This window comes from Pararge aegeria, chromosome 11 (genome assembly GCF_905163445.1).
Source record: "Pararge aegeria chromosome 11, ilParAegt1.1, whole genome shotgun sequence".
NCBI lineage: Eukaryota > Metazoa > Arthropoda > Insecta > Lepidoptera > Nymphalidae > Pararge > Pararge aegeria.
Genome location: NC_053190.1, coordinates 422448 through 710805, shown reverse-complemented (window position 1 = coordinate 710805; position 288358 = coordinate 422448). Strand labels below are relative to the sequence as shown.

The following is a 288358-nucleotide window of genomic DNA, read 5'->3' as shown; positions in this document are numbered from 1 at the left end:
GAATATAGAAGCCGTGATAGCCCCGTGGGTTGGACTTCGACTTCACTTTCGGGAAGCCGGGTTCGAATACCATCACACACCTTGTCAAAGTTATGTGCATTTTAAGCAATTAGAATATCTGATAAACGACTAAGACACCGGGGGGAATCTTGGCATCGTTCGAGTCCATGTAGGACCGGAGTATATCGATAATGCAGTCGCGTTTATATCAAAATACCCACCAATTCCATGTCATGAACATTGGTTAGTAATCGAAAGTTTAATTATTTACCCACTCCATAAAATTACTGTAACAAATCACTTGCTTCAACGGTGGAGGATATCTTCCTGAGGAAACCTGCATTCCTGAGAGTTATCCATAATGTTCTCGAATTTATGTGTAGTCCACCAATCCGCACCGGTCCAGCGTAGTGGACAACAGCCTTAACCCCTTCTCAATGTGAGAGGAGACCTGTGCCCTGTAGTGGGAAGGTAATGGGTTGATATGATGATGATGATTTTAAACCTACTGCAAACAAAAAAGAGCTCCAATTTTTTATTTCAATCGGTTAGAGATATTCCAAGTAACAATTTATAGCTGACCCGCGCAACTTCGTCTGCACCGAATCGGTTGTTAGAGGTTTTAATATCTTAAAAAGACCTAGAAACTAATTGCAGCGCTACCTACCAGGTCCAGTTTTATTTCCAAACTATGTTATTCGCGGTCGGGCGGCCCGCTGCATATTTCTGGCTTTTGCGTTTCTATACCCCTCGCAACTTCTAAGCGATAGGTTCAATTTGAATAATTTAAAAAGGAATTTGCAGGTATATAATCAAAATTAATATTTTTAAAACTATTTTTTTGGATAAGGATTAATATCATGATAAAACGTCAACATCTTACGATTATACCTGTTTTTGTAAATGAAAAATTATGAAAAACCATTATTGTGACTTAACTATAACAGTTAGACATATAGCCTCGCGGATTCTTTTGTAGATAATCACGATTACTTTAAACTCTAAGTCGGTATGACATCTTCGTCTGACGTCGATATTTCAGGCAATTTACAAAAAAACACAGTAAAATGTACACTAAAACCATCCATCCATACATACGTAAAATTGATAAAAAATTTCATACCGTTTCCCGGAGGAAATATATCATCTATCGGGATAAAAAGTATCCTCTATATTGGACCCGAAATACCAGCTACCACTATACCAAATTGTATTTAAATCCGTTAAGTAGTTTTCACGTGATGCCCGGAAAGACAGACAGACAGGCAAAAATTAAGTAAAAATCTGTTTGGGACTCAGTATCGATTATAAAGCATACCCCGATCAAACTTTTCAAAATATAATTAATGTACAGAAATCTTCCAGTTGAGAGTTTTATTATAAGTATAGATAATACCGTAGTGAAGCAGTGATAGCCTAGTGGTTAGAACGTCACTTTCGAGGGGCCAAGTTCGAATACAACCACACACCTCTAACTTTTCTAGTTACGTATGTTTTAAGCAATTAAAATATCACTTCCTTCAACGGTGAAGGTAATAATCGTGAGGAAACCTGCATGCTTGAGAGTTCTCCAGAATTTTCTCAAAGCCTTGTGAAGCGCACCAACCCGCACTTGGTCAGCGTGGTGGACAACGTCCTGAACCCTTTTTTTTGTGAGAGGAGATCCGTAATCTGTAGAGAGCCGATAATGAGTTGTTAAGATGAGGTGAGATGATGATAAGTTTATCGCTGGCCTGGAGGATATAATCTTCGATCTTAGGTCACAAGGTCCTGGGTTTATTTTCAAATAATTTGTATTGAGCTTTTCTGTAAAAGTAGTGGTGCTCCACGTTGTGTTTTAAATAACACATTGTTTTTTTTTTATTTTTTTAATTAATAAATAGATATACAACTTAAGCGTAGCTTGTGTTAAGGGTTACACCCAGACACTGAAACACATTAAGGTTCATCACACATACATTTTCCAGTGGTGGGAATCAAAGCCACGGCCTTGGACCCACTGCACCAATCGAGCGTCTGAAACAATACTATTAAGTTTTGATAGTCCAATTATAGCCTCTTTGATTATACCTATATATTGTTTGCAGAACGAATAATCGCACCGCTGCGCCAGTAATTTAAAGTTAGAAAGAAATGTAAAGTTCAACATAAAATTTTCCTAATTTTCTTTAAAATAAAATCTAACGCGACGAGAGGATCATCTTGACGTCCGCTTCCGTACCCTTAGCACGAGACTACAGTATGGAGGGTTATCGAGTAGTTTTAGTAGTAAAAAAAGAGGACGAAGTATTGGAATCGACGGGTTACTACCATGTAACAGCCCAGTAAAGAAGTCCTACCCCTAGTGCCAGGGCTAAAACTACGTGTGTAAGCAGCAAAGAGTTAAACCCCGGACAAGAGAAACCCAGCTTCGAGGCTTGCCCTTGACTATATTGAGTATTATAAAGCAGAGTTTCCTTCCTTACTCTGCCCACCACTCCCGCTGCTATACTCACAGTCACTCCCACTACCACTCCCACTGCTACTCCCACTCCCACCAACACTCACAGTATGACACCAACTCTCGCTACCACACCCATAGCCACACCAGCGGCCAAACCCAGAGCCACTGCCACTCCCATTGCTACACCAACTCCTACTGCCACACCCACTGCCACTCCCATTGCCACACCCACTCTTGCTAACACACCCACAGCTCACCCGCAGCCAAACCCACAGCCATCCATACAAACTTTTGCATTTCTGATATTATTGTAGAAAGTATGTTTAGAAGTAGAACAATAGGATTATTAGGATAAGTAGCGATATATTAGTAGGACTATACTAGAAGGTGCCAGCTTCTTTGTCTGTTTTCTTTGTGTGTTTGAATTATATATTGCACATACAAAAACAGGACGGAATTTTTATCCACGTTGCCTGAAATATAGGTATTAAGTTGAAAGTTCGATATTACAAGGTCTTGTGTTAGTTGCACCCAACCGTTCTCTGCAACTCGTTTGTGTTGTGTGTTGTGATAAAAATATTATGGTGGCCATCTTGGAATTGAAGTTTTTCATAGTGGTTTATCCGTTCGAGAGCTAGGATGCGTCTCCGTGGCATCCTAGCTCTCGAACACACATACACCCACAGACACGTCAAACAAACGAGGTGTTTTTGCATCCAGGGTAAAAAAGGAGCTATCACAACTAAGTAGATTTTATAAGTTTTTGACCAAATAATAAACTTCAAATTATAAGTCAGTAAAGGTATCACTTATTTTATATGGTAACTGGCAAATAAGAAACACTACACCGTCCGTCAAGCACCTGAGCGTTTTTTTTTTGTGTGCGGAACCACCGTCGCTTGCGAGCTGTACATTCGCACTAAGGGCGCTAAAACTGTCCCCCAACTTTTGAATAATAAAACTTTGGGAGGTAATTAAGTAGCCGCCCCTCCTCCGGGAAAATTTCGTCCAAAGGGTGACTTCATTTGATCTACGGAATCCCTTCATAAACTTCTTATTGCCTTAGTAAAGTTAAGTTTAAGGGTTTACCGTTTACTTTGCCGACATACAATAAATTATTTATTATTAAAGTTCGCGAAGTTGACGCGCTTGTCCAATATTATGGGTTCACAACTAAGAAGAGGGAAGTGGTTGAAGACGTGCAGGAAAATAATTGTTTGACGGCCGATTGGCGCAGTGGGCAGAGACCCTGCTTTCTGGGTCCAAGGCCGTGGATTAGATTCCCACAACTGGAAAACATTCATGTTCATCATGAATATTTCTCGGAGTCTGGGTGTTAATCTTTGTTTTATAAATATTTATGTTACAAATTATTCACTAAATATTCATCAGTCATCTTAGTACCCATAGCACAAGCTACGCTTACTTTGGGGCTAATTCATAATTCGTTTACAGGAAATTGCATACAATTCTACAACAAACTACCCGTGACATTTTGGAGATGTCTCTAAAAAAGTTCAAAATTTGTATTGAACGTAAGAAGCTTACTTTTAATACAAACTTTGAACTATACAGCTAAAAAGCAAGAAATAAATATTTTCTACAACAGTTTTAGGTCGGTGCCAAGTAAAATGTAGATACTTAATACGTATAGATAATTTTCTTCGTATTTCTTTTTATATAGAAGCAAGGAAAGTACCAGTAGTTTTCTACTTGCCACCGAATTAAAAATGTATTCCTTACATCCTAGTTATATAAGCAAAGTCGGTTATTTTTTGGCAAAAAAAAAAATCTCGCTTTTTAGTGGGTAATAATAGCCGAATGACAACAGCTCATAACCTTATACAAAAAATTGATTTTCCGATACCGGAACTTCAATGCTTTCTCCCAGCACTTCACCAACAGCTCCTTTATTTTGACGAGCATAAAGTCCTTAACTATTATAACCAGCTAATGCCAGCTTTTTTATAGTATTATTTGACGGACCGAGCAGATGGCCCACCCGATGGCAAGTGGCACCAGCAAACCAGCCCTTCATACCACAACACAGAAATACTGCTTGGTGGCAGAAATAAGCATGGCTGGAACGAAGGCATAGAAGTAGTACTTCCATTGACGAGCTTGGTCACAAAACCCTACTATTACTGTTTTATAAATGTAAAGCTAATAACCGCAGCAGTTTTAAGAAGCCAAGTTGTATCTTATTACCTTTTAGAGTTTTTAATTTAGCTGCCGGAAGCTTTATACGTTATCTCGAGAGCGCTATTCTGGCGACAAAGTGGGCACTAAACAAAGTTCCGTTGTGTAAGAACCTTCGGAGGCGTGATGAGACAACCATCGGGCGCCTCTTTTATATTATAATATTAAATTTTCACTAAGGGATTAGATTACCGCCAGGTCGCCGCGCGTCTGTCAGCGAGCTGTATTTTGCTTCATAAACGTTTTTTATCCACGTTTCTGATACGTGCCGCTAAGATGTGGAACGCCCTCCCGGTAACTGTGTTTCCTGCCACGTATAATTTAAGTACCTTCAAGGCTAGAGTGAATAGGCTTTTTCTAGGCAAGCGTGCTCCAACCTAGACCTCATCATTGCTTTCTAACGGGCATGATTGTCGTCAAACGCTGGCCTATCGTTAATAAAAAAAAAATAAAAAAAAAAAAAAAGTATTGCTACAAGGTCGAAACTACGCATGCTAGACCGTGACTAACTGAAACGAGCAGTACCCCGTTCAATATATTATCGGAGGCGCCCGAGCCTCAATTAATAATTTCCCAAATAATCCCTGCCGGGTATAGAAAACGGGACCTCTCATTTATAAGACTACAGCACTCATAACTATACCAGAGAGGTTGTCTTAAGCGGCATAATCGTTAAGGCGAGGGTATAAATTTAATGAATACGTATTTTTTTTTATATTGTTGTCTCGCTGATCCTGGCTTCCCCCATAGAGTGCGTTAGGGACAGCTGTAGCTCAGACAGACTACGTAGCCTAAAAATTCGATGTTACTTTATAATTTGTAAATTGTTTAATTGATATACAATGTTTTTTTGTAAAGTCTGAAATAAATGATTATTTTTATCCACGCAGGAAATGGAGGAATACGTTTTTATGGAGAATCTCGTTTATACTATTCTGGTGGTATTCAGGTGTTAAGCCTCAGGTGCCTGTAATAATACCGCGAACCACGTTATTTAGACCTGCATTACAAGCAGCGTCAGAAAGAATGGCGTTAATACATCCCCGGGCGACCCGTCGCGAAAAGCTCTACTTCTCCGACATTAAATAAATAAACTACGACAGAACACACATCGTCATCTAGCCCCAAGGTAAGCGTAGCTTGTGTTATGGGTACTAAGATGACTGATGAATACTTTTATGAATAACTACCGTACCCAGCCCGCTTCGCCGGGCTAGATTTTATTCATATCATATATCATTATTTTTTTTATTTAAGTCTCAAAATATATTAAATCATTTATCTCCGTATTCATTCTTCAATTCTCTTCTCGAGCGGGTGAAGATATCAACCGCCAACAACAGAATATCGTCATATTAAATAAAAGCTGTATTTGACAGTTTGACAGTTCAAAAATAGGAGTGCTCCGATCGTCACCAAACTTTACAGGATTACTCGCCTGGTCAATCCGGAGATTCCCTGAAAGTTACATTGAAATCGGTCAAGCCGTTTCGAAGCCTATACGGAACATACCCACACACTTTCACTTTTATACATATAGATAGATAGAAGATATACGTTCATAAATACTTATTATATACAAATAGACACCCAGACTCTGGAAAACATTTACAAGCTGTGTGAATCGAACCCAAAAGCTTCACTTCGAATAGCGACTTCTCCGCTAGTACTGCGGCCGCGCCTCCCCCCCACCCCCGGCTAATGCTCGTTATCACTCGCAGCGCCTGTTTTTGTCTGTCTGTTGCCAAATAAGAATTTGCATGCAAAATGCATCTTTACATTTCACACTGATTGTCAAATATCTCACATTGTGCCGAAACATTTTGTTTTTACCGCATATCTAGATTGCAAAGTGATACGAGTAATGCAATGTTTTTACGTGGTAACATTTTACTGCTTCAATGGAAAAGAGAGAAAATAGCTTTTTTACTAAGCCATGCTAAACAACATTCTAAGATATCCCTTGATAATAATTGAAGTAGAATTCTGAGGTTGTTATATAGAATATATGCTTTGTAAGGATTTTGTAACATTAAATAAAATTATAATTACGTTTTTATATTATAATATAACTAGCTGCGCACCGCGATAATACGCACGATGAATGAGTTTATACAAGTTTTTTTTTTATATTATGGTTAGCTCATCGACGTAAAATTAACTTTTTTGACAATCGCGCGGAAACAGTGCTGTTTCCCTAGGTAAGAAAAAAAAACATACAAACTATTTGTGTGAAATAGTAACAAACATTCACATATCTATACATCCTAACAAACTTTCCCGTTTATATAAGAAGATAGGATATGTACTTATATATCTATTTCGGGCACATAATGCGGCGGGGGAATGATAGCCTGGAAAAAATTATAGTTACGGGCAACACCGAAGGCAAAAGACCTAGAGGCCGGTCCCCAACAAGATGGGCAGACCAGCTGAAAAAATCAAATTCAGACCGCTTCTATCAAATCGCAAAAATGGCCTCCAACAGAAGTTGATGGAGACAGTTTACCAACGCGAAGTTGAGATCTCACCAGGACCACGATCTTCAGTGATGAAGGAACGACCAGAAAGAGAAGACGAGAAAGAGATCTAGAGATACACGCGACTTTTATTTCTTTCCACTGAGAATTTTAGGATACGAGTGTAAATTTAATAGTAGTATAATAAAACTGTAAAATTACAGGGCCCTTATTTAATACGCCATTTATACAAAAGTTTACGTTCGAAAGAGCTTATTTAAGTCAATACTTGGATGAAGATAATTATTTTGAGTTAGGAGTCGATTACCGAGGTCGACGCTAGGGGGTTTGAGTAGGGCAAGAAAGACGAACATCGCGGTTATGTCTAAAATATACGACCAAGATATAGGTACCAGGCGATACTTGACAGACTAATCCTTTCGTATAACCCTCGTCGTAAATTTCAATAACCACTAACCTCACGTGAGAGTTGGGGACTCGTTTCAACAACACGTAGTTACGCACTACAGACATGTTTTTCAACATTTTGTCCTGTCGCCTAATAAGTCATGGCGTAGCTTGAATTTAAATAAATAATAAGAGATATTAAGCGAGGTAAAAGCACGAACCTCTAACTTTACAGAGTTATCATCATTATCTTCACATCAACACATTACCGGCCCACTACAGAGCACGGGTCTCCTCCTAAAATGAGAAGGGTTTAAGGCCGTAGTCCACCAGGCTGGCCCATTGGTGAACTCCACACACCTTTGAGAAAATTATGTAAAACTCTCAGGCATGCAGGTTTCCTCACGATGTTTTCCTTCACCTTTGAATCAAGTGATATTTTAATTTCTTAACAGACTTATAGAGTTCGATGGGCTTTTAAATTATGAAAGGTGAAGAAAAACTTCGCGGGGAAACATGCACGCTTGAGCGTTCTAAAGGGTGCATGAAGGCTTAACCTTTCTTAATTTGAGAGAAAACCCGTGATGGTGATGATGATGAAAAGATATTTAGTAGTATTAGTAGCAAGGAAAAAGCGGAAATAGCGTTGTGATTACAGCCTTGGCCTTTCTTTAGGGGGGACCGATATTTCTCCACGCCACGCACCTCTTTTTTCTGAGTTATGTACGTTTTTCATTTATTTATTTATTTATTTATTTAGGAAAACCAACCGCTAATACATTTTTTCTTGTCCAAGTTTTTACGTTGCGAGCTAAGTGAATGTTCAGCTTATTACAGGTTTTCACAACGTTTACAAATAATTTCAAAATTGATTACATTTTATATATAACTGCATTACAAAATAAATGTCTAAAAATATTTTACTAATTAATAATGTTAAAAATATAAATAGAATTAAAATTAAAATTCATATTAAATTAAGAATTAAATTAAAAAAAAAATTAAAAAAAAAAAATTAACATCAATGTCCAAGTTTAAGCTTATTAAATTTTGAATATTTGATAACATAAGAAGTCAAGTATTTATTTTATTTTTATCTTGAAATGTCAGATAGAACAATTAAAAGTGTCAATAATTTTACGCCTAAAGTCAGTGTATTTATTATGAAATAAGTCTATTTCTTTTTGTTTTTTTACGTAATCGTTATAAATGTCGGATATTTGGTAAGGGAGAATATTTACCCAACTTCGTTCTATAAGGCCTGTGATACAACAAATTACAAGGAACCCGAGGTGTGTTTGTGCGCGGTGTTCTAATCGCAAATCTGTGAATCAGTTCAGGACAATCAACGCCATTGTTAAACAAATTAAATAAGAATGTCATTGACAACAGCTCTCGTCTATGTTCAAGACTTTGCTTTTTAAAATAAATAAGCCTATCTGTATAATTATGAAGATTTCTATTGAATCTATAACAGAGTAGTCGCAAAAATCGTTCTTGTACTCTTTCAATCCTCTTAATATAAATTTTAGTGTAGTGTATAAATTTAGCAATTAAATATTACTTGTAGAGAGTAGAGAGTTATCCATATTCATACAATTCATCCAGTTCTCTATCACCTTTATTATTCTCCGATCACGTCATGCATCGCAGTAACAAATTTCATCCTCACAATCTGGGTGGACTGATATATGTATATTTATTATTATAACTCAAACTGACAACTTCTAGGATGACCACGACTGGCGATAGTGTGTGCTCGCCCTAAGAACAGCCTTTATGTGATTAATCCCCAAGTTTATGTGCGCTGTTAATGTAGTCTAAGCCAATACTTAACTTATCTCGAAGGAAGTGTGGTAAATATGTTTGCATTTCTGCTAGATACTTTAATTAAATGTGTCATTAAGTTTTAGTATTAACTAGTAAACCTAGAACTTCCTTTATTTTTTCTTTTTAGCCTGTTTTATATATTCAAATATTTTAAGGCAAATATCAAATGTCAAAATTAAGTTGGGAAACTTAACTGAGAATGTGATTTGTAAGAAATTGTTGAGGTAGATACATGTATACTAATTTACCTTCATCATTAAATTCAAAAAAATTCAAAATTCAAAATTTATTTATTTCAAGTAGGCCTAATATAAGCACTTTTGAAACGTCAAGTCTGTCTGTTTGTAGTGATTCTATCACCGGTTCGGAAGGCAGATTCTACCGAGAAGAAGCCGGCAAGAAACTCAGCAGTTGCTCTTTTCCAACATCAACAATTTACATTTAGCATTTTAACATTCATTTTTCTATCTTGTGTGAGCTGAAAGCGGAGCCGGAAGCTTCCAAGCAACCTTGTCATTAAAAAAATTATCCATCATTGATGGATGAATATACCATCAGCATCATATTAATGACTCATAGCTGGGCCCACGCCCCCTCTCTTACCAACCGATGACATGTATTTATTATTTTCTATGAACGTTCATAAATATTTTTTTGTGATATACAATTATATATGTGATGTAAATAATACTCCTGAAGCTTTAGAGGTACATTATTTAATGTGTCTGTGACTTATCTTTGAAACATAAGTGCTAATTGTTTTTGACTGAACCATTGCCATAGTTTTTACTGAAAAAAATCAGATAGAGACGCCACATGCAAAAGTAAAATCAAGTGACTCCTGTCACTGTATTAGGTACGCGTCGTGTAGCGTAGGTACTATGCACGTGTCGGTCTTTTATCTTCAATAGGGTTGGGTAATGTTTTGAATTAGTTTGTATGGAAATATAACCTATGTAAAGTGATCACCGCCGCCCATAAACACCTGCAGCACCAGAGGAGCCACCGATGCGTTGCCGGCTTTTAAGGAATTTGTTAATATGGAATAGCTTAGATATAATTTAACGTGGAGTCCCCCGTTTTTTGGTCTTGGTGGAAAAGCTTTATATATATATTATTTGGGCAGGACAGAGGTTATGTGGGACTCGTTTACCCAAACTAAAAACCACCACGGCGTGTCCCTCTCGTTGGCTTCAGTAGACGTCCGGGGAACCCGTTGTACCAGTGTGTTGTCCAAACCGCCCCAACGGATTGCCAAACCTAGAGTCCCCGAGTCCCCTAGACAGCAGGGCGTTGCTATCAGAGCTGGTCCCCATTCATCTCACGCTTACGTAATTAAAAATTACACTTACTTATCTTTTGTACTTAAATTTAATTAAGTAAATTATTCGTTACTTAGTTAGTTTCCACAGATTTCAATTCACTGAACCATTAATAATTGCATCAAGGAATATTAAACTCGCCTCGTCGACTCCGTTTACATGACGTTTCTTTATTGAGACCGGGCCATTTGAATATTCTTGATTATAAATTATTTTCTTTTATTATATAGGTACTAGCGGACACTCGCGACTTCGTCCGCGTACGAGTATATCGAGATGCTAGAATAGATCTAATGCTAACATCATAATCATCGTGGCCAGCTATACCTACTATTATATTACGTGGTATAATACTGAGTCAGTAAGTTGTCATTATTTCAGTTGATAGATACCTATATCCATCCATACATCCATCCGCACAAACTTTGGCATTTATGATATTAGTAAAACAGTCCGCGACAACATACGACTATTGCTTGAAGTCGACTCATTCGCGGACGAAGTCGCGAATGTCCGCTAGTATATTATAATGCCTTATTCGGTTGCAGTATGTATTTGTAGGGGGGACAACCAGTGGGTTTTTTTTTAATATTATTCAAGCTCTACTTTATGAATCATCCCGTTAAGGGATATATAATTATATAAATACTAGCTGTTGCCCGCGACTTCGTCTGCGTTTGATTTTGTTTTTAAAGTATTCAGTATCGCTTAGCCTTAAGTGAGTATTGTAGTATATATATACATATATATATAACATGTGACAAATAATTTGCAATAAAATAAAATTGCGACTATAATTAAAGATCTAAGATATCCTATCTCTTAAGTTGGACCAGACTGCTCACGGTGAGCCAATTTTATTTAAAATCGGTTAAGTAGTTTAGGAGTCCATCGCGGACAAACATCGTGACAGGAGATTTATATATATTAAGATATATAATTTATAATAGTACTGCTTTAGGTGATGGTAGTAAGCCTGAGATCATTAAAACCTGAGAAGGTATAACGGTGTGAAAAATGCACATGTCAATTAACAAATAAGCTGGGACAACTATGAAAAGTATAATAATATTTTGTGAGCAACCAATTAGGTTTTTATGAAAACTCTTATGGATTCAGTTAAACTGGGTTTCCTTTTTAGCTAGAGAAGCTTTATCTCATGGGAAATATGCAGCGAGAAAACAGATGCAGTGCGATCTGCAATATGAAATGAAACAACTAGCTAAAAAGCACGTTTAGCACTAAATGAGAATTCTTTTATCTCAAAAATATACAGAGAATAATAATCTAATATGGACTTGGTTTTTAGAAGTACCTAATGTTTCATCATCATCATATTTCCCACTTTAGCAGCACAGGGCAGCGACCCTGCTTTCTGAGTCCAAGGCCGTGGGTTCGATTCCCACAACTTGAAAATATTTGTGTGATGAACATGAATGTTTTTCAGTGTCTGGTTGTTTATATGTATATTATAAGTATTTTATGTATATTAACTATTCATAAAAATATTCATCAGTCAGGTCATCTTACCCATAACACAAGCTACGCTTACTTTGGGTCTTGATGGCGATGTGTGTATTGTCGTAGTATATTTATTTATTTATTTTACCCTTGTTGGCTTTACCATAACCTTTAACGGCATGACTTTTTCAGTAGACTACAGTGAAAACTAACCCACCATAACCAAACCACGAAAGTTATAAAAAAATAAATTTCCAAATCTCAAATTCAAACTGGCGATATAGGATATGCTGTCGAAAGCCGACTAGTCCACATAGCTTAGCTTAGTTTTTGGTATGTTTTGTCTAATAAATTATATTATAATCTACGATTCTGTATTTTGCATGCTGCTTTACCAAATTATTCTTTTGTAGCTTTGTAATCATGTCATAAATACAAAATTTACTTGGGAAAAAAAAAGTTTAAGTCTTATAAATATTTATCACATATTATTTAAGTATAGTTTATATTAGCTGACCCGAGCAACTTCGTCTGCACCTAGAAACTAATTGCAGCCCTACCTACCAGGTGGACCTGTTTTATTTCCAAACTATGTTATTCGTGCCTACTTACTAGGCCGTTCGTGTTATTCTATACCCATCGCAACTTCTAAGCGATAGGTTCAATTTGAATATTTAAAAACTGAATTTGCAGGTATATAATCAAACTTAATATTTTTATTACTTTATTTCTTTCGCATTTATAATATTAGTATTTAGTAGGATGATTCACATGCACTCGATCGTTGTCCCATATGCCTTGCGGCTTGCTGTTATCTGTGAAGATTTATGTCCTTTATCTCCGATAATATTTATCAGATCTTCATTAAAATTAGAAAGAACATGCTTGATAGTATACACTTTCAAATAAAAAAAAGAATTATAAAAATTGGTCCAAATTTAACGGAGCTATGAAGTAAAATTGATTAAAAATTTCATCCCATTACCCGGAGGAAACTTATTGTTTATCGAGATAAAAAGTATTCTATATGTTGACCCGGTATATCAGCTACCACTATACCAAATTTTATTTCAATCCGTTCTGTAGTTTTCAAGTGATGCCCGGAGAGACAGACAGACAGACAGACAAAAATTAAATAAAAAACGTTTTGGACTCAGTATCGATTATAAAGCATCCCCGGGCAAAATTTTCAAATGTACAGAAATCTTCCGGCTACCACAGACATTGCCACAGACAGACAGAACCCGTCGTTTTTGCGTTCGGTGGTGAAATATAAATGGTAAATTAATACGATACCATTTAGCAAATTTCATACAGCGGACCATTTTTTTTTAATGTTATTCTTTAATACTTATCCTATTCCGTTCTAAACCCAAAAAATCAAATATCATAAAAATTGGTCCAGCCGTTCTTGAGTTATAAATGGTGTAACTAACATAACTTCCTTTTATATACATAGATGTATGAATAAGTATTTAGTAGGATATTAAATAGATGTAGAATACTAAAATAATGTATACAAACCTGGTTGTGTATTAGAAGAACACCGAAGTACGAGTATTTAATGTTAAGTACGCATAGAAAAGTTACTTTGACTAACTTTGGTTAAACGGTTATAATACCTTTATTTAGTCTTTATTATTAAGCTGATTATATACTTATGATATAGTTTACAGTTCAGTTAACATTCATAATAATATCTCACTCATATTGCATATATTGTCTCACTCTATTTGTATTGCTGTATCTATATGTTTTGTTATCTCTGTTTTACCTTAACTGAAATAAAGATAAGAAAATGCACTCCCTCGTAATATAATAAAATCCGGCATCACCAGGGCAAAACTACGCACTTCACTCGCTGACTCTGAAGCGAAAGCATCTCCGGTAAAACGACTACACCATGTTATTTTATTTTCGTTACTGTTAATGGACCCTCTACAATCCTCCACAGTTATAACAATATGTCGTCTACACTAGGACTACTGCACTATGACTTAGTTCAAAGTAAACCACTACTTAACTTCAATAGATGGGTTCAGACTCCCTCAGGGGAAGCCAAACTTCTACAGGACGTGCCCCCAAGTGGCGGATAAGGCAACTATTCTCAGACACCTCGTGTAAGCAACGTCTTAGAAATCCACATAATTATTAGAACACTAGCTGCTGCCCGCATTCTTCTTTCGCGTTTATTATGATTTTTTACAAATATCCGTGGAAAAGGATTGTTTTCCTGCAAAAGTAGCCTATGTAATCCGCATCCTTTTAACAGACTCTACGGCAAAAATAAAGTCGATCGGTTGCTTAATTGAGGCGTTAAGGAAAGGACAAACAAACAAACCTTCGAATTTGTAATATTAGTAAGGATAATGGATTTTTTTGTATTGTTGCACAATATACATAACATACTTCATAACGAAATCACCAGCAAAAATATTAAATCAAAAGAAGCATATTTATTTTTCCATTCAAATGAACTCTAAAAATTCTAATTGTTTACTTATGACAACCTTATTGAATATGATTTTAATTTTGCATGTGGTGTCAGAGCTGTATCTGATTTTTTTCAGTAACAACTACGCAGTGGTTTACTCAAATCTATTAGGTTATCGGTTTCACAGATTAAGTCTCAGAGACAGTACGTACGAGTACGTACCTCTAAAGTCTGTGAAATATTATTTCGAGTTTTATTTACGTTGTATATATTAATTTTTTTTGTATATTTTACATTAAAAATAGCTATACGTGTGTATGCCTGGTATTTATTGTACCCTCTGCCATGTATTTATAGCATTTTCTTATTACTCCTTTGGTTGCCTGGCAGAGATCGGACTGCCAAATTATTATTTAGTTTACCCTTCTATAGTATGTGCATTTTTGAATAATTCTATGTCGTGTAACCATTCATTTATTTATTCGATTACAATTTTGAATCCCATTTTTCCTTATCCACTTAGGTGGACCGTGGAACGTAGTAAAACAAAAGAAGTGACATTGCGCGGACCAGTCTTTCTATTCCATACAAAACATATTGAAGTAAGGCACATTTAAAAGAAATCAAAGTCAAAGTAAAAGTTAAAGTCAAAAATATCTTTATTCAAGTAGGCCCATAGGTGGCACTTTTGATGCGTACATAAGAATTACACGGTAGTGAGATCAAGGAAGCGGGCCCACAACGTATTAAACGTCTGCGCCTAAAACGAAAGTGCGCTAAGTGTAGCAGTTTCTGAAACCCGTAGGCACTGGCCAGCCATACTGCCCCAGTGAGGTCAACCTGTCTAGTCTGCGCGACGTTTAATATCTAGATAGACTAGATAGTAATTTATCATCAGCGGCGCGGCCTTTCGGGTCGTTACGCGTGAAAAATGACCCGCGACTGTCAGGCGAACTAGGTGCGCTCAACATGGCCAAGTGGCTAGTGGATTGCCGCTCTTTGATGCTGTCAATTCAAAATTCATTTATTTCAAGTAGGCCTAATATAAGGCAGATTCTACTAAGAAAAAGCTGGAAAGAAACTCAGCAGTTGCTCTTTTCCATCATCATTTTACAATTTAACAAAGGTAAGGAAAACATTGTGAGGAAACCTGCATGCCTGATAGTTCTCTATAATGTTCGCAAAGATATGTGAAGTCCACCAATCCGCACTTGGCCAGCGTGGTGGACTACGGCCTAAACCCTTCTCATTGAGGAAGGAGTCCCATGCCCTGTATGGCCGGTAATCTATACCTTTAATAAAACTGTAACTAGAAGATTTGACCGGGGGATGCTTTATAATCGACACTGAGTACAAAACAGATTTTTATTAAATTTTTGTCTGTCTGCCTGTATGTCTGTCTGTCTGTCTGTCCGGGCATCACGTGAAAACTACTGAACGGATTTAATTTGGTATAGTGGTAGCTGATATACCGGGTCAACATATAGGATACTTTTTATCCCGATAAACAATATGTTTCCTTCGGGATGAAATTTTTTATCAATTTTACTTCATAGCTCCGTTAAATTTTGACCAATTTTTATAATTCTTTTTTTATTTGAAAGTTAATACTATCAAGAATGTTCTGTCTAATTTTAATGAAGATAAAGGACATAACTGTTTACAGATAACAGCAATTCGCGAGGCATATGGGAAAACGATCGAAAGCATACGTATCATGTTACTTAATACTAATATTATAATTGCGAAAGTAATATAAATATTTAGTTTCATTATATAGCTGCAAATTCAATTTAAAATATTCAAATTGAACATATTGCTTAGAAGTTGCGACGGGTAGAAAATAACACGTACGGCCGCGAATAACATAGTTTGGAAATAAAACAGGTCCACCTGGTAGGTAGCGCTGCAATTAGTAGTTAGTAGGTTTTTTTCTAGGTGCAGACGAAGTTGCGCGCGTCAGCTAGTGGGTTGATATGACGATGATGAGTAAGTCATTTAATCTTTTGTTTTATATTGTTGGTATTAAATCATTTTAATATTTTTATTTTTCGTAATGTTGGCAGTGCGTTATAACTTATTAATTAATTCATGTATATTTCTTAGAAAATCCTGGCTAACGAATCCCAGTCGGTACGATAAGTCTCAGAGCGAAGAGAACTGATAGAATAATTAATCGTAATTGGTGTTTATTTCAATTCCAAAGTAGTTGATTTAGAAAGGTCGTAAAAGTTGACAAAATTGTAAAAACATGTCTTCAAACTTGTAAATGACGCGTTGTACCGATCCTACGACTCCAACCAACCCCACATAATCTCATCTTGTATAGTATCAACAAGGTGGTAGAGTCACTACAAAATACTGACTTGACGTTTCAAAAGTGCTTATAATCTAGGCGTACTTGAAATAACAGTATGTTGTGCAACAAGTGCGATAAGTTGTCGATTGCCTACGAGAGCGAAGTTGAACGGATGAAAAGTTTAAAAAAAAGAAACAAATATACTTCAAACAATAAATACAAATTAATTAATATTAATTAACAAAATATAATCAATTTATTTGGAACAATCAATGCTTAGAATTAAACAGATCAATATTAATTAATTATTTTTACTGTCGTTGAAATAAATTGTCACATTTGAACAATTTGAAAACGTCAAATAGTATCTGCAAGCCGTGCTATGTTGTCAACGTCATTTTGCGTGCGACAAGGATAGTTTGCATGTGCTAAGTATAATTTGCGTGCGCCAAGTAAACTTGTCGCACTCAAATAACAGTTTCATTTACGAAAAAACTCACGCGTCATTTTAAAATGGGCCAGCTTTTTTTCAACCGCAACTAAGATACTGCTTATCCCGCATGAGTAATAAAAATGAATTTTAAATTTGAATTTTTTGAGGTGTTTTTTTTATCAAAAGATATAGTAATTGTATTTTATATATAATATTCATAAGCTCGACGATGATGATGTGCTTTAGACGTTATTAAAACAAAAACCTCTCGACAAAAATATCATCATCCCCATCTTTGTAGCACAGTCACCACGCTGCTTCAATGCGGGTTGATGGGCTTTGACGATCACACGTTAGAGATAATAACCGACAATGGAGGCTTAACGAAGGCGAAGCAGTGCTGCCCAGTGGTGAGGACTTCGACTTCACTTTCGAGGGTTAGCTCGAATTCCAGCACGCACCTCTAACTTTTCTAAGTTATGTGCGTTTCAAGCAATTAAAATATCACTTGCTTCAACGGTGAAGGAAAACATCGTGAGGAAACCTGCATGCCTGAGAGTTCTCCATTATGTTCCCAAAGGTCTGAACTGTGCCAGCATGGCAGGGCCGGTAATGGGTTGATATGAGGCTTAAGAAGCTCTCCGAAGCATGAGTTTGGAATACGCTATATGGGTCATTACCCAGGTCTCAACTAGGCTCGACGAAGCAGTTTTATCAAATTCCACACGCAGTTTTATTAAACTCGTGTTCTTGTATCTCAAGCAGCATTATCAGGCCATGTTGTTGTTCAACCTCGACGGCGCATTTCGCTAACAGTGTTTGTAAATCAAAACTCGAGCATGAGTCGGCGATCCGGAGTGATTGACGAGCCGCCCTCGAGACGTACAATCTAATCGGCCGCCCCGGGGCCGCCCGCCCTACGGCGTCACAAGGTAGGCTTTTTATTTACCCACTGGTGTGCTCCTCGGTTTCGCATCGTAGCGAGATGTTATATAGCAATAAATTGTAAGATCTAGATATTCCTCAATAAACGCCCTATTAAACGCAGACAGGTGCAGGGCTTTTCCATAAGAAGAAGGGTAGATACTGTGGCCCTTTTGTGGCAACGAACTTTTACAGCGCAAACGGTAAAATGGTAAAAGAAAATTGAATATTGGACAATATATACTTTTTTCACTATTGGCTTGGCTTGTGAATGACATACTTTGAATTCGACGAATCATATACTTTTACACAGTTAGGTATTTGTTTAACATTTTCTTAAATATAATTTAATTTCCTTTTTTTAATATGGACCATACAATTCATACTCTTTATTAATTGGAATTATCTTTTTTCATATACTTAGTCTGTATATGGAAACGAATTCAAAAATTTTAAAGTACATATGAATCTTAAATGGTTTTTGTTTTTTTATTATTAACGATAGACCATTGTTTGACGGCAATCATGCCCGTTAGAAAGCAATGATGAAGTCTAGATTGGAGCACGCTTGCCTGGAAAAATCCTATTCACTCTTGCCTTGAAGGTACACATTGAAGGAAACACAGTTGCCGGGACTGCGTTCCACATCCTAGCGGTACGTATCAGAAACGTAGTTTAAATACGTTGTTTTCATTAAGTAGTAAAACTTATACCAACGAACACGAAAATAGAGTCTACGGATTGCAGTAACATTTTAACAAATAAAATTTTAGCTTTACAGTTTAAATATAACATCTCAAATCTTTAGTTCAGCTAAGAACTGTATTATTGTCGCTTGAATTTGTTAATTGCAGTTAGTTCATTAGCGAGGCGTGTCGACACGACTTAGTCCAAGAGTACGCCACATAAAACAGCGGGTGAGAAATATGTTTCTTTTTTTTCATGGCCCAACTGATGGTAAATGGAAAAACATTATAGTGCCACATTAAGCAGTGCATGCAAGGAACATTCTCCAACGTGCCGGCCTGTATCCATCAAGAGGTGGTAGGTGTTATGTGCCTGTAATAACACCGGCAACTACGCCCTTCAGACCGAAAACAACAATAAGCGTGGTGGTAGAACTTCTCTGGCAGATCTCTGTCACAAAAATCTAGTGGCAATTATCTCTGGTTTTATTGTCTGGATCTAAGGCCGTGGCTAGTTACCACCTACCGATAAAGACGTGCCGCCAAGCGCTTTAGTGTTCCGGAGCGATGTCGCTTAGAAGCTGATAAGGGGTATAGCTTGTCACTGCCATACCCCTAACAGATTGACCTAAAGCATCATCACTTACCATCAGTTGCGATCGCAGTGAAGAGCTAAATTGTAGCGGAATAAAAATGTATCTGCTGAATATATGAAGATACCTATACAAAGTTCATTGCTCTAGATTAACTTTTTAAATATAGTTCGACAAATCCCAAATCCCATATCCTAATCGCGTCGCGTCGTGACCACGATCCATACCACTGGGTCAAAATATCGATAAATCCCAAAATATTATCGTGGTATGTACCCGTTGAACTATATTTAAGAAATGTTCATTAATCACGAAAATCTTGCTCACAACTGCACCGATGTAACCACAGCAGGGCTTGTATAGGCAGAAGATAAAAAAAATATCCTCCGATTATATCCCCTGACTGGCTGGCTTAATATAACTGCCATACTCCCTAACAGGTTAGCTCGCTACCATCTTTGATTGCATCATCTTACCACCTGGTGATATTGTAGTTAAGGGCTAACTTGTAGTGAAATAAATAAAAAAATGTATAAAGTCAATCTTCTCGCCGTCAGCTCTTAGTATACGTATAGCTCCCCGTCAGACAGAAACTACCACTAATGAAACCCGCTCGCCCCTGAATATTAAATACACCAAATAAAACTGCTGGAGCGAAACTTTATCTCGCTACATCGAGTTCTCACTCCGTGTAGGTAACTAACTTCGAACTATAGAACAGGATCCAAGTTCAATTCCTTTACACTCGTTTTGGGACACTTACAATTAATTCCTATCTCCGAGCTGGTAATGAGAATTTCTTAACATTACAATGCCTTACTATTCCAAACAATTTTGGCACAACCCGGGAATCAAACCCTCGAGATCCGTAGTCAAAGATGGTAACTTCTATAATATACGAGTATATAACAGTTCATTTCTGGACTAAAGGTCTCTCCTAACGGGAGGGTTTACCCATAATCACCACGCTGGCTGACGGAACGGCGATCGCAGTGGACGGTAGTAGTAGAACAGAGGACGTTTCCCGTTCTCCGTTATATTCCCTTATTTGCCTCGTACCAAACCTTAGGGAAGGGGAGGGGTGGTGACAACTGGATTCTGATATACCTACTGTTGTATTAATAAATATAATAAATAAATACTTAAATATTTAGATGTATATATAATGTAATATCTCGGGTGTTTACCCGAGATATTACATTACACAGAAATTTTCCAATTGATTCCCACAGCCTTGGACTCAGAAAGCAGGGTCGTTGCAAACTGCGCCAATCTGCTGTCTAAATTAATGAGTTTATTAAAACATTTTTATACAGAACTTGGTTGATTTATCGCTACATACCGATGGCTCCCAGGCATCTTCTTTAATTCTCAAGAAGCAGAAGATGCGCCAAGTTAAATATGTTAATATATAAAAGTTAACAAATCTCCGGCGCTCCGAGGCCCGTAAGCTGGCTTATCTTACGTTTACCATCTGTACGCCGAAGTTAACCGTAATTTATGCTCGAACTTGAGCTCGCGGCGTATCGAGTTTGGATTATACGATACGTTTTAACAGGATGTCATATCCAGAATAAACATTATAATCCATACTAATATTGTAAGGCGAAAAGTTTGTCTGTTTGGTAGTTGTAGAGCATTTCGTCACAGAGCTCGTCCTGGGAAGTGCTGCCCCTATGAGAAAATTAGTTTTGCATTATAATAACTAATCTTAAAAGTATAACATATACATTGACATTAAGAACGTTGACAATGTTTACTAAAACGGCGATTAAAATTAATTTGTTTGTAATAATACTTTGTTATTGGGTATACTTAAAATGTTGATTGCTTGTTATTTTTTTATTCTTTATTATTTTATAGTTTTAATGAAATTGATGATATTAACTAAACATGATATTAATTATACATCACATGTATTTGATATGAGATTGAACGAAATCATCAAGAATACTCATGGAATGTACTTATAATTTCAATATATTGTTGTACGCCAGAACTGACTGTCTATTTTATTCACAACAAATAAATAAAAATGCTTATTTCTGCCGCATTGTAATATGGCGTGGTTGCCATAGTAATTACATGAGGCTTAGCACTTACGCCTCAGGTTGATGGACTGAGGGTGGCACTCTGTAGTATGTGTACCTTACGTGTCCTGCTATGTTTTGATCTACTTATAGGAAATGGTTATCCTCTTACTCTCTTGAAAGGAACATCTGCATGGTCCATCAATTATAACTGTACAAAAACCCCATTACCTCTGAACATTTTTATGTATAACTTTATTTATTATTTGAGGTATAACTTAAAATATGCACAAACTAAAAACTTTCTTAACGCCATCGCTGAAAAAACCTTAACATACAAAAGCAAAGCAATGATGAGGTCTAGGGGCGCTTACGTAGAAGATGGCAGTGAAGTTACTCGTTGGTCTAGTGATTAGCATGTCCGTCATCAGATCGAGAGGACCTGGCTTCGGACTAATAAATAGTATTGGGTTACCATCAAGTATCTCAGCGGGCGATGGAGAGAGCAATATTAAGATTATCTCTACGTGATCAAATCAGGGATGAGAAGATAAGTAGGAGAACCAGAGCTACCAACACAGAGCGAGTCGCAAATCTGAAGTGGAAATGGGCGGGCACATAGCTCGGGGAACCGATGGACGCTGGGGTTCCAATGTGCTGGAATGGCGACCCCGCACAGGTAAACGCAGCGTTGGTCGAACCCCAACGAGGTGGACAGACGATTGAAACCGTATATTTTGGAACTAACAAAAGACCTATGTCCAGCGGTGGACTTGAATCGGTTGAAGTGATGATGATCAATAATTTATTAGAGCCAGCCTTTTGGTTTGGAAGTTGGCGGTGATTCACTCTCGTGCCTCGAAGAGCACGGTAAGCTTTTGGTCCCCCGCCTCATCTCTTTCCGGTCTTGCCGGAGCTGCCATCCCATTGGACCATGCGGGTAAGGGAATAGAGATTGCACCTGTGTTTGCGCATACACTTGTGCACTATAATCTCTCTAGAGATTGACCACCGTGGTCAAAGTCGTTCAGGAAAACTCTTATTCTCAAATTATACGTAGCACGGATGCCGGAAGCTGCTCATTTGTAATTGAATAGTTTTGTGCCGAAAACTCTACAAACTCTTCCTGAATGTAGTCATCCATGTGTGAAAATTTTAATGTTATTATGGGCAGTAGGTACTACAACTTTGAAAGAACAAGTGGTTATGTGAAATATGGTAAAAAACACAGTTAACATTTACTTTTAAATTTTAATAAAATAACTGGTTGTCGTGACCCTAAGAAATGAACCTGAGCTGTTAGTGGAAAAAGGTAACCATATAATCCTAGTCGTAAGTTGAGATAAATAAATAAATATTTAAACCATTTGAACGGAAGAAGTTAGACGAATGGAAAACAGCATATTTATTTGTTAAAAAAACTTAATTGTACACCTTACAACCATAACGCCGTATAAAAATTAAACTATTTAAAAGTTAGTAACAAAATAATATGAGGATCCTAAAGCGATATTCTGGTCTATTTCGATTAGCTTTATGATGTCTGAATTTTTATAGTTTATAATTTAAGCCTATGTATATGGCCAACAAAAAACTTTTTCTTACTTCTTTTTCTCTTTACCCGCAACCCAACATATAACCACACTCATAAAACATGTTTGGATAGCGCAAAGTTCCTGTATTAGTATAAATTCGGTAGCATGAATGTTTAGCATGTGCCAGTATTCAGAGATTAAATAAGCATCTTACAAGCTAATTAACTCAAAACACAAGAGGGTATTATTAAAATTTTAGCTCGCAGGTTTCGTACAACAAGCTTAATATTTTAATCTGTGCAGGGCTGCGGTGCCCAGGATGACAAATTGACCGTCACTCCACCAGGTAGAGACCAGCTACTCCCAACTGCAATGAATTTTATTATATGATTTCGATTCTATTTCTTTTCGACAACCAAACTATAACCACGAACTGAGAAGACAAGAGAATTAACTCGATCTGTCTGCGTGTAGCGGGACAAACCAATAAACTACCTAATATCGCAATTATTATATAACTTGACTTAGAAAACACACAACAAGACTCTGGTTGAATAACGGAAATATTATAAAAAAATATTTAAATCCAGTCACAATATTCTGAACACTTCCCGTAACATTAGATAATAATATACGTGCCACTCCGTGATTGTTAAAGTTTATTTAGATATATCACGGTCAGGACTTTTGGAGTTCCGTTAAGAACCGTGAAAAGTAATATGAGACACGTCAAGAAATATGTACCTACATCAGAGTTTCAGTAAATTGCACAGAGTCAGAAAATCTGATTTCTTGCCGTCCATTGGAACGCATGAAAATTGAATGCTCTGAATTGTTGGACAATCAGTGTGTCTGAATTCAATACATCTTTGTTCTCGATTCAACATTTTTGTTCTCGATTTCTTACTCAAATGGCCTTGGCAGCCCCATAAGAATAGATATAGCACGTGTCATAAGCTATATACTAACTTTAAATTATACATTATAATATTATTATATGCTTTAATTTATTTTATTGCCCTTAGTAATGAGTTCGAGGGATAGGTTTTCTCTAGTAACGCACTCTTTTTTGCTCAAAAGTCTAGTCCGGCTCGGATGGAAAGTTTTTATGAGTGCACGATATATTAAGAGTTACTAAAGTGTATTTTTGGTACATCCTCAGTTATTTATATAACTTTTTGGTTATGTTAATCTCTAGCTTATAGAGCTGGAGCTCTACAAATCTTTTTTATATAGAAAACAAATCCCTGAGGACGAAATACATAAAACTGGACAGGTGGGAGGCGCCTGACCTTGATATGTCTGGAGAGACCATAAAGACATTTTCAAAACGGGAAAGTAATGTTAAACTATTTGAAATTCAAAACGAGTGCCGTAATTCTGCCGTACCAAGCAGAACTCGCTGTGTTATGAAGATGTATGAAACTGTGAAATGGAAAATTCTTGGCAACGAGTTGCAACTTTATCTTTGCTATTATAATTTGCGAAGGGTTTGACTTCTTCTAGTTGGCCCACTAAAATTATATAAGAATCTTAGGAAAATACAGAGAGATTAAGGACTCAATTCTTTTACACTACTAAGCACAGTTCTACTCTGTGTGGTATAAGATAGTCTTATTTAGCCTTTATTTTATTTTTTATTTACTTTCAGGTTTATACATACTTTACATTTAAACTCGCCTGCAAACCTGTAATACAGTTTATCGGCAGTGGAATTTTACACATTATACACATTAAGTGTAAGAGTATTATTCACATGGTAGTGATAGTATATCTTGGGCGAAACCACGAGGCACAGGCAATTTATTAATAAAACGCAAGAACCAAAATTTACTTAAACTTTCAAGCGTCTATTTACGTTATGTAAGCTTACCTTATTGCCTTCTAATCTATCAAACGCAGCCGGCGGCACTCACGCAATCGAGGGCGGGGGTAAGTAAATATTTAATAATACACTTCCTTGAGTGACGCGTCTAGCAGGAGACACACGGATACCTTGCTATAACACCAACTTCTGAGGAAAAATGGGATAAATGGGATAAACCCAACGAATGTCGCCAAAAGATGACATTTGTACGTTCTGAGGACATCCCAAGCCCTCCCAATATGATAAGTGTAAAATTCAAATAGCAAGAGTAGTGCAAGAGGATGTAAAAAATGCGGTGCCTTTCAAACCAGAGGTAGAAGTTTACAATAAAAACAATTTTAAAATTTTTGTCTGTCTGTTGGTGCCCACTTATCTCCGATTTCGACCGGACTTCCACAATGTAGTAGTGGGCCTTAGAATACATCATAATGTGTTACTTAGGCCCGTGGGGTCTAACATTTTGGTATCGGGGTGTATGTTGCGTATTATAGCTTTGTTTTGCGTTCGCGTTGATTTTTGACAAACAAACTGACTGATCCGATGAAAGAGCGATTCGATTCCAGGAAAATTTTCCGTGGATTTCCCGTGGAATTGCTGCGATCTGGAGCCTAACGCAATTCGTTTAACTGGAGTTGTGCAGTTTTGATTTTCTTGTGGAGCGAAAATGAATGGCAGCCATATTTCAACGGGTATTTCTCGGGTTCAAGACGTAAAATAAAATACGGGCTTACGAAGTCGGGTTTTCGGGTACGGATAACGAATACAAAACAAATTTACCACCGAATGTTATGTTTCTGCTAACTTTGGAAAAGAAGATAATCAATTCGTCTGGATATTTGACGTGGGTGCACAACTCAGTGGAATAAACTTAAATTCAAAACTTCTTAATCGAATGACCCTACGACGGGCTTCTTTGAAGCGTTTTCCATTGTTATGAGTTAATGGCGACAATTTAATAATTTAAAACAAAGCTACGAAGCTACGAGGTCCTGTAATGTGCCCTCAGTACTGCCCGCAGTAGTATTTATTTTGTTATCATCATTTTACAATGACACTTATAATACTTAGTTTTTTAGCTATTGGCTATGGCGCTGACGTTATATGCAACTGAATATTGAATATTATTCCTAAGAATGAGAGCCCCTAACCTAGGCTTATTTGCCTAGCCTAAATAGAAAATTAAAAAAAAAACAGATAATTGAAATAACTGATTGTTGCTGTTCCCTTAACCTAGTAAGGAACTCTGCCATGCTACTTTTTTTGATTCTCCCATATTTTTGGACTCCAAAGTCCATCACTCTATTAAGATATGCGCCCCGGTCTGGTTAACAAAACCTAAACCATACACTTTAAGTTTGCTAATTAATAAACAGTAATTTTATTAATTAGCAAACTTAAACAAGACTAGTATTAGTCCAATCAATCCTCTTACCTTAGATGTGTAGAATTTATATAGAAAAAAAATAACAAAATATATTTTGTTTGATTGTAGTTTGGTAAATTCCTAAAAGAAATTAAGGAGTGTATATTCTATCAAGGTCAAACCTAGCTCTATCATTTCGGGACTTAGCACCTAATCCCCGAACCAAACTACGTTACAGAAAGGTCAAATAATATATTCGGCCTTTCTTGTAACACGTAACGTCGTCGGGTTTCTCTTAAATGTGTTTTTAAACTGAGTTAGATAGCACTTGATAAATGTTTTGATAAGTAGAAAAGTATCTTTTGATAAAGCCAGCTGTAGAATTGTCGTTAATCACTTGACCTGTTGGCTCGTTTAGACTATAATAATATGAAAGTATAAAAAACCCACTACGAAAACCTGTATGGTGTTATTTATAATTTCTTTAATCTTTATAGTTCACACCAATAAGATCTTCGACAATGTACCCTCTACGCACGTTTTGCATGCCTAAGAGTTTTACATAATATTCTCAAAGGTGTGTGTAGTCCACCAATCCGAACTGGGCCAACGTGGTGGACTACGGCCTTAAACCCATCTCATTGTGAGAAGAGCCGTGGCCTTTAGTGGGCCGGTAATGGGTTGATATGATTTTGATTCAATATAGAATAGTCCCTACACGCGAGCATAGACGCAAGCAGAGCTAGTTATAAATATTTACTTGATCTGGGTCTTCGTGATACTGACAAGTCGCGAGCATTTTCATCCCTTAATAAAATATAAGCCGGGTCAGTTTAGCCGACGAAATGCCGGAACTTGGGACGGGGGACCGCGCCGGGGCGGGATCAAGGCCATCCTGCTTAAAATTCTAGAAACAGACCGTGATAAATGGTGTTGGAGAACTTTCGGGAATACTATCTCACTTAATTCTTTTCAAGATATTAAATGCACGTTTCAACAGCTAAATATCACTTGCTTAAACGATATAAGAAAACGTCGTGTGTAAACCCACATGTTTGGGATTGTTTTCCGTAATGTTTCCAAAATCCGCACTTGGCCGGATGCGTGGACTTCGGCGGAGAGAAAACCCGTATCCTGTAGTTGGCTATTCTCCATATCAACCCAATACTGGCCCGCTACAGGGCACGGGTCTCCTCCCGTGGTTAATAGATTGATAATGAAGATAATGAAGAAGAAACAGGAAGCGTTGTGGTTGACTGAAATACCCACTACCCCACTACCTATCCACATTTGTTTCGATCTGCACTGAAATGAAGTGCCTCGAGATCCGTAGTCATCCAACGAGGAAGTTAGACCAACGCAAAAATTAGATTAAAGAGGCAGTTACGTTGGTAGACGTTTCGTTTGAACACGCCAGTAGCCAAATAGAAATAAACGATTTTGTGTTTGTACTCATATTTCATTAATGACGCTAAACTTTGCTAATTGCTAACAAGTTAGAGCGGCATGTTAACTGCAACGCGAACTACTTGTACAGCGTAATCTCCAGATAGGTTTCAGGTAATTAGGCAAGTAATTATTGCACTTGATCAAACTGCGGCCATTAAACAAACAAGCATCAAACACGCGCATAGCTTATTAATGTCCTTATACCTAATGTTCTACTGCTTTATAACCTCCACGCAAAAACGACGGTGTGTGCATGAGTTTGACGTGCCTGTTTGTGTATGTGTTTTTCTGTCTGTGGCATTGTAACTCCCGAACGGATGAACCGGTTTTGATTCTGTTTTTTCATATTTGATAGGTGAATTAGTCGGGGGTGTTCTAAGCAATGTTTTATAAAAATCAACATGGCCGCCTCCTTCAATATGGGTATCATATAAAAGGGCATGACTAGAAAAATAATATACACTAAGTAGGCATCGAAAGGGAATGAGGAATAAATAATATTTGTGGGTTTTTTTAATTGTTTATTTAATCTTCATTTATTGACAACCATCGTCGTTAGTAAAAACGGCCATAAATAAAAAATAAAAACACTGTTATAACGAGATTACGAGTTATCTTCTCACATCTTGAAATTTATACGCTGATTTGTTATACTTTACTTTTTATTTACTTTTTGTGGTGTAAAATAAAAGTACATTCATTCATCTGTACCTAAATGCATAAATAAGCTACTTAGTTTCAGACAAGGAATAATTTAAGTATCCACTTGCATGCAAGTTTAGATTAACTGGGATCGGCGAAGTTTCCAACTTGCGCGCTCACCTCAATAGTTCTTTGCCCGCGAATAGCTTTAACGGTTTCGCTAATCGTTCTTCGCCAACTTCGATTGTAGTTTTACGGGTTTTACTGCTGAATTGCATGTAACTTCGAATTTGCTACTGAACTTGTTTTGATGATCTTGCGGTGACAACGGAAGCTACCGAGCTAAAGACTGTAAAAATTGTTTGAAATTACAACCCACGCCGAACTGACTCTTCTTGTATATCGATCTTTTATATATCGGATAGAAACAGGCTTTATTTTTCGCAGTTAAGCGATAAACAATGGAAATTAAGCTTAATAATTTGCCTAACTGCGAAAGACAGGAGACTCTTTACGGTGTAATTTATAATTTCTTCTTTCACTCCTCACCAAAAATACCTTCGGCCGTACGCATGTTTCGCTCCGACACTGTACCATAAACAATTGAATCTGTACAATAAAACTTAGCAATTACTTTGAGATTCAAGCTTCTCAATTCAGATTCTCCAGAGAATATTCATTGATATTTTATACTAATGAATAAGAAAAAAGATGCATACATAAATTATTTTCTAATTTTCTAATAATGAAAAAAAACGTTTATATAAAGTCTACAAAACATATTTTATTTATATAAATTTAAATTTTACAGTGTTGTTACGCGTTTATTTTTATTCTACTCTAATCTTTGATAAAATAGATAGGTAAATAATAGCCCGGGAACCTAAACGTTTCTTGCAGTATCTTCAACAAACTGCAACAAGCAATGCAAATGCAAAACGGGTGCTACGGCTATTTTTAACTAAGAAACGAATGCGTTGCATTGCGGCTGAATAATGACATGTCAATTATATGGCATTCGAAAGAAGTAGACAAGAACAACGTTTATAAGTAACTAGGTATTCTTCATTAACTTAAGAGCTAAGCTCTTGTCGTTGTAGTCGTTTCCAACCTTCTACACTCAAGGCAATCTCTTTCATCTCATTATATCCCGTAGAGACAGTGACCAAGTCGAATCTGTAATCGGCTGCTGATCTGCACAAAAGGCTCTGCTGCTACGCACCAACAGATTACTGCTACCAATTTAATACTAATAATTTAAACTCAATTTAATAATTAAATAATTACTAATTTAATAATTTAAACTCATGATCCCATTAATTCTGACATATTTGCTGATCTTTTAAGTCAGATGCTACATTTTTGTGAGAATATATAATTTATATACCAAATGGACACCTTTTTTTTATTTTTACATAATTTATCATTTTAAAGTGAAACTTTTATTAAATCGTCTCCGACTTTTTTGACTGTGTATTGCATGTCGCGTGACGGTCGGCCGCGGAGTAGGGATAAAATGACAGGCGCTCGTCAGAGCAGCCGAGGCCAATATGGCAGCGCTTAAACTTCGCATCAGCTGACATCTACAGACTATCCCAATCATTTGTGCCAGCGCTCCGTAAAATATTGGTAACATTTATAAACTGTGAAACTCATAATGAACATGGAATTGATAATAGAATGATTGAAAAACGGAACAAAATGACAACGATTATAAAATATTGTTTTCAGTTTTTTAATATGTGTACCATCATATCTAAATTATTATTAAGTAAGTACTATGTATGTCGTACTTTAAAACACAGAGTTCAATCAAAATATTAGTTATCATTCCCATTTTACAAGTATAAAATTAAGATTGATAAAGCGATTTTTATTGTAATTGGACTGACGTTCTAGTTAAATAACAATAAATAAATAATAATTTATTCCTCACCTCAACCTTTGGTGTCATTTTTCTCACAATATCTCGGTAGTCCTCTTCCCTCTTTCTCTCTACTTTTCCCACAATTATAATCGTGATTTATTCATTATTTCTTAGTAGGTGGCCAATCAAAGTAACTAGGTAAAGCAAGATAGATAAATGCGTAACTACAGGCTTTGTTTAAACCCATGTATTACCCAATCGGTTCAAAGAGAAGCGGAGTCGTATGAAATTTAAATGTAAAACGCTTGCGGCGAGTCACTTTTTCTACATTTTTCATTTCTCCGATGTATCTGAATTGCTTTTAGCGAAAAGCTGGCATTCCTGAAGTAAACAAATAAAAGGTCTATTGCGTGTTTTATTTACCACTATTCGCCTAAACAAATTCTGTACAAAATTCTGCCCGTTTTCACTATACATCACCTGTATAGGTTAGTTAGAAGGGAACGTTGCAAATTGTAATTGTTTCACTACTATTGCCTGCGATCTACACTTTTAGCGAAATTACTGTACATTAAAACATGTAATATGCAGAACCTCAGCTCGGCTAGCATGGGCAAGAAAATTGTATCCGCTCCCACAGCTTTATCAACTCACCTAGGATTAGCACACAAGTGGAAATAATATCCAAATAATATACGTGGGGAGCAAACTTCTATTAACAGTTGCCGTACCATGGGCGCGTTAGTTTTATCCCCTGTCAAAGGATATAGGAGAGATCTTTCTTTAAATTCTCATTGTAGACGGAACAAGCAGGTGGCCCACCTGAAAAACCATCACCTGTTAATAGAGCAACACTTCACAGGGTCTCTGTACCCAAACACCGGTAAATACACCCATGTGCCTGTAATTATACCGGCCACCACCCAATTCAGTCTGGAACACCGAATTGCAAAAATGCTGCTTAGCGGCACAAAGCACAGGATCTGTCCTATTTTCGGAAGATCTATTTCGCGTTACTCAGGTATCAGAGAAGTTTCTTTATGTTCTTTAGACTTAAAGACTAGAACGCCACAAAATTTTGTTTTCGTTTTGGATTTAAAATTAAAAGGGTGAAGAGTTTGTTTTTTTTGTTTCAAGGGTAATTTGTCGGGAGTATTTTAGCTGTGTTTGATGAACACACACAAGATGGCCGACGCCACAAAATGGCGGATTACATATTTTTTCACATATCTATATTTATAATAAAACTGTAACTGGAAGACTTCTGTACATTGAATATATTTTGAAAATTTTGACAGGGGGATTCTTTATAATCGATACTGAGTCCAAAACAGATTTTTATTTAATTTTTATCTGTCTGTCTGTCTGCCGGGTATCACGTGAAATCTACTGAACGGATTTAAATTAAATTTGGTATAGTGGTAGCTGATATGCCGGGTCAACATATAGGCTACTTTTTATCCCGATAAACAATAAGCTTCTCCCGGGAAATGAGATGAAAATTTATATATATAGCATAGCTCCGTTATTTTTGAACCGATTTAAATAATTCTTTTTTTATTTGATAAAGTATACTATCAAGAATGTAATTTTTATTGAAAATCTGATAAATATTGTCGAAGATAAAGGACATAAATCTTCTCAGATAACAGCGAGTCGCAAGGCATATGGGACAGCGATCGATTGCATGCGTACCATCTTACTTATATTATAAATGTGAAAGTTTGTGAGTGTGTATGTATGATTCGATGGAGATGTTTAAAGTAATCATTATTCCTTTTAAAAAAGTCCGGAAGGCTAAATGTCTAACTGTTAAGGCACAATAACTTTTGACGTGACAACGTCTTATAAATTGGTTTGCCGGGTGACACTTCAAGAAACTGCGTTACGCTCCGCTCACGTTATGCGCTCACAATGAGAGCGAGTGAGAGGCACGCGTCCCTTCCACTCGGGCATGGTTAGCCCGCCTAAGAGCGAGAGAGACAGACATAAAAAGTGAAAGGCACGCGTCCCTTTGTAGTAAACGCTGTTTCTTTGTACGCAAATGTATTGCAAGTTATTGTAAGTATATTTGTATATAAATACGTATTTATGTGTAAAGGTAAAAATAAAACTTTGTTAATATGAAATTCAGTGCGAGATTCTTTGTATAAATTAATGTTTTAAATATAATTCTTTGTATAAATAAATGTTTTAAATTGTTACTATTATTTCATCCTTCTTCCTACTATACGAATGAATATTCACATTAAAATTATTTTACCACTCAAAGTCGTTGTCACGTAAAACTTTCGCCCGTATACCGACTTTACAGGCAACCAATTTTTTGTTATCATTTGTCAATCAAAACACTGGTACAATCTTAATCTTAACTGGTGACGTTCCTATCAGATCTTTATCCAAATAAATAGTTTTTTAAATTCCTCTTTAAATTATTCACATTGGACCTATCGTTTAAACGTTACGACGGGTATAGAAATGCTTAAAAATATTTTAATTATATTTGATGCAAACGAAGTTGCGCGGGTCAGCTAGTCTCTCAATATGGATACACCAAATGAAAAAGCTTGACTAGTATTGAAAGTTTTTTTAATTTATATATTTTTATTTATTTTTACACAAAATTTAAAGGAGGTGCTAAGTTAAATTAAAAAAAAAAACAGTAGAAATCTAGATACAGTTTAACTAAAACTTGTGAAAGGCAAGGATAAAAGCTAATATAACCATACGCCATTTTGAAAACACCAAATCTGTAATACCTGCGAGCTACCACAGCGCTTATGCAAAGTTAAAGTTAGCAATTCAGTTTAAAAGTCCCCGCGCGCCGGAAATCTGGCTTTGTGAGCGATCCCGGCGGGCGTTGCACACACTGCATATTTACACTATAGAGGGAATTCCGTGTTTCCGTTTACGCTCCGTTACATATCTATACACTTATGTTAGAACCACGTTGGCTACAATGTTGACGCCGCGAATTAAGTTAAATCAAGTCAAAGTTATTTGCCGGACGAAAAGTTGGCCCTGTGGGTGGGAAGGTTATGGGTTGATATGATGTTTGTCATCATATCAACCCATAACCTTCCCACTATAGGGCACGGGTCTCCTCCCACAATGAGAAGGGGTTAGGGCCGTAGTCCACCACGCCGGTCCAGTGCGGATTGGTGGACTATGTTGTTATGTTTTGTATGCGCAGTAATATTTCCGACGCTGATCCGATTAACAGTGTGTTACGTTACTTAGAAAGGACCTTAAATCGGTTAAACTGCATTCACGCCACCAGCAACGCCACGTTAATGAATGAATGAATACACTTATATTGTACACCAAACAAAAATAAATTAATAACATCACAACTTTTCGCTATCACTTCCAGGCTACCAACGTGTCGAGTTTTGTTTAAATTTTGTGTTGAAGTATTACTTTTTCGGACGGAAATATCCATCGGCAGTGAGCGAAAAATGTCGAAGATTTTTTTTTAAATGCCTTTAAACTTTAGGCGATATTAATGGCCTCCACGTGATACATGTGAGAAAACTGCCGCGTCGCTCACAATTACCTAACTTCGCCCACCGCCCGTTAATAATGATTACAGAAACACATTCTAGTTAACTATGACAATAGCTTTCACGTCACTTCGTCTTCGTGGACTTCAGGGTCTAAAGCTTCGCTCTTTAAAAATTTTTATTCTTACCACTTACACTATTTGAGAGGTCGGTATAGAAAGTACATGTCATTTTCCATAGCATAGGTGACATACACACCAAACTTCAGAGCTGTCTGCCCGCGGCTTAGCTCGTAAACAATTTTCAATTTTCCCTCGGGAACAACTTAAGAAATCGGTATAAAAGGTTTAAGTTTAATAAACCTAAAACGGTTTAGGCTTGACTACTTGCCTGAAGAATTTTAATTACTTAAAACGCATATAACTTCGAAAAGTTAGAGGTGCGTGCTGGGATTCGTACCTACTCGGCCCCCCGAAATTGAAGTCGGACCCTACCCTCTGGGCTATCGCAGCTATCCTGAGAAAGAAGTTTACACTTTAAAAAAAAACGGACAAAAGTAGTACCATAGTACCCATGAACATAATAACCATCAACAGAATGGATTAATACTGCCTTGATAGAACCCACACTGTTGTATTGTACTTATCCGATTCAATGAGAGTAGGTGGATGCTTAAATGCAAATTCAATCATGAACATGCCTTCGTGTGAATAGCCATAGAGCTACGAAAGCGTCCTACGACCAGTCCGTACGCAAAGTTAAAAAACTTTTTTCGTGTGTAAATGTGACGGAAATTTACTTTGCTACAAGCAAATTTGCTTAAACTTTGGTAACTTCAACATAAGTTAAAGTAGTTATAAGTACGGCAAGCGTTCAGTTCGGTCAGTCACAGATTACCTATTTCATAGTTTTATTGGGTCTTTGATTTGCTAAAAGGATGCCCTAAATTGTATCCTTGTAACCAACTGAAGTTTTAAAAATTTTACTCTTTATAAAACTGGTTACGTATAGTTCCTACCTACCTCGTTTCCTCATCTCAATAAACTGACAATTTCATCAAAAACCCAAGAAATTCCTTAAGCCCTCTTACCCGTTAGCTTGCGACTTAAGGACTAGTCTCTTTTTTTCAAATCCCGTGGGAACCGTTTTTTCCCTCGTATAAAAATTAGCTTATGTTACTCTCCATCCTTTGAACTAACTCTATGACAAATATAAAGTAAATTGGTTGCTGAGTTAGGGCATAAAAGAAGTACAGATAAGAAAAAAGCTTATGCATTTGTAATACTAGCTTTGATCCGAGTACTTCGCCCGTGTTTACAATTATTAGTTTATGCCCAAAGGAAGGACTACCAAACAAACAAGTACACTTTCGCATTTATAAAATTAGTCAGGTTTATTGGTCTGTAGGGTTTCCAAAGGCTATGCCATTTACAATAAATGCCTTTAGCTCATAGTATCCGCATCCAATAGGGAAGTTGTCCAGACTCCGGAGCGGAAGCAGGACCATTCTGAGCCCGGCTTAATTGCTCACGATTAGAGGACGCCTCGCCAGAGTGCCGCGTAATTAACGGATATGGCTTAACTGTTCCGAACAAATACTGCTGTCAGTTGTAGACCGGCTCACCGAAACTACGAAATAATTGAATGCAACTCGACATTGGACTGTAGTATGTAGTAACCTATTCTGAAAGATAGAAGGCAATTCCCAAAGAGGTGCACAGAAATTTATATATAATTTAGAGTAGAGTAGACAAATATAAAAATAGTCATTGGCCAAGTGGCCAATCGAAATAACGGGTTTTTTATTAACTAAATATGACAATAATGTCTCATTAACTTCAACAAGCATTTTGAATTAGGGCAGTCATATAAAAGCATGACTTCGCCTTTACCTTAAATTAACCGTACAAGAAGGTATAAAGTAAGGTTGTTTTAGTATAAGTAGTTGCATGATGTAATTAACAGTGGAGTGCCTAGGGTTGTGTTAAGTACACCTGAGGTTCTTAAGGAGTATTTACATTAAAAGCTTGTCCATTTGTCGCGTTTAACGCGCGATATTTCTATGACGTGCCGTGGTGTGACGGCAGATCACAATACAGTTGTTGTAACCCTCCTATTTCTCAATGTAGGCCAGCGTCTACCTGCTCCACAGCTACCATCTACTGCGATCCTGCCGAGCTAGGTGATTTCGGGCAAACCGTCCCGTTTATATTTAAAATATTGATTTTGCCGGTATAAGCAGATGTTCTATGGAAAGTTATTTTAAACTCGACGGCTTTTGGAAGAGTCTCTTGAGGAATGAGTTGTCCTAGTACACGCCTTCGTTTCTCATGTTAATTTTAATCTTTGATACAAAATAAATAAATAACTTAATTGATAAGTTACCGTAAATATAAAGTATTTAGTTTAAATATTTTTTTCGTTTTAACTCTATAAATAATAAAAAACAACTATCTATATCAAAACGCGTTTTATTTTATAGAGCATTATAGTTCCTATAAACTCAATGTTCAAAAGCGTAAAGGTTGCATGTTTGCAGGGGTTATCCCCTGCACAGCTAGATGCGCAACAATGGCGGGGAAATAGGAGTGTTTTATTATTGTAAATATTTGATTCAATATCAACACATAGATAATTAAAAAAACGCTTATGTTATATGACTTTGATCTCACGAGTTCTCGGTTTGCATGCGTTTGTGTATATTCTCCCTTAGCTTCAGGAAAATGTACGCTTTGTTTAGTATTTCACTGAAACTATATCTTTGTTTCATATGATTGTTTTATTGGTAAATTGGTTTATGCATCAAGTTAAGGAAGTGGTTTCACAGAAATCATCATACTCAGCTTACTAATGTTCCACAGCTGGGTATAGGCTTTCTTTGATCTAGAAGAAAGCCTTATTATCCCGGGATACAAAAACATGTGTATCATAAATCGGCTGATTAATAATAGGGGACCTACGGATCAACGTGTGCTCGGGCACAGCTGTACCGAATACGGAATACCATAGGCAAGTAATAATTGACACATTGCATATGGCACACCTGAAGAAGAAGAAGAAGATGGCCCACCTGATGGTACATTGAAAACCATATAAAAACCAAATAGTTATAAACAGAGGAACACTTCGCAGAGCATACAAGCTATTCGTCCTAAAAATGCCACCCTGTGTCCGTTAACCTGAGCCGAGGTGCTAGGCCTCATGTAAATGTTCTATATCGGCAACCTGACCCTTCAGACCAGAACATAACAATGCGCTTTGGCTGAAGGAATATGCAAATAGGTAATACATATTCCCTGGACAAGCTTTGGGAAAATAAGCTCTTTTAATTCTAAGAACTACTTGACAAAACACATACAAACATATACTTGATACATTTTTGGCCTTGACGGTGAATCAAATTAGAGCGCATAAGCTGCAGTCAAATACGCCGACCACTAGAAGTGGTTTCAGATTTATTATGTAATATTCTGTTGCCACCGAACTAATATGTACTTCCCTCCAAAACGTTCACTGAAGCGTTTCAAACATTTTCAAATATTTAGCGTTAAAAGCACGCACGCCTTAAGCAAGTCTCGTAAAACCTCCCGATTAAATATTCAGTCCAAGTAGGATAGTTCTCGCGAGAGCAGGAGCGGGTACATCCAGCCCTCTTTACAGGAAGCTGGGCGCTATTCATCTCGTACAAAGGCGTCTAAGCCTGCACTGATGGCGCGCCTGTTTGGCGGCGCCAGGTGAAAATGTTTTAAGCAGTGTCAGTTAAAGATAGGATCTCAAAACATGGGCTTTTGCACAAAAGGCCCGTTTAACTCAACTTTACGCATGCACTCATACCTACTTCTAACCATACTAATACTACAAATATGAAAGTGTCTCTTTGTCTGTATGTTACCGATTTCGATACAATTTGGCACATTACATACCTTGAAGCATGGATAGACTTGGAATTCTTTTTATGCCGTAAACACCGAAAATTTCAGCAGAATTTTAATCTCTCAACGGCTATACCTTGAGTTTATCATCTGTAGTACCTACAAGAAGGTATGCCTAGCCAAACCAAAAAATTTGATACTTAACAAAACTATTATACGATTTTTCACACAATCCGTTGCTTTCATATTATCGCAAAACTACTTAAAAATTTTAATAAAAATATTTACACTTACTTTAATTGAGGAAAAATATATTAAAGAATAATATAAATTCAATTTATTAAGCGCAATAAAAATAATGTGACATTTATATTACATTATTTAAAATAAATTTATTTACATAATGTAACGTAGTACACAAAGTTTGTGCGCAGCCATTGTTTAAAATTACTAGCGGACCCGCGCGACTTCGTCCGCGTGAGAGTCGACTTAAAAAAATAGTCATATGTTGTCGCAGACGGTTTTATAGAACTTTAAAGCAACAACAATGCCGACAATTCCGATATACTTAATACATATTTCTGACGTTTGACGTAACGTTTACCGTTCACGCATCGCACGCATCGGAATCTCTCAAAAAGGATATTTTTTTCAGTTTTTGCAAAATTTCTCTTCAATGATAGTAGCCATTTGTCGTAGCGTGATGTTATATAGCCATAATTGTTACTACCAAGTTGCGCGGATTTTGAAAGACAAATGCGGAAAAAATAGCGATGCTATCCTGTAGAAGCTGTTTTCTTTTCCGGGATAAAAGGAAACCTATAAGCTATTCCAGACTATATTGTAGGTATCTCTGCCAAATTTTAGCCAAATCGGTTCAATCGTTGTGGCGTTAAACCGTAACAAACATCCATCCATACATGTATTCTAAAAAACTTTCGTTTATAATATTAGTAGGATGGTACGCATGCATTCGATCGTTGTCCCATATGCCTTGCGACTTCCTGTCGTCTGTGAAGAATTATGTCCTTGATCTTCGACAATATTCACCAGATATTCATAAAATTTAGACAATACATGCTTTGTAGTACACACTATCAAATAAAAAAAGAACAAGAATAAAAATTTTCATCCCATTTCCCGGAGGAAGCTTATTGTTTATCGGGATAAAAAGTATCCTATTGTTGACCTGGGATATCAGCTACCACTATACAAAATGTCATTATATTATTAAATCCGTTCTGTAGTTTTCACGTGATGCCCGGACAGACAGATAGACAGATTAAATAAATATCTGTTTTGGACTCAGTATCGTTTATAAAACATCCCCGGGTAAAAATTTTCGAAATATATTAAATGTACAAAAATTTTCCAGTTACAGTTTTATTATAAGTATAGATTATGATTATTTGAACGAAACCAAGGCTTATAAAAAAACTATTGTCTGTCTGGGCTTTGCGGGGAACTAGTTTGCACTGGATTTTTTCAAACAGGTAGAGGAAAAAATATACACGTTTTTAGCCTGAAAATCTTCTCCTAGGAATCAAATAAACTATAGGTTACTAACGCTGCAAAGAATAGGTAATCTAGCCTTCTTTTTACCGCGGAAATGATCGAACCGTATTTCGACGGATCTCTAAAGGATGAAGTATTCCGGAACTATTCGCAGACAAAGACATACGGGCAACCGCATGTATACATGTATATAATATTTCATCGTAAAATTCTTGTTTTGCGTTTACAAAAAGGCGACAAGTTCAACGCGACGCTAAAATGACTATCGCAATTCGCAGTATCTCATATTTATAGGCGACTGTGTTTTATGCATGGCATGCCATAAAAATTTACGACACCGATGCGCTTTATATGAATTATTTAAAATTCTTTTACGCTTACAAATTTTTCGGCTCTTTAGGATGACTTTAAAAACCATCAGGGAATTTCGACGTTAAATTATTTGACCTTATCTTGCTAACATATTTAGTTTGGAGGTAAACCATTGCGAGGGGCACTTGGAATGTACTACAGGTATGCCTTACTTTGTATGGCTTCCTTTGTTTGCTAATTATAGCTTCTTAGGAGCTCGATATGCTTAACAGAGCTCAACGCTACTTTGCCTTCAAGCCCAGGCTCCTGTAATTATACACGATGACTTTTGTTAAGTCTAACAAAGACGACCCAGTTACAATTCTTGAGGAAAAATAAAATACATTTTAAAATAGTTAGACCTTAAAAACATTATCCAGTGCAGTAATATTATAGTAATATTAATATTCGCTAATAATTTTTAAAAATAACTTTTAATTTATTTTATTTTGATTTTCTAGTTATTAAATTGTTGACAATCTAAGCTTGGATCCTATGATTTTCTAAAGTAATTTAGGAGTCTTTTGGGCGTCCTTCGACTACACAACTGGTTCCCTCGAGTTGGAATCCTAGTAACAATGGGCGGAGCATTCGGAAGAGTGAACCGTAAGAACGGGATGGGAAAAGCTGTGCTGACATCAAATGAGTAACCTGAACACAGGCTATACCACTTCATAATTCCTGTAGAATTTGCAGAACCCATCAAAATATCCAATCCTAGTGGAAGATCTGTTGATAAAAGAGAGTAACCTAAGTCGCATTTGAGCACATGACCTTTAAGACTGATGGTGACATCGCGTGGCATGTTGTGGTTTTTACCACAGAAAGGACAGTTTATATAACTGAGCCATGTTTCCTGTTCGGAGCATGTTAGCGATGAACTGCGATGACGTTGATTATGTTTCCTCCAAATATTAAATATTGAAAGCGCGCGGTAATTTCCATTTCGTAACTAGGTTCGGTTAAATGCCCGCGAAAGTTGAATAAGGGCTGTAATACAAACACAACTCTTTATCGTTTTTTTTTGTTTTTTTATATCGTGTTGCGATCAATTACTATTATAAAGAAATAAATTAAATTTTAGAGACAATACCCGGCTATCCCGGTCACCGGTGCCGTGTGGTGATGGCAGATCAGAAACAGTTGTCGCCACCGCTCCTCTTCCCGCGGGTGTTGTACGAGGTGACTAAGGGATTAAAACAGGCAGCGGGCAGCAGCGTCCTCTGTGCTACTACTACCATCTACAGCGATCACCGTTTGCCCAGCGTGGTGATTATGGGCTAACCCTCCATTTGGGAGAGGCCTGTAGCCCAGCAGAGGACTGTTACAGGCTGTTCATGATTATATCACTAAGATACAATAGTAAGCAATGGTTTTAATTTTTAAATGTTTAAAAAAACAGTATTTAATAAATAAATATACTACGAAAATACACACATCGCCACCTAGCCTCAAAGTAAGCGTAGCTTGTGTTAGGGGTACTAAGATGGCTGATGAATATTTTTTATGAATAATATACATAAATACTTATAATATACAGATAAACACCCAGACACTGAAAAACATTCATGTTCATCACACACACAGTTTCCAGTTGTAGTATTAAAACGTTTATTGCGGTTACAGTTTGAGTCCCTAGCAACATACTCGTCATTAGACGAGTTCCTGATTTTATTGTCGACTAAAATTTGCCCTTGACATTCTTACTTAGCGATGATGCGGTCTCGGCTGGTAAGGTAGTGTGAGAGGTATAGAAGTCATATTAAGTTCATTGACCTAATCGGTTTCTACACCGCATCTTAGTAGAATGGTTACTAGCCACAGTCAAAGCATCAGACCACAACAGACCAGAGCAAATTTAGAAATGATAATTTGGCTTCGAACCACAGAGAATATTTGCTTCCAGAAGTCATCGAGAATTTATTTTTGGTTCTTAATCCTTCAGACAACATCTTCCACTTCAGGCTTTTACTGCGCCAGGTCGTCAATACCTCAAATATGAAAAAACAATACATAAAATATAGTAAATACATCAATTCATGTAAAAGATGACACACAGCCTGTGATCCATCATAAGAGGGAACCAAGGTGGCAGCCCTAACTGAAATAATGTGTTTCATCCGCGGAGGAGTCCCGCGGCGGCGCCGAAAATAAATTATAATTATTATAATGGACTTCCATATTACGTGATCGGCTCGCCACGCGGGGATTCCGCGCTAAATATTAAAACGTGTTACTATTATTAAAAAATGACATGAAAAACAAACTTCCCAGCGAGAATATTAACGCGATTTATTTTTGCCTTGTAATGCTTACTGCAGTTCCAATAAGTCATAATCCTTGCCTAAACTATTTACGTTTAAAATGTGTAATTTTCCTATAATCCGCGAAAACCATGAATATCTGTACGCTGTGATGTATAATTTCTTCAACCATTATCCTCCACACCAAACTGATTTTCCAAAATGTTGCAATTATTACGTGACTTGTAAGGATGCTAAAGTATCGAAAAGAAACATGCTTAGAATTTTTATTCTAGAATATCTTTTTTCTGGAAGAATTAAGTAATTATAAATTGCACCGGATTTTTTTTTCTGATCCTCGCAGATTACATCCGATTAAGCTGAATAATAACTGCATTATTATTTTCTTACTCTATTATAATATTGTTTTTGATTTCAGGTGCTATCTCCGAGCGATTTTTACAGGGAAACCGAATACCTAAGAATTTTCGACAAGACCTCTTGATTTAATTAATATGTACTATATTTTTATTACTTCAACATGCTAAGCATTAAACAAATGAGTAAGTCTTTATTACAGACATTTTTTATATTTGCAGTAGGTACGTTATCTAAACCTGTCTTTATTACTTATTTCAATGCAGTTGGGTCCAGTCACACAGCTTTTACTGAAATAATTTTAGCAAAGAGACTACCGTAAAATATACTTTGATCTTACTTCATCGGAATATCGATTTTCGATTGGATAATGCGCACTTACTACTAGTCCCGAACTAAAAGCACACCATCCCGCATCGGAGCAGCGTGGTGGGTCTATACTCTAAAACCGTCTGTCCTATAAGAGAAGAGGCCTGATCCCAGTAGTGGGACTTTAAAAGGATGGATGAACTTCTCCCAAATATAAATTAATAAATAGGTAAGATTAATTTATTTATTTAAGCGGTTTACCCTAGCGGCAGGCTTCGGCTGTGGCTAGCTATCGCACATTTATTTATATAGCACAGTTCCGACAAAACTGACAAAAAGTGTAACGTTTCGGTTCGATAGTGATTTGACATAAATAATATTATATTAGTAATAAAGTATTTACTTAACATGCTCAGGGTACCTATGCAAAATCATTGAAAGGTCATTGAAAAAGATTAAGTATTACTAAGCGAAAAAAGTATGAAACAAAGTAAAGTAATGTAAAAAAGTATGAGTAAAGTAAGAAACAAACTAAAAACAAATACGGGAAAGGTTAGGTAGACGCCTACAAAACTGCATCCTATAACCGTTTGAAAAGAGACTTTTTGCCTAAGTAATGAATATTTAACTAAAATAATACTAATTAAAGTAATAAGTATAAAACATTGAGATTTCTGTCTAAACAAATGTTTGGGTCCTTAAGATATTGGATACGATGCTAGTATTGCAGATGAGTGTTTTATAGTAACATGATCAATGGTTTGAGTTAATTGTCTCTCATACTACAGTACACGTAAATATGTACACCAATGTCATTTTCGTGTCGCGTTCCCGCTAACTGATTTGACACGGGGATGGTGTCGTGAAAGTACTTCGACTGCGACCATCGGTAAGACTAGGGGGGAAATAAAATTTACTTCGCTGCAACATCGTTTGTTTTCTCTTTATTTTCTTCCATTATTTTTTTCTCTTTGATGTTCACTGTATCTCTCTTATTATACTACAGAGTTAAATAATTAATTTTCAAAAATCACAGGTACTTGTGAAGCGTTCATTCTTATATGTGACCTTAATGGTCACATATAAGGTGATAGTGATAACTACATTGGTCAACTTATACCTAAAGCTAGGAGAGTTCCAACCTCGTCTTAGTGTAGTGGTCAAACTCGAAATCGATAAACTAAAGTTTTAAAGTTGTTAATTAGGTAAGTACTTAAATAAATGTCCTTTAATTTGTTACACATTATATACAAACTAGCGACTCGCCCCGGCTTCGCTTGAGTAGCTTGTGTTGGGCAGTATTTATTGATAGATAAAATTCCGTATTATTATATATTACATTATATTCCGAAACTTAATCTATCTCGTAATATTTTGCCAGCGTTTGCAAACCAAACCCACAAAAATTTGTTTGTTACGACATCACAATAAAATATATTTATATTTTATTGTGATGTCGTTATAATACATTTATTTTTAATTTCTTGGCTTTTACTTGCTACATATAATACGCAGTATTAAGAGAGGCACGATAAGAGAAAGGTGTAGTGGCACATAAACCTCTCTCTTCAATCACTTTATCTATTGCTAAAAGCTGCATTAAAATCCGGCACGTACTTAGTTTAAAAGATCTAAGCGTTTAATCAGCGCTAGTCAACTGTTTTATACTATGTAAATATAAAGTTTTACTCACAAAGTAGGTGCTTACAAAAAGTTATCCTCGTGGGTCATGAGTTTTTTTTATTTATTTACCTAAGACTTAATAACAATATTGACCTCACCTCCTTTCCATGGATAAGCGGCAGTTGCAACCAATGTAAATATTATTATAATTTCATACCTTACTAAGAGATATTCGCGAGTATATTGTATTGTTATTTAATACACTTCGACAATGTAATTTATCTAATTAATATTGACTATCAGCTTTTAACCCAGAGATTATAAACTATTGAAAATATTAATATATTTATTTGGCAATTTTCCCTTCACTACAATAATTCTATTAAATTCCATTTCTACAAAATACACGGAAAGTGCTTTAGTTTCATATGAGTGAGTCAGCGAATAAAGTACAATAATTGAATGTGATTTTCGTACCTCAGTATCTCAGGAATGTTTCAGCTCAGAGATTTGAAAATATCAGCTCAAATCTTTGCTTACACTTTACAACGTGTAACCGAATTACGAAATACTGCTGCAGGGTGCATAAGTATATTTCATAAGGATTTACCTTGTAAAAATATTAAATCAAAAGAAGTCCTAAATTTATTTTTCCCTATAAACTAATTCGAAACATTTCAATTGTTTACTTGTTACAATCCTATTAAAGATAAAATACCGACACGCGCATAGTTCCTACGCTACGCGACGCGTACAATACCTACGTTACACTACAGTGACAGAAGTCACTTGATTTTAATTATGCATGTGATGTTATGGCTGGTTACATAGATAAGTCTCAGAGGCAGTAAAAAATTTTCCCTTTAAGCCTGTTAAGAAATAATTCGGGTTTCATTTACACGTTGTATAGGTACACAAAAATTACTGCCTCGACGTCTTACAGTGGTAAGCATGCCCAACTACGGGTCACGAAGTCCAGTTAGATTACCAACCTTATCATTAGCATCTTATACTTACTAATACATAAAGATGAAGAATTTATATGTTTGTTTGTTATTTTGTTTACTTGAACGTGATGATCTCAGGAATAACTGATCCGATTTGAAAAATTATTTCAGTGTTTTTTTCTTTTTGAGAGCTTCCGCTGCGTGCGCCGCATAAACGGTTAAAGTTTCAAGGAAATCATGTATAAGTTGTTCCTCTTAAAAGTTCCAAAAAAACCGCGACAGCCTAACTTTTAAAGTTGACCTATAATCGTTAAAACCCGTAAACCTGCATTGGGGTAAGTACCATGATAATTCTATGCTTAAGAATCCTTTCCCCTAAGTGTGCCCAGTCGGACTTGAATACGCTAATGATGATGGTACATAAATAAGGAAATCAGAATGGCACTTTCACAGTTTCCCTCTCAAAATCACCTGCGGGCTGACTACTGGCACTGTGCATTATAGTTACCGTCTACCTCCATTCGGAGTTCACGCAAATAGCGGGGAAGCGGGTCAGAGCATAATTCCGCCATTTATATCCAATGCCACGATCGTGAGCGCTTTACTTCCCGGTGACAAAGAAAAATATTTTCGAGAGTGGCTCGGGCTTGCAGATAATGTAATTTTATTCAGTACGCACACCCACTTCCGGTATGAATTTAAAATTTGGGGGATTTAAGGCAGCTGCAAAGTGCGCAAGACAAAGTCTCAATAGCCGCAGAGTTCAAAGGAGTCGTACGAACCGCAAAGATGCAAAAGCCGCAACCATTAGCCGCAGAACCACAGAGTAAGGATGATATTCTAATAAAGGTCAGAAAGAGCAATCGAGCAGTTAAGTATGTAGTGGTGCGCCGTGGCGTGCATAGGGGGTATGCAGATGATATAAAATGAAGAAAATCTCCAGTACAAGTTATAAAAACTTTGGGGTAGACTTTTTAAATAAAATTTGGCATAGTGGTAGCTGGTATTCCGGGTCAACATATAGGATACTTTTTATCCCGATAAACAATAAGTTTCCTCCGGGAAACGGGATGATAATTTTTATCAATTTTACTTCATAGCTCCGTTAAATTTAAACCGACTATAATAATTCTTTTTTTTTATTGGAAAGTGTATACTACCAAGCATGTACTGTCTAATTTTAATGGAGGTCTGATAAATATTGTCGGAGATAAAGGACATAACTCTTCACAGATAACAACAAGTCGCGAGGCATATTAGACAGCTATCGAATGCATGCGTACCTAGGATGGTACACATGCATTCGATAGCTGTCTTATATTATAAATGCGAAAGAAATAAAATAATATAAATATTAAGTTTAATTACCTGCAAATTCATTTTTAAATTATTCAAATTGAACCTATCGCTTAGAAGTTGCGACGGGTATAGAATAACACGAACGGCGACCACGGGCCGCAAGGTCTTAGTTTGGAAATAAAACTGGACTTGGTAGGTAGCGCTGCAATTAGTTTTTAGGTTTTTTAATATATTAAAACGATTTGGTGCAGACGAAGTTGCGCGGGTCAGCGGAAAAGCATGAAAACACAATGTATCTCACAAGTAATACATATTATATTAATTAAGATTGTTTAGTGCACTTAACCGTTAATATGAAAAATAAACCAAGCGTTTATATTTCTTAAGAGTTTATGAGCAAAGTTTACTAACTTTGGTAAGCGGATTTTTCCGATTCTATTTTATATGCCTCACTAGACGTCGCCACTAGCATTTAGTGCATCAAAAGCGGTTGGAAACGGCTTGAGGGGCGCATAAAAACTTGGAAAATGGAACGGCCTTATTGGCTTTTCCCCTAAGAGTTGAACCTTTCAAGTCGATTCCAATATTTGTTTGTGCTGGTGCATAACCTATTGTTGTTTGCCTACTTAGATTTAAATTTAGTATAATAATTTATGTAATCATGCGTTCTATCAATAACATACTAAGTATATTAGTCTTTAGGTACTATTTACATAAAATGGGCGAAATTAAAAAATGAGATGAGAGTGAATATTTCTAAATGAAATGCGCCAAGATGCAGAAAAAGATGAACTATAAACGAATTATGAAAGAAGCAATTTAAATTCCAAAAAAAATATTGTTATTGTTATTATTTAATTAAATATAAATGTTAGTTTTTTAAAATGTCGTTTGTGGTAATTTATGACGTCTTATTCAGTTCAAATTTATTTTAATACGTAAAAATCATTTGTTAGATCGGATCAGACCTTTACTTCCAAGACAAAATATAAGCATTTAACTTAATTTGCTATCATCTTATCCACCAGGGCTTGAAAAAAAGAATGAAACTGGTTTTCTTTTCGTTTGAAGAAAAGAAAGAAATTACCTTTTCTTTTATATAGATAGAAAGTCTTTATTGCACATTCAGAAACAAAAGGTAAATAAATATATATGCGCAAATGCGGCCTTATCGCTAGAAGTGATCTCCTCCAGACAATCTTTGGTTGATGAAGCATGTTTGGTACGGAAAACGGGATAGTGCAACATTCAATTAAAAAAATTGATATACATAACATGAACTTTACATATTAATACTATATAATATATAGATAAATCATATATAGAAGTATACTACATGTTAGATAGGAAATATTATTTTACGCGCGATTTAAAGATATTTAGACTGTCTTATTTCCTTCGGTAGGTCATTCCAAAGGTTAGCTTTTATCTGCAAATATCGTGGAAAATTACATTAAGCTGAATTTTGAGTTCGATAAACCGGTAAATTTATGTTAATAGGGTGAATTCAAAAGGTTTCTTAATTTAACCGGTTAAATAAACGATACCGAAACCTTAACCGAAATTATCTACGATACGGATATTAATATTAACCTAAAACGGTGTGAAATTTCATCCGGTTTTTCAAGAACTGATATAGAAACGGCATAAAAACATGTGCCTATAATGAAAATGAAGATGCCTATTCACTCATGACTTGAAGCCTCACCCAAAAATTAAAGTCTCTCTACGCAAATGCGAAATGCAACGGCATTTATTAAAATGGTCGCTTTTAACTTCAGCATTGCTCAAATTTTGCCGCCAACCCCTCTCGAGGCATATACGGCTGTAAATTGCATAATGCAAACATAAATTCTAGTTCAGTCAAATCAAAGATATTTAAATATTAAGTAAGGTATAGAAAGGATAAGTCAACGAATGCAAATAAGTTGGACTTAAATAAATTCTCTACAATACTTTCTAAGATCAGATCAAGACAGACAGACTCGACGGAGCATGTAGGATGCAGAGAAGAATGGTAGTATTCTATCTGATTTTAGTGACTTACAAACTGACATCCCTGACGTTACAAAGTGCTTCTATTAGGCCCACTTACTTGAAATATAAAGTTGAAAAACTTCTGCTTTTCTCTTCTGATTGCTGGCAGGTTGGACTGCAGGTATGTGAGTCACTGCTGTTTGAAGCGGCAGTGATTCGCATATTCATTTTTAATATTATGTTCTAATTTTGGTTTATTTTTTTTAATTATCTTTTAGTTATATAGAAGTAATGTATTTTTTCTTACAAGAAATGGTCATAAATTAGTGACAACTGCATATCGTCTGCGAAAGGTGCAGAAGTCATTTGTGGGATTGAGTATACGCTTTTATAATATGATTCCTAAGGTAATATTGGACCTACCAATACATAAGTTTAAAGAATGTGTTAAAACACATTTATTACAGCGAGGTTATTATACAATTGATGAATTTCTTAATGACAAGGTTGCTTGGAAGCATCCGGCTCCGCTTTCATCTCTCACAATATAGAAAAATGAATTTTAAAATGTAAAATGTTAATTGTTGATATTGGAAAAGAGCAACTAACTGCTGAGTTTCTTGCCGGCTTCTTCTCGGTAGAATCTGCCTTCCGAACCGTTGGTAGAGACACACAGACAGACTTGACGTTTGCTTATATTAGGCCTACTTGAAATAAATGAATTTTGAGTTTTGAATTTTTGAATTTTCTGAATAACAATTCTCTCTCTGAGTTTTTAGAATAAAACTTTTTCCAATACCTTGAAAGATGCAATAAAGTTGATAAGCTTTAAGGTTATATTATGATTGAATAAAAATACTCACCGGGATCACAACTGAAATACCAGTTCTGTCAACAAAATGGTAAGATATAAAACACCTCCGACAAAGACGTGACGCTAAGCTATTCAGCGTTAGGGGTATGGGTTAAATATAAATGCCATACTCCCTAACAGGTTACCCCGCTACCATCTTAGACTGCATCATCACTTACCACCAGGTGAGATTGCAATCAAGGTCTAACTTGTACCGCAATAATAATTTTAAAAAACCTGTAATTTGATAACAACTTTTCAGAGATTCGAACTTAATAACATATCTTACTGAAGACTAACAATATAAATAAATGAGCCTGAAAAATCCTATAATCCTTTAAATAGTTATTGCCCTTAGATGTGATAGTTTATCATTCGGTTCGTCGTATATTTAGTATTTATCGTTTGTATCCAGGAGCTTTACCGTATTCGGTATTCTATTTGCTAAAAATAGAAACATAGCCTGGGCGAACACGGGCGCGGCGTATTTTTCACGTTTCACTCCTCATGCCAGCCGTTTATTCAATTCCCCCGTATATATCCATAATGGAACGAAAACCGTTCATATTTCGCTATATTCCTTTCAATGGCAGCAATTTTTTTTCAAAACACGCAGGTATAGGGAATAACGGTCCAGAATCTGAACAAGCGCCCGCCTAGCTCGGTGTCCGGTTAACATGCTGTAAACGTCGCGAATAACGAGTAAATAGTTTTAAAAGACCAAAAAAAATATTTGCTAGCCGAAATCTGACGCGTAATTTTTCACACGCACCTTTTTCCACATAGCAGTTAAAACTGCCTATTATTATCAGGAGGAAAGAAATATATAAACATACGAGACGTCAGGTCTCGTATGTTGATATGTTTCTATGGAAAAGATTAACTCAAAAACTAGTTATCCGTTTTTTTAATTTTGGCGTGTAATAATGGTATTTGTAAAACAAGCAACAAAAAAACTATTGCTTCCTCTTCGTTTGCTAAATAATAATAAATCAATAACGTATGTAATGTCAAAAATAATTTGAAAATGTAAAATTTCGGAGCTATGAGCGATTTTAATTTAATATCCCTTGCTTTAACGGTGAAGGAAAACATCGTGAGGAGACCCGTGCCTTGCAGTGGGCCAGTAGTGGGCGAAACAATCAATTACAGTAATATAGTACTTCATAGAAAGTTAAAACTTTGTGCAATGTGGCCACAAATAAAAAAATTCTCTCTAATTTCACAATAATTAACGACGTACCCAAAATTTTAATTCGCGTGCAATTTTCAGCACGCGTGCATGGTTCGCCATCCCCGCCGTGGCCTGTATATTCTTTTGTCCTATAATATTTCAGCAAGGCGCGGAGACCGCTCGAGGTTCATCGGCCGGAAATGCGCCACGTCTGCATTTATTACAAAGCAGGGAACGCAATTTAACGGTCTGGCGAAGACCTGTCTCGCAAATAAAATATGCTGCCACTGCCAACGTCGACGTCAAACTGTTCATTCTGGCCTACTAGCTGCGGTTCACGGTTTCACCTAAGCTGCATTGAAAAAATATACAACGTGTATAAGAATTACGAAATAATATTGAAGGATGCATTAGTATATTTCATAAGGAATCACCCAGTAAATATATTAAATCAAAACCATCAAACCACGAATTAAAAACCTTCTAAGTGTTTATTTATGGCAACCCTATTGAAGATAAAAGACCGACACGCCCATAGTATCTACCTATACTTGACGCGTACCTAATAAAGTGGTAGGAGTCACATGATTTTAATTTAGCATGTGACATTAAGGCTGTGTCTGATTTCTTTCAGTAAAAACTATGGCAGTGGTTCACTGAAAACCATAAGGTTTTGACAGTGACAGAGATAGTACATAATGTACTTACCTCTAAACATAATGGTGCGAAGCATAATTTTTGTTTATATTTACACGTTGTATATAGATAAACTCCGTGTACCGTGTACACGACTAATATTGAAGCACCTTAAACCACTCTACTTAAGTAGTGGTTTTGAAAAGGTGGTTAGAAACTTCATTCTATTTAGCAGTTGAGACATTTTACCTCTATTGCTCCAAACGTTTGCCATAAAATGGGAAAAATGTGAAAAGTTTGTGGGCTAGCAACATTCCGTGGGTGTGAAGTGAGATGTGCGCGGGGCCTTTTCACTGTTTTTGGACATTGTGTCCAGAGAGGAGCGAGGCGTTCCCTATAGTCTGTAATAGTACATAGTAGTAAAAGATAATCATAACCTCAAATTGTATGAGTTATATTTTTTTTTCAAAAACTAGACATTTCCTCCAAAAAAAAGGGTTCCAGTAGAGTAGAGTAGCACTCGCACTCGTTCCGCATCCCCGTGTCCTCGAAGACCTTGATCGTTACGTGCACGCGACAAAAATAGGCACTACCCCATCTACAGCACTGAAAACACTTGACAGAATACTACTTACTATGATACGAGATACTTTCACTATGCCGTAACACACTTTCCCCAGACACTCACTGACATGAAGGTATAGGTATATTGCAATCCTCCCGAGTATTAATTATCATAGACCCACAATATTATCACGATCACTGATGTTTATTTCCACACCCGACACCAAGGGTTCTAAATCAAACCATTTTTTAATGATGACTGCATCATTTATTGATTAACCTTAAATTCTACCCTCATAAATAAATTATTGTTATAATACCCACAACAACGCAACTCTTCATCTTTTCATCCAAGATCTCACGTATGAGATCCCACAGATAATTTCAGCTAAAAAAATATATATACACCCAGTGTGTGGGAGTGGATGCAAATTTTCTTCGACGTCTTATGAGTCTGCTAACATGTGATCCAAGAGTTTGTGTTTAAGTGAACCGCCAGCTTTATAATACAAAAACAATAAAATTTCAATTTCCTTTGTCTTACAAAGTCTCCTTGAAAAACAAAGTTACCCCATTTTCGTATAAATGATATGAAGAACAAAATAATAAAGCAGAAGATATCTTTAAAATTTGGTGCTCGCTTAGGCTAGGTTCAGAAGGTCGCACGACGCGTCGTCCCACTATCGGAACTACGTGCGTAAGATTTCCGAAATAGTTTCATAGAATTGTTGACCTTCTACGGGTTATCCAAGAGCGTCTGCGCGTCATAGCCATTTTCCGGATTTTGTTTAAATTACTGTAAATGTTTATGTACAGAATAACTACACAGTTGACAGTGAGGTTTTGATTAACTATATAAAAAGGTTTAGAACAGAGTTGTCATACCTTAATATAATATAATATTTAGTTTAAAGTAAACCGAATTAACAGAAGCTGCGTTTTTATATTTTTAAATAGAAGATGATAAAACAAATCGCCTGTTTTGCACCTCTTTATTTTTGCAAAATCTTCGCATGGGTTACCTAAATGAATTCGATAATATAATATTATAAATGCGAAGGTTTATTTGCTTGATTGTTTGTTTGACCTTACTACTTAATAGCAATCGACTTGATGTTTCACAGAGAAAGTTAAAAAGCAGAGAGTAACATAGGCTGATTTTTATCCCAGAAAAAAAGTGTGTCCGCGTAACCATTACGTGAGACTGAAGTAATGCTTTTATTATTATTTATTGATGAAATAGTAAAATGTTCCTAGGACTCCACCATTTCATTTGATATTCTATTTAAAATTCATTAATATAACTTTCAAATTTTATAAATATTTTCATTTGTTAAACAGAATAATTGAGAGAAATTTGAAAATTCGATCAACACATGTCAGTATAACCTTATCATTGAAAATAATAGAATGTCGCAATCGTCAGGAAATTTATTAATAATTTATTCATTACAAAAGTAATAAATAAAAAAGTATATTTAGAGATTTTCAAAAAACTTTGCAATTTAAACTATTTTTTTAAAACTATTGAATTTTTATTCACTTTGCTATTCACAATTGATCCGTTTGAAAATATTTGAAATAAATAATCCTCATTGATTATGATAATTGCCACTAGCTGGCGTATAAGTCAAGAAGCGTGGAGTATATGACACATAGCTACTTACGACCAATCCAAATTATTATTTATAAATAGCTGAAACTACACAGACGTCTGACGGAGTAACGCTTACGTCAGACGTCTGTGTAGTTTCAGCTAAAACATCTAAGTTACTCCCTAGTCGCACATAAAGAATTTTTACTTCAAAAACAAATGGTTCCTACAGAAATTATAAAAAACCGTAATATTATATGTGATTGATAACTTTCATTATCGCAATCTGAGTGCGAGTCATTAGGCATTGTCTTCTTACCCGTTTTTACATGGGCAACAAGTAGTCCCCGGTATTATGCTTTTGTGTGGTTTTATGGATTAAGGCTTAGACCAGCCGTAAGATATTTTAAAGTCCTGTATTAACGCAGAATTAAACGCGCCGTGGCATTTAAGTGCGCGCTATCTGAACGCAGCCTACTTCCAACAATTAAGTCTGATTTTTCTGCCTGTACAACGGGGTCCCATGGAACAAGTCGGCCGGAAGCGCGCCGTATCGTCTACGCTTATACAAAGCAGGGACCCAATTTAACGGTCTGCTGCAGGCAGAACCCAAAAGTGAATTTAAAGTACCTTCGTTTCAGTGAAAATTCGACGGCATTGGCGTTGACGTAAATATGTCAATTTATACACTTGAGTTTGTTGTACCGTGGACTGCGAGCTTACAAAGATAGTAACATAGCATTAACATATAAAAACATTGACCGTGGGTGTACCTTACTGTTATTTGACAGCACATAATGTAAGTTCAAGACGAACTGGCATAGTAGGTATGTGGTGTGGCCACATTTGGGATGGGATTCATTTAAGACTATATTATAAGCTGTCAGCAGTTTTTTTAAGCTAAAGAGCTAGAAGGAATAGATCTCCAAAAGTCTTGATTTGAGACAGCTTTCGTATATTTCGTAGCCAACATTTCAGCCAACATTTCTTTCTCCCTTGAGCCCCTGTTTTTTTGAAATCGTTGAAGATTTCGAGAAAGAGAATTGAGAAAGAGAAACCGGTATAAGAGGATGATTGTTTGTACAAACGGCATCTATCATGTACAAGATCATGCGCTGCTTGATGATTCTGACCAATTCGGGTTTTTTCTGCACTCTGACAATAGCTCCTACGTTATTGACTGACAATTACAGTCTTCAAAGTCAAAGTCAAAGTCAAAAATATCTTTATTCAAGTAGGCCCACAGGTGGCACTTTTGATGCGTACATAAGAATTACACGGTAGTGAGATGATGGCGATAACCACATTCGTAAACTTAAAACTAAAGCTACGAGGGTTCCAAACGCGTCCCGGTCTAAGAAGAAGCCCACAACAAACTTAGCCGGGTGTTTTTTTTTTTTTTTTTTGTTATCGCCATCTCACAATGTAATTTTAAATTATTAGAAGAGCAACCTGGTTAGAGCAATAATTTACACCCAAGCTTTTTTATCGTTTACGTAGTCCTTTATACTATAATAGGACTTTTCTATAAGCTTACGTTTAATACAAACTTTGAACTTTTTAAGAGACATCTCCAAGATGTCAATTGGTAGTTTATTGTAGAATTGTATGCAATTTCCTTTAAACGAATTATGAATTTTATGTAACCTAGTATATTGCACTGTAAGTTTATTCTTACTTCTAATGTTTAAATTATTGCAGTCACTTTTTTTCTTAAATTTAGAAATGTTTTTATGGACGTACATTAAATTTTCAAATATGTACTGACTATACACTGTCATTATTTTAAAATCTTTAAATTTATCTCTCAATGACTCTCTCGGACCCATTTTGTAGATAGAACGAACAGCCCTCTTCTGCAGCACGAAAATAGTGCTAATATCAGCAGCATTACCCCAAAGTAAAATTCCATATGACATAATGCTGTGAAAGTAACTAAAATATACCAGTCTAGCAGTTTCTACGTCGGTCATATGGCGTATCTTCTTTACCGCATAGGCAGCAGAACTAAGCCTGTTCGATAAATTATTTACATGAGGGCCCCATTGAAGTTTAGAATCTAACGTTATTCCTAGAAAAACTGTCGTATCCTCCAGTTTCAGTTCCTCATTATTAAGTAGTACAGTGGTTTTCACGTGTTTAACATTAGGTAAAGTGAATTTTATACACTTGGTTTTTTTTCCGTTAAGAACCAAATTATTAGCTTCAAACCACTGTACCACTTTAGCGAGAGAGTTGTTTACGTCGTCAAAAGCTAGTTCACGTCGATTTATTTTAAAAGTCAGTGATGTATCATCGGCAAACAGAACTATCCCGTGTTTATCCTTGGCAAGGTAAGGAAGGTCATTAATGTAAATAAGGAACAGAAATGGTCCTAATATAGACCCCTGTGGGACACCTATTTTCATAACTGATCCATTAGACCGTTTTCCATTAACGTCGACTTTCTGAATTCTATCGCGTAGATAGTTACTCATTAAGTCTAGAGCTACACCCTGAATTCCATAGTGGTGTAGTTTCCTAACTAACGTTTCGTGTTGAACACAATCAAACGCCTTAGATAAGTCACAGAACACACCAAGTGACTCCTCCCAGGCTTCAAATATGTTTTGTATTAGCTCAACACCTGCGTCGATTGTTGAGCGACCCCGTGTGAAACCAAATTGCTTAATATGAAGTAAATTATACTTATGAAAATGGTAAAGTAATTGATTTAAAATGAGTTTTTCAAAGATTTTACTGAAAGTGGGTAGTACGGATACTGGTCTAAAGTTAGTAACTTCACTAAGGATATATGTAATTCTAGTACAGTACTCAGAGTTAAAATGGGTAATTTTATTCTTATCGCTCAACTCACTCGACAACGCCTTATAACAAGACCTTTTCTCTTACGCATTACATTTATCATTTTAAGCGGGTCTGTAATCCTGTATTATATGATCTGAATTAAGCAACATACTGCATCCATCCATCATGAAATTATTGTGTTTTCTTATATGCTAAATCATTTCGGCGAATGATGGCATCGCTCGCGTGATTTTAATGCTGCTATTTCGTTTTGCATGGTCATGTCATGGCTTGCACTCTCTAGAACTCGTATAGTGTGAACCATAGAGATCATCGTTTTTGTTTTATTAAACTTGCCTTTATTTTATTCTCCCTCTAAGTGTGGTCTTCGTTAAGTGCACCTTAACCCTCTAGCACAAGAGATTCTAAATGCAAGACCCCCCACTAAATTCAGGAATTACTGTAAAATCCTTCGTTATGATTGCAATATCTATATATATCTATGATATCAATATCCCTACTAATATTATAAATGTCAATGTAAGTTTGTTTGTTACGCTTCCACGCAAATACTACTTAACCGATCCTCATGAAACTTTGTACACATATTCTTGGAAGTGTTAGAAGTAATATAGGATACTTTTTATCCCGACATTAAGCTATGTTCCTTTGGGAGAGGGGATGAGTGTTTGACGATTTTACACCATAACTCCGACAAATTATAACCGATATAAATAATTATTTTTGTATTATAGAGGTTATTGTATGTGTTTAATTTTGCCAAAACTGTGGTTGGAGATAGAGGACAGAACTCCTCAGCGGACAGCACCAAACCCCTCATTTAAGACTTAGCGATACTGAATACTATATTTTTTTTTAGATCTACATCTAAATTTAATGCCACATCAAAAAACAAAATCAAACGCAGACGAAGTCGCGGGCAACAGCTAGTAAAAAATATTCTTCTAGGCCCGTACGACATCCCTGACATAACTATAAACACTTATGTGATTAATTGATTCACGCTTCCACGATCAACTCAGTAAAAGAAATCTTCGTGAGAATACAGACATCTTTATAGAAATTCTTTGATCTTGTGTAACCCGGCACCGGATCAACGTGGCATGTCTAAGCCCCATCTCCCTCCGCCCTACGCGTACAACGTAACAAGGCCTTTGCATAGTGCTGCTTCTTGCCAGCGGACTAAAAAAGTGTCTGTCTGCAAAAGTGTCTGCACTCAAGTTAATCTTTATTTGGGTGCACTAAAAAAGTAACACAATAATATTTTACTTTTTAGTTCGCGTTGATAAAGTATGTATAAGTAAGTCCAAATCAAACTTTATGACGACTCGAAGTTCTTACGTTTAGACGCGCAGAATTCAATATTCGGTTTTAGCCATTCAGCGGGACTTGCGCCTTGTAGAGTTTGCTCGACTTACGCGATTGTACTTGCTTGGTGGAACCGCACCAGATTGCATGCAACGACTTTGTGCGTTATTTTATACTTACTTAATTTACCGTAATTACATATTATAATCTAATAACTAATACTTATTTTATTGAATATTATTAAGGAATATTAATACCTTTTTTGAATATTATTAAGGGTCTATTGTCAAGAACTATACTTCTTTAATCACAGATTTCGCAAAGGCATTTTACAAATTACTATCTACTACTATCATCTACTCCAATGCGTGTGTGTGTATTAAAAAAAATATTAACATTCTGCACTCATTCTCTATTTAAAGATAAATTATAGTAACTGTGGAATATTTCATACTCCTTCGTCCGCGCAATTTTTGCTTCATGAATTAATATATAGATAGCATCATCACCGTCACCGTAGCAGCATCAAAAGAGCAACTACTGAGTTTCTTGCCGGCTCTTCTCGGTAGAATCTGCTTTCCGAACCGGTGGTAGAGTCACACAAACATACATACTTGACGTTTCAAAAGTGCTTATAAAGTAGGCCTACTTGAAATAAATGAATTTGAATTTGAATTTTTGAACCGTATCAACCAATAGACGTCCACTGCTGGACATAGGTCTTTTTTAGGGAGTTCCAAGTTCCACGGTTCCGTCCATCGGCTCCCTGGGACGCGATTGATGTCGTCTGTCCACCTCATTGGGGGCCGACCAACGCTGCGCTTACCAGTGTGGGTCTGCCATTCAAGCACCTTGGGACCCAACGTTCATCCGTTCTTCGAGCTATGTGTCCCGCCCATTGCCACTTCAGGTACGCGACTCGTTGTGCTATGTCGGTAACTGTGGTTCTTCTACGGATCTAATTTCTGATTTGATCACGATAGCTCTCTACATCGACATATATATCCATATAGATACTCTTAATTATTACTTACTTAAAGATGGATTTTGAGGAAACCACTTCCAGAGTGCTAAAGAATAATGATATTGAAAACTTTAGGTCCGCCGGGTCACCTGCGCGTTGTCAGTCAGTCAGTAAGTCAGTCGGCAATGTTTCACACGTATAAAAAGAATGAACGCCACCGTAATTGGCCAATCACAAGTGAGAGCACAATAATGAGCGCGATCATTGAGACGGGAGCGTTCATTGTCTCGTTAGCGGAATGGGAATGATCATTGGGCTCATCGGGAAACAATGACCGGAATTATATTACTCATTAATCTTACACGATCGTTCCGGCAACAAAATTACTATGTTTGCGAGCAATTCGAGCAATTATGCGTCATTTGCCGCGATATGCTAATTGGTAACGTTGCGGTCGCTCAGAAAAACAATTAAGAAAACTATTTACTTGACATTATTTATTTTACAGTTAAAAAATTATATGAGTAAATACCGCAACTGGTATATTAATCTATAATATACCAGTTGCGGTATTTTAAAAAGTGGTGATAGCCTAGTACTTCGGTTTCACTTCAATCCCAGCACCTACCTCTAACTTTTCCAATGTACCTATGTGCTTTTTAAGCAATTGAATATCGCTTGGAGGTATTCGTTCAGGAAAACATCGTGAGGAAACCTGCATGCCCAAGAGCTCTCCATTATGTTCTTAAAGGCGTGTGAAGTCCACCAACCCGCACTGGGCCAGCGTGGTGGACTACTGCCTAAACTCTGCTCTTTGTGGGACGAGACCAGTACCTTGTAGAGGGCCGGCGATGTGTTGATATGACGATGATGGTAACAGTTGCCGATTTCGTTCGCTTAAAACCTCCGATTAGTAAGAATTTTATTCCCATAAAAACTTTTCTTTATGATATCGTTCGGGTAAGATGTATGAATAGCCTATGATCATTCTTAAGAATTGAGCTATCAAATTCAAAACAGATATCTCAAATTCGCCTGGTAGTTCCAGAGGTTTGTGCGTTCAAAACACAAACCAGTTAAAATTCAAATTATTTTTTATATAGATAATAGATATAGATAAATACATGTCCGAAGGGAAGTGCAGTCAATTAGTCACGCGAGTGAAATCAATTCCAAGGAGTCCAACATTTTCAAACTTGTCTCACACTTTCGCTAATATGTGATAGAGAAAAGAATATAGGAATATTCAGAAGTACTCGATAAATGTCATGGCAATTATCGAGTTCTTAGTGGCAGTTGGCAGAGTGGCGTCAACCAGCGATTGTTGACGCCACCCTGCCAACTGCCAAATTCTCGGAATCGAAAAGCGAAATGAGGTCCTTTGAACGACCGAATACAAGTTTTAGGTAAAAACTTACCTAGCCCACCTGAGATCACAATTTAAGTATATTGTAAAACAACTCTTCACTTTTTGGGTTCCGTGTCTCGAAAGTCAACAAACGGGGCCCTAAGCTATTTATGTCCGTCTATCCATCTCCCGACGTCTGTCTGTCAGCAGGCTGTGCTCATAAACCATAATAGGAAGACAGTTGAAACTTTCTAAGAGTATTTATATCTTTTGTCGCTCTAACAACAAATATTAACAAACGGTCAAGTGCGAGTCGGGTCCGTCCGTTTGTCAGCGAGCTGTACCTATGAACCGTAATAGGGAGAGTGTTGAAATTTTAACAGAAAGTGTATATCTAATGTCGCTTTACAATGCCACTATAACTACGAATAAGATAAAAATAAAACCATATAAAGATAAGAATTAAAGAGGGTCCCTATTTTAGAAACGTGTTTGAGGTAGATCTTTCATGATCTTGGTAACCAAATTATAAAGTTTCAGAATGACACGCTCGTGTGCGAGTCCAACTATCACCTGGCCGGTTTTTTATTATCAGTTGTTACGTCATTGCTACTATCTTTGGAAAAACCACGAGAGGTGTGTGATCTCCGTAAAAACGATTGTCGTTCTTGTTAAGTGCTGGGATTCATCAATTTGGAATAAGAACACCTGATGACTCTTAAAAGACTTTAATCCTCTTCCCAGTACTAAGTTCCAGAACATACTTCCAATCGCAAGTCATTCGTAGTCCAGAGTGGTAGTCGAAGTCAATACATTTCACTTGTTTCGCCAGAGTATCACTTGGATGTTACTTCACCTCGCTCTCGAAGTAGATTGACTCGGTTGGATCGAACATCATCTATTTATATCGCTTCAGAGATCTAGAACCTTCTTTACTCGGAATTAAAAGGAAGAAACAAAAGGAACGAACCAGAAACGTTTCGAAGCATACCTATTCTCGGAATTACTTACGTTCCTAGCATAAAGGGTCTTTGTAACATTATATTTGTAGGAATGCATGACATTTCTATTTCAAAACAGGAACTTCGCCAGTAGACGCCTACTTGGTTTGTTTCATATTCCATAAAGTCAAAGTTAAAGTCAAATATTTCTTTATTCAAATAGGCACATAGATGGCACTTTTGATGCGTTGATTATATACAAAATGCGTACATAGCAGTGAGTAGCGCTAGACTAAAGCTAGAGTGTTCCAAACGCGCCCTGGTTTAACGTCTACAAAATAGAGTTAAAAAATTCTTTAAATTATTGTACAAAAAATCTCAATAACCACTAGTAAATAAAAAAAAAAAAAAAAAATAACAAATTATTACTTTTCACACCTTTTAGTACTTTTATATAATTTTTCCTTTATTTCATATTAAAGACACTCACATTACATTTAATTTTTGATTTTTAGTTTTTTCTTTTTTTTTAGTTTTTCATGTTTACTAATTTCATAATTTTTGATTTTGTTTATTATTTACCTCTTTGATGATTTTATTATATATTATATTCTATGTTATTGTCCTTTTTTATGAATATTTTGTTATTGTTTAGTCGCGAGGATTCAGTGACGACGAAGATAATGGGGCTGGCTGAAAATCAGTGCTGCGCGTTTTAGTTTGCAGCTATACTGAGCCAGCTCCTTTGTCACACATTTTATTTTTATACTTTAACAATTATTTTATTTCACAAATGTAACATTTTTCACAAATGTGTGACAATAAAAACGATTTTTCTTACTTTCTATCTTTCTTTAAGAAGAAGCCCACAACAAACTTAGCCTGGTGTTCTTTTTGTTATCACCATCTCACATTGTTATTTGAAAATATTTAAGAAGCAACCTGGTTAAAACAATTGTTCTCACCCAAGCTTTTTTATCGGTTTTACGTAATCCTTTATACTATAATAGGACTTTTTTATAAACTTTAGCTTAATACAAACTTTGAACTTTGAACCATATAAACTTTACTTCAAAGCTTAATACAAAGTAAAGCCTTATGAAGTCGTGATAAGAAACAATTTTAAAACTACTTACAATAATAATAGCTCTAAATGCGTATGCATATCATAAACACTAAAAACACTTAGCCAAAACCCGCCATCTGAGTTAGAACTTGACTATTTCTTGCAAAATCGATAGAAAATAATCATGATGAGCTTAAATATAATAAGAGCCATTAATGCCAAATTGCAGACAACTCCTCAAACTGTATTTATTTCTATATACTAGCAGTCCCCTGAAACTTCGTCCGCGTACAATTCTTCAATGTCTTCCGCTATTTTACACCATGTACTTACCAAGAATGCTCTATTCTTAATATGTTCATGTCAAATTCAGATAAGATTTTTTTAATCGGACTGATATCTAAACATATAATTTACTTGTTATTTTATTTTTCAACCTAAATATCAATTTTCGTCGATATAACCCAAAGAGATTATTTTAATTTGACCAATAGTTCCAGAGATTTACGCGTTTAAAATAAACAAAACCACAAACTCTTCAGCTTTGTTGTCAGTATAGATTTGAGGTAAATTCTAAAACCCCGATCATTAGCTGAGACCGTTTTGGCCGAGTGAACTAATCTACTAGGATAATTAGGTATTACCCCACCTACAGTTCACGGAATAGTACAGCTAACGGAAACTTTATGCAGAAAATAATATTATTCATCATTTTCGACTATGTCCAATCTCACTCTCTCATATAACGAGGGAATATCACCTCACCATGGTCAAAGTTGGATAACCACGAACTTTACTGTGCCGTGTGTGTGGTGGCAGAACAGAATACCGTTATCGCAGGGCTAGCGTAGGCAGGATATAAAAATTATATTCCCATATATCCATTTATTATTACACATATATTGTTTCCACTTGTACGCCAGTGCTCTGAGAGTTCATAAAGCTGTGGGAGAAGATACATTTTTATTCTCTACCCGGGGAGACAATTGTCTCCTGCCCATGTTAGCCGTGCTGTGGGTGTCGTACGAGACGGCTAAGGAAATATAACGGAGAATGGACAGCAGTATCCTCTGTGCCACTACTATCTTGCTCTAATGTGCCAACCCGAATGTCCAGCGTCATGATTATGGACAAATCCATCCGTTAGTCCACTACTGGACGATATGCATCTCATCCAGCTGAGGACTGTTATAGACTATCGATGAAGATGTATGTTTAGTAAGCGGTGATATGCTACTATATGGTTAGGGCTTTGGCGTTCCTCTCGGGTTCCATCCTCCGCATGAAATTCTAAGTTTCGTAGTTAAGTGCGATAAAAATATCACTCGCTTCAAAGGTGAAGTAAAACCATAGTGAGGAAACCTGTATGCTTGAGCGTTCTTCATAACGTCCTCAAAGGTGTATAAAGTCCACCAATCCACACCGGGCCAGCGTGGTGGACTACGGCCTTAGCCCCTTCTCATTGTGGGAGGAGATATATATAGGCCCTGTAGTGGGCCCTGTAGTGCGATAATAATGATGATGCCTTAGGTAAATAAATGAATACATTTCAGCCCCGTTTACCGTAAACAAACGGTAATGGTGAAATCCTACATTGGTTTTGGTTTTTACCAAACGTTTCTGAGATATTTTAATATCGGCCTCCCACTTCCCAGTGAATCGCGATCCGCGGACGTTCACATTACGCAGCGGAGTTTCTTGCTTAGTCACAATATTTAATGAAAATTTTTATGAAACACATCGTCTTCTTTTTTGGGTAATGGGAATTCCGTATAACCTCGGAAGTTTGTATTAATAGATACTAGCGTACCGCCCGGGCTGCAATGTAGATACCTACCAAACCAATGTGTCGTAGTTTGGAGTGATTAATAATGCAATTCTGTATCAGGCAGATTAATTTAATATATCAGGTAAAGTTTAGCCTACGTACCTATACAATGTCAACGAAAAAAATTATGATATCTAACTACAAATCGTTAAATTTATTTGCTTTTCTATACTATAATATGCATGTTTACTGCATATAAACCTTCCACTGTATTTAAATACTTATAGCTGAAAACTGCACAAAAAACCGGTGCGTAGTTTAAAAGATCCAAGAGTACAAACATGGGAGCAACTTTGTTTTAAAGTAATGATGATTGTTCGGTGCACAGACGAAAAAACAGCCGAGGTCCAATATAAAAACTACATCTAAAACTATCTAGGTACATTGTCGAGATTTTAAATATTGAAAATTAAGCTTAATTTATATGAAATACCTGTTATATTGATTATACGTTACAGTTCGTATGATAATGCGTCAATACTTAAAATCAGTACAATAACATATCAACAAACAGTTATCGCGCGAAAATAAAAAAAATTATGAAAAAACTCTTTATTTGTGTGAACCCATGACCTAGGATAATAAAGAGCAAAATTCGATGAATTATTAGGATATTAAAAATTGGAAAATCTCATACTTTTTGTTCAATTAGTCTTATCTTTATTATTTTCTGAGTAAACCCATGGTAAAATCGCGCTAAATCATAAGCCCTTTTCCAATTTGGCGGTGGAATAACTCACCGCAAATTGTGATGTGTTCCAACTAACCTACCTAGGGTCATCACTGCCATCCAATTACCGGCCCACTACGGGGCACAATGAGGGGCTAAAAATTACCATTCAGCTATCAGCGTAAGTATCATATCCGCCCGACACTCACAATTGAACTTGTTTCTAGTCCGAGCTCGGGTAAGAGTCCACTGTTGCGCTGCGTGTGTTGGGGCTCGCAACTACCATTATTTCATTTTATGATATATTTTTAAGATTACTAAAACGATAAAAAAGCTTGGGTGTGAATTGCTCTAACTATAAATGTACTGTGAGATGGTGATAACAAAAAAAAATTACCCGGCTAAGTTTGTTGTGGGCGCTTTTGGAAGCCTCGTAGCTTTAGGTTTGAGTTGGCGAAAGAAGTTATCACCATCACCTTGCAATTATGTAAACATATATGTATGAACGCTTGATAAGTGCCTGTGATAGGCCTACATAATTAAAGAAGCTTTGAATTTGAATTCAATAAGAGATAAATAATACCTGGATAGCAGCTTCATTTTTGTGCCTTTTGGAGTAGAGACTTTGGGACCGTGGGGTCCGGAGGCAAGAGCCCTTTTCAAAGAATTATCGAAAAGGGTTATCGAGTCTACCGGTGATCCTAGAGCGGGAAACTAATTCGTTGGCCAACTACCTTGGCCAACGAATTAGTTTGGCCATCGAAAGGGGCAATGCTGCCAGCATCTTAGGAACTGTACCTCGCTGCAGTGGTTTCGAGGACGTTTTAGATTTTATTTAGTTTTTAAATAGTTTATTTTAGGTTATAGTTATGTATTAATAAGAGATAATGGTACAATAAAACTACCTGTACTAAGAAGGAGTGGAAGGAGTGATACATAGTGAATCCACTATGCCGTTTAACGGAGATATGAATGCCTGGAGTAGGGAGATGAAGTTGAATATGCTATGATGTATTGAATGATGAGGTGAAGGAGACATGATGTTGATAATATGATCTAGCGGTTATCTAGATCCTATTTTTATGTCAGTTAAGGAAATCTGGTCTTGTGAACTCGTTGCTTCTGACGCTCTAAAAGTCTTGAGATATTATGGAACAGCCAGGTTGGGGTCTAAGCCTCTGGTTTATCATGTGCCAGTATTATTTAAGAAATAATAAAACCTTACAGAATAATAAGATCTTTAATAGGACCCAGTTGTATTAGTTACAGTAGGTAGCCATCTACGGCGATATAAATATAATGACATGGTTGCTTGGAAGCATTCATCTCTCACAAGATAGAAAAAAGAATGTTAAAATGTAAATTGTTGATGTTGGACAAGAACAACTGCTGAGTTTCTTGCCGGCTTCTTCTCGGTAGAATCTGCCTTCCGATAAGGTGGTAGAGTCACTACAAACAGACAGACTTGACGTTTCAAAAGTGCTTATATTAGGCCTACTTGAAAATTGAAATAAATGAATTTTTAATTTCAATTTAAAAGGAAGACTGTTAATGTAATCCTTTCCTCCTTTTCCAAATGAGGTAGGTACCTACACGCTATGCAAATATAAACACCATTACGCGACGCACCGCGAACAGTGCCAACATTAAATTGGTCTGGGTTTTCCTCTCCTCGGGAAAACCTCGCGTTCGGAATGTTTATCGACGTCCGTTACGACGCCACAAATCATCAGTAAAGCGCAGTTTTCACCGATAGGCAGGTCACCTAACAAATGCTATTGTTAGGTATTCATTATCTAATCGTATCTAATCGTCGGCAACTTTTGTTTATTTTTTAGTATCTACTTATCACAGTAGCGAAGCATTTCGTTATGCACAAATGCCTACCCTTAAAATTTCGTATAATTCGAATAGGAAGAGGATTTTTCCATTTTATACCATTTTCCAGCTTTATGTCAATAATCTTGTGCCTAACATTTAGTATTAGCTTAGTTATTAGTACCACTTTGACTCAGATTACTCCCAGGCAGAAATTAGAATGAGATCAAACGATGTACCAAATAGCCAAGGTATTCCCAAAAACCGAAATGTAATTTACGTAGTACAGCAATCCCCAAACAATGAAAGGATAAAAACTGTGGTTGGTGTAATAAAAACTACTCACCAAGTACGCTAATAGCTAAAACGTTATACTACTCTAATAATTATTTGTTCGATCACATTTTCAGCGTCTTTGCTACGTTTTAGAATGATTAATTCATCATTCGTTGTTTGTTAAGAGAAGAGCTTTTTGTGATAATGCTCGTCCGGGGATATACTGTCGCCATGCTGATTTCTGCCGCTAAGCAGCATTGTTACAAAGCTGTGTTACGATCCGAAGGGCGTGGTTGCCGGTGTAATTACAGGCGCATGAGGCTTGACACCTACGCCTCCAATTTAAGGACACAGGGTTGCATGTGGCAGGACGTGCTCCTTGCATGCCCTGTTAGTGTTGCTCTGTTTATAGGCGATGGTTTTCCACTTACCATCAGGTGGGCCATCTGCTTGTTCCGTCAATTATCACTATCAAAGAAAATTAGAACTTCCTAGAAAGGCCTTTGTTTTATTTTTCTTGGGAAAATCCTCATGGATATCGCCGCACAACGGGGAGGTAATGTCAGACTCATACCGACTAAAACCCTCTATTCTATCAGTTCTAACAAGTCCTGGGCCACGGATACACTTTCACAATTATCCCCCTACAATCGCCGAAGGCAACACCTGGTGCGCCTTTCAACCCGAGGACTTATCTCCAAAGGGTGACGCATTCCCCGCATCCATCGCCCGGAGTTCCTCTCCCTACAACGACCTATGCCTTTGACGTCCATTGGTTGACGTGATGAACTATAATTATATTGTAATAGCCATCCAGCCGAGGGCTTAACTTGGTCATAGAAGCACTATGAAGTCCCCGAGCAGCAATTTAATACACTTTAATTAGACAGCGTCTGTATCAACAGCTGATAATGTACAGATGGTGCCCGGAGCCGAGTTAAGTACGTAATATCGGACTGCTGCGATCCAATATCCACACTAACTGATAATATGTGAACGGGCGACAGGTACAAGGCAATATCCGGAGCGCAGGTGTGCGTTAAACTGCTCAAAATATATCTACGAGCTTGCGCCGCCTGCGCTTTTATTGTTTGGTGCAAGCGTACTCAAGTGCAATTTGACTATAAAGACCCTAACGACATTATAATATTTCTATTTAAATTTCAATTTATCCAGCACATAATGTTATAGTTATAATACAATATCTAAAATAAATCTAATTATTAATATAACGTATGTACTAGGTGTACAGCCATTTAGCCAGTAGGGCGCAGCCATGTTTTTAACTAATTTTTTTTAAATTTATGTATTTTAAAAACATAAGTAAGACATCGTATAGTAGGGAAACCGATTTTATTGGGGAAGTTCATAATTAAAAAAACATTTACAGAATAAAATCATTCCTCTATGTGGTTTATTTTTCTGCATAAAATTTTCATAAGATTTCATAGATATGGAGGGAACAGTTAGGATGTTTAATTTTTTGAAATAAGGGTCGGTCATGAGTCTTATTTGTATTAACTATTATTCGTATGCATTTTTTTGATAATATAATAGGTACATTTGTGCTATTTACCTACAAAATAAAGCCATATCTTAACCACGCGTATCCGTAGGCGTAATATGCGATTAATGCCGTTTTTAAATCAAATTTAGGAAAATTCAAAATTCATTTATTTCAAGTAGGCCTAATATATGCACTTTTAAAACGTTAAGTCTGCCTGTTTGCAGTGAATCTACCACCGCGCCGGTTCAACTCAGCAGTTGCTCTTTTCCAACATCAACAATTTACATTTTACTATATTATAGTATTAACATTATCATTTTTAATAATTTTTAGATAGTACCTACTTATTTTATTTTTTATTTTTTGGCCAGAGATAATAATGATAATGCTGCACATACCTATAATTGCTTACTGTAATGGCACTAGACAGAATTTGTAATAACATATTTTTTTTTATGAATATTGTTACGAATAATTGCTGGTGTGTCTTATGAATAAATAAATAAATATTATCCATATGTGTCACTAAAACATAAGACGTTAGTGGCTCACATAGCACCTCTCGTATCAGCGAAGCACGTTAGCGTCACATTAAACTAAATTATCGCTCACCTAGCGGGCCGGGCCACTCCGAGCTGAAATTCACTTTAAAGTGGCTCATAAACGGGGTATGGAAATTGCATTTAGCTGTAAATGTCGCTCATGATAATTTTTTTTATTTAACACAATGGCAAGTTAGCATTCGACTAAAGTCTTACACTCAATAAGTCTCAATTAGATGCCTAGCGAACGAAAAAACATAGAAGTCGCCCTTTCTAACAAATTGTCACTCGAAATGGCACCATGGGCATGCACCGTGAATTGAATCGCAAAATAAATAATAACATATTAAATCTATGGTAAAATACATGATTGTTTCTACTGTATCTCATGCAGCACGGGACCAGCGTTGATTGGCCGGCAATTAATTTGTCAAGCCACGGAGCGGATGCGTGAAGCTCTAGACGCACATCCTATCCGGCGTAGACAGGGTGGGAAGGAGACGGCGGGTATATGCCGCACTTCAGCTTGCCCTGGGATGCGACGGGTAGTTATTGGGCTAGCTACCCGTCACTATATGAGTCTCGGGAGGGAGGGGCCGTGCAGACAGTAGACAAGCTGTCCTGATCCCCTCCTCCTTAGCGTGGTAGCCCCAGGGCTGGTTGGACGTTTACCAACCGCCCCAATCTAGTGCCAGCACTAGATTGGGGCGGTTGGTAAACGTCTGGGAAGTATACTATGGCTTCCCTGGATGTCTACTAAAGCCAATGGGAGGGACGTGCAGTGGTGGTTTTAAGTTGGTTAAAAGTGGCACACGTAACCTCTGTCCTGCACAAAAGTACAAAGGTAGCCATAAAGCTTTTCAACAAAAAAAAATCAGAAATCCAGGGGGAAGTTTTTTAAAGATGAAAGTATCCCATGTCCATCTCCAGCTCTATATGTGCCAAATTATTAAGGTTGGTGCAGTAATAGTAGTGCAGAACCTTGTTAAGAAATAAATAACCAAACATATATATAGATATTAATGTGATTTTTTAAAGATATTTAAGTTTGACTGTTACTGTACTGTACTAAAAGGTTTCTATGCCAGTAAGGAAGAAACCAGCCAAGCCAAAGCTTGGCACTAGACTAGCCAGACTATATAACACGCCACTGCTCCAGAAATTGTACTACTTTTTTTAATAGATAGATTATTTAATAATAAAAATATTAATATTTATTTAACAAAAACAAGGCAGCACACAATTTCTTAAACTAATTACTTTATGTACATACATAAAGTAATTAGTTTAAGAAATTCTATACATGTAATAATTTGTATTGAAACTATACAATTTGTTTCAAAATACCTTGTCGTATTAAAGTTTGACACTCCGAAGTTGGCAAAAAATGTCTACTATTTTTCTTTAGCATCACAACATCTCCGTCTTCTAACTCCAATTTACCATAATCTGTAACACAGAGCACTTCTATATACAATGATTTTGGAGGCCTTAAGTTTTCAGTTAAATCTATACCACTGTAGCCTATGTCTTCACCTAAAGACCTCATGTACTTAGCTAAGTTAGTAGAGTACTTGGAGAACCACTCATATTCACTATCTGCAAGTAACTCCCTTACATCTGGTGGTAAGACAGAGCCAAATTCCCATCTTAGGGTTTTGATTTTGTCCATTCTGTTGTAAAGGTAGGCAAGAAGACAGCGTTTATTTCTCTCCAAAGCAGAATGTCTCACTTGAACTGTTGTCCATAGTGACCTATTTTCTGTTGTTGCATTTCTGAAAATAAATTTGAAATTAAAAATGAATAACTAAGCGGTGAAAGCTTAGTGGGTCAGGCTTCTGCTTTTCTTTCCTTACAGCAAGGGTCTCACAATGAGAAGGGTTTGGCTGTAGTCTACCAAGTGGGGATGGTGGACTTCGTACGCCTTCGAGAACATTATGGAGAACACTCAAGCATGCACATTTCCTCACGATGTTGCCCTTCATTAAAGCATGTGATATTTAATTGCTTATAACGCAAATAACTTAGAAAAGTTAGATGTGCGTGCCGGGGTACGAACTCAGTTTATAAAAAGTAGACTCTGTATACACTTACGCATCATCCATATTCATCTTAAATAAAACGTGCATTTCTTCTATAATTTGCCGTATCTTTTCATCCTGTAAATATATTATAGATATAATGCAACTATAGAACAAATAAAAAACAATTGATAAAGTTTATAATCAAAAATAATTACATTAAACTGGTCGATAGTTTCACGATTTCGATCAGCCTCTTTTAGCAATTCTATAACTTTTTCTCCAAACATAATAACTATTAACCAGCAAATCTTTTAACAATAAAAATTGTTTTAATGACTTGAACCTTAAACTGCTTCTTTTAGGTCTTAATTATACTATTCATTACTATTCTTGGCTTTTACTTTTTGTTTTGCCTCCAAAATCATGTAATTTGTAATAAATTTTGTTATGACAACTAAATTTGACAGAACTCAGGCGACATATGACATTTGTGTTGCAACATAAACTCTATGATACACCGAATACTATAACAGTATTAAATATTCGAAAGTTCTAAAGACACGAGTTTTAACTATTTATTTCATGTTTTTACTTTCAAGATTCAAAAAGGAATAATTGTATAGTGAATCTCAATAGAGAAGCAAAATATACACTCGTAGTAATACAATTCATAGTAAGAGTATTCGAACGATGTTGCAACGTTTTATTTCATTGACGGTCTATATACTCTATGAACGATGGAAAATCCCTTCTTCAATCTGCGCAGTTAAAAATAATACGCTATTGAATGCAAATAGAGTTCAAAGTTGCTATGACGCAATTTCTCTCATTCATTCCCATTCCATTCCAATTTCCATTTGACTTGTAGATTTTCTGCTTATTGCGCACGCGTACCTGCAGCGATACGGTTGCTTCAATAAAATCGTAAATAAACATTTTAAAACATGTTTTTGTGCCATTCCAAAGTTTAAACTCAATATTTTATCGTAATTTACTTTTTACTGTTATAAATAATTAGAAGTGTGATAATAAAATAAATAAAAATGAGTGCCAAAAAGGTTAACGAAACAAACACTTTGATGTTCGAGGACGAGAATACAGATTCTGGTGTTCTGTCTGGGCCGTTGAGTGAACAGCTGTATTCGGAAGACTTGAGTGCAGAAGCAGATGCCCCAACATCGCCCATATCCCCTGACAGTGACAATAAAGTGATAAGTGAAAGTACTCAATTCGATAGTGGTCTCGACTTGTGTTTGTCCGAGTGTCTAGTAAATGTGTCCCTAAATGATCCTCCGCAAACAACGGTGCCCCTCATACAATTGGAGGCTGCAGAGAGTCGGGATGTTCTACCTCTCTCGATATTGTTCCAGCAAGACGACGATGGCGATACGTAAGTGTCCTAGGTCAGAGGTGTATTAGCCGTGTATAACAGAACCGGTTGTAACAATAATTACTTTGTTACAAGTAAATTCAGCCCACAACATTTAACTCTGTAGCTCTAATCCTAAAACGATTGTGATTTTAGTAAAACATTCACTGCTTGTATCACTTTTATTATTCAAAAATTTGCCGAAAAAATTTTGTAATTGTATATTGCAATAAAATATTTATGTATGATCCTGAGTTTAATCATAATCCTCAGCCTTTGCTAGCTTAAAGGCTACAGCTCAGACCCTCCACGTTGCCTTAGAGCATAGATTTATTGTATCAAACATTGTAGTAAAAACAATATTATGCTAAATGTTCAAAACTTTTAAAACTATTATTTGGACTTTACAATACAAAATCAATCATTTATAATTTTCTCATTCTGAATAATTAAACAAACGTATAACTCTGCAACTGACCTTCAGATCTGCACATCAGCACAACAACACTGCCCTTGGAAGTTTATTTTGAATGTAGGATTATATCTCACCCTGCTAACTACTATGTTATTATAATATTCCAAATTATAAGTGTTACTCTTCATTAAAATTTATTAACTTAGCTGGAATTGTTTGCTTTTTATAAATCAGTAGCATATTTTGACTTAAAAAAAGTATGTACTAAATTATTATACTACTAAAAATAAATAAGGTTAAAGGAAAACTGTATAATTTCAGCCATATTCTGTATCATAAACAAAATACTTATGAATTGGTCATAATAGGCATGGTGGTTAGGTCAGTTTTTAACTAATAATATTCCTATAATCATACTCGTGTCCAGTGTCCCAGGTCTTATGCCTGACCCCAACTGTGAGAAATAAGCTTGATGATGATTTGCACAAACCATTCATTAAGTCATAAATTATTATCTCAAGTTTGCCAGCAGTAAAACAGAATTAAAATAAGAAAAATACCAAACTATACCAATGTTGATATGTTATCATAGCCCTTAACCTCATAATCTTATATTACTCAATTTTATTTAGTCATACCCTATCAAGCTGAGCTGAACTAATAATCAACCTATCCTACCAGTGAAAGATATTCTTACTGCCTAGTATTCCATTATGGTTCTGCAACCAATGTAGATTCAATAAACTTCAGTACTTGTAGCCTAGTAAATTATGATATTTCTTTATATGATGGTATCCATATTAATAAACCAATAACTAACTAAGAATACGATCTCAAGTACAGTCAAGATGAGAAAAAGAAAGCCACTTGAGATCATGTTCTTACCTTTTTATGTTAGCTAGTAGGCTGTACAGTCCTTAAAACTGGGGTAGGTAGGGACAAAATAGGCAAATGATACAAATAGCACATTCCTCTCCAGTACTGTACTTATTTAATAGACACCTAACAAAGATAGACAAACAGAAAAACTGCTAAAATCATTCCATAATTACTAAATAATAAGTGATAAATAAATGTACCTGCAACACCAGGAGGTACCTTTGCATTGTTAGATTTATATCAAAATACCTACCAACCCAATGTCATGAACAATTAACTAAATAATTATTAGGGTATGTAAAATCCTGATCAATTTAATAAAATATCTGGAAAATATGAATTTATAGTTAGTTTATTTACCCACTTTATAAAATTACTGTAACATAAGTAAGAGACTTAGTGATTATTCAGTTGCTGGTGGCCAGCAACCGCTATCTTATAAATTATGTTTAATATAAGTTGTTATCACATGTTGAGTGCATTAATACAATACAAATACATTGCCAGCCATCACAGTCAGACAGTGGCGTGCATAGAGGGTTGCACAGGGTGTGCAAATGATATAAAATGAAGGAAATCTCCAGTTCCAGTTATAAAATACCTAAGGATAGGTATTGTAAGAGTTTTACAAAGCCTACCCATAAGTATTTCTAACTCGTACTGGAGATTTTCTTCATTTTTTATCATCTACATACCCTGTGCATACCCACTATGCAAGCCACTGCAGACAGAACATTCTCACTCAAAAGCTGGTACATAAGCTGTTACAGGTTAGCTGAATACCTTTCAGAACCATAGTACTGATAATATTGTCGACTATGCATCTTCTATACCATAAAGAAGTTTCTGTGATGCTGTTAATGATATTGATATTCTAATAGTGCGGCAATAAGTTTCAATTTGCTCGCAGCCGTGTTGCCCGCTGGTTCGTTTTATTTACTAAGCATACTACTATATTGAAATTTTGGGTAAATAGCTCACGTATGGCGCTGCTGTCACTATTTAATATACCGCGATGGCCTTTGCTCTTAGAAAAATTAGAGAGAGAAGGGGTAAAGTCAACAGTATCAGGAAAAATTAATACAAGCTCGAGCTAAAGGTATCGAGCGTCAAACACTAAAAAACCCTTAAAAATAGTCTAAATCCTATCCTATTGCCAAACTATTAATCATAATCATCAATAAACTGCATACTAGAGCTCTTTAAGATGCCACTCAGACCCACTTCAGATACAATATTGAAATATGATGATACTATAAGATGCCACAATTCGTTCTCTCCCTTAAAAGGTCAACAGCCGAGGCTGGGAAAACCTGGCTTAGCGATCCCGATCCGATTGGCGCCATTATGTTACTCTTATCGTATGTATCTACCTACTGTGTATGTGTGCGTGTATACACGAGTTTTGTAGTGTCTACTCATAAAGTAGGTAACAGACATATAGCTAGACCTATTTAGTACGTTCTGCGTGTGGATTTGCGTTCATGAGAATAAGTTAATCTTATCAACTGTAGTATACCTAGCTTATTTTCATCTCAGACTTTTTAACTATTCAAAAAATTATTTTGTTCCTTGGCTGCTGCTAATTAAGACCAACCAACATAACGACAAAAACTATGATAATTGAGATCAACTTTCAACATCGACCGACTTCCGTTCAATGCTTCTTCACTGACTTCTTGACTTCACCCAGCAAAATTGCTATTAGAATAAATAGATATCTTACATCATGCCTTCCATCAACATCCATATGCATTATAAACGATTAACAGGATTATAGTTTTCACATAAAGTGATGTATCTACCTAAGTGATTGTGTATCACAGCATTTTATATACAGTTATGGAGTCAACTAATCTGTCTCGACGTTTTCTAGATTGAGCTAAATGCACCTATTAAAATCTAACATTTACTTGAGTAATATTATATCGGATAACTCTAAAACAGACATGATCAGAAATGTATTTATTGTAGTGCGTAAAAGGAAATACATATACATCCTCTGATTCTGACACATTTAAAGATAAAGTTCAACACCCCCTATTTAGCTACTGCTTCAGACACTCTTACGGTAGTTGCAAGTTAAGTTTTGATAAAGATAACAGTTATCGTAATAATTATAAAATAAAAATGCGTTTATAAACTGTAATAATCCGCTTTAATTTTTCCATAATTCTGTACTACGTTCGTATTATATTGAATGGTCAACGCCGAGGCATTGTAACATACAATGCAATAAATTAAATACTTACCTAATTCATGTTAAACGGAAAATATTATATGATGGCTTTTTAACTAGTTTGCAGTTAATCAGTACAGCTTTAAAATGCCATGGCATAATTCTTACACCCGTATTCATAAAAAACATCTTTTAACTATCCGATTGACAGTGGCGTGCATAGAGGGTATGCACAGGGTATGCAGATGATATAAAATGAACAATATATCCAGTACGAGCTATAAATACTTAAGGGAAGGCTTTTTATAACTCTTACGATGCCTATCCTTAAGTTTTTTATAACTCTTACTGATGGGATTTTCTTCATTTTATATAATCTGCAAACCCTCTATGCACGCCACTGCCGATTGATGGAACTTAAACTGTGAGGTTTTAAAGTAAGGTTTGTGACTAGACCAATTATAATTGATTATCAATTTCGGTTAAAAAACGTTTTTTTTTACAAATTGAGCCAAACAAATGATCGTGGCGCATTGAGGTCATCAAATTCTGAACAACAATCATTATGATCAGAACTATAACCATTAATGTTTTGTATTACAGACAACTACACATCGCGGCAGTTCATGGATGCGAGAAATCAGTCGGTACACTAATAAACGTGTGTCCTGACAAAGCGTGGCTAGACGTGCCCAATGACTATGGCCACACACCCTTACACTTGGCTGCAATGAGTGGCCAGGCGACGGTCACAAGAATGCTGGTCATCGCGGGAGCGTCGATAGCTACCAGAGATCTCACAGGGGACACGCCACTGCACAAAGCAGTCTCTGGCAACTACCCAGAGTGCTTACGAGGCCTGCTAACGCCAGTGACTGATCGACCCACGAGAAAGTTGTCGACGATAATAAACCAGAAGAATTATAAGGGTAAGTTTTTCTCTCTATATACTTTAGTCTTAAACTATTTATAAAAATAGATAGATAGCGACAGATGCCTCTTTATAAATAGTTATGTGACTCATTTGTTGTTCGTTTTCATTCGTCGATAAAGAAGATTCTATTTTGAAATTTGCGTAAATTTTCACTTTGGAAATATAAATCTGATGTTGGTCATTTCAAAACAATTAACACATATGCTTCAACTGCAGAATAAAAAGTCACGTGTGAAGATTCAAATTCAAAAAGGAATTCTCCAGGACCTTTAAGATTTTATATCTAAATATTTCGCCTTGTGGTTTTACAATAATGCATAGATTAGCGTCATGGTGTTGATAAGCTTTTACTACACCGTAGAATAATTAAACTCAGGGTTGTCCTCGCCGCTTACGTAATGTGTTGTTTACCTCTCGTTGCACTTACACGTGTGTTTTTGCGTTAAAACTACTATTCAAGGTTCGTCTACAAATCCGGAAATCCCAGAACCATTCCGATGTCCTTAATTGTTCTATAAGCACCATAATGCACTTGCTAGTTACTTCTAAGTTCTGATTCACAAGTAAAATACCCAATTGTTGGATTTTCCATCGTGTTGTATGAGATTGGAGAAAACATTTTTAATACTACCAGATTAAGTTTTTCTTAATATTGCGTTACATAATATTTTGAGACACTACCTACTGCATCAGTAAAGATAGGCGTAATTTAAGTATTTGTGAGATAACTGGCGTGTTCATACCTGCCAGTTATCTCACAAAAACCTATTTCTTTTATCAAATTTAATTATTTATATCTTATTGACCTCAGACTTCATACGTCAATAACTCTGATAAACACTCCAGCCTGGGCAGTTATTTTAAGAAGGCGCCACTTTGATTTCGTGCTCATATTCATTATATTCATATATTTCATTCATAATTAGACCAAACAAAAATATTAGATATTTTTGTTTGATATTTCGTTTCGCCAGCAAAACTCCGCATTTTCTTACTTATTGATACTGATACTTTTTTCTCGCTGCTTTAAGATGTTACCTGTGTAATTTATTATTTTTAAACCCATCTTAGGGCTACATGACTTCTCGTATTTGACCGTCACCTCTTGAGCTCTAGTACCTACTTACTGTCATGAGTAATAAATAGTGTGTTTAGTTATAGGTTGTTCAAATGATATTCCATATCGAAATCAGCTAATTATAATTTGTATGTATATTTATAATCTGTATGTACATCCAACTATCAAACTGATTCAGTCAGTTCAATTTGTCGTTGGGTTAATTCCAATTATTAGTCAGTAATATTATAGTGATGGAAGTTATGAGTGTGTATCATATTAAAGAACGGTTAATGTCGGGTACATTGCATCAAATTAAATACATATTTAGATTTTTTCACTTTTATGATATTTAAGTTGTCAGTCATATTAAGGTTAAGCCGATAATGCCAAGTACCGCAACAAGGGCTCCAATCATTATCATTACATCATTAGACTAACCATTTCCAGGCGCATTTATTATAATATAAGATACATAAAGAAAATAGGCCCTAATATTTTCTACAAAAGAGAATCGTTGGTGACTTAGGATAGAAAAAATGAATATTGTGCACATTTTGCATATATTGAATTCAGGCTGGCATAAACAGCGACGGTATGTACGATCGCAAAACTTTTTGGTTTTTTAGTGCACACTATGATCTTGTTATTTTTATTTGGTTAAATTTGATTACTTACATTCACTTCTATCAGTTTTTGCAGCCCGTTTATGATAAGTTATTTTGTTTATTAGTCAAAACTTCCTACGTCAGCTAGAAAACGGAACCATAACTCAAACATATTAAGAACAGCATAGATAAATTGATCGATCCTTGTTCATGAAGTAAACATCCGTATCATCATGGGAAAATATTTTTTTCACAATTGAAAATTGAAATAACTGACATAAAACTTGTTTGCGGATATAAATGCCGTTTACCTTCACCGGATGCCATTGTCCGCTTCAAAACTAAACATCAGGACATGCACGCTAGCGTACGTCATCCGATTCAGAAAAAAAATCAGTTTTACTAGGATCTTAAAATGGTGGTAAAAACAAGTTTTCTAACGCAGACATTTACGTGTTAGCCGTCGGCTGAGCACCTCAAGGTCTTTAGTGTCGGTCTGTGTCATCAAATTCCCACACCATCAGGAAAATTATCAATCAAAAGCATGAATGCGAAAATGACACTCGTTTGTAATACAATACTTAGAAGTTTAGTTGATAGTAACTGAATCACACCTCTAATATACACTGAAGCATTGATATTTATATTTTTTGGGAAATTAGTTATAAATGGGCAACACAAAAGCGAAAGATTTCTTGACCTAACTCAAAAATAAATGAGGATATGGAAAGAAATAGATAAGATAGCTGTTCACAATTTTACTACGTTACCGTTCCCTATTTTGTAAATTTCCATTAATATAAAAAAGAAAAATGAATACAAAATATTACGCCAAAACTAACTGATATCTAAAAGTATTTTGAGGAGCATTGGAGGAACTCTAAAGCCTTAATTTCCACAGTGCAAAGAAATCCTGCCTTAATTACTTTCGACTTTCACTTTTTGGACCAGAACGCAGGAAATATAAACATGTTTTTGATAAAAAAACTCAACAACTTGTCGTCTAAATGGACAATCCTCTTATATGATTATACTTAATAAACGACCAAGATGTTTGCGATGCATAATGTAAAACCTCCAAATATAAACCAAATAAATATTTATAAAAGAGCAAATTCGGGATTTCCTAAATGTGAAAATTTCATTAAATTCACATTATGTGTCGGTCAAAGCAATAAACTCGCGCGTCTGGTTTTCCCGGCATCCATACAATGTTGTATACTCGCGCCGACACTTTCAGCTGCGTATTCATTCTTTAATATATTACTTGTTTGCATTTGGATTTACCCATCATGGCCTTGTCTGTGGTACAAACATTATTACCATAAAATATGTAGATTTATCTATTCTAGTATCAAGTTTTGCTTACACAAGAAAGTCCTATACTGTTTAATGTATTAAGACAAGGGGTCTTCTACAAGTGAAGTGAATATTTTTATTATTTAAAGTATTTGTATATTCAAATTGGAAACATAGCAAACTGTAACTAATACATAGTACCTATGTATAACTGCAATTAAAATATGCTTATGAAGAAATTATAATCTAAATAATGATATTTTATAGTAAAAATTGAAAATTAAAATATTTGCACGCGTAATTGTAGAAAAAATAGTTGAAAAAATTCTAAAATATTAACCATTACTAAAGCGTGAAAAATCTACTCAAAAAATGAGCGTTTGTCTTGTTCACGCATTGTTTGAGAAAACATTGTACATTGAAGTTGGTCTATTTTAAGTTTAATTAAAAGGTTTTAATGGACAGCTCTAGCACCTTCCTATTTATAGTTACAATTCCTTCCCAATACAATGACTTCGCTCGGATACCCATTAATCCCAGCTTGTAACAATAAATTATTGCAATCACAATGCACCTAACAATCACAAGTTTAACGCTAGGATGTTTAATTATTCAATATCCCCTCACAAAATACATGGAGTTTCGACTCCAAAATGATCAGAAAGATACGCGAAGCTAAAATTTGGAATTACCCATCCAAATGCAGATGCCGAACAGTATAATTGCGGTAGGTTGGCCCGCGGTCACGACGACCCGATGGGTATTCCCAAAGTCAGCCCGCCACGGCTCACGTAACGATGCCAACCGGCTGGCAGTGAAAGCACTGTGCCTATTCGCTGGGTTACCCCGGCCGCTGAGAGAGCGCGAATTGAAAGGTTGTTACGTGAATGTTTGAATGCCAACGGATCTCCGAACACGTAATGAACGTACGATGAAACGTGACTTTATGCAACTACATTGATTGAAACTTATTCTCCAGTAAATAATTTTTCTGACAGAATATGTACTACATAATAAAATTTCTCATAACCTATCAGAGCCTGAAATTAAAAATCAATCGAAATCTTCAAATGGCATATTGAATTCAGTTCTTCTATTCCCTGTAGATCAGTATAGCACTTCTAATTCAATGAGATCTGAAGATTTTGAATTCGATTTATTATTAGTTTCGGTTGTGGATAAATAAATAACCATCGTGTCGGTTCACCTAACAAAAAGTTTTGTATGAACATCAATTTTTTAACGCACGACAGGTAATCAATCACTGACCATTGCTGTAAGCTATAAAAAGACGAATCCTTGGTATATAATACTTAAAACAGTAAAAATAATGAGGAGGTACGCTTAGGAGCAAAACTAAACAAAAAAATAGTAAAACGACCTTAGAGTTCATAATAACTACATGATAGTTAGCGTCATGTTTATTTCAAGAAACACTACAAATACTATAAATTAACGATTATAAACCTTGAGTATATGTTTTTGATCAAACGAACTCTTAACGCGAGATGGTAGTTTTATAAATGCAATTACAACCCAGCAATAGTTCTCCACTACAACAGGATATAAAATTAAATATAATATATTTTTAATTTGCTCGAATATGGTTACACATATTAGGTGGTAATTTATACTAATAATTGTAGTGGAGAATGGTATACTTCAAATATCCAACAACTTTCCTGTGTTAAGTACTGTGTACCAATAAAATTGAAAACCAAACCAAAAGTAAATTAAAATGCAGGGCAAGAATTGAAATAGATTTAATATTAGAATAGAATAATAGAATAGAATTTGTTTATTTACCAGAACAACACAAACAGACTTTACATACGGAGTAACTTAAAAATTTTGTACTTAATTATTAATAGCTTAAGTCTATGATGTGTCGTGCCAATAAAAAGGATCTGACTCAGCTTAATGTTCCGGATACTAATGTACCCACAACGCTGGTATTCTGTCAGTACCTATTTAGTTTAGGGAAGTCCAGTTATGAAATCAGATTTAAAAACAAAAAAAAAGTTGTATCAATACGCGCAACCGTCATGGGAAACCATGAAGGCATTCCTCAACCGACGAAAGGAAAACCGCAGAAGTCGGCGAAGCGGCGCGGGCAATTCTGAAAAGCGTTAGGACAATGGCAGCTGCAATGAATCTTTGGGTTAACCCCGCGTGAAAGTGCACCTTGAATTTCCGTGAACGCTTATGTTCACGGAAATTCCAAACATTCACTGTTAGAAGGGGAATTGTCAATGGTGTTGATTCAAACTTTCCACAATATGGTTTCATTTATTTATACCTAAAGGAAAACGAACCAGATTTTGAGTGATTAACGCCATGAAATCAGATATCGAAATACCTTTATTAAAATAGGCAATAATGTAAAACAATAAAATGTTTTCAAGCTCAAAATTATTAAACATTGTCAGTGCCAAATGAGCTTTATCGAGGCATGAGAATATATTAGAACATAGCTTCAAGCTGGTGCAAAATAAATATTATATACCCTCGAAAGCTATATTCGAGGGTATATATCGTTATTTATTCTGCTAAGCAAAATTCAAATTCAAAATTAAATTCAAAGTTTGGCATAATGTTTGTAGTTCGGATTAGTTTCACCTTAACCGTCAATTGACCTTGATTATCATTTATTATTCGGTCTTCATGTAGTTATTGATGTGGTCAAAGACTCCTACTTTGATATTATTACGATGTTCACGCCCATTTGTGGAAATCCAACGAGAATCCGGTTTTTTGTTCTACCCGACTAATACCTACCAGATCAAACTTTACACAATTTAGTAAATTTAAATGTTCTATTTTATTATAAAAATAAATATGAATCTACTAAAAATCTTTGGAGATGGATCACCTAAAAGGATAACAGCAAATAGCTATATATGAAATCACTCTTCTTTTTTTTAAATCACAATAATAGTTCAAGATACATAGCGTAAGAAAACACTATTCTACTGATTCAATTGAATGTAAATAAGGCTTAGTGGCATTTGCTTTCTATCATTTTTGAAGGCAATTTACAAAGGATACAAGCCTTACACTAAGTAGGTACCTGTGTTGTTAGTGATAAGAATAATCAGTAACAATTACCTTTTACTGAACTCGGGATTTCCCAACGACCTGGTTTTTAAGTAGGTACAGCACTACAATTTACGTACATGATTTAAAACGAAGAATGAAACTTTTAAAAATAAAAATGGGGGTCAACAATAGTGGATCGCGGTAAAGCAGGTCATGACTCTAATTTTGGCTTCCCAAAAAATAGTCTTCCTGTTGGATTTTTTTAATTATTCAGAGAAGCATTGCAACTGCTGTCATATAACTATGATCATTATAATACTTAAATATTAGATACATAAAAGAAAAATAACGTTGCAAGTTGTCTACTAGACAGAATATATATTTTGGGACCTCAGATTTTAAACATTGAATAACGAAAAAGATCTGTGTACGCAACTTTAGTAACCAAACGGTTTTCTCCATTTATCATCATAATTAAATCTGTTTGACAAAAAATACAATGAGCTGTCAAATGAATACGTTTTTTTACACGCACCTCTAGGAAGCGGTATCCATTGACTGTACGGAAGCAACGAAAAATATCCAATATTATCTTTCGGCCATATATGGCGAGGGCGACTCGGCGATGAAGCGGTCGTCGCAAATTGTTGGGAAAACCCTACCGCGCCGCCGCGCGTCCCTCGCCCCGCGCGTCGTTGCGCACGCGCACATCGCGGCGCGTACACCGTAGAGTATTTAAAGCTGCGTGATTTAGCTTAACACCACTATTCACTCTATAGGGATTTTTAGGTCAGCAGCAACTGAGCGCGCACCTTAACAAAGAAGGTTAAAAATTTTCATTGCATTAGGCACTTTTAATGCGTGATTTGTACATGGTTGGTAGATATATGTGTATATTCTTAACAACTTGTCCAATCTACTATATGACTTTTCCATTTATTAGTATTAGGTACTGTCTAATCTGTCACAATATACTTTTATAGAAATGTTATCTTATTATGACGCTGCGGCCGGTTTTTTTTTTTTTAACACGCTGTACGCACGCTGCCCACGCTGTACAATGCTAAGTCCTCGGTACTTATGTCAAAAGTCTAAAGTGACTGAACTTTGGCAATCACTTCACAAGTGCGTGTGAACCGAGTACGTATTAACTACCTACAATGACTAATTGTATAAACCTGAAAAATATCCAAGCCATCTCGACACGGAGTACAGCTAGCAGTCGCCATAACGGACCGTGTCCTGTTATGATGGAATACACGAGAAGTTACTGCTACGAGAATAGAAACATCATCAATTAATATCCTATAACAGGCCGCTCGCAACGGGAGGATTTGCACATAATCACCAGGCCGGGACAAACGGGTTGGTGATCGCATTTGATGTTAAAAGCACGGCAACCGACAGTAAGAAGGGTTGGTGACAACTGTATTTTGACCCGTTCTCTGTGCATCTACGTCCATCTACTGCGATCGCCGATCCGCCTGCTCAGCGTGGTGATTATGATAAACCCTCCCGCTGGGAGAGACCTTTAGTCCAGCAGTGGACTGTTATAGGCAGGCTTCGATGATGATATTCTGATCTAACAAGGTCATATTCTACTTACACCGACGAAACATTGGTCCTGGGATCGACCCTCCGGTAAAAGCAGTTTGGAAAGAAGTTTCTCGTATATTCTATGGTGGCACCATGTAGTATCTAGACCTTACAGACAAAGACGTGCCGAAACTTAGCGTTCGGGTATAAGTAGTATTCGATTAGGCGTGTGGTTAATAAATCACTGCCGTACCCCCGACAACTTAGCGCGCATCATTCCTTACCACCAGGTGAGTACAGTCAAGGGCTGACTTTAGTCAAATAAAATAAAAGAGTTGGCCTCATACACGAAGGGTACCGTAACTAGGCGCCATAATATGAAAACACTAAAACTTGCATAGTATCGACATTGTATCGAGCAAAAAACACCAAAAAAGTTATAAAATATAATATATAATAAAATTAGTTCATGGCGTCATGGCATCATTTAGTTGGTAAAATTCTTACCTATGCAAATTTATAAGCATTTTACTACTTTTCCATACACCAGAAATCCACATCTTAGTTGGCATGTGCTGTTGCAATGAAAATATGTTTACTTATCTTTTTGTTATATCAATCAAAATAATATTATCAATATAACAGTCCGCTGTAGCACAGGCAGAAAACAAAAATTATATCCCCTGACTATAACTATATATGGAATAGGAGAATTATACCCCCGTTAATATTATTACACATGTATTATTTGGATATTATTTCCACATGTGCGCCAATGCTCTGAGATTTGATAAAGCTGTTGGTGAAGATAACTTTTTATCCTTTCCCCGGGTATATAATTGTCTCCAGCCGATGCTAGCCGTTTCCCGCTTTTTCCCTTAGCCGCCTCGTACTACACCCGCGGGAAGAGGTGTGCAGGTGGTAAAGTGTATTCTGAACTGCCACATGGCATAAAATAGATTCATGTATCTTATGTTTTCTAATCAGTCAAATACTTGGGGAGTATAAACAAGTCGTTGCTTATCACGTGGACTCGTTGATCGAGCTTGCTGTAACTGATGATAATCAGGAAATTAATAATTATAATAGCGTGATAGCGAATAGTTTCACCCGTGACGTTATTCTAGCTGTTACGTGTCAGTTATGACGACGCTAAACTCTGTATCAGTTAGGTGACGCCACGATATAAGTGAATATAATCAATCGAATTACTAGACACAAGTTAATAGAATATTAGCCTAAACTTGTTACGTATTGTGCTATTACATTTAGTGTTTAAAAGTATACGAAGATACATAATGCAGAAAACACACAGTATACTACTTTTAGACAGTTAGAGGAATTAGCTGTAAGTGGTTTTTTACCGCGAGAAACGGCAAAAAAAAAAAAATCCTGCGCGGTCGTAGGTAGGGGCATACCGCTAGTTATGCAATAAGCCTAGAATATCCCAAGCGCAAATGTTTTCTTCGGATGTATGCGACAAATTGTATAGTTGTATCCCGGTACGAAATAACAAGTCATCAGCATTTAAATTTCGCATCTATAAATATTTACGAACCATCTGAAATAGGCCAGAATGTCTGAACGGCGTGCGCCAGTTGCTAAACTTGAAAAAACAATGCTCTTACTGTTTATTTTAGCTGCGCTCAAAATAGTGTTGGAGTCCATCCAACTACGATCGGTATTAGATAGAAACATGCAATGACCAAAATATCTGCTATCATCCAGCTATTATTTACTCAAATACACGAGCTTAAGTAATAGACTGGTATTGCTGTGATAGCATCGTGGTAAGCAAAGGCTTCCCTTTCGGGGGACCGAGTTAGATCCCCGGCACCTCCTATAACTTATAATGCTTTAACGGTGAAAGAAAATGACGCGGGAAACCTACACGGCTGAGAGTTCTCCATAATGTTCTCGAGGCCGTGTGAAGTCTACAAACATGAACTTCGCCTGTGTGGTGGACTAGGGCCTAAACCCTTTTCAATCTGAGAGGAGACCCATGCCTTGTAGTGGGCAGGTAATGGTTTTATAATAATGATAACGAGGAGCTGGAGCGATGGACGTTCCATGGTGTGTATGCGTACCGAAAAAGTGGACAAACGAATAGCAGCGAAAAGAGAAGTTCCTACCTAGGACCTATGTCTAGCAGTGGTTCAGACAATAACGATATCGACCTTTCTAATTAGCATAATGAGTGCCATAGCCAAAAGCCTTAACGGTAGAAGAGTTGGGGCTCGGAGATAAACTTATTGCTTCAAAACTAGTCACAGCAGACTGGGGATGACATTTTAAGTGACATTTAATCAGACATCATACGGAATAATTTAAAAACAACACCATAATTAGCTAAGAGCTCTTATATTATCCTTGAAACCCGGAAGTTAACTAATTGATTGATAAATAAAATTAAAAATTCAATCAACCGTTCAATCGTTAATTAGTTATAAATAAACGCCTTTCCACAACACAATTACGAATCCCTATTTGCAGTGCTTTTTTTATATAATTCTTGCCAACGTATATATGAATAAAATTAATTTCAAAATAAATGCTAAGGTTTGATTGATTTTAGCTCAACGTTAGATGTCTTCTGATAAGATATTTATTTTATTGGCCGATACGAAATCTTGTTTTTTGTCGATAGCACTTAATCATACATCTCTTCCGTGTTATGTTTTTGTATAAATTGTGTACCGTTACTTTATTTCCGCATAGCGTGGGTTCATTTCTGTTATTGGCACAAAGGCTTATAAGTGTAGATTATAGAGTCGGATTTCTAAAATTTTTATTGTTTTTTATGTAAATGAAACTTGTAACAACATTTTAGACTCTTATAACAAGATCCCCTTAAAAACACAGAAAAACCCAGCATTCGTATTTATACAAAACATTTATAAGATTTTTTTTCAAGTTCGCTAAAAATGTTGGCCTCTTTGTATTTAAAGAATGTTTCTATTGGCTAATGTCTCGTGAAAACCTGATTTGTTCAGTGGTCTTGTTGGGCAGAGCATTGATGAATAGTTTGTTATTTTCCTTACTTCGAAGCCATGCGGCCTCCGTAATATTTATCACGCACGGATTTACGCAATCATTTATGGGACCTCCCAACTGGGGCCCATCAGTCTTTATTTGACCCGAAAAAATATCTTTGACGTGTTCCAAACGTATTCTCATGTCAAATAAATTCACACATACATTTAACCTTTTGCTCTTTGTTTCCTGAAGCTTCTCGCATAGTTTGGATCGTACAATACTTAAAAATAAGACGCACTACAGACAGACTACAGAAGCATTGATTAAGAAATTAAATCTATTAGGTCCATATGATGCAAAATTGTGATTAATTCTTCGTAACCCAGCCTGTGCACCCTTATAATTCACTCATTGATGGTTTCTTTTTTAAACTGTGCCATTTATTAATAATAATCCCTTACCTTTACGTGAGCAGCAGTTACGCAGCTTTTTACTATTATTAAATAAAAAATATACGATTTAAAGATAATCCGTTAATTCTTTGTACGTTGACAAACATTTATTTAAGCTTTCGCTGTATCAATACTGTTAAGATGTTTTAATTTCCTCAATTGTAAACTCTAAATACTTATTACTATTCTTGTCACATTAGCGTATTGTCAAGTGTACTGAGATGCTTAAAATGACTTTTAGCCATGAATAATGGAGGAATATAAGAACTCAGAACGAAGATATTACGGAATTTATTTTGAACCATTCATTGTAACTTATCTCAGTGTAATTACATCATCATATCTCAGAAGATATGATGATGTAATTACATATACAGATATATATCAGAATATACGTCTCCAAATGTATTAGTTAACTAGCTTATTAGGACGTAAAGGAAGGACGATATTTGGTGTAACAATATAAAGATATCTGTAGTCAACCCTGGGGGGTTTTCATTTGTTTTTCCACGACCAAAATTAGCCTGCGTTACTTTCCGGTTTTTCAACTAACTCTATGCCAAAAATCAACAACATTGATTGCTTAGTTGGAGCATAAAATAAGGACAAACCAAAACAACACTGTCGCTTTTATAATGCTAGTATAGTTTACGAATTGAAGCCATTTATCTAAATCAATGGTTTCTTTGTTGCAGGTCAAACATGTGTTCATTTGGCAGCGTCGGCAGGGAGAGTTGAGTTATTGCAGATGCTGGTGTTCTACGGAGCTGATATTAATGCTCGGGTAAGTCATGTCATATATGGCGATCATCATATCAACCCATTAGCGGCCCACTACAGGGCCCGGGTTTACCCTACAATAAGAGGTTAAGGCCTTATCCTTCACGCTGGTCCAGTGCGGATTGGTGGACTCGCCTTTAAGGCCAAAGTTCTTACTTTCCTTCAGCGTTGAAGCCGAGTGATATTTTAATTGATAAAACGCACATCACTTAGAAAAGTTAGAGGTGCGTGTTGGGATTCGAACTCGGCCCCCCGAAAATGAGGGCGAAGTCCACTGGGCTATCACCGCTTCCTATTCCTATATGACAATATCATCTTTAATCAAAATAAAGTAGCACTCACTATCTGACTAATATTATCACACATTTTAACTAAACTTCCCATATTTTTTCGGTATTTATTACCTGTTTATATCGAATAGCTGAGAATAAAACCGTTTAGGTTTCGGATTATTTGTCCCTACATCAGACATCCACAGTTCTTATCTCTTCTGTGATTAAAGGTTGTCTGTATCACTTGTTATCAGTTCGACAATTCCCAAGTTACGGCTACCACCAAATTTTTCATGTTGTTCAGATAATAATGCAATTACAATGATTACGTCACATGTACTCTAGGTGCAGTTAGTATTTACGAGTGTAATATATATTATAGTCGGAGTCGGGTTTTTTTGTTTACACAATGCTATGTAGGTACGTTACTTAACAATAATTATCAACCGTCTTTTCCGCATAAGTAGGTATATTTTCTATTGTTTGCAAGATCCGCTTGAAGTTGAACTTTGCAATCTCACTGGTGTAATTATGCAGACTACGCTGGAACACCCTGGAATATATACATTCCCTATATTTTATATTAAAACTATATTTTATTCAGCTTCTACGAGTATAACAAATCCATAGATCCGTTGGTGACACTTTGTATTGAGTAAAACACCTACACCAAACATCCGACGACTTCTCTGGCGCAGCGGTGAGCGTTGTTGTTTTAAGTTGGTTTTCCCGGGTTCGATTCCCGGCAGAGGCAATTTGAGAATTTATCATCGATTTATAAGATTACATCTGGCGTGTTGATAGGTTTCGACCGAGGGTAGATACCTATCCACTAATTATTACAAGAACGAGTCATGGTTACAGTATGTTGCTATAATAAAGATTAATTTAAAATAATATTGAAAGCTTGTTGGCCACCTCAACAGGTGAGATGCGATCTCACTTGACAGAGAATTTAAAAACAAGTACAGTTTGTTGTAATTCCAACCAATATCATTTAGGTAAAAAAATATAAACAAGAAGGAAAACTAGGGGTTTTTTTGATTCTGGCCTCTAAACCCGTGGGTAATACCGGCAGGCTTTGCCGGCTTAACAAGTGTTGCGAGGATGTGCCAAGGTAAATAAAAATACCCGGCGGTATCGCTATCACACCGCTATCAGCTGATACGAGACGGGTTTCCCGCCGTTCATGTGACAGACGTGACTCAAGTACAGTGATAGCGCAAACAAGAACATAATGGTATGCAATAACCATGTTTAGGTTACGAGCTGAAAAGCACGGTTCTCTACATGTACTATGTTTTTTTTAAAGCAGTTACGTATAATCGTTTGAATGATATGATATCCTAGATACCAATTTCTGTTGATAAATGCAGGTTTTATGCGTTGTTCCTTTATAGAAAAACTTTTTGGGCATTAAGTAGTACTTAGGTAGCTAGGCTATGTTAATATTTATAATATAAGAATGGATCAGAGAGAGAAAAAAACGTTACGAGCAGTCAATGCTATAATATCTCTAGAGCTTCCTATAGGTTGGTCTATGAAGACTTATCGACCGCGTATAACTTCTGAGAATAGCACCGCCCGGAAGTGCTATTCGGTTTTGCTAGGCGATCTTTTCGAATTTTTTTTTGCTCGTTGGTCGACACTCCAGGTCCCAGAAAATTATATTATTATGAAATAATATATTTTTTTAGTCGGTTGTTAACAATTAATCATTGTAAAGTCAACATTTCTCGAGGATACTCTGGTTTCGGAGCGAAACGTACGTAGAAGGTACATTAAGATCTGTTTAGTGTGGAGTATAAGGATTGAAGAAATTATAAATTACACCATACAGATTCTCCTGCTTATCGCGGTCTATAGCAGATTAAGCTTAATTTTCATAAAAGTCGGTTTCTAACTATCTGTGTTCGCCGACAGGACGGCCTGGCGGGCTGGACGGCCCTGCACGTGGCGGCGCGGCGCGGCGACGTTCGCGTGGCCCAGTTTTTGCTGGAGCGTTGCAGCGGCGTCGCGCGGGACGCACGGGACTTTGCCGGCCGCACGCCGCGCCGCCTCGCGCGCACGACACGCGCCGCGCAACTTTTCGCAGACGTCAAAGACTCAGACGACAGTGACACTGACGATGAGGTGTGTATCCGACATACAATTTACTCCTTTAGCTCATGGTACACGAGGTATCTGTGACCGATCAGACGGCCCACCTAAGCTCACATGCTCGTATGCGAGGCACACGTCCTGCAAAGTGCCGCCTTGTGTCCACCAATATGAAGCGCATGCGCCTGTAATTACACCGACAACCGCGCCCTTCTGGCTGGATCACAACAAAACTACAGAAAAAAGCATAGCGCGATTTTAAAATTTACCGGTTGTAGCTCCGAAAAGTTAGGTTGCTAGGTGCCGGAAATCGATCTCAGTTCCTCTGCGAGAAGATCCATAAAATATGAGATAATCATTTGCTATCGTTTATGTAATGTATTTTATTTGCTTTATTTCCAGTATGACAGCGACAGCGATACAGAGACCCTGTACGAGAAAATAAGACAGAGCATCAACCCCATCAACGTGGCCTGAGTAACGTAACCCCTCTCTACACTTCTATACAACTAGGAAATATATAAAGCGGAAATGCCGGATCCAACGCAGGGACTCGGAGTACAAACTCTCTCAGAAACCAGAGGGTTCATTGTCGTAGGATAAAAGCAAGTTAAAAAATTCAATGCTTTTTGATTGGTTTAAAAACCATAGCCAACAACAAGGACTGAAATCGCAATGTGATACAAAACACCCAATCGACACATTAGTTGCGCCCGACCCAGTTGCTTGCCAAAGATGCAAAAATTGTATGCAATTCACCAATATGGATAATATCAGACCTGTAGTGGATGGAGAAGATTGAAGCAGCAAAAAGTAGAACATTTTAAAACAACTTGTTAAAAATGGAGAATATCAGACCAGTATAAGATTGCGAATAATTTAAAATTCACTTTTAAATCTGTATACTAACAACACTGTATTACGAGGAAATCATAAACGCTTATTAGATGTAAATAGGGTTGCCTACTAAAGAGTTTCGGGAGTCGAACGTATATCGCAGGAAACTTATGTTATGTTACTTTTATTTTTGTAAGCATTGTAACATATTAAATCCATAAGTTATATACTAAGACAACTATTTACATATACAACTCCTGAAATAGATATAATGGATGACAGCTTTTTAATATCGGTTGTTATTTTTTATATTGGTTTAGTCATGGCAACATTTAGTACAAAGATATAGCTTTGATGTATTTATTCATTAATTGCTTTATTATAGCTCCTGATTGGACCGAATTAAAATAAAGATTTCGAAAATCTTTTTATTCATATATTTATGAATCATAGGAAATTTTAGGCTTCCTATTTTAAAGCGGAATTGTCCGGTAAACACGGTGCAATAGGCAGCCCTTATTTACATACAAATGTTGGTCCTAATTACACACAATTTTTAATAGGTCGTTTGTGAATTCCTCGTTTTGTTCACAATAAGGACATCCTTATTATGTTGTCTTATTTGCTTTTGAGGCATGGCATAACTTATCCAAATAAGAAGGGGTTATTTATTTAAAAAAAAGTTATTGACGTAAATTGCGGTTTTTCCTTTAAAAATACCGATTATAAAATACCCACCACAATAATTAATAACTAGTATTTATTTATGTTTTAATCACAATAATTAATTATTTGTGTCGCGGTTGGTTTTTCTGTTCCTAGAGGAAAACTTGTTTAATGTATTGATTGTATAAAAAATAAAATAGGTTAACATAATATCAGATGGCCAAGAAATTTTTTTTTCGATAAAATTGTTTTGTTAACTTGATCTTATATTCGAGTAAACATATTTCCATATTATTTTCTATTCTCAATGTATTTTTGAAACATTAACTACTTAGATTATAAACTTTGTCTGAGCTTCTCCAATCGATTCTCCATCAGTTTTTATCTTCTCGAGTGGGTTATAGATATATTTTCGTCACTAAAATTGATCTCCATCCATTTATGGTTGCAGTTGGGTTGGCGCAATTCAGACTACGCTTTACTAATAAATAAGCATTCGTACAGTGTTGTCTTAAAACTTTTTATGTTAATCGGCCAATATTCATTAGTGCAAAAAGCAAGTAATCTAGCCTCAATAATAACGATTGTAAACACCAATTAAATAGGGTGTAGCTTTACGTTTAGATTTGTAATAGAATAACAAGCGGCATGTGTTAGAATTTAAACTATCGTGAGTAAAGTTAATTTTACTATTTCGCCAAAAATTTCCATCACTCCAGCCGTCTATTAATCAGTAAAAAAAGATATATGCTATCTTGCTCATAGCACTATGAATATTGTCTCGTTTTAAATAAGCCCGCTAGTAGAATCCATGACCTTTGTATCGATAAGTGTACTATATCGAGCCAAATTGTTATACTATTTTGTGTTATTGTTTATTACTATGGGATTGTTGTCTTCCTAAATTGAAATATTAATATATATATATATATATATATATATATATATATATATATATATATATATATATTATATAATATTATGTTCTATAAAAATTATATACGTTTGCAATCATCGTAATAGTTTATAATTATGTTTTAAATAATTTATATATCAAGCCAGTTTGAATTGGATTGGAGATAATGAAATTTGTAAGTTCCTTTTAGTGTGATGCATCACAAAGCCGACTGACAAGCCACCGAGATTTAGAAGCAGAAAATTACGTCCTTGTATAACGTAGGTGAGCGCGAACTAAAGCATACCGCATATATAATGTATGAATTTAATTATTATAGGCTTTTTGTTGCATCACGAAACTAATCTGATCAAACAAACTAATCCAACTCTGAAAGTAGCTGTCCCAAAAGCTAAATCAATTTCTAAAAATTTCATTATATTATTATAGTTAGTTATTTTGTCCGTCTGTCATGAAAGTTGGAATCAAACAGAGGATTTTTACGAAGGAAGCGTGTTGTTTCCCCGCCCGGCGCAATCGTTAAGTAATAATTGAAATCAAAAGGGTTACGTTCTTAGCTGATAGTTTATCGACACGTATTCCCTAGCTTAAAAGATACGTAAAAGTGTTCCTTATATAAACCTTCTAGACAACGCTTTACGCTCCTACGTATTTTATCATCATGTGTGATTGCGGTCGTCTCTTTATATAAAAAAAAAACTTTGCCAACTTTCTTGACGCGCTCAATATGTTCATATTATTCTTAGTTTTAAACACTGTCTTGCTCGTACTTTCTTTGAAAAGCGGTAGTTAAGACGTCAAACTTTGAGATCGTAATACGCAATAATTCCCAAACTGTATGGAAGTTATGTGCGTTCGCGATTCTACTAACCCTGTGTTACGAAACTGCAATAACTGAGATATCGGTCACACTTGGGATGTTCGCTTAAGGTAGAATGTGTTTACCCCCCATCTGAGTAAGCGAGCTTTTATACTGCTTTTTTAATTTTAATTGGGTCGAATTATCTGTATACATTTCGATGACGCCATTTTGTAATAAAGCTTTCCAAGTTTTACTACCTATCCTAGAAAAAAAAAAACCATCTTTAAAAGTGCCTTAATATTCCGAGATTCACCTATACGAATTAGCAACGAAATGGGCATCAAGCAAATAAGCCAATAGCAACTGTTGCTATGATTGCAATACATTTGTTTCGTAATACGAGGGTTAGGGTCCGATTCTGTGAGATATTCAAATCGTTACTCAAGCATAGTTTATGATGTCACGGTTCTTTTGTGTCCAAAATAAGCGATTAAGCGGGAAGTTACGATTTCAACGTTATACAGAATCACGCCCTAGTTGGTTACTCACGTATGCATAGACTCAATTTAATTCACAGTCGAATCATTGTTTTTGAACCAAGCATATTCTTCAAGCACTACTTTCACTGGGTCTATTGACATATTGATGATTCTCAACATATCTGGTTCTGAATGTCTGTTTGTGCATACGTGGATACCCTGTTAATTTTATGTTAGAAAATGTTATGTTTAGAGCTTCAGCCCGCGCCTTGATTCTCTAAGACTTTAAAATTGTACCGTACGCGGAAATACACTTTGTGACGTCAAATTTGACACTTATTTATACACCACCCGCTGTTGTACTGTGCGACCCTTAGTACAAGCTACACGCTTGGAAGCAGGTATTAGCCATATTATTGATGTTGGTCAATGAATAACTGTCATGTTTAACGTTACAAATGATTGTCACACGCCATGCCATGGGGAATGAGGGCGTTGGGCTGAGTCGTCAGGCGCCAGGCGCCTGCAGGGTGCGGCGTACATTGTTTGCACAGTTATTAGTCAATCAATAGTTTCGCGCCCGTACAGCGTGGATAGTTATCAATTTATGACGTCATAGTGTTTCCTAGTCTCTTGTAATGTATAATAAACTGTTTATTTATTGAGGAATGCTAATGGAAATAATAAATATTAATGATGAAATACTCAGTATTTTATATTCGCGTGGAGAAATGTTGAACATATAGACTTATAATTATAGATAAGATATAGGATCGAATGTTTTAGTTTTTTGTAGAAAAAGTTGTCCTAAGCGTAATATTCTGAAATAATTAAAATATTTTTTTTAAGAAAACTTTTCTTTTTATTTGAACTTCACCTCATGTCTGGTGTAGATTGTGTACGCCCGCCCTAATGAACGCAACGTCACTCGGCGTATAAAGTTTATCATTTACGACATAAGTTTTTTGTATTCGATTGTATTCATATAGCACGGCTAAGCTACTCTAGTATGGTTTGTATCGTATATATATAGTATCAGTTACAATATATCGAATAATATATTATACAATCTTTGATTTCACTCGCCCTGCCACATAATAGATAATAATACTTAACACTGCAGAAGGATTACATAAATACTACCTCCAAAAAGGTTTGACGAAATATATTAAGAGGTAGTTACTTTAGCAGCGCGGCAATCAGTTAAAATTAGCTTAATGCCGCTTAATAACTACGATAATACTAGCCAAATTAAAAAAAAATTGGTTGTCTGTAAAGTCTGCTTACTGACGATAGTTGAACGTGACAACGTCGTAAGAAAATACTGATGGAATGGTTGCATTTTTCAAAAGAAAATTTTAATTTTATTTGTTTGATAGATATTATCGTTGCTATAAACAATTGACACCACATTCACTTTTCACTGCACTTCATCCTTGCCGAAAACATGTAAATGCATAATTGTATAGAAGCTGTCCACGCGGACGCATCGCTCACTAAAGTAGGAGAGAGACAGATGTCGAACGCGGAGGCCGACTGTGCCTCTTTGTCGCTCGTTCCGTGCTCTCGCTTGCACTTCAAGCCTTGAATGGAACGCCTCAGAGCGAGGTAACGCCGCAAACGTCATGTTTTTTCGTGCGTGCAGCCGGCTTCATCGAATTATAAGACGTTGTCACGTCAAAAAAAAACATAAGAAAATATATGCAGACGCTGCTAGCACCATTTAACGATTCGACAATCCGGTAGCTAAGTAGAAAATATAAAGAAGACACGGTTTATATAAAAAAAAATTACGAAACTTCGAAACTTCAAAAGTTTTGTGGTAACTAATTGGTTGCGAACAGTGTGCCATAAATTCAGATTCAAATGTAAAAGAAGATCGCAATATAGTATAAAGGACATGAAACATAAAAAATAATTATTGGGATGTTTATAAGTATTGGTATCAGGTGTCACGTCATAATGGTTAATGTAATAGGTTCGTAGTTTAGTACATGGTTCTTAATGTAATATTATGAAGCGTTTGGTTAGAAAGAGCAACAAAACTACATGCATTTCCACTGCTGATAATGATAAATCCGAAAATCGATTACCAATAAAATATTATAAGCTATATTATAAGTGGGTAGGAAGGATTTCGACTTCCCTTTCGTGGAATCCCAGCACGCAACTGTTCTAGTTATGTACGTTTTATGAGATTAAAATATTGCTTGCTTCAACGTTGAAGGAAAACATTGTGAGGAAACCTGCATGCCCGTTCTCCATGTGTGGAGTCCACCAATCCGCACTCGGCTAGCGTGGTGGACTACGGCCTTCACCCCTTCTCTTTATGAGAGGTAACCCGTGGCCCTTTTTGACCCGAGCCGGTAATATGATGATGATAATTATAAGCCGTAAGACGTTTCAATATTTTTTCCTTCACCGTTAAAGCAAGTGATATTTTTATTACTTAGAACGCACGTAACTTAGAAAAGTTAGATGTGTGTGCTGGGATTCGATCTCCGGCCCCTGGAAGTGAAGTCAAGCTCATACCCACTGGACTATCACCGCTTCACAATGTGTATTGTTTAAATATTGATATAATCATAGTAATTGACTGTTTTGTCACTTTTAGATATATTTTTTGTATATAGGGTTACGCAGCTACAACTGAACCGATCATATCATTTGGGTGCCACGCTCCAAACAGGGTAGCCCGCTACCATCTTTAACTGCAGCATCACTTACCGCTAGCTTATGAATGTAGTTATCGCCATCATCTCAATATAGTAGTGAGGGATAGCTATAAATAAATACACACATTGCCATCTAGTAGTAAGCTTAGCTTGTTTTATGAGTACTAAGATGACATATTCCCATTTTATTTAACGCAGGCAACACCCCAAGATACAGCTTTAGATGCTGATATAGATAGGTAATTAAATAAAAGAGTATGTATAAAAATACTTTATTATACACAAAATGTACATATTAGTGGTGGCAGTAAATAGATTTCAATTCATAAAGAGACGCCAATACTGTAACTTTGCGTATACTTATCATACACCGCCCTGTATTTTCCTTATATACATGACATATAGATAATTGTATAACCAAAGGTATATCTATAATTAATATATAAAATATAAATAATTACACTCTATACGATACGAACGTGCGTTAAATTCGATAATAGTTATTCCTATACTAGAACGCCATACCGGTTCAAGACGCCACATCCGCATACAAACATCGGGTGACCACCCTCTAATTCATTCTTTAAATTCTAAATTTAGCTACATATCGATTTATCACATTAAATTCCACAACCCCAACACAATAACAATATTATATATTATATATTTTTTGAACCTTATGACCCTCTCCACAAGTTAATGGAAAAATTTAAAGCAGGTGACGCGCAACGCAAAATAAGGCTTGTATAAAATTAATTAACAAGTGATTCTATTGAATACGTTCACCGCATACTTAATGTGATGAGATCTACTAGGTTATACAACATTAAAATAATTCATTCAACACGAGACTAGTTGGAAGGGTTAACTGAGCCATTGGAGTATTAAAGTATTCATAATAAACTTTTGCCTGAGAGTAATGCTTTTAGAAAAATAACTGTACGAAATAAAAAAAAATAATAATAGGTCAAAGGGGTTTAAGAATTTCTATGGAAACTGCAAAAAGGTTCCAGGTAACATTTTAATAATAATTCGCACAATAATTACAAAAAGTTACAGCTGCGATCAGAGAGAGGAGACAAATTATGTAAAAAACCTCTAAATTTAGTATTGCTGTTACTTTTAGGGTGCGATGGTTTTCTAGAACCCCCTATTTCGTACCTACCATAGTACTTAGTAATATATAAACCTGACCATCGGGGTATCAGTACCTTAAAACAGCGCAGTATAAATTTCAAAAAATATGTTTTTCTCATCTATTTAACATAAAATTAAACCCATTATAAAAAACAATGTCGGCAAAAGAACAATATAACAAAGCAACGCCCCTTCGAAAGTTAATCGTCATTTTTATTCAATAACGTATTGTCTTAGCGGCCTACAGGCAGCTATTTTGACGTTGAGATGGTGATCAATACCAGAGATAGTTTTGTGCTTGAACATTTAGATACGAGATAATGAAAGAAGTATTTATGGGCATCTGAATATTTGAACAAAGAATTTTGACTGGAGTTGTTTTATGACCGTCTCGTTACCATTTTAGACCAACTTTCGTGATGTGAATTATAATGATATTAATTATTAGCAAATGACACTTTGATTAATTTGTAAGTTAATCGGACTTCTTTATACTCCTTAGGCGCCGCATTACTTGTGATTTATAATTATATCTTATCAACATCAACATCACAATAATGGAGACATATATGTATGAACGCTTCATAAGTGCCTACATTAATAAAAAAAATCTTGAATTTGCAATGTAGTTTTGACACAAAAGTTTGATGACGCCCCTGGCGTACTAACCGTTGTAGTAAGTGGGCCTGTATTAGATCCTCCGTAATGGCAATTATATCAAAATTTTCTGGGATCGACGATTTAACGACATCGCGTTTTGGTACACTGCCGCGTAGAAACCGACTAGGGTTATGCCGGTATGGGCTTAATATAGCTTCCTTCTCGCATCAATTATTACGACCAGGTTAAAACTAGTAGTGGAATTAAAATAATACACGTTATGTTATTTTGTTTCCCGGATAATAGCGAATGAAGCTTATTTCTGATTAGAAAAGAAAGCACATGCGGTGAAGAAGTTTCACAACAGAGAAAGTAACAGTGAGTATATAAATTAGTAAATATTTATTTAAATTGGAATGTTTATTAAATACGAATTAAATTAAGTTTACGATCACTAGGCGTAAGGCACTCATACTCGTTAAAGCTCGCCCGCTTATATACTAAAATATACTACGACAAACACACATCGCCATCTAGCCCCAAAGTAAGCGTAGCTAGTGATATGGGTACTAAAATTACTGATGAATATTATTATGAATAATATGCATGAATACATATAAACACCCGACACTGAAAAACATTCATGCTCATCACACAAACATTTTTCAGTAGTGGGAATCGAACCCACGGTCTTGGACTCAGAAAGGAGGGTCGCTGCAAACTGCGCCATTGAAAAATGTGTTAATCGATGGTGGATAGTCTTCTTGGATAGAGCCCCAGGTGTTAAGAGCGCGAACGACAATTTCAAATCCGTGCTAACTTTTCTTTCCCACACATCGATATTGTCAAACTCGCGTCACCGCCATAGATCTTCCATTTCTTTGAGAATCTAGTAAGAGCCATTATTCTATTTTCAAAGCACTATGAATATACTATCAATGAGTATACAAACTATTTCACTTTAAAATCAACCACTTATAAACTTTGTGCAAACTAATAACAACTATACAGACTTCATATAAATAATGACTAACCAACTGGTTTGTGAATAATATACAATGAGGTAACAGTAGTAGTCTGTTCATTTACGAATTGCCAAGCATGTGGACAAAGGTTGCCGCTCAACATCTACAGCATCCTAGAAAACATTGAACAAACAAATAAAAATAATTGAACCACCTGGTGTAAGTGCTACATCGAAAAGTTATCACATATGAGATCATATAAAGATTAATATTTAAAAAAACCAAGAAGATATCTGGGCCCGAAATCTGCAATAAAAAACATTTGGCATGCACACTAGGAAAACATGTGTTATGGGTGTTTATTTAAGTTGCGTTTACTTTCTGCTCGGTTTCCGGAAAAAGACACAATTGTAATTGCAATGTTGGAACCCAGTTTCACATATTTGGTAATTGGTAAACGAACAGACTAAGATAAACATTTATCGCGCTCGCAAAACGAACGAAGCTCATATCTCCGTGTAGTACGTGGGTCGGTTGATGAGCAGCAACTCGAACACGTTGGGGAACACGTAGGTGGTGTTGAACCCGATGAGCCCGTACGTGAAGTACTTGTAGCTGCACTCCACTATGATTTTGTTCTTGTTGTCGAGGCTGTCCTCGGAATTCCTGAGCTCGTTCTTATCGCGGCCCAGCAGAGCGCACACGAAGGCGTACGACACGGATTTGGCGATCGCTCTCGTCGCCAACACCCCGCAGAACCCAAGGATGGTCCTTAAGAGGGAGGTGCCGAGCATCTCGATTGAGGGCCATATGATTGTGTAGGGAGGGTCGGAGGTACTTGCCACCATGTGTCCCAGTTGGTAGTTGGTCCACGAGCCGGTGAGGATGCCCGCGCACACGCTCACTATCATCGTTGTGTCGCCCCTGGAACAAATATAGCCTTTATTTTACTTTATTGGTTAGGACAACTTACGGCTGGTACAGAAAATAGAAGAACTAGTAAAGTAGTAGAGTGTAGGAATTACAAATTTTCTCAAATAAAAAGAAGAAATCATGTACATAAGTGAATAAATAAGTATATAATGTAAGTAAATTATATAAATAAAGAATGTATCTTAAGTAAATAATGCAAATAAGTAAATAATGTATGAAAGTAAATAATGAACGCCAATTTGATTTAATTTATTCATGACTTGTTTGATTAGACTCTAGACAACCTTACAGGAGACAATAGGTAATCAGCACAGTGACTCACCATTGTACTGCTTTTAGTATCATATTTGCGCGCCATTTATATCAGATTTCGAGTACCTAAACCCTATAACGTCTAAGTAATGTGTGTTCCTAGTTTAAAAGTCGGTTATCGTGCACAACTATTTTTTTTTGTGAAGTTTTTTACTTCATCAATCATCATCATCATATCAACCCATTACCCAAACCCAACCCATTATCAATGAGGAGGGGTTAGGACCGTAGTCCACCACGCTGCCCCAGTGCGGATTGGTGGAAGTTTTTACCTTATTACCAGATTGCAACCTTAGCTTAATACTTTACCTAAATACCAGTACGTTTGAACGCTGCGTCCTTAACGCAGTTTCGTGCCTTGCTTAAAACGTCGAAATTTGGACTTTATCTTTCTTCCGTGCCCAGGAGAGTTAGTCTTTACGTCTCTGTGATTATCACTTAACTTAGGGACATAATTAAGATGTTCAGAGAAACAGAGCCCAGGAAAATGCTAGGAGAAAAAGAAGGTCACAAGATTAACCTGGTAGGTGTCCACTTGTCAGACTGCGGATGGTAGACGATGACGAGTATGGAAATGACGACCACCAGCAGCGGCGACCACTGCGAGGTGAGCAGGAAGCTGTCTAGACTGTCCACCGCTGGGATGAGCACTGCCAGCAGAGCGGAGGCCAGCAGTAGGCCCGCAGCGATGTCCTGCAATTGGAGGACACAAGTTTATAAAACCGTGGCTAAAAATAATCTTCTTAGACGTTACAGTCTTGACAGACTGGTCGTGGTCATCTGGGTGTTGTGGCTCGCTTTACAATCCCTCGCCACTCTTCCCTAACGATTGCCTTTTTTGCGCATTCATGTAGAGCTTCGATTGCGGCCTTCACTTGATCCTTCCATCTTATAGGTCTTATAGGTATCTACCGCAGTATAAAAAACCGGCATATATTTAATATTAATAATAATAAGAACCTTTACTGACAACACACATAAAAATTTGATAAGAAAAAAAAAACACATAAATAATTGAAATGTACGTATCATTGTAGTCAATGGGTCCGCTTAGTGACCTGGCAAGGATTACTGCAACACTTATTTTAAGTGGGGTAAGTTTAAGCGGTGATAGCTCAGTGGTTAGGACTTCGGTTTCACTTTCCGTGGGCCGAGTACGAATCCCAGCACGCAGCTATAACTCTTCAAAGTTGTGTGCGTATATATAATAATATTTTAAATGTTTAAACATTTAAAATATTATTTGCTTTAACGGTGAAGGAAAACATCGTGAGGAAACCTGCATGCCTGAGAGTTCTCCATAATGTTCTCAAAGGTGGGTAGAGTCCACCAATCTGCACTGGGCCAGCGTGGTGGGCTACTGCCTAAACCCTTCTCATTGTGGTAGTGGGCCGGTTATGGGTTGATATGATGAAGTTTTACAATATCAATCAATCATCATCAACAGCCTACAAGCGTCCACTGTTGAACATAGGCCTTTCCAAGAGCGCGCCACCACACACGGTCCTCCGCCTTTCTCATTCAGCCGCTTCCAGCCACCTTCTTAAGGTCATCTGTCCAGCGGGCTGGAGGTCGTCCCACACTGCGCTTACCAATTCGCGGTCTCCACTCTAGAACACGTCTGCCCCAACGGCCATCGGTCCTACGACAGACATGTCCCGCCCACTGCCACTTCAACTTGCTTATCCTTTGAGCTATATGTCGGTGACCTTGGTTCTTCTACGGATTTCGTCGTTGCGAATTCTATCCCAAAGAGAAACTCCCAACATATTTCGCTCAATACTGCGTTGCGCTACTTTAAATTTGTGGACCAGGTCGACTGTCAGTGTCCATAGAATAACCTTCTCAGTTCTTTGCAATCCGGCTTTCGTCCTGGTCATAGTACGGCTACTGCTCTTGCTAAAGTAACTGATGATATTCGATGGGAGATGGATAACAAGCAGCTAACAATTCTTATTCTGCTTGACTTTAGCAATGCCTTTAATACAGTTGACTTTGACATCTTGCTTAGTCTTTTAGGCTCTTTTAACATATCTCCATCAGTAATAGACTGGTTTCGGAGTTACCTCAATGGCCGTCGACAGCGCATTCAGATTGACGAGTCCTTTTCATCTTGGTGTGATGTTGCGGCTGGGGTACCTCAGGGTGGCGTGTTATCTCCTTTACTTTTTTCTATTTTTATTAACTCTATTACTCAAAACATCTCTTCTCTCTATCACATGTATGCAGATGATATCCAAATATATCGCTCATCTACCCTTCAAAATCTTGGTTCTGCTGTTGCAGCTATAAATAATGATATGGCTGCAATTTCTGAGTGGAGCAGGCAATATGGGCTAAAGGTCAATCCTGCAAAATCAAAAGCTATCGTTATTGGTAGCTCAGGAATGATCGCGAGGGTTGATTGGCTGAGCATTCCTTCTGTTATTTATAATGGCATCGCTATTCCTTTTTGTGACTCTGTTAAAGATCTTGGTGTATACCTCGACCGGGAATTGTCATGGACAGTGCATGTCAAAGAGCTGAGTCAGAAAGTGTTTGTGGCGATGAGCTCGTTGCGAAGGCTGCAATCATTTCTTCCAATTCCGACCAAAATTATGCTAGCACATTCTCTCTTTCTATCTATTCTCGATTATGCGGATGCAAGCTTTCTTAATCTGACCGAGGATCAGCTTAATAAACTTGAGCGTCTTCAAAATCTTGCTATTCGGTTCATATTTGGCCTTCGCAAATATGACCATGTTTCCGAATTTCGACAAAAACTCAAGTGGCTTCCTATTCGTCGTCGCCGGGATATGCATGTTCTCTTCTCTGTTCTGTTCTCTTTCTCTTCTGTACTGTGTTTTATTTCATCTAAATACTCCCTCGTATTTAAAAGAGAAGTTCACTTTTCTTGGTGAGCAATCTGGTGTAAGATCGTGCCGTGCGCTGACGCTGTGTATGCCTTATCATAGGACAAAATTTTATAAGCGTTCGTTTAGCGTACGAGCTGTGGAATTGTGGAATGCGCTTCCATTGAGCATACGACGATCCAAATCACTGGCGATATTTAAAAGAGCAGTTAAGGCCCATTATATTGTTAACGACTTTTAATAGTATGTATATACTTACTCATTTATTGTATGTTAAAGTATTTAATTATGTAAGTGTTGTTATTATATATATTAGTTTATTTTTATATTTATTTATTTATTATATTATTTACTTTTTATCTATTTGTGCACACTAGTTTATGTATTAGCATGTAGTTATTTGCATGTATGTATTTTAATATTTGTACCACCAGCAGTCTATTCTCCTCTTCTTTTTTTTTCCTAATTCTAAGGTTGCCTGGCAGAGATCGCTATTAAGCGATAAGGCCGCCTTTTGTATTACTACTTCTTTCGCTGTTTCTGTTTTTGTTATATTTTAAATGTTGTGGTATACAAATAAAGAGTTTAATAATAATAATAATAATAATAATAGTATTAATATTTTACCTACCTATATGGTAACATGTTTTACTAGTGAGACCTTAATTATAGACTAACGTCTCACAACATATGTACACACATTTTTGAATATGATGATCGAACAGTTGTCGAAAACAAGTTGAAATAATAATTATGGTAACACGTAAGTACTGACTTATAAGGAAATGGGAAATAAAAATATACCAAGTCATAAGTTACGTCTAAAAAGTTTAAGAACGCCGCGCCGCCATTAAAAGGCTAGCACGACCAGTAAAAGATCCTTTGTCTACTATGTATACGTGCGATCGTAATGAAGCGTTGATAGCGCATTGGGTAGGAGCTCGACTTCAGTTTCGGGGGGCCGAGTTCGAATCCCCCAACACGCAACTTTAACTTTTCTAAGTTATGTGCGTTTTAAGTAATTAAAATATCGCTTGCTTTAACGGTGAAGGAAAACATAATCTCAGCCACAACAATACTTAAGTTTTATAATTTCAACTACCAGGGGACCATGAAATTATTGGTTTATAATTGTTTTATCTGATAGATTTTTTAATTTTTTTGAAATAAAATATTTTAACAGGAATTTATATTGACCTAATGTTATGTAGATGTAAGTTGTTAAGGTTATTCTAATGGCAAAGCTAAGAATAAATAAAACTAATGTCGTTTTATATAATAGCAAAGTATAATGGGGTATACTTTATTTTAATATAGTCAATCTGACAGCCAGTAATATAGTACTTTATAAAAATACTTATAATGGCGACCTTTATATTATGGCCTTGTAAGAAAAACCACAAAAAACAATATACAGGTAACAAAAAAATATGAGTGTCCAGACGTACCCAATTTATTTAAAAAATTGCAATTATAATGATTGAAACATTTTGATTGCGTCAGAATCTTACGCGCATGCGCGACTTGTACTGATAGCTTTCTTTCTCTTTCTCTAGGTCATAAATTCTTCCCTCTCATGTAACGGAATTACATCATTTTCATCATTTAATTTTAAGCGTCTGTAGTATATGTATGAAAAATACGGGGCAGCATTTGGGGACTGCTAATAGACGTGAAAACTAAATCTATGTACACAGTACTCAGTATACATATATCTCGTGGACAGCGTTCCGTGGCGATGACGCGAGTTTCATGATTTTTGTTCACCTTTTGGGTGTGCTCAATTGCACCCAAAGAAGTTTTCATTCAAAAATTGATAACCTAAACGTGTTTTTCTAAATTGGCCAATAGAAATACCGGAATTGACGATCGCCCGATTTTCGTATTATATACAATTTTTCGTATTACGAGTATAACAAACCGGAATACAATTTTATAATGCAGTAGTAACAACTGCTTACCAGTATACTGTGCATTCCGAGATACACTCTACTGACGCAGATGAGCGTGCACCACGCCACGGCCGCGAGCACGCCCCAGGGCACGGGGTACTGGTAGCGGTCCATGGTGTACAGCAGCACGGAGAAGGGGATGGACACGCCCACCATGGCGTGCGTCGAAGGCATCCCGTACTCTATGGCCCATTTCTGCTGAAGCTTCTTCACGGGGTAGCCGGGACGGGGCCAGCGGATTATATCCTTGAAGCCTTGACCTGGAAGTGACAAAGTATTCACGTAGTAGAAATATAATCTCAAGGGATATACAATAAATTATGATATAAAAAGATTTATCAATAAGCTTCGTAATAACTACGTTAACATACAATGTCGGTGAAATGTTCTCATACAATCTGTAGTACGATATTTGGCTATTTTATTTGATACTAGTGCGCTTGTTCTAATGAACATAGGAGCATAAAAACATCGTCATCCACCAATTACCGGCCCACTACAAGGCACGGGTCTCCTACAAGAGGTGGGTTAGAGCCGCAATCCTCGCTACTATAGTGCGGATTGATAGACCTCGGTCACCTCGGTGAACGTTAAGGACAACTCGCAAGCATACGATGTTTTTTGTCCACCGTTAAAGCAAATGACTTTACAATTTCTTAAATTAAAACGCACATAACTCCGAAAAGTTAAGGTTTGGCATAAAATTACATTAAAATTGTATTGTTTTGTAGATCTACGGAGAGGTCATGTGACGATTGATTAGGTTCTTAAGAATTTAAACTGAGGCCGCAGATGAAATCGCATTCATGCGGTAACTCGGCGCCGCATAAAAAGATGACGTTTTTGTTACGAGATTATCGCACAATAGGCTGCGTCCTTATTACTAAATTTCTTTGTAGGTCAACCTCCGGAACTAACAATGCTTCGAACGATAAGCTTGTAGGTCTCTCTTGTTTGTGACGTCTTTCAGGATTTTAAATACAGCCACTGTAAAATATTCGATCTAACAATGTACCTAGATACTTTTAGTTTTTTATCAAAAAATTAAATTAGATATCAATAGTATAATAAACTGATAATCGTCAACAGCTGGACTACTGAATGCTTATTTTGTTACTCTAATTATAGAATTATTAATTATGGAACAAAAAACCCATTCCAATTGTCTAGTTAGTATTTTATTTGTGTAATCTTGATAAGTATTAGTGTGTAATTGTTCTTAAACATGTATATAATAATAATAAAAACACCCCACCAATCGGTTTCCCTTGGTTTTCCTAATCCTAAGGTTGCCTGGAAGAGATTGCTACTAAGCGATAAGGCCGCCCTTTGTATCCTACTTTTTAAGTTTAATTTTGTTGTGTCCATTGTTCTTTTTTTCCTATTTGTGGTGTACAAATAAAGTGTATAAATAAATAAATAAATAGCTTTTTTATGACTAACTAAAGTAGAAATAGGCAAAATTTGTTATTAATTAGACAGTTTTGCAATAGGGTTAACCAGAGATCTCTAAATAAAACCTGTTTAATATTTTATTTAAACCTAAAAATATTGTATATTAAAAGGTCTAGTGTAAAAAGATTTGATACTTGAAAAATACTTTGTCATGCGCAGTAATAACTCATTAAGTTCAAGTAAATATGATAACGCATTGGGCTATCTTAATAATCAGTAGTTTATCAGAAATCAAGTGAGTGACATACTGTATAATAAACAGTACTATGATTTTGCAATATAAAGACAGGTATGATGAACCAAAAAGGCTTAGTGGTTAAAATACTTGGATTCTAAGCTGGAGTCTTAGGGATGACTTACGTATCCATTTTGACACATTCAAAAACTAAAATTTTGTTAGACTATTTTAAAACGTTGTCCTGCCCGGTAGAGCAGCGCCATATAGCAGTCCAATTGTGTTTTCAAACCATCAAGGAACCCAACCAGCCCAAAATTGAAATATACACACAAAGTTACATCAAAAACAGTCCAGCTGTTTAGGAATATTATGTGACAAGCACACCTACAAATGAATTATGTATATATTATTGTTGTTTATTTATTTTTCTCACTGTTTAAACATTCCCTAGACTTTCACAAATATTTCCAAATCTAAATTGGCTAAATTGGTCAACTGGACTCGAGTTTTAGTGAGACTAATGAACAGAAATTCATTTTTATATATAAAGATTAATACAGTTAGATTCAAGATGATAAATACTAGGAGTCAAAGCACACTCATAAAGAGAGTGTTTTACAAATTTTGTAAATTTTTTACAATTCTAAATTTTTGTGCTCTATGCACCAAATTAATTTTGAATTACAATGATACTACTCTTATTAAACTTTCATATGAGGAATTCTTTGATTGTTGCATCAACACTAAAAGGAAAAAAATATTCTGCATATATAAATTGCTTTGTAAGAGTGAACATTTTTAGATGTGTTTAAACTTCTTTGGATTTTCTTCTTCTTTGTATTGATTGAGCAGGTAATAATTTTTAAGAGCCACATTCAGATAGTTTCAGTTAAATGATGTATCATTTTTCCATTGTATTAATAACTTAGTCTGTTTGACAAGCTTATTATAATATATATATAATAGTACTAGCAATAATAATAGCCTCTAATTAAATTTTTGAAAAACCAGTTGTTAAAGTTAAAAAAACATTTGGTAAATTAAGTAAGTTTTTTGCAATATACCTTCAACAAGTATATGTAATGGAGAGAAACTAAATTAAATTGTTAGGCCTGTTTTAAAAAAGATGCACATTTAGTATATTCGAGAATTTAAAAAACCACTAAAATCAGCTAACTTCTTACCGACGGACAAGTAACTAGTGTTAATAGTTACTGTAGGTATTGATTGGGGTAGTCACTACAAACAGACATACTTGACGTTTCAAAAGTGCTTATAAAGTACTACCTACTTGTAATAAATGAATTTTGATAGTAAACATTATGAAAGGGTTAACCCATACTAAATGGCTGGCATTCATTGGGGAGTTCTTAAGTAACCATCAGTCAGTCATAATAAATATTTGTTGTTTAATTTTTTTTTAGATAAAAATCGAAAAATAGCTATATACATATAAAATTAAGAAATTGTTGGTTGTTAAATTCTGAATTTTGTCTGAAGCAAACGAACCGTGAACATATGTTTGGTCCATCGAGGACCAAACTCTAAAAAATGTAAAATTCTAACCTACCTATATACATAACAATAGTCCACACGAGAACCACTCTTCTTCCAACTGCGCCATCGATGTTCCAGAACCAGAAGGGTATGAACGTTGCGTAAAATATCTCATCCCCCAAAGCCGTGCCCAACACAAACAGGTAGTACCAAAACCTGTTGCTGATCAGACATTCCACTTCTTCCAGGCTCTCTGCTGAGGAATCAGTCTCACACGAGGACTGAGAGGTCCCGGAGATGTCGCTAGGAATCCTCTTGTGTTGTTTGATATCATCATCTTCCCGATCGTGTCTATCGGAATATATGATACTTGTTTCATTTTCAGTTTCATTTTGGCTCGCCTTTTTGTATATTACTCCGAAGAAATTCTGCACTTTTACCACAAGTAGAGGATCCTTTAAATAATCTATTATGTTATCCCACATTTTTGTAATTAATTTAATAAATATTTTATTACAAAAACCAAATTCACTTTAAAGCCATATTTTTCGAAACGTCCGGCGGTTGTTAACTTTGAGACGCGAGTCTATTATATTTAAATAATTCACGTTACAAATTATATAATATATTCTAAGCTCTCGTCCTTGTACACCACTTGAATAACAAAGCAGAGATTTTAGTAAATAAACTTGAAAAATCTAAACGTCAACGAACTTTTAGGTTAGTATCACAGATAATAAGTAAGACGAATTAAATTTGGATGAAAATGCGGAAATATTTACCCTGATCGCAATATTGGGCTGTTTGGGAGGCACACCATTTGAAAAAAAATGCAAGACTTTCTCAGACTTCAAATTCTTCTTCTTTTTTTTTTTTTTTGCTCTTTTTGCTTTTAGGTGTGCCAAATCGGTACGTTGTATTTCGCCAATGTCACGTATACTTGGGAGATCCACAAAGGTGATTGTCCAAAGGTGACATTCTTCTTCTTTTGATTTATGGCTTTTCGTAGTGAAAGGTAAACATTATATAACTATAGCACTATACTTTTTATAAATCTCTTCAAATTCTTAATATTTTTGGCACTAAGATTTGACTGTTCTGTGTTACCGTTATGTTACTGTTAAATTTGACAGTATTTGACACATGACAGTTGACACTGACATGATATCCTCGCACATTTTATGATTTTGTTTTGATTTATAATTGCCCGCAAATTGGATTAAAAAAACTTTATTTCATTGTGACTTTAAAGTATAGTAATCAGCATAGCTGAAAAAAGTGAAAGTTAACAATCGTCTGAAAACCAGCGACTGTAGAACGCCGACGTTTATATAATATAAGAAAATAAGTTTGTTCATGTAAGTTTCAAAGTTTCTATTTACTTTCCAAGGTAGGAATAAAAGAAAATTTAGCATGCAAATATTTCATTAACCCATATTTTCCTTCAGGAAACCTAATATGGGTAATACATTATACCTTAAAATATGATAAGCACAGTAATAAATAGAAAAGAATTTATTTATTCTTTAATAAAAGATAAACAATTTGTGAAGATGTGCGAATACAATCATTTACTCTGTTATATACGTTATATTATTTCAGCCCTATGAGAATTTACTCAATTAAGTTAAGCTTCCACTCATGTTTTTGTCAATGCATATCATAGGCATAACAAATAGGCATGATTCAGGCACTCCAGTGGTAAAGTTGGGTCCCATTTAGTAGTTACTATTTCAAAAAAGCTGTGTGGTAAAGCATGAATTAAATTAAAAAAGTAAATAGCCGGTATCCGATTTAAAAAGCAGATTAAATAATGTTAGTATGTGGGATAATAATATTTCAAATCAGACAGCCAGTTTCTAAAATTACCTCAGTCAAACAGACAAAATACTTTCCCTATACTAACAATAGATATTACAATTATATAAGGTAATGTATCAGCAAAGGGAAAATCATTTCAAAGATGTAAAATAACCAGAAAAACCAGTTTGTGTTGCTAATCATCAATAAAATAACTCAATGGATTGTCAATGCATGACAATGGATGGATGGGTGGATGGATTAACAATGCATTTCCTATCTGTAACAATCATTTTTCATCACACTTGCCCATAACATAGATCTTATTGCATCACTTTTAGACTCATAATTATTAACAATGTAGCAATATTAAGCATGCTTTGCAAAAATATTCACTGCAATATTCATGCATACAAGGCTTACATGAAATTGACCATTTTATCTATCAAAACTATTGTAATTCTATATTTTTATCATCGTAACTTCAAGCTGTTGTCGTCAACTGCTGGACATAGATCTTTTGTACACTTGATCCAGTAACTGCCGGGGATTTGTTTGATGTTGTTTGGCCACCTCATTCAGTGTTGATTAATGCTGTTTGTGTGGTTGTAGTTCTAACTTCTCTGAGCTATGTGCCCCGCCCCTTCCCATTTCAGCATAGTGATGTTTTAATTTTGCAGATTGTTTACTGCATTAGAAATTTAAAGAGTTAGAAACAGTTGATTAAATGATATACCTATTTGAATATTCTCTTGCTCAGAGAATGACTGGATGATTGAAACCAAATGCAAACCACTTTGCTTTCACAAGCTTTAGAGTGTTTCTTAATGCTCAGATTATAAGCACATCATCTCATCACTTCTTATTGACTAGGGACTTATAATTTTGCCTCTATTTTCTTTTTTACTTGTCCTATCTTACATCTTCGTTGATTTATTTAAAAAAAACAATCTTATAACTTCAAAAATTAAAAATCCAATGTTGAAAAAAAAGTCAGTCTTCCCAGTAGCTATTCAGGAGAATGGTTATAGTAAAGAAAATACACGATTCCTAAGTCCCCTTTTTACAGATTGATGGGCAAAATTAGGGATCCCTCCGGATCCGGAATTTTGCGTCTTGTTCCGTGTCCAGTTAGACCATACAATCCCAAATTCCGAACATTTTCTGTTTTTTTTACAAAGTTATGTTGGTTTGAGCACCGCGCACCACTACAAAGCACGCCCCGATCCGCCTCGTCTGTCGTTCACAAAGAATAATATTCAATAGCTTATGAACTTAGCGAAACATAATGTTCATTGATTTTGAAATCCGAACTACAGAAAACCCCCGTTTTGTGTTGTAGGTTAAAAATAGAGCGCAAACGATATAATTGCAAAACAATACACATTTCGCCAACAACAGATAAGCTTTCCAATTAAAATGTTCATTCACAGTTAAACAGAGTACATTGCGGCCAGTATCATGTAGGTTTGTTGATAACATTATTAATTAATTAAATAGACCTATCATTGTTTGTGCATACAAACAACGGGATGGTTGTTTATGGGTGTATGTATGCATATCTCTTTACGCGCGAATGTATAGTACTAAGATGGTACCCTACCTACCTTTATGCATTTAGCGTGAGAGGTTGTTTTTGGTAACTTAAAATTGCTTGTACGACATTTTTGAGCATTATGGGTCGCCTTTCATAAAACGAAGGGTTGTATTATATTAATGATATGAATTATTACACAGGCATAACCTCGGAGTTGGAACTCTCTTATTTGATTGCAGTGACCAAGCTGTCTAAGATGAAAAAGCGCTAGCCTGTGACCGTTGTCTACTTGCGTTTAATTGCTAGGTGATAATAGTTTCCTGGTACTTTACAATAAAATAGAATAACAATAACTAAGCCAAAACTATGAGCTTAACCATTATCTGCGCTAACACTCTATATAGAATACCCTATACCAGTGTATTTCGGTTGTCCACAAATCTCTAAACTAGTATTCCTTTTGGTAGTAGTTTTATGAGACAGAGTTTTTCTACCTTTGCTTATTTCTGCCTTTCTCGTAACTGAAAACCCTAAGTCAAATATTTCAAGCCTTGCCTTGCCTCAGCTTTATTGGCTGAAGAAATTCTATGATGGTTCGTAAATGATTTCAGCTGCGTGAACAGGATACAAAGTTGCTCTGCGAAATTTTGTGGATATTTTTATCTTGTCACCGGGAAATACGCTAACGGCATCGGAATCGCCCAACAAGGCGCCCAGTGGCGTGCACTGGGGTTCTTACCAGGGTATGCATACAGCAGGAAAATTGCATAAAATGGCAAAATCCTCCTCCTATACTAGCTATATATATATCAATTTTTGGTGTTAGGCAGTGCTTTTGTGCATGTATGAAGTGCACGCCACTGAAGGTGCTCAAAGGTGACTTTAAGGGGGCTCTTAATTCCTTACGCTTATAATAAACATAATTGAATTACAGACTTTATTATGTCAGCCAGGCGACACCGCATTTTACAACTGTAGTGTGTATATTAATGACCGTGGAGATAAGATTATAGGAGTCAGTGCTCACGCGGCTGGTCCAGTGCGCTGAGTCCACAGCTTGTTGCAGCCGAAAATAACTTGATTTAATCAAATGAGTTACCGCGAACCGGTATTTTGTGTATTGAGTGCTAAAAATAAACTTTGCGGTGCTTTTTGAGGCGCGTGCAGGACGATGAGCGGTTAAGTGATAGTGAAAGTAAGTGAGGCGCGTGTCGTGGTGCGGTGCAGGGGTCCCGACCCGCTGGAATTAATACACTCCATAGTGTCGATAGGGTGTAAAGGAAAACTAAGTTGAATTTAGGGATCAGCATTAGCAGTCGAATCGGTTTAAAGATGTATTAAAACAAATAAATAACTATTGGTAACTTCATTCGGTGAGAGAAAATGTACCGGTATTTATATCAAAACACCCACCGTGTCAAATTTTTTTTACCCTCCTTATAAAACACTTAATTGCATGTTTTCTCATTCACGGAACGGCGGTTAACTTTATTTAATATTAGATAGTCTCTTTAATTTTATGTTTGCGCATCACATAAACCATTCAATCGATTAAGATAAAAGTTTTGGCCCTTGGGAAGCGAAAACCCGAGCTTACACATTGCTTCAAACTTATCTTAAAATCGATGATAGAACCAGCTGAGTTTCAAGGGCTTGCAGCATTTAAATCTGTCAGAAATAATGCGCTCTCTCTTCAAAATAGACATTTTTAAATTTGTTTAATACTCTTTATTCCATATTCCTGCGATTCAAATATAACTTTCGAAGCTTCTTCATAAGACCTCGAAAACTCGGGTTAATCATATAATCTTGAGTCTGCAATATCTGGAGTTAGCCTCTCTTGACTAACCGAGGTTCCACGGAGGTCCGCACTCTCCAATTGTTTCAAGGGGTTTCCAAGCATTGTTTCTTGTTCTGACTGTCTGTGGAACCGATACTGAGTAGAGCGCAACGAAAGAGAAAAGAAGGCTCTATCCAGATTATCTTAATTGTGTTGCCTTTTGAAAAGTGTTTCTTGGTAACAATGTGCACGTTCCGAAGTGTAGTCGGTTCTAAAGTGAATAAAGCAGCACAGACGTCTGCAGGGAAATTTGAAGATTTTGTATCTCCACTTTAGGGTGACGCTTGAAGCTGACCTCCCGTAACTATCTTACGAGATTGATGAAACTTGTTACGAAATAATAATAAATAAGTATTTCTTAGAATTTGTTATCTACGTACCTACTCTAGGATTATATTATGCCGGTCAGCTCTTAAATGTATGTATAAATTAGTAGTCCAGTTACGTGCATAAAATAAATTGATTTGTTAGATGTAGTATAAAATAGTTGGGAATTTTATTATAATATATCAATCAATCAAATCTTTTAATGCAAATATTTAAAATGCATTAAATACAAAATACTTTAGATTTGTATGTCAATAAATAAATTAATGTCAAAATTATGGAAACATAAAACAATTTACAGTATTCATAACTCATTTAGTTTTCAAAATACATATTCATTGATACTCTGTTATATAACCAATTGATCAGACATAGTTTTAATTTATTAAGCGTCATAGTTCCTACTGTATAAAGTCCCCTTGAAGATATGTAATCAAGCCTTATTTTTTTTTTAATAAGGCAGATTTGACTTCAGCTTGTCTTTTCTTGTTTATTTATTTATTTATTAGGAAGCCAACGTGCATACGAACTATCTTAATATATGGACACATTTAACAATTGTCTATGATGTTATACACTCCACTTAAAGTCTAACTCAGCATGCATAACACAAAAGACACTCTTTGTTGACAACCAAGCTTTGAGATATATAGCTGCTAAACAAAAAAATAAATACGTGTTTTGACATTCCTTTGGGTATATATCTTTAAACAGTGCCTCATTGAGTTTCAATTATGTTTGACTCTGGAACATGAGGTTCGTTTCTGGGATCGGGTCACTAATTGTTAGGAAGGTACTGGGAAGGGAATGGTTGGTATTTATCTCCATAGTACCTACCTATTAACCCTATAGTTTGTGGTAATAATCGTTAAGGCCAATGCTCTAATTCCCTCTCGCCCATCAGAGAGTGAATCTTTGGCGCCCAGCAGTCGAACAATGATGGGATAAGAATTATGATCCTTTTAGATATTATGACTAGAGCGGTGACGTCTTCGGGCTTCGAGTAAAGTCTCGGGGCCCCACAGAGTTTGATCCTTAGCTCGCACCTAATTCACCACCACGCAAAATATTATTTGACTTTGCGTTAAAAAAAATCCTAAATATAAATAATAAATATAATACGACAATACACACATGGCCATCTATCCCTAAATTAAAATCGTACTTATCATGGCGCTTTTCCATAATATTTTCAAAGGCTGGCGAAAACCAATCCGCAATTTTGTCAGCGTTTGCTTTTGAGAGGAGACTCGTGCCTTGTAGAAAGTCGCTAAAAGTTTATAGTTAAATGATTGGGATTTTGACCGTTGTATATAGTGCATTGTGTTCTTGCACAAATGCTCTAGATTCAAAAAGAGGGAGCAACTTCAATGTTCTTGCTCTCTGAACTTCTGGTTCAAGATATTTTCATGTTATATCGGCCACTTTTGTTTCCACTTGAGGTAAAGTTTTCCGGATTTGGATGATGAACTTTAGAACAATCTGGTGAGCACTCATACTGCTTAATGGTTTCGGTGCTCTGTCTCTTCAGTCGTTCCTTTATTACTGAAGATCATGGTCCTGATAAGATCTCAGCTTCGAACTGGTCGGCTTCTGTTGGATGCCATTTTGACGGTGGCAGAGAATCGACACGAGTTACTCTTTCAACTAGCTTAGTTTGTTCAAGTTCACACAAGACGGAAGCCTTATGATGAGTCCAAATTTTCCTAATCACATTATTGTTGTCCATTGTTCGCAGGATTGCGAAAAGTGAATATGTCAGTAGAGGAAGAGCCGGACGCGTTGAAAATATACTGGGATCATTTCTTCAAAGCGGAGACTGGGACTTATGAGGTGAGCGTGACATAGAACTTTCACCTTTCGTGCGTGCCTCGGAAAGCTCGTTAAGCCATCAGTCGCAGTCGTTTTAAGGAGAAATCTTCTGAGGCAGCTTTTAAGCTTCAAATCCTGTGACTGTCACTTAAATTATTGTAAAGATGACAGTGAATCTCCTTGAAACTGAGTTTTATCATACTGATGAATCCATCCGATTGTTCTCAGAAATCGACATGGCTGGAGCTGTTCTTGGCGGAATTCATAGTTCGCCTCAACGATGGGCAAAACGCAAAAAAGTTAATCAACTTTTGGTAAGTGCAACATTTAATTACATACATACAAACACATTAGGGAAATAATTTTCACCTATTACCATGTTATTTGGTTGCGGGTGTAGTAAAGAGAATGTTCCCCACTCCTTCTCCCTTAGGGCACGACGTTTACGCATAAAAAAACAAAGCTTCCATTATTATTTGCAGTAGTCTACATACTCTTTGGCTTCTTTGAAGGGAGTTGGCGCGTAGTTTCGGGCATTCAAAAAGATAATTCTGTAGTTTTTTTTTGCTTTGGAAGAATGCTTGTGCGTTTTTCAAGAATGCCTTAAAGTTTGGAGACTACTGTCTGTATACTACAGTGTGTAATGTTTTAGCCAACTAAGGAAAATTTGCTGCCCATATTACTGTTAAAGTATGGGTGTTATAAAGACGGTTTTTTGTAAGGAAAGTGGTATTCAATGTAAGTTAGTGATCTAAATTCTGAAATAATATTGTCAAACTTTACCGTTGAAGCAAAACATCATGAGGAAACCTGCATACCTGAGAGTTCTCAATAATGTTCTCGAAGGTGTGTGAAGTCCACGAATCTGCACTGGGCCAGCGTGGTGGGCTACAGCGTTAACACCTTCTCATTGTGGGAGGAGACCCGTGCCCTGTAGTGGGTCGGTAGACGGTAATGTTGTCGATGATGTTCAAACTTGGTAATCCTAGATACTTTTGGAGACAGTTTGAGCTGTTCTTTAGATAAGTCAGGGGGAAAGTGAGTACGGGATTTGCGACTCTAAAACGAGTGCAACAAGGCCCATTTTACTTTGACGGTGTAAATTTTGTTATGCTTACGAGTACTGGATTGCGAGCGAGCAATCGTTTTGCTAAGGCTAGTGTTCCGCAGCCCCGTGAGCGGCGTGGTGACGTTGGTGGGCTGCGAGCTGCTGTGCGGCATCCACCGTGTCACGTCGTCCATCAACACGCACTACTGCGCCGCGCTGCCCGGCCTCGAGCCCGCGCCGCTGCCGCCCACCGGCACCGAGCACGATGCCGCTGCCGGTCAGTCCCTTAGCACATGACTTGGAAAACAGCCCATTTTTCGTGGAAGGCTATAGGCTACATTTTAAATATATATCTAAGCTATATTATAAACAAAACGTCGATATAAACAATCAAATTACTAGAAACTGACATAAATGAGTAATATTTGCATAGGATCTGAAAAAACAGACACAGAAAAGAGCTGTGCGATCGATATATAAACTTAGATCACGCGATTCCCTTCGTGCCAAATTTAAAGAAATAGGTATACTTACAGTAACTCGCGATATATTTACAATAATATAATCTTTATAAAACATTAGTAATCTTAAACAAAAAGCCGATAGAAACAATCGACTTACTAGAAACAGAAACAAATTGGTGATATCTGCATATCGTCTGAGAAAAGTATATAAATCCTTTGTGGGGATAGGGATATGCTTTTATTACACGATACTGAAGTTAATATTAGCTATATATTGAATCACATTTGATCAAACGTGCTAACTCCACTTTTGATGAATTCCTTAACGACATGGCTGCTCGAAAGCAGGCTCCGCTCTCATCTCTCGCAAGATAGAAAAAAATTTAAGATTGTTAAACTGTAAAACTATGTTGAAAAACAGCAATCTGCGGAGTTTCTTGCCGGATCTTCTCGGTAGAATCTCCTTCCGAACCGGTAGTAGAGTAACTACAAACAGACTGACTTGACGTTCCAAAGTCAAGTGGCCTACTTGAAATAAATTAATTTCGAACGCGCATTTTCCCTGTTGAAGATCGAATCCGAGACCTCCCAGTTATAAGTTCACCGCGCCAGAGAGGTCGTCATAAATAGTTTTTGCCACCTCCGGAATACGCTTGTAACGGATATCCGCATCCTTAAATTCGCAACTGCGTAGCATATGCGTAAAAACTAATATTGATTTTAATTGCTGTTATCCTAAAACGTAAGTAAATTACATATTTATCTATTGAAAATTTCTACTTATTTAATGTTTAGTGTAAAAGTGTACCCCTCGCAGAATCTTCTCCGTGGTTGTAAACACCCTCTCTCAATGCTTCAAATGCTCAATGGCCTTACCGTTGTCTTTCTTAGGTAAAAAGTAACCCATGTTACTCTCCATTTCAACTAACTCTGTCGGAAATCAAGTCGATTTGTTGCTTAGTAAGGACATACAAACAAACAAACACTCTTTCGCATTTATTTTTTAAGTAAGGAATTATGGATTAATTTGAATGAATGACGCAATCATAACATTAACATAAATTATTTATATCCGTGCCGTATAATATCTGTAGGGCTAACCTTGGCTTTTTGAATAAATTGTACACAATTTACTGATGTTTTGTGATCATCTTTTATATCGTTCTTATCTAAATTCCGGTCGAAACTTTTCACAAAACTTAGTAATAACAAATTCACAAAATTGGCCCACTAGAGATTTTCTTTATTTTATGTCATCTGCATGCCCTGTGCATACCCTCTATGCACGCCACTAAGTGCACATATGACATGAATGAATGAATACACTTTTATTGTACACCACAGAAAAAAATTACAGAGATACAAATACAACAGCACAATAAGGTAGAAAGTACAATTTGGCGGCCTTATCGCTAAATAGCGATCTCTTCCAGGAAACCAAAGGCATACAAGAAAATGCTGTACGAAATTTGCTATGACATATAGCATTGACAAAGCGATATACATATATAGTTTTAGTATGGTTTTAATATGACTGCCGTACCCCTAACTGGTAGTGCAGTCGAGGGATAGTTAAAAAAACACCACACTAAGATATCTGATGAATATTTATGAATAATATACATGAATACTTATATACAACGTGTAAATTATAATTGAAATTATACTTCACAGGCTTTAGAGGTGCTTTGTGTACTGTCTCTGAGAAACCGATAATCTAAAAAGTTATCTGTGAAACCGAAAACCTAAAAGTTTTTGAGTAAACCACTGCCATACTTTTTACTGAAAGAAATCAGATACAGTCCTATCATCACATGACAAAATAAAATCATGAGACTCCTGTTACTTTAACAGGTACGCGTCGCGAAGCGTAAGTACTACGCAAGTGTCGGTATTTTTTCTTCAATAGGGTTGTCATAAGTAAACATTTAGAATTTTTTGAATTAGTTTGTATTGAAAAATAAATATGCTTCGTTTGATTTAATATTTTTACAGGGTGATTCCTTATGAAATATACTTATCCATCCTTCAACATTAGATGGCTGGACGGATGGATTGGTGAAGTACGCGGCGACTCTGCTTTCTGAGTCAAGATTGTTGATGTGTGCATTTCGTAGTGTATTTATTATTATTATCGTATATTTGTAATTTCGGTTTCAGACACTGAAAAACATTATGTTCATCACACAAATATGTTTAGTTATGGGAATCGAACCCACAGACTCAGGGTCAGGAGAGCAGGATCATTGCCCACTGCGCCAATCGGCCGTCAAATAATAATAATGAGAGTGTTAAAAAGTCGGCGTCTTTCGCAGATACAAAGACGGAAGAGTCAAGCTCGCGTCCCGCAAGCGTGTTCTCGCGCATGAACATGCAGTCGTCGGCGGCCATCCTGCGCAACTACCTGCTGGGCGGCGTGGCGTGGCGCTGTCTCGTACTGCTTCGGGCGCTGGGCGTCGAGGTGAGTGCGCGGTCACAGAGCAAGAGGACAGCGGTATAGACTGCCAGGCCTCAAGCTCTATCTAGTCATCCCATTACCGGTCGCGGATAAGAAGCGTGTAGGCCGTAGTAGTACGCCGTACGGTAGCCACGCCTTCCAGAGCTCTCATGTTTATTTTTTATTCCGCTACAGGTTAGCCCTTGACTGCAGTCCTCACCTGACTGTGAGTGATGATGCAGTCTAAGACGGTAGCGGGCTAGTAAGGCAGTCATACCCCCCAATGCAGAGAAAATTCTGAAATAATTAATTCCCAAAATCCCTTCGGAATCAAACCCGGGACCCCTACTTCAATTAACAGCGCACACCGTTGCGCCAGGGATGACGCCACTAATGATGAACAAGGCAATGCCTAAGTAAGTAACGCATAATCAAAGAAGATTCCTAGGTATATATTTACCTTTCAGCAATCGATTTTCAATAGGCAACTAATATAACTTAACTTGTCTATTGTCTTGCCACAGGGTGTGGTATTTTGTTTTTGTGTTATCATATTTTTCATTTTTCGTATGCTTATAAGGTTATTAATAAAACCGCATTTATTTATTTTCGTCTGACAGGTGTCAGTTTACGAGTTTTCTAAACATTACGCACCGCCGAATCGGTGTCGTAACTCTAGATGGCGCCTAACGTCGTTAGTTATCATCTAAGAGTCGTTTTGTTTCTCTACACATCATTCAAATTATTAGGCATCCGATTTCAATGTTTTCTAGGTTTAGGCTTTCGCACAACTGAAAAGTTGCACTCAATGGAAAACATAATGTGACTTTGCTTTGGTTGCAACGCTGGGAATTGTTACTTTTTTATTATTTACTCTACATTGCCGTGTGGTGATCGGAATACAGTTGTCACCCCACCTCCTCTTCCTGCGGGTTTGTAAGAGGCGAATATATTCTTAGGGTACTACCATCTACTGTGTACATCCCGTCTCCCCGGCGTGGTAATTATGGGCAAACCCTTCCGTTGCTTACCAAGTGCAGTAGTCGACTGTTAATAGGCTGTTGATGACTTAAAGAACACTAGTGATAAGACTTTAGCTTTCCTTTGGCAGGGATTGTGTTGGATCCCTACCACTCACCTTGTACCGTTTCAATAGTGTGCGTTTAAAGCAAAATCAAATATCACTTGCTTTAACGGTGAAGGAAAACATGCATGACTGAGAGTTCTCAAAGGAGTGCAAAGTTTACCGATCCGCACTTCTCCAGCGTGGTAACTACGGCCTATAGCCTTCTCATTCCGTGCTCTGTAGTGGGCCGGATTAAGTAGGTGCTTGAGGCATGATAGTAAAATCCCAACGCGCGTCAATCCATTTTACGGCCGATTACACAAAATAAACATAGCGCAGGTTAACAAAGTCGTTATGCAAGCACGATTACAGCGATTAAGCATTGATTTAAACGAATGATCGTTTGTTAATGTGTTGTAAGTGTGATGTAGCGGCACGCCGCAGGGAGCGCGAGCTATCGATAGCGCGGAGACGTTTCCGCGACCCCTGATAACCGAGCTACTTGCACTTATTGTCGTCAACTTTGTAGTGATATATTATAAACAACCAAAGCTTAACCGAAGTTTACCTACTGGCGAAAAACTCGGCATCCTCAATGAGTCTGAAGTCTCATACTTTGTATCAAACTCAGGCTTACTTCTGCATAAAGCACTGCTTACCAAAAAGATCTGGAATTCCCTTCCAGCCTCCCTTTTCCCCCTTACACCTTCACCATTACCACCTTCACATATAGATTCCTCCACAACAAGAGTGAAAAGGCATCTTTCGGTCAAGATTCTGGTTTCATCATTTACCATTAGGCGTGAAACTTTACCTTTGCATAAGTTATTGAACACATTTAATACTCCGAGGTTACTATACAATTAATGAATACCTTAATGACAAGGTTGCTTGTTAGCTCAACACACACACACAACGGCCAGTTATATATGCATCGTTGTAAATCTAGTATTTTAAGAATTATCGAGGGAGATAATACATACAGATATAATGACTACTTCCTGAAGCACATACGCACCTGATGTTAATATTGTTTTTACTATTTAGTGTTTAGGTTTTGCACCTTGATAATAAACCGTTCGACTGCAAGTCAAACTCGCACTTTGTCGGCTTTTTTTAACCCGCACCAAACTATTGTCCAAAAAGTGCTGGATTTTCTTTTTTTATATATATATGGACAAGTGCTTGACTGCTATCACTCTTGATGGTAAGTTATGATGCAGCCTAAGATGGGGCGCGCTTGCCTAGAAGATGCCTATTCACTCTTGATTTAAAGGTACCCAGATTATAGGCATCGGGAAGACGGAAGATGGGAGGGCATTTCAAGCATTTGCGGTGCGGATCAGAAAGGAAGAAGCAAAACGCTTCGAACTTGTTGATGGCATTTCAACTACGTATCGGTGCAGACTCTTTCGGTGCCTCGCAGTTCGGTGGTAGAAACGAGATGGTTTAACCAAATTGAATAGCTCCTGAGCACACTTTCCGAAATGTATCTTGTATAAGTATATTAAAAGTTCTAGTTCTTCTCGCTACAAAACTCTTCATACAATAAATTGTTAGAATCTGTTTGGTAATATTATTTTTAAAGTAAAATGCTCTAGGTCAGATTCCGGTTACAATAATATGTATAATAAATTACCAACTGTCTTCGCGATAAGTAAATTAAATGCGTTGCGATTTCTCTTGTTTGTTTATTCTATTTCGATAAGCTACAGCGATATTTTGAAAGCTTAATTCGTAACAGGTTGTTAGTGAATATAAATAAGGTAAAAGTTTATTTTCTTGGAATTCTTAACCGAATTCTGTGTTATTACTACATATACTTAATTAAACTGTTTCTACACTATCAAATTCAATGCGAGTGATTTGTTTTGCGCCTTAAATAGTTTCGTCCACTTTCTCGAAATGTGTACTTTTCAGATCTTAGTGGGTAGATGGGGCCATGTTGTAGGTACAACGAATATCAGTCGTCGAAATATATTTGGATTTGACGCATGTTTGGAAAAATATTGTTTGGAAATACTTATTCATAGCCTTTTTCAAAGTGATACCTACCATTCGTCAACCGCGTAAATAGGTCCATCTGTTTGAGCGCCAATCCTAAACCTACCATCCTAATTTTTGCGTCGTCGGTTTAACATAATTCTATTTGCAGGGTCTATCGTGCTGCCGTCAGCTGAGTTCGGTGCTAATCTGGCTTTTCGGAGAGACTTGCGCTGGGGGGGTTCCCCGCGTCGTCTCTCCCATGCCGGCCCGCGACTGCCCGCCTCACCGCCCGCCCATACACGAACTGTTTTCTAAAAGGTATTGTAATTGTAGTATGAGGGTAATTGTTTAAGAGAAAGGTATTCGGTGTTTAAGAAGATGTATTTCGAACAGTTTGGGCTACTTGATGTGTTTCCCTCAACTATCACCGTAGAATCAATATGCGTAGTAAGTATTTGTGTAGTAGATATCCCAAAAACGAAAAAAAATTGCTCTTCGTTTCCGACGCACCTGGACGAACTAAAAAACCCAGCTTCCATTCTCAAGAGTGAATATGCCTCTTCTAGGCATGCATGATCCACTTTAGACTGCTACATAAATTATTATAAGTTGCGTAGAATAACCACAAGCAAAAAAGAATTGTTACATAATCTTGTCAGTTTATAAAATCATAATTAAAAACTTCATGCTTGATACTGCATGCCTCGTTGCGAGAGGTTAGTGTTTCCTAATTATTGTGAGAATGTAAATCGGTCAATCGCATCAGTTACGCTACGTTAGTCAGTAACTCTCAATCGCACAGACATTGAAGATCCGAATTTTACTTTTCCTCCGTGGCTCAGACAGCAAGTTTAGTCGGTCCCGATCTGCACCCCTAGCATGACTTCAATCATTAGCTAAGTTCGGAACTTTATATATACTATTGTCTGGCTTTTAGACTCATCTCTTGTTTTCACACGATCATATCTGGTTGCTTATATCATTTCTGAATGGTGGCATTGTTTTAACAATAAATATATCGTAAGATAATGCAGCGTTAAAAGAAAAATTAAATGTTGAACGGGTTATTCCATTACATATCTTATTGTAACAATGGAATTTATAAATTTATTTATCAAGGAGTTTTTTGAATGAATAAAATGTATCAGTCTTAATGTAAATTTTTATTTTGTTTTAGAATTTGGGCGAAACAAAAACCTCTTAATGTCTCAAATTCTGCTGGTTCTTCAGAAAAAAGTTCTCTTTCGGGAAGGTAAGTAATCTGTAGACTAGTAGTATGAAACGAAAAAAAACATTGTTGTTATGATATAGGCCATATGCGCTTAATTATGTACATCCAATAGAGGACACATCGGTTAGCAGAATCATATCTGACCTACAAATTTATTTTAATTAGGCTATATTTAGATTAGCTTGTATGAAAAACATGATTTCTTTAATGAAATTTAGGCATGATAAATATGACTACACTTATAATTCTCAAGCGTATAGATTTAAGATAGGTACAGTATCAAACTGATGGGATATAAACTGACTACTACCCGGATTTCAGTCCGCTGCCTTAATCTCTTGGTATTAAGGTTTATTTATTTATAAAATTACGCATGCCTCACTTATGCTATAATTATTTTTTGTTTAGAACGAGAATCAGCGGGCAGCCGAAATCAGATGCCGAGGGGAAAACTAAAAAGAGATTTACTAAAAACTCTGAACGTCAGTCTTCAGAATCCAACGATTCTAATGACGATTTGCAAATATTGAATCGTAATATGACAATCAAAGTATGTACCCAGAACGATGACTTTGAGTACTTCAATTCCCCGATACGCTCCTCTAGTGAATATGCCAACCAAACTTTATACATAGACCCCTTGTACTCGCCGCGAAAAGCGAAACCTAAAGCGGACGATTTTATGACGGCGAAACATAGGGAAATCATAAATTCGGAAATCAGCACGTTTGAGTTTACATTAATTATCACTGATCTGTTACAAGAACTATGCAAAGCTGAAAGTAGTCTATCCGGTTCAGAAGGTTCACAAATATCAATGCAATGTATAAACTTTTCGTTAAAGAATTTGTGTTCCCTTCAATTTGGCTCGTTGCAGGCGCAGTCAGATGCTTACGAACCCTTCGAGATGTCAAGAGTGAAAGTTGCCTTGACGGAACTTTTGATAGTATCATTGGATCAAGTGCTCATTCATTCCGATTTGTGTGCCAAACTTATTAATAACGGAATTATGCCGATGCTGCTTAGGATCCTAGAGGACGTTATATGTAAATCCAGTGCCAAATACAATACCAAATTTGAACGCCAAAACCATGCCAAAGAAACAGAAAAACAAGGCGAGTCAGAATCCGCAAATTTGCTTAAATTCGTATTCGGTATAGCGTATTCAATAACAGCGTTCTTTCACTGTCTTTTAATGCAATGCAGATCTGTCGAAAAGCTTAGAGAGTTTACAGATCAGTTTAAGTTGTACGGAGAGTGTCTTAAAGGTGGATTGCTCAAAGAATGTATGGAACTAATGATAAGGATACCAGGAGTAGATAAGGAAGAAACTGTGATATTGATTAGGAAGCTGATAGATTCTATAGGGAAGTTAATAAGTGCTATGAAGAGGGTTAGAAGCGAAGTAATACATTCCGCTGCCTGTCCAAAAAACAGGCATAAAGCGTGCCGGCAAAGAGTTGCGGCGGGCATGCACCATCACCACGACATACTCGGTGAAGCTGGAACAGGCCTACCTTTGCCTTCCGCTTGCTGTGTCTCAGTTTTATACGGAACCTTGACATCTCTTGTACCAGACGAAGAGGTGTCATCCCAGAAAACATTACGGAACAGAATATTGCACGTCATGCTGAAATGTGGTGTGTGCTGTTGTTTCTCCCCGAGTTTTCTCATGGAAAATATCGTAAGGTTAATGTTAACGCACAGCAATGTTGCTTCGCTTTGCCTTCAACTGTTAGAGCACACTGTTTATGGAGATTTAGGTGCTAGTGTTTTAATCCCTAAAGTGACTGACCAGTTGCCGTGCTCTATTTGCGAACAAAGCGATTCTAACCGCGATCTTGGGAGAAAATACTGTCCTCACGGTGTAAGTCCAATCGAGAGAAAGAGTGTGTGGTCATTTCTTATACATTATAACTCGCTTCTTCAGTTAGATAACCATAATAACGTACTTCACGCAACCGTTCGTCATCTTCTCAAAGTAACGCCAAAATGTCGTATGGAAATGAAATATGAGCTTCTATTCAGTGTCATTTACCCAACTTTTATAGTAGCTAAGCACAGGTATACCATGAGGGTAGAAGAATCCGCATATTTCTTAACTGTTTCCTGTTTAAATATCTTCGCAAGTTTACTTAATACAGTGTCTTTTGCGGAACAGTTCATCCAGAAAGGTGGATTAAGCTTTGTGTTAGAATTAGTGTCTTTACCAGAATTTTCAAATCAGTGCTGTGCTATCCTAGAAATAGCAATAATCGTAGAAATATTTAAACTCATAAAGGAGAACGTTGAATTAACTTATTTCCGAGAAATGCGATCTCTAGCATCCGTACAAATCCTTTTTAAGTCTCTTTCTGATATGACGGAGAAGTGCTATAAAATATACAAAACGAAAATGCCACTTGAGAAGTTTGAGGAGTTATGTGATATAAGTAAAGAGAAAGAAATGCTGGCGATATCATCAATCGAACAAGCGCAACAAACGAGACTAGCATCACTGCCGATATCAATAAAGACTAATTTCGCATACGAAAATACGGCTGAAGAGACAATGGAAGATCATATTGAGGTGTTAAAGAATATATGTACGTTTTGGAAATCTTGTGCTGGGCTGTGTTTATACAGTCCGATGTTTCGAGAGTATGCCGTAAGCCAGCCTGTGTTCGTGGACAGCTACGCACTGCTCAAGCTCTTGCTGTACTACTTGTGCAACTGTGAGTGCACCAGTACTGAATCCAAAGTGCTTATTAAGATTATGGAGTCTCTCTTAACTGTACAATTCGCTGTTTCTGGTGAGTGTCTTATATATATTATCATGCATGATTATACTGCATGTTTAATTTGTGAATATTCCATAATTGAGATGTGCCTACAATTCGATAGTATTCTGCCGAGAAGAAGCCGGCAAGAAACTTTTTATTGTTGTTCTTTTCCAACATCAAAATTTTACAATTTAACAATTATTATTTGTGTCGCGAGAGATGAAGTCCAAGCACCTTGTCGTTAAGAAATTCATAAATTTTATGTAACTAAGTGAGTGTTAGCGCATTATTTAAACTTATGCATTGGTAAGTCCAACATAATATTAGGAATCATGTTTGAAAATTGACTCGTCTGCTTTTAGTCGATGATTTCCTATTTTTTGAAATCAAGTATGTATAAATCCATATTAAACTTTTGTCTATTTGTTTATTATAGGTACAATTAAATTTCCACAATTTCCTTTTTGCTATTGAAAAATGTGGAGGTAAAAACTGACCTCTAATGTATAATCAATAATATTGACATTAATAGCGTCGGGCACCGGTCATGGAATGGATTACCGCGGTTATGCGACACCGATCCAAACGGCTTATTAGGTTTCATGACGAGTTTGCTGAATAATTGGCTCTTATTCGTACGGAATAAAGAACAAACTTTAATGGACTAAAACGTGTGATGCATAGGTGGTTCAGGCAAAGCATCGATAGGGGTGCTAAACGTTCAAGGTTCTTACACTTATAATAGTTTTTATGGTTGCTTATAGAGTACACGATTTTTTTTGTAAAATGTAACATTTTAACCTTTAACTCCTTAAAATGAAGTTGCAACATAGCTTCTTAAATTAAGGTTCCTTAGTTTGTGAGAAAGTAGATCAAAATCAATTAGCTGAAGTTTTTGGTATAGTTTTTTGCATTTTTGCTGAATCGCGAATCTGTGACAAGCTTTAAGTAAGCCAATTTATAAAATTTACTGTATTTATTTCCAAATTAAGAAGACCCACTTAGATTGGTATTGATTCTAAGCTTCTGCGTCGAAGCTTCCCTCATTCTGTTACGCAGGAGCAATTATATTTTTACAGCTATAACCTTGGCAATCGTGATACGCGGTTATACGTAGTTGCAGTTGATTAGATTTCCGAAGTAATATGCGCTATTGACAATTACTACCTTCGACTAATCGCTGGGTTCCTGGTGTACAAATGACGTGATCATGCATTTACCGCAGAATATCATCTTACGTTTGGTATCTTTGCCTACTGCTTGTAATGGTTTAGAAATAAGTGGACCGAAAAAAATAGAAGAATAATATATAAATCTTAATTGATACAATTGGATGTATGTATCGGATATATCTTGAAAAACTGTTGATTGAATAAAACGGTAAAAATCCTTCTAACGGTACTTTTAATTCACGTTTCATACAGTAACCGTATTAATCGTACCTGTTTGTAGATTGCACGCGGATTTAAAAAATTGGTCCAGTGCAAGTTAGACTCGCGCACGGAAGGTTCCGTGTGTACCTATAAAAACGGCAATAAGTCATGTTTCTTGTCTAGGAGCCCCCTTAAATATTTATTTTATTAAATAATTATTTTTATTATATTGTATTTGTTGTTATAGCGGCAAAACATCATCTTTGAAAATCTCAACTGTCTAACGATCACGTTTCATGAGATACAGCCTGGTGACAGACAGACACACATTCAAAGGTCCGTTTTTACTTTTTGGACACGAATGCGGTTTAAAAGAGATATATTTTATGAGTTTTTGAAGCTCACCTCAATTCAGCATATGCAAGATTTAAGGGCCAAAGAATAACTTGGATGGGTTACGGATACGAATATTCGTTGTAGTTTGATCCCCGGCAGAGGAAATTTATAATTGATACCTGTTACCACCGACACAGACGTTCCGCCAAGTGATTTAGCGTTCCGGTACAATATCGCTTGGAAACCGATTTGGGGTTTAATGTAGCAGGCCAGCCCGCTTTTCCTATTAGACTGCGTCAACACTTACCAACATTTAAGGACTAACTTGTATGTGTGTCTATCCTTGCTCTTTTGCAGGTCAAGTTGTTGTGTTTGTTGTTACTCTACCATCAGGTATAATAATTCGGATTCTATTTCTAGACATTGAGAACTAAAACTTGACTTAAAATTTTACGTGGTCTATTTTCCATCAATGCCACAATATTTCCACTTTAATTAATTCTAGCGTACAGCGGATAACCATGTAGCCAGATATATGGGTAACAATAACATATCTATTTGTGCTGTAAAACACTATATTTTTATTTTTATTAAAAATTAAAAAGCAGTTCTTAGTCGTATCGTTCTGTCTTAAACCAGTACAGTTTTCACTAAAAGTTTGATCTATTTTTACTATTTCCCGATCGCCAAACCTTCCGTACCTATAAAAGATATATATATATATATTCTGGTAATTTAATGATATACCTATCGCTTAACCTTTGGTAAACTTGTTTTTTTCGTAATATCATATGTTGTTTGCAATTCAATATGGAATACTCAGCAATCAGCTACTTAATAAATGTTTGTAGCACATCGTTTAACTATATGCAATGATAGTTCTGTTTCTTCGGAGATGTTAAACTGTGGGTGCTGTGCAGACGCGACGGCGGGCCGCTCCAAGCAGACCAGCTGCGTGGTGGTGCGCGAAGCTTTGAGCGTTCGCGCGTGCGGCGGCGTGCGTGCGCTCTGCGACGCACTATTGGGCGTGGCCTTGGCGGCGCCCAGCTCGCGGCACGCCATGCCCCGGCTGACTCCACTCAAGGTGAGCGATGGAGATATCCAGTGGTCATCATGTGCACAAATCAGTGTACGCATTGCATAGCTGGACATCGGTCTTGTAGGGAGTTCCAAATACCACGGTCTTCCGCCGCTTGGGTTTAATGGTTTTCAACCTCGTCGGGGGTTGACGAACTCTGCGTTTACCCGCGCGAGATCGCTATTCCAGCATCTCTCCATCTTCCAGTTCTCCGAGCTATGTTTCGTAACTCGTTCAGCTCTGTCGCTTACTTCCGCCGCCTATGCTGCGGCACATGAGGCTTACCAATTAAGCCTCAGGTTAAGGTAACAGGCCGGAGAAGTGTATTCATACCACGAATATCAACAGTTTATTTAAAGTGCATTTTTAGACGCAATAAAATACAAAATGGCTAACAATATTCTCGCGCGTAAAAGACTTAGTACTTACATGGTCTTAAGTAATAACAGCCGTCATTTTTTATCAGGGATGGAAGTAAGGGCTCCTATATTAATTTTTTAACACTTGTCTATCTACGGGTACCTACAGGGGAGGACAAGATGACTTGTGTCCGTGATATTCGCTTGTTGAACCTAATTACTTCCGTGGAATAGACAGTTCCGGTAGCCTTAATGTCTGGATAGAACTAAAGTAAATAAAAGATCTGCAATCATGTACTTAAAAGAGCATTGTGAGGTTGTAGACCCTTAAGCGGCCTTTGAGTCGGAACGTTGCATAACTTAACATTTATAAATTGTGCATTGAACTGCTGATAGAATGTTGTTTTAGTCACTATACTCACTTAAGATGAAAGAGATATTCTCAGTGCAAAAGTTAGCAAAAATAAAGTACTGTGTTCATGTCTTATTTAACCGGTGCTTCATGTCTTGTTTAATCGGTTCTGCTTTCCGAACCCGTGTTAGAGTCACTACAAACAGATATACTCGACGTTTCAAAAGTTCTTATACAGTAAGCCTCCTTGCTATAAAAATTTTAATTTTAAAGTCGCTGCGTTGGTAGGCACCTAGCAGGTCAAAATTTTTTTTAGACACCAGAATGTGAAAATCAACCGTCGATCAACAATGGTCAAGAAGAATTATTAATCAGTCAGTTTATTACAGTTTTTCACAAATCTCATCGGAACCGTTTAGATAAAAAGTAGCTTAGCTTACTCTCCGTCCTTTCAACTAACTATACTTATGCCGAAATTTGAGTTGATTGGTTTCTTCGCTAAGCCGTAAAGGAACGACCAACTAACGAACAAACGAACACAGTTACGCAATTATAATACTAGTGAGGATGTAAACACAGACAAATAAAAATGCAGAAGGAAAACCGATTTTATGAAATTTCTTACAAAATAAATGCATATCGAAACTGATTCCTTGATTTAAGAAATTTAGTCGGTAGAATGTAGGTGTGCTAAAAAATTGGCGGTGAATTTGTTAAGTTCAAACAAATCACGGTTATCCCTTTCGGTTCTTATAGTTTTTGTTCAAGTCAACAACGTTGAACCGGTATCTGAAATGCTGTGAAGATATGCGGGAAAGTTGATATTAAGTTATCTCTGCCATATTAGCGATAGGTCAGTTCGGAGCACGCTGCATCGAGCGCTGTGGGCAAAAAAACTCGATGAGTGATGAGCTCTGACCAGCAACCGGAAGATTCACATAATTGTATCGATCTAATGTCGCGACCGGTTCTGCGGAGGCGCGGACCGCAGACCCACTATACGTGCGGCCTTCGGACGCCGTGGACGCGTAATCTACGGATTATAGCCATTAAACTTTCAAAACAAACCCGCCACCTCCGCATGGGGCGCGCATATTCTAGATCGCATAAGTGTTGTGAAATTTCGAAGTGATGAAACAAGACATTAAGACATTATCTGTTCGCTATTCTAAGAATGTGTCTTTTACAAAGTCAATTAAACAAATGCATTTAATTGCTTAACGTTTGTGTTGTAAATACGAGATATATGCAAGTTTGTGAGAGTGAAATTTTCCATGTGATATAGATAATTAACTATGTCTCGATTGGAGGAACCTACCTTTGTTAATGGAGTGCCTATTCCGGTACGTTTTAAAGTTCAAGACTATTAATTCAACTCTAGGTAATCCTGGTCCATCTTAAGATTTCTAAAACCGGAAAACATCTGTAGGAATTATTGTATAGAATTGTAAAGCTTAAATTTGACAATTTATAGGAAAGCTTAAATATCCGCCAACCCTTCCAGAAGGAGTAGTATATCCTAGTGCGTATTTCAAATATTGATTATTCGGCAAACGGAATTTAGAAATCTACCCCAGCAGCAGGGCTAGCAGAGGCTGGAGTCAAAAATTGTATCCCCGGATTATATCCTCTGACATGATTAACGTGTCCACTTCCTAAAGCACGGGAACAGGGAGTAGGAGTTTACCGCCGTTTATTATTATTTGTACATATTACACATATATTATTTGCACTTGTGCACCAATGCTCTGAGAGTTGATAAAGCTGTGGGAGAAGATAATTTTTTATCCTTTCCCCGGGGAGATATTTGTCTCCTGCCCATGCTAGCCGTGCTGCAGTATTTACCGTTACTTACAACTGTACAGTGAGGAGTGTTGCGGAGAGTTGTTTAAGCTGATGATAGCCTAGCAATTGATTGTTGTAATCTTTTCGAAGATAAAGTTTTTTTTTATTTTCGTTTCGCTGGTCTATGATTGGATCTCCACCTCATGGATGGCTGGTGTTCTACGACTGTTCGTTATAGTAGATCCCACAAACATGCAAATTGTGGGAGCATCTTTCATCCGTGGTATTTCGACCGGATTTCAATATGGGATGATTTAGGGGGCGGATAAACAAGTGTCCCAAAGGTCGGCAATACATCAGTTCCTCTTGTGCTGTTGATGATCATGGCTGGCGGTGTTCACCCGCTTAACGCTTAATATCAGGTCACCCGCTTGCTCGTGTTCTCTCTGTTCAAAATTGAAAATTCATTTATTTCAAGTAGGCCTAATATAAGCACTTTTGAAACGTCAAGTCTGTCTGTGTGTAGTGACTCTACCACCGGTTCGGAAGGCAGATTCTACCGAGAAGAAGCCGGCTTTTCCAACATCAAAAATTTACATTTTACATTTTAACATTCATTTTTCTATCTTGTGAGAGATGAAAGCGAAGCCGGATGCTTCCAAGCAACCTTGTCATTAAGAAAATCATCAATTGTATAATAACCTCGCTGTAATAAATGTTTTTTAACACATTCTTTAAACTTATGCATTGGTAGGTCCAAAATTACCTTAGGAATCATATTATAAAAGCGTATACTCAATCCCACAAATCACTTCTGCACCTTTCGCAGACGATATGCAGATGTCACTTATTTGTGACCGTTTCTTGTAAGTCGACTCTATTTACGTATTTGTAAATAAAAGCTGTTTAACCAAACTCGCGTTAACTCACCTTAAGCAATCGGTGAATAACGGTTATGTAGTCAAGGTGCGTAGGTTATTGTATTTTTTTCGAGCCTGGATTATTAATTTAGCTTTTGAGCTTCCCTGGCTGAAGCCTTACTAAACTTAACATTTATGAAATTATTTTTATACTTACTCAAACGGAGTACATAGTAATTAACTGTTTCTAACCAAGGCAATCTGTAATTATCGAATGGCTCAAAACATTTTAAAACTGGCATGTACAATATCATGTGTAATCTGTCTCGTACCTGTCCTGAATGAACCAACCAGTAGGGATAGCATGTGTCCCGAGATAATTATCTCTACTCGTACCTTTTATTTTTATAGCGATGGACGAGATAATGTGTAGGCACAGGGCAAGTAACTTTGTCGCCTAGGAAAGAAGATGCTTGTACACAGCAACGATATATTTATAAGCTGATAATTTTCTATATTTAACTACCTCCGGGTTTTAGCAGTTTGCATGGTCAACTACGGAAGTCGCAGTCCTGCGTTCAATACCCGGGTCGGGTCATTAATTTTCGAGGTATTAGTTTTCCAGTCACTATAGCCCGAAATTTTCGTTATTCACTTAATTATCATCTTTCCTACGAGATGCAGAGAGTGACGATAATGGTGGCCTTTTTATAGCTCAAATGGGTTAACTTTTCTTTGCCCTTGCCTACTGCACCAATTACACAGTGATATGTTGTCATTTTCTAAGTCAATTAGGTATTATTGTAATTACTATCTACAACTCCAACCAGGTATAGGTAGGTCGGTAAGCGGCTAACGCAGACACTACAATATTTATAATAGGATAGTAATAGAACGATGTTAAAATTCCTAGAATGTTCGATTAGTTAAGTTATTTTTTGCTGACTGGGTTATGGTTGTGTGCGAAAGCGTTCCCATGACCCAGTCACCAGGCGATGAGTTGGAACACCGTGGGGTTTTAGTCGGTAAAAGTCCGGCATAACCACTGCACCTCCCCGTGGTGTAGTGGTATCCATGAGGATTTCCACACGAAAAAAAAAAAAAAAAAAAAAAGGGTTGGCCATTTGATTATCATCGGCCAATTGATATCCCACTGCTATGTACCTCCTAAATACGTTTATTTATTTAATTTATCTATATACTCGTATCTATACATTTTAATTTTTATGGATGTATTACAACACTCTTGGCACTATCCCGATCTCTTGATGTAAGTCATGTCTGCAAAGGTTGCCTGTAAGAGATTGCTTGCAGCAATAAGGCTGGCTTTGCATGTTTACTGTATTCTCCTTCCTGTTTCTTTTCCTGTATGTTAGACGTGCAATAAAGGGATTCTTCTTTTTCTTCTCCTTAACGGTCGCAGTATGGTGGGCTAAAGCTAGACCTTCACGAGCGAGTAGAAACGGGCGATAGACTTGTCATGCTATTAATGCAATTTCATCCAAAAGTCAAATGAAGTATTTATTCGCTTGCCAGAATTCGAGGTTCAGTCGTAGGTAATGAAGTCAGATTACTTACCTAACTTTATTGCAACAAAACACAAGGAAATAATACAAAACAAAACAAAGACAGTGCAAAGTGTTAGGGTACAAAGGCGGCCTTATCAATAAAAGTTATATTTGAAAGGCGACATAAGCGTAAGAATAAATATAAAAATATATATTTAATCATATATCATCATGTTTGTTATTAGAATTTTATATTCACATCACTGAGATGAGTGATGATGAGGCGAGACCAACGGCTCAACATGCTCTCTGAGGCGCGTGGGTGATCGTCTAACTCTGAACTGGTTCATGAATTTCTTCATCGAAATATCAAATATCTCATGATTTTTGAAAACGAGCTTACCATAAGCAAACTTTTAAATACATTTAGGAAAAACATTACTTACTAACTGACACATAACTTTAATAAATTGGATTCAAACATGGCATTGCAAGCTTAAAATAAACTTTAAATTAATTTTGGCTTCAAAAGAAGGTCATACGCGCTAAAAAAAGATATTTTAACATTGAACTCAAGTTTACCGATGTTGGGTATGCATTATTAACTGGTTAATGTTCAAAAATATTTCAATGTGTAGTATTATACATATGAAGTAAGTACTAGCAGTTAGCTGCAGTTTTATGTACAGATTTAACTAAGCCCCTCCTGTTTAGAATTTTTATTATCTCTTAACTATGCATCCAAATATCATGTCTTGATTGTTTTGTTATTTAAATGTTTTTTTCTGTCATGACAATTTGTTTACTTTAACGCGATGTGAAAAATTATTTCAGTGTTGGATAGCCTATTTATTGAGGAAAGCTACATGTATATATATGTATGTGTATATATATCATCACGTTAAGACCACTGGTTTATGGGATAGACAGCATTTTCGGAGTATATAGTACGTTGATATAACATTTAAGAAAGAAAAAACATTTATTCATTTAAGTGTTACAAACAGTACATCTTATAATAATAAAGTAACAACATAGTATACAACATACAATGTCTGTGTGTAACACCAGACAGAAAGGGTGTACAGCTCAGCATTTGCCATGCATTGTACCTAAGTACACGCATGTCGCTGATTTTCAGCTGAGACCCGAGTGACGATACGGCAAACTAAATATATAAATAAAAAAAATGAAGTAAATAAATAAAGTGAAGTACAGGATAAAAGCAGCAAAATTATGATTATACTAAAAAATAATAAAAAATCAGAAATACTGTTAATTACATAATAAATAAATAAAATGTTCGACACGAAATTTCGTTTATTTTCTGGATTGCTTTTACCACTACCACTATTTCAAGCTGAATTCGTATTATCACTGTGACAAAATATGTATGAGTAATAATTAATGAAGCTTTTTGTAGTATAAATTAATTTGTAAAATCCGTCAGGTGGTTTTTTATTTTTATTTATTTTATTTATTCACAAGAATGTAGGGTACATACAGTTTTTAAAATGTAAAGTAGTTATTATAATATTAATACAAACAAATGCGTGCCTCACAAATTATATTGGTGTGTATGTAATAAATGTATGTAATGGTGCCATTTAAAATCTACTGTCCCTGATTTAGGTAAAAACCTGTATTACAGGCGACAGTGCTCTCCTTAAATTGTTGTTTCGATGATTGAGTGTATGATTGTGCGTATGTGAGTTTGCGTCGCATAGGTAATTGTGGTCGCGTATATGTTTGCTTATACAAGATAGTTATTATATTAAGTTATATATACATATATAAATTTGTTTTGCAGGTGTATGTGTGTGTTTGTATGTATGTATTATATTTGTGTGTGTTTGTATGTGCGTGTGTGTGGTTGCGTGTGTGTGTGTATATGTGAGTTAGAGTTTTACATATTAATTCGATCCTAAGACTTCCAGAAGAATTTCAGTTTCAGCATATGATTTTGTCAGTAGCCACTCTTTTACACATTTTTTACAGTTAATTTTATTTAGGGGGTATATATTTATATCTCTATTGATTTTATTGTAAATTCTAGAGCTAATGATGTAGTACTGCCTCCCAGCTAGTTTACTTTTGTGCCTTTCTGTTTGAAAGATTATGTCCCCTCTTCTTTTATGTTGGCTTTTTACGTAAGTAGTAGAATTATGTTTACGAATAATAGTTTGAAGAATAAAAAGTTGGCGAACTGATAGAACTTTACAATCTCTGTATAATTCTGTAGTGGAATACCGAAAAGGTCTATTAGTCATCACTTTTACGATAGCCCTTTGTGCTCTCTCCAACTGTAGTAGCGTTGATTTATGACTGCCACCCCAGACAGAAATGCAGTATGAAAGTAAAGACTGAACTATTGCATGGTATACCATAAAAATAATTGATTTATTTGCTGATGATCTAAGATTTCTGAATATGTATATTAGTTTCCTTATTGTCTCCATTACATACAAACATAAACAAAAAAATCTTTCTTATAAATACTGTAAGTTGTATATAGATTGTAGTAGGTGCCTATAAACACCAGGGTTTATAGGCACCTACTACAGACAACCCACACGTTTGACCGCTATGTTTTTAAGACTCCGCGTCAAGGTCCTCCTAATCTTATCTTATATTTCTTGCGTAACATTTGATTATTCAGTTAAGTTTAAAGACCCCTTGCGTCAAATTGTATGTGAGAATTCGCATTTAAAGTTCGCCCTATTCATACATTAGTGACGTCTTAATAAAGCTCGAATCACAAGCCTTATCAAGTTCAAGAATTGCAAAACAGTGGGGATAGAAAGTATATTTTTATTTATTTCGAAGTATATTTCTTCAGTTATTACTATGAAGTAGTTTGCAGTGTATGCAAACTCACAGTGGTGTTAATCCTATGTCATCATACGCAGCCTATTAACATCCCACTGCTGGGCACAGGCCTCGTCTCTCATGGGCAAGACAGTTTTAGAGCATAAACCCACAACGCTGCTCTAATTCAGTTTGGTGGGCTTTTGACGACTATTACCAAAGTTAAGTGTAGTATAAGGCAACCAACTACTCTTCGAGAGTAATCTTACAATCCCAAACACAATTGGTAAAGGGAATTACACATCATGAACCGGAAAGATAGACATACGGACAAATCAAGTTCAATAAAACATTATGAATGGTTGCCAAGAGGCAATAATCTTGCATGAAATACTCAATTAAGGGCTCATTTGCATGTCAAGATCTCAGCGCCGCACTCTGGTAGCGGAAATCGGCGGGGACCTCTCGCTGCCCAGTTTTGTATTTGCCATGCTGAGCAGTGAGATGTCGTGGAAAGCAATCGGTTGGGGCGGTTAGTAGACGTCTGGTAATTATGCAACGGGTTTCCCGGACGTCTATTAAAGCCAACTAGAGGGACATGCCGTGGTGGTTTTTAATTTCGGTAAACGAGTCCCACATAAAGCGTTTCCACCACGACAAAAAAAACTCACCGTAAAAGCAAGTGTTATTTAATACCTTAAAACACACTTAACTTAGAAAAGTTAGAGGTACGTGCCAGTTCGGCCCCCCGAAAGTGAAGCCGAAGTCTTTACCACTTATATAAATAATACCACTTATAAAAATCCTATCACCGCTTATATAAATAAAGAACTATATTAAATAGGTATTAAAGTACTCTAGTTATGACCTAGAGTACCTGGGCCCTGACACTGCAAAATGAAATATTGACCTTGTAATAGCCACGAACACAGTTAGGGTCTTCGCGCGTAATCTTTCACTTCTAACAAGATTAGTGGTCGAAGTCGGTAGCAATACAAACTACGACTAATGTAGTGATAATGGAATTGGTGTCTTCGTTTTGCCACAGATACATTTAAGGCATCCTATAAACTTAAATATTTCGTCACATCACAATGCAATCTCAAAATGAGTAACATTCTACTAGTTTAAATTCAGTTTTTTAGTTCCTCGATTGACTATAATAATAATAAAATAATAAATATACTACGACAATACACACATCGCCACCTAGCCCCAAAGTCAGCGTAGCTTGTGTTATGGGTACTAAGATAGCTGTTGAATATTTTTATGAATATAATACATAAATACTTATAATATATATATAAACACCCAGACACTGAAAAACATTCATGCTCATCACACAAACATTTTCCAGTTGTGGGAATCGAACCTTGAAGCCTTGGACTCAGAAAGCAGGGTCGCTGCAAACTGCGCCAATCGGCCGTCTATATACTATGTTGTTTAATACATAAATTCGCGGAGAAAATTTGAATTATTTAGTAGTATTTTAAAATTACTATATTCTCTAAGTCACAATGCGGTACTTTTTCTTCCTAAAAATAAATGCCACCATATAACGATTACGGGGAATCAGTGTAAATCTCTTCCCATATTGACAAATCTGTAAATACATCGCGATCGTTTCCGAATTGCACACGGTCAATTGACATCTTTCATCAATGTTTAAGTACCAACTTGCCATAGGTAGGTACTTCTATCGTCCTAGCATGTTTCGCAGTATAAAAACTTTGAATTAAATTATAAAGTCAAAACCTAGTTTGATTATTCTAAATCGCTTTGACAAGCTACAACTTTTTGTGAGAAAAGATTACTAGGCTTCTACAACCGGTTTAGGATTAAATATATACTCGTACATGTTTCTCAAAATTAGCATAGACAATTTCGCTTTGACATAGTGTATGTTTTTTTTTTTCAAAGATCATATCTCAAAGATCGTAATATACAGTTTAATGTACTCTCCGAGGCAAGTACATAGGAAGCATGATACCATTTGGATATCGACAAGATTAGTTTACGATCTTCCCTAAACCAATCTTTAGAGATAACGGAACCGGTATTAGGTATACTCAAACGGTTCCTGTGAGAACATTAAATAAACGGTCATTGTAGAATTCCTTAGGTGCTAAATATGCATATTCTAGATGGGGTTTGATATTCATAACATATTCCCACTCCATCAAAAGTCCACATTACGAACAAAAAAAAAATAGTTTTTATGTTTTTTTTTAATAACCGACAGACATTGCGCCGCGGTTCCTCGTTGACTACGGAAACTATTAAACCGAAACAGACGCTGACGAAGTAGAGGAAAATAGGTCCTAAGGCTATAACAAGTAGAGATTAACATCGTTGCTACCCATTAACTCGACTGTGAGGACAGAAAAAAATCTTGCTAGGTTTGTTGTGGGCTCTTCTTAGATCAGGGCGCGCATGTAACCCTACTAGCTTTAGTTTTAAGTTAACGAATGCAATTGTCACCATCTACTAAAATAAGTGGTAACATGTTAAATGCATGAACGCTTCATAAGTGCCTGTGATAAGGTGTACATGAATAAAACATTTTTTTTAATATGAAATTTGCATTTGATATTTAATCTGTAGATGAAGCATTTTCTGAGATTTCCAGATGAGTCAATGAGTCTGGTATGTGGTAGTCAAACTCGACGGCATCAACCGCACGCAATTAATTTAATATTCATGAGACGGTGGATTATTCTAGACTCTGAAGATTATAATCGATGTATAATATTAACATCTAGAAAATTCTATCAGATGTGTGTTAACATACGTAATAAATTGACTGAAAAGAAAATCTAAACCTATTAGAAAATCCCATTCAATAATGACAATCCACTTGATCTCGTTAGCATAGTTAGGCACATTACCATTTTGATCCTATTATTAACTATAACAATTATTTTTACAATTTACTATGGTAAATTATTTATGACATGCCTACAAAAGACTTATGATCAGCAGTGGACGTCTATAGCGTGAGGTGATCATGATGAAGATTATGCACAATATACATTTGGTATATTGTGTAAACTCAATTATTTTCACAATTTACTCTGGTAAATCTGGTAAATTGTAAAAATAATTGTAGGGATGTTGAAAATACAGGGTCCTGGGCAGCTTATTTATAGGGACTCCCAGCGGCTTACTTGATGTCATAAAAAGGATAGACTAATGCGTACTTTAAAAAGGATTTGAAACTATTTATCTCAATCACTTGTTCTAGGTGACCTAAGTTCTTACCTTGAAAAGTTTTGTCACGGCTAATGGCATGACGCCCTCTTATGCCGTCATGAACCACATGCACTTGCACATTTTCCTATTTTGTAATTATATTCTCTATTATTTATTGTATTCACTAAAATTAAAAGAAATATATAAAGTTTTAATAAATAAAAGTTTTAATAATCATGTGACTATATATACATGTATCTAATATCATCTGTCGATATTTACTCAATACTTCAACATATTTTAGGTGCCACCGCTGTTCTGTCCCTCGGGCAACAGCTCCCCGGAGTGTTCGTCCAGCGAGGACAGCGTGGTGGGCCCGTACGCCAGCGAACACAGCGAGTGCCGCACACTGCCGGATGACGGCTATGAGGTATGCACCCACGCGGCTATTTCTCAACGCCATTATCACCCATATAAATAGTATATAACATTCCACTTCTGGACGCGAGGGTTTATTATTTGACGGCAGATTGGCGCAGTGGGCAGCGACCCTGCTTTCTGAGTCTAAAGCCGTGGGTTCGATGTTTGTGTGATGACCATGAATGTTTTTCAGAGTGCAGGTGTTTATATGTATATTATAAGTATTTATGTATATAATAATGTTTATAATACTCCCTTCAACGGGTAGTTGAAATAAAGACTAAATTGCGTTTCTGTGAAAATACAAGAAACAACATTTAAAGCCCTTACTTCAGGTCTTTAAAATCAAAATATTTTCTTCTTAAAATAAACTCTTAAACACCCTTTTTAAATGTCACTCTGTCATCACTGTAAAAACATTGGTGACTTTCAGAAAAGTTTCGATATATGAACTCGAGAAAAGAGTTCTTTACATGTATATAATTCATAAAAATATTCATCTTACTTAGTACCCATAACACAAGCCACGCTTACTTTGGGGTATGGAGGGTAGAGGTAAGGAGAGTCATCTTATATGGGAGAAAAGTTGAAAAAGTGTCCAGTTGTTGCGCTAAGTAACAGTTCAAAAATCCTCCACAATGGCGCTGGTGGATGCACAGGGTATGGTATGAATGTAGCAATCGTAGATGAATTGAAGTATGCCGAGTTAAAAAATTTAATGTCATTATCGACTAAAGTAGTTAATTATTGAGAATTTCAACAACTTACGTTGTACAAAATATTGTGGTAAATATAACCTTACTTTCTTGTATCTCCATACTTCCTTGTTTATTTTTCAAGCCTACTCTAACAATATTTATATTTGGCGCTTCTTTTAAGAGTTACCCTGATGCAAATGTGGCGCCATCCTAATTTAATACATTTTGACGACACTTTTTCATATACACAGATGACTCTCCTTACCTCTACCCTCCATACTTTGGGGCTAGATGGCGATGTGTGTATTGTCGTAGTATATTTATTTATTCATTTATCCATAAACACAACGCTGGGCAGACGGGTTGGTGGTTGTAGTAGTAGCACTGAGACTGCTGCGCGTTCCCGCTATATTCCTCAAGTCGTCGGAAGAAACAGGGATAGTGACAACTGTATTTTACCACTGAAAATTGAAATCAAGACTCACTGATTGCTGACACAAGATTCAGATTTATTTAAAGTGCACTGTCTTCTTAATAAACACATTTACATGTCTGTTTGTTGTTGGTGACTCTGAGTGCACCAAGTCGAAAGGTAGATTCTACGACAACAAGCCGGCAAGAGACTCTGCGGTTGTTTTTTTCTAACTAACATTATGAATGCTAAAGTATGTTCGTTCACAAGCGCGGTATCCTGGAGGAGACTGGGACATAGGTTAAACAAAAGGCGGAAAGGACGCGGTCTTAGTCGCATGCGACAATTTAGCGGTATGGATATCGGTACGAGCCAATTAGTAAATTGTATGTCCCTAAAATGGCATTCTCAGGGAATGGAATTCGAAACCACATGATAAGAAGTTACAAAACCACAGCAAGCCAGAAGATTAATAGCGATGAAATGGAATAAACAAACAGACACTTTAACATTTATAATATTAGTGAGTGCGCGTGTTACCTACATTAAAAGCTGTTTCGTAACGGAATTATAACCGGCCCGCCAAGTGAGTTTGTTGTTGTCGAACGTTGTTATAAACCGACCTCAAATAACGAGAAGGTTTCGATACAATCAATATTCAAAATTATTTTCGTCAGTATTCACGCAAATCTCTTCATTGTTTGTATCGATGTGAATGGTTTCATTTATGGTTTCGTACCATAATAGAAATAATTAAAATTAAACCAGATTGTGACCATCTGTCACAACTTCATATTTCAGTAAGTAATAATGCTATTGCCTTGAATTTCAGGGTATTCACATATTAATTTGACTTACGTCTTCAGAGATAGAACTCCTCAACTGACAATAACAAAAATTAAATGCCGTGCGTCTGTTATGCAAAGGCTCGAAAATGGCATTTTTGTTTCGCTCTTCTTATTACAGAGCTTGGGGAAAAAAGAAAGTTAGGAAAACTCTCCTCTTACTATCAACAGATAGCTGATATCAAAATCAATCTTTAGGTGAAACGAAGTTTACCGAGCTCTCTAGTAGTAGTAAAACATTTCAACTCCAGTGAAATGTGCCCTACGTTTTTTGACTCCTGTTATGTAATGGTCATAGATATCTTAATAACATGTTACTAGAAATTCCCTTTAGCATTTTAAGTATAGAAAACACTTATAGCCGAACGACGGATCCCAGCGACCGTAGGTACTACTAAAAGTTCAGAATTGAAATACTACGCACTGGGAGTCATGCATTGGCGGTTTCTCGCCAGACAAGTTGTTGGAGAGCTTGAGAGAGAATATAGAATAAAGATTACAATAAAGTCGCCATTTGTTACAAATGTTGTAGCAAATAACAATTCGTGTGCACTGAGTCACGTTCACGGCGACAAAGTTATGTCTACACAACATTTCTAGTGTCTTGTTGCCAAGATTTCCTTGGTTATGCCTAAACTACGCACTTTTGTCTTTATATAGATAATGGTATGTATGTAATATCCGCATAAATATTTATATTATTCATAGCCGTTTAATGACTTCCTAACAAGTTTTTTAAGGTTCTGAACCTTATAATTCAAAAAGTATAAATACTTAAAAGGTTCCGCTTTAAGTATGACGTTTTCTCTCTAAGTCTGCCAGCCCATTATGCTAAGGTACAGTCCTTTAAAAGTAAAAAGTCAATAATCCGTTTTTGCTTGAGTCAAGTCTAGATATACGCAAACTTTAAAAACTTGTTTTCATACTAAAACTTCCAGTGAATAATTGTTATCAAAAAAACCACAATACTGTGGTCAAGAAAGTAAGTATTTTAGCACGAGGGATGAAAAAATTCGCATGATGATAGACCGATATGAGTGGTTGCATTTGGAAATGTAGTTTCTCCAGTTGAGGTTGATATTATTTCAAACCAGTTAGGATTAGTAAAACGTTTGATAATGCTTGCTTAGGACCCATTTATACCTACAGGAAAGTTTGTTAAATAATATTGTATTCATATTATTCAACTATTTTCTTTTTTATTGTTAAGGAAAACTTAAAACTAATACAGAAGATAGAAGAACATGTAAAGTTGTATAATATAGCCAAATGTGTTCACAAATAGACTTAATAAAAAGAAGAGAAATGCTTACATGACAATACAAGTTAGAGAACAGGGTATACTGTGGTAAGTCTAATTTTCTTAACCAAAGCAGATTCTCGTGTGAATCCCTTAGCGATTATTTTCATTAGGATTTTACCTCCAGACTCATTGCGCTATTTTGAAAAAACAGAGCTATCAACCTAAATTATTATCTGTAACATTACATCTTGCAATTTACAAAAGTGTCTAGTGTTGCCAAAGCCGGAAAAGACGACACATGACATACTCATGTCGATAATGATAGTAGAAGCATACGTGTTCAGTCCTTTTGATAAATTATAATTAACCCTTCAGTGACAATGTGTGGAACCCACAACATGTCGCAATACGCGAACATCTCGGGGAATACGTATAGAAATTGATAATTCATAGATTAGTAGTTAGATAATTTATAGTTCGTCCGTTTGTTATGGTTTCTAACAAACCCCTTTGGAACCATTTATTTTTCGGCAGTAAAAAGTAAGCTTTACTCGTCTCCGTCCTTTCAACTAACTTTATGCCAAAAATCGAGTCGATTCCCTGCTAAGTTATGGCGTAAAAAAGACAAACAAACACACTTTTGCCTAAATAATATTAGTATTGAAGTATGGATTACAACGAAAATTTACTCTGATATTTTTCGCAGGCTGACGTCGAAATCGGAAAGCAGGATGCTCCGACAAAGACAAGGAAGCTCTCTGAATCTTTGTCCGTGTTGAATAATGTATCAGGTGAGAATTTCAATTTATTTATTTAATACTAGCGTATCCATCCCGCTTCGTCGGGCTAGATTTTGCTTTATTTTATTTAAACAATAAACTTACATCATTAAATTTTTAATTTAAGTCTCATAATATATTAAATCATTTATTTCTCTCCGTATTCATTCTCTTCTATTCTCTTCTCGAGCGGGTGAAGATTATTATCTACACCTATGTACACCCAACAATAGAATATCATCATAGTAAATAAAATCTGTATTTGACAGTTTGACAGTTCAAAAATAGGATTGCTCCGATCGTCACCAAACTTTACAGGTTTACTCGCCAAGTCAATCCGGAGATTCCCTGAAATTTTCATTGAAGTCGGTCCAGCCGTTTCGGAGCCTATACGGAACATACCCACACACTTTCTCTTTAATATATAAGATACAAAAGTGAATATTTATCTTCTGACGAAGCGCTCCCAGATCCTCTCTATCCCAAGTTCTCTATATCTATACGAATAATAGCATGAAGTGTACCAATCCACACTTGGACAGCGCGGCCGAGACCCGTGCCCTTCAGTTGGCCGGTAGTGGGAGCCTGTAGATGAAGTAATGGAATATGTGTTGGCAGCAGGCTCGCACGGCCAGCAGGCGTCGGCGGAGTGCCCGGAGTACAGCGAGAGCGGAGAGCTGGCGCACCCCGAGCTGTGCGTCATCGTTGTCGACATCCTGGCGCAGCTCATAGACAAGTGCGATAAAATTTTAATATGAATTTTAATTGATCAATGATAACAGATTTTACCAATTTTGAATGGGTCCCACTTTATTATTTAAAACGTTTCGACACCGTTTCATATTCACCTTTTGGATCCCAAGGTTGCCTGAGAACGCTCGCTACTTAAAGATAAGACCGCCTTTTGTATTTTTAATACTGCTTGTTTTTCTATTATTAATGCTCAAATGAAGAGTAAAATTACAATAGATCTGAAGTTACCATTATTAAGCAATACAATTATTGATACTCTTAGATGATCCTTAACATGTCAAACGTATTTTGAAGTCTAAATCCTACTCATACATAAGACAAAAATCTGTATCTATCGGTAGGACATCTACAGTGTGAGTATGATGAGCTGGATGATACGCCTTTCGAATGAAAGAAACGAAAATGGAAATGGTAACGCCAATTGAAATGATACATGGGTGTACCCAGCTTCTGGTCTAGGTGGTGAAAGCGAGATTTTTAGGTCAGTGCGTCCGCGACTGTTTTGTGAAAAAAATTCAGAGGGCTCTCCATAAAAGACACTGGAGCCAAAACCGTATTGTTTTTTCATTTTTGTCTGCCTGTCTATATATGGCGGCTGCCAAGATACAGACAGAAACCAATGTTCTGGAGAGATTTGTGGTGATAACTTTAAAACATATCTAAGGACCTTCCCAAAATAGTTAAGCAACTAAAGCAGATCGTATTCAAATCGGACCAGTAGTTTTAGGGAAACAGCCTCTAAAGCCTAACGCGTAAGCTCCGCTCCTTTGACTCAGGTCGTCCAACTAATCGCAAATAATATGCAAATGGATGTGTCAACATGTTTATCAAGGCCATACGCATTATTTTAGTTTTCGTTTTGCTCTGCGTATTATCACTGGACTAGTTCGAACATCGTAAAAGCTTTAATATATATTTGGTATGCAGCCACGCTGTATCTTTGTTTTATTTTTGCAACTGAAGGTCGTAATACTGGCGCAGCAAGTTTATTTTTGTATCTATTTCTTTATTAGACTCTAATTTAGTAATAATTTGCTAGTGGGCACTCGTTATGTAGTTGTATTTTTTTAATAGAATTAAACATTTACAGAATTCTTTAGTATTTAAGTGAAAGGAGATGAGAGTTAGTATTGAATCAGCATCTTAATTTTAATTATTCCTACTTTAGAGGCAATTTTTGATACCTACTTTAAATATAAATCTAGAAACTCTTATGTTTGGTTACATTTTTGATCTATTGGTTATTTACAACTTTTTTATTCATTATTTATATAATTTAATTACTCCTGTAATATAATTTTTGATGCATGCTGGTTGCAATATTGCGCACCTTGCATATATCACTACACTAGCATTTTTAATTATGTGACAGCCATTCAGCGTGTATCATTCAAATAAAAATGGCATATCTAAAATTAAATCTTTGAAAATTTAAAAATTTTGTTCCAATCCAACTATGGCTAATAATAATTTTATCAACATAATTAGTTGCTGGCGAATAGACCAATCATGGTCCACGTCACTCATACAATTGATATTTATTTTACTTCTTCTGTCTAATTAATGGTAAACTATGTAATCCTAACGCCAATGTAGAATAGCAGGCGAAAGATAGTAGGCGGTGTGCTAAATTAGTATGGCTCAAAGTAAACCTTACTTTATATTTAAAAAAAAATGTTTATTGTTTTAATCAGCACATATGGGGTGTTTTTTATTAAACTTGAAAACTTAAACTTTTTAAAAACACTTTTGTTTTAATAGTTGTATACCATAAAATGATATACTTTTAAGTTGGTAAAACATTTATTTCAGGAGTCGGGTTTTTTTTGTTAACACAATTTCTGCCTTGTTATTTCTTATATGTATTTAAAAAACAAACTTGTGGTGTCGCTAGGCTGCTGAGCTCGGAGCAATACGACAAGCAGCAGAGCGAGGAGGTGTCGCGCGTGTGTGGCGGGCTGGCCCGCGCGTGGGGCGCTCGGCTGGCGGGCGCGCGCGCACCGCCGATGCTGCTGGCACGCCTGCTGGCGCCCGGCTCGCCGCCCGCGCGGCTGCTGGGCGCCGCCTCCGAGCGGCACGCAGGTAGCCCGCACGGCTCGTCCTGATACACCCGAAAGAAAGGATACAATTTAAACTTCTCGCATATAAATCATTTCTTTAAATATTTTTATCCCATAGTAAATACTTCCGAACATCATTGTTCAGTTATTTAAAAATAGTCATTTATTGTTTGATTTTTATAATACTTTTAGTATTTGCTAGCTTTCCCGTGATATAAAGTATCCTATACCCGTCAATAAGACGCTCGTCGTATCGTCGTAGACGACGTCAATAAGCTTTTGTAATATTTTTGTTGATAGTTTTAGGAGGATCTGAATTGTGCAGGGTCGCACTGCGCAGCGACCCTGCTTTCTGAGTCCAAGGCCGTGGGTTCGATTCCGACAACTGGAAAATGTTTGTGTGATGCACATGAATGAATTTCAGGGTCTGGGTGTTAGTACCCATAACACAAATTAAGCTTACTCTGGGGCTAGATGGCGATGTGTGTAATATTTATTATTAATGCACTACTATATGCACTAGGTGTTTAGCACAAACATAGAGTAAAATTAAAATTTGGATTTTAGGTATGTCGGTTTCTGATCAAATTACTTCACGAAAGTTATATTTTTAATACTATCGTCTATCTACGGCTAATTGAATAAAAGTACATACCCTGATTTACATCACAAAATTAAGACACACCATTCGGCAGCATTTTCTAAGCACAATAATGATGATAATGTTTTTATCGGCTTTATGAAAATTATTAAGATTACAATATCCTTTATCATTCCACACATTACGTATATTGGACACAGCCGCACAAAGCCGCTTAGCCAAGAATATCACCTTAACTTTTATATCACCTTTTTTTCGGATATTTGTAAAATTGGTACTCACCTTCCTTTGCGAATGATTTTTAATTTTACGATATAAGAATAGAAATTGAAGTTGTCTCTAAGTACTTTTTCCAAGCACACCGAACCAAAATAAAGACCGCACGAATATGCTTTCATCATACAGATTGAGAGCCGTAGCTTAATCGGGGAAAGCGCTCAGGCCGCGGTCGCCAGAGAGTCGCAGGTTCAAATCCTGTCGGTTCCGAAAATATTTATATGCACTTTAAATTTATAAAATTGATAATTCCTCCAAGTGTAGGTAAAAACACTAATAAAAATTTTATATCATTAAAAGGCAGGTAAAAAATCCTGAAAATCTCAAGTCGAAACTTTAATATTTAAAGGTCGCTCCAAATAGTTTAGAGTGTCAATATATTCGGAGTCCTAACGCGCGTGCTAAAAAACATAGAAATGAGTGGACCAGGTATTCCGATATTAACTATAATACCCACAATATTCAGGATGGCACTTAGATCTTTCATTAATTAACAGTATTATTGAAGCAACTGTAAAATACCTAGTTTCTTAGCAGTAATTATTTATTCTCATTTTATAAAAGACATCGTTAGAGCCCACCAACCTGCTTTAGAACAGTGTTGTGGGTCTGTACTCTATAAACCTGACTTCCCAACGAGTGAAATAAAACCACAGGTCTGACTCTAATACTGTATATTAAGCTTCTCTATAATTCATATTACTTGTTACCTTCAAATGACTCTACTACCAGTTCGGAATGCTGTCTTCGGCAGAGAAGACCACTGGCAAGAAACTCTACCGTTGCTCTTTTATTCAATCAATTAAAACAACTTATAAACACAATTACAACATCATCATTACAACGTCATATGTAATAACGCTAGGCCCTTTGATACAAGACATATTTTAAGACAGGTCAAACATAACTACTATTATCACTTATAACATCAGGACTTTTGGAACAAGTTGTTTGTATAGAGCAACCTCTGCTACATAAACTGTCGGTATAAAGTTATGCTAGGGCTCCATATATGATACCTAAATAAACCAAAGGATGAATAATTAATACTTATAATTGATCATTGATACTTATCTGATGCAACATCAGGTACAACCATAGTACCAACAACTTTTAACAACTCCATCACCAGTACATACGACTTGTTTCGCCACAACAATATTTCGTTAAGTGTATCGTTTCCATTATAAATCATCTCAACCCAAGTTGTAACGTTCTATCCACAATACTTTACTTAATCTCTTTTTTTTTTATTAATTCATTTTTAAATCCGTGCTAACTTTTCTTTCCCGCCAATCTATCTTGTCAAACTCGCGTCTCCCGCCATAGGTCCTATATTTTTCTTTGACAGTCTACTAAAGGCCATTATTCTATTTTCAATACACTATCAATGAGTATACAAACTATGATTTGTTGATATATTTAATACAATCATCGGGTTTATCATAGATAAAGTGCTATAATTCCCTATTTCCTAACGCGCGCGTGCCGGCAGAGCTGCAGCGCAGCGTGCTGGAGCTGGTGGCGGCGGCGGCGGCGCGCAGCGTGCGCGCGGCCGAGCTGTGGGCGCTGCTGCGGCTGTTCGCGGCGCCGCGCCCGCCGCTGGCGCCGCTGCTGCGCGCGCTGCGCCGCCTGCTGCAGCGCGCCGCGCCGCACGCGCCCGACTGCCTGCTGCGCTTCCCCGTCGACGCCGACCACGGTGCGCTCTGTGAATACTCACTTGATACTTTCTTCATTTTGCGAGCCACTGCTCCGCGTGCTATATCGCATGTGTCCTACTAGTTTCTCTTCTTTTTTTTTGACGTGACAACGGCTTATAACTCGATGGAGCCGGCTGCACGCACGAAAAATCATGACGTATGCGGCGTTACCTCGTTCTGAGGCGTTCCATTCGAGGCTCGAAGTGCAAGCGAGAGCGCGGGACGAGCGACAAAGAGGCACAGCCGGCCTCCGCGTTCGACATCTGTCTCTCTCCTACTTGAGTGAGCGATGCGTCCGCGTGGACAGCTTCTATACAATTATTCATTTACATGTTTTCGGCAAGGATGAAGTGCAGTGAAAAGTGAATGTGGTGTCAATTGTTTATAGCAACGATGATATCTATCAAACAAATAAAATTAAAATTTTCTTTTGAAAAATGCAACCATTCCATCAGTATTTTCTTACCACGTTGTCACGTTCAACTATCGTCAGTAAGCAGACTTTACAGACAACCAATTTTTTCATTCTTCTACAAGCACCCGCACTCCTACACTACTCCTACGGAGCTCTTTGGGAACATTCGCTATACTGCGCGTGTTATGTCGCATGTGTCCTACTAGTTTCTTTTTTTTCTGAACACAGTACAGGACAGATCATTTTTTTTTAAAAGAGGAACTTTTTAGTTTAAAAAAAGTAAAACATGCTCTTAAACATAGATCCAATTTACTTTGACAGCGCACATAAGATTTTCAACTTACCTTTGTATTTTATTAACGATAGGCCTACCCTTGACAGCATACGTGTTACAAAAAAGGTCTAAGTTGGAATACATTCGCCAAGAAAAAATGCCTATTTACTCTTGCTTCGAATGTACTAAAATTATATAAAGCAGAAAAAGACAAGCACAGTTGCCGAGATGGCGTTCCACATCTGAGCGAAACGTATCAGAAACGTGAATAAAAAACGTTTCGCGCGTGTTTATTGAATAGTGAATATCATCCATGTAAGGTTCCTTTGACAACGTCTCGCTGTTGTGTTGTAGAATGGGAAAGGGGGGACAACATTTTGTCAATCTTAGGCACATTCACTAAAATTTTGCCTTAAAAAACGACAAAAGGTACACATCGCACCGTATTTCATAGTTCATCCATAGAAGAGTAAAAGTTGAATTGTTGTTTGTACAGAGGATTACTCGCCCGACGAGCCCGTGGGCTCATCATTTAACCAGCAAGCGGAACTGACTGCAAGGCGCTTGCGACAGTCGCACTTACGCGCAGGTAAGTTCTCCAATACATTCATACTCCCAATTAAACTGATGAACTGACTAATTTTACTAACAAATCCATAAAATTAGTTTTTCTTTAATTCACTTTGGAGGGCCGAGTTTGAATCCCGGCACGCACGTTTATAGCAATTAAATATCACATGATTAAATAGTGACGGAAAATATCCTGAGAAAACTACCATGCCCAAATTTTCAATTATTAAAATACACTGGAATATGGTCTTCAATGTTGGAAGGTCCCGATCCCGCTGTACTTAGCGTATTATTTGAATGACACTGTTTTGAAATTCATACAAATACGACTACTATAAAAAGTTGGCGTTCTGTGTGAAACCCTTTGCGCATAAGGGTTCGAAAAAAACAAAGCAGTGTTATTATGAAATTCAGTACAACATTATATCATTCGTTTTGATGATTAATTCAGGACATTGGGTGTTTTGATGTTCGCAGTAAGCTAACTGTTTCAGAACCTTCTATGGAGGATTTGAAGCATGGGAGTAGGTAAAATGATATAAGAGAGGTAGTCACCCGTGTGCGCGTGCGCAGGCGTGTGGTCGCCGTGGTCGGCGCACGCGGCGCGCTGCGCGGCGGGCGGCGCGGGCTGGTCGCCGTGGCTGGCGGGCTTCGGCGCCGCGCTGTGGCTGCGCCTGGCGCCGCCCCGCGGCCCGCCGCGACACGGTGCGCGCTTTGCTTCTCGTCCCAGCGTGGCCTTGGCGCTACCACATTGTACCTCCCGACTTACTGCTCTGTTGTATCTACATTGGTTGTGACTTTTACTCCGTGGTTTTTCTTCATACGCTAATTTTGTTATCCCCATGTCATTTCCAAATTTTTTTACTATTCAATGCTGTTTCACTGTAAAAAGACTTCATTTAAAACATTTGTGCTTAAAATAAACATCAATTGCACCAGATCTAGGTTAAGTATTTATCAACGTGTTCCTTTCGCGTCCAGGGGAATAATACGTGTCATATAAAATGTGCAAATTTTAATATCGTCTTTTAATACATGTTACTTATTGGGCCTTCAAAATAAAAAAGGTAAGTCTAGGAAAGGGCGGCACGTTGCAGGACATATTCCTGGCATTCCTTGCAAAATGTTACTATGTTAAAAGGTGGTGGTTTTCCACTTACCATCAAAGGGGCCATTTGCTTGGTCCATCAATTTTTTATTTTTTATTTGTTATCTCAATTTCATTACAAAAAAAATAGGCTAAGACCTCCATTCAAGTTTGGAAAAAAACTGTATTTGGAGGTCTCGCTCTTTCCGATACAAAGTTTACACATTTACTGATAACGTAACTTAAGCAATTTATTACATTTTATAATATTATACTTTTTTTTTTAATGTTTAGAATTTTTCAAAATCAATCATACAAGCATGCAAATATGTGAGTGGGTATGTGTAAATGTTGTGTGTGTGTGTGTGTGTTTATGTGTGTGCTTTTATTTTATAATCAGGAAGAGAGATTCTGTCTCGTCGTACGTTAATGATTTTAACCAATTTGTTACTGATTTTATACAGTCATGCAGTTTCAGTGGATAAATATTCAATACTCTATTTATTGAATACAGCAGACAAGATTGTTTCTTTAGTTGCCTAGAGGCAAAGGCTGTTTTTGTGTTAACTGTAGAGACAATGCGACTATTTATTTAAAGTTTTTGGATCAAAGTGTAGTGTTTTATGAATTTTTAAGATTACTAGGAGTATATATAATTGTCTGCCTGTTAGGAAATTGCTAAGGGCATATAATGCATTAGTGGGATGCCGAAAACACTTAAAATGCATGACCTTTAATAAATATCGCTGAGCCCTTTCAACGTCAATAAATCTACATACAGGTATACAGTAGGTAGTTATGGATTGGTGGTAGAATCACTACAAACAGACAGACTTGACGTTTCAAAAGTGCTTATGTTAGGCCTACTTGAATTAAATGAATTTTGAATTTTGAACCAGAACTAAATAATTTTTTTTGAATAAATCTATTCGAGCAATATGTCGCAACTTTATAAAAATCCATGTTAGCTTTCTGACTCTATCTGAGGGTACCAAGATAATTTTTGATCAAGGATAATACCCAGGTATTTCGTAGATGATACCCTTTCAATGGTAGGGCAAGAGCAATTTTAAATAGGAGGATCACCACACTTGTGAATCTTGATACTGAAATAATTTTTTGGTTGAAAACTAATTTTGGTTGAAAAACATATATAAATGGTTTTGTTTGTGTTAAGTGTAAGCAAGTTCGCGCTAAGTCAATTAGCTATCACGGTCAGTCCATTTTCAGTCGTCTCTTGGACTTCCTTCCAAGTATGCCCAGAAAAAACTTTGGCGGTGTCATCAGCGTAAAAGAAAACATATATAGCAGCGTAACATAATACATTTTTATAATTGAATTATTAATATAAAAAAGGGTAACTGATCCAGGAAATTCGTCTCATAGATGACACAGAGGAATGGCAAGAGGAGCCGCCCGATCCCGATGGGATACCGAAGTCGCCGAAGAAAGAGCAGCCGGCTAAGTCTGAGCTGATGCACGTGTTCTCCATCGGACACGACTCGCTCATGTTCGAGCTGTGGGTTAACACCTACAACGGTAACATTTGCTTTTATCAGTATACTATTTATGAACACTATCAAAAGCCTAATTTATGACCCTTTTAACTTAAAATTTTAAGACCTCGAGCCATGACGTCGTATCGTTTATAGCTGATCGCTTCAACCCGCCTCACTTCCTGCAGACAACTACACCCTAGCTTACGGGGGTTTAGTTATGGAGATGGTGTTCCTCCCAACAGCCCAGCGAGAGCACGTATTATTTCTAAGTTGTAAGAATACTCGTTTAAACTCATGACTCCATAATGTTGCCTCGCAGAGATCGCCATAAGGTCGCCAATTTTAATTGACAGCTTTGTTTTTAGCTGTTTATTGATAAAGTTCACTTTAAACTTACAAGGCATTGATGGAGTATGTGTGTCCCGGCTTCGTGACGGCCCACATTTACACGTTCGTTCATCAAAGCCTATTTTGTTGGCCGCTGCAGTGACCACTAAACCCGCACTAGAGCAGCGTGGCTGTTAAATCCTCCCTGCTAAGAGTCAGGAGGCCTGTGTGTTGTGACGTGCCGGCATCCGCAGGTGAGCTCTCGGTGCGGCTGACGCGGCCGGACACGCAGTGCAACAAGTTGGTGAGCAGCGCGCGCGCGCGGCCCGGCCTGGGCTCGCGCTGGAGCTGCCTGGCGCTCAACGTGGCGGAGCGCGTGCACAAGCGCCGCATACACATACAGGTGCCACTACACTGCCGTTGCGGCGCCCCCGGTAGTCCCAAGTCTGCTATTGCTGTTGCGACTCAATTTGTTTGCCTCAGTCAAACATACACTATTTTTTCCCCAGGAAAATCAATGTACACGGGATTTGTAAAAAACCATAATAAACGCGGACGAAGAATACGGGCATTATATTTATTTATTATGACCGTTTTTTATTTTTTTTGGGATAGTACAATTTTTTAATTGATCGACCACTGAAACATAATATAATATTGTCAAGGGTGCCTGGCAGCTGCAATTTTCGTATTTTCAAACATATTATGTATATCTATATACTTCTCATTTACACACAAAATGCAATCCACTTCCGTAATATCGGTTAAGGTTGTGAGAAATTTGCATGCCTTTTCCAGGTGATTCCATCAAGTGGTATTGTAGTCCAACGCTAGTTTGCATGGATTAAAATCACATTTATTTTGAAATCATAAAATGTTTTTTTACAGGTGACAATTTACGTGAACGGCCGCGAGTGTGAAACTTTATCGTTGCTTCTTCAAGGTATGCTCTTCATATTTCTAGAGTACAAGCCACGTTTGATCTGGAGTTCATATTCTTGAATTATATTATAGAAGGCTTCTTTCACGGTCCCGTAGCTTGCGTAGCATTTTTTCCTCATGAAATTGATTATTTTTATAAGATTCATTCATTTCGTCAGAAAGAAAACAAATGAAAATTAGCTATAAGTACACATAATTTTACTAATGAATTCCTTTTTTAAAAATGTATCATAGATAAAAATAGTACAGCCAAAGACATTAAATTACTACTTTATACATACTATATGCAAAAAGACTTCTTCCCAACCTAATATTTTGTACACAAATATCTAAACGAAATTGACTGGTTAAAAATAGTGCCATCCTATTTCGTAAGAAAAACAATGAAAGGAATTGTCAATTTAGATCAGTTTCGAGAGTAGTGTACAACAGAAATGGCAACTCGGTCGTCTCCAACAGGCATCCTGGTGCGCAAGGCGACGCCGTCGTGCGTGCTACTGGGGCAGGCGGGGCGCGCGGACGGCGCGCGTTCCGGCGGCGCGTTGCACGTGGCGAGCGTGCGCGTGTTCCGCACGCCCGCGCTGTCGGCCGGCGCCGCGCTGCACGTGGCGGCGCACCCGCCCGACCTGCCTTGTCAGGTAACACAGAACTTCTGCGAGGCAGACAACCTGATGCGCCAGACACAGGACATGACTCTTCTTGGCTTGGGTTCAACTGATGTTATTTACGCAGCCCGATCTCATTTACTGGCTTTCCGCTACTGACATTGGGGAACTTTCTTCAACATTTGCGTAAAATACCATGGTGTCCCAGAGAGAAATGGTTTAAAAATAAAAATCAAGGACAATATTTCAGCCTTCTGGATTCTTAACTTATACACTGCCGAATTCGATACACTTAAGCTTATAAGTATGCATGATAATATTTGCACAATATCGCCATTCCAAATCATTCCATTTGAGCTTAAATGAAGTCGGAAATAAAGCAAATTTTTATCCATGCGATATTTTAAATGTACTAATGTTTTAAATGTATTTTAAAGCCACTATTAGGCTTGGAATAAAAAAGTATTGTCTCTTTTCCAGATTCCATGTGAGTCGGCAAACTTCCCATCAATAATAACTCCGGAGCTGCTGGAAATGGATATTGACTGGGATTCCGTAAGTCTCAATTTTAGTATCTCAAGCTTTACAATAGTTAAACTGAGCAATTTGAATTTGAATCGTCCTGCGAAACCTATTAAGTTATTTTTCTAGATATTACCTATCCTAATTGAACCTATATAAGCAGAGTAGCAGAGTATGTGTGTGAACAGATGTGACACGCATAGTCAGATGCGTGTCTCGTCTAATCAAAAAAATACTCTAAACTAAAAATAACGTTATCTACTACAGGTCAAGATAGTATCAAAAATCCGCACCTGTAACTCTGGGCGCACCCTTTTACCATTTGGGTCGTCTACACTCTGGAAACACCCGCCAAAACACATTATTGTAATTAGGTGTACGAGATATCGAGCGCTACGCTTCGCGAGTTACACGAGAGCTTGCTGTTGACGTTTGCAGCGCATTCGCCGGACATCATGAGCCTATACCACCAAGCACCGGCCGTGCCGACAGGTTACACATCCATTGAGCTGATTTCCGCGCTTCAATAATCATTCCAGTCTGATCTATGTGTTATGTTGGATTTAGTTAGATTCGAATCACGGCAATGATGCCAATTCTTTTATACCAAATTTCAGTACTAAAGTCTTTTTTTACTTATAAATGTAGTTTCATCTCTTGTACTACATTATTTAATGAAAAGGATAGCATTACTTAAAGATCTGTCCGTAGGAGCTTACCCATCATGTACGAAGCGCTTTGCATCCTCGTTTCTGAATCGCACCGCAAAGATCTGGAATGCACTTCCAGCTCCCATTTTTTTCCAGTATATATAAGTATATTCAAATCAAGAGTGGATAGGCATCTTCTAGGCAAGACCTTAAGCGGCATCATCAATTACCATTAGGTGTTGCAGTGAAGTGTTAGTCTATATTATACGTTGTTATTTTAAAACGAAATGCAATGATTGAGGTTTTATAAGAGTTGTCCCTGTTAGTGTTCGGGTCGCGCGCGTGGGCCGCGGGCGGCGGCGCGTGCGGCGAGCCGCCGGACGCGTTGCGCGTGCGCTGGTGCGGGCGCGCGCGCGTGGCGCAGCGCCGTGGCCTGGCGCCCGCGCTACTGGCGCTGGGCGGCCCGGAGGTGCTGCTGTATTTGTTCGCCAGGGTAACGTTAATAAATATAATTTTTAACTAACTTCAACCTTTCCCTTTCTAGGGGATTTCGTGCGACGTGTTTTTAAATATAAGCAATTAAATATCACTTTAATGGTGAAAGAAAATATAGTGAGAAAACTGCATGCCTCAGAGTTCTTCATAATGTTCTCAAAGGCGTGTGGTTTCCACCTATTCGCATTGGGCTAGCGTAAACCCATCTCACTGTGGGCTTCGATAAGATGAGGTTTACGTGCGTTTCGTGTCGAGAAGCCCGAGACTCGCGTGGTGTAGTCCCTCAGTGCCGCCGGGCCGTGCAGGTGGTGGAGCTGGAGGGCTCGGCGGAGGAGCAGGCGGGCGCGCTGGCGGTGGCGCTGCGCGCGTGCGGCGCCGACGCGCGCCTGGCCGCCGCGCTGCACGCCGACGGCGCGCTGGACCTGCTGCTGCCCGTGCTGGCGGCGCCCGGCTGCCGCGTGTCGCACCACATGCTGAAGGTGCGAGCCGCAACTCTAGCTGAACACGGTTGGCACTGAACCACCCAGTTGTCACCCCACCCCTTCCCGCGGTGGTCGTTCGAGACGACTAGAAGCGTGTGTGCGTCCATGTGAGTCTGCAAGTGTATGTGCGGGAGACATGTACCAGATACATTGATATTGCAAAATGAGCGGTACCCGAAACATGGAACACTATATTATATGTCATCTAATCACTAAGTAGTTTTAAACGAGCAGACTCTGGTGCAATATTCTTTCCAAACATTTGACAAACATACTACTTTAGATGTGCTCTAACTACGAGTCCATCTATTCAATTTCTATTCTATTGTTTTGCGGTCAGTGTTTAACTAATCAACGTGTAACTAAGCAAGATTGTTAATGTGATCAATGGACCTGCTTCGTTCGTAAGAGATTAATTCAGGGACACAGGCAAACACATACGCACACAAGCTAATCTGTAACTAAATCTTAGGAAGGAACTACCCTCTTTACCACAGGTTTTCCTACCGCAGAGGGTAGGGCATTCAAATCTTTCTAACCAAAAATCCTCAAGCCTGATTCAATGATTATTATTATTATTTAACTACCTCCCGAGTGGTCGGTGGGTTAACAAAGAAAGTCGCACCAGGGCTCGCGGGCTCGCGGGCCACCTGGCCGGCTAATGCAAGTACTTGTCGTGAGTGCGTCGTCGTCACAACCGTGGCCGCAGGTGCTGCTGGACGAGGCGTGCAGCGGCGCCGTGCTGCTGGCGGGCGGCAGCGGCGCGCAGGTGACGCTGCGCGCGCGCACCGACTGCGTGCTGCTGGAGCCGCGCCTGCTGCTGCTGCTGGTGCGCGCCTGGAGACACTTCGACACCGACCAGGTCCCTGGGACGTTATAATAATTGGTTTTGCGAGTTTCCCTTGGTTCGTTCCAATTTGTTCTGCTAACTAGGACACAAGATCACACATATTACTGGTGACAGACTGGACTACATCGCGACGGTAATAGACCTGTAATATGTCGCGCTGAGTGTGCACAGTATGCTACAGAACATAAATACAGACAGCATTTCTTTCTTATTAGCGGCCTAACCTATTTTTGACTTTAGCTTCTGTTCTTCTGAAGAACCACATCCTATGAATGTACATTATTATTGTAGACTACACAAAAGTGTCGTACCTACGTTTGTTCTAATAAATAATAATTAATAAATAAATAAATAAATAAATATACTACGACAATACACACACCGCCATCTAGCCCCAAAGTAAGCGTAGCTTGTGTTATGGGTACTAAGACAACTGATGAATATTTTTATGAATATTATATATAAATACTTAGAATATACATATAAACACCCAGACACTGACAAACATTCATGCTCATTACACAAACATTTACCAGTTGTGGGAATCGAACCCACGGCCCTGGGCTCAGAAAGCAGGGTTTTTGTAAACTGCGCCAATCGGCCGTCTACTGCGCCAACTTTGATATCGGATTTTTTAAGGGCTAGTAAAAAAGACCCTTGAAAATGTGCGAAAAACTTCATAGATTGTGGAAATATTTTTATTGCGGGAGACGTGGTTTAAACAAAGTAAATAAATCTGTTAACCTCATTTCGGCAACATTGACTGGAGTCAGTTACTCGATCGAAAGATTACGAAGTAGTATACTCTATGCTTTTAAGAGCAACATGCTATAAAAGGCACACCATCAATTGTAATCATCACGGATCGTAATCATTGTTATTCGAACGTCCTTTAACGCAAAAATCCGCCAATTCGCATTAAAGCAGCTAGATAATTCTGAGCATGAGGTCAGAATTATCCAGCTACTCAGATTATGCAATCTGAACTGAACTAAGCTTAAAACCAAATTTAGGGACTATAGGAATATAGGGACTAAACATATATTTACCCTGAAGGTTGTAATATGGGAGGTGAACTCGGGCGAGCCGGAGAGCGGCGGCGGCACCAAGGCGATGGGGTCGACGTGGGAGCTGGCGCTGGCCGCCCTCAGGGCGCTGCTGCACGCCGAGCACCCGCGTCTGAGCTTCAACCACTACCAGGCCTCGCGCGTGGACCTGCTCCGCCACTTGCTGCTGGCTTGCAAGGTGGGGACTTTGGCACGTTGCAGCGGTTCAGATGGGACGGGGTGGGCTTAGTACGCGACTAAGTGACCACACTTAGTCCCGTACTAAGCTCCAAAACATCTGAGCTTGAATATGCACAAGCTTGCAGTCCTGATGCATATCTTATGTGTTTATCTGTATTGCATATATACCTAGCTAGTGAAGTTACAACTACGAGTTTTATTACCTCAAACCGAAAAGAGGGCTTGGATTAATTTTAAAGATCGTCCATATGAATGTTTGCTCCATGTCTTGGGGAATTTTTCGTTCCCCACGTTTCATGAATCCTAACTACATACCATGTGACGTGCATGCTAGCACTACAGGAAAACAAATGGTTTTATAAAAAAACCGTTATAAACACGGACCGAGATCGCGGGTCACAGCTAATAAATTAAGTCGGAAACTTTACTTTTAACCATCGATTGTCAGTACACCATTTTACTTTTATTTACACAACAAATTACAATATGTAAGCTTGAGATCAAGTTCCGTGTGTTGTCCGTGTCGCCAGGAGCGGTTCCTGAACTCGGAGCGGCCGGCCTTCGGGCGCGAGACCAGCGTGGCGCTGGTGGCGCTGGTGCGCGCGCTGCTGGGCCGGCCGCCGCTGCTGTGCCAGCTGGCGCTGCTCTGCGACTTCCTGCTGCTCATGCACCAGGTCTGCGCCACGCGCCTGTACTCACAGCCAGCTCTTGCTGGACTGAAACCACATTTACAACTGTGTCTTATTACAATTCTTTGATTTGCAAGGCCGATTGCACCATTTACCTACACGCACAAACGGCTTATAGGAGAGGGATATAAAGCTAATGAAAGCTGATATCGTTTTCAGCACATCCATTTTTATATATAAACAGTAATTGCCGTACGTGTGTCGCAAAAACACGAAAACACACTCTAGACAATCTAAAACGGTTTTTTTTTTTTTTTTTTATTTCTTTGCCTCAATACGCAAAGCGTTACACTAACTTTATAAAGGGGGATAAATAATTAAACTTTTTCATGTTTGCCAGATAATTTATTACATTGATTTTGATTTTTACAAATACGCTAATAAATAGTATTTAATGAAAAAATAGTTTTCAAGAAACATGTAAAATTATATTCGATTAACAACTAATGTTCATGACTAATTAAAATCATAATCGAGTTGGTTGGTATTTTGATTTAAATAAATTCAAATACAAAATTTCTTTATTCATGTAGGCCTATCACAGGCACTTATAAAGCGTTCATACATATATGTTTACATAATTGTAATGATATAATATATGATGATTTAATGATATAATATAGAATTGTGTGATAACTTCGTTCGCTTCGTTTTTTTGTTATTACGGTTTATTTATATAAATCTATGAAGATAGAGCAATTCACACAGAGTTTAATATGACTGCATTATCGATACACTTCAGTCCTGTGTGTCTCGAACGATACAAAGATACCTCCCAATGTCTTAGTCGTTATTAATAGTTAAAAATATTTAAAAACCCATAAGGAATAACCATCAGTATGGTTTAGTGTTAATTAAATTAGCGTTCATTTTAGTGATCAGGAAACCCGAATGACCTAATGGATCTTATTGCAGGCAAGCGACACTTTCGTGACGCATTCGCGAGCGAACTTCTACTTCCTGCTCACGGCCGACACGCCGGAGACGAGCGAGTTCAACTTTCTGAACTTCATCAACAAGCGGCACAAATCCAAAACTGACAATAAGGTATGCCACAGTCTACACAGTTTAGAGTTTTAGAGATTAAGCAAGCGCAAGCGGCACCAGTATCTATGTCTATCATGTCCAGTGGATTTGTATTAATTGATAGACTGGTTATGATGATGATGATAGGATTGATTTTGTTATCATATTTAAGATTTATTACTACTACTGCTATTGGTTTTCCGCGCTATTTTTTCTGCAAAAAAATGTGTTCTTTGTTCAAGCAAGCCATGTTTATGCTGAATTTGCAATTTGTGAAGTCTTGCATTGCTAAGGCTATTTTTGTAATACCCCGAATGCTCTTCTGGGATAAAAAGTACCATCTCCCAAGCCATACATATCATATGCTCAATTTCATCAAGATCGGCGCAGTTGAACAGAACTTCCCAACCCCTGCCATGGCTCCAATCGCGGTTATATGGGCCGTATTGCGGACGCCCGGTTTTTCCACTTGGTGTGGCGCCTTCTTGACTCCCTCATTCCTTAATGTTTTCCCTGTCCATTGTATCGTACTCTCCCCCCTTCTGGATACGGCTCTTGTAGCCAAGCAAGCGAGATCCCTACTGGTTTTCGCTTGTTCCGCTCTAGCGCCATGATTGAACCGAACATAGGTCGCACTCACACCTCGCCTGTCGTGTCAGCGCTTCTTTGTTCAAACGACCAATTTACTTCTCAATGTTCAATCGCACTAAGGCTAGTTTGGTTGTTTGACAAACAGAACGAGGACATCGCGGATAAGTCCAGTTCATCGAGCGTGTCGGAGGATGCGGCGGAAGCGCTCGACAAGCAGGCGCGCGCCGACAACACCGACTCGGAAGGCGCCGACCCCACCAAGCAGCTGAAGGGGCTCATCAACATGAACATCAGGGAAGGCAGGTACGGCTCAGTGGAATCAAACAAACAATACAATGGAATCACTCTGCATTGTTGGTCCGTTAAAGAATGGAGGTCTTCTTAGAGTTCCGTTCCTATTGCTACGCCTCCGTTGTCCTTCCGTCTTTTTTTATTTTTCTGACAGTTTTTTGATATTTCTAGCTGCAATAGAAAAACAAATTCTGTGTCTGTCCAGACGGACAAATGGGGTGCATTTAGTAATAGGGTCCCATTAGCATCCTTCGGGTACGGATCCCAAGAATAAACATAGAAATTACTTTATTTCTAATTAAATGTAACACTTGCCTTTGTACTTGGTTTCTTGATTTTGCTTGCCTTATTAAATTTTCATGCTCGATTCTCTCGTTCAGGCAAAAGCTGTCATCGACCTCCGAAGCTTCAGATGGAGCTACAGGTGAGACTACTACTAATCCTTTTGATATTAAATTTTTACAAGTATCAAATAACTTTTCTCCTTCCAGTTTACAGTTTATAATTGATCATTCAGAAGTTGTGTTTTTATTAACAATAGCACATAACAAAAATGGTTTAAAAAGTTTTTATATTCATTGAAAATAAGTGACCCAGTGATGAGCGCTGATAGCGTAGTAGTTAGGACTACGGTTTCACTCTCGGGGGCCGAGTTCGAAACACAGCACGTACCTCTAAGTTACGCGCGTTTTAAGCATTTGAATATTACTTGCTTTAACGGTAAAAAAACGTGAGAACACCTAGTTCAAGTATGCACTTGAACAATATATCTTTCTTTCTGTGTCACAATGTAACAAGATTATTATTATTTACATTATTTAATTAAGTTAAACTATTGTTTTAGAAAAAAGTTTAGAAGAAACTATGGAAGATATTGATGGAACGGCTCTGGACAGTGAGGAGCAAGACGCAGAAGCTGAGAAAGCTCTAAACGGGTTCATCGTGGTGGACAGCGATGAAGTCAGCCACACCACCGTTGACATCTACACTAGTGGAATATATCAGCAGGTATTCTGCATTCATCATTTGCATATTCTATAACAAATTGTTTGTACTAATAACCGACTTTTGGAAATAAATGTCATACCAACTAAAAAGTTAATAATTTTTTGAATAAATTAAGGTTGAATACTATGTGCTTCAACTTACTTCCAGTTGCGAAGAAAATGTGGGTGTACACCGATATACTGAATAGATCTGCGATCTGCTTAACCTTTTCGAGTATACCTCCTCGATTTTATGTTCTGTGATTGCGTAAAAAATAAATACTACAATAAAGTATTACTGGTGTACAATAAAAGTGATCATCATTGATTTATCGACATTATGATTAATTTTTCACCCCTTTCCACAGAGAAGGGTGCGAGCTGGTGCGGAGCCGGGCTGGCAGGCGTGCGAAGGGTTGCTGCTACTGCTGCGGGACGCCATCGCGGCACTACCGGAACACATGCTCGCTCAGGTATCGTATCTGTGATATCACCACGTTCTATCCCGATGATATCTCCCCACGAACGCACAGTCCAAAATGGAATCGCTTTACTTGGATTTAAACAACTTGAGACTGAAAACAATTTTGTTCAAAAATACCCTAAAAATAGTGCTATCCTTTTTCTACGGCTAATATTGTAAAAATGACAGCACTCGTTTAAAAGTAACTTATCTACTAACAATTTCTTAAACTGTATTCTTGCCCATTTTTCGGACTAATTTGCTTGTCGAGAAAAAAATTACAAAGTTACATCTAACTTAAATGTGCTGTGAGATTTTCTTAGTTATTTAGTAAAATTTAAAAATGCTATTGGTCATATTTAATTTTAGTTAAGCAAATAAAAAATTCCATAATATTATGTGCACGGGGCAGGCAGGTAGATCTTTAAGTCTCGTTTCGGTGCGGCACGTTCCGAAATGGAATCTAGTCACGTTACGCTCCTAATAGTAGTGTGTGGCGTGGGCTCGTTGCAGGCGGCGACGGCGATCCAGGCGGACACGCTCGTGGTACTGGCCAACCACCGGCAGGCGGGAGTGCGCGCCGCCGTGGTGCGCGCCGTGTGCGCGCTGCACCGCCGGCACGCCGCCGCGCTGCCGCACCACTGCCTGCTGCAGCTAGCCAACCAGGTGCGTCCATCCGCTGCCGTTGTACACGTAGTGCGGCACAGTGCGTCATTATCAACACGCACGTAGTCCACCACGCGGTCCGAGGGGTATTAGCAAACTTGACACGCCTCTGAGAAGTCATACGCACAAGTTTATATCACCGCATTTCACCTAGTCGCATTATTGAATTAGCTGTGCAAAATTGCAATCGACACGTGCATCTTTTAATGCCATTTGGTTGATACTCAATTTTTCACGTATCAGGCTTTTAAAGTCTTACTTTAGGCCTTGTGTGAGGATATGTTATTTTTATTCGTAGAGTATAATTATAAACACTATGTTGTTTGTTACATTTGTTTTTTTTTTTCTAGTTATATCTTTGCGGCCATTTCTTGTTAATATTCATTTATTCCTTAATGTTTCAAGTGCCCACATTCATGCAACAGCAACTAAAAGTAAATAATAACAACAGTCCGTTTATCATTACTTGACACGTGGTCTATTTAATTATGTGGTCTGTGTTCAGTAGAATATGATCAATTGGCGGGATATCACGAAAGTATTAGGTAGAAGTTGTTTTTTTTAAATTGTGTATTATTTTGTCTTTTTTAGAAATAATTTATTTTATTTCTTCGCAATCAAAATTTGACATTTTCGGTCATTAACCCCTTTTAATCGTTCATTTAAATTGTACCTTTTGAGACTTATTACCCGGGAGTCCAACCTTAGACCTCAAACAAAATTTCTTGCAATCGAAGTGAAAGCAGTGTGTTACTCTGTCTTAAAACCCATTTTATTTTCTTTTTGTAAAGCATTTTTTTGTTCTAAATCAGATATCCTTATACCCCGGCTCTTGGGAGCTGGCGTCGGCGTGCGCTGCGCTGGTCACCAAGCGTGACGTGCCACTGGAGGATCAGTTGGATGTATGTACCGTTACCTGCTATGTTAAAACAAGTTTACTAAAATATTTAATTTTTGTTCTTTACTATCAAATTACGATCTATGTCAGACTGTGACAATTAAATGCGCATACCATTGAGGAGTTCGTCATGGCAGCCAACCCTGACTGCAGCAGCCATGTTATTGTAATTTTTAGAATGAACTGTCATAATAGAACGTGTATTAGTAACGCGAAGGGACAGGCTTATATTAATTGATTTAATAAGATGTATCCACGTATAATTTGATATAAGTTTTGTGAGAAGAAATCTAAAATTAAATTAAATAACGAAGTAAAAATAAATAAAATAAATAGGAAAAAACATTTAGTACGATCACAATTTTTGCATATTTCGATTAGCATCTTCTATTTCAACCTTAAGGCTTGGCTGCAATCACACCATTGTATGATTACTAACCACGGAACCAAGAGCTAGTCTTGGCTGCTATCTTGTTGCTAAAATGCTTGGAATAAAGTTAAAAGAAAGATGATTTGACACGTTCGTGGCAGGAGGACGTGTGGTTGACCTTGGACGAGGAGGCGGCGTACCGCAGCCCGCCGCTACTGGCGCTGTTGCCGCTCAGTGCGGGTGCCGCCGACGTGCCCCTCGCGCACAATGTTGCTGCGCTCGCCAGGCGGCTCGTTGACAAGGTGCGTACGTGTCGCACTGCAGACGTTTCTTAGGTGAAGCTATGCGCATCACAGCATTAGCTAGCAAGTGCCAAATTCATGTATTTACTGAGCACATCAGAAACGTTAAGTATGCCTAATTGTGGAGACTATACCGCCAGTTCGGAAACAGTTCACATACTTTATTCTATCTAGTGAGTGTTAAAAGCGGAGCCACAACTTTGTCATTAAGAAATGCATTAATTTTGTAGAAATTTCGAAGTAATTAGAAGACCACTTTATAAGTTTAATAAACTATGTACTTCTACTCATTCTTTGGTCCAAAATAACCCTAAAGAATTACATTATAAAAGCTTTTTGCTTTACTTTACTCAATTCCACATGAAATTTGTGTTCATTTCGCAGACGATATGCAGATGACACTTATTTTGTCTAGTAGGTCGATTGCTTATATCCACTTTTATTTATAATTTTTTAGGCATCATTAAAGGCACTCACCGAAGTGGCTTTAGTGGAAGTAGTGGTGAGATCGATCCGCGCGGTGGGCCAGGAGGAAACCAGCTTCGAGGGCCGGGAGCTACTTTTGGAAGATCTATACGACCTGCTGAGCAGGGTCGCCGTGAAGGTGCTGGCTGGAAACCACAGCATGCAGGTGATGAACATTTCAACGCGCGAAAAATGCCTGTTGTTGGTTATAATTTTGTATCTGATAAATGAGTTTACGTGAAGACGAGGTTTAGAAAAGTGCTATTGTGTGCGCCAGCCGGTAGTGGACATGCACCACATGCTGCGCTACGTGGAGTGCGAGCGCGCGGCGGGCGCGGCCGCCGACGCGCCGCCGGACGGCGTGGTGGGCGCGGCGCGCGCGGCGCAGGTGGCGCTGTTCTGCGCGCAGCTGGACCACCTGGAGCTGCGCTTGCGCGCGCACCACCCGCCCAAGCTGGCCAGCCTGCTGTCCACCGGTCAGTGCTCGGCCCCGGCCACCACGCCACGTACAGAACTGATTCTGCTTTCAGTAGGGCCCTGCTTCCAAATTGCACTTTGACCAGTGTGCCACACAGTTGGTAACTCTTATGTTCTCAGTATTGTTAAGCCTTAAGGGAGAGATCTATCAGCGCTGTCTCTAGGGGAGGGCTGTCCTCTGTAGATCTCGCAATTTAGCCAAAACTAAACTCATGATAATAATTAATCTTATCGTTTAAAATTGACCGAGCTGCGGTGTAATGTCGTTGAAATTTTGATCCTCTCTTCCAAAGGGACTGTGCTGTATTTCAGGAAAGAAAGTATGACATACAGTACGTTGTTGGCTTTTACCGAGTCTTATTTAATGTGATTTGATTTTGACAGACATATACGATTTCTTTCTATTTTCCGCCTCCACTGTGTGCCGCAGTGCTGACGTCGGCCGTGGAGGGCGGGCTACCCGGCCGCTCGGAAGCCGGCGAGCTGGCGGCGCGCCACGCCGCGACCCTGTCGCGCGCCGTGGCTTTTCTCGTCACGCGGCCCGAGAACGCGCCGCTGCAGCCCGAGGCGGACTTCTTCGGCCGCCTGCTCGACACGCTGCTGGCCGCGGCGGGCGGCGAGGCGGGCTCGCGCCTGTTCGGTGGCGCGGCGGGTGGCGCGGCGCTGGGCTCGCTGTTCTGGTGGGCGGCCAGCCCGGCGCCCGCGGCGCGCCCGCTGCAGCCGCGCCTGCTGCGCGCGCTGTACCACGCGCCCGCCGCCGCTCTGCGCGCGCTGGCGCCGCGCCCGCGGGACCCCGCCACGCTGCGCAAGGTGCGTACCGGCCCGCCGCGCCCCGCCCGGCCCGCCCCGCCTCACACCCGTGCGCTTGCAGCTGTCGGTGTACCTGCTGTCGCTGCTGCAGCACGTGCACCTGCGCGGCGGCGCGGGCGTGGAGCTGGCGCTCACGGACTGGGCGCGCGACTGGGCCGTGGGCGCGCAGGCCGGCCTGGCGGAGCGCGCGCGCGGCGCCGCGCTGCCGGCCGAGGCCGCGCGCCTGCTGCGCGACGACCGCGCGCGCTGGGCGCGCCTGCACGCCGGGCCGCGCACGCGCGCCGCCATCGGCAAGTCCGTGTTCGCCAAGGAGGCGGCGGCGCGCGCGGCGGCGCTGGCCGCCATGGGCGCCACGCGCGGCGTGGTGGAGGCGCAGAACGGCGAGCGCAAGGCCTTCCTCGAGCACCTGCGCCGCGCGCACGCCGCCACGGCCGCCGCCTGCGCGCGCTGGCAGGCGCTCGTGGACGCGCACACGCACGAGCTCGGTACGCACCGCCCCCTAGTATCCGTCCGTTATGACGGACACACTACAGATTATTTAACGAACTGACACATCCCCGCAAACTTTGGCGGGGCTTGCAGGCGTGTGGCACAGCGCGCGCGGCTACCCGCAGGCGTGGCAGCTGGACAGCACGGAGGGGCCGGCGCGCGTGCGCGTGCGGCTGCGGCGCGCGCACCTGCGCATCCCGCCGCGCTTCCTGCAGCACAAGCACAAGCACAAATCCGGTGAGCGAAGCTGCATCGACCCAATCAAATGAATTGGAAATTGGTGATAATACGTCCCCATGATAACCCCCATTCTAAGCGACAAAGTCACTACAAACAGACAGACTTAACTTTTAAAAAAATGGTTATACTATGACCTACTTGAAAAAAATTAATTTTGATAAACTTGTCTGTCCTGCGCCTATACTCTTTTCTATTTCGGATCCGTCGTCCCATCTTACTATGAGAGGGTATAAAGAGTACACCTGTGTTTGCATACACCCTTCGGCACTATAATATCTACTAGTTGGAAAATATCTCTATAGATTGACCGGGACCGAAATTGGTCAGAGAAAAACTATTATCATCATTATTAATACAGTTTTTGCATATAAAATAGAAAATATCTCCAGTACGAGTTCTAATAAAGCCTACCCTTAAGTTTTCGTAACTCGTACCGTGTATTGACGCTGTTCAGTCAAATAAGTCCTACTACTACATATGTGATAAAGAGACATACATAATATACAAACCTAAAACTCACACGTCTTCTTTCACACTTTCAGCTAACACGCATACAATCATCCTCCCATTAAACCTACACAGCGCGCACAAGCGTAGCCATCCTAATTAAATTATGTGAAATTCTAATAACTAGTCGCAATTACACCTCGACACAAATCACACAACACAACGTCGCACAAATCAACGTTATTACAATAAACTCACGCCATTGCCGATGCTGGCTATTCTCGGTGTCCTTAACTTGTCGCGGTCAGCCAGTAACGAGTGGAACGGTCTGGCAGAGAGCGCCAGCCAGCCGAGCCCGCTGCGCGGCGTGGTGTGGGCCGGCGGCTCGGGCGACGTGCGCGGCGGGCTGGCGGCGCGCCTGCAGCTCAGCGAGACCGTGGCGTACATGGCGCGCGCCGTGCGCGTGGCCGTGCACACCGACACCAGCGGAGAGCTCCTGCTAACTGACCGGTACCAGCAGCACTGTTTCTTTCTCTGCGCTTAGTGCTTCATTGCAGCAGTTTGTATCAGCAGGTCAAACTTTTAGGGATTGCGGTTGCGAGCAAAATTATTCTCTTGACCCAGCCGACGAATTGTAACATCGAAGGATATTAGGCGGTGGAAGTCCGATATAAGATCTCCAAGCTTCCAAGTGGCAAAGAGATATTCCTGGTGATTTCCCCTTCATAAAAACATGATAAAATGTTTCTAGCGACGCTGCAGACTGATTCTGGATTGTAATTCAAATCTCACGCTAAAATCTGAATGTGTCACTAGTAAGCCTACAGAATTACGGTCCTAAAGAATCTTTCCATATTTTAAATTTAGTATGTCCTCAGGAGTCTTCACTTCATACCGGAAGAAGGATCTGGCGAGGGCGAAGAGAGCGCGTCGAGCTGGTCGCTGGGCGCGGTGGCCAAGGTGGCGACGCGGCGCTGGTGCCTGCAGGAGCGCGCCGTCGAGCTGTTCCTGTGCTGCGGCCGCACGCTCATGCTGGCCTTCGCGGACACGGCCGAGCGCGCCGCCTTCCTAGCGGCGCTGGGGCGCGCACATCTGCCCAACAAGTAAGCTAAGAGAACCACATTAATATCAGCGCATTTATTAAAACGAAACATTGAAGATTTCCTTGAACTGCAGTTTGTATTTATAAATAATCTCCACTGTCCTGAGAGTATCGGAGTCACTCTGCTGTCCTAGAGAACCACATAGTGAGACGTGCACAACAGAAACAAGGCCGGAAAAACGGGAATCGTAATATCACTTTTAGATTTAATTTCATGATTAGATAGGTTTGATTAGATTTACTAATACTAAGAGAAAATATCAACAACTTTGGTAATTAAAACACCAGCCGTCGTTATAACGAGTCAAACGAGCGTTCGATCACTTATGTCAACGCTACTACGAGTCATATATGATATGGATTGAAAACACAATGTAACATTAAAGTGAATGCTTCAAATGAGTCGTGCCTTATCTCTTCAAAACTTGTAGATAAATATATTATGTTTAAACCAAAAAGGTATCAAAATTAATTTGTTTAAAACAAAAGTTACAAATTACTAGCGAGAGCTGCAAATTACGGCACTGTGTTTTCCTTCAACGCTTACCAATTTTGTCTACGTAAAAATAAATGTTTCTTTAAGCAATGTTTTATTTTCCTTGCAGAACTGAACAAGACAGTCTTGCAGAAGCGATGAACCAGTGGCGCAACGGCGCCATCACCAATTGGGAATACCTGATGATCCTCAACGGACTAGCGGGGCGGTCTTATAACGATCTCATGCAGTACCCGGTGTTCCCGTTCATCATCGCTGACTATACCTCCAAGATCCTCGACCTAACGGACCCGGCATCCTTCCGCGACCTCAGTAAACCCATGGCCGTGCAGAACAAGAACCGGGAACAACATTACATCAATACTTATAATGTGAGTAAAAGATGTATTAAATCTATCGGTGAATCGATCATAATTAATGAATGAATGAATACACTTTTATTGTACACCACAGAGAAAATTTACAGAGATACAAATACAACAGCACAATAAGGTAGAACGTACAATTTGGCGGCCTTATCGCTAAATAGCGATCTCTTTGAAAAACATAAAACATAGTATATACTAAACATAACATATTAAAGATATGTACAAAAATATAAAATATATACCATACATATATACAAACATATAACCATACAAATACGCTTCTATAAATAATAAATAAAAAAAAAAATACAATAAAAGAACCCTCAAAAATATGTAGAAAACGAAATAAACAAAAAAGAATGCAGTGATCATTCCCATCAATGCCCGGCCGATACAGACAAGTAGTGATCCTTCACTTGTTTCTTAAAAATGCCGATCTTTTGCGCCTCACGAATCTCTAACGGCAGGGCGTTCCAAAGTGTAACGGCCTGAACCGTAAAGGATTTGTGGAAAAAAGAGGACTTATGACAGGCACCTTCAGGATAAACCTCCTCGTAGAGCGAGCATCCTCAGGAGGCCCTGCGAATACAAATTTCTCTTTGAGATAAACAGGAGTAGAAGGATGGAACAAGATACAGTAAAGAATAGAATGAATATGCAAATTCCGGCGAAGTCGGATTGGTAACCACTTGAGACGAGACCAAAATTGGGAAAAATGGTCATTTATATATTTTATATATTTATTTTCTTATTCTATCACTACTATCATTACAGAATACTTAAACCTAATGCGATAGTGTAGCTTTTTTTTTTTACCTAATCTTAACATTATAATATTTAATTACCGGGTAACAAATAACCAAATAATAAATAGTAAAATAAATAAATAATAATATATGTCATATTTGCGCAATCCAAATATGAACCGGATGCTAGTATTTTGAAGTCTCTCAAGCTTATTTAACTGGTCTTCAGTTAAGTCAACAAAACTTGCGTCAGCGTAATCAATAATGGGAAGGAGGAGAGTTTGTGCGAGCATAATTTTGGTAGGAATCGGAAGAAAAGAACGAAGGTGACGCAAATAACCCAAAGCTGCAAAGGTTTTTCTACTGACCTCTTTCACATGATGTGTCCAACTTAAGGTTTGATCTAGATATATACCTAGATTTTTAACATTAACACAATAAGGAATTGTTACACCATCGAATTCAATAGGCGGAAGGGAAACTAATGCTATGTTTAAAATCCAAAAATATTTCTCAAGAATTGAGACAGCTAAAACAAACTCTTTAGCTGTATTAGCATGTGCTACTAATACGGCGGTCGACTGTTCGGCGGCGCAGGACCTCAAGGCCGCGCGGCGCGACGGCTGCAGCCCGCTGCTGTCGCGCCAGCCGCACCACTACGCGTCGCTGTACTCCAACTCCGGGGGGGTGCTGCACTACCTGGTGCGCCTGCCGCCCTTCACGGAACTCTTCCTCAACTATCAAGGTCTGCCGCCTTATTACATCGGTAACGCACTTCTTTGCTAACATTGCATAATCTTTGTATGCTTTTAAAATACCAGTACTGAAGCCTTTCTTGTTTTTTCGTGTGAAAATTTGCAGGTTTGCATCGAATCTTTTGCTGTATCCTTATTTTTGGACTTAAGGTCTGTCGAATAAACTGTCATTTTAAAATAGTTTTCCTTTATTAAGCGATGGTAGTGAGCGACCATTCTGTTGAGATACTGAGTATTCCGTAATGAGGTACAAACAACAGAATATTATTTTATTGGATCTATAAAGTTATTTCTAGCGAGAAATACACGTTCTTGACCATTTTCATGACTAAATTCGATTTTCGTAATTATAAAGTCTGGGTAGAAGAAAAGTGACTAATGATGGAATAAAAAAAGTAGATGTCGCAGGAAAACTTCGGCGCGTTATTAATTCAAAAAATATAACTGTCACCTTTCGATGGTAGTAAGTACTATAAAAAGAAATTAATCTCTTTTTCGAGCATAAAGAACAGCGTATGGGATCAAATTCATTTATTAATCTTAGGACAGTGTTGGTAAGCCTTGAAACTGTTTGTTTGAATTCTATAGACAACAACTTCGACATGCCGGACCGCACATTCCATTCGTTGGCCACCACGTGGCGCCTCATCACCAACGACTCGCCCACCGACGTGAAAGAACTCATCCCCGAGTTGTTCTACCTGCCCGAGTTGTTCTACAATAACGAAGGTTTGTGGAACCTTGACCTGGTCGTAAATGCCTTCACTTAAAAGCATTTTTTCGCATTCGAAATAAGTATTGTCGACCAATAATAATGGGCTCGTATTTCGACGCAACTACATTGCACTTAGCAAAAAAATCAAAATTAATTTATTTCAGGTAGGCCTAATTAATAACACTTAATTTAATTAACTACCTAATGCCGCCAGGCCTGGAGTTGGGCGTGCGGCAGTGCGGGCTGAGGGTGGACAACGTGGAGCTGCCGCAGTGGGCGGCCGACGCGCGCCTGTTCACGCTGGTGCACCGCCAGGCGCTGGAGGCGCCGCTGGTGACGGAGCGCCTGCCGCTGTGGGTGGACCTGGTGTTCGGGTACAAGCAGACGGGGCAGCCCGCCGTCGACGCCGTCAACGTGTTCCCGGCCTGCGTGAGTGCTCCCGCCAGCCGCGCCCGCAATGCACGTACCGTAGTTTCATGACCGTTGTTGCGCGCAGACGTACTACGGCTTCGACCCCGAGTCGCTGGAGGAGGAGGTGGACCGGCTGGCCGCGGCGGCCATGGTGCGCACGTACGGCCAGGCGCCGCGCCAGTTGCTGCGCGCGCCGCACCCGCAGCGCGCGCCCGACTTCGCGCACCAGCACACGCAGGTACACCGCAGCCTCCACGAGAACCGGAGACGCGTGCTGCGAGAGGGCAAATTAGCTGTATGGCTAGATCTCACCGAGCTTGTTCAGAAAGCCATATAGAGACCATCGATCCAGACAGTTTAAGGGCGTTTGTGACTATTGTTTTCAATCAAAACTTTCCCGCCCCTTATTTCACTGTTGATATGAGTTAACTTTGTATTTTATCTTAGGCCATACATAAGATTCGTCGGGCTTCAACATTAGACATAATGCAATCAAGTTCTTCATTCCGTTCTCCGACCTATTTACAGTTACTTGTGCTTGCCGCAGGACAGACTTCGGTCTATTAAGACAGCAAAAGCTATAAATAAAAACTTTGCAAGCAATCTTATGTTTAATGGTCTAGCCAGCCATCAATAATCGTTCGATGAAAAGAAATATCCTGCCAGTCGTAAGCTAAAGAGTGGTCTTATTAGCGGTTTTCGGTGCAGTGAATAATAACGTGTGCCCTCCGCAGGCGAGCGTGTGCGCGGGCGCGGCGGGCGCGCGCTGGGGCCGCTACTGCGGCTCGCCGGAGCGCGCGGCGCCCGTGGTGGCGGCGCGGCGCGTGGTGGCGGGCGGCGCGCGCCTGCAGGCGCTGGCGCACCCGCGCGCCGTGGCCGTGTGCGCGCCCGCCAGCGCGCTGCTCGTGCGCAGAGGTGCGTACGACACGTGACATAGCGCTGCAATGATCGCTTGCTAACACACCATTGTTTCTGTGACTCAATAGCGTCAGTAGACTTCTAACTGACCACATTTAAACGTGATCATCTGTAGTGTATCGAGATTTTCAATTCGATTTGAATACACTGTTGTCTACGCGAGCCTATTGAACTTCACGTTGCCGCGGCCGGCGCTGTCCGCAGACGAGTGGGCGTGCGGCGAGGGCGCGGGCGCGGCGGCGCTGTGCGCGCTGTCGTGGGCGCACGCGGACGGCGGCGTGCGCGTGCGGCGGCGGCGCGACGCGGCGCCCGAGGTGCTGCTGCACGAGCCGCCGCTGGAGCGCGTGTCGGCGGCCTGCGGCTGGAGCGGCGCCGGCGGCTGGGGCGCGTCGGGCGCGCTGGGCCTGGCGTCGGGCCGCGTGCTGGCGCTGCGCGCGGGCGCGCGAGTGTCCGTGCGCGCGCTGCACGCGCACCGCGCGCCCGTGGCCGACGTGGTGCTGTGCCCGCGCGCCAGCCTGCTGGTCACCGCCAGCGTCGACGGGCTCATCGTGCTGTGGGATCTGAACGAGTGAGTCCTCGCTATTCTCGCTCTCGAGAGTTGCTACATCGGACAGAACCAGTGCAATAACTGACTCCTGATAAACCTCTATTCCTTCTTAACCAGATGGTTACATTCTTTCGAAATCTACAATGCACATTTCCATATACGCGCTGTGACTCCACAACCGGTCTTTTGGCTGTTGCAGGCTCACGTACATCCGCACTCTGCCCAACCGCGACATGCTGCCGGTGCGCTGCGTGGCCGTCAGCGAGACGCTTAGCGACGTGGCCACGGTACACGACCCCGTCGGCGCCGCCGACCACGCGGCTGGCGCCGCCGGCCCCCTCCCCGACACCAGCGAGGACCAGCAGTCTGAGGACTACGAGCACGAGCGCGACGCCAGCTACAAATACAAGTCGCTGGTGCGCGTGCACACGGTCAACGCCAAGTTTGTTGGTGAGTTAGCAAACGACGATACGGCTCCAGAGACTCGTTTCAGTTTTTGTCACGACTCACAAAAACTGAAACGAGCCAATGAATTTCATCTTTTTGTCCTTTAAATCCACTAAGAGTAGAAGTCCTTATTTCACCTATCAGAAACTGCTCCCTCGTGGCCTTCGGTTTGAAATAATTTTTAACAAGGGCCCACAGATCTCAATTGGAAATTGTTTCAGGACAGTAGATACCAAAGATTGCGTAACATCTTGCACGGGCCTCACTGATTAATTAATACTTTAATTGACTAGTTGAGTGTGTTTTCAAGTTTCACAGCAGATAGTAGTACAGCTATCGTTATACTACTGTTAAATATCTTCAATTCAAAGAAAGCCCCTTAGAGCGGTACACATATCATTTTGGTTTGGTTGTTTGTTCTCCAAATAAATTAAATAATGCTAACAAAGCGTGCCCGTGCCGCAGGCAGCGTGAAGGTGGCGGAGCTGGTGACGTGCGTGTGCTACTCCAACGCGCCCGAGGGCGTGAGCGTCAACTGCGTGGCGCTGGGGCTGGCCAGCGGCGCCGTGCGCCTGTACTCCGCCTGGGACCTGCGCCCGCTGGGCTACGTGCCGCCGCCCTCGCGTGCGCTACCGCTACTCAGGTGAGCGCCTGGCCGGAGGGACCACCCATGCGTTGCGTGGCTATCTTCTAGGAGTTTGTCTATCTGCTCCTAATATAAGCACTTTTGTAGTGATTCTACCGAGAAGAAGCCGGCAAAAGCTCAGCAGTTGCTCTTTTACAACATCAGTATTTTAAGATCATTATTCAGTCTTGCGACAGATGATGCGGTGTGCACCCGAGCTTCCAATAAGAAATGTATCAATTGCATAGTAACCTCGCTGACTAAAATATGTACGTATAAATTTGTAAGGAAACCTGCGGCAAGCGACTCCATTTTTTTTTATTACGTCTGAGCCAGCAGCTACATTGCATTCCCCCTGTCCGCAGCATCGTGTACAGCTCGGACTCGCAGCTGCTGTTCGCGTGCTACGCGGACGGCGCCGTGCTCGCGTGGGAGAGCGCGGACGCCGGCGCGCGTCCGGCGCCCGTGCGCATCCTGCCCGCGCACGCGCTGCTGTGACCCGGCGCGCCGCCTGCGGACTCGTGACTGCCCACCACGTAGACGAAAAACGAAAAATGATCAACCGCTTTTTCTGCAGGAAAATATGTCGCTGGCCCCCAGCCCACATACGGTACTCCGACGATGACTATAGTTTCCTTCATCGTTCAAGTAGCCTTAGAACAAGATTTGCTCGCTCGCAATCGAGGAATCTTGTTAGAGTATTAAAATCTGTATCGTCAAGGTAAAGTGGACCTAATGTCGAGCATTTTAGTCTCAAATCCTGTAATCTAATATTTGTTTTACAAACGTTATTAAAACTCCGAGCTAAATAATTGTTATAAAATTTTAAAGAGAGAGAACAGTACTTAATTCTAGAGTGCAACGGCGGCCTCATTACTAAAAGTGATTTTTAAAAGGCAACCCGGGCGAAAGAAGCCGATATAAAGGTGGAAAGTGGATGATGCATAAAGAAAAAAAATAAAAAGCAAATAAAATAAACTGACACGAACACTCGAAAACGATTCCTCGATGTTTTTCCGCGAGCTTATCTTGTGCTCAGCTTGTAACCTAACTGTAGTACGGCGTGAACATTACTTCATAACAATAAAACTTTGGAAAGCAAATATCTGGGAGCGCTTTCCATACAAAAGTTAACCTGTAAGCAGTGGCTTGTACTCTATTTTGAGTTCCGTACGAAAGATCTGACAAATTTCCTCTAGCACTCACGTTGTGAATATCACTTTGCAATTTATAATCAACATCAAAATATTAATCTGCAAGTTGATCAAATACGATTCTCACATTTTGCACACAACAACACAACACAACTGTATTGAAAAGAAAAATTAAAATCTGTTATTTTATATCTATAATATATAATCAACGTCCCAAAGAAAGCGACAGCTGAATTGGTTTTGGTCGCGATGGCCGTAGAGGTTTTGCAAGTCTTGATATGTGCTATTAAAATCTAAGTACTTAAAAAATAATAAATGTATTTTAAAATATATTTCTGCAATAATGTGCTCATAAAGGTCCTAATGGCCAGCCAAAGTTACGCAGGAGTCTGATAGAATTTATTTCGTACAGGGATTTGTTTTAAACTTTCTGTGAGTATAAATTTAAAATGCGTAGATAGTTTTGTACTGGCGTTAGTCGGATTGATACGTAATGGAATAGTTGTAACATAAAAGTGATCAAACGTTATATTATGAATTTAGATTCAAATTGACCGAGGTATGTTGGCACTAGTGGAGTTGAAACCGATTTCACATGACATTAGAGGGCACTCTAGACGTAATAATATCTAGCGCATTAAACCGGACACTGGTGCTCATTCGGTTGTACACCAACTGAGGATTAAAAACTAAACTATGCTCAGGATTGAGGTTGAAACTATTCCGAAATTCCTTATTATTTGAATACCGTTGTATAAATATGAATTATAAACTGTAACATTTTTGAAAATGATATTTATTGATATGCAATATTGTCTTCCGAACGAAGTATATTATGTGATGGTAATATATGCGTATACTGTACAATAGATGCAACTTTTTTAACTAAATAGGTAACTATGAATAACTATATTTTATGCAATTTTAAAATATTTAACTGAAGTTTTTATTAACACAAATGAAAATACTATAATATGGGTTAACATATCGCAAATAGTTTTTGATTACAAATGTTTTTATCTTGGTATTTTATTACTAGTTGCCACGCAGACGAACCTACCTTACCTACGGGTCGTTGCGTGTTGTTAGTCCCTCGAGAATTTCGTCATAATAACATCATTCCGGTATCATCTGATATGAGACCCTTCAAGGTAAACAAACAAACAAAAGAACACCTTGCTTGAGCTTTATAATATTAGTATAGATAATATTAAAAAATGCTTTACTTTCACAAATCAAATTTATTAATTACATATCGCCAAGGGTAATTCTAGCAACAGTTATCTTTATTTAATTCATAAGACAGACTTTATCTATATATTAACATTTTAAGCACATTGTATAAATAAATTGGATGTAAATAGCAACGAAATGTATTGAATATTTTAATACACGTTTATGAGGCAATTATGTAATTTTAATAGAATATTTTTATAATAGGAACGTTATCGAAATGCAGTTCAAAATATAAGAACTGTTCATTAGGATATTTTATAATTTAAACTATCGTGAGTGATATAACTATGAAGTGTTTTTTATATCATTTGTATATGTTTAGTGTCGTTGGATGCCCTAATAGTTCTGAATCTGGGCACACGAGAACGAAGTCACTTACTACTAAGGACTTTGTTGATTCCGCAAATAGTTCGGGCATACAACTACCTACCAAAAAACGGATATGTAGGTCAAATAATTTTATTAAGACATGTTTTATCATTCCAAAAATGCTCAATCAACGTTTTGTGTTTGTCGTGATAACTCTAAATTACGAGCCAAACTATGAACATAGAAATAATACAGCTCAGATATTTTTGTAACATCTAAATTTGTGATATGATATTTTAAACTACTCAATATTGCATAAGTGTAGGTATTAACTCTGTTCCTCAAAGCTTCTAAATAAGGTAAAATAAGAAAATACACCCATGTTATCTATTGTGAATTTATATCTATTGATGATAATTATAATTATTATGTTGTGGTAATGTTGTTACAGATGGAAATAAATATTTTAACCCCTCTGTATCTGATTTTATTCCAGCCATCCCGCGACTTCGCCTGCGCATAACTTCGGATGCTTCGCATGATAGTTAATAGCTTGTAGTTGAAGAATTGGGTTTTTAAGATATAGTGATATTGTGTTGTCTATGTTGGCAAGAATTCCATCCTTTTCACAATTATCAAACAAGCTGTGGCTCGCGCTTATTTATTTGCCTACTAGAACGTAGGTTCCACTACACTGTCTGTGAGGTTGTGATTGCAATAAAACTCCGAAATTCCTAAAGTTAATTTATTACAATTTTTAAGATTACAAATGTTGTTATGGTAGTTGGAACTTTTCATTACCGATTTATTCCAAAGGGATTTTGTTGTCAGTGTTCTAATGGTAAAACAACTACTGTAAGCTATTTGCCGCATTGAAAGGGAGGGTTGGGTGGATATTAATGTATAGCGAATGACCTTGTGGTACGATGGAACTGTAAAGGTCATCCTAACAAATGGCTTGATTGACTAATCCATTATAATCAAAACACAAGATTAACCATCACTAACTACTTGTAAAGTAAAAAATGTCGGTCGAAATGAAGAGGTGTCAAATAAAGGCCAAACGCTCGTGAGACAAAGTTTTTTTTCTCTGTCGCTTACAGATAACGTCATTTTAATATTCAGGTATGAGAACTTTATTTTCTAACAAAAACACCTGAAATGCCTCAATGGAATTTGTCTACCTCTTCATACAAGAGCTATCAAGTGTAGTATTAAAATTGAAGTAACGCGTGTGTGTCGATTTCATGGCTAGGTGGAAGGTAGTTGGTCAAGTTTGACGCAGCAGATGTCATTTCGTCGCCACAGTCGTGACGCAAGTGTCGCGGCGCGTAGCGGTGGGGGCAGCTAGTTGTTGGCGTCCCGCTTGGCGCCGCTCAGCACGACGAAGGGCGAGTGCGTCTCCTTCTGCTTCTGCTGCAACATCTGCAGCGTGTTGAGCGGCGTGTCCGTCGAGCTCATCTTCTTCATCAGCTGCAACAGACAGGCGCTTACGTTAACTTCATAGGAAATGGGATTAGTTAAAATTGTTTCAATGGGAATAACAAGAAAACCTAAATTATATTTATAAAGTAAGATCCGATAATTTTTCGGAGGAAATTAATAGTGAAACTTGAAGGACACGCAACCTTATGGCACATTTCGTTACACGAAAGAGAGCGAGAGGTGTTTTATCTGTTGCGTATTTGTGGCGGCGCCTTACCCCTTCCTGCTGCGCTTTCTTGATACGCTTCTCCTGCTTGTTCTTGCCGGGCCCCTTGCCGTGGAACTTGTGCGACAGGTAGCGGAAGGCCTCCTTGGCGCACAGCGGCCGCCCGTCGTCGTCCACGTACTCGAGCTTGATGCTGGGCCGGAAGTTACTCTTCTCGCGGAATTCACTCAGCGGGCCCGAGTAGCCGCCGCCGCGCTCTCGCCGCCCGTACTTGTCGTCCTCGCTGGAAGCGATCGGGCAGGTTAATTACACATGTTTAAACGCTTGTGCCAATGTACAAACGCCGATATTAGACAACCGGTCACAAGAGAACGACTACATCGTACAAGTTCTTTTTTAGACATTGAAAACTTAATTGTTGTTTTGTTTTAGTCGAGTCCTCCTACATTACAAAAAGTAAGACCCTTGTTTAACAAATATCGGTAAGACAAAATTAACGGTTTCAAAGAAGGACTTTAACTATATATATTCTTATTTCTTCATATATATATATATATTCTACTTTCTGCTTAAACAAACACTGATTGAAGGAACCACAAAAAGTGGATATAAACAGTTGACTTACAAGGAATGGTCTTAAATTAGTGTCATCTGCATATCGTCTGCGAAAGGTACAGAAGTCATTTGTGGGATTGAGTATACGCTTTTATAATATGATTCCTAAGGTAATTTTAGACCTACTATTGCATAAGTTTAAAGAATATGTTAAAACACATTTATTACAGCGCGGTTATTACCTTTCACAAGATAGAAAAATGTAAATAGTTGATGTTGAAAAAGAACAACTGCTGAGTTTCTTGCCGGCTTCTTCTCTATAGAATCTGCCTTCCGAACCGGTGGTAGAGTCATCGCAAACAGACAGACTTGACGTTTCAAAAGGGCTTATATAAGGCATTTTTGAAATAAATGAATTTTAAAGAGTGATACTGAGTGACCCTTATGGTAAACACATACTATTGAAACGCGATGCGACGCTACATGCACAACATACAACGCGTATCAGCGAACGCACGAGGGAGACAGTGTTAGCAGGCGGCTCACCCATACGTCTTGTCCTCGATGGAGTAGTTCACGGAGAGCGCGGGCGGCGGGCGCGCGGGGCGGGGCGGGGCGCCCGCGCGCTCCAGGTAGCCCTTGCTGAGCGCCAGCCGCAGCGCGCCCGCCACGCCGGCGCCCAGCGCGGGCTCGGCCTCCAGCCCCGCGCCGCTGCCTGCGAGCGCGACACAGTGAGCACAGACAGATATATGACGTTAATGATCATCACCAGCATATCGATCGATTTACGTCCACTGCTGGACATCATTCTTTTGTGGCGGTTCTATTCCAAAATTCACGATCCCGGGCCGCTTGTTTCCAGCGGCTTTAGATTAGCGGACAAGATGGTGGGTGGTACGAGGTGAAACGTGTTATCGCCAGATGCACCACAGTGTTTTGCAGAAAGCCACTGGGCTTCCTGACCAACGAGCGAGTGAAATGTCCGCGCCTCACCGGAGGCGAGGTCCGCCGGCTTCTCGCTGTCAACATCCACGCGACTCCACGCGCCCGAGTTGGCGTCTATCTCCGGCTCCACCTCCATTTCTTCACGCTCGAAATCCTGCATAACATGAAAATACATTTTTGTCAAATAGTTTTGAACTGTTTTAATGTTTGGAAAGCAAAGGCTGGAAAATTTACAGCTCCTACTCATTAATTTATTTGTTAAATTTTTACAGGTAATGTTCCATAATTAACAAGCCACGAGGCTTGTTAAATATTATATAGCTGGCATTAATAGTGCTGATTATTAGCCCACCATGATCTCGGCGCGGTGGTCGCGGTTGCCCGCCTGCCCGTAGGTGGGGATGTCGCCCAGCGTGCGGCAGAACTCGGCCGTGGCGTCCAGCACCATGGCGCTGTCGGGCCCCTGCTCCCCCGGCTCCCCCGGCTCGTCCTTCGCGTGCCGCAGGATGTGCTCCACCTGGACACGGGGCGCACTGGACACTGCGGCTGCTGAATGGGATTATCGTTCTCCCATACACACATATGGTGACCTAATCAAGTATTAGCCACTGCTCGACAGAGGCTTCTTTTAAGCAGCGCTTATCGATATCCGCCACTTTCCAGTGGTGGTCGCACCATCTAGTTGGGGCCCCTTACACTCCGCTTGCCGTGGCCTCCGTTCAGGGATCTTTACGGGTCCAACGCTAGCACTTCAGCGTGCTAGCCCTAAGAGCTACGTCGGCTACTTTGGTTCTTTGGCGAATAACTTCGTCCCGCTAAGAAACTCAAAGCTTATGAGCATCTTGGAGTTTAAAGCTTAACCTCGTTGTCACTGTCCAACGCACAGTGCACGGGTGCGCGCGGCCTACCTTGGGCACCCTGCTGGGCGCCGCCTCCGCCTGGCGCAGCCGGCGCGCGCGCGCCAGCGCCGCCTGTAGCTCCGTGTCCACCTCCGTCTCGTCGTCGTCCAGCGCGGCCGCCAGCGAGAACTGCTCCGGCTTAACGTCTGGCCGCGTCACACGGATAGCGTTCATTACTTGTTCATAGTTAACCAATGTGAATGCTAAGAATATTCCAAATGACGTTTGAAAAGAAAATTCTTGCGACTCATTTCAAGGTCACGTTATTTTCCTCTCTCTTAATCAATTGTTAAAGATTTGCTTATTTGACATATACTTCTTGAGGATTCTGTACATAAGTGTGTCATGGAAGAAACCGCTAAAAATTATTTGGTAAGCAATCATTTACCACTTAAAGGACTAATACAGTAAGCGTTCAAACATATGGAAACATATTTGGGGCATATCGTCTTAATGAACAAATTTCTTTCTAAATCCGTTAAATATTTGTTTTCATTCTAGCTTGCTTTTACTTTTAATACTTTCATGCACACGAGCGTAACGGCACTTTAAGTCCACATGTATAAAAAAACATTTTAAAAGTCTAAGTAGTGAAATAGAATAGTAAGTGATCTGCAACAGCACGCACCCGTGTCGTCGGTGTGCAGCGGCGCGTTGCCGGCCTCGTGCTCCTCCACGTCGATGGGCTCCTGCTTCGGCTTCTTGCGGATCTTGCCCTGCGGCGCCACTCGGCACGTTACACACTTGTAGCTCAAAGCTAACACTCAATACTAATCTATCGCGATCATCCTCATAATAGTTGTGCCATTTCGGTAAATAATTTATCGAACACGCTTAATTCTGCCATGTCCTAACAAATATACGTCATTCGACAGACACAGAAACTGCCAGGTTAGTCTATTTTAGTTACTTTCACAGCATGACGTCATATGGAATTTTACTTTAATGCAGCGTATATGGGCACTATTTTTGTGCTGCAGAAGAAGTCTGAGATAAATTTAAAGATGTTCAAATAATGACACTGTATAGTCCATACATATTTGAAAATTTGATGTAGCTTCACAAAAGTATTTCTAAATTAAAGACAAAATGTGACTGAGATAATTTGAACATTAGAAGCAAAATTAAACTTGCAGTGTTGCAATATACTACATAAAATAAGTTATTTATTTAAAGGAAATCGTATACAATTTTACAATAAAAAAATTACAGGTCGATATCTCGGTTCAAAGTTTGTATTAAGCGAAAGTTTATAGAAAATTCCTAAATTAACGATAAAAAAGCTTGGGTGTGAATTATTGTTCTCACCGGATCGCTTCGTGAATTTGACAATGTTAGATAGTGCTAAAAAGAAACACCCGGCTAAGTTTGTCGTGGGCTTCTTCTTAGCGTTCGAAACCCTCGTAGCTTCAATTTTAAGTTTACGAATGTAGTTATCGCCATCACTGCTCACTACTTCGTACACATGTGTGTAATGAACGCATCAAAAGTGCCATCTGTCCCTAGTTAAGTTTTGAGTTGAAGGCTACAAGGGTGCGCTGGTGGCTAACCTTCTTCTTGAATTTCTTGAACTTGGCGGGCAGCTCGTGCTCCTGCAGGTAGTCGGACGCCATGCGCAGCTCGGGCAGCCGCAGCGACTCCAGGCGCCGGCCCGGCCCGCCCGCCACGCGCGCCGCCCGCTGCGACGACGGGGGTTAGCCATTCATTTAGCCGTATAGTTAGCAAATTAATATTAACATAAATATTTTTTTTATTATTGACATCTACAAACAGTCATTTATCATATATGTTTCAGTGTTCCGGTGCGATGTCGCGTAGAATCCGATTAGTGATATGACTACCGTACTCCTTAACAAGTTAGCCCGCAGCCATCTTAGACTGAATCATCACTTACCACCAGATGAGATTGCAGCCAAGGGTTAACTAGTAGGATATAAAAAGAAGAAAAATAATATAACATCAAATATCGAGCGAGCACGCATCGGCCAAGCCGGCGGGCGGCGCTCACCATCGCGTCCTCGAGCCGCCGGGCCGCGAGCGCGCCGTCGTCGCCGATGCAGAAGCCGCGCTGCTTTTGGGCGCGCTCGCTGTCGATCTCGTCGTCGTACTTGGCGAGCACGGGCCGCGCGAATCCCAGCGACGCCTCCAGCTCCGCCTCCTCGTCGTAGGCCTGGTAGCCCGTGCGGGCCTTCTTGCGCTCCTGGATGTTCTGCAACACACCGCCGACTTTGTTTATAAATCATCGTTAACTTTCAAGCGAACTGGATAGAAGCGAGCGTGACTTTGCGGAATTCCGAGATATGTAATGAAATTGAAGCTTAATTTGCTATGCCCCGTAAAATCGCCATTCGCTTTTCGCGGAACGAAGCCAATAAGATTCAGTGCGGTGTCTCCCTCCTCCGCCCTTGATACTGACGGGAAACTCGGCATTGCTTGCGCGCCGACACGCCCAATGAGTATACAAAGTAATTGTCTCACTATAATACTCATTAGTTATGCGGACCCACCTAATAACATCAGTAGTTAGTTGCTACTGGCTGCTTACCTTCTTATACTTCTCGTCGTCCACGATGTTGACGTTGACGAGCACGTCCTCGCCGTCCTCGGCCAGCAGCTCCTTGTCGGCCAGCGTCAGCACCGTGACGCTCTCCTCGGGCAGCTGCCACCGAGAGCATTGTGCATTAGCTTCACATTATGTATTACTTTTGTTAAAAAAAAATTCAACAGGAGGATACCATACGGAATTAAAAAAACCCGTCCTTTGCGATTCGCTTTCGCGTTCCACAGATATGAAACAACGACATTCTGTACAGATATATATCCAAGAAAGGATGGTTTATTAGATCTTATAAATAATAAATATTGCTTTTTATTTTTAACCTAACTAGCTTTTGCCCGCGTTTGTTTAGGTTTTTAAAGAAGCAGGTTGTTCACATTATACAATGTGTATTTCCAGGATGCAAGCTATATCTTTGCAAAATTTTCTCAAAATCCGTTTTGCTTTACAAATAACACCCTTTTTTAACCATCCGGATTCTATCCCCTGTGCATTTTCGAGATGCAAACTATCCAGAGACCTTGCCCTATCGTTGTGCCAAGTTTTATCAAGATCGGCAAAGGTAGAAACACAGATAACAAACAAGTACACTTTCGCAATCAACATTATCTACTATGGTTTCATTTTACCTGTTATACTTATCCCACCGTATCACAAGTTACTGCTAATAATCGAGAGTACTGGGCATTAAGAAGCAACGTCAAAAAATTGCCGATTGCGCTCTTCGAGTCCAAAAGTGGAGGCTGTGCGTTGATTATCAGTCAGGGCTTTGAATTTTATATATATATGCTCCCCGCACACACGTCAATGCCATTGGCAATATCCCTGCATATCTATACATCCATATGATAAAATTAGAGTGTCTGTTTGTAATACAATTGAAATAATTTTTCGTTTTTATATCATCTATAAGCGTATACATGTAAAAAACCAAAATAATATTTTTTTTAATTTTTGTCTTTCTAATTGTATGATCGTTCCGACTAATCTCTGAACCGGTTGGACCGATTTTGACGGGCCTTCTATAATAACTTAGACTATGTTAATTTTAGAAAATTAAAGTGATGTTGCAATGTCCAGGTACTTTCTAATACCGCGTGCAGCTCACCATAGGGCCGTCACGTCGGGCGCCACCCAACACTTCTCACAACAACGATATTAATATATAAAGCTGAAGAGTTTGTTCGTTTACTTGAACGCGATGATTTCAGGAACTACTGGTCCGATTTTAAAAATTCTTTTAATGTTCGATTGCCCATCTATCGAGGAAGGCTGTAGGCTATATAGCATTTAAAATCCGGTGCCTTTTTTCCTTTTGAGAGCATCCGCTGTGTGCTCTGCATGAACGATTAATATTGGTGCTACTCACGGCGTCGATGTCGTGCGCGACGCGTAGGCCGCGCAGGTGTCGCGGCGCGTAGGCGCGCGCGCGCTCGCCGCGCTGCTCGTCGGCCAGCAGCGCGCCCACGCCGAACTCCGCGTCCATCTCGTCCAGCAGCGCCGCCTGCGCACGCACGCGGTTACTTCATCCGTGACGAATGCCAACGAACCATAGTCTGTGTACTCATTGATAGTGGTTTGAAAATAGAATAATGGAGACGCGAAGATAGATCGGCGGGAAAGAAAAGTTAGGACGGATTTAAATTAATGAATCGAGAAAAGCAGATTAAGTAAAGTATTGTGGATAGAACGTTACAACTTCGGAATAGATGATTTATTATGGAAACGATGTACTTAAGGAAATATTGTTGTGACGAAACGAGAGTCGTACGGTAATGGAGTTGAGATAAGTTGTGGTCGGTACTATGTTGGTACCTGATGGTGCGTCGGATAAGTATATCTCTTATAGCCTTTGGGTTATTCAGGTGTCATACACGGAGCCCAGCATTATTTTATACAGATAGCTTATGGAGCAGAGGTGGCTCTATACGCACGACTAGTTCCGAAAGTCTTACCCGCTTGGCGGCCTCGCGCTTCTGCTTCTCGATGTCCCGCGAGCGCCGCACCCACGCCGACGCGTCGTCGTCGTCCGACTCGTCCGCCAGCAGCGTGCTCTGCAACCTGTCGCCGACGTCCGCGTTAGGGCAACGTGCATATGCTACTGATTATTGCAGTGCTGTCCTAAACTGGCTTTCTCTCAAGCGTGCTTGGAAATTGGACCAGTATTTAACAACCTTGAAGTTGCTTTACCGCTCAAATACATGGGAGCGGGGCTGGCAAAAGTTGACAACCTATATCTGTTTGGTTTAGCGGCCAAATAAATTACAACTCATATCTGACGTGTAATTAAAAAAGACACGATTTCTTAGTCCGAAGCGTGGCAACCGAGGAGGTACTTAAACACACATAGAGTCGGCTTAGGTTAGGTTTAATCTGCTCGTAACTCTAACAGGTTTATCAGTTACCATTTTAGACTGTGTCGTCCCTTACCGCCGGGACGATAATACAGTAAGGTCGAACTTGCAGTGAAATCCAGGAAGGGCCAGAAGAAGGACTATACACTACAATGGAAACGATTTAACCAAGAAGGGTAGAACAGTCTAAAGATTGTTTTACCCGCCAACAAGGAGTCGTGTTCGCATATAAAACCCTATACTGTCAAGGTAAAATGGGCCTTATATCACTTATTTTAGAATCGGAAATCCTGTACTTCTTCTTCTTCTAATTTTACAAACTCTCTGCAATAAGCCTTAGCTGGAAAATTATACAAATTTAAACTTAATATAATTTTAATATACTGTGATGTTCAATATTTCGAAACTCGAAAACCACTCCTCGAGCGAACAAATCTTGTTTTTTTTTTATAATGGACGGCCCAATGAGAAATTCCACCTGATGGTAAATCAATAACCTGGTAGCTCAAAAACCATTGCCTATAAACAGAGCAACAAACACTTTTTCAACTTGCCGTCCTGCTCGGCAGCAGAAATAAACACAGTCGTCCGCAGACGAGCTCTGCTACCGCTGCGGCAAGGGAGCGGCTCAGTACTCGATCGAGAGATCGCTATGTAGCGATAAGGCTAGTTTTTTTTTATAATTTTTCCTGTGTAAAAGTGACTCTCATTCATACTTGTTTTCCAGCTGGCGTTTCTCGCGGCGCTCGTCGAGGCGCTCGCGCAGCTTGTCCGCCTTGCGCTGCTGCGCGAGGTTGGCGGCGGGCGCGTGGTAGAACTCGCCCAGGTCGTCTTTGATCTTGCCGTCGTCTGCGGACAAGCGAGCTGAGTATCTCATACTCGGGACGATGCTTGCACTCACCGCGGACAGGGCAAACCTAATCTATCGCGATTCCTTGGCATACATCGACCGATCACCAATAGTGATCGCGTAAGAGCTGATGAGAAGCTTTTTATTCTATAGACATCGCCTAAATCGTTAGGCATTCCTTTTAGGCGAAGCCTAGGCTTAATGGAAACGGGCGTAAGTTTATTTGACAGATGTATTGTTAAAACAGTAGGAATGCAGAACCGATGAGGGTTTCCGTACCAAAGCAACAATTTAAAGTACCACTTAGTTTTTAAATGATTAAGATAAAGCGAACAACAACACAAACACGTTTCTTGTGACCCCACAAGAAACGTGGTTTTCCCTTATTTTAGACTATTTTGAAATCAATTCTCTATCTATAACAGTTCATAAGATACAGCCCGTTAACCGACAATCGGAGCCATAGTATAGATTCTCAAATTCAAATTCAATTTCTTTATTCACGTTGGCAACCTTCGAATATGGAACCCAAAAACGTACGAAACTTCGATCCAAACGTTTTTAGATTCAACCGTCTACTAAAGTGTTGCACTGTTTATAGTCTTATACAGAGTGTTAGACTTATACAGCGTGTTGGTCGACCCTGAAAATTTTGTGAAAGTATCGTAATATGATGTATAATTATATTAAACTGATGAAAAAATAGAATACGTGAACATGTTAACTTCGTCGAAACGTCTCTATGATAACACAATTTTTACTCACCGGAGCGTTTTTCCGCGAGCTCAAGTGGTTTGAGCCCCAGCTTGGCTCGCAGCTTGTTGGTCTCATCAATGGACAGGCTGTCGTGCGCGGAGCTACTGACTGGCGCAGGCGACGCCTCGCTCGACTCTCGGCTCTTGACCGAGTCTTGACTCCTGCTTGTATCCCTGGTAAAAAAAAAACATTTTACCAACTAAGTAGCATTTCTTTTTTATACTTATAATTGATGGACAAAGCTTCCTGGTGGTAGTGAATGGAAAACTACTGTCTATAAACAGAACTACTTCGCGTGAAATACAAGGAGCACGTCCTACAACGTGCCGCCCTGTTTCTCATGCACCTGTAATGACACCGGCAAACGCACCTTTCAGATCGGAAAACAGCATAGCAACAATGCTTATTGGCGGTAGAAATTGCTGTAGTACTTGGTCAGAAGAGCTTGAATTTTGTGAATTTCAAATATTTCCAAAATTTTGAAGTTTGAGTGTCAGTCCACTGCAGTAAAGATTAACTAATATAATGTATTATTTTTCTTAATGTTGTCGGGAAGAAGAGATCACTTTTTAGCGACAAAACTACTATTATATACAATATACTTTATGCTACGTTTCAATCCTCTCCCAAATGAAGATGCCCATGCCCAGTAGTGGGATATCAATGAGCTCGTAGTCGTGAGTGCTCTCAGCTGCCCGTTGTCACTCATCGTGTCATAATTGTAAGGCATCGTGTCATACTTTCGACTGCATCGTTTAGGTGGCATTCCTTACGGTCGCTTTCATATCAAGATGTTCGGTGAAAAACTCTACGTAAAATTTGTTTACTAGACCTGCCATTCATACATTTGTTTTCTAAAAGTAATTTAGTTACGAGTAAGTAGCATGGCGAAAAAATACCAGCAGCACATAATTTAAACAAATTCTGTGGATCTTTCACGCAAAAACTAACGAACCAATTAGCCGTATATTCACTTAGAATCTGAGATGATATTTCGTGCTTTATGTCCTGTTAAAGTCAGCCCTGGACTGCAATCTCACCTACTGGTAAATGGTGATGCAGCCTAAGATGGTAGCGGGCTAACCTGTAAGTTGTAAAGGTACGCCGAAACTTCCCACCAAGTAAAAAAGGAATGATGAAGAAGAGGGTCCCTCTAACCTGTGCCCATCGTCGTGTCCGCGGTGCTCCCTGGAGTGGTTGTCGGCGCGCTCTCGCGTGTTGCTGCGGCTGCGGCTACGCGACGCGGCGCCGTTGTCCTTGGCCAGGTGAGAGTCCACCGGCACCTCCTCCACTGGAACAAGATCACACGATTTACCCGCAGCCTACATTTGACGCTTGCATGTCAATGCCGATAGCGCATTACAGCCGAGCACAGGTCTTTATGCTGTAAATTGACCGAGCTATTGCCAATCACACAACAAATCCGCTTTTCTAATACTGAGTCCTATCTAATATTATAAAATTGAAAATATGTTTGTTTGTTTTTCTTTTTACGTTTTTTACGACACAATGCGAACCGAAATACAGTCAATAAGTAAAAAAAGCACAGTTTACTGAGTAGCTTCTCTAAATTCATAGTAAGTAGTAACATTTAAACTGACACTTGGAACAATCTATATTGGATATAAATTATAAAAGAATTATGTAAAAACATAATCAGGATATTTTAAATTTTTTATTTCTCTATTGATTTCCTTTTCAACCTTTTTTTTAAATATTTGCACATATTTTGCTGATATAAATCACCTTTGTGTTCATGTTATAGCATTATTTAGACTATTTTGTACCCCAAGAATCTGTCTAGTGAATAGCACTACAAGATCTAAAGAACAACAAGCAGACCTAGATTAATAAAACATACCAAAGTTTCAAACTAGGTGTTGAAAATAAATTTATTTGTTTCTCTCAATGGAAAATGTAAGAGCTGTTCTGGTAGAAACTACCACCACTATAATTCTACGAGGCCATTTTAAACATGATCATGACCTGAAGCCAAACCAGTTGTTACGTAAGGGTCGAAGAATCTATATACTACATAATGTTATATGAATAAACAATTTAACTATTAGTATTTTAAATATAACACTTTGTGGGCTGCCTTTCCAGTTCTTGCAGCAAGAGAGCTGTGTCACATGACATATATAGAATGCTCTTCGCAATATAGAAAAATTATCATTAAACTCTCATTTTATAATAGGTACTTTATGGTATGTACTTTAGTAGGTAATTTTCATTTATTTATATTAACTTTGCATAAAAATATTATACCTATTTATACTAGTACCTTTTTCTTTTAATAATGTATCTAAATTAATATTTGACCATGTCATGAAGTAATAAACCAAATGTTTTCATTTTAACTGCATTTTCTTTAAATTTTGTTAAGGTGACCCGTGACTTTTTATATATATTATTTATTTTCTATGATATATATTTACAAATTAAAACCATTATGTACTGTTATTTCTCAGTTCAGTTACTAGCGATTGTCCTCGACATCAGCAAACAAACTCTATAAGACGGACCAACCGCGTCGCCTTCACACGCTACTAAAAATAATAATTGAAAGCCCACTAGTAGTTAAAATGAATAGCGCGTTAAAACAAACAAACAAACAACAAAAAAACAAACTATTGATATCATTACAAACATCACATTTGGTTTTGTTTGATTTAGAATATTCTCAGTAAATCTTCATTTTAGCACACAATCGTTGTCAAAGTGTTGTGCTATACCTGAAGATACCTAGTAAGACCATGCTGACACCAACTGTATTTTGTTGCAATTCTTAGGAAAAAAGATCATTTTTTATTTTCTGTAACTTTTTGATTGCTGTTTAAGAAAGTGTGCTAGCGATAGCTGAATGGTTAAGTACTAGTGGTTTCCAAAGTTTTACATTAGGCAGAAAAGTGTCTTACATAGTGTACTGTACAATCTATATACACAATTATATTGAGATATTATTATAGACTATAATATTCCTAATCATTAAGATATCTCTGATTGAAAAAAAATAATGAAGCTTAGAACAATTATGTTAAAGAAGTCTCCTTACAATGAAATTGTTCGCAGACCCATATTCCATCCAATTCCTTTATTTCCAACAAAGTTATTAAATTTTTACAAAACCTATCTTCTTGGATACAGTTTTGAGTTAATTAATATTTAGTAAGAACCTACAACAAAACAAAGTTGTCCCCCCTGCTGTTGGCCTACAGTCTAAAAATAGATATCTAACATCCTGTTGTGAAGTGATTAATAGTGTAATGCGTAGAGTCACACCAAGTTCAGTTTCATACTATTAAAAAAAGTGATAAAAGAAACAAATCTGGAACAATTAAGGAACACAAATGAATACATATTAAACCAGTATCATAAAACTATTTCATTTAGTCATTATTTAGAAAGGAACAATTTTAATTCAAATTCCAATTTTACTTTTTAATACAAATAAATTGGTTTGAAATAGAAAATGATTTGATACTAACATCTTGAGTTACAGATAAACTGTCAAAAACAGCAAAAGAAAAAGGAAAACTACAAAAGATTTTGACTTTGTGAAAAAGCTCCTCAATTGTGGCTTGTAAAAAATTGGTTCATCCATTCAAGTGCTAGTGATACACATACAGATACAGGCAGCTAAGCAGGCAAACTCACAACACATCTCTTCTATGGTAGAGGTTAAAAATAAGCTTTATTCTTATTTAATCTGAACCCAATCATGAACAACATTTAAAGCATTATGATAATTTGATCAGGCAACTTTGAAAAGGGCATATTTTTGGCATGTGAAAATTCCAAAAATACAAGATTGAAAAACTTATTATGTAGTAAAGTAGTAAAAAAATTAACTTTAAGTTCCAATAAGTAATGGGTCAATTGTCAAACAAAAATTACTATTATGAAATGTTACCATATACCCTCTTCAAAATAACATGTTTAACTGAAATATTGTTTAAAACAAATATATTATTATTAGTATGTTTATCAAATTATATCCACATAATGTCTATGACATTATATCCCATAGATAGCCGCATTTTCCAGGACATGACCGAACCTGCACCCAAGTCATACTCTACAGGCTACACACAAGTTATTTGTTGTTTATTTTCATATAATCTTTTTCAAAAATAAACACAATTATATTTAATTATTGAATAGAAATCATAGTATTTGTAGATTAAGAAACCTGCCAATTTGCCCACAAACCCAAATTGAATCAGTGTGGTAGCTCTATAGCTGTCTCTCCTATGAGATGAGGCATGTGCCCAGAAGTGGGACATCAATAGACTGCAATTAGATGAAAGTAAGAAATAGCTCAGCATTAGCAAAAAGTAACCTGGTTTGAACAACTTAGACTTCAGACCTCAAGTGTCAATATAGCTAATTTAATTTATAAAATAAGTTTTGTTTTTGTTTAACATAACACACTATTGTTCTAATCTAAGTTGTGGGTTCCTCTGTACTGACTATGAATAATACCAACCTCTGGGAGCAGCACTCGGGATGCAGTTTTATCTCGAATGCCACCATTCTGAAATAATGAGCAGAATATGCCATTATCTTTGTCAACTTGTTAATACGCCAGTACTCGTAATGACCTTCATAATACATGTTACCCAAAGTTAAGATTAAAACTTGGCTAATGTTTTATAATTATAAGTATAAACGGTAATTATTTGATTTAAGGTTATGCTATAATGAAAATCATTTGCAAGTGTCCAGCGTTAATACGTAAAGTTAAAAGGTTACTAACCGTCTGGGGAGCGCTCTTTCTTGCGATCTTTGTGTTTTCTGTGCCTTTTGCGTTCACGTTCCTCACCGTCTATAGGCGACCGTGACCTACTCCGATGCTTCTTCTTTTTAGACTCCTTTTTGTGTTTTTTAGACCCCATCTTCTTTTTATTTATCTTTTCGATAAACGTCCTAAAGTTTGAGAATAAGTTTTGCGAATATTTCTTAGAAACTTTAAAGTATTTGTAAAAAGTTTATTGTAAATTACTAAATTGCGCTTCAAATTAAAATAGTGGCTTGACAATTGATATATATTATATTTGTCATGGTTGACACTTGACAGAATATGCCACAGACTATAACTATTGTGTATGGCCACCATTATTTTAAATCAAAGTGGACACCAACATCACGGTTTGTGCACTATAGTTATTTTACCTGTGATCTTAAATGGATGGTATTAGATGATCTTTTCAAGTCCGTTAGGATTTCCAATTTCAAATTTATACAGCTGTTGCACTCCTCATAAGCGAAGCGTTGAAGTGTTCATAGTTTTGTTTTTGGAAACACAAATTTATGGGTGGACGAAAGGTACTTAATTCATGGGTGTATGAAGGTAACCTTATGAATTGAGTGCAGTAAACCGACAAACACGCTTCGACTGCTGTATCACACTATCTGATGATTATAATTTCATTGGTATATACAATTACTGTTGCAAGGAAATCATGACGTTGCATTGGTGGTCTTAAATTCACGTTAAACGAATTAAAAACTCACATTATGTAATGCAGTTTCGGATAGCTATAAAATTATTTAGGAATATTATGAAACTATAAATTTTAGTTTTGATTATTATAAAATTTTATTAGGAATGCTTTTAATAAAATGCTTATTACGTTAAAATACATTTATTAGTTTAAAATTTTAAGCTAATTTAAAAATGAGTTTCTTGTAGGTACAGAAATCAGTTTTAAAGTGAAACCCGATATTATGTTATACCTAGGTAGGTATAAAATCGAACTGCAAAGGTTCGTGAGAACCGGTATTGCTAGTCCAGACGCCAGGAGCCCAAAATAAATATTCGATGTTCAACGTGTCCAATGGCTTATAACGACTTTCTCGTTAACTTCGACTGGCTCATAAGCAGGGGTCCGGGGCTCGATATCCGACCGGATCCATTTGAGGGTTTTGATTGTCGATTTTCTGGCAGGTGGCTTCGGTCGTGGCTATTAACCACCCTGCCAACATAGACGTGCCACCAATCAATTTAGCTATCCGACACGATGTCGCGTAGAAACCGATTTAATACAACTGCCATATACTAAAAGGGTAGCCTGTTACCATCTTAGACTACAGACTTAACTTGTAGTGGAGTAAAAAAAATCCAATGGTGTAGAATTTAGCTTCATACGTAACATAACATGTTAAATAGGAATGTCTCGTGAACGGTGAAGTAACCTATAAATGAACTGTATGCGGTGGCTTGCCATCTCGTCCTGGTCTTTACTCCGCGGTCTCCTCGAAGTGCGTGCGTGGCGCGGCGCGGTGTTGTTCGCGGCGCGTGCGCGTGGCGCGCACCAGCTCGGGCGTCGGCGGGCGCCGCACCGGCTGCGTTGACGCCATGCGTAGGTGTGCGTACAGCGGGATCTACGCAACAGCGACACGAGACTAGATTAAGGGAAGTGAAACATGCAGGTCAAGAGCCTGGCCTCTGATTCTTTTTTACTTTCTTTAAAAATAGTAAGTAAGTAGTTAGTAAAACTTTGTCGTCCATGAATGAAGATCTTTCGAACCATGTATTCTGTTAAGTTAAAAATTCTGATACGCTATGGCGTAGAACAGGATAGATTTCCTACGGCAACAAAAACAACAACAACAATCGCTACACATCTAAGGCTGCAGAAACATCCGTGAGTAGTCCGAAGTATTTTACGCACCGTGGGCAGCGCGTCGTCGAGCTGGGGCGGCGCCTGCGGCTCGGGCCGCTGCGGCAGCGCCAGGTGGCGGCCCAGCAGAGGCTCGGCGCACGGCGCACCGAACGTGCGCGTGCGCAGCTCCAGCGCTGTGATGTCGCCGAGCGCGTCCCCCGCCACCTGCCCCGGCACGTAGCGCGACACCCAGCCGCCGCGCCACACCTGCGCTTGTTTAAATTAGAACACTAATCAGACGAAATGTCATGCGACTGTAAAACATAGCGTGCTCAACGTAAAAGATTTATACATTATATGACTTATTCACTTTTCGTCCATTAATACTCTTCAAAAGTCTCAAGAAATAAATCATTTTAAGTGCCTGCCCTGTCATTATACAATACGGTAGCTGGTATCGCAGATCCTCGGCTCAATAATAATCAAACTCGTCAAATATGTATTCGATAGATGGTCAGACGTCTAACCACTAGCAGTTACTAAGGCTCGAACCTTGAAAGTGGTGAAACTGGCCACCTTCCTGACGTCGGGCGGGAAGCGCGGCAGCTCGAGGCTCCGAGGAACGAAGCTGCCCATCGTCTGCAGGTACTCGCCCGACAGCTTCCACACGCGCACGCTGTAGTCCGACGAACCGCTACGAAACAAATTTACCACAGTCAAATTGTAGTGCAGGAAACTGACTGCAAGTCTGATTATAGGGACGAATATACATTTGGATCCCTTAGAATAATTTCAACAGCATTCGATCCCCGGTCGGGCAATACCGAACTGATAAGACGATTTAGCACTCCATTGATGAATATTAGCTACTAGCGATACAAGAGGGCCATCATACCATTGATGAAATTATTAGTGACTTAGCTTAGTTCCACTCTTATCTCCCAACAGATAGAAAAAGGATTGTAAATGTTGATGTTGGAGCAGAGTGCTTTCTAAAGCGGTGGTAAAATTACTACAAACATATCAAATGTGAAAATTATTTTTTTTTTTAAAAAGAGGGGTATAAGACGGTCACCTACTCGTTGGACAGATACGGTAAAGTCGTTGACGCAGGCAACTGCGGTGGAATGCCTCCGAAATGCTACCAACCGCCAAGTGGCGAAGACTCGCGCGGGAAGCCGTGCGATCCAATGATGCCTAACGCCATGGAATTCATTTCAGCAGCCACGAACACTCTGCCAATTTGATTGCATGCCGAGTTGCAAGGTACGGTTTCACGCAGGAACCTGAGCACGAGCCGCTGGCCATCGATGTAGGCCAGCGCGGTGACGCAGCGCAGATGCGCGCGGTAGCTGCTGAGCAGCAGCGGCAGCGGCTGGTCGCGCACGCTGCGCTTGGCGCGCCCCGGCACGCGGTCCCGCCACAGGAACGGGAACGTCAGCCGCAGCAGCGGCATGTTCACGTGCACCTAAACATCGTTGTTTGTAGCCTGTCATAATATGTAACCAGTCATTTCATTACTTCTTATTGTAAAGTTGTTTTAAAATAGAAGAAAAACAAATGTGTTGAAATGAATAAGATAAGAAGCTATAATATTTATAGATGTCTGTTTTATTACTTTTTAATATTTTCAAAACGTTCTTTAAAGATCTCTAAAAAGTAATTTAAAGATGGTTTACACAGCAAGATGTTTAAGAAAATCTAACTAAGTATCTTGCCTCTTCATTCCTGAGGTAGTTCTTCATGAGCCACACCTTGATGTACCCCACCGTGGTGCCAGTGAAAAGGAAGTCGTTGTCGACGTCCGTGGCGAAGGCCGACACGTAGTCGCCGGCGGTGTGGATGCCCTGGAAAGCGCCCTGCAGCCCGCCGGCCGGGTGGTCCGACCAGCACTGCACCCGGCCGTTCTCCAGCCCTACTATGAGGGACGCTGCGAACGCGTTCATTTGTCTTTACTTAAACGTAACTTTGTGACGTTTGTGTATATGTAATACCTATTACTTAGTGTTAAGTGTACTAACTACAATGTATAGTTTCCGTTGTGTCGCTCCACACGAGCGATCAGAATATGAATTGTCGGTGAAAATATGACTGCTTGATACCCCAGGCAGACTGTGTGATAAAAAAAACTGCCACATAATTTTATTATGCCCGCTTTATTAAAATCTGTTTCATTCATATACCGACAATTGTGAGGTAGCCTACACTTGTGGTAAAAGCTAATAGTGACACCTCAACACGTGAGCGTGGTAGTAATTAAGTTTATTTACCAACGCGCATAGCGCAGGGCCGGGTGGTGAGGAAGATCATGGCGTGCGCGGCGAGCTGGCGCATTTTCTGCGCGCGCGCAGGCAGTGCCACCGTGGACACGCGGCGCGCGCGCGCCTTCTGCATTGCGGCCGACGAGTCGATCAGTGACTCGCGAGCGCCGCCCACGCTGGTGAACAAAACAATCAAGGTGAAGCCTTCCCTCCAAATTACTGCCAGAGTTGACTAAGCTTATATCTAAGAGGCTAAATCCCTTCAAGCTTAGGTGTAAACTAGTTAAACTTAGTTCTATGAAAATCTTTAGCTAACTGCATGTAAGATTATTTACTTGAACACCATTAAGTTCTCATCTTTAGTTTCATCTTTCGTTTGTTTCCATTTTTATTATCAAATATATCTGACTGATTACGAGTGACAACGATCTCCGATACAAATGCTATGAAATTATAGTCTCGGGTCAGTATCGTATCGTGTTTGTTTAAAAGACCTTGGCCGCATTATTGTGGAGGTGGAGCGTCGGCCAGAGGCTGCCGGCGCGGCCTGCGGCGAAGCGGCGCGCTTACTGTACTGCAATTTGATCCGCAACATCGGCTCCGTACACGAAAAGCGTCTGTGGAACAAGATATTACATATATATAAAAATATATGTTTTAACTATATGTGTAGTATTAGTAATTATATAGTACCTAGCTGTACCCTGCCACGCTTCGCTTTGGCACATTGTGATTTAATGGTTGAGCAAAATAGATATAACAATCCTTGATGCGTATTATATATCATGCTTAAATTTCAGCTCGATCGGTGCAGAACTTTTTGAGTTTTTGAACAGTACACAAACCAACATAACATTTTTATATATATAGATACGTAATGTACATAATTCTCAAATCCGCCTATTGTACTATCCCGTTTCATGTAACATGTTTCTTGAACCAAAGTTTGTCTAGAGGGACGCTACAAGGCCGCCTTTACGCATATATTTAGTATTATCGTTTGTTTTGTTACCTAGCTTTCTATTTGTATGTGCAATAAACACTTTCTATTCTAATTTCGTGAAAGGTAAACCGAAACTAGCTCGATAAGCAGTTTTCGGGAAACCGACATTACCTGAAGACCAGAGTCCGAACTTGCGTGTTGTCAGTGACTTATGACTTCGAAACGTGGTCGCTGTGTATGGGTCCTATAAGAAGGCTCAGAATCACTCTGAGAACGATGTAGAGAGCTTGCTCGGATCATCAAGTCAGGAATGAAGAGATCCGTAGAAGAACCAGAGTTGCCAACATATTCAACTTTTTTTTATACTCACTCTTACGAGTGAAAGCAAGATATCCAATAAGAACACCTGAGCTGCATAACCTGGCTTGCATAATTAAGCCACTCAAGCATACAGTATAGGACAAACCCTACGTACCTGTACGGCTGGCCAGTTTCCAGCTTCCAGAGGATGAGCTCTGAGTTGTAAGAGGCAGTGGCGAGGGTTAGCGGAGTTCGTACGGCCGCGGCCAGCACGTCGTCCGAGTGACGCGTCTCCCACGACTTTCCCGTCGAGCTGGTGCTGGTGTCCTCGAACTCTGTCACGTGGCGGTTCCATCCTACAGCTAGGATCCTATTGGGTGCATTTAATGATACAAACTTTCGTGAATGGTATAAATAATAACCTGAATATCACTATAAAATCCTTTAGCCTATCTTTATTGATGTGTGCTAAACAAGACCAAAACAAATATGGGCCCTTTCAAAATATCAACAGCATTGGGTTACAACATTTTCAATCCCTGATAGGTATTGTAGGTATCTCCGATAGACTTGGTAGATGGTTCTATTTTTCTTTCCTTGTAAAAAATGATATGTAGTTCAACCTATAAAATTGTTAATGACAAAATAATGTAACCTTCCTTCCACCCAAAAGCAGTTAGTTACTTCGCACATATGTTCAATCGCCAGATTTCTGAGACACAGGCCAGTGTTAAAGTTCCAAACCTACAAAAAGATTTAAGAGTGTTGTGGAGAATAAACTTAGATTCAGCTAAAAGATGGGTCTTATATATAGCACTATTGTTAAACCTACTTTATGATTTCAGAAAATAAACTAGTTTCTAAAATAACACCACGTATGTAGTTTGTTGCCCAATTAAAGGTAAATATATAAAAGATAAAGGAACGGTATTTTTTTTATGGTCTGTGCTTAGGATATAAAACCTTGAGTGTGCCATTCCTGGCACCAGTGAGAAGCAGCTGGTTTCCTGGGTCGAAACAGGCCGCGGTGATCTCGACGGGGATCAGCTCTCCGTGTAACAGACGGGTATGCGCGTCGCGGACCATCACGTTGCGCTTTCCTAATAACGGGAATTCGATTTTAATGCATTTTTATCTGTTCAGTTGGAGACTGAGGGATGCCGTAGAATAAGGCCATTGCAAATCCGATCAAAATCAAATTAAAATGATGCACGACAGCAGGACCTGTTCTTTCTGCGTACATTAAAATAGAGTGGTGAAAACCTGAACAAGTCTTTTTCTACATTAGACTTAAAGTAGTGCATAAGGTAAAGTAATTAATAACAACCTGTTACAGGATCCCAGTTAATGATGATGCTGTCCATTCCACACGTGATGACAACCTTGAAAAGTGGGTTGTAGAGCACTTTTGCTACGGCTCGGGAATGTGTGAAGCCATCCGTATGTTGCGAGTTGAGTTGCTCGTCGAGGATTAACACGGCGATTTTAATAGATGCTAAAATAAACTCGCGGGTTGCAGGGTTGTATACCGCCGAGACGGGCGTGCGCTCGCCGATTTGAGACGGGATGTCGATGTAGGTCTGGAAAAACAAATAAATAAATGTGGCCTTCTTAGAAACAGAATCAGAATTTCCAAATCACCGGAACCTACTCAATACTCTTACTGGATAATTGATGCCACAAATAGAAATGCAGCAGCTACTATATCTTCCATTACGGATAACTTGTGTGTGATAAAGAAAGTTTTTGCGCGTCATGATGCTATTTTAGTTTCTTTCCGAAGAAATGACAAATCAGTATCATTCTATTTTTGCATAATTATAGGTACTCTGCGTCGCCACAGTATCAGCTTATGCGCAGCCTAATGCTGTCGGTTTTTTCTCACCTGTACGCAAACCTGCCCTTGCACGTCCCACACCTTGATGACACGGTCGCGGGACAGCGAATAGATTGTTTGACCGTTGTTCTGCAGCACCAGCGCCGTGACGCCCGCATGATGACCATGAAAGGTAACGTTGGCCTTGCTGGGCACGAAAGGGTTCCACACGCGCACAGTGCAGTCGGGGCCGCCCGTCGCTAACACATGCGCCTCCTCGTCGAACACGAAACACTGAATACCCTGAAATTGGATATTTTTAAATTTCCGTCCACTCCAACCGAAAAAAATGTGTAAGTACACCTGACTACGGACTACCGACAACGGAAATAGTGATCACTATCAGCAAGTTTTGCGGTAGAAGAATCTATAACCAAAACAACCTTATCAACCCGGAACATGTTGTGAGTCTTTGATGCAGCCAGGTCGCACATCAGCATTGCATCAGGGCAGGTGGAGCAAGACACAATGCAATGCAGAGATGCATAGAACGACACTTGACGCACCCAGTCGCTGTGCACCCGGATCATTTCTATCAATCTCATCTCTGGAAGCAGGCGACGCTGGAAAAAATCAAATTAGTTTTACTTAACATAAAAAACGACAAGCTAGAGTTAATTTTGAATTTTATACATTGTTCACATGAAGCGTCTCTACTCTCTTTCTACGTTCCAATTTTCTGGAATATATACAAACCTACAACTTATTGCAGTTAGTACGAGTTTACCTGGTAGAGCAACTTTTATGAGCACTTTTAAAACCTCGGTCAGATTCTTGAGCTTCCCAGAGAATCGCTGCAGGTACAGTGGTTTTACCGTATTTAGTAATCTACCGTCTCAATAGTCAATACCCGCTTTTGCAGATCTACGTGTCTTAGCTGCAACAATGCCCTACCGGGCTGGTTGCGGAAGGGGCCTCGTTTGATGGGTGAAAACGTCAGCACCCGAACATTTCCAGCCACGTCGCCACAAATGAGAATAGATTGCTCGTTTGGATCCTTGTAAAAATGATAGTGCATTGTGCATATCTGAAAATACGTTTACAATATAGCAAAATCCTTAGGGCAAAATGTTAATATGACGTTTACTAAAAAAAAAGTGAAATCTAACCATATATTCCCAACTAGTAATGACAATTTTCAGGGTGAACGTTTTGGCGGTGCAGTCGTAGAAACGAAGATCCCGCTCTGTAGAGCTCGTTACTACGATGTTTACGTCGGGAAGGCACACCATATCTGTCACCCATGTAGTGCGTACCTTTAAGTGTGCTGGTAAGGAAGGAGATATACTGTATTCAAACTGTAAGCTGAATTTTAAGGACCACCTCGACAAATATGTTGGCACATATTTCTTGTTGAGTTACGGTAAGTTGGAACAAAAATGATTTTGAAAAATAAAAATTTAATGTCTCAAACCAGTGATATATCAAAGAATATCAACATAAACTAACGGCTGGATGAGTATGCTGTCCGCAAGAGAGACATTTCGAGGGACCACCAGTTGATCATACCGTCGCGGCTTACAGTCATGTAATTGCCTTGCATTGCATCTGTACTCCTATCCTGGATTTAGTAAACAGAGGTTATACTTACAACGTTGCCTGTTCTAGGTGCGCGTGTAACGTATCACGTATCACAATGAATATATTATGAAAATATGTAAAACCCCAAATCGCTAGAATGAAGCTTGTGAAGCGTAATTTATAATATTCGCAATATTAGATTTTTTCAAATTGTTATTAACTTAGTTGTTAGGTACTTAGTGGATTGTTATGGTTTTTTGTTTAGTATTTAATTAGTGTTAAATTGTATTGACCTCGTTGCCTGAATCAAACAAATAATATAAAAATACCCAGCCGAAGATAAAATAATAGAAATGGGCTTTCCTTAGAAACGTCTGGGCAGAAACATATCCTGGACACGGGTTGGCGATGCTGTGATCGCATAACTACGGGCAGCCCCATGATTGGTAGCTGCAGTGAGGCGCGCTGGTTTTCAGGATCATTCGCGAAATATCCCAGAAGGAGGTGTGAAACGAGCTCGTCCCAATCAATCTCGCCATTACGGGACGTGTTAATCTGCGATAATTAATTTTATTAGGACGTATACTAAACAATCTGGGTGGCCAATGTTATATATAACTACCTGACTACTGCGCCGTTCTTGCCAGGACAGGTGAAGCTCATCACTTGAAGTGCAATACGCTCTTCTATTGGTGCACCCTAGTTCCTAAGCCATGCCACGCAACCCAAATTTACAGAATGGCGTGTACTGAGTTTGTGACCACGGGTGTGTTACAAAATTATTGAAAACCCCAAACAAAACAAAAGGTTATGCGAAAATCATACTCAATACTAAAATACACGCTATCAATTATGTAACCGTAACCTTCATGAACAATATATGGAACTCTTCATCATCGTATTCCACGTTAATTAACGTCCTCAATAGGCTTCTGAATTCTCCAGCCAGCATTTTATTCAGGTACGCCTCTTGGAATGCCTCTTTGATCTTCAGCATGTCTGCCATTGAGCATCTTTCATGGAGGGGGGCATTCCGCCAGCGTAAACGAGATAACGGTACTGTACTACCCTCCGATCTTGACGATATCGACATAATTGACTTCACATCACTATCATTCGCCATTATTATTTCGTGATTTTCTAAATAAATCTATTGCTTATAATATTATTTTATAATGCCGTACAAATTCATTTATTGTCATAATATGATGTAAACAAAATGTCACAACGTTCAAACTTGCGGCGAATCCCGCGCGATTGTCATGCAACTTAATTTAGAGCAATCAAAGCACTGACCTCTCTCAGTGCTCTCATTGCTCTAGAGGTCAGTGAATAAGATCAATTAGCTCGCTAGCTTCGTCTTCGTTGCACTGATGCGATTTCCCGCGTTGATTTCTCACAAAAGAAGCATGTTCCTTAGTTGAAGTTGAAATTTTACTGATTTTAGCAATAGCAAAGGAAGAATTACGAGGTTCAAAATAAGCACAGATGATTGGCGTGCCTTTAAAGCCGCCGCTAGGCGTTGGTTCTGAATGCCGAAACTCGAAAGGCAGCGGGTGTCATGTCGGCTACTTGAGATTTAACACCTATCCGAGGTGTTTATTGGTGTGGCCCTATTAGGTGGATTTAGTTCCCTACTATTTAGAAATTATTGATTTTCTGTATAATTTTATCCAAGCAAAATAAATAATTATGGTTAAAGAAACCTCAAAGAGCTAGAAACCACAGCTGTAAAACAGGGTAATAAAAAAAAAAAAGCTCGAAGACAGCTATTATCTGTCAAATAATTATGCCATAAGAAATAACCTAAAACAAATTGCAAAAATAATAAAATGTTTTTAACATTAAAATTACTAGGAAACAGACATCCCTCATTCATAGCACGCACAGTATTTGTTAAAAACAATAATGTGGAAGATGCGTGTCGCTTGATAAACAGAGTTCTCGGTAAAGATGGTATTTTAGAGCAATACCGTCTTACCAGATATTACGAAAAACCTTTTCAGGTAAATAACTGTATTACATACTGTATTTTTCATTCACTGACCGAGCAAAACGAAAAATAGTTTTCAATCAATACAATAGTATGAATAATATAACTTTTTAATCATTAGTGGTATATATTACACTGAAATATAATGTTTTTATTAATCCCTTCATTTGCAGACAAGACGGCGTGTAAACCATGAAAAATGCAAAGCTATCTATAATGAAGATATGGAGAGAAAAATACAATTTGTTCTTCGAAAAAACCGTCATGAGCCATTTCCAGGGTGCCATTAAATTATAATATCTTAATATAACCTTTTTATCAAATTGAGTGTGGGCTGATCCATGCTTTGTAATTTTTCCCCCAGATAATATTAACTTATTTAATATATTTTAAGAGCAATCAACCATTTACAAAATATTACAGATTTCAAATATTTGTGTCTTATGGCAACAGCAAACATAAAATAAAATATTAGTACCCTCTTATACTCACTACTCCTTATTTTATCTTATAATCTGTGGGAAAAATACTCAGGCATTTAGTCTAAGTAGTATTTATAAATAATTTTTAGTTTGGGAAAGTTATGTAAATAAAACAATATTGTTTATTCTTGACTTTCAACATCCTAAGATCCGGTTGTAATAAGATGTGAACATGGTCAACAATTGCCTTATTGCCCTAGAGGTTGGCAATACTGCTGCCTTGGTAGTAGAAGAGTTCCATCCTGGCCCACAGATGTTAAACCATGGATAGTTCCAACAGAACAGTTCTGTGCATTGTAATGGTAAGTTGCTGTATTAGTTTGGGGATACTCCTCAATGCAGGTTCCTCAGTTGCAGCAACACACTTGTGAGGTGAAGGCTCTTGTTCTCTTATCTTCAACCAAGAGTTGTGCTTGAATTTGCACCCATCATGAATGTGTCAAACATCTTTGTCAATCCTTACTTTGCATTTAGTGGCCCAAATGTGCTTATCAACATTGTGAAGAGTCAGGTTGGCATACAACTGTAATGGCACTGCGAAATGTTGTCTACTTTAATCAACTAGCTGATAGTGATGGTTGTTTTAGGGTCTGCTTTAAGACCGTCTTCAGTTTCGTAATCAGTGGTTGTTTTAAGAATCTATTCATGGCCAAACACAAAAATTCACACTTCTGATGCTAGAAAGATATTTATATAATATTGGCTTGCTTAACCTTATCCAAAAATATAATAATAGTAATCATATAGGTTTTAAACAAATATGTTTGATTACTTTTGATAAAAAAAACGATTAAAATCAAAATTATTTACTTTAAACTTACTAAATATAATACATTAGGTCTTAAGAGGTTTAAATACATTTTTCTAGCAAAATATTTACAAATACAAGTATTAAAAAGTATTGTCACAAGTCTTTGTCTCATTAAAAGTATGAAAGCTAAAATTAGAGTGACTAGTTGATGTGTCCGGCACGTAGAGCAGCCCTGGCGGTGAGGTGGGCGAGCGTGATGTCACGTGTAGTTCAAGCAGGTATCGCGGCGCCGCACGTAGAAGTGGTAGCGGAAGCAGCGGTGGCATGTCTTGATGCCGCATCTATAGCTGAGACCCCCTTGAGGCTTTCCCTTGCAGTACTTCAAACCACAAGGATACCAGTTCACACAAACCTAAAATCAATACCCCACTGTTACAGAATTAAACACAAGCATATTGCAGTACATAATATAATCATAAATCTTAGCGGTGAGTGATTTTGTAATGTTTCCAAACCCTATATTGTACTTCAGTGGCCACAGAGGTTAAATAAAGCTTTTGAGGCTTAGCATGGCAGTAGCTCCAGCTTCATGGTAACATTGAGTCTGCAGCGTACTCACCTCCAAGTGACAGATGCATTCTTTTGTAGCATCATTCTCTGCCACACACACGCTAACAGCTGGACTACCTTCAGATGTATCTGACGTGAGCGCTTGAGGAGGGAATGGCACCACTTCTGAGGAAAATGATGATGGCTCCACTCCTGCAATCATTTCTATTAATGTTAAACTTTGTTAAATAATATTATGAATAATTATGATTTTCTAAGACCAAATTTTGTGCATCTGGTATTAGAAAAATGAAGACATTTTTTCATTACTTTACTGACACAATGGTGTCATTTCTGTTATACATTAATTTAGTATAGTCAAGAGATTTTGTACAAAAGAATTGCCAACATTATGGTGTAATATTAGTGCAATCTACATTAATAATAACACTAAAGAGCTTTTTTTAAAAGTTAGAATACTAAAATGAAAGAAAAATATTGTTTGATAGGTTGCGGTGGCCTGTATTGTGTAGTATAGAGGTTACAAGTTTGAATGCAAAACTTGTCAGATGCGCGGACGAAGCTGCCGCTGTATTATAAAGCCAAATCCTACCAGCTCTAGGTGTCCATCGGGTGAGGTCCGCCGAGCGGATATAGACCCGGTCCCTGGCCGGCGCGCAGTGCCTCGCTGCGGCCGGCGACAGCAGCACGGTTACGCGGCCCGCCCAGGCGGTGGCAGTCGTCTGTCGCCACCCTTTGTCCTCCTCTGCTACTCTTACTGTTCCTGGGTTTTTCTGCCAAATATAATGTAACATCAACAATTAACGTAGCTGCCACAGGCCTACTCTCATAGAAGAGGCATAGCACCACATGGATCTAATGTGGGTTGGAGGGCATACTGTACACATAAAACTAACATTAAATACTGATAGTACTTTATGTATGCTGCATACAAAACTTTAAATTAACAGCCTGTTACTGATAATGGATCAGACAGACAAGTTAAAACCTAAATTCTGAAAAGTTTTTTCTGGCATGGAATACCAGCACTACTGTGACTTTGGTCCAGCCAATGCAAAGTAGAATACTTAGGATACAGGGAATATATATATTTTTTTAATCTTCTTTAAACTATGGGAAAAGCCCAATTTACTTACCTACAAGGTCTTACCTTGCGTCTTTGATTTTAAATGTTATACTAATATATAAAGCTGAAGAGTTTGTATGTTTGCTTGAACGCACTAATCTCAGGAACTCCAGATCCGATTTGAAAATTTCTGTCAGTGTTGGATTGCTGTTGGATTGTTGTAGGATTGCTTATTTATCGAGGAATGCTATCATCACTTATCATCAAAAGTAGAATAGAGCCAATAAAGAATGTTTCAAATTTGGGGTTTTTTTCATTTTGAGAGCTTCCAATAGGAGCAGCAGAGCAAACATCATGTCTCAAAAACAAGAACAAGATTGTTCTCAAAAATACAAAAACAGGGAATATTTTGGAGGACCACATTAAGGTGTTGTGTGTGATAAATACATTAACAAATAATTAGAATAATAGAAATATATTATGCTCACTTGTCTAAGCTTAGCCATAGCATCTGGTGCAATAAAATCTGCCTGTGCAGCATGTGTAAGAAAACACAGAACTTGATGACCCAACTGTCCCAGCTCTTCCTCTCCAGGTATCACAACCTTCATGGCTTCCACCTCCTGCATCAACAAAAATATTTTGATACATTACATGTAAAATATGACATAGCAGTGAGTTGATGGCTACAAAAAAAAACTAAATGGTCAACTTAAAACTAAAGCTAAGAAGTTCCAAACGCGTCTAAGAAGTTGTGGTCCAAGAAGAAACCTGGTTAGAGCAATAATGAACTAAATACACATTTAAATAAGAACTCTATCAGTGATTGTTTTTTGGTAGGTAGGACAGATAGAATTAACTAGCAATTTCCCTTGGGTTTATCCAAGTCTACTGGATCTCAGGTTTGTACTAATTTTGACTAACTTAAGTCTACTGTATACTTCTCAATAATGTAAGTTATGTCTCAATTTGTCTATGAATAGAATAAAAAATTTGGATCTGAAGCTTCTAGAATTAAGATTTTCCTAATGGAAACTTTTCCAAGAACAAAGTATATTTAAAGATAAAATAAGAAATTCAGAGACCTTTAGAGGAACCAGATTTGCTGACAGTTCCAAGATGCAAGGTCTTCCCTACACCAGAAAATGCAGCTTAAGTAAACCCAGGCAGTCATATGGGCAGAAAATATCCAGTGAGACACAAGTAAGCTTGACACAAGCAGCTTATTACTAAACTTTGGGAAGCTTTATGTCCTGCTGTGAATGAATATCCGTTGAAACGATTCTAATGGATAGAATGTATGGGTACATTCTATCCATTAGAATCGTTGAATGTCCAACATAATTAAAATGTCCAACATAATTAAAATCTGTTTATCTGCTGAAGTGTGTTGGGGAACCAACCATCCAAACATCATCACACACACACTTTAAATATTTTACTACCGTGTACGCAGAAAGGAAAGTATACGGTCGCTCTATTAATTTAAATAGTTAACATAAACAACTCACGTTCGTAAAGTCGACTAGTTGCGAAATGTAAACACCGTCTAACCGTAGGAACTCTAGAGTTACCGTGTCTTCAGAGACGTTCGCTGTTATGTTCTCCTGCATAACATCACCGCCCTATAAAGTAATACTTTAGTCGCCAGTTAGAATAAATCTAATTAATAACAATGCATTTGTTTACGTGCCTGGTTCCTCACGTTTATGAGAAGTTGAAGATTCATTGGTTCCACTAATAGGTACAAGAAGATTATACATTTTAATACTAATATTGACATTATTTTATTACAGGTTTCATATAAAATAAAAGATAACGTTCGATTTCTAATGTTCTAAATTTCACTTCACCATTTTCATCAAAGTTGTAGTCTGTTGTCATTTGCCATTGTGACACTGACAAGTGTTTTTATCCAGAATTTATAAAAAGCTATTTCACTTTGCAAAAAGTAAGTTATCAAAAAATTATAATTTATTATTCTTTATAAAATTTATAAAGCTAATCAAAAATAATAGAATATTAGTTTACCAAATAAAATTAGTTAACATATATTTCTTCTTTTTAAACGTATATCAACAAGTGTTTTGACTACGTTTCAATAAACGCAGATGTTTTTAAATAACTTTCCAAATAATTATTATTGCTTTCACTTTTAGAATTCATTATATTGTTTTAACGATTATGTACTAAGTTGAGATTTTTTTCTAAGCATACATATACAAATAAATAATAATATATGTTTTCTAGCAGAAATAGAAACAATAATTTGTTTTGAACAGTGAACTTACTTTCCAGAAACCTCAATATCTAATATCTAATTAACTTTAATTTTTTTCAAATGATTTTATGATTGTTGTGACTTCTTTAAGGTTCTTGTGTATATTAATTAAAGGTATTTCAACATACTATTGCTCTGTGCTGTATTGTATTGTATTTGCATTCTGCTAAGGTACCGTTTGGCGTGACACAATGTTTTTATTTTGAGGTCATTACATTGCATTGCACACGATCCGAGCCGATGCGCGGCCGAGCGACATACGAACGTCACCCGAAACGGAGACAAGGGCGATGTTGAATATCCTAGAATTAGACAGCTGTCGTTTCATTTTCAGCTGATTTTTGTGTACGCTTCGAAGTGCAATACTAACCCGTGCGACTCGTGCAATTGTTAAGCTCGACGTTGCGTCAGTGGAATTCGGTCGAGACAAAGAGTTTCTATCGTGGGAACAATCGAGAAACGCACAGGTGTGAACAAAGGGAGATGCTGCATTGAGCCCGTTCGGAGCTGTGGTGGGGTGCAGGGGCAGCGGGCGTGACGTCACGCCGCGACTTGGCCGATGCGGCGGGGATCGTGACCGGAGGCGCGCGTGCTCGCCGCGCAGCGGAGCGGGGCAGCCTGGCCTCCAGTGACTCCGGCGACGAGGGCCCCCGGCCGCCGCGCAAGCGGACCCGCAGGCTGTCGCCGCCCCGCGCCATGCACCAGCCGTGCGCCAACGGCGCGCACCTCAACGGCGACGCAACGCGCAATGGCGATCCGCCGCCCGCGCGCCCGATGGGCCAGACTGACCAGGAGATCGTGCGCCTCATCGGGCAGCACTTGCTCTCCGTTGGACTAGAGTAAGAACCTCTTCTGGCTGTGATGTCCCTGTTCTTGCTGGTTGCTCCTAACAACATTTCCACTTTCTGTAGTTGGCAGGTGCTGCAGCAAATCCATGGCTGCAGTATGTTTAGCTTTGCCGAGTTGAATGCTGTTTATGTTTTAGTCTATGGCAATAGATTTGCTTTATATTTCTATGCCTGGACTTGATGTCTATTCTGTGCTGTATTTATAGGGCTTCCTAATCAGGGCAGCTGCTTAAGAAGCAGCTTTCTTATTGAAAAAAATATTTGTTTTGCAGAGGTTTAATAATAGTTAGAAGTGATATGGTGGTTTTCAGAAAACTATTAACAGTTTTATCTTTTTTATGAGAAAGCTAACAAGCCCTTCAGACTTCTCTAATGACACTATAAAGTACACAACAGATAAAGACAAAGTAGTCTTTTTGCATGTAATTGCAAAAGTTAATAAAATTATCCATGTAAGGTTTTTCTATTAGTTTTTTAAGAAACATTTCTGTTCCTTATAAATTTTTACTATACACTTCAAATACAGACCTACGTACATGTGTTTCTTCATACAGATAAAGTTTCTGGCAACAGCTGTAGTTTGTTGTAGTTAACAGTGTATTAAGACCCCTCAACTCCACATACATAGAGACACAAAGTTGTGGTCCTAATTAATTTAACACATACCTACTAACAATCATTTTCATGATTAAAGCATATAATTAAAAATTAAATATAAATTCTGTCAATATGAAGTGAAATCTTGTGAAATTGCAAGATGAAGGCTATAACAATTAAATGGTTATTATTATATCAGTCACCTTTCCACCTAAATGTAATACTGTGAAGTGGTTTGTACCAATCATTATTGATTGCATTAGTTATTTAATGCTTTATCAGTATAAGCATGCTTTCTGTTAGTGTTATATGATAAAATAATAACATAATTATTGTGTATTATTATTAAAATTTTAACTAGAATCTTTACGCTTAAAAAATAAGGCTTTGGGTTTGTTTGGATTCATAAATGTTTGGAGCTTAAAAAATCTAATGGGATATTATAATTTTTCAACAAATGTAGCTTATCTATTATGGTTTAGGGTGGAATAGTTCTTACAGAGGACTGATCACCCGTCTGGCAATGGCAGGCGTCCCCTCACTAAATATATATGGTTGATTATAGATACCATATAATATCATGCCACAATCCATAGCTAATATATAAAACTCGGCCACACAAAACAATGATCCTACTGAAGTGTGAATTGCTAAATTAGTCTCACAGACACGTTGGTTGACTTAAGACTGATAATGGAGCAAGTAAAATCGAGTATATATAGTATTATTATTATCTTCTGTGTGCACGATGTAACTTCAAGTAAAGAGTATAATAAGTGACAGCTTGAGCTGAGTTAAATGAGATAAATGTACAAAGTCATTTGGGTACGTCGAACCTAGCATGACAGTGATACAGAAGTGCTAAAGCGTAGCCGATGCGCAGGCGCAGCGCATCGCTGCTGATGGAGGAGTCGGGGCTACACCTGGAGCACCCGGCCGCCGCCACGTTCCGCCAGCACGTGCTGGCCGGCGACTGGGGCAAGGCGGACCACGACCTGCGCGCATTGCACGACCTGCTGCGCGACTCGCCGCACGTCGACCCGCACAACCTGGCCGTGAGTAAACACCTCTCCGAACAATAAATGCGAATTATCTCCATCAGAGTCTCTCCGGTCCAGGCGTTCCAAAGACCCTCTTAACCTAGCTTTACGTCTAAAATGCGTCATTTGACCGGGGCAAATATAAAACGACCCGCCGTCCCCGGCAGGAGATGAAGTTCGTGGTCCTGGAGCAGAAGTACCTGGAGCACCTGGAGGCGGGGCGCGTGCTGGACGCGCTTCACGTGCTGCGCAACGAGCTCACGCCGCTGCAGCACGACACGCCGCGCGTGCACCGCCTGTCCGCGCTCATGATGTGCGCCGACGCGGCCGAGCTGCGAGCGCGCGCGCACTGGCCGGGCGGCGCGCCCGCGCGCGCGGCCGTGCTGGCGCGCGTGCAGGTGAGCCCGATCGTCGCCCGATTAAGACCGCGCCTCTCGCATAGTTCTCTTTTATTGCTATACCTATCTCTATATTCTAAATTCATTAGAAGCAGTATTGAAACGTCTGCAGTTGCTCTTTTCAAACATTATCATTTTTACAATAATTGTTGCGAGAGATGAAATTGTCATTGCCGTAATAAATAAGTTTTAACACCAGGTTACCTCGGGAAACGAGATATTAAAGTGTATAAATGTCTTCCGTGCCTTTCGAAGACGACATTAGTAATGGAGGCCATACATGTAAGGGTTTGCGTGATGGCTCTAGCCGTACATGCGCAACCGACAGGTATGGCCGAGTTCTATAGTTCGGGCCCCGCAGGCCGTGCTGCCGCCCGCGCTGATGATGGCGCCGGGGCGGCTGCGCGCGCTGCTGGCGCAGGCGGCGGCGCAGCAGGCGGCGCGCTGCCGCTTGCACGCCGCGCCGCCCGCCGCCGCCGACCACATCCCCTTCTCGCTGCTGGCCGACCACCACTGCTCGCCCGACCACTTCCCCATCCACTCGCTGCAGGTACCCGCTTCTCTAACCATCATACATCATACAGTTATGTGAATGTCAAAAATATCTTTATTCAAGTAGGCCCATAGATGGCACTTTTGATGCACTGTAATGAGAAAGGTGTACGCGGTATTCAGATGATGGCGATAACCATATTCGTAAACTTAAAACTAAATCTACGAAGGTTCCGAACGCGTCCTGGTCTAAGAAGAAGCTCACAAAAAAGCTTTGCTGGGTGATAATTTTTGTTATCATCTCACACACACTCACATTATCATTTCAAATAATTATTAGAAGAGCAACCTTCTTAGAGCAATAATTCACACTCGAGCTATTTTATCGATTACATATAGTCCTTTATACGATGGCAGTTACACCGAACACTAACTTACTAGGATTATAAATGCGAAAGTGTCTTTAGTTGTTTGTCCTCACTTCATGCTCTGAGCCCAATCCATTTGATTTTTGATTTACTTGTAAAGATGGAGAGTAAAATAGCCTATTTTCATACTAGGAAAACATTTTGATATAAACTTATAATAAACGCGGTCGAAGTACGCAGGAAACAGCTACGTTCTGTTTTTGTTTCGGGCACTTGTAGGTTCCTTACGTAAATTGAGGAAGACAATTTAAACGTTATATAACGCAAAGCGTGTGCAACCGCCAGGTCCTCAACGAGCACTGCGACGAGGTATGGTACTGCAAGTGGTCCCCGGACGGCTCCAAGCTGGCGTCGGGCTCCAAGGACAACACCGTCATGATCTGGGACTTTGACCCGGTCGCCAAGAGGCTGTCCTTCAGGTTGTAATACGTCACAACGAAAATTAATACATACTCACAATACATTTCTGTATTCGGGTTAGACCCTACAACGTCAATCTTCGTGCTAAGGTCCGACTTCGAGAAAGAGCTAAAATTTACTTTGTAGCTGTCTGGAGACAAAAACGATCGATAAATAAACTTGTCTGCCATCAAAAAGAGTTGATTTCTTAAACGCTTATATGTATTAGTAAAGTATATAAACGCTTTGGTCAGTATTTGATAATCCGAGATTCCTGCCCATGAGCATTTGCATTAACAGGAAAACCGCGCGTTGCGTAGGAATTTGCGAATAGCTTCGGGTTGCCGGTACTCAGACGTATTGTTTCCGTGCACAGAAAGTCCCTCGACGGCCACTCGTACGGCGTGTCGTACTTGTCGTGGAGCCCCGACGGCCGGCACCTCATAGCCGCGGGCCCCGAAGACTGCCCCGACCTCTGGATATGGAATATGGAGGTACTACTTCCTCTTCGATTATATTCATATTTACTATATTAAATAACGAAAATAAATATCTCTTTCTCGGTTTCTACTATCATATCCTTCGGTCTTAACAGCGACAGAAATATGACGTATTTAATTTGGGGTCTGTGGTTCGTAGGTGTTCCGAGAGATGGTCATCATTAAGGTGAATAAATAAATAATATAAATAAAAGGAAAGGTCAAAACCGAACTGGAACCTTGAGACTGGATGCTTTTCCTTTTTAGTGACATTCGACGGACCAAGCAAATAGGATGGTATGATGAAAACCATCTACAATAAACTTCGTAGGGCATGCAGAACACGTCCTGCAACTTGCAGCCCTGTGTGCATCAATCTGAGGCGTAAGGTGTTAAGCCGCATGTGACTGTTATTACACCAACGACCACGGCGTTCACACCGGAACATACCATTGCTACTTGGCGGCATATATTAGCACGGCAACATCATAATTCATCTCCGCTGGGCGGGGCTAGATGCGTACATTTTGCACACCGATTATAAACGTCCTACAACCGGTCACCACTTTAGGTTATATTTGTACAACTTAGTTTACAAGAGAATTGAAAACGAATAAAGTTTTTTCCTTATTAAACACTCATTAATTCCCCTTATTAATGTATTACAAATTACTACGATCGCTGGTCGACGTGGTCGGTTAATGACTTCCGCACGCAATCCCGGCTAGCAAGTCATACGGTGTCATGTGACGTAGTCGCCCGGAGGAGCTCTGCCTCCACCGCACTACTACGTGGCGCTCGTTCCGCAGACGGAGCAACTGCACCTGAAGATGACGCACTCGCAGGAGGACTCGCTGACGGCGGTGGCGTGGCACGCGGCCTCCGACAAGTTCGTGTGCGGCGGCGCGCGCGGACAGTTCTACCACTGCGCGCTCGACGTGAGTAGCCTGCGCGTGTGTACATTGTGTTCCTCAAACATGCTAGGACACTTGAGCATTATTCTACGAATCTTGAGATAAATCGAAACTGTTGTACTGGCCAAATACATGCGACCTGCGGCCAGTAAAAGTTGAACGTAAATCCATGTCCGTCCTGGTTTACCGGCCAAATAAATTACTGGTAATGAATTGCTATCTGTAGTGTATTTTTAAAACAGCAACAGGTTCACTCCAGCTTTCTTCAATCTGGCCATACGACTTCGACGGATGTCTGAGTAACTGCAAACTATGATGGAAAATCTAGCTGCGAATAAACCGAGGCTGCTCAATCGGTCAGTTTTGTTAGAGCTAAAGAAATCTTAACAACCTCACTTAGCCCTTTTTTTGATTATATAGTTTGGAATAACACGAAACGTAGATAAGTACTGAGTAAGTCTATCTCCACCTTAAAATTACCTTAAATTAGAAGCAAGCTTAGAATAACTCAGTGGGTGATGAAGAGAGCTATGCTTGGAATATTTCTGACTGACGTAGCTCAGTGTTTCAGAGCTATAGTTACATCTGGCAAACATGACCTCCAGCGAAAACCAGGCAAAATCGCTATTGAGTTGTTGAGATGAAAATCTTTACAGACTTCTACCTGATAGAATCGCGTAGCTGATTTAGCACAGACTAAAAAAAACCTACTCAAGCCCTCCAGATCTGCACTTAACCGCATTGCATTTCCCTGTGTGTATCTTCGTGATGTTCTCTCTCTTTCCTTTCCTTATATTAATGTCGAGAGAAGTAACTAAAGTTACATTTATGGATACAAGCAATATATTTTCAGGGGACACTCATCAACAACTGGGACGGAGTTCGCGTCAACGCGCTAGCATGCCGAGGAGACGGCAAGGTGCTGGCGGCCGACACTCACCATCGCGTGCGCGCATACGACTTCTCGGATCTCACCGACCGTAACCTGTGCGTAGTCAATTGATTATTTAAATGTTAATTCGAATTCAATAATATAGCGGATTTGTAAATTCACGATGGTTGCATTATAGCCAATTAAAAAAGTTCAAACGCCACGCGCCGCCTGGATGCAAAGCATCGAAACTAGTTTTTACACGATACAGCTATATAACTAGCTTTTATGTTTTTATACTATTACGGCAACAGATAGTCACCACAGAACTCCGGGTGAATCTAGCGTTTCAAACATAGATTATATTATAGCTTTATTAAATTCGCAAAAGTTTGAACTCGTCTATCTGAGTTAGAAGATACAATCGGCGCGGCCGACTTCCGGCCCACGTGATTTTCGTCAAGCGTTGACTATCGTTTATAAAAAAAAAAAATATTGCCCACAAATACAGCGAATTTATATTTTCTCAAACATTGGCATGCAGTGGCGGTCTTGTTACTTGCTAAAGCAATCTATTCCAGACAACTCTAGGGGAAAGTATACCAAGTGTTGAAGTGGTAAAAAAAGTAGGCATGCAAAGGCGGCCTTACCGTAGAACATAAAGACGAAAGTTTACCTGTCCTCGCGGGCATGCGACGAATGCGCTAATGATGTGCTAATGTGGGCCGGTTGCAGCATCCAGGAGGAGCACGCCGTCATGGCCATGACGCTCAACGCGGCCGACACGCTGCTGCTGCTCAACGTGGCCAACCAGGGCGTGCACCTGTGGGACATCCGTGAGTCCCGCCCCGCGCAGGGGGGTTAACTGCCGACTGGCAGATTGACTTTGGTAGTGCTGTCATTAATTGCAGGGAAAAGGATGGCACAACTCAACTCAATCCGCCATCTGGGAGTTGCTAGTACTAAGATAGCTGATGAATATTAATGAATAATACAGCGTGTAACCGAATTACGAAATAATGCTGTAGGATCACTTCATGAGGACTCGCCCTGTAAAAATATTAAATCAAACTAAGCATATTAATTTGAAAACATTCTAAGTGTTTACTTATGACAACCTATTGAAGATAAAAGACCGACACGCGCATGGTACCTACGAGTAGCGTAGCGTACCTAATAAAGGAGGAGTCAAATGATTATAATTTTGAATGTGATGTATGGCTGTATCTAATTTCTATGGCAGTAGTTTACTCTAAAAGTATCAGATTTTCGGTTTTACAGATAAGTCTAAGAGACAGTACATGATGTACCTCTAAAGCCTGTGAAGTATTATTTCGGTTTTCATTTACACGTTGTATACGTAAATAAATACTTACAAAAGACAGACTAGTCAAAAAATACTCACCACATATCCTACGGTTGGATTTCAAGATACTTTTTCAAGCAAAACTACTGATCCAATTTGAATGAATTTTAAAATGGAGATAGATTATAACCTGGATTAATACAAAGGCTGCTTTTTATCCCGGGAAAACGTACGGTTCCCGCAGGATTCATGAAAGACCAAAAAAACGAAGCCGAGGCCTACAGCTGGTTGACTATTTAAAACAAGAATGGCGCCACTATATCGCACTGTGTGTCAGGGGCGCGCACGCTGGTGCGGCGCTTCCGCGGCCTGTCGCAGGGCCACTTCACCATCCACGCGTGCTTCGGCGGCGCGCACCAGGACTTCGTGGCGTCCGGCAGCGAGGACAACAAGGTAACAACCCTCAGGGACCACGTCGGACTCTTACCGACTCGAGCCCCACGGACCCGCTTTCGCACACGACCCGCACTCAGCTAGCGGCGTCCACTGTGACTCTGGCACGTGTTACACACAGGGCGTGTCTTCCGATCAGAGGACCTATCTCCAATGGGTCCTGCGCCCGACGCTCCTACGCCGTATCGGTTGACATCCACGTCGAAGGTGTCGAACTGTGCGGCGGCCCGGCCGAGGCGCGAGGCAAAGCTTCCGAAGCGACGCCCGCTAACGATCTTTGCTGACAATTTGGAAAATGTAAAACTTTAACCCGCGCTGAACGGGGAGGACCTCCGTGCCGGGCTGTTATACGACAGTCGAGTAAATACAAAAACTTTAACGAGCACTGGCGTACCACTCGCAACCCGTGCAGTAGTTTCGGGAACAGTATTAGGCTAGCTTAAGGTTCGACTGATAGGCTAAATGATATCGAGCGTGCTGGCGGAGCTGAAACCTCTTCCGGAATTTAATGTGGGTATATTAGAAATATGTCGGTGGGAGACTACAGCGAGTGGCGTGTGAGAGTCGGAACGGTGTCGCAGGTGTACATCTGGCACATCGGCGGCGAGGAGCCCGTGGCCGTGGTGTCGGGCCACACGCGCTGCGTCAACGCCGTGGCGTGGAACCCGGCGCACCCCGACGTGCTGGTGTCCGCGTCCGACGACTACTCGCTGCGCCTGTGGGGGCCGCGCACGCACCACTCCTAGTGGCGCCGCCCGCCCGGCCTGCGCGTGCGCAACGTCACGTGGCGCGACGTGCTGGCCACCGCGCGCCCGCCGCCCGCCGCGCCCCCCCCCTAGCGCCCCCCACGTGGGTCGTGGTCGTATTTATCCAAACGCTCTTCAATTGTTCACAAACATTTCCGCCACTGCTATTGGTTTCGTCGACTGAAATGAAAAGGGACACAGTAGATTCTGTAATTTAAAAAAACTAACTGCCCCACTACGAAAATAAACTTTTCAGCGCCTCCAGGTAGCTCCAGAAATACAAGTTCTGATTATATAAATATGTCTAAAAATCGCATTGAAATCATCCCATAGAATAAGTGCACCTCGGGCATGACTTCAAAACGGTTTTTAGTTTTTCTTTGAATTTGTATCTTTCATGTCCGCCATTGGTTTCTTCATGACGACGTTATAATGTCAGATGACAAAACATTTACACACGGCACGACACTACCTTGGAGCGAGCGCTCATAAATACACATGAACTGAAATAGTTTCCGACTGCTAATAGCAATACTAAGCAAATACAAATAGTAACTATGTCGACCATTGCACAATAGGAAATGTAGCATTTTCTCAAAGAAACATATTTTGTTATTTTTTTTCCGGAGTTGCCTTGCAAGGATTGTTTTAATGTGGAAACATACCTACCATTCGACGCGCCTTGAATGTGTTCCCCTCTTAATGCTTATCGAGAGCAGAACAGTCGGTAATGCCTATTATATTATGAGCTAATCGCATATAATAATCGCTACTCTAGCAAACGCAAAAAATGTTTGGCGTATCTTATGACGTCACGCGTACTGTCAGTACTGGAAAACATTGGCATTAGGTTCGCACGAACGCACGTAAAATCACTGTACTAATTTTGGACATCGGGTTCTTGGAATCGCGCTAACAAACGCATCGATCGCCCGCGCGACGATCGCGCAATCTTATTTTGTTAGGACATTTTAGACACATTTTATAAACATATAACCATTATTATTGCAATAATCATAAATGTATTTGTGATCGAATCAGGATTGGCCACGGATGCAAAGCGTCGGTACTTTTTTTACTGCCAGTTTTGTGTAATGAACAGAATGTGTGTTATTATTATGGCTGTCTTTTAGTGAATATGGCTGTCTTAGAAATCTGCAAATTTCCTTGAAAATAAAATCGACAGAAATTCCAGTTTTAGAGCTAAACGTTAAAAGTTATCTATGGATTTTTTTGACTTTTGTGACAATGTCCCAAAGTGAATTTCAATTGAATCCTAACCTTACCTAACATGTACGATATTGAGTCAAAGTGTGGGGTAACATTTATTTTTCATATACCGATACGCTATATCAGATGCCTTTGACAATAAACATAAGCAATGCGAAGTGCCATTTAAACAGTGCAATAATACAGAGTAAATACATAATATAATTATTAGAACTACATGGAAAATTATTTGTATTAAAATTTTTTTTTACAAGAAGTATTATATTAAGAGAGCAAACATTGTCAGGACAGCCTTGTCAGCTCAACAGAATAGGTGATATGACAAAGACAGTCTAGTAACGCGACTATTATGACAGGAAAGGTGCTTTTCCATTGGTGCGCACGGACGGACGGTGCGGACCATCCGTGGTGGGCCATCTACTTCGTCTTTCAATACGTGGTCAATAATTTCATCAGGCACAAATTGTGATCCGGCATATATTCAAGTGGCCAGCCCTAGTGGATATATACTGTATTGCTGTACCGCAGCTTTACAACGCCGTGAATCGTATTATGTGATATAGTTCGGTGATTCATATGCGCAATAAAATAAGTGTATCTACATGGCCAATGCACCTAGTGCCCGCACACACGGGCGTGCGCATAAATGGAGAAGCGCCCTAATAATGATCGTAGAGAAAAATTGCATAGCACGATCGTTTGTCTTTCCAGACAGGCATAGAAACACTGCCAATTGACTTTACTTATACAGATATTGCTCCTTAGCTGTTTAGTTCGTATTAGACATCGTATCCTATAATGTGTGAATTCTTATTATTGGGGTGTCTAAATTTGGGAATATTAGTCGCAGGGGAGGGGGAGGTTATTGCGTTAAACGTAAGTAAGATTAAGTTATGTAATTATCAAAATTAAAGAACTGAGATTGAACATTAATATTAGTGGGTTAGGTACTGTAGTGGTTTGTATGGTAAAGCGACACGAGGCACATGACTTTTGCGACGCTCGTTATCGTAATCACGCGAATAAAGCGCATATTCGCACATGAGTGCATTAACTAGTGAAAGTAAATTAGTAACCGAGCCGCGACTCGACTGAAGTGTCAACAAATGTCGCGACTTTGAAGCCACTTGGAAGTATACGAATCGCGACTTTGAAGTGTATAAATGTCGCCGAGTACACAGTTCTAATATTTTTTTTCGCGTTGTAGTTTATAGATATATTTGGGGCAGTTCGAATAAGCCTAACTTATGGTATAGCCGGACGTATCTGCGCTAAGAGTTCCGAGGAAAGAATTGTACGGTCTTGCTCGTATCAAGGCCATTCGTACGGGTCAGTTTTTTTAAACGTTCCGCGAGTATAAGGTATTTTGAATGGGAAGTCAAGGGTTTCAATCCCTGGCATGAACAATTTGGAAATTTATTATTCCTGAATTTTCCTTTTTACGTTCCGTTCCAATGTCGTGTTAAAACCGATTATGAGTATGACAGGTGAGACAGTCAGGTTCGTCGACTGCATCATCACCAGATGTGATTGCAGGCCAGGTTTAACTCGTAATGGTATAAACAAAAATAAACACTCCATTTATGAAATACCTACCACTAGGACTTGTCCGCGACTTCAACCGCGTGGAATTATTTTCCAGATATTCAAATAATCCGGGATAAATTCCCGATGGTCCATTGAGATCGTTGGCACACGCAAAGCCCGGATTTGCAAAGACAATGGAAGCTTGTGTATGTATGCCTTTCGTTTTCAAAAAGGGCATCAATTTTTCCCTCAATATTTGATGGCTTTAAGAACTAAATTATGTAGATGTTATTTTTCTAAATCATAGCTTAAAAGAAAATTTCGAATTGAATGTGAAACGCAATACTATGTTAATAAAAATTGTTAGAGTAGATTAGTGCTTAATATTAGTTAGTACGGCGGCAGTGGACTCCCCTGCGCCGAGCTGGCTCCCGAAGAGACTAGCAGAATAGTGGTTTAAGACTTTGATTAATAGAACTAACATAGGTTAGCATAGCGATCGGCGGTAGTCTGTGGCCGCATCGGACTATATTTTTGTACCGATTCGATTCCCTAGCACCGACCTTGTGATTTGTTGAAGACATTGATCACTCCGACAGAGATTCCTTATCAGACAGACAGAAAGTTGGGGCAGAGTGTCGTCATTGACAAAACGTAATGGGGACTGATGTATATGAGAAATTGAAGGTCAGTCGGCAGAATTGCTGCTTTGGCATTACAAGTCGTCAAAGTTGGTGCTAGGGAAGCTGTACGCTTAAGCTTGGTACAGACAGAACGCGTCACCGCAGCCGCACCGCACGACGTCACACTAATCGCGTGAATGCAGGGACTGATTCGTACTGTACAAATAGTAGCGACGCCGCGGTGACGCTTCCTGTCTGTTCAAGGCTCTTGAAAGCGATTCTGTGACATTTTACGTTGTTAAAAGGGACAAGACTATACAAAGGGTTAATAAAACGTAAGTTCTCCGTAACGTCAATTTCTCCTCGCGTAAATCTTTAAGTTAGCGAACGTAGCATCCGAGTTAACTACTTCGTTGGTCCAGTGGTTATATTCACCTATGGATCACGAGGTGCTGGTTTTGATTCTCGGCTCGGGCCAAGAATTGTAATGTTTTGGTTTTTTTTTGTGAAAACTCTGAAAAGGGTGCCTAGCAGTGGCCCGTTAATAGACTGATGACGATGATGTATGAAATGACACCGGTATGATGTGACGTTTTTTATCTACTTGAAAATATACGCTATGGGAGCTAAAGATAAATTAAAAATACTAAGAGTTAGCAATAAGAGATACAAAGCTATTAGAGCTGCATCTTATGAAATCATTTGAACTGTTACTGTTAATTCTTTAGTTGGTGAACTCATGGTTTATGGCTCTCAAATAATAAAGAAAAGGAACAATTTATCACTTGGCAGTTGTTCACTCATGACTTCGGAAGGATGTCTAGCGTAACAAAACGTTTATTAACACATTCTGCGTTATGTGATAAGTTATATGAAATTAAGATTGTTCTAAGAGTGTGGTTGAAATTGACAATCGAAAATTACATAGTTTTATAGAACATTTCTGTTTGACGTCATGTATTTCGAACATTTCTTTCCGTTCGAACAAAAAGTCTCTTTATAGAGACCTCACAATACTAGTTTCACTAACGGTTGTTATTGTTAATTTTAAACACTATTTATAGTTTAGATAACGTTTTAAATTGTTCTGAGTGGTATTTATCGCATTGAAAAATTTATATAAACAGTTGAACTCACGGAAAGTTTGTGTCCCTGAAAAAAGCAATAAATAAATAAAACTTCCATGAGTTTAGCCGATTGCGTTTCATTGTGATATTTCAGTTCGGAAAACGTTTTAAATTAACAGGTAACAGACTAAAGAGAAAAAGACAGACGGGCATACAGACAGATAACCCGACCATTGAACTGTTCTTGTTGGCTTTTGTGACCCTCCACTGCTGGACATGGATCATATCAGAAAGCATAGTACAAGATTTGACTGACTTCGGGTAGTTTTGATTATCGAAATATTGTAACGCCAAACCAAAATTAACCTTATGAATCTCGTTTTAGAGTCGCAAATTCTGTAATTCGGTTTTCCTATCAGTCAAGAGCGCTTGCTGGTAAATTATGGACGAATTTGAGCTCTAAAACAAGGCACATACATTCCATTTTACTTTGACGTCAGAGAGTAGCGATAGTCAAAACAGACCTTTCTTTAGGGAGCGTTAAAAATCTACCAAGGGTACTGGGAGCGAATGCCGAACTCGACGGTCTTGTGCGTTCGTGTCCAGGTAAACAGGGCATTGTGGCTGGATAGCATTGCTAAATTACCACTAAAGATATGATCACAGTAGTTTAAAATAAGCTAAACAAGTCAGTCGAATAAAATAGACCTTTTAAAGTCATAAACTCTGTTTTTGGCATCGTCAATCCGTAGTACTGTTCAATTTATTGGTATCACTGCCTTTTTGTCTCAAGTCTGTGCCACGGGTGAAGTAATTTAATGGCCCATTGGTAAGGTTTCACACACACGAGGCGTCGTAGTCTACCACCAGTGAGCGACTTGCTGCAACATTTGAATATCGTTTTAAACCAAATTACCTTACTTTTTAATTCATTGCACTTGGCGTTGTTTCTGTAGGCGTAGGTTCGGATACTTCCCATGGCCTCGTGTGATGCAAATTCAAGTGTTGTACAAAAACAAGTACCCAATTATAATTCCAGGAAATGTGGGCAGTATATCTATTTTTATTCCATCTTATTTATTTAAACACACAATTATTGATTAAAGTATCATAGAAATCTTAATAGCAAATGTCGTGCGTCGAATTGATACCAGAAAAACATTAGTAACAGTTAGTGACTTGTAATTTTTAAACTTCATTGCCTCTTACGCTCTAAAACAACAAATGTATCACTCCTAGCGCATAGTATTTCCACTCCGAATGTTTAATGGTACGGCCGCTGGGAGCCATAATTGAGCGGCAAGTGTTCTAAGGTCTTGTTATTATGATTTCCGTTGTTCCAACTTATCATTACTCAACTTATTAGCCTGGGATGAAATGAGAAACGGCGCGTCGTGGCAAGTCGCTCATGTATTCACGTTTGTAACCGACCTCACCAGGTCAATCATGTACATATCTTGCTTCCCCGCTTCGCTCGGGCCGGCGGCCTTTTAACATGACGTCGCCCTTGCTATTGCCGTTTATCGGAAATGTGTGACGTTTTGTGTAATATGTTTTTTTTTAAATAATTGAAACGTGTTGTCCAGAACTAATGTATTGGTGATACCCGAGTGGGACAATATGCTTGCTCTTCATGAACTCCGGGAACTCTTGTTGTATTGGACTATTCCGACCCCTTAATCTCTGTGACAATGAAATCTTTGCTTCCGCATGAAATGAGTCAGAGCGATAAAAAGGCCCATTTATATTCGCACAAATTCTAATAATTTTATTTTCAAGATGAGATTTTTTAACAATAAAAATTTATTAAAACATGTCCATTGGTCCATTTACCGAATTTATGATCTGTGATTTTAGAATATTTTATCATTAAAAAAAGTTAACTGTCTGTGTCTTTTGCCCCACAACAGAAATAAGTATGCCGTAGTGGTTACGTCGTAATCGAACCTTATGGTATCTTTCACATTTTAAAGACTAGTACTAAGGCGCCACAATGGTGGTTTCTCTGTACGCGATCAATTTATAAACCCTAGCACAAGACTATGCTTAGTTAGAGAGGGAAAGGGGGTAGTTTTTGGTTACATTACTTACTAATAGTATGAAATAAACATAATATGTAGTTTTTATAACGTGAAGGAGCTCTAAAACTGGTGATAATAATAGTAATGTGTAAAGTCTTAACGTCCCGGAGTTCACCTCGTACCAAATATAAGGCAATAGTCGTGCGAGTGTTGTGTGTGTGTAGAAGTACAAAGAGCGATCGATATTCATGGGCGTTCTATTTATTTGGGGCAGTTGGGACCCATCGCTGACCCAAGGAGATACAGATCAACAACCGGGGAAGACCTTTGCGAACGTGCGTATTAAAATTTATTGAAAAATTGAAGAGGTCGATGAATCTACTACAAACTTTCAATTATCTTTGAAACAAAGGTTACCGGTGTTTTCCTGCGCCATCTTGCGGTCTGCGCTTTGCCCTCATTTATCGCAAACAAACAGGACGCCCGATATACATAGACTATAAATAAATAATAATATAAAGATAGATAGGTAGATATAGAGGTGGCGAGCAAGCTCGATTGTTATACATAGATAATGATTATATATCAATAAATTTTTTATCATACAGTCTGTGTTTAATTTTATCGTCATTTTCCTCGTCAACTAATCCCAGTTGTATATTATATTTACACCTATCTACAACACGCTAAGTGCCTAATAATATTTTCGTTGCCTTAACATAATCAATAAAAATAACTTCAATTCTACTCTTGTTTTGCTCGATGCATGCATTATACGGACTGCCGCCAATTTAACAGACAAGCTACCTACCGTTGGCCCGGCCCTTGTAGTTTGTACGAGGCCAGTCATTCCTGGATTTATCTTATGGTGCACGCGTTTGACGTTAAGCAGGAAATGAATAAGAGTCAATAACGGTGAGGTCTGCGGGCAAGCGGCGGAGGTATCTGGCTGGTGCCTATAAAACTATTTATACGAGGCCAGTATACGTTGGCTTCGTATAAACTGAGCTTTATGGCTTTTCGTAGTGCCAACACGACACAATGCACCTCGCCAGTGACAAGCAATTTGGAGAAGTCAGACGGTCTGTTATTTAAAAATAACTAAATCCGCTCATGATTGAGACGATAACTGACATATTTTATCAAAAGGTAACTCAGTGTAGTCACAATATTTTTAGTAATTTCCTCACTCACAATCAGTGCAAAGGTTTAAAAAGCTTGTGGTTTAAATGTTGTTATTGATATTGCATCTAATTGTGAACGGGGTAACTTTCTTAATTAAAATATCGGAAACGGTCAGACTACCCACTGCGGAGAATTGCATGATGAGTCTCTTGCAGAACATTCAATAAATACACTCTTATAACGAGCCATAGCCATAGCCAGTCTTCCAGATGGCACGCGCTAGTGTCCCAACGCTGCGCGCTGGACATATTTATACCTTGCGGTTTTTCGGGCTCGAGTAACTAAGAGCATAGTTCGGTAGCACAAATTTACGCTAACGACGATGAGACGATTAGTTAACTTACATTAAAAAACTTTTCTGCAACAGCGAGTTTATAACAAAATTACGGGCAATCAAAACTGTTAAATAAGGAAATACCACAAAGTTAAATAACATAAATAGCTTTAATATTAATAATAAGACAACTTATTTGCTAAAATAACAAGAATTATTTACAATCACTGAGCTGGAAATTTTCGACAGAAGGACTGATTTTTCAAGAATGTTGCAAATTCTATTGTGACCTACTAAACTAAATTGATAGGTCTAAAAGTAGTGCTAATCTTTATCACAGACTATTGTGAAAAGGACATCACTGCTTGACTTATCAATTTACTTCGGAGCTGTACGACACACGTAACTTTAGGCCTTCTTTTACTGTGGCTTTGAAAAATCAGAAGATTAGCTCCAATAAAAAGGGACGACATATCGAACTTTTTTTGTGTATATCAAATATCCATATTGAACGGCTCGTATATTATTTGTTTCTTTTCAAGCTGCAAGGTTATTTGTTTAACATCTGCAAGTATCTATCTGTTTCGGACAGCATTAACTACAACTTAAAGAGTTATTATTAGTGACTATAAGTTAGAAGTTCCAGACTTCTCTACAAGTTCCAGCAGTGTATGAAGAGACGTGTCGAACAGCTCGCAGCGGATGGGCATCTCCAGGGAGTAGAAGGGATTCTTCAGGGCGTAGTCGGAGTACAGCTCATAGATCCTTCTGAGAACTACGTCCGAGCCCTGCATGTTGGGGTCTGTCACCAAAATGAATTTCACACCTGAAATTATAAATTTTTCTATTTACTTATTTGATGTTAATTTAAAAGTTATGCAGCTTATCAGTCGCTGGTAAAAGTAGGTGGATAAAATATGTGATGGCTCTTGCAATGAAATCCTATGTGCAGCCGTGGATGCTAGTAGACTGGACGACAGTGATGCTATGAGAGACACAGCTTAGACCTACCAAGTTGTACAATCTGTTTAGTCTCTACTATGACAAATTAACAAATAAGAATAAGAATAATAAGTACAAATCTAAAAAAATGAAATAAAATTTAAGGAACTCTGATTATTAAACAAAAATGTATAATGCTAGCCCGCCCACCAACCTGCATTGGAGTAGCATGGTGGGTCTATCAACAAAAACGTAGGGAATTCAGACATAAATTCCAAATAAGAGAGATTAACTAACCAGTTAAAGTCTGAAAACAGGAGAGCTTGAAGGAGTCTGCAGTGAGGGTGTCAATGCCTGAGCACTTTGGCACGGGGCTGAGCTGGCTGGCTAGTGCAAACAGTGGGTAGAACATGCTGGCCAGCACTATCTTCTCATTAGTGGTGGCTCTCTGGCGGCCAAACTTCAGGCTTAGAGGATAGCTGTCCTGCAGAAACAAAAATAATGTGACACATACATTAAACAATCACTAGACGCGTTCTCAGGTTGTTAAGGTCCCACATCTGGAAACAGACAGCTATACTTAGATATTGGGCCCAAGTACCTAATTTTTGTGATTGGAAAGTTTAATGACAAAATGCTATGTATCTTTTGTACTACATATAAATAATATAAAAGAGAGTGTAGGTGCATCTACACAAGTGGGGCCCTCTAAAATAAAATGGAGATTACTCTTAAAATTTTTGGCATGCAACATATCACATAGCTCACTTAAACTCACCTTCACTCCTATAATATCAAATACATCCCTCCCATCTTCTGTTGTGCGACCACTGACTGGTGAACCATTCACAGAGAGCAGAACATGACCAACTAAAATGAATTTTATGTTAAAATTAATAATCTTTGACTTATTGTCAAACACCAACCCACTAAAGGGGCCCACAGGGTCCTCTAAGAATGAGAAGGGTTTAAGCCGTAGTTCAAAACAATGGCCAAGTGCAGATTGGTAAACTTGACACATATTATATAAAGCTGAAGCCTTACCTACTAGACTATAACTCTATGCTCAATACTCTAGTAATATTAGGTGTCTCCTTTAGGAAAAAGTTGGCAAAAGGTACATTAATTAATGTGTGAAAACAAAGGATGTCTTTAAAATAATGAATTCAATCATTAAAGTATTGTAAAATGTATGCTTCATATGATGTTCAATATATACTATTTAATAAACTGTCACAATGATTGCACATGATTTGATAAGGTCTACTGAGAAGTTCCATGCCCTATATCTTAAAGTGCCTATCACACTCTCATCAGTGCCAAGCTCATGAGCAATTAGGGTCAAAAACAACAAACATCATCACAAATTTCAGAAATCATTTTTTGTAAACCTTTTCATTCCACAATCTTTTCTTGGACGTCGCCTGAACATTAACATAAATTCCTACAACTAAGATGAGCAGTCACTGATGAAGCCCTAAAATACATGGCTTACCATTAATTCCGTCTCTTTGTCCAAAAACTACGACTACTTTTTTATTTTCATATTCTAGTTTGATGTCTAAAGGAAAACCAAATGTTTTTTCAGTCTCCACCCGCGGGATGTTATGGTCATAGTTGTATATGAGTCCTCCTGACTTGCTCACGATATAAATTCCATAAATTACCATTTCTTTAGTTATTTCATATAGTTTTTAGTAAATAAACATTTAAAACCACCCACTGTTCATTTCTGTTGCTGTTTAAGAAACGTCATTGTCAATTTGTCATTGTGACATTAGCTGTGACATAATCATTAATGTCAACACTTATTATGGAGGGTAGAGGTAAGGAGAGTCATCTTATATGGGAGAAAAGTTGAAAAAGTGTCCAGTTGTTGCGCTAAGTAACAGTTCAAAAATCCTCCACAATGGCGCTGGTGGATGCACAGGGTATGGTATGAATGTAGCAATCGTAGATGAATTGAAGTATGCCGAGTTAAAAAATTTAATGTCATTATCGACTAAAGTAGTTAATTATTGAGAATTTCAACAAATTACGTTGTACAAAATATTGTGGTAAATATAACCTTACTTCCTTGTATCTCCATACTTCCTTGTTTATTTTTCAAGCCTACTCTAACAATATTTATATTTGGCGCTTCTTTTAAGAGTTACCCTGATGCAAATGTGGCGCCATCCTAATTTAATACATTTTGACGACACTTTTTCATATACACAGATGACTCTCCTTACCTCTACCCTCCTACCCTCCATAGCACTTATTCACACCATTCCTTTTTTTTCGCCCGGCAATGTTTGGATTCTTAGAGTCAAAAAGCAAATGAGGAAAGGAAATAATTAATGTTTTGATTTCAATTTATTCTAATTTTACATTACAGCAAAAATTATATTGTAATAATGATGGGAAATAGTAATAAAACCCTGTGTAGCGTAGTAATTGGGGTGGATCATTTAGTAATAAATAAATATTATATTAAGTAAATTATTTAAAAGAACCGTTAATTGTTAATTAATAAGCTTTATGAATAAAAAAATAAAATTGAGGGTCGTTATGAACGCGTAATCATTTTCTATTTTACTCTTAATCTGGGAATATTAGGTACTTACTAGTGACCGTTTTCCTTAGTGTCTTCTCCAAGCCTGTGAGCACTGACGACGAGCATTGCGCTGGTTTAGCACTACGAATAGCATAAAGCGCGTTACATTTTGCGACCCTACTACCAAACTTATTAACGTTCCAGTTCCATCCCATTGCCGTAACAGTCCACTGTCGGACTAAAGGCCTCTCCCAATGTGAGGGTTTGCCTATAATCACCACGCTGGGTAGAATGACCGACCGTCACTATATTCCGAGACTAGTTCGTGAAGCGATTGAAATTCGAAAGCACAAAAACTTCAATCGAGAGGAAATATCGACAAATCCCAAAATATTATCGTAGTATGTACCCGTTGAACTATATTTAAGAAATGTTGATTAACCACGAAAATCTTAGTTTAAAACCTTTAGTCACTTTATTTCTTATTCTGCCCATAGACTTACTTACGCAGTCGGGTTTTCCAACCGCACGTTTTACATACTATAATTCGTTGCGAACAGACGAACTTGCAATACTTAGTGGATTGTGGTTAAATGATTCCTACATCGATACCTCAATAAGTTAAGCGTGATGTGGCTAGTTGCGATGTCTATACCGCGAAGGACGTTACGAATAGTTAATGGTTCGAGGCATGAGAAAACAAACGCATTTAATACTACTGAATCAATCTACAGGTTCGGAAACTACCTCGACTACATTTTCTTACAGAAAATTAAGAATTGTGAGCAGACGGGACTGACCGCCGGTGATATAAAAATAAAATAAACGGCTAAGTTTGTGGTGGGCTCAAATTCAAAATCAATATTGTTTTTTTATTATGCAGACACGTTTTACCTAAGACCGCGTTTCCACTTAATAATAGGCATAAGAAATACAAAATTTCATTATGAAACCATTATACAATTATTGCAATCTAAATAACAGTTAAATTAAGTCAATTATATTAACTTTTATGTCACCTGTATTTCCTATTTTGAAGGAAAAATAGCATTTATAATAATAGCTGTTTAGACGCCGCGTTTGGAACCCTCCGAATGTAGTACCTAATTATCATTATAGTCGTAAAAATATAATAGGCCCGTTTTGACATTTGTCATCGCGACGTAACTAGTTATGTAACCATGAGACTCTGTACTCGATACTCACGATAAATCAATTCAAGTTTGTATCAGTACTCGATTGATATTATTATGTATTGTAAAGTGTTCGTTCGTTCAAAGTATTCCTTTAACTTCACAACCAATACGCGTAACTGGCTGTTGATTATACGTCCACTTTTCAACATGTTGAAACAGAGTTAGTACTATATAAAAACAAACACAAAAATCGAGTCAAATCACTATGTTTAAATTAATGTCCAAAATAGAAGAGCCATAGTTAACGTAAAAGTAAACAATATATATCAAACTTAAACGAGCGCACAGTCAACTTTACAAGATGAGGAACGAAAAACTGCGCAGTGCGCGCGGGGACGCTTCAGTCATGTGCCGCTTGGTCAGATACATCAACTCAGACTCATTATTTAGAACCCATTTTGAGAACCAAGCTCATTCGTTGCAGTAAAAATAACTACACAATATATAATTTCGATATTCAGTAAAAAAATGGTTACAGCTCTAGTATAAAAAAAAAAAAGACTGAGAACGTAACTGTTTTCGGAACGTTTCGCAACAATTATAAATTGCATGCTACTATGAAGTAAGCGCAAAAAGAATACTCGCGACATATTCTTTCGTATTATTTAACGTCCCAAAAAAATTTACGTATTTTTTAAAACACTGTATGTAATTTATTTTTATTTTTTTGTTTCTTTCAGTTTCGTTCAAAGTTACATTCTATGGTCTTGCACAAATGTCAAAACGGGCCTATTACATTTTTACGACTATAGTAACCCACGTTAATGGCCTGTGAGGTACGTGAGCAAATAATTTTTGAAATATGAATTAAATCAGCTTGCCGGTCTTGTTAAAAAAAAGAATGAAAAGGAATGTGACTGTTTAATAAAAGCTTAAATATTTAAAAAGCATTAAAATATTTCTTAAAAAGTAACTTTCGCTGAGGACAGGATTCGAACCTGCGCGGGTATAACCCATTGGATTTCAAGTCCAACTCCTTAACCACTCGGACACCTCAGCTACACGTGGTGGCGTCGAATATTCCATACAGAACCACTCGTACTTACGTTTCTATTTATTCAAGTGTCTTTCACTTTCTATACTGTAACTACTCTATATTCTATTTATAGCAATGGGCATACGCGCTAAGTGACGTTACCTGTAGGAAAACAGTTCCAATAGTTCCAAAACAAACTTTCTCTCTCCTCCCAAGGGTCGTAGCGTGACATTAAATACCCTCTAGCCTTCCTCGAGGATTAGACTATCAAATACCAAAATTTGTATTTAAATTGGACTGATACTGGGCAAGTCAATGGGACCGGCACGGCCGCGGGACATTGATATGACAAAAAAACCTCTCTAGTGCAGCGGCGAGCGCTTTGGTCCACGTGGCTAGTTCCTTCCCTACCGAGAAAGACGAACCGCTAAGCGATTTCACGTTCCGTTCGGTTCGGTATGAGTTTAATATAACTGTGATAGCCCATGACCACCTTAGACTGTAAAATCACTGCACAAGCAGAATAAAAATAAAGTACCAAAAATACCAAGATTAGCAAGTAGGTAGGCGTGCATAATGCGATATAATTGTAACTGGCACAAACTGTTCTTGCTCATTACAACTAGCCGCAGCATCCAGCGCGAGCCGCGTGCGCTTCCCAGAATGCGTTTTCCTCGTCGTCACCGCGCGCTGACGAATGCCTACGTCACTCGTGACGACACCGCCCGCGCGCCCAATAAAACCGTGCGAGGTGCCGCGCGCCGGCCCATAGCTAACAACCCATCCGGCAGGCAGTAACTCGCAGCAGCCGTGCCCTGCGGAGCAAGGGTGTTCAGTGTAGTGTAGTGTGCGTGCAGAGTTCAGCGTGGCAGCCACCCTGGCCCCCCGCCATGCCTTCATGGAGCCCGCCTTCCCTGCGAGCCCGCCTTCCTCCGAATCTGGTTCCGAGTCGGGGGAAGAGACCGTTGTACCCGGCGGTAAAATATGTTTTTTTGTTATAGCTTTAAATTTGGGGTATATACTATTACGAGTTTATATTGGTTATTACCACGAAAATATTATCAAAATTTGAGGCTATAGGTACTAATATTCGCTAAAAGACTTTTTATCATTTTTGGGCCAATATCTCAGTGTTTATTTTTAAAGTTTTGTGCTAGCTAAAAAATAACAAATTTTGATGAATTCACCTGACTATAATATCTAACGTATTATATTATAGACATTTAAAGTCTGAACAGTGTTTCAATAAGTTACAAAGTAAAGTAGGCCTAATTTCCTTCAAAAGGACTACCGACGCGACGCGACGGGTCGGAAAGAAAAATGGAGAAAGTTTTTTTTTCCGAGATAAATATTAAAGATTCAATTATTTATATGTTATTAATACTAACTTATATTATAAATGCGAATGTAAGATTGTTTGTTTGTTGCACATTCAAGATTTAACTACTCAACATATCATCCTAAAACTATGCATTAAAGTACTATTGACAGAAGTATAAAGAAGGGTGTGAACATAGGGTACATCCAGAAAGAACGTAGTGTTCCCGGGGGATGGAAAATGAATTTTGACTGACGGGGAACACCTCGTTTATACAAGCAGTCTAAAAAAAAAATTACTTTGGTTCATTCGCGGCTCTGTATCATTTTACGATATAGTATGAGCTACCAGGAATAAGTGCACTTTGCACGCCGCCGGCGGCAGCCTAGTCAGCGTCTTTAAGAGGCTGTGGCAGAAAATTGCACCATCTGTAGCCTAAGCCTCACCATTAGCCTGATAAATATGCCACTGATGCCTCTCCCATGGGGTATAGCAGAGAGCTTACTAAGTTTAGCCAAGCTGGCAAGCCTATAATCCAATTTCGACTTTATACAGTATATGACAAGTTTCTATCAATAACGTTATTTGAACTGTTGCTTCGTTTCTCATGTCCGCCAGTTTGTTATTGGCCAAAAATTTAATTATTTCCCTCATGAAGCACATAGGTTTTACAAAAAGATTTAAACTGAGCCATGAAGGCTAATTCAGTACCTAGTACTTGCAGAGTAACCTACCAAAGGTTACTCCGCAATTGAGACGTTTGTATTCAGACTTTCTACTTAAAAAACTATCAAATATTGTAAACTTGGAGAATCTACTAAGCTCCTCCTGTATTATTAGGTTATGTGACTGCATACTGTCTAGCCGATGCCGCCGGCTAATTGTAACCATCAATAAAATAAATTTAAAGCATATCCTTACCCCGTTGCTCCATTGCGGGTTGATTTCTCAAGTTATTAAAAATAAATAGAACCAACAGTTTAAAGTGCTCTCCGAGGCTCGGGGTTTTAAACCACCAATTTTCTAACCCCGGTCTGGGCCGGCAGACGCAGACGGGGTGCTGATGGCAGTAGATGATAGTAGTAGCAAAGAGGACGCCGCTGGCCGTTCTTAGCTATATTCCTTTTTTAGTAGGGGTGGTGCAACTGTACCTATGTAAATACAAAGACTTTGTACAAATTCTTTTCGGCGTTATATCTTCACATTGTCAGCTTTAGGTGATATGAGTAGGTTAGCTAGTTATCATCTGAAAAAGTAAAGGTAGGTAGGTACTTAAAACCTCAACAAACTTTGCCCTTAGAAAAGGATTGTTATAATCATATCTTCACTATCTTTGCAGGCTTTGTAGGCAGGCAAGATATTAAGTATACTACTACTATAGGTTAAAAGCAACTCGTAGCAAGGGCGCGGCAAAATCAAATATTCTGTATTGAAATTTGATAAAATTATCTGTCTCTAGGAATGATTAGGATAAACTAATGTAATAAAAAAGAAAGACGATGGTATCGGCTGTAATAATCAAAGAAAGTATTGACTAGTTTTTTCACAGTTCCTTTTGATTGCCAAAGTCAAAGACTTCACAGCGATAGGGCAGTTGTTGATTAATTCTGCCTGGAAAGACCAAGGTGCTAGTTTCCAAATCGGAACCAAACATATCAGGTCACCAGCCTATTCAGACGCTACCTATATGCGATAGGTAGCGTCTGAATAGGCTGATAGGTTAGTTGGAGCTATGTAAGGAGCTATACTTGAAGGCCTTCGCTTTTTTATTACACAGAGTAGAATGAATAATTGTAAAAAAATTATAATAGTAAAGAACCATTGCTGAGTTGAGATTCGGCCTGTTTTCGGTAGGCCCTGCCTTTTGCACAAGTGAATGTCGTTTCAAACGGATTTCCAGACTTCTCAAAAGTGTCCATAAAGTATAGGCTTATTGAAAATAAATGAATTTTAATTGGGATGTCAGCCACTTACTAAACCATATTTTTAAGTAGGCCCAAATATATTTTTGTAAATAATACTTTTGAAACGACGAAATATGGTAGAGGCACCAGAAATAAACTCATTCTTTGTAATTAATCTACAACCAGTTCGGAAGGCAGATTCTACCGAGAAGAAAGCTCTTTTCCAATATCAAACATATAAGGGGGTCTTTAATAACCAAGTCAAATTCAAATTCAAAATTTATTTATTCATGTAGGCACTTATGAAGCGTTCGTATATATATAGATTTACATAATTGTAAGGGGATGGTGATAACTTCGTTCGCTAACTTAAACCTAAAGCTACGAGGGTTCCTATATATTAAATGAATACGAAAGCAATTCTGTTTGTCTGTTTTTTTAAACCGCTGAACATATTACGATAGACATGAAGATAAATAGAATATATTAGCCTTTTGAATCACTCATAACTAAAGAAAAAGAGTTTATTTCTTTCCTTCTGAAGGAGGCTATTGATTTACTATGTTACTAATATTTGTAAGCTCACTGCTTCATGTCCTAACTAAGCAACCAATACACTTTTGGCAGAGTTACTTGAAACGACGAAGAGTCATCATCATCATCATCATCATCAACAGCTATTACAGTCCACTGATGGATTTAAGGCCTCTACCAACGGGGGGCAGACGGGTTGGTGGTCGCAGTAGATGCTATTAGTAGCACAGAGGACGCTGCTGCCCGCTCTCCGTTATATTCCCTTAGTCGCCTCGTATGACACCCACGGGAAGAAGAGGGGTGGTGGCAACTGTATTCTGATCTGTCGTCACCACACGGCACACGCCGGAGAGTAACATAGGATAAATAAACGGTTCCCACGGGATTTGTAAAAACCGTAAGAAATGCGGAGTAAGATCGCGGGCCACAGATAGTTATTAATAATTAGTGTGTGTGTTCAGATCCAGCGCAGTGGCAGCAGGAGGATGTGGCTCGCTGCGTGCAGTGGGTGGCGCGCACCTTCAGCGTGCCCGCGCCCGGTCGCCTGCTGCCCGCCAGCGGTGCGCAGTTGCTGCAACTGTCGGAGGACGACTGGCTGCGCGTGAGTTTCACATTGATTATTTGTTCATCTAAAGTACAATGAAGATCAAGCATATTTAATCCGCGAAAACCAGGAGAAACTGCACGGTGCCATTAATAATATCTGCAATCTTTGTACACCTCATAACACAAATCTTTCAAAAGGCACTCTCAACGCAAAGCCTAGTTTTCGCGGATTCAATCAAGTAACTCCCGCTTCAATCCACTTATTATGTACCGATACTCGACCTAAGGAAGTTTCCCTCCGTTCGTTCACCGTGGTGCGTTAGAAGTCGACGGGTTTGGTGCTATGGACAGATAAAGATAAATATGTACTTACTCGTAATTTCACAACCGGATGCGAATTAGATTGGAGATGCCCAGTCTGTCTATAAGTCTTCGGGTAAAATTGGTTCAAGGCTGTACTGATGGGAGTCTGAGATCACAGTCACCATCCGATGGGCAAGAACCTATCGCTGAGCGATTTAGCACGGAACTTCTGTACCAATTAGGCGTACAATTACGCCATATGTGATAATATATTGCGTATTAACGTTTTCATCTAAAGCGAAGACCACACCAAAGCGTTCCAGTTTGCGGCCCATCTGCGGCCGATTACAAGACTCTTGCTTGCTTATGATTGGTCGCACATCGTGGAGTCTGGCCTAGGCTTTAGACTGCTGACTACAACCCTTCTTGAAAAAATCTAAGTAACTACCTTTTCAGATGCATATAAGTAACTCTGTTTCACGAAGGAGGTCTTTCCGGAACACGCACTAGATAACGCAGTAATTCTCGTCCGGTATAAAATCTGAAGTTATCATATTTCTAACCTAAATGACGGATTAGATATCCACATCCGGTGATATTAAATTTATCTTTATCTTTTCTCGCTAAAATTTAAGGACGCGCGTAGGATATGATAATAATTAAGTATTAAAGAAAGGTGGAAGGTGGGACTAAACTTTAAAGCAGCTCTAATTTAACCGACCCGTTGGGTAATAATATTGGGTAACAACCTCTGTAACCAACAATCATAGTATGCTTAGATATGGGGAGAATAGTGTCGGAAGCAAATTTAAGTCTTTCGCAAACATTTGCTGTTTTGGAAATAGGGCTCCAAGACTGGTGTGAGCTTAAAAATGTAATAGCTGCAGAAAATGGACATCGAAACAGACACAACAAAGTTGTTATACTAATATTGAGTCTTAAGTTTTAAATGTTGGACAGTATTTACCTACTGTAGTTTTTGTGGAGTATTCTTTCAGAAAGTATTACTTATCGGCAATTAGTACTGCTATCGGTAGTAGTAGCAACAGGACACTTCTTCTACTTTTAAAACAGAGTACTTTGACTAACCCGGATACGAGCCAGAATTTCTTTAGCGATACAAAGTTATTAAAAAAATTTCTGCTCTCGCCCAGCACACAGTCTTCAAACAGAAGACATGTCCATATGCACCTGTTAAAGGTAAACACTTTAAAGAAGCTTGTTTAAAGAACTTAAGCACGAGTTTCACAGGAATCTTTGTTGGGAATTTTCGGGTTTTTTCTGCGAGTGTTTTGGATTTGAATCGTTTGTTTAAGAATCCATGCTGTGCGACTACTTACCAAGTATATTTAGAAGTAAGGCAGCCGGAAATCTTCCTTGGGAAGTGTCCTTGACAGTGCAAAAGTGAGGATAGGGAGGCAGGGTTGCATTGAGTGGCACATGAGCATGGCGCATGAGAGGCAGATCAGCGCATAAGTAAAGGTCGTACCTGGCAGGTGTGCGAGGGTGGCGCGCAGGCGGCGCGCATCTTCCACGCGTACCTGCAGCACGCGCACGCGGCGGCCACGGGCAGAGCACCCCCACCGCCGCTGCCGGAGCACCAGGCCACCAGCTCCACCGCGCAGCCGCGTAAGTTAACCCTTATTTTATCGCTTCAACGTCTATGCCCACTTCTCCTCGCTATCTGCGTGCTGCACGTCTACCATGGGCAAGATACATTTTTCTCCCCGGGTAACCGATAACATTTTATCTTCCCCCAAAGCTTTATCAACTCTCCGAGGATGAGCCACGTGGAATATCCAAATAATATACGTGTAATAATAAACTGCTGGCGTGCTTTGGCAGGTGATCATGTCAATTTTATCCCATGTCAGGGGTTACAATCGGTGGATATAGTTTTTGTTTCTTGATCGCCTTATAACTTTACTGACTTTTTTCATTTAGCAGCCAGTACGATGCCGCGTATACACCGCTTGATCATTCTCAACCCATTGCAGGACACGGATTTCCTCTCAGAATAAGAAATATTTATACCATAGTCCACCACACTGCCCAAATATGGCTTGTTAGACTCCACACGCCAATCAGCTTTCCCCAAGATGTTTTCCTTCACCGATGGGGAACTAGGGTTATGGTGTTAATATAACAGTTATAGCCGGTTGAACTTTTCTGCGTCAGAAAATACTCCCAGATTAAATTGCTAAACGCTGTCCGTACGTATTTGTTTGGCTGTTCGGATTAGTGTAGGTGCATTCGCATAATAGTCGTGAAGTAGCGTTGATTGAAATGATGCATTGCGTAGAGTGAAAATTCGCTCAGCTACGACGTAGACTTGGGAGTAATTATAAGAGCTAACATCAGTACTTTTAGGAATTCCAGTCGACACGAAATGTTAGCCTACGTAAATTTACTAATATCATTTATGTTTAAGTAGTTTTATCCATTGTGTACCTGTCGATGTTTCTTTCTGTACCACTAAAGATTAATATAGCTCGGTCAGAGTAGCAGAGGTCAGAGTCCTAAAGGTGCTTAAATGGCGACCTGGCACCGGCAAGCGCAGCGGGTAGGCAAACGACATAAACCGAGTCCCAAGAATTGTTGGAGTGTTGGAACTGAGAAGACCAATGTCTAGCAGTGGACGTACATTGATTGAAATGAAAAAGATGAATTTATAAACTACATACTAAGACAGCCACGCTCTCACTGGAGTTGCTGTCCGGTGAAGTGTTGCACAACACTACATCACTATTCCAACCACACTAGGACACATTATTTTAAGCCCTTAATGGCTCAAAACGACCTCAGTGTGAGTTGGATCCTTTTTTACTTATTGATTGGGGTACTGTACGACCGACTCACCTGCTCAGCGTCATTATGGGGCAAAGCAAAGCCCCCAGAGCTATTTCTGGTCCCCGGATGATCCCGCACTGGAAAGCGCAGTGTTGGTAGTCCACGAGGAAGACAGACGACATAAATAGAATCGCAGGAGGCGCTGGATAGAAGCGGCACAAAACCATAGCGAGTGGAAATCCTACGGATATGTCCAGGAGTGGAAGTGCTGTGGTAGAGATGATGATGATGATGGTGATGATTGCCGTAATACTAAGAGGTAGCTAAATTTAGTTGCGCCTACTTTTTGATGCCTGATATTGGTATGGGGTGTATCTCTGTAGACTCTACAGGTATCAGTTACGACTTCTAAACAGTGTAGAGGATATTATATCCTAACTGAGTATACGACGCGACCTTTGAATATTGGCACGCCTAGATTCGTGATAAGATATGGATAAAACAGGGGCTTCCCATAAATTTTTTTATTTTTGACTATTGCCGTAGAGCGTTTGGTGATAAGATCAAAAGACGAAGTGTGAGTTGACTTGCACACGAAGGGCTCCATTCCTTTTTGCTATAAGAAACACTAAGTACCAATCTAGTATTGTTTTTTGTGATTGAGAAAAACACCAAAAACACTCGTACCTGTGTATCTCATCTCAAAATATATTACGGTTATGACATTCAATTAGACGAGCGGGCAGATGCACCGACAAACGGACAGCGATGTCTCAGTAATAAGGTGCCGATGGTACGATACGTTTTTCCACTTTTTTTATGGAAAAAAAATCATCCACTGTTGGACATAGGTCTTTTGTGGGGAGTTCCCAATACCACGGACTTGTGCCACTTGGATCCAGAAGCTCCTTGCGACTTTTTGATGTCAACCGTTCGTCTAAAAGAAAGAAAGAAAAATCGTCTTTATTGTCACACATTTGTCTACCAACAACGCTGCGTTTACCGGTGCCTGAGTTCCGATCTTGGGAACTACTACTTGCACCGCCCACTGCTACTTCTTTGCACACAGCGCTCCATTGCTTAATCATTGCAGTGTATAAATTCTTCAGTGAACTTAATTAACATCTCTCCTCCATATACAGTTATTTTCTCTATAATAAAATCCCGAAACGAGTCATAATTAGAACTATTTCTAACTAAACAATATTTTTCAAATATTATTTGAGAGGAGGATTAAATTACTTTACAAAATGATTGTAAAATAACGCCATCTAGCGGCTGCGCGTAGTAGGCTACAGTGGAATTGGCGCCAAAAACGTATGAATGGAAGTTATGAGTCATGATGGCCGCTTCGTACGCCCTTGCTGCGACGAGCACACGGCCGCATCACGCCGGTGCGCCGCGGGCCGGTCCATTCATATAAACGCGGCTAGTGCTATGATGTTATCTGCGCGCTGACTCAGTACATTTCTCCGAAATGGAGTACGTACACAACAAGCGCCATGTGCATCTATATTATAATAAATTATGAAAGAGGTTGTTTCACGAAATTTTGAGAAATTAGCTAAGTTTATCCCGTGCGTCCTTTATGTAGTCTGTTAACTTAGAGCACAGCTCAAATCTCTGAAGTCGTTTACTCGGAGCACAGCATTTTTCATCGCTCGTTGAATAACTAAGCTTTTTTGTCCGGCCCGTATTTAGCTTCCATGTTTCACTGAAGGCGCGTTTATTGAGTACCTACAGTTTACAGAAAAATAAAACGTATCAGAAAACATATCTTAGTTCTATATCGCGGTCTAAGAGGTTGTCTGTGCCCAGCAGTGGGGTAATAAGCTGATGTATATTGAAGTAAGTAGAAAATTCATAATTGACTGATACTTATATCAACATTTATTATTTTATATCTTCGTCCTACGTCCTTCTTTCACTTGGTTTTCCCTGATATGGTGACAGAGACCTCTATAATGTGTTTTGTATTGAATGGACCTTTCATGTATTGAATACCTTATGACTTAAAATCGGTTTAAGTTACTTATTTTCCAAAGATGCATGGTTTGGTAACGATGGCGACACTTGTGACGTGTATATGAAACGTGCTAAACTCGCGTAAAAGACACTTGCGACCTGCATGCGAGATGTACTTAACTTGCATAAATGACACTTACTTTCTGTATACGAGATGTACTAAGCTTGAATAAACGACACTTGCTCCTTATAAACGAGACGTACTAAGCTTGCATAAAAGACAGTTGCGACCTGCATACGAGATGTACTTACTTGCATAAAAGACACTTATGATATGTATACGAGACGTACTAAACTGGCATAAACGGCACTTGCTTCTTATATACGAGACGTACTTAACTTGCATAAAAGACACTTATGATATGTATACGAGACGTACTAAACTCGCATAAACGGCACTTGCTTCTTATATACGAGACGTACTAAGCTTGCATAAAATACACTTGCGACCTGCATACGAGATGTACTTAACTTGCATAAAAGACACTTATGATATGTATACGAGACGTACTAAACTCGCATAAACGGCACTTGCTTCTTATATACGAGACGTACTAAGCTTGCATAAAATACACTTGCGACCTGCATACGAGATGTACTTAACTTGCAAAAAAGACACTTATGATATGTAAACGAGACGTACTGAACTCGCATAAACGGCACTTGCTTCTTATATACGAGACGTACTAAGCTTGCATAAAATACACTTGCGACCTGCATACGAGATGTACTAACCTTGCATAAAAGACACTTATGATATGTATACGAGACGTACTAAACTCGCATAAACGGCACTTGCTTCTTATATACGAGACATACTAAGCTTGCATAAAATACACTTGCGACCTGCATACGAGATGTACTTAACTTGCATAAAAGTCACTTATGATATGTATACGAGACGTACTAAACTCGCATAAACGGCACTTGCTTCTTATATACGAGACGTACTAAGCTTGCATAAAATACACTTGCGACCTGCATACGAGATGTACTTAACTTGCATAAAAGACACTTATGATATGTATACGAGACGTACTAAACTCGCATAAACGGCACTTGCTTCTTATATACGAGACGTACTAAGCTTGCATAAAATACACTTGCGACCTGCATACGAGATGTACTTAACTTGCATAAAAGACACTTATGATATGTATACGAGACGTACTAAACTCGCATAAACGGCACTTGCTTCTTATATACGAGACGTACTAAGCTTGCATAAAATACACTTGCGACCTGCATACGAGATGTACTTAACTTGCAAAAAAGACACTAATGATATGTAAACGAGACGTACTGAACTCGCATAAACGGCACTTGCTTCTTATATACGAGACGTACTAAGCTTGCATAAAAGACAGTTGCGACCTGCATACGAGATGTACTAACCTTGCATAAAAGACACTTATGATATGTATACGAGACGTACTAAACTCGCATAAACGGCACTTGCTTCTTATATACGAGACATACTAAGCTTGCATAAAATACACTTGCGACCTGCATACGAGATGTACTTAACTTGCATAAAAGTCACTTATGATATGTATACGAGACGTACTAAACTCGCATAAACGGCACTTGCTTCTTATATACGAGACGTACTAAGCTTGCATAAAAGACAGTTGCGACCTGCATACGAGATGTACTTAACTTGCATAAAAGACACTTATGATATGTATACGAGACGTACTAAACTCGCATAAACGGCACTTGCTTCTTATATACGAGACGTACTAAGCTTGCATAAAATACACTTGCGACCTGCATACGAGATGTACTTAACTTGCATAAAAGACACTTATGATATGTATACGAGACGTACTTAACTCGCATAAACGGCTCTTGCTTCTTATATACGAGACGTACTAAGCTTGCATAAAATACACTTGCGACCTGCATACGAGATGTACTTAACTTGCAAAAAAGACACTTATGATATGTAAACGAGACGTACTGAACTCGCATAAACGGCACTTGCTTCTTATATACGAGACGTACTAAGCTTGCATAAAATACACTTGCGACCTGCATACGAGATGTACTTAACTTGCATAAAAGACACTTATGATATGTATACGAGACGTACTAAACTCGCATAAACGGCACTTGCTTCTTATATACGAGACGTACTAAGCTTGCATAAAATACACTTGCGACCTGCATACGAGATGTACTTAACTTGCAAAAAAGACACTTATGATATGTAAACGAGACGTACTGAACTCGCATAAACGGCACTTGCTTCTTATATACGAGACGTACTAAGCTTGCATAAAAGACAGTTGGGACCTGCATACGAGATGTACTAACCTTGCATAAAAGACACTTATGATATGTATACGAGACGTACAAAACTCGCATAAACGGCACTTGCTTCTTATATACGAGACATACTAAGCTTGCATAAAATACACTTGCGACCTGCATACGAGATGTACTTAACTTGCATAAAAGTCACTTATGATATGTATACGAGACGTACTAAACTCGCATAAACGGCACTTGCTTCTTATATACGAGACGTACTAAGCTTGCATAAAAGACAGTTGCGACCTGCATACGAGATGTACTTAACTTGCATAAAAGACACTTATGATATGTATACGAGACGTACTAAACTCGCATAAACGGCACTTGCTTCTTATATACGAGACGTACTAAGCTTGCATAAAATACACTTGCGACCTGCATACGAGATGTACTTAACTTGCATAAAAGACACTTATGATATGTATACGAGACGTACTAAACTCGCATAAACGGCTCTTGCTTCTTATATACGAGACGTACTAAGCTTGCATAAAATACACTTGCGACCTGCATACGAGATGTACTTAACTTGCATAAAAGACACTTATGATATGTATACGAGACGTACTAAACTCGCATAAACGGCACTTGCTTCTTATATACGAGACGTACTAAGCTTGCATAAAATACACTTGCGACCTGCATACGAGATGTACTTAACTTGCATAAAAGACACTTATGATATGTATACGAGACGTACTAAACTCGCATAAACGGCACTTGCTTCTTATATACGAGACGTACTAAGCTTGCATAAAATACACTTGCGACCTGCATACGAGATGTACTTAACTTGCATAAAAGACACTTATGATATGTATACGAGACGTACTAAACTCGCATAAACAGCACTTGCTTCTTATATACGAGACGTACTAAGCTTGCATAAAATACACTTGCGACCTGCATACGAGATGTACTTAACTTGCAAAAAAGACACTTATGATATGTAAACGAGACGTACTGAACTCGCATAAACGGCACTTGCTTCTTATATACGAGACGTACTAAGCTTGCATAAAAGACAGTTGCGACCTGCATACGAGATGTACTAACCTTGCATAAAAGACACTTATGATATGTATACGAGACGTACTAAACTCGCATAAACGGCACTTGCTTCTTATATACGAGACATACTAAGCTTGCATAAAATACACTTGCGACCTGCATACGAGATGTACTTAACTTGCATAAAAGACACATGATATGTAAACGAGACGTACAAAACTCGCATAAACGGCACTTGCTTCTTATATACGAGACGTACTAAGCTTGCATAAAAGACAGTTGCGACCTGCATACGAGATGTACTAACCTTGCATAAAAGACACTTATGATATGTATACGAGACGTACTAAACTCGCATAAAAGGCACTTGCTTCTTATATACGAGACGTACTAAGCTTGCATAAAATACACTTGCGACCTGCATACGAGATGTACTTAACTTGCATAAAAGTCACTTATGATATGTATACGAGACGTACTAAACTCGCATTAACGGCACTTGCTTCTTATATACGAGACGTACTAAGCTTGCATAAAAGACAGTTGAGACCTGCATACGAGATGTACTAACCTTGCATAAAAGACACTTATGAAATGTATACGAGACGTACTAAACTCGCATAAACGGCACTTGCTTCTTATATACGAGACGTACTAAGCTTGCATAAAATACACTTGTGACCTGCATACGAGATGTACTTAACTTGCATAAAAGACACTTATGATATGTATACGAGACGTACTAAACTCGCATAAACGGCACTTGCTTCTTATATACGAGACGTACTAAGCTTGCATAAAATACACTTGCGACCTGCATACGAGATGCACATAACTTGCATAAAAGACACTTATGATATGTAAATGAGACGTACTAAACTCGCATAAACGGCACTTGCTTCTTATATACGAGACGTACTAAGCTTGCATAAAAGACAGTTGCGACCTGCATACGAGATGTACTTAATTTGCATAAAAGACACTTATATTGAGAGATAATGTTAAAGAGTGCAATGTTTTATTTAATTTTAAACATATATCTGCAATAGATATTGTTAAGAATTTCAGGTTATTAAAGTTGAAAAAAACCGGTGATCTGTGGGGTTTTGTCGGTGATGGTCATTTCTAACATTATTGACGTTATTGCCCCTTATCTAGCTGTAATTTTTAATGAATGTGTTGATATGGGTATTTTTCCGAACCTAATGAAATGTAGTAAATTATTACCCCTTTTGAAATCCGGTCATAAAAATGACCTTAACAATTACAGGCCTATTTCAATCTTGCCAACTCTTAGTAAGGTCTTTGAAAAAATTATACTTTATCAACTTTTAAATCATTTTAATGTAAATAACTTACTTCATCCGGAGCAGTACGGCTTCACTAAAGGTCGTAGTACAACGGATGCAGGCGCAAGACTCATAAAGCATATTTACGATGCCTGGGAACGTTCGCAGAATGCCATTGGTGTTTTCTGTGATCTGTCCAAAGCATTCGATTGCGTTGAACACAAAACGTTGTTATTAAAACTAAGCCACTATGGCATCAAAAACGTTGCACTCAATTTAATTGCCTCTTATCTAAGTGATAGAGTTCAAAGGGTATGCGTAAAAGACATAAAGTCTAAGGGATCATCTGCCTTAATGGGTGTCCCACAAGGCTCAATTTTGGGTCCCTTATTGTTTCTGGTGTATATAAATGATCTGCCACACCATGTCAGGGGCACTTGTGAGATTGTACTGTTCGCAGATGATACATCTCTCATTTTTAAGACTGATAGAAACAAAGATAATTTTGACGACGTAAACCGTGCTTTGTCACATGTGTCAGACTGGTTTACTGTTAATAACTTACTTTTAAATGCAAAAAAAACCAAGTGTTTGGAATTTGTATTGCCTAACGTAAAAAAAATTGATAAAAACATCATAATAAATGGAGAAACACTTGAAATAGAAAACTCCACTGTTTTTCTAGGAGTGACCTTAGACTGTAAGCTACAGTGGGGTACCCATATAGAAAGCCTAGCGAGTAAACTCAGCTCAGCTGCATATGCAATCAGGAAAATTAGACAGCTTACCGATGTTGAAACAGCTAGGCTTGTTTATTTCGCATACTTTCACAGTATTATGTCCTATGGGATCTTGCTGTGGGGAAAAGCTGCAGATATTGAAAGTATATTTATACTACAGAAAAGAGCCGTACGATCAATATATAAACTTGGATCACGCGAATCGCTTCGTGAAAAATTTAAACAAATAGGTATTCTTACAGTAGCTTCGCAATACATTTATAATAATATAGTCTTTGTGAGGCAAAATATTACTCTTTATAAATCAAAAGCTGAAATTAACAATCGACTTACCAGAAACGGTCATCAATTAGTGATATCTGCATATCGTCTGCGAAAGGTGCAGAACTCCTTTGTGGGGTTGAGTATACGCTTTTACAACATGATTCCTAAGGAAATTCTTGACCTACCAATGCATACATTTAAAAAATGTGTAAAAACGCATCTAGTACAGCGAGGTTACTATACATTTGATGAATTCCTCAATGACAAGGTAGAATGGAAGCAGCCAGCCTCGCTCTCATCTCCCGCAAGATAGCAAAATGATTGTAAATGTTGATGTTGGAAAAGAGCAACTACTGAGTTTCTTGCCGGCTCTTCTCGGTAGAATCTGCTTTCCGAACCGGTGGTAGAGTCACACAAACATGCATACTTGACGTTTCAAAAGTGCTTATAAAGTAGGCCTACTTGAAATAAATGAATTTGAATTTGAATTTGAATTTGTATGATATGTGTACGAGACGTACTAAACTCGCATAAACGGCAATTGCTTCTTATATACGAGACGTACTAAGCTTGCATAAAATACAATTGCGACCTGCATACGAGATGTACTTAAATTGCATAAAAGACACTTATGATATGTATACGAGACGTACTAAACTCGCATAAACGGCACTTGCTTCTTAGATACGAGACGTACTAAGCTTGCATAAAATACACTTGCGACCTGCATACGAGATGTACTTAACTTGCATAAAAGACACTTATGATATGTATACGAGACGTACTAAACTCGCATAAACGGCACTTGCTTCTTATATACGAGACGTACTAAGCTTGCATAAAATACACTTGCGACCTGCATACGAGATGTACTTAACTTGCATAAAAGACACTTATGATATGTATACGAGACGTACTAAACTCGCATAAACGGCACTTGCTTCTTATATACGAGACGTACTAAGCTTGCATAAAATACACTTGCGACCTGCATACGAGATGTACTTAAATTGCATAAAAGACACTTATGATATGTATACGAGACGTACTAAACTCGCATAAACGGCACTTGCTTCTTATATACGAGACGTACTAAGCTTGCATAAAATACACTTGCGACCTGCATACGAGATGTACTTAACTTGCATAAAAGACACTTATGATATGTATACGAGACGTACTAAACTCGCATAAACGGCACTTGCTTCTTATATACGAGACGTACTAAGCTTGCATAAAATACACTTGCGACCTGCATACGAGATGTACTTAACTTGCATAAAAGACACTTATGGATATGTATACGAGACGTACTAAACTCGCATAAACGGCACTTGCTTCTTATATACGAGACGTACTAAGCTTGCATAAAATACACTTGCGACCTGCATACGAGATGTACTTAACTTGCATAAAAGTCACTTATGATATGTATACGAGACGTACTAAACTCGCATAAACGGCACTTGCTTCTTATATACGAGACGTACTAAGCTTGCATAAAAGACAGTTGCGACCTGCATACGAGATGTACTTAACTTACATAAAAGACACTTATGATATGTATACGAGAAGTACTAAACTCGCATAAACGGCACTTGCTTCTTATATACGAGACGTACTAAAGTTGCTAAAAAGACACTTGCTTCCTTTATACGATATTTACTAGACTTGCATAAACGACACTCACTTTCTGTATACGATACGTACTAAACTCGGATAAAAGATACTGGCGACCTGTAAAGGAGACGTTCATATCTTGTTTAAAAGAGACTTGCGACCTGTATACGATACGTACTAAACTCGGATAAAAGATACTTATGAAGTTATGACCTTTATACGAAACGTAATAAACTTGCCAAAAGGACACTTGAAGCGGGACCAAAGTGACCGTTCGCTCGCAGCCCGGGTTGCCGTGCCTGTATGTGTATAAACCTGTATTAGCTTCTCTAAGATTTGAAAACTTTTACCGAGTAATTCAGCCGAGTACTCGGTTTACCGACACTGAAACCCGAGTAAAACTCTGTACTTACCCGGTTACTCGGAGAAACATGTACATCTCTATTATGAATACTGTTTAGCTGCAATTTCGTCCTGTCAAATTTGTGTCTCAAAATAATTTCCCGCGCCATGGTAAATGATAGTGCATAGACGTATGTATCTTGAATAAAAATGGAAGGTTGTAAAAATTGATTTGCAATCATTAGCTCTTAAAGCAAAAATTCCTAAATGCCAAATAAAAACAAAAAAACTATCTTGGTACATATTATTATCACTCAATTCCGAACATCTCATTCATGTGTGATCTCGGAAAAGCGATAGCGTCATATTCATTTATCAAAGCGGTCAATGTGTACCCCTAGTGCGAGTATGTATCTCGCACTAGGGGTACACGAATGCATAGAAACTTTTGAACACCGAAACAATATTTACAAATATAACGTTACAATCAAAAAATTGCATCAAAGTCATTAGTTTCCGGAAAAAGTCGTGACACGTCACACTTTTAGTATTAAAAGTTTCAAGTCACAAGTCACAAGTCTCCTCTATCATAGGTACGGTTTTTTAGAGCATACATGTACCCACCACGCTGTTACAATACGGGTTGGTGGTCTAAAAAAAAATGAGGTAGGTAAATTAGTGTGTATTATGTGTCGATGCCCCATACGAAGAATATAATTCTGAAACAATTTTTTTACTCGGATGTAAAATCTCGTTTAAAAATAAATACATATTATTATTTATTATTTTTCTTGTGACTTCTCGATACAATAATGTCGTCGAAACTATTGATGATTGCGAGGAAAGCAGTGTCGTGCTAAGAGGTCTGCTAGTCCCCAAGGAACGCTGATCCGGGCTGATACTGGGGTAATGTCCGTCGTTGCGCCGATCTAAATGAGATAACAGCAGATTCCCGCAGCCGGTGGTATACAATGTTTAAATTAAGCGTAACAACGAGTTCTGATACTGAGTGCATGCCATTATTACGACGGCGTATAATTTTTCTTTTTTTTTGTGTTATTATGTCGCGTAAAAACTAATATGGGATGTCGGTATCGATATTGGTACTAACGCTAAGCAGCGTTGCTGATGAGGTTACCGCTGTTATGGCAGAGCGTGTGCGCCAACTGTAGAGCGTGTTCTTTGCTCTACGACGAGTTACTCTGTTTATAAGCGAAGAGTTACTCTGTTTATAAGCGGTTATTTTCCAGTAAAGATTTATTTATTTATTATGTATGTACCATAAATTGTGATTGTGAACATATGATACGTGAAGTGTACAAAGGAAACCATCAGGTGGGTGCAAATTATTGTTACCTGGTAAAGACAATAAAACCTTATGGCTTGTTCTATATCAAGAGAGATCGAGATGGAAAAACTAGGGGCCATCGACGTGAGCCCAAAACCCAATTTAATAAATTACTTAATTGTATAAGTATGGGAAATGGTAATTCATTTAACTTTAGTGTGTACTTTTTCTAACCATTTCGACGGGACGTTAAAAACCAGCACTTGGTCGGTTAAATTCTATACTAATTAGGGTATAACTTATGCGGTAAAAGTTATTCTAGACTCAAAAAAATTTTTGAATCTAAAAACAAACAGATAACGACGTCGTAAAGAAGCCTGCAGCGTTGTTTTCTGTACCTTATTATTATCCTTGTTTATTTGAAATGCAATAAAGTATGAATCAGGAAAGTCCTTATTTAGTTAGTATAGAACACTGAATAAAAAGAAAAAACAAATAAGTGCGGTGCATTCTTCGCGGATCGGCACTCGACCGCTCTACCTACGAATTGCGTGCAGTCACCCGGCGGGGCGGCGGTGCGGGCACATTCCGTTTACTAAGATAATAATGCTGTGGCATGTGTGGCAAAAATCTGTAAGTAAGTAAGTCATAGTGCCATTATTTTCACCGTCCTTCGTTTAAAAAGCTGGTACCTTCCCTTTTTCTTGTTCTCCTTCTGGTTCCTCTCCTCTATTGCAGGTTGACCGTCATCTTGTCATATAGTTTTCGGTCTTTCGAAAGTTGTGCTGCGTCGGCTATCCCAGACCATTCACGCATGTTTCTAAGCCACGACTTTCTTCTCCTACCGACGAAGCTTCTGTTTTCCTAATAACTGCCCATGCATCCGGCCATTTCTAAGAACTACATTACACACTGGCCTACATTACAGGCTTTTCCTCAGGAGATGTTGACTTTACAATAAATAATTGTGTGTCGGAGCGAAACGTGCGTTTATGTTTAAGCCACTACAAGCCCTTGACAGCAATCTCACCTGGTGGTAAGTGATGATGCAGTCTGAGAGACTAACCCGTTAGGGAATATGGCAGTTATATTTAAACCATACTCCTGATCAGTTTCTACTCGACATCATACCGGAACGCTAAATCGCTTTGCGACACGACTTTGTTTGTAGTGTGGTAACAAACCACTGCCGTTATAAATCAATAATGGCAATAATTCATTACTTATAAATTCCCAAATTACCCCTGTAGGGAATTGCCCCGGGACCTCCCACTTAAATTCACAGCGCTCACCGTTGCATCACGGAGGTAGGTCGTGCATAGAGAGTACATTGCTGAAGATTTGAAGATAGATAAAATAATAAATTATTCCATACAGATTCACCTGTTTCGCGGAGTATAGAAAATTAAGCTTAATTTTCATAATATATCATTGAATTCCGCAAAGTAACGCCTGCTTCGATCCAAGATTACATTAGGTTCTATTCAGGGCAAGCAAACCTTTGAAAGGTTAGAGACCCTTATAAGAATAAAAAATATGAACCTTATGTGAAATCTTTGAACTAATATTATAAACACCCTCATAGGCTCTTTATAATTGTACACTTTGTGAAGTTATAAAATTGATAATTTAATATAGAATTGATCAAGGCACAGCGGGTTTTCCTACGGCATAAACCATTGTGTCTCTATAAAATATTGATTGCATCTTTATAATGATTAAGTATAATGGAATGGATAATAAATGCCTAAATAGCGTTTCAAAAAACAGCAGTGTTTCGCCGTGACTATTAGTTGCCGAAAAAGCTCACGATCTGTCTAAAGCTATTCCAACAATTTGGCACTTTTACATTGAAATATGATTGAATGAATCACAAGCCGTGAGTAACTGCGGCACGTGTGGCAGTCGCCAAAAATGTGCGCACACGCGGCGCGGACCGAGGCCTCATAACAACATCGCTGACATTCCGGCCTCGTCATTAAACAAGCTTTTCACCGCATTTTAGAGAAATTTACATTCAGTTCCGATAATCTTAATGAAGCTGCTATAGCTTCGCGGTGGATTCGAGTCGCGAAATAATACCCGAGCGTAGGTTCGATCCACAGAACTCGGACTGAATGTTTCCACCTTGGATTTAGTTAAAGAAAAGTAAATATTCGTTTACTCGTACTCGTAGTATGAGTAAAGCGAATATTGTGTGCTGACAAGAAAACAACGGGCTTCTATTAAAATGTGACAAACCCACTTTTAAATTTTGAATATAATATTAATTAGGCTTTATGTACACTAGCGCTAAATCATACCTGATGGGAAGTTATGATACAGCCTAAGGCAGTTGCTTTGATTTTGTCTGTGATTGCCTATTTGGGTCTTAATTCGAAATGAAAAAGCCAGATCTTTGTGGTGCCTTTTAGAAACGAGAAAGCTTTTAGGAATAAACTACGTAACGGTGCAGATCTGAGTTGTTGGCAAATAGAGCAGTAAGAGTTTTGAAATTGCAGAGCAGTTATCGGCCATTGAATCAGTTAATCCTATCCGAGATGCTCTGGGTTTTCCGCTAATTACTCACTGTCCCGGCGGATGCATGGCCTTTCTGTCGCGGACTTCACAACATTTGTTAATATTGCAACTTTCACTTTCCAATCCATTTCAAAGGCACATAATAACTCTATATATTGTTTAGCGACACTGTAGAGACTTGTAAGAACTAATTTTTCATTTAAAGCTCCAACACGTTCCATAGCATATTTCCTATTCGGATTTTTTAGGGTTCCGTACCTCAAAAGAAAAAAGTAAACCATTATAACCAAATCATCTTGTCGTCTGTCCGTCTGCTCGTTTGTCAAGACCCTTTTGCTTAGGAACGCGTGAAATATCAAGTTGAAAATACTCAAGTTTACAAACCATCTAAGCTGTACAAAATCAATATTCTAAAGCCGAAAGATTAAGAAAAAAAATTGGATAGATTTTATAATTAATTTTTACTATCAATGTCGCATACTTATTTTAAATATCTTCTACTATTAATTAATTCATCACTCGCACGTTTCCTTTCTTCCAACCCTCAGTGTGCACATCTCATTCGCACTCAGTTGTTTTTATAAGGGAAACGTTGAAATTACAAAAATTCTTATTCACAAATATTATGTAAGTGCTTAAGGAAAATAATGAACAAAACAATCAGCATTTATGATTTATTTTCAACATAATTGCACACACCGTTCTAAGAAACTTACTCCATTCATCTTTACATGACCAGAGTTGACACGCGTTGGCCGTTGAGGTACCAGCAGCGTGCACGCTCCTTAGGCAATCTTATATTATTACAGTTGCCTGCGGAAGTGAATCAATATTTACTAGGAACTGTGATTCACTGTTCCGGATTGACTCAATAGATCTCTTCGCAACATCCATCATTTTGGGCTATACAAATTACAACTTTATTTCCGTAGGAAATAACGTATGGAATAGTTTGGCTTGGTGGCACATAGGCCGTTATGTACACAGATTATATAATTAAATTGGCGCCGCTGGTTTCTGACAAAAACTTCGTGGGAGAGTTTCGCGATGTGTCATTATTTATTACAATATTATTAGTTGGTCATGTTGCTAAAAGCATTTCGTCTATTTAAATGATGAAACAATACGTATTTAGTACACTGGTGAGGTGGCTAATTGAGAAACGATATTGAAATTATCCACCTATCACATTCTGATAGCAATATCTAAATATTTCGTATTGACTATAATACAACTTAAAGGCTCCTGAACAGCTTTCAACTATTAAGAAAAAAGATTGTTGTTTACTTAGTTGTAATTCGATTTGTAGATAGTTAAGTATTTTTGGTGTCGGTTCCTACGTTGCTTCCTTCCAGTAGAAGAGTAAGTAGAAGCTTTTACGCTGGCCAGTCAGGAGAGAATGATCGCTCAAACTTTGTCTTTACCCGGCTCAGGCAATTCGTTGCACGCTACAGACCACGGCATGTTTCGAACCCTCTGGCCTCGTAGCGGTTCTGCGTAGACAGAATTTAAAGTTCGTAGCTGTAGTTCTAAAGTTGACTTATAGAACTTATTATCATAATCTCTCAACAATGAAAAAATAAATAGTCCAATCTATATAACCAACAATTCTCAAGCTTGAATAAATTATTAGTATTTTATAGATTCATTTGAAATTAACGGTAAAAAATTAATGGGAAATTAAGCTGAGGTAGACAAAATATTTAAGTACTTTTTTCTTTTTAGTGCAAATGGTTCAATTTATGAAACTCTTATACATTTTGGAACAAATGTTCATGTTAATAATCATTGCAAAAAATGTGTGAGAGACATAAAATTTATTAGCGACATTCAGAGCGTGACTTTCCTGTTTGGAGTCAGACATTTAATAAAACAACATCTTTAGCTTGTTACGACGAATGTAAACAACATATAAATCGGCCCTACACGTCGTCATTGGCCAGCAGAGTCGACTGCCACTCCCACACAGCGCAACACTTCTAAAGCTCAAAACATCGCCGCTGCATTCTAAACGATTTAACGATTACATATTTTGTGGCTGGGCTAAACCAGAAAAAGAAGCCTGTATTTCGACAGCATCTTTCATTTGATAGCTTTGCACGTTTCTTAAGTATTTAATAGAATGATTTATTACTTTTTTAAAGCGGTTTTTAGACTGTTATTAATAATAAGTAGGTAATATTGGTCAATCAGCGGGGAGCAGAGAAGGCTGAGCTGCAAGTATGAGTGTTCTAGTGTGCTAGAAGATATTGTTCACGACTTGCGAAGCTATAGGACAAATACTCAAGCACAGAGGTCAGATGGACGTTAGGGTAGGATCTCCAGCTTCGTTATATCATCTCCGTTATATCTTAGTCAAAAAAATCTGAAATACGATCACAACTCAGGTAGACTTCAGAAGCGCTATTATATATTTTATTAGGTAGTAGTCATGTTCATCTTAGATAAACTGATTTTAGAAGAAGGCGAATACCGTAAATATATTTACAGTCGAGGCGATATAAGGCGAGGTAAAAGCGAATGCGATAATAAAGCCGAGAGTGTATCAAGTAATGCACCACACGAGTTTCACTATAATAATAAATAACTGACCATTATGTGCTGTTTTTCCACTGTATAAAAATTTCGTAGGCCGCTCTCTACATTTCGGTCGAAACAGGTTATTCACCCGCGATTAGTTCCCAGCGGGGTAAAATCTACTTTTGCTCTACTTTCCAATTTGAACTGTAATTCCCGGCGGAGTAAAAATAAAAGTTAACTACGATAACCATTTAGCCTTAGGTATTGAAAGAGTACGGCTTCCCCGTATTGTAACTAGATATCGCTTCTTCGATTCCATACAAATCGTAGTTAATTTACACGCGATCGAATAAGTAAACGTAGATAGAAAATCTCACTTCGCGCTCTGGTCAAGTGCGTGTAGGAACATCTGCATTACGAAAAGCTTGTTATGTACTAGATGTTGTTTGCTTTTTCTGTATTCTCTACCATGCAAGAAGTTTATGTGTTTAATTTTATTTAGATCCACAAACTTTTAACATACATCCTTTGATTTCGGGTTGGTTTTAAATAAAACGATTAAAATTCATTTGAAACTGTTTAAACCCTATAAAAGACTGAGAAACTTGAATTTTCAACGCAAATACCTACCCTGTTTAGTGCATTAATCGGTACCTAGAGGTTTCAATTATGTACCTCACGCCGTCTTTGAGAACAAGGCTGACAAACAGACGGTCAAGTGAGCGTTTTGTTTAAGGAACGCCAAAATTGAATAAATATTTTTTATATAAATCCATAATCTTTCTGTAGATAGCATTTAATATCTTGACACTTTGCAGGAGACGCGAGGATTACATTGAATAATGTGTTTGATGTCTTTCCCCCACCGCCCCGCCGCGGGTTCGCCCCCCACCTTTGACACTGACAGCATTGACCCCTACTACGACATTCTTGTAGCAGCCCATTGCGGGAACAGTGAGAAGTATATATCAAAATAAACATCCTCGTAACTTCGTCGAATGCCTTCTTATTCTCTTCATCAGGTACGACTAAGTATTAGGTACAAGCTCAGGATGAGGTTCGAAATAACAGTCACACCGCTTTAGAAATGTTTTCTAATTTACGGGATATGGTGTAATATATCTAGATTTTGATATAAAGGCTTCCACCCTGTAGTTACTCCCATTATTATCATCTTCGTTAATCAAATACAATTATGAAGATCTATTCGATAAAACCTATATCTATATACTTACGTAATAAATCTTTATTACGTAGCAAAGTTTTTTATTGTCAAAAAATATCCATAGAATTATTAACTTTAGAACAACTTCGCTAAGCAACTTATTAACAGATTATATATAGATAGATTGAATATAAAAAATGGACGTAAGTTTACACCGATAGCTCTTATTATAACTTACGTCAAAATTACGAAACAGAACACATTATCAAAGGCAACTAACTAAAAATGTTAAGATAGACTTTATAGTATTAATAGGTGTCCTCTTTGGTTGAGCTGACGATGGTAACGCGCAGAGTCAGCGGGAGAGCATTAGCAAGTCAATGGGGCCAGGGCCCCGCCACGCCGCTGCGGAGCGTGCGAGCGGCTTTACCGGCTTTACTGGCTTCCCTTTGTGAGGCAATTACACTTAATTTCAATGATTACACAAGGTTAATTTTAAAGTGAGATAAAAAGATTTTTACAATTAAAATAAAATGGCCTACATCCTTAGGAATCTGACCTGATCTGGGCTTAGCATAAACTGCATAACATAAAACTGAACTAAATATAAGATTTCCATTACATACTCGTAAGTTACACAATATCATTTGAATACCTAAAAGTTACTTCACAAATGATAAATTGCTTAGTGACAAAGTTGCTTTAAAACAGGCTGCTCGATTTTCGTGAATATAAAAGCTCTTATATAAATTGTTAAATTATTAGTTGAAAAGGAGCCAATACGGAGTTTGTTCGCGGTAGAATCTGCCTTCCAAACCGATGTAACAATATACAAATAGACAGATTTACTTTTTAATTAAGTAGGTATGTCTACTTACGAGAATTCAATGAATTTTAAATTAAGAATCGGGCTAATGTTTCAATCTTCCAAATCCCGTGGGAACGGATAGTTTCCCATGTAGGTATGAAAAGTAGCCTAAGGTACTCTCCGTCATCAAATTGATTGGTTGCAATTTGCTAAGTTAGGGCGTAAAGAAAGGACAAACAAAGAAACACACTTTCGCATTTATGGACTTAGCAAAATGCTTAGATCTAGATATAGTCTATGTTATGTTAATATTCTATAATAGCTAGTTACTTGTTATTTGCAAAATGGTAATATCGTAATATAATTGGTCAGCCGACTGGCGCCGTGGGCAGCGACCCTGCTTTCTGAGCCCAAGGGCGTGAGTTCGATTCCCACAACTGGAAAATGCTTGTGTGATGAAGATGAATGTTTTTCAGTGACTGGGCCTTTATCTCTATATTATAAGTATGTTTATTATTCACAGACATATTCATCAGCTATCGTACCCATAACACAATCTACGCATACTTTGGGGATAGACGGCGATGTGTGTACCGACGTAGTAAATTTATTAATTATTATTATTAATAATATCTTATAGCATAGGATCTATTTTATGGTCTATACCTAGGCCATAGGACGCCGCGTGCCGCATCAGCGCGCGTGTCGTGGGAACCGCGCACTTTCACATTGTAGCCGCGTGAGTCATGCGCATTAGGAATGCGGACCCGTTGCCGCGCGCTTTTTTTTCAGCACTTGTGCAGAAGCTCTATCTATACATCACAACCATTTAACTATACTAAGTATACGCTAATAGGTAACAATGTTGCTTGAGACCGTGTCTGCATACTATTTTTAATAATATATGTGTTTAAAACTTTCTCCAACAACCTTTTATACCCTATTTCCCCCCCTGAGGGTTGTTTAAACACAAAAACTACGTAGATCATAACGTCCTAACTATGACTACCTATTAAAAGATGTTGTTATTTTTGGCTACGCTATATTGTTCCTAGTTTATTTTATCTCTTACAGTACCATCTCTTACTTTTAGTAGACCAAACTTCCTATCAAGATTTTTACTCACCGGGAAGTTCCATTATAAGTTCATAGCGGCCAGAGTTAGATAATACACGGATATTTTTTTGGAAAAGGGAACTGGAACGATTAATTTTTAACCCCCGACGCAAGAAGAGAGGGGTGTGAAAAGATTAACGTGTGTATCTGTGTATATCTATTTCGTTTAGTTTTTTGTGTCATATATAATTTAATTCCACGTGTTCTTAGCGATGTTTCATGAAAATCTGTTCAGCTGTTTAAAGATCATCAGCTATTTTTAAGTTAATGAGGGGATCTGATTGACTTCCTTTATATCAGAACGACCCGAAATTTGGAACCGTACTACTTCAATAATATTGAAAGTACATGGTAAGGTAACCATGGCCTAATCAGCCGTTTGAAGATAATCAGCTCTTAATTTGTTGATTATCTGACTTTCTTCCATATCTATATATCCTATCGATTCAGGGATAAATTTAAAGAAGTTAAAATAATGACGGCGCATAGTCAGTACATATATGAAAATTTTATTTTTGCTCATAAAAATATAACAAAATTTAAAAAGAAAATGGACTGTAACAAATTAAATATTAGAAGCAAAAATAAACTCGTTGTGCAGTTTACTAGGCTACACAAAATTGCAAATTCATTCAAGGGCAATTGTATATTATTTTATAACAAATTACCAAATGATCATGAAAGATCCATACCATGATGATGAAAGTGAGATGTCTCTCAATAAGTTCAAAGTTTATATAAAACGTAAGCTTACAGAAAAATCCTATTATAATATTAAGGATTACTTAAACGATAAAAAAGCTTGGGTGTGAATTGCTCTAGCTTCATAGCTAAATAAATTTACTGTGAGATGGTGATAACGAAAAAATAAAATTACCCGGCTAAGTTTGTTGTGGGCTCTTCTTAGACCAGGGCGCGTTTGGAACCCTCGTAGCTTTAGGTTTAAGTTGGCGAACGAAATTATCACCATCCCCTTACAATTATGTAAGGGGAGTGTGATAACTTCGTATGTATGTATGAACGCTTCATAAGTGCCTCTGATAGGCCAACGTGAATAAAGAAATTTTGAATTTGATTCGAAATTTGGTAATAAACATTTCTTTTTTTTAAACTCCCTTAATATGTGTTTCAAAGGGCTTAACTAGTAGATTAATGTACAATATAGGTAGTCGCGGGTTTTTAAATTTTAGTATTTTTCTTGCATTTTCTTCATTTTTGCAACATTACCCATAGAGGTAATTGATAAAATAAGTAACTAGTGAATGGGAATTATTCAGTACGATACGTTTTATTTAGCACAGAGAACAAAGCTATCAAACCTAGAGAAACTGCTTAAAATACCAACCATTTCTATATCTGGAAAGTTTTCCTAAGTATTAGTATTCCGTTGCCTATTTTCGCCGTATCTCAGCCAAATTATCAGGGAGTGGAGTGCCGGGTCCCCGTTGAGTGGAGTGGGTCCGTGGGCGGCGGCGGGAGGGCCTGGCTTGAGGACACTCCTCTACGAAGCTCCGCCTCCGTCCCTCCCAGAGGCTCTTGGGCTGGCGTAAGATATGAGCGCTGGAGGTCAGGTGCTTTTCCGGCACCAAATTGATTCTTACATTCCGCAATTTATGCTTTTTCAATATAACACATTGCGGAGTCTGTACTTAATAAATAGACCTACGATCTAGCCCCAAAGTTTATAAGATATTTATATATTTTAAGTATAAATACTTATTGTATGTATGTATTATACAGATAAACTGGGTGTTTATGTGCAAAACACTGAAAAACATTTATGTTCATTACACAAACATTTTCCAGTTGGGAATCGTACGTACGGCCTTGACTCAGAAAGCAGGGACGCTGCTGGTCGGCCGTAATGATGAAGCCTTGTGATGTCTTAACTTTGAAATAATGTTGAGATCAGTGTAACAATTAACAATCTGACAAGAATTATTATTAATGATTACAATAGATTACATAAATTGGTGGTTTAACCTAATCTTAACTTAATTTTCTGTCGAACTGACTGCAGTCATAATCATCTCAACAGTAGAACGTTCACTGTGGGACGTAACTCTTTTGTAGACATTTCTACACGCTACGGTTTCGTGGCGCTTATAATCTTATATCCAGCGCCTCCCTGCGATATGCAGTAGAGTGAACTTCATACATATACAAAAGCACTGCCTACCCTAAATTTTTTGTATAACTTATAAATGCGAGGGATTTTTCAATTTTATGGAGGCTTCCTTCTTAATGCATACCCTGTTCAAAAACCCTGTGTACGCCACTGGCGACATGTATTATGTCGTCAGGTGTGTTATATGGTTTTAAAAAAACCCACACGCGAAAGCACCTTATGAACGACCACCGCTCCTAATGCACCTCGCCTCTTTTCACTTCGCAACTTGCTGAGCTGTGTCAGTGAGACTGTTTTGATCACATAGTACAAGTATAGCTCATTCTATTGCCCGCTGTCTGCTGTGTGACTGAGCTTCTTATTGTAGATAAACTTGACATGTCTGAGAGTTGTGCTATCCTTGTCAGTTGTCACGCAATATCTCATATGGGTAATGATTATTATTTTTAGCCTACCTTTCAATTTGGTTTAGCTTAGATATTTGTTTTTAACAGAATTGGCACCACTATTTACTACAAAGATTAACTGAATTAGATAGAGATTTGAGATATTATAATGAGCTTTCTGATTTGCTATTGCTTGTTTTGCTTAAATAGATACTACGCATACAATTTGCCATAAATACTTATCATAGAGAAATATTTGATTTTGACTTTGCGAGAGTCGCAATGTGAATTGGACCACTGAGTTCTTGTCGCTTGCACCATCGGCACTGGCTTGGCTCACCGCAGCTTCCGAGAAGAGCCGCGGCGATAATTTATAACGACCTTGCGCCTCCATTAGCCTGCTCCGCCAAGACTCGACCTACGCTCTAGTCGTTATTATTTTAGTTAATAAATTAACCAACTACATACTTTAAAATAAACTAACCGGAACACAGGCCTATTTTTTTTAACAATCACTATTATTCTTTGCGTTAGTAACTCGATTTCCCCGCGGCTTTGGTCGCATTAACTGTAAGTCTACTTTCCCGAAAGTTTTTGTTTTATAAACAGAATTGTGGTTTATATCAGAATGTAAGCCTATAGAAACCGTGCAATTTCGCGGGTTTAAAAATAGTAAGTATATTAAAATCAGTTTTCCTGACAGATTTCGGCCAAGCTGGTCAATCTCCAGTGAGATTTTAAAACTACGACCTTGTGATCTGCAGTCGAATATAATAACAACTAGATCAACGAGGCCCTGCCTGGTCTATACGACACAAACTATCTGTAAGCAGATTGTAGAGTCCCTACAATCAGGCAGGCTTGATGTTTCAAAAGTGTTATCAGAGAAAGCACTTGAAATAAATGAATTTTAAATTTGCAGAAAGTCACGTCGATCCGTGGCTAGAGTTTCTGCGCACGCGAATGACAAACTAACACACACACTTTCACGTGATTATATTAGTATCTACGAATTAGGACGAAATACCCTTTCTTTTCAAGAAGGTTCATCTATCACATTTAAACTTTAATATCTATAGATCCCAAAAGAGCTTTCAATCGATTTCGTAAATAATATTTTATGTAGTTGGAAAAACAATTTTTTTTCCAGTAAACAAAAGTTATGCTATAATCTATTTAACTATAGATAACAATGAAAATTATACCTAGCCTAGTACTTATTCAAATGAACCTCCCTGTATGGTTAGACAGTAGTAAAAGATAAAAGAAGCAAAAAGGGTAATTGAATGGATATAAAAGAAATTCCATGTCATTGTGATATCTATGCTAGCTGACCCCGGGGCGTCCGCCGCACCCCGGGGTCAGATTTAAAGGTAATAAGGCGATATCATCGCGCTGAGCTCGCAACAACGCGCGGTCGGACCCCGGCATGCATTATGCATGCGGAGAGGGGTCCCGAAGGGAACTTTATTAAATGCTATCTGCCAAATGGAAACGTATAAATCCCCGTGGATCAGTGTTAAACAATAATTAAATACTTACACCCGTTTGAAGTCGTTGCTTATTTAAGTATTCTAATATACCTATTATGAATTTAATATACCATACCCTGTCGAGGAAATGAGCTTATGAATTCGAAACGACTCGTAGTTAGTCAGGCACGATTCTACAAAAAACACATTCAGCCTTTTTCTAATGTATGCCTCAAGTACCTATAGTAGGTACCTGATTATGAGTTTTAAGTGACGTAACTTGGTCATAGAAAAAAAAACCTGTCTAAGCCTCGTAAGTGCTTGAAACAGGGCGTGTTTGAGGCGAGCTGTACTTGGTTAAAAATATTTAAAGGTATGCATCAACTTACAATGTGCATAATATCCACGTTTGAAAGCTCCGAAATCCATAGCAAAACAAGGGTAGAAAACCGAACAGCAGGCCTCTAGGATAAATCAGAGAAATGTGAAACATACATGTGGTGTCGTGAGACCCCAAAATGGAACGAAGTTTATTAGATAAATATTAATTTCAAGTAGTAATCGAGGTAAAAAGAATATAATTATTCTTTAAAAGTTCCTAACGAAATGACTTATAAAAATATATACAAAGAAACAGCTATTTACATGAATAATAACTAAGCCTAATTATGTTCTCTCATAGAAAATAGCCTTATGGTAGCTGAGATACGAAATATGACTCCATGTATTTTCGTTATGGACGTTTTTTGCCGGCTAGGGCACCTCTTCGCAACTTCCCATAAGGAACTGTGTTCCAATATGTCAAAAATAATATAAATTTTGTGTTAAAATAAATATAATTATACATCTTTTCCTTAAAACTAGTTACATAAAAGTGTATTGTTTGAGTTAAAGTCTCACCTGTGTTACTATCCTATAAGGTACATTAAATTATATCAACGTCGCTGCAGCTACTTGTGACTCGTTCGGTGTCGTATGTCTATATAGTCATACGCCGAAGCCCATAGGAATGTACCGTACCTAGTGAGAGAGGAGCAGTCTACGTTAGAATCGAATTTCAAAAGTTCAATTTCAATTTCTTAGGATGAGGACTAAAGACCTCTCCCAACGGCAGAGAGGCCTAGGGAGATTGGAGTAGATGATATCAGTAGCCCATTGAATTGATCACCATCGAGACAGACTTGTAATTTCAAATGTGCTTATTGCTAATACGTTAGCTAAATTAGCGAATCAACTCGAGTATTTCAGCTTTCAAACAGAAAACATTGCATCAAAACTCATTCATTTGCTTAGAACCACAATGCCACAAACAAGCGCTGGCGTTTGTTTAAAAAAACAAAGATTGTAGTTACCGCATATACCTTGACCTACAAGTATATAGATATGTCGCAGTAACTGTCAATTTGGCTCTCCTAATGTGGTAGAGTGCTCACGTACTAGCCCCGCAGTACATCACTGAAGGCTGCGGGGCGCGCTGAGCGGCAGTGATATTGTCTTGCCCTTAATCCAGCCGAGGGCGGGCGGGGCGTCTTGAGCCATTTCCGTTCCGCCACTCAGTCGCTTCCGGTGCCGCATCCGGACGCCCAGCGGCCTTTACGTCGCGTTCAACTAAATAAATATAATGTCTACTGAAAACTATATCGAATATTGAATGTGGCGTGGTTTCGTTTATTTTATTTTTTCTTCAACTTAACTAGATAAGTTGTTACTTACAACGGCAAAATTACCTTATTCAGTATTATAAATATCGTAGTCAAAAAGCCTTCATAGTGTGTTAAATAAGCGTCGTACAAAATGTGACGGTAAGGGAAATGCTGTGGCTGAGCGCAAGCGAGCACCGCCGAATCCAGCACTTGTATCACGGTCAGTTACATTAATTATATTTTATGCCAATAACTTCTGAATTGATCGTCGGAACTCAATTTTAGGAAAGTACTAAAATGGATCGCCGGTGAGGCTACTCACTGTAATTTCTTAATTTAAAGAGGTATATAATAGCTTATATATATAGAGGTAGACAAGCTAATTTGTACGGCCTTTTTTTTTTGGTTATCTGAATATATACCCACTGCAACCAAAGTCAAAACAACAATTATTTGAGCAAAAAATAAAACGTAAAATGCTATTTGAGCCCCAGTACATAAAACGTAAATATTTTTAAAATGTATATATCATTAGGGATTATTATTTTTACATTATTGACAGCATAGTAGCGAGGGCTTTCGTCTTCGAGATCCAATCCCAACACGCACCCCTAAATTTTCTAAATTTGCGTTTTAAGAAATTAAATTATTACTTTCTTCAACGTTGGAGGAAATCATCGTAAGGAAACCTGCATGCCTAAGAGTTCTCCACAATGTTCTCCAAGAAGTGTGGAGTCCACCAATCCGCACTGAGCTAGCGTGGTGGACTAGGGCCCAAACCATTCTTATTCTGGGAGAAGAACTATGCAGTGCTAATGGATTGATGATGACCAAGTATTTTTAAGGATGTTTAGGTTGTATTTTTCATCATTTCAAATGGCTATATAAAAGTTTACTTTCAGATCCTTTTCTTCGGTAGTAATTATAAATAAATACAGGATTCCAAGAACCCTTTATAAGTTATTCGACTGTTACTCGTTAAAATTTGTAGATTTTCTTTTAACTTCGGTATCTATCTTGTAGTAAGCAGTCATAGCCTAGTGATACTGATGATAATGTGGGGGTCATAGTGGGGGGTACATTTGACTCTTAAATAAAAACTATAAAGTTTTTCGAAAACAGACCCCTGAATTGAGAAACGGTTTCACAAAAAAACGCAATATTTTTTTAATTACCTATGTATAGACACCTTGTATCATAATAAGTATGGACAAAGAAAAAAATAGTGGTATAGGTGGTGCCGTAGAAATATTGTGTCAAGTGTCTTAGGATGCCGCGGACGGACAGACTGGCAGGTGGACAAATGGACACGGCGAAATCATTTAATAGGTCCTCATTGCTAATAATAATGCATGCAATGATCGCGAAGTAATAGTACACGTTCTATATACTATGTATGTGCATAGCCGCGTGTATTGCTACGATTGTACAGCTGTTACATGAATCGTAATTACATCAGCGACAATTTTATAAGCGGTGATAGCCTAGTGGCTAGACCTTCGGCCAGTCTTGCGGGGAGACTGTGTTCGATCTCCAGCACCTCAAATTTTCGGTATGGTATCGGTTATGTACATTTTTAATACAGTTTATGGAATTAAAATATCATTTGCTTTAACTTTGAAGGAACACTCATGAGGGAACCCGCATGTTTGAGAGTTTTCCATATCGTTATTAAAGGCGTGTGAAGTCTACCACTCCGTACTGAGCCAGAAAGGTAGACTACGGCCTAAAACCCTACCCATTCTGAGAGAAGACCCGTATTCTGTAGTAGGCCAGTAATGGGTTTATAAAGATGATGGTGATGATGACAAAAACCAGAATTAACATTCTGTGTGTACAAGCAAACATTTGCTATTAATTGTATGGTTCAAACCTAATCCTCCTTATTTGTATACGAGTGGCAATGGTTCTCTCATTAGATGTTATTTTCCAGAGCCGTACCCCGCTTTGAGTGCTCGCAGCGGTGGGGGACAGGTGCAGCTGTGGCAGTTCCTGCTGGAGGAGCTGGCGGCTCGGGCGCCTGGGATCGAGTGGGTGGTGAGGATACAACTCTACCTATATCTACACCCTCTTATGTAGAGCCTCGAGCTCTGCTTATTATACTGAGCCGGTTTGTCCGCTTACAATAACTAAAAGCAATTAAAAAGTATGTTAGCCCATCTACTAACTTTTTTAGTATTAATACAAAAAACGTAACGTAACGTTTGCTACCCAGAATGAATAGGCTTTAGCCTAGTGTGGTAACACTATTCAGTCTGCCAAACTTATGCCTTGAAAGTTCCAGATATGGAATAGAAAAGACTAGAATATATTTACTTTCGGTATATTATAGCGACTGGCGCAATCACCGCACCAGTCGCCAACCTCGTAAAACTAACCTATATGGTCTACCTATGTGGTGAGATTCTCTCTCTCTATAAATCTATCGATTGCACTCGTCCAGGTCGTTCATATTCAAATTCAAAATTCAAATCCCTTTTTGCGTGATTTCTGCCATTCTATGGCTATTCTTGCTAAATATAATAACACCTTATTAATTATAACATTATTTTTCCATTTCATACAACTGTCAGAAAGTAAGGTATCAAAACTGTAAAATTAATTTCCAGATTGTTATTGCCATACAGTAAACATTTATTTTATAGAAAGTGAGGTTTACTTTCCGCCATACTAATTAATTACCCCGCCTACTATCCACCAAATGGATGACGCTGAAGTGGGAACCTCAACCTATTCCCCATGCCTCGGAGATCATATGTGAACAGCCAGTGTCGCTTTCTCTGATACTTGATAATAACCGTTTTATCGGAGCCAGAATTCATCGCTCGTACTGGATCAGGTTCCCTATTTGGTAACCTCTCCAGTAGGTTGCTTGCTCACCGCATATACCGATAGTTCGACAGCGGCAGTTGTGTACATACTTATCGCTAATTTTGTAACAACTGTCATAAAAATTACATAATAAGCGGGCCAACTTGATAGGTCTTGTATCTAGATATATCCTATAAAACACATACAATGCGAAAATAAACCTGCGTCCAGAAGTGGGACATTATGTTAAGGGTGATGATTCGCGAGATATGTCTATCAGATCATTCTCCCTCATTGACAGCTAAAAAAAAATCACGAGTTGGAAAGAGTTCTGTTTAGACATATTTATATAGAACGAATCATGCGAGTAAGTAGTATCTAGCTTACAAAGGGCAAAAGACTGTAAACTTGGAATTGCTGTAGGGATCTACAAAAGGTATGCCCAGCAATGGACGACCATCACTATTTCATTATCAAATTATGTATGTGGGTATTGGCAGACATGTGGGAATACTAATTCTCATGTGATTAAGACATTTTCCTGTAGTAGTCTATAGCGAGTTGGACTTTGAACCATACTGGCTGTGGACGGGCGGTGTTAACATTTGCGGTGATCCAGGGCAACCCCGCCGACGGCGAGTTCCGCTTGTCCGACCCGGACGAGGTGGCGCGGCGCTGGGGCCGCCGCAAGCACAAGCCCAACATGAACTACGACAAGCTGTCGCGCGCGCTGCGCTACTACTACGACAAGAACATCATGAGCAAGGTATGGCAGCACCGCGGCTGGGAGAAAGGTGACTTCGTTGTCTAACCCACTAATGGACGTCATTTTAACTTTGAGATGGAAACACGAGACAAACGGCAAAACAAGATGATGCTAAATAAAATAAGGATGCATCATACCCATCATGTTTATAGTGACTCTACCAACGATTCGGAATGCAGATTTTACCCTGAATAAGCCAGCAAGAAACTCCGCAGCATGGTTTTGCAGTTTATCAATCCTTTTTCAATCTGGTTAGAGATGAAGATGATGACGGAGCAGCCTGCTTCCAAAAAACCTTGTCATTAAGAAGTTCAAAAAAAATTAAAAATTCATTTATTTCAAGTAGGCCTAATATAAGCACTTTTGAAACGTCAAGTCTGTCTGTGTGTAGTGACTCTACCACCGGTTCGGACGGCAGATACTACCGAGGAGAAGCCGGCAAGAAACTCAGCAGTTCATCTATTGTGTGTTACTTAGTCAAAAATAAATCCACGAAAGGTTTTCTTTACCTACTTTTCTCAAACGACATGCAGATATCATAAAATGTCCGTTTCTAGTAATTCGATTGTTTATTCGAGTATTTTTAGTCTACGTTTACTTTAAAACGGCCGCCATTCATGTGGCCGCCTACTCGAAGCTGACCTCACAAAATGCCGCAAATTTGAAATCCTAAACCTTACCGATCTCCTGACCTGTATTAAATTTTGAACTACCAAGAATTTATTTTCACAAGTCAAGTAATTACTTACAATTTATTTCATTTACTTGAAATCTAAATCACTTCAGAGGTCATACAAACCTGCAATGTGTAGAGTTTTAATTAATTGATTACTTTGTACCTACACGGCGTGCAAAACCGCATTGCAGCTTTTACTCTAAGCTCTATTTATCTCTTTCCTACAGAGCGAGATTCACATATAGATACATTTAGATAAAGCGTTTTAATATTAGTATTCACAAATAGATTGAGTCTTTTGGAGCAAAATAGCTATGACGCGTAGGTACCATCTATGGTAGCCCTACGTAGAAGTTACTTGGTGTAGCGAAAAGTCTCTAACTTTAATTCTTGTTAACTAAAGATTTTAAAAAAGAAGTAACGGCTAGTGATGAAGCAAGCTAACCTGGTAAAGGTATCGCAACTATATTACATAGATACCTACGACTAATCGGTTACCATGCGGCATCGTATCGGAACGCTAAATCGCTTGGCGGCACGTCTTTGTACCTGCCAAGAAAATGCCCGGAAAGGAGCCTGTCATTCCCTGCCCATATAACAAGGCTACAATGTACCTACGTCCAATCGTCAAATTGAGATTTATGAGATAAAGTGAAATAAAATTACAAATAATGTTACATAGCTTCGTGTGTAAGGATAAAAAAATGAGAAAAGTAAAACTCTCTACTTTTTGTATTTCCTCAGATAGCTCACAAATCGAACCGTTTAAGCATTTGGTTTTCTGGCTAAACGCTGAAGCTCATCATTGACGATTTAAAAATAGAAAAGAGCATTAATTGGACCCCATAATGTTAGCCTCGCACCCTTCATAAATTGAAGAGCGGTGAGGCAGCCAGTAACAGTGTGGTCCGCCAGGTGCACGGCACGCGCTACGCGTACCGCTTCAGCTGGGCGGGGCTGGCCGCCGCGAGCCAGGCGCAGCCGCTCGACCCGCCCTACTGGCACTACGTGCCCCGCGCGCAGCCGCAGCCGCAGCCGCACCCCGCACCGCAGCCGCACCCGCCGCAGTGACGCGGCCGGCTCCATGCGCGCAGCGTGCACTACTTGCTGAACCGCATAATTGCCAGTGCTCGACACCATTCAACAGTGTATTAACATTTCAGTGAAAGCATGCTGTACCTAAGACAGTTACGAAGCGGACAGGCGCGAAAGATTTCGTTTAGATAATAAGTGCGAAAGCGGTGGCAGCCTGGTGGTGGTTTGATTTTCGGCTCGAGTTGGATAAAGCCTCTAACTGTCAGATTTACACAATTTAATATCACGGTAGGAAAACAACGTGAGGAAACTTGCATGACTGAGGGTTCACCATAACGTTCTCAAAGGCGTGTGTAGTTTTGCAATCCGCAACATAGCCAGTGTGTGTGTGGAAACCTACGGTCGAAACCCTTCTTATTCTGAAAGGAGACCCGTGCCCTACAGGGCATGAATACATGAATTCAATATGTAGGTACTTACTTCAACATACATAGCTATACATAGCAGTCTGGATAAATATAAAATGTCATTTAGGGCGTCTTATTTTTGTTATTATCAAATCGCACTGTAATGAATCTTCAAGCGATCTTTCAAGTAAACCGTTAACCATTTAAATTATAGGGTAAGCTTATACGATGATTAGAATCGTTACTAATATGAAAACATGATTGGCAGCATAATAATGTACCTATTTAAAAATTAAAATAAAATCGTATGTTTAGATTTCGTTAAGTATTAAAAAGGTAAAAGTTAGTTAGGTTACTTTTTAGCCACAGACAAAGCCGGAACTTCAGTGACTAAAAATGGTTTTTTCAGTGAGTCATCCGCCAGTGAAGGCGGTGAAGGCCAAATAAAGACAAAAAATTATAACATATTATCAGAAAAATATCGACCACTCAGGTCGATATTTTTGTAGCCTAAAGTTACATTTCGTCATTTTATATCTAGGTTTCAACATGAATTTGATAAAATCTCTGTTGATAAAACTTGTATTGCACTCTGGCTTTGTGCGATTGTCATAGTGCGTTGAACATAGTAAAAAATAATAATTATTTACGATTTTGACGACTTATTTTGTTTTACTTACTGACAAAAGTTACTCTTTAGAATTGAACTTAATATAAAACTTATAATGAAATATATTATATAATAAAAAAGTTTTAAGTTCATGACACTTTGGTACCTGCCACTGTTAAAAAAATTCCAAAAGTGCAGTCCACTTTTAAAATCCATCCTAACGTAGGGAGCGAATAATTTAGTCATTGTATAAAATATTTTTAAGAACGTAGATTTTAATTTTAAATTTAAAATTATATTTTTTTGGAAGAAGCAAGTGAAAATGGAAATTATTTCACAAAGTGTCCGCTGAAAGACACGAACGCGATTTCTGTTTCATTGCTTCGAAAAAAAGAAGAGGGGATTTACCATTTTTATGTATATCTTTGATGGTGTTATTATCTAGGTAGATATACGAGTAGTTACCTTGAGAGGTGCAAGCGTTTGGTATACACAAAGGAGCCCATGATACCGGCGTTTTCTGCTTGAGGGTTATTATACCAGGTATATTGGAAAGAGGGAACTTACAAAGACACTTTGAACTAAAAGTTTACATATACTCCATTTAGAGAAATTAAATTTACAAATATATATAATATTTTACATATAAAAATATGTTAGTAGCCTTAAAAAACTGTCAGCCCTAATTTTATGAGAGGAATAATTAATAATTAATCATTTAATCTTTTATGTGTGTGCGTGTGAAGATGTGTGTACTATTGTTTTAATATTAACCTGGGAAACAATTGTTGGACAAAAGTTTATAGTGATCGTGACTACTGTACCTAAACCCCTTCCAATTAGAACCATAGAACAGTTACTGAGATTATGTTTGTTAGATATACCTATAAAAGATATGTAATGCTAGAATATAGTGTTGGTTATTGCATCGATTTGGTTTTCAAATCAATGTATTATTTTATAAGTTTTTCTGTCGGTTGATATTATATTTGTAAGTGCTGTTGTCATTATGCTTTTGTTGTTAAAATATGTTTTATTTTTTATGGTTATGAAATCTGGTGACTATAAATAATTATTTTGCTGCTCCTTGTTATTGCAAATCATTATAATAAAGTTCCTTTATAATATTATTACGACCATATATTTTTTCAACAAGTTCAATCCCAGCTCCATCTTCGGATTACAAAATTATTTACTAGACTATATTTATTCATGCATACTGGATGCAAAACTAATATAATTTAAGAAATTAAATTAGCTCGACTTCGGACTTGATAGGATCCAGGTGTGAGGATACACAAACATGATATCCTGATAAATTATATGATGATATGATGATATAAACTAAATTTCATTGCATTGATACCCGCAAACTGAGCTCTCGGGACTCACACCCCAACAGTGCATGACACAAGACATGCGCTTCCTTAGCCCCCATATTACGTGTCTTGACTGACGGCGCGAGTTCTTTTCACACAGTAACGTGTGTACACTGCTGGAAAGTCATGAGTTCTTGTTTCAAGCAAAGCAAGTGTATCGATAAGTAAGCTTAGGGTCACTGAGCCAGCGAAGTATTGAAGCGGTTCTGGTTCAGTGACTGAACTAATAATAGATAACAGTGGCATGTAAAAATACTCTGTTGTGATGTTCCTGTGTTGCCGTTGGGGTTGTCCTTGTGGCGCCGGACACGGGTGCGATAGTGTGCCCACGCGCCTACGCGCCAGGGCTGCCCAACTGTTTTGGGTGACCTAGTACTTATTCAATACTTCAAATTACTTTTTTAAAGTACATCAGAACGTCAGAATCTCTGGATAGGGAATTATCTCACAAAAATTTAAACAAGCGAGTGAGCAAAGTGATTAGCGATTAAAAATTAGATAAAAATATTCTTGTGCCAGTACAACTCATTTACTTTTATAGGAGTACTATAGTTATGGGTCATATGTAATGGCCGCAAGAAACGCTTTTTATCCACTTCCCTGATGCCAACCACCGTGATGTTTACTATCTTAAAATTGTATAATAGTTACAGTTGGCGGACCAAGCAGGTGGCCACCTAAGGATAAATGCAAAACCATCGTCTATAAACATAGCAACACTTTGCCGGGCAAAGAACGCGTCCTGCTATATTTTTAAAGTAGGAGCCAAGCACTTTCTTTTTCAGAATGCATTTTTTATAACCATATACTAATATGATTTTGAGGATGGACCAGACATAGGATTATATTAGCCTTTATTTTTATTTATCTTGATATTACCCGGTATATTTTATTCAATTCATGTAGTTATGCCTAGACCTAAAAAGTTTTAAACACCTGCCCGGCCTCTCGCCCGAGAAGCCAACGTTCGGGCAGGGGCGGCAGTCGATGCAAAATGGCGAGCAGGTCGATCCTCTTCGCAGCACTACTCTTCTTTGTCGTCGGTAAACATTCAATTTTCGTTGTTAATTTTGTTGTGGTTGAGCTATATTGTGTAAAGAGCAGTGTATGTGAAGTTTTGTGCTGGAGTGATGTTTAAGGATACTTATCTACCTACTTACTAACTCGAACAAAACATTTGTCTTATGTTATACTAAAATGATAAAGCGGTGATAGCCTAGTGCTTAGGACTTGGGATTCCATTTCGAGGGCTAAGTTCGATCGCACGCACCTCTAACTTTTCTAAGTTATGTGCGTTTTTAAGAATTAAAATACATATCAGTTTGTTTCAACGGTTAAAGAAAAACATGGTAACAAACTTGCATGCCTGAGAGTTCTCCATGTTGTTCTCTAAGGTGTTTGAAGTTCGCCCATCCGCACTGGGCCAGGACTACGGCCTTAACCTCTCTCATTGTTGGAGGAGATCCCGGATCCCGTGCCTAGTAGATTGCCGGTATTGGGTTGAGATGATGATGATGATGTTGAGAATTGTAGGTATAAAATATGAATATGACTCAGTTTGTATATCTAGCAACGCAGGTCCTGTAATATTGACTAAATGGTAAAGTGATGCTTTCAGAGAGTAGAAGAGCGTCAGGGTCTTGCGTCAACATGTCATTGTTTTCGACGCAATTGGACCTCATGCTGGCGGAGTACGACCGCGCGGAGCTGCCTCCAGGACCCATCCACGTTAAAGCGGCGTTAGATGTGCACCACGCCACCATCGACGACACCACTGCGACCGTGCGGCTACTGGCTGCTATGCACTTGGTGAATAAAACCTTATTCCATTGTGCCTTTATTGCTTTAACTGTTTTACTCTGCCCGTTTGAACACTAACTAATACATCAAAAACAGCTGGCAAAAAACATGGCATGCTCAATAAGGTCAAACACCATGAAGTACAGCTCAATTTTTTGGGATGTCACGGCCAGCTCACACATAATCCACTTCAGCTTTATCCTTTGGATTCGGTGGATCGCCGTGCTGGAAGACTCATCGGTGACAATAAGAAAATGTCAATAAAAAACTTCAGAATTTGGATCATCGTCGCTTGTCGCAGTCTTTTGCTGTTCTTCAAGGTATATTTCGTACATTGCTTAATTATTTCTGAAAGCGGAACAGTAAATAACCGGTTAAAGTTTCATAACTACTTTTAATTACAATTAGTAAACGAAATTTCAGCTATTAAAGCTTACTTAGGCTGTCTATCAAAACTGTATGTATGTAGCTCTCGTGGAGTCTGTAAAACAAAATACAATTACTAGAACTATAAGAGCGCTGTGCGTGCTGTACAATGAAGCGATATATTATAACTCATACTAAATCAGAATCGGCTAACTAGCCGAAAAAGTTGCGATGACTGGTTTTTTGTATGTATGTATGCGATTCTGTTTTCCTAACTGTGATCCGTGATGTCGTTAATGAATTTTTTCAGAGCTGGGAGGACAAGCGCTTATCCTGGAATGCCACGACATGGGGCTGCCACAACAGCATGACCTCGTCGGAGAAGCTGTGGCTGCCGGACGTCAACGCGCTGAACGCCGTCACCAGCGGCAACGCGGCGGGCGTGGGGCTCCGCGCCAGGCTCAGCAGCGACGGCCGCGTGTCGTGGGTGCTGCGCTTCGACCTCACGTCGCCGCTCAGCCTGCAGCTGGACGCGTGGCCCCGGGACGTGCAGCACGCCGTCTTCAAGTTCGGCTCGCGGCACCACGGGGCGGCGTACAATTTGAGTGTGGAGGATTTGACGGTAATAGAATTGAATACATTTTTATTGCCCTGTGTAATTTTTTTTGTTATAGTTCCATCAGTTTACCACTTTTTGGAGTGCAATTTTCTTATATAATACGAGTTTATTTTGCATATGACTATTAACTTAACACTTAGAATTCTAAACTTTAGACACTAATTAAGAACTGTCACAAAAATATTCGTTAATATAAAAATAGGTCTATTATGTTAATTTTATTACCAAGTATGAGATGTTCTACCACTTTTACTTATTTATTCACGTGTAAGTTGTAAGTTTAATACGTTTTATATGGTATAGCTGGAGCGCCATCTAGTGACAGTAAAGTTTCTCAATATTGTAACTAGATGGCGCTCTATCGATACTACTAATATTATAAAACGTAGTTACTTTTCACGCTATTGAATAAGTTAATGTAGTTAGGAAATCTTTTACCTTAGGATAGCTTCATGAAGCGGAAAACCGCTCTCGCCAAAGAACGCTTCACTTATGAGGTGACTGGCCTTCCAAAATGATATTCAAATATGAATTGTATGGCAAGACTGCTTAACTTCGTATGCTCAAATGATGTAGGTACTGATTGTTTGGTTGAGAGTAGTTAACGTTTGTCTTTAAAATGCCTTGTTACTACATACTTTTTGTTTAGATAGGATTCACAAAGTCATAAACGGATGTTTCCAGCACGATCTGACAGTGTTCGAGTCCGGCACTTGGGAGCTGACGGAGGTGACGAGCTCGGAGAGCGTGTGGCGCGGCGGCGACGTGCTGGGCTGGACCGTGTCGCTGCGGCGGCGCGCGGCGGCGCACGCGCTGGCGGGCGGCAGCGTGCTGGCGGCCGCCGTGCTGCTGCTGCTGGGCGCCGCGCTGCTGCCGCCCGCCGCGCGCCCGCCGCTGTGCGCCGCCGCCGCATTCACTGCTGCTCTGTGGTGAGACGGCAACTTCTGGATATCTTTCCAAACGTGGTGTAACTTGGTACAATCTAAAACACCACATCTTGTCGTGGTACGGCTTGCTCGAAATATACCACGGCTTGTGCGACCAGTTCTGCTGTTAATGGCTTTATTTTTTTTATTTCTTAAACAATCAGAAAACTAAGTTAAAAAACTTTTCGGACCACTGCAGAACGCCAGTTAATGAAATGAAACTCTTTAGAAAATTCTTCCTGGCTGAATTCATTTGATTTCTTTCTGCCAGCTTAGAGTCCACCGAAGTCCGACCGAAACACGGCAACAGAGGAAAGAAGAAATTTACCCCTTTTTCACATGACGCATATATTATTTAACCTCATCTGTACGTCCTGTCTCGGAAAGTGGATATACATTTGTCCTCTCCCCATGGAGAAAATCTCTCCCGCCCGTGCTAGTCGCCCCGCTGGCTAATACACTGTACCGGCGCTCTCCGCAGGCTGGTGGCGGCGCTGGCGCGCCTGCCGGCCGCGTCGTCGGCACCGCTGCGCATGCGCGTGCTGAGCGCGGCGTGCGCCTGCGCAGCGCTGCTGGGCGCGGGCGCGGCGCTGGCGCAGCGCGTTGCGGCGTGCGCGGCGCCGCCCCCGCCCGCCCTGCGCGCGCTCGTGACCAGCGCGTCGGGCCTGTGCCAGCTCGCGCCGCCGCATGTACCTTCCCTTCTATTCTTCTTGATTATTGCTTACGAGCGTACTCGCCGCCCTTCGCCTGGCCTGACAGATGAGAGTGGACAGAAAACCGATTGCAACGCTACTTAGGGTTGTGAAACTCAAAATTTTGCATAATCCTAGGACTTGAAGACACGACAAGACAGATAGAAGATAAATTATTCATAATTCATTATTCAATTCGTTTATTTGCTGATTGGTTTTACAATGTTGGTATATAAATTATAAGGACAAACAATCCGCCTTAGATTGCATGCAAGAAAAAATATGTTCTTACTCTAATTCCTACTTACTATAGGTAATACTATTCTAAATCGGCATTAATAAAATAAGAAACCAATTTAAGTCTGAAACTGAAATTTACAAATATCTAATCTATTATTATTAATGTAAAATTATAATATCAATGTGTTTGTCAAACATTGTGTCTGTTAAGTATTCTTGTATAAATTAAGTTGTAGTTGGGAAACACCATGACATATTTTCGTCTAAAATTGGGAAATGGTCTATCCCAGAAATCAACGAATTGAGGTAAGTTATTTATACCCGTTTTCACTAAATCTAGGCATGTTTTAAATCGAATGCCTAATGATTAAGGCGATGTCTATAGAAAAAAACGTTTCTTAATTAGCTGATTGGTGCCTTAGATTAGTTACTTTTTAAGGCATTTCCTTTGTCGTCGTCCGTGAAAACGGGCATTACTTAATTTAAAACGGTAAAAAGCCGATAAACAGGCACCATTGCGTCGGTGCTGTAGACTATGTAGTTTCTAATAATTCTCCCGGCGAGTCTAAAGCTCCGAGCTGGTACTTGTTGCAGGGCAGCGCTGCGGAGTGGAGCGCGTGGGCGGCCGCCGCGCAGCTGCTGGACCGCCTGCTGCTGGCCGCCGTGCTGTTCGCGCTGTTTGTGCTCGTGTGCATGTTCGCCAGCGCGTAGCGAGGCTGGCCGCCGGGCTCGGGGCTAAGCTCAGCCTTCCCCGGCTCGCCCAGTGTCCGGCCCACCCGCCAACGACGACTAAGGAAAACTACTACAATGGCGACTACATTTAAGGAGTACTTACCGACTCACGGAAATTACAATATACCTGGCATCTGCTTAGTATGTTTCCAAGAATAGATAGATATTTGACGTAGATGTAGTTAGCGGAAACTTAAAAAGCAAAATACAATTTAAGAATTATATTGCTGAATAAGCATGTATTCAAGATTTCCTCCTTTCTTTTAGCTAGTTATTTATAGGACAAAGCGGACAAAACATTTGTGTCACAGTCATCTTCAAAAATGCTAAGGTGTACTAGTATTAACAAATTACCTATTATTTTGTTGACGGGTGGCTAATTTTGGCTAATGTCCATTAAAAAAAAGTCTTTTGTAGAGAACCCACTTAAGCCCTCCTCTACAAAAGAGTTTGTATTGCCGTGTAAAAAAATTTAAAAAGGTAGCATGTAATAAAACAAAGGTTTTTAATTTAATAAAAAATATCTCGTAAATTGTGCAAATATTTTAATAACAATGATTGAAGATAAAATTATATTAATTACTTTAGATGTTATGATTATCGGTTTTAATTGTTGCCAAGATTTTTTTCGCATTTATGTAGAAGTCCACCCAATGCGTCACATTCACAAATAAAGTAATTTATATAAAGTGGTCTACCATCTACGCCGTGTGGTGACGGCAGATCAGAATACAGTTATCACCACCCCTCCTCTGCCCGCGGGTGTCGTACGACGCGACTAAGGGAATCCAAGGGAGAACGGACAGACACGTAATCTTCCCTACTACTACATATACCCATCTACTCCTATCTCCAACCCGTCTGCTCAGCGTATAGAGACGTTTAGTGCAGTGGACTTTTATGGGCTATGGACCAATGATATCTTCCATCTACAATATTCCGTGATTGGCCACGTGGTCTGCGCAAGGAATGAGCCGCGCGGCTCGCGTCCTAGTTACGGCCCGCGCCAGTCTCTCGAGCAGCAGCAGCAGTACGGCCAGCAGCGCGCCGGCGAGCAGCACGTGCGCGGCGGGCAGCACGTCCGCGAGCCCCACGCTGACGAAGCCGCCGCTGCCCGCGTCGCACTTCGGTTTGGCGCTCATCCAGATGCGGCGGAAGCGGTCCATCAGGCCTACCTCGCGCTGCCAACGCAATCTGCAATCAAAAAGTTCTACAATTGCAGTTCCAGACTTAAATAGTCGAGAATAGGCCGAGATAAATAGTCTTAGCAATCAGTTCTAGGAGACGGTATTTTCTTTCGTTGAAAGCTAACTTAATATGAAGTTTTCGATGTTATACTTTCGACTAACATTAAGCAACCACTATTTATTTTGTTGGCCTTATGCCCGTTTTACAAGTTTAAGTATATATGTATGTATCAAATGAGTCTTGGTTACTTGAAATAAATTATTATTACGAGGACTTTAGTGCTAAGACTAAATAAAAACTTGGTTAACCTAACCTAAGTAACAAATCGATCACTATTCTTTGCTAGATTTTTTAATATAATCTATCTTTTAAACTTCCTAAGACGAGCACCCATCCATTTACTGACTTATTATTATTTAAATGGAATTAAAAGTGTTTCAAATAAGGCAAAACGGGAGTAGGTCCACGGGACTATCATATGCAATTGGCAATGTTTATGTGATTGAAGGTTTCAAATAGTAAACGATTAAAACTCATAGAGCAAGAATAATATTATTCACCCACACCTCAGTCGTTAGATTATTTGAAGTACTATCTATCTCTACCAAATACCACAAGTTTTTATATTTGGTACTACCAGTACTATTGAAAAAACTTTACGTTTAGTAACTGTAGACGCGCCTACACTATTATCGAAGCAAATGCTGCTAAAAGCACATTCGCTATTTCATATATTTATTGGCCATCCACCCGCAATATTTTTTGTTATGTCAATATCTATTATACGTATACATTTTTACTACTTATTCGTCCTATATTTAAATCCGTGTGAATCGGCAAAATAAATTGTAGAGAAGACGATATAGGTCTGATATGTGCAACCAAACCCCAATAGTATCTGAAATTAGTGGTCAAAATTTCTGGTCTCTGAAAGCACGATATTTTATCACTATCGTCAGTGGCGTGCATACATGGTATGCACTCAGTGGGCAGATAATATAAAATGGAGAAATCACCAGTATGATTTATAAAAAGATAAGGGTAGGCTTTTTATATCTCCTATAATGTAATGGAGATTTTTCCATTTTCTATCATCGCTGAGTGTATGCACACCACTTATTATCATTAATTATTCTCTTAACAGACGGAGCTCAGTACCTACGTTTGCCGTCCCGGTAAAGCAGTGCGGTAATGCTCTAATGCCCGTTTTCACTAACGAGGAACAAGGCAATGCCTTAATAAGTAGCGCTAAATCTAAGGAGATTCCTAGGCTTAAATCAATCGTTAACCAATGGTTATCACCCAGATGTTGGCCAGTAATCACAGCCACGCACCTGGCGCCTAGCAGGTCACGGTAGCCGGAGTGCTTGCGCACGGGGACCGCCACCATGGGCAGAGTGAACGCCTTGATCTCCTTCAAACCACACTTTTCGCGCTCCGTGTATGTTTTGCTGATGATGTCGTACGCTGAACTTTCCTCCACCTATGCCACAAAAGATATTTTATTATGCAGGTTGTAAAGGATTTCGCTCAGATTCTGTTTAGCTACGTCTTAGATGGCGTCTGAAACTCTCGTGGTTTGAGTTAATTAATAAATATAGTTCTATAAAACTGTGTTTACTTACTATGTTACTATGTAAACTTTGACTGCAATCAAAATGGCATATTAGGTTAATAAACCTACGGGTTTCAACGCAGCAGATTACAAGAACTTGATTGCCAATAAATTTTGATAATAAACTGTATATAACCAATAAACGACTATAGTGAATCTTCATCATCTCACTACTATGTCCATATTTTCCATTTATGTGCCATTTGAATAAAGAAATGCTTGACTTTGACATCCAGCACATGCCGCATGTCGCGAGTCGTCATCAAAGCAGAGGAGGAGAGCAGACCTGGAAGGCGAAGAGGCCGGTGCGCACGCGTGCGATGCCGTCCACGACGCTGAGGTAGGCGCGCTCGCCCAGCGGAAGTAGCTTGCGCCGGTACAGCGCCTGCGTCACGGGGTCCGTGCTCTCCTGCCGGCAGGAGAATAACCTTTTATATAATCATTGACGGACCAGTCAGATGACCCAAAGCATGTAGAATGTATGCAAGAAACACGTTCTGCAACGTGCCGCCCTGTGCCCGTCTAGCTGAGGCGTAGGTGTTAAGCCTTACGTGCCTGTAACACCGGCAACCATGCCCATCAGACTGAAACACAGCATTCCAACAATGTTGCTTGGAGGCAGAGATAAATATGGTGGCAGAACTGTCCAGAGCGATCTCTGTCACGAATAGCTCTACTACTACAAAACCTTTGAAACTGCTTCTATCTTTTCCACTTATCCCGAATTATATTTTCAACGACTTGATCATATTATTAATATTTGAAACGCCAGCCCACTCCTTGTACCACGCATCTATTAATGGCTTCATTTGCATTGCGATAGCGGCTGTAAATCTTCCTTGTAAAAGCCTAGTAGGCTGTATATTGTTATACTGTCCACTGTAGATCAGTTTCTCGAAAGATTCTGAATAAGTAACAGTAAAGAAATACGTAACAGTAGCTTTCCCAAAGTCTGTAAAATTATTTATCTTGTTCCTACGCACAGTGTCAAAAGAACTTACGAGAAATATATTTTTCTTGAACATAATATTTAAACCATCAAGGATCACGTTCGACGCACCGCAAAATAGACGCGCTTGTATGTGGTCTCCTGCACCCCCAGGTCCATGGGCGAGCGCGTGAGGTCGGCCACGGTCTGCAGCGCGTCGGACGGCGCCTGCAGGATGGCCACGATCTTGGCGGAGTACGACGTGAAGGCGAACAGCGACGCGAGCAGCGTGCAGAACATCAGCACGCGCACCGACAGCAGCTGCGGGGCCAGGTCCGAGCCTGCGACACAGATTGCGCTGGACATGCTTACCTTTGCTCTATACATGTTGACTATTAATTACTTTTGAACTTTTCATCATCATCATCATTATCAACCCTCACAAGCGCGTGAAGTACTACGGTTTAAACCCCTCTCATCACATGAGACCCGTGCTCTCTAGTGGGCCGGTTCCATAACCGGCCTTGATCTCTTAATGGGTGAATGAATATTAAATCTTGTATTGCGTTTAATTTAGTGATAAGAGCCATTATACTACGTAGTTACTACCTAAGCAAGGTCGAGGCGTGCTACCTTGTTGACAGATGGTCCCCACGGAGTACGTGAAGCTCTCCAGCAGCGTGAGGCGCGGCGCCGCGGCGTCTGTGGTGCAGCGCCGCGCCACCGCGCCGAACAGCGTCAGCAGCGCCGCCGCCGCGCCGAACACCGCCGCCAGCGCCAGCCACACGCCGCGGCTGAACGGCAGCGCGAACACGTTGGACACCGCCGAGCGGGATGGTTGGCGGAACAGGAAGTTGCCTCTGTTGGGATGCTTGCAAGTTCACAATGTGCCCCAAGTGATAGCTCTCAAGGAACAAGTGCCTCCGGGGATCGAAACATTTGCATCACAATCTTGCAAATATCAAAATTACTTATTTTTTACATTCAAGGTAAAGCTTTCGAATTATTGGTAAAGCTACTGAAAATGCGACGATTCGAGCGCTTGGAATACATCATACGACTGCAATCATACTTGCTGAGGTTTAAGGTTGCGCAAACTCACTTTAACTCCACTGTCTCTGCGCAGAAGTGCACCACCCGCCAGCGGTCCCCACGCAAGAACATTGAGGTGACGCCCAGCTCCAGCTCGCCGCGCTGCATGAGCCCCACCAGTCCGTCGAACGAGCCGTTGTGCTCTTCGCCGTACAGGTCCACTTGCTTCAAGTTGAACCTGCTCAGAGACACACGTGTGGGCTTATGCAGCTAGCTACTTAGACCTGAGACGTATGTCTGAGCACCATTTTATGGCTGAGAAATCAAATACATCACTACATAATAATTAATCGGATGGATTTGCCTACCGAAATTTAAGATCTTCCCCACACAGCATAAGTAGCGGATAAGTAACTTTTGGAAAAGTATCGATCTGCCGATTTGAGAGATCATTCCAGCCCTTGAAGTACTGCGGCTGCGTGATCTGCAAATGTTCGATTAGGAAACCAAGGAAAGTATTAATACAACAAGCTCTCGTAGTTTTAACCGATAAGTAAATAGGTCAATATGTAATTACAATAGTTGCTGATTTAAGGTAGACATTATTCAGATTCTTTCTCCTGGTAACGGCAGTTGGCAACCTCGCCCACAATCTTTCCAACTCTATCTGACTTTTCATAGCTCCGAGGCTCGTTACCACTACGGGCTGGTCATCTTTCACCCGGTAGATATCCACCATGAGGTCTGATGAAGCCCAAGTAACGTCGCCGTCGGGTAAGACGAGGGTATCTTCAAGGGTGTTTTCTAAGTAAGTAACGTTGAATGGCGAATCGTCGATTATGAGCCAGGAATGCCGAAGGTTGAAGGCGCGTTCTGATGATGCCTAAAATTAAATAAAAAACTTTGGGATATCCACATATACCAGGAAATACTTTTTCATTTCATAACATAGGTAGGATTGTAGATTTATATCATGCACTACTATAATTAAAAATAAAGGGTTTGGATTTAGTTTTCACTAATCAAGTCTTGTTTAGCTGGAAAACTACTGGTGCTCCTATAAAAAAAGGAATACCAAGTATATTATGATCAAAGTAATTTTCTGCTGCATCTAAATCTGAATTGGTAGAGGATACACGGAGATATTTTCATGGTACCAGGTAGAGATACCTAGATTGTATATGTATATTTATTAGATGCTTGTAGTGTTTTTGTAATCTAGAAATACTTATGGTGGGTGGTAAATTGACAGCCGTCGCTTTGTAGTTTCGACGTTGCTCGCGTTAAATGTATGACTATCTAGCGCAGTGGTGATCGATATGAGCAGTGATTTCCAGAGCTGCCTACAGTGTCCAGCACTCGCGAGCTATTGTCGCAGCGTATGTCGAGCAGCATGCCTTCCCTGAAGGTGCGGTACGCCGGCAGCGCAGGCAGCCGCTGGAAGTCGAGATGCACTCGCACTCGGACTCCTGCCTCGCGCCCCAGCTTCACCAGCTCGGTCACTTCCTCTGTGAGGGAAACAATGTTGTATAGATTAGTACTTGCGACCCGTCCCGGCTTCGCACCTTTGTAGATACTAATGTGGAGCAGTTTGTCGAGTACCTACTTACCCGTATCATCTGTCAGTCACTCAGCAAAGTGCATTAAACTTCGACAGATAAACTATGCATTTATTTCTATTTGAGCATACTTATTCACGTACGTAATCGAATTATCTCTTTATTTCTGATCACTATGATAATTTGGATTGTGAATGTGAGACAGTTGTTTGAAGTCAAAGATTTAATATGTAACTATCACCTTGTAGGATTGAATACATTGTAAAAGTAAACTCTATCAGGCTCAAAGGACCCTAAGTACCTATATCTTTCTATTTAAGGTCCTTCAAGCTTGATCGAGGCTTACGCGGACGCTTTATGTTGTAATTAAATAGATACTGAAGCTTTAAATGAGGCATGGTAAACGTGATTAACATATCTCCTTCTTCCTCCGCCAATCACACAAGAAACTTTACTTCGAGGTATTCGGTAGTTACTTCAATAATCCAACGTGTAATTGAACCTACGACCGTTCTACTTCGTCTTCACGTACTAAAATTTGTCAGCTTGTTTGAAACTTTGCTGACATTATTTATGCGTACCTAATTTTAAAGCTCGTGTAAACAGTATCTACAGTTAAAAAGTAGAGATACAATACCTGGCCGCCAACAAAGGAAAGCTGTCAGCAACGTAAGCTTTTTGGAGACGAAGAAAGCAATTAGTAAATTGAAGAAGTCCATCGTTTGCGGACCTGAGGTCGGATCGAAATGGATGGAGACACAGTGGGTGGCTCTTTATATATCTACATTAATTAAGGGCTGGTTAAGGGAAAGATCCAAGTAACCTACTTCATTTAAAAGTGCACACAGTAACTACTTTTTTCTTTGGTGTACAATAAAAGTGTATTCATTCATTCATTCATACCTATTAGGTAATTGATACAAACGAGTAACTTTGGCAGTGAACTGAAAATATGCCGAATAGGTAAATTTAGTATCAGTAAGTGGAAAAGTTTAGTTTCCGCAAGAGAATAAAAACACAGTATAAACTTCATTGACGAAGGGCTGGAGTTCTAAAATAAAAAGATAGTCTATCTAAGTATTCAAATATTTTTCGACGGGACGGGTAGGTTTCGGTGCGTGTTGCCAGTGATGACTTACGGATCCGAAACGTGGTCGCTTACTATGGGCCTCAAAAGAAGGCTCAGAATGACTCAGCGGGCGATGGAAAGAGCAATGTTGGGAGTATCTCTACGTGATCAAATCAGAAATGAGGAGATCCGTAGAAGAACCAGAGTTACAGACATAGCTCAGCGAGTTGCTAAGCTCAAGTGGAAATGGGCGGGGCACATAGCTCGGAGAACCGATGCACGTTGGGGTTCCAAGGTGTTGGAATGGCGACCCCGCACAGGTAAACGCAGTGTTGGTCGGCCCCCAACAAGGTGGACAGACGACATCAAACGAGTCGCTGGGAGCCGCTGGAAGCAAGCAGACCAGGACCGTGGATTTTGGAACTCTCTACAAAAGACCTATGTCCAGCAGTGGACTTCAATCGGTTGAAATGGTGATGATGATGTAGGTATATAAGCCTACACCTACTGATTTTCTGTGTTTGTTTTTATTCGCCGGAACGAATCGCTATGAAGAGATAAGGCATCAAGGCGTCAAGCGCTCGTCTATAAACATTTAAAAAAAAAGGCTGCCAAATTGTATACGCTGTTTTTTTATGCTTTTCTGTTTGTATGTTGTACTTTTTGTGGCATACAATAAAAGTATATTCATTCATTCTAACTCCCTGTAAAATATTCTCGCCTAAAGTCGAGTCAGCTGTTCCATAGATTAGATATTTCTATTGGGCGGCTTACCGTGGCTAGTTACCACGATACCGACAAAGACGTGCCGCCAAAACGTTCCGGTGCGATTGCGTTGAAACCAATTAGGGGTATGGGTTTCATACTACCATACCCATTAAAGTGAAATAAAAAAATTAACCTTTTTTCTCCTCTTTACTGATAAGGAATACAAATAAATCAAAAAATGTGTGTGGGAAAATTAGAGGCAGTTATTTGTATTCTAGTTTGTGTTGTACTGGCTGTTGAAGTTAGGGAGCAACATGGAACCACAAAGTTAGTAGCAAACTCATGTTATCTTTGTCCTTGGCGGCTGCCGCGCCCTGCCCTTAATGCGGCGATTAGGAATGTTTGCGCCGAAGCAAACGAGCTTAGCAAGTTAGCATTAGCTGCCGCGCCGTGATTGCAAGATGATTGCAAGCCAAACAAACGGCGCATTTACGACAATTGGATAAGTAGCGGCGTAATCGTTTCCCGCGGAAAGCACTGGGAATTAGCTACTGGGTATATTATTAGGTCGTCGGTATATTATAAGTGTTTATGTATATTATAAGTGTTTATGTATATTATTCGTAAAAATATTCATCAGTCATCTCAGTAGGTACCCCATAACACAAGCTAGGTACGCTTACTTTGGGGCTCGATGGCGATGTGTGTATTGTATATTTAATTTGTTTATTTATTTAAACCGTTACGACAGTCAAGGTCACTAGACATATTTAAACATGCTGTTAATGCCCATTATTTGGAGCAATTAAGACGACATTAGGTGATTTATTCTTACTTATATCCTATATATATACACAATTATTATATATTCAATTTTAATCCTTCAGCAGAAAGGGGAGTAAGTCCCGGATACCTACACGCTACCCCGGTTTCGGCTTTCTTAAAATACCTACTTTTTATTCTCAATAATAAATGACTGCAATTAATGTATGTACAGCAGCACAACATATTAGTCTATAGCGATGGGTAAGCAACGTTGAACCATGTCAGTTAATGGATGGGTGCTCGACATAAGAAGTTTGATAGATCACTAACAATGAATAGTAATTGTTAAAGGAAGAATCGAAAGCGAATTTTTAATCGATTCTTTCCTAAAGGAACTGTATACAGGATAATTTTGAAACCAATGCGGATTTTTTTTTTTTGCTGGTTCGGTATCAGAACGTAGAACATATTTCCACTAAATTTTTCATGTTTTTTTTTACCATGGCCGAGCATAAAATAAGCAAATCATGGCTACTCGTAATATGTATCTACCTGAATAAATAATAGCCCACTACCATCTTAAGCTGCATCATCACTTACCACCAGGTGAGATTGTGTTGTGTGTGAGATTATTATGTTTTATTTTATAGAATTACTGCGACGATAGGACCGAGTGTGAGAACGTTGATCGCAAGTTAACAGCTGAGAGCTATTGTAGAGTGCCCACAATTATCTTATCGGGGGACTAATCTTTTGTAACCGTTAATTTCTGTATCGTTACGTTAAACATAATATATGTTCATAAATTTGGTTCATGTATGACATAATAAAATATCCGCACTGAAAAAAAAAATATCCTGTAGATAGACAGATAAATTATCTCCAATTTTTTTAATTCAAGACTATTACATCAACCCATTACCGGCCCACTACAGAGCACGGGTCTCCTCCTAAAGTGGAATCCACCACGATGGCCCAGTGCGGATTGGTGGACTCCACACACCTTTGAGAACATTATGTAGAACTCACAAGCATGCAGGTTTCCTCACGATGTTTTCCTTCACCGTTGAATCAAGTGATATTTTAATTACTTAAAAAACGCACATAACTTCGAAAAGTTAGAGCTTAAAGTGCGAGCTGGGCTTCGAACTCGGCCGCTCGAAAGTGAAGTCGACCCTACCCAATGCGCTATCACCGCTTAGATTCAAGACTAATTCAGCGTAATTAGGAATGTACCTACCTACGTATTTATGAAAGACGATGATGTCGTAATGAATACGTTTACCTGTTGACAGACTTGCTCTGGTACCTACTTATTTTTATGGGTCGAATTGGTACGTCACGACACGATTCAAAAGTTTGTCAGAGTTCTAAAACAAAGGGGGGTAATAAAACTTCATAATAGATTTTAAATAACATTTTTTATTGTCTTTTCGTGACACTTCAACATCTATAAACTCTGTTGACACGCACCAAGCTTGCGATCTCTTATGACTTCAAAGTTGAAGCTTATTCGTCACAAAAGCTAG

At 38.7% G+C, this 288358-nt stretch overlaps 13 protein-coding genes and 1 non-coding gene across 17 annotated transcripts; 6 read left to right on the top strand and 8 right to left on the bottom strand.

Moving 5' to 3' along the window:
- Nucleotides 1-69476: 69476 nt before the first annotated feature.
- Nucleotides 69477-70632, bottom strand: LOC120627482 (DNA replication complex GINS protein PSF1-like). Its single transcript, XM_039895486.1, has 3 exons — nucleotides 70398-70632; nucleotides 70253-70317; nucleotides 69477-69933 (listed from the first exon to the last, which is right to left on the bottom strand). The coding sequence occupies exons 1-3, from the start codon at nucleotides 70467-70469 to the stop codon at nucleotides 69483-69485; spliced, it is 588 nt and encodes a 195-aa protein (XP_039751420.1). The 5' UTR covers nucleotides 70470-70632; the 3' UTR covers nucleotides 69477-69482.
- Nucleotides 70633-71044: 412 nt separating this feature from the next.
- On the top strand, nucleotides 71045-92515 carry LOC120627349 (NF-kappa-B inhibitor cactus-like). The gene is made up of 5 exons (XM_039895335.1): nucleotides 71045-71572; nucleotides 75628-75953; nucleotides 87621-87709; nucleotides 89901-90110; nucleotides 90480-92515. The coding sequence occupies exons 1-5, from the start codon at nucleotides 71226-71228 to the stop codon at nucleotides 90552-90554; spliced, it is 1047 nt and encodes a 348-aa protein (XP_039751269.1). The 5' UTR covers nucleotides 71045-71225; the 3' UTR covers nucleotides 90555-92515.
- A 6337-nt stretch (nucleotides 92516-98852) lies between these two features.
- On the bottom strand, nucleotides 98853-109218 carry LOC120627618 (sphingosine-1-phosphate phosphatase 1-like). Of its 2 annotated transcripts, XM_039895631.1 has the most exons (5): nucleotides 109116-109218; nucleotides 108407-108788; nucleotides 105213-105463; nucleotides 100920-101092; nucleotides 98853-100078 (listed from the first exon to the last, which is right to left on the bottom strand). In XM_039895631.1, exons 2-5 carry the CDS (start codon nucleotides 108414-108416, stop codon nucleotides 99661-99663), a joined length of 852 nt encoding a protein of 283 aa, XP_039751565.1. In that variant the 5' UTR covers nucleotides 108417-108788; nucleotides 109116-109218; the 3' UTR covers nucleotides 98853-99660. The 2 variants fall into 2 exon arrangements, with proteins under 2 accessions (XP_039751565.1, XP_039751564.1); XM_039895630.1 differs by lacking the exon at nucleotides 109116-109218 and having other exon boundaries at nucleotides 108407-109076.
- Nucleotides 109219-112721: 3503 nt separating this feature from the next.
- Nucleotides 112722-179618, top strand: LOC120627368 (lysosomal-trafficking regulator). The gene is made up of 52 exons (XM_039895360.1): nucleotides 112722-112865; nucleotides 115576-115670; nucleotides 115878-115963; nucleotides 116820-116974; nucleotides 119477-119622; nucleotides 122820-122968; nucleotides 123828-123902; nucleotides 124290-126673; nucleotides 129273-129436; nucleotides 140599-140724; nucleotides 144619-144703; nucleotides 145310-145427; nucleotides 147339-147526; nucleotides 149877-150080; nucleotides 151267-151359; nucleotides 151914-152045; nucleotides 153814-153966; nucleotides 154508-154656; nucleotides 155142-155196; nucleotides 155655-155833; nucleotides 156281-156355; nucleotides 156697-156814; nucleotides 157299-157465; nucleotides 157773-157946; nucleotides 158659-158811; nucleotides 159856-160044; nucleotides 160577-160720; nucleotides 161651-161782; nucleotides 162498-162655; nucleotides 163024-163067; nucleotides 163488-163651; nucleotides 163998-164102; nucleotides 164606-164758; nucleotides 165571-165660; nucleotides 166188-166328; nucleotides 166786-166959; nucleotides 167071-167269; nucleotides 167701-168080; nucleotides 168142-168565; nucleotides 168663-168806; nucleotides 169592-169766; nucleotides 170135-170359; nucleotides 170964-171225; nucleotides 172566-172713; nucleotides 173312-173452; nucleotides 173653-173867; nucleotides 173935-174087; nucleotides 174584-174777; nucleotides 174883-175335; nucleotides 175514-175764; nucleotides 176227-176404; nucleotides 176752-179618. The coding sequence occupies exons 2-52, from the start codon at nucleotides 115593-115595 to the stop codon at nucleotides 176882-176884; spliced, it is 10575 nt and encodes a 3524-aa protein (XP_039751294.1). The 5' UTR covers nucleotides 112722-112865; nucleotides 115576-115592; the 3' UTR covers nucleotides 176885-179618.
- A 198-nt stretch (nucleotides 179619-179816) lies between these two features.
- Nucleotides 179817-194683, bottom strand: LOC120627318 (U4/U6.U5 tri-snRNP-associated protein 1). Its single transcript, XM_039895291.1, has 16 exons — nucleotides 194412-194683; nucleotides 190811-190943; nucleotides 189662-189825; nucleotides 188763-188895; nucleotides 187648-187753; nucleotides 187062-187196; nucleotides 185681-185794; nucleotides 185144-185344; nucleotides 184686-184814; nucleotides 183764-183851; nucleotides 183145-183281; nucleotides 182589-182753; nucleotides 182285-182390; nucleotides 181838-182006; nucleotides 180788-181019; nucleotides 179817-180558 (listed from the first exon to the last, which is right to left on the bottom strand). The coding sequence occupies exons 1-16, from the start codon at nucleotides 194548-194550 to the stop codon at nucleotides 180433-180435; spliced, it is 2277 nt and encodes a 758-aa protein (XP_039751225.1). The 5' UTR covers nucleotides 194551-194683; the 3' UTR covers nucleotides 179817-180432.
- Nucleotides 194684-195346: 663 nt separating this feature from the next.
- Nucleotides 195347-204802, bottom strand: LOC120627541 (WD repeat-containing protein on Y chromosome-like). Its single transcript, XM_039895545.1, has 18 exons — nucleotides 204027-204802; nucleotides 203527-203716; nucleotides 203090-203203; nucleotides 202750-202907; nucleotides 202491-202667; nucleotides 202024-202203; nucleotides 201650-201883; nucleotides 201092-201344; nucleotides 200728-200864; nucleotides 200420-200508; nucleotides 199940-200134; nucleotides 199016-199138; nucleotides 198531-198697; nucleotides 197979-198190; nucleotides 197547-197728; nucleotides 196813-196954; nucleotides 196330-196527; nucleotides 195347-196039 (listed from the first exon to the last, which is right to left on the bottom strand). Exons 1-18 carry the CDS (start codon nucleotides 204282-204284, stop codon nucleotides 195896-195898), a joined length of 3153 nt encoding a protein of 1050 aa, XP_039751479.1. The 5' UTR covers nucleotides 204285-204802; the 3' UTR covers nucleotides 195347-195895.
- A 136-nt stretch (nucleotides 204803-204938) lies between these two features.
- LOC120627540 (28S ribosomal protein S21, mitochondrial) lies at nucleotides 204939-205761 on the top strand. Its single transcript, XM_039895544.1, has 2 exons — nucleotides 204939-205167; nucleotides 205328-205761. The coding sequence occupies exons 1-2, from the start codon at nucleotides 204994-204996 to the stop codon at nucleotides 205442-205444; spliced, it is 291 nt and encodes a 96-aa protein (XP_039751478.1). The 5' UTR covers nucleotides 204939-204993; the 3' UTR covers nucleotides 205445-205761.
- Nucleotides 205762-206480: 719 nt separating this feature from the next.
- Nucleotides 206481-209912, bottom strand: LOC120627352 (out at first protein). The gene is made up of 6 exons (XM_039895337.1): nucleotides 209717-209912; nucleotides 209535-209648; nucleotides 208512-208646; nucleotides 207550-207730; nucleotides 207007-207149; nucleotides 206481-206799 (listed from the first exon to the last, which is right to left on the bottom strand). The coding sequence occupies exons 1-6, from the start codon at nucleotides 209804-209806 to the stop codon at nucleotides 206647-206649; spliced, it is 816 nt and encodes a 271-aa protein (XP_039751271.1). The 5' UTR covers nucleotides 209807-209912; the 3' UTR covers nucleotides 206481-206646.
- A 529-nt stretch (nucleotides 209913-210441) lies between these two features.
- On the top strand, nucleotides 210442-226350 carry LOC120627560 (WD repeat-containing protein 26). Its single transcript, XM_039895563.1, has 11 exons — nucleotides 210442-211143; nucleotides 212633-212804; nucleotides 212957-213187; nucleotides 213549-213737; nucleotides 214393-214526; nucleotides 214883-215000; nucleotides 215795-215923; nucleotides 216753-216886; nucleotides 217506-217606; nucleotides 218414-218529; nucleotides 219111-226350. Exons 1-11 carry the CDS (start codon nucleotides 211001-211003, stop codon nucleotides 219273-219275), a joined length of 1632 nt encoding a protein of 543 aa, XP_039751497.1. The 5' UTR covers nucleotides 210442-211000; the 3' UTR covers nucleotides 219276-226350.
- A 1003-nt stretch (nucleotides 226351-227353) lies between these two features.
- On the bottom strand, nucleotides 227354-229889 carry LOC120627327 (trafficking protein particle complex subunit 4). Its single transcript, XM_039895304.1, has 4 exons — nucleotides 229640-229889; nucleotides 228923-229014; nucleotides 228442-228628; nucleotides 227354-228028 (listed from the first exon to the last, which is right to left on the bottom strand). The coding sequence occupies exons 1-4, from the start codon at nucleotides 229812-229814 to the stop codon at nucleotides 227829-227831; spliced, it is 654 nt and encodes a 217-aa protein (XP_039751238.1). The 5' UTR covers nucleotides 229815-229889; the 3' UTR covers nucleotides 227354-227828.
- Nucleotides 229890-232796: 2907 nt separating this feature from the next.
- Nucleotides 232797-232878, bottom strand: Trnas-uga. Its single transcript has one exon. It is a non-coding gene; the product is annotated as a tRNA-Ser (tRNA).
- A 619-nt stretch (nucleotides 232879-233497) lies between these two features.
- Nucleotides 233498-270361, top strand: LOC120627639 (DNA-binding protein D-ETS-6-like). Of its 3 annotated transcripts, none has more exons than XM_039895651.1 (6): nucleotides 233498-233832; nucleotides 237073-237212; nucleotides 238957-239089; nucleotides 266840-266943; nucleotides 268337-268483; nucleotides 270075-270361. In XM_039895651.1, exons 1-6 carry the CDS (start codon nucleotides 233754-233756, stop codon nucleotides 270228-270230), a joined length of 759 nt encoding a protein of 252 aa, XP_039751585.1. In that variant the 5' UTR covers nucleotides 233498-233753; the 3' UTR covers nucleotides 270231-270361. The 3 variants fall into 3 exon arrangements, with proteins under 3 accessions (XP_039751585.1, XP_039751586.1, XP_039751587.1); XM_039895652.1 differs by having other exon boundaries at nucleotides 269904-270141; XM_039895653.1 differs by lacking the exon at nucleotides 268337-268483.
- A 3223-nt stretch (nucleotides 270362-273584) lies between these two features.
- LOC120627366 (neuronal acetylcholine receptor subunit alpha-10-like) lies at nucleotides 273585-278207 on the top strand. Its single transcript, XM_039895358.1, has 7 exons — nucleotides 273585-273633; nucleotides 274209-274399; nucleotides 275067-275378; nucleotides 276060-276304; nucleotides 276783-277030; nucleotides 277524-277539; nucleotides 277743-278207. The coding sequence occupies exons 1-7, from the start codon at nucleotides 273585-273587 to the stop codon at nucleotides 277942-277944; spliced, it is 1263 nt and encodes a 420-aa protein (XP_039751292.1). The 3' UTR covers nucleotides 277945-278207.
- A 687-nt stretch (nucleotides 278208-278894) lies between these two features.
- Nucleotides 278895-285006, bottom strand: LOC120627365 (ionotropic receptor 75a-like). The gene is made up of 10 exons (XM_039895357.1): nucleotides 284925-285006; nucleotides 284076-284236; nucleotides 283306-283611; nucleotides 283097-283212; nucleotides 282799-282966; nucleotides 282330-282556; nucleotides 281829-282037; nucleotides 281055-281177; nucleotides 280488-280636; nucleotides 278895-279159 (listed from the first exon to the last, which is right to left on the bottom strand). The coding sequence occupies exons 1-10, from the start codon at nucleotides 285004-285006 to the stop codon at nucleotides 278895-278897; spliced, it is 1806 nt and encodes a 601-aa protein (XP_039751291.1).
- Nucleotides 285007-288358: the final 3352 nt, after the last annotated feature.

Coding starts and splice junctions, on each gene's coding strand:
- LOC120627482 (XM_039895486.1), bottom strand. CDS start 70,469: ATGTTTGGAGAAAAAGTTATAGAATTGCTAAAAGAGGCTGATCGAAAT. Junction 70,318..70,397: donor AAACTATCGACCAGTTTAAT/GTAATTATTTTT, acceptor ATATATTTACAG/GATGAAAAGATACGGCAAAT. Junction 69,934..70,252: donor AAGATGAATATGGATGATGC/GTAAGTGTATAC, acceptor ATTTATTTTCAG/AAATGCAACAACAGAAAATA.
- LOC120627349 (XM_039895335.1), top strand. CDS start 71,226: ATGAGTGCCAAAAAGGTTAACGAAACAAACACTTTGATGTTCGAGGAC. Junction 71,573..75,627: donor CAAGACGACGATGGCGATAC/GTAAGTGTCCTA, acceptor TTTGTATTACAG/ACAACTACACATCGCGGCAG. Junction 75,954..87,620: donor AAACCAGAAGAATTATAAGG/GTAAGTTTTTCT, acceptor TCTTTGTTGCAG/GTCAAACATGTGTTCATTTG.
- LOC120627618 (XM_039895630.1), bottom strand. CDS start 108,818: ATGTGGGATAACATAATAGATTATTTAAAGGATCCTCTACTTGTGGTA. Junction 105,464..108,406: donor GACTATTGTTATGTATATAG/GTAGGTTAGAAT, acceptor TGTCACTTCCAG/GTCAAGGCTTCAAGGATATA. Junction 100,079..100,919: donor GACAAGTGGACACCTACCAG/GTTAATCTTGTG, acceptor TATTTGTTCCAG/GGGCGACACAACGATGATAG.
- LOC120627368 (XM_039895360.1), top strand. CDS start 115,593: ATGTCAGTAGAGGAAGAGCCGGACGCGTTGAAAATATACTGGGATCAT. Junction 167,270..167,700: donor GGCCAGCCTGCTGTCCACCG/GTCAGTGCTCGG, acceptor TGTGTGCCGCAG/TGCTGACGTCGGCCGTGGAG. Junction 168,566..168,662: donor CGCGCACACGCACGAGCTCG/GTACGCACCGCC, acceptor CGGGGCTTGCAG/GCGTGTGGCACAGCGCGCGC.
- LOC120627318 (XM_039895291.1), bottom strand. CDS start 194,550: ATGGGGTCTAAAAAACACAAAAAGGAGTCTAAAAAGAAGAAGCATCGG. Junction 187,197..187,647: donor AGCGCGAGGCCGCCAAGCGG/GTAAGACTTTCG, acceptor GTGCGTGCGCAG/GCGGCGCTGCTGGACGAGAT. Junction 182,007..182,284: donor GCCGGCGGACCTCGCCTCCG/GTGAGGCGCGGA, acceptor TCGCGCTCGCAG/GCAGCGGCGCGGGGCTGGAG.
- LOC120627541 (XM_039895545.1), bottom strand. CDS start 204,284: ATGGCGAATGATAGTGATGTGAAGTCAATTATGTCGATATCGTCAAGA. Junction 200,509..200,727: donor CCAGGAATGGCACACTCAAG/GTTTTATATCCT, acceptor ATCTTTTTGTAG/GTTTGGAACTTTAACACTGG. Junction 196,528..196,812: donor CCAGTTTCACCACTTTCAAG/GTTCGAGCCTTA, acceptor AAACAAGCGCAG/GTGTGGCGCGGCGGCTGGGT.
- LOC120627540 (XM_039895544.1), top strand. CDS start 204,994: ATGTTTTTAACATTAAAATTACTAGGAAACAGACATCCCTCATTCATA. Junction 205,168..205,327: donor ATTACGAAAAACCTTTTCAG/GTAAATAACTGT, acceptor CTTCATTTGCAG/ACAAGACGGCGTGTAAACCA.
- LOC120627352 (XM_039895337.1), bottom strand. CDS start 209,806: ATGTCAATATTAGTATTAAAATGTATAATCTTCTTGTACCTATTAGTG. Junction 207,731..208,511: donor CTATGGCTAAGCTTAGACAA/GTGAGCATAATA, acceptor TATATTTGGCAG/AAAAACCCAGGAACAGTAAG. Junction 206,800..207,006: donor AATGCATCTGTCACTTGGAG/GTGAGTACGCTG, acceptor TATTGATTTTAG/GTTTGTGTGAACTGGTATCC.
- LOC120627560 (XM_039895563.1), top strand. CDS start 211,001: ATGCACCAGCCGTGCGCCAACGGCGCGCACCTCAACGGCGACGCAACG. Junction 211,144..212,632: donor TTGCTCTCCGTTGGACTAGA/GTAAGAACCTCT, acceptor GCCGATGCGCAG/GCGCAGCGCATCGCTGCTGA. Junction 215,001..215,794: donor TCTGGATATGGAATATGGAG/GTACTACTTCCT, acceptor CTCGTTCCGCAG/ACGGAGCAACTGCACCTGAA.
- LOC120627327 (XM_039895304.1), bottom strand. CDS start 229,814: ATGGTAATTTATGGAATTTATATCGTGAGCAAGTCAGGAGGACTCATA. Junction 229,015..229,639: donor ACAAAGAGACGGAATTAATG/GTAAGCCATGTA, acceptor AATTCATTTTAG/TTGGTCATGTTCTGCTCTCT. Junction 228,029..228,441: donor CTGTTTTCAGACTTTAACTG/GTTAGTTAATCT, acceptor TTATAATTTCAG/GTGTGAAATTCATTTTGGTG.
- LOC120627639 (XM_039895651.1), top strand. CDS start 233,754: ATGGAGCCCGCCTTCCCTGCGAGCCCGCCTTCCTCCGAATCTGGTTCC. Junction 233,833..237,072: donor AGAGACCGTTGTACCCGGCG/GTAAAATATGTT, acceptor GTGTGTGTTCAG/ATCCAGCGCAGTGGCAGCAG. Junction 239,090..266,839: donor CAGCTCCACCGCGCAGCCGC/GTAAGTTAACCC, acceptor GTTATTTTCCAG/AGCCGTACCCCGCTTTGAGT.
- LOC120627366 (XM_039895358.1), top strand. CDS start 273,585: ATGGCGAGCAGGTCGATCCTCTTCGCAGCACTACTCTTCTTTGTCGTC. Junction 273,634..274,208: donor ACTACTCTTCTTTGTCGTCG/GTAAACATTCAA, acceptor TGATGCTTTCAG/AGAGTAGAAGAGCGTCAGGG. Junction 276,305..276,782: donor GCATTCACTGCTGCTCTGTG/GTGAGACGGCAA, acceptor CGCTCTCCGCAG/GCTGGTGGCGGCGCTGGCGC.
- LOC120627365 (XM_039895357.1), bottom strand. CDS start 285,006: ATGGACTTCTTCAATTTACTAATTGCTTTCTTCGTCTCCAAAAAGCTT. Junction 282,967..283,096: donor GGGGAAGATCTTAAATTTCG/GTAGGCAAATCC, acceptor GTCTCTGAGCAG/GTTCAACTTGAAGCAAGTGG. Junction 282,557..282,798: donor GCAGAGACAGTGGAGTTAAA/GTGAGTTTGCGC, acceptor GCATCCCAACAG/AGGCAACTTCCTGTTCCGCC.